General features: G+C 35.5%; 15 protein-coding genes, 1 long non-coding RNA gene, 2 other non-coding genes and 1 pseudogene across 30 annotated transcripts; 10 read left to right on the top strand and 9 right to left on the bottom strand.

Moving 5' to 3' along the window:
* Positions 1-4,024: 4,024 nt before the first annotated feature.
* LOC145204989 (cilia- and flagella-associated protein 65-like) lies at positions 4,025-24,732 on the bottom strand. 2 transcript variants are annotated; one of them, XM_080077613.1, is made up of 41 exons: positions 24,568-24,732; positions 23,867-23,976; positions 23,265-23,327; positions 22,836-22,952; positions 22,519-22,627; positions 22,063-22,229; positions 21,697-21,893; positions 21,335-21,481; positions 20,723-20,835; positions 19,672-19,780; positions 19,484-19,599; positions 18,844-18,993; positions 18,327-18,475; positions 17,925-18,051; positions 17,335-17,467; positions 16,953-17,092; positions 16,474-16,611; positions 16,190-16,282; positions 15,882-16,031; positions 15,260-15,484; positions 14,597-14,767; positions 13,958-14,112; positions 13,420-13,559; positions 13,083-13,163; positions 12,524-12,662; positions 12,081-12,209; positions 11,899-12,014; positions 11,577-11,704; positions 11,090-11,200; positions 10,133-10,324; positions 9,528-9,689; positions 9,061-9,204; positions 8,547-8,663; positions 8,006-8,266; positions 7,151-7,386; positions 6,795-6,911; positions 6,183-6,405; positions 5,730-5,837; positions 5,267-5,379; positions 4,970-5,122; positions 4,025-4,231 (listed from the first exon to the last, which is right to left on the bottom strand). In XM_080077613.1, the coding sequence occupies exons 1-41, from the start codon at positions 24,646-24,648 to the stop codon at positions 4,132-4,134; spliced, it is 5,730 nt and encodes a 1,909-aa protein (XP_079933739.1). In that variant the 5' UTR covers positions 24,649-24,732; the 3' UTR covers positions 4,025-4,131. The 2 variants fall into 2 exon arrangements, with proteins under 2 accessions (XP_079933739.1, XP_079933740.1); XM_080077614.1 differs by having other exon boundaries at positions 21,697-21,890.
* A 423-nt stretch (positions 24,733-25,155) lies between these two features.
* Positions 25,156-27,417, top strand: LOC145205299 (uncharacterized). Its single transcript, XR_013853628.1, has 2 exons — positions 25,156-26,330; positions 26,459-27,417. It is a non-coding gene; the product is annotated as an uncharacterized LOC145205299 (long non-coding RNA).
* Positions 27,162-28,261, bottom strand: LOC145205298 (uncharacterized; annotated as a pseudogene). Its single transcript, XR_013853627.1, has 5 exons — positions 28,017-28,261; positions 27,749-27,909; positions 27,628-27,692; positions 27,431-27,540; positions 27,162-27,369 (listed from the first exon to the last, which is right to left on the bottom strand). The product of XR_013853627.1 is annotated as an uncharacterized LOC145205298 (transcript).
* A 3,008-nt stretch (positions 28,262-31,269) lies between these two features.
* LOC145205189 (ornithine decarboxylase-like) lies at positions 31,270-33,731 on the bottom strand. The gene is made up of 5 exons (XM_080077847.1): positions 33,676-33,731; positions 33,033-33,174; positions 32,801-32,892; positions 32,553-32,673; positions 31,270-32,307 (listed from the first exon to the last, which is right to left on the bottom strand). The coding sequence occupies exons 2-5, from the start codon at positions 33,172-33,174 to the stop codon at positions 32,195-32,197; spliced, it is 468 nt and encodes a 155-aa protein (XP_079933973.1). The 5' UTR covers positions 33,676-33,731; the 3' UTR covers positions 31,270-32,194.
* A 226-nt stretch (positions 33,732-33,957) lies between these two features.
* Positions 33,958-36,054, bottom strand: LOC145205188 (ornithine decarboxylase-like). The gene is made up of 4 exons (XM_080077846.1): positions 35,134-36,054; positions 34,574-34,747; positions 34,315-34,487; positions 33,958-34,101 (listed from the first exon to the last, which is right to left on the bottom strand). Exons 1-4 carry the CDS (start codon positions 35,278-35,280, stop codon positions 33,963-33,965), a joined length of 633 nt encoding a protein of 210 aa, XP_079933972.1. The 5' UTR covers positions 35,281-36,054; the 3' UTR covers positions 33,958-33,962.
* Positions 36,055-40,844: 4,790 nt separating this feature from the next.
* On the bottom strand, positions 40,845-43,799 carry LOC145205186 (ornithine decarboxylase-like). The gene is made up of 6 exons (XM_080077845.1): positions 43,623-43,799; positions 43,245-43,418; positions 42,391-42,563; positions 41,993-42,127; positions 41,537-41,709; positions 40,845-40,873 (listed from the first exon to the last, which is right to left on the bottom strand). The coding sequence occupies exons 1-5, from the start codon at positions 43,761-43,763 to the stop codon at positions 41,604-41,606; spliced, it is 729 nt and encodes a 242-aa protein (XP_079933971.1). The 5' UTR covers positions 43,764-43,799; the 3' UTR covers positions 40,845-40,873; positions 41,537-41,603.
* Positions 43,800-47,269: 3,470 nt separating this feature from the next.
* LOC145204650 (antizyme inhibitor 2-like) lies at positions 47,270-51,288 on the bottom strand. Its single transcript, XM_080077240.1, has 8 exons — positions 51,160-51,288; positions 50,432-50,605; positions 50,011-50,183; positions 49,446-49,580; positions 48,895-49,066; positions 48,250-48,394; positions 47,748-47,842; positions 47,270-47,413 (listed from the first exon to the last, which is right to left on the bottom strand). Exons 1-8 carry the CDS (start codon positions 51,286-51,288, stop codon positions 47,270-47,272), a joined length of 1,167 nt encoding a protein of 388 aa, XP_079933366.1.
* A 2,982-nt stretch (positions 51,289-54,270) lies between these two features.
* On the bottom strand, positions 54,271-66,885 carry LOC145204647 (ornithine decarboxylase-like). Its single transcript, XM_080077237.1, has 10 exons — positions 66,757-66,885; positions 65,926-66,099; positions 65,271-65,440; positions 64,454-64,582; positions 64,101-64,272; positions 63,685-63,826; positions 63,225-63,325; positions 62,886-63,006; positions 54,788-54,875; positions 54,271-54,401 (listed from the first exon to the last, which is right to left on the bottom strand). Exons 1-10 carry the CDS (start codon positions 66,883-66,885, stop codon positions 54,293-54,295), a joined length of 1,335 nt encoding a protein of 444 aa, XP_079933363.1. The 3' UTR covers positions 54,271-54,292.
* LOC145204529 (antizyme inhibitor 2-like) lies at positions 56,247-60,062 on the bottom strand. The gene is made up of 6 exons (XM_080077119.1): positions 59,934-60,062; positions 58,487-58,660; positions 58,066-58,238; positions 57,501-57,635; positions 56,949-57,120; positions 56,247-56,447 (listed from the first exon to the last, which is right to left on the bottom strand). The coding sequence occupies exons 1-6, from the start codon at positions 60,060-60,062 to the stop codon at positions 56,247-56,249; spliced, it is 984 nt and encodes a 327-aa protein (XP_079933245.1).
* Positions 66,886-74,062: 7,177 nt separating the features above from the next.
* On the top strand, positions 74,063-94,765 carry LOC145204457 (alpha-catulin-like). 4 transcript variants are annotated; one of them, XM_080077009.1, is made up of 20 exons: positions 74,063-74,267; positions 79,307-79,399; positions 80,129-80,240; positions 81,597-81,739; positions 85,176-85,338; positions 86,357-86,541; positions 87,100-87,219; positions 87,557-87,646; positions 88,141-88,295; positions 88,536-88,605; positions 89,037-89,138; positions 89,515-89,628; positions 89,793-89,873; positions 90,121-90,276; positions 91,081-91,182; positions 91,653-91,838; positions 92,185-92,343; positions 92,403-92,546; positions 93,458-93,673; positions 94,419-94,765. In XM_080077009.1, exons 1-20 carry the CDS (start codon positions 74,130-74,132, stop codon positions 94,692-94,694), a joined length of 2,805 nt encoding a protein of 934 aa, XP_079933135.1. In that variant the 5' UTR covers positions 74,063-74,129; the 3' UTR covers positions 94,695-94,765. The 4 variants fall into 4 exon arrangements, with proteins under 4 accessions (XP_079933135.1, XP_079933136.1, XP_079933134.1 ...); XM_080077010.1 differs by having other exon boundaries at positions 86,354-86,541; positions 94,434-94,765; XM_080077008.1 differs by having other exon boundaries at positions 86,354-86,541.
* A 2,870-nt stretch (positions 94,766-97,635) lies between these two features.
* On the top strand, positions 97,636-113,267 carry LOC145203870 (protein mono-ADP-ribosyltransferase PARP15-like). 4 transcript variants are annotated; one of them, XM_080076217.1, is made up of 19 exons: positions 97,826-97,892; positions 97,961-98,190; positions 98,528-98,790; positions 99,385-99,453; positions 99,718-99,904; positions 103,095-103,384; positions 103,761-103,877; positions 104,034-104,129; positions 104,685-104,774; positions 105,603-105,751; positions 105,979-106,221; positions 106,977-107,135; positions 107,308-107,393; positions 108,943-109,082; positions 109,642-109,825; positions 110,375-110,498; positions 110,826-110,959; positions 111,480-111,657; positions 112,690-113,267. In XM_080076217.1, exons 2-19 carry the CDS (start codon positions 98,152-98,154, stop codon positions 112,965-112,967), a joined length of 2,826 nt encoding a protein of 941 aa, XP_079932343.1. In that variant the 5' UTR covers positions 97,826-97,892; positions 97,961-98,151; the 3' UTR covers positions 112,968-113,267. The 4 variants fall into 4 exon arrangements, with proteins under 4 accessions (XP_079932340.1, XP_079932342.1, XP_079932343.1 ...); XM_080076214.1 differs by lacking the exon at positions 97,961-98,190 and having other exon boundaries at positions 97,636-97,892; XM_080076218.1 differs by lacking the exon at positions 97,826-97,892 and having other exon boundaries at positions 98,171-98,231.
* Positions 113,268-113,883: 616 nt separating this feature from the next.
* On the top strand, positions 113,884-131,409 carry LOC145203869 (uncharacterized). Of its 2 annotated transcripts, none has more exons than XM_080076213.1 (29): positions 113,884-115,205; positions 115,740-115,975; positions 116,255-116,326; positions 116,487-116,582; positions 116,809-116,865; positions 117,390-117,452; positions 118,100-118,280; positions 119,074-119,360; positions 119,450-119,624; positions 120,226-120,476; positions 121,020-121,188; positions 122,877-123,121; positions 123,437-123,517; positions 123,583-123,727; positions 123,857-123,998; positions 124,404-124,597; positions 124,961-125,192; positions 126,030-126,181; positions 126,461-126,486; positions 126,570-126,718; positions 127,064-127,306; positions 127,644-127,802; positions 127,888-128,000; positions 128,345-128,490; positions 128,906-129,101; positions 129,224-129,347; positions 129,509-129,642; positions 129,710-129,887; positions 130,408-131,409. In XM_080076213.1, the coding sequence occupies exons 1-29, from the start codon at positions 114,996-114,998 to the stop codon at positions 130,683-130,685; spliced, it is 4,734 nt and encodes a 1,577-aa protein (XP_079932339.1). In that variant the 5' UTR covers positions 113,884-114,995; the 3' UTR covers positions 130,686-131,409. The 2 variants fall into 2 exon arrangements, with proteins under 2 accessions (XP_079932339.1, XP_079932338.1); XM_080076212.1 differs by having other exon boundaries at positions 120,972-121,188.
* Positions 131,410-132,975: 1,566 nt separating this feature from the next.
* On the top strand, positions 132,976-149,757 carry LOC145204027 (integrin alpha-2-like). 2 transcript variants are annotated; one of them, XM_080076429.1, is made up of 27 exons: positions 132,976-133,116; positions 133,974-134,113; positions 134,473-134,531; positions 134,615-134,732; positions 135,460-135,583; positions 136,142-136,251; positions 136,652-136,829; positions 137,776-137,951; positions 138,219-138,286; positions 139,075-139,228; positions 139,649-139,737; positions 140,535-140,771; positions 141,159-141,386; positions 142,066-142,369; positions 143,036-143,187; positions 143,986-144,209; positions 144,996-145,137; positions 145,206-145,319; positions 146,024-146,112; positions 146,604-146,696; positions 146,758-146,875; positions 147,456-147,563; positions 148,017-148,151; positions 148,221-148,334; positions 148,947-149,036; positions 149,373-149,510; positions 149,603-149,757. In XM_080076429.1, exons 1-27 carry the CDS (start codon positions 132,986-132,988, stop codon positions 149,696-149,698), a joined length of 3,729 nt encoding a protein of 1,242 aa, XP_079932555.1. In that variant the 5' UTR covers positions 132,976-132,985; the 3' UTR covers positions 149,699-149,757. The 2 variants fall into 2 exon arrangements, with proteins under 2 accessions (XP_079932555.1, XP_079932556.1); XM_080076430.1 differs by lacking the exons at positions 132,976-133,116; positions 133,974-134,113; positions 134,473-134,531; positions 134,615-134,732 and adding an exon at positions 135,144-135,193.
* Positions 149,758-150,391: 634 nt separating this feature from the next.
* LOC145204028 (protein GPR107-like) lies at positions 150,392-161,851 on the top strand. The gene is made up of 14 exons (XM_080076431.1): positions 150,392-150,519; positions 150,717-150,836; positions 152,161-152,211; positions 152,586-152,699; positions 153,913-154,072; positions 154,896-155,101; positions 155,688-155,897; positions 156,180-156,250; positions 156,798-156,915; positions 157,570-157,700; positions 158,715-158,808; positions 159,847-159,930; positions 160,461-160,582; positions 161,215-161,851. The coding sequence occupies exons 1-14, from the start codon at positions 150,439-150,441 to the stop codon at positions 161,336-161,338; spliced, it is 1,686 nt and encodes a 561-aa protein (XP_079932557.1). The 5' UTR covers positions 150,392-150,438; the 3' UTR covers positions 161,339-161,851.
* Positions 161,852-163,274: 1,423 nt separating this feature from the next.
* Positions 163,275-168,729, bottom strand: LOC145204029 (MOB-like protein phocein). Its single transcript, XM_080076433.1, has 5 exons — positions 168,504-168,729; positions 167,976-168,139; positions 167,426-167,635; positions 166,934-167,045; positions 163,275-165,325 (listed from the first exon to the last, which is right to left on the bottom strand). Exons 1-5 carry the CDS (start codon positions 168,573-168,575, stop codon positions 164,729-164,731), a joined length of 1,155 nt encoding a protein of 384 aa, XP_079932559.1. The 5' UTR covers positions 168,576-168,729; the 3' UTR covers positions 163,275-164,728.
* Positions 168,730-170,143: 1,414 nt separating this feature from the next.
* Positions 170,144-204,011, top strand: LOC145203978 (centriolin-like). Of its 2 annotated transcripts, XM_080076369.1 has the most exons (45): positions 170,144-170,296; positions 170,428-170,564; positions 170,667-170,788; positions 171,004-171,134; positions 171,473-171,614; positions 171,955-172,141; positions 172,646-172,839; positions 173,719-173,823; positions 174,122-174,232; positions 174,761-174,836; positions 176,414-176,589; positions 176,885-177,013; positions 177,502-177,655; positions 177,713-177,936; positions 178,925-178,945; positions 179,638-179,771; positions 180,525-180,678; positions 182,218-182,416; positions 182,862-182,950; positions 183,385-183,516; positions 184,246-184,352; positions 185,682-185,826; positions 187,495-187,632; positions 188,003-188,119; positions 188,451-188,664; positions 190,063-190,223; positions 190,843-191,081; positions 191,491-191,683; positions 192,185-192,391; positions 193,026-193,172; positions 193,836-193,958; positions 194,070-194,213; positions 194,741-194,832; positions 195,558-195,756; positions 196,201-196,347; positions 196,709-196,837; positions 197,267-197,368; positions 197,985-198,173; positions 198,822-198,991; positions 199,619-199,820; positions 200,271-200,434; positions 201,109-201,304; positions 202,089-202,265; positions 202,636-202,731; positions 203,344-204,011. In XM_080076369.1, exons 1-45 carry the CDS (start codon positions 170,166-170,168, stop codon positions 203,467-203,469), a joined length of 6,672 nt encoding a protein of 2,223 aa, XP_079932495.1. In that variant the 5' UTR covers positions 170,144-170,165; the 3' UTR covers positions 203,470-204,011. The 2 variants fall into 2 exon arrangements, with proteins under 2 accessions (XP_079932495.1, XP_079932496.1); XM_080076370.1 differs by lacking the exon at positions 178,925-178,945.
* LOC145205735 (U4 spliceosomal RNA) lies at positions 180,939-181,079 on the top strand. The gene has a single exon (XR_013853717.1). It is a non-coding gene; the product is annotated as a U4 spliceosomal RNA (small nuclear RNA).
* LOC145205734 (U4 spliceosomal RNA) lies at positions 194,291-194,431 on the top strand. The gene has a single exon (XR_013853716.1). It is a non-coding gene; the product is annotated as a U4 spliceosomal RNA (small nuclear RNA).
* An 816-nt stretch (positions 204,012-204,827) lies between the features above and the next one.
* Positions 204,828-208,461, top strand: LOC145205415 (lysozyme g-like). 2 transcript variants are annotated; one of them, XM_080078139.1, is made up of 5 exons: positions 204,828-205,299; positions 205,722-205,802; positions 206,487-206,603; positions 207,064-207,146; positions 207,909-208,461. In XM_080078139.1, the coding sequence occupies exons 1-5, from the start codon at positions 205,290-205,292 to the stop codon at positions 208,188-208,190; spliced, it is 573 nt and encodes a 190-aa protein (XP_079934265.1). In that variant the 5' UTR covers positions 204,828-205,289; the 3' UTR covers positions 208,191-208,461. The 2 variants fall into 2 exon arrangements, with proteins under 2 accessions (XP_079934265.1, XP_079934264.1); XM_080078138.1 differs by lacking the exon at positions 204,828-205,299 and adding an exon at positions 205,428-205,545.
* Positions 208,462-210,744: the final 2,283 nt, after the last annotated feature.

Raw genomic sequence — 210,744 nt, 5'->3', positions numbered from 1 at the left:
CTAGTATATTGCGTCCCATTAAACTTACCAAAAATTTCGCTTAACAAACGTCATATTTCGGACGTAAAATCGAATCGCTTCACAATTGAAAACTCGGTTTTAGTATCCACACTCTTATCACAAACCATTTATGTTAGTAAGTTTAGACCAAGTACGGACAAAGCTTAAACATTCTTGTTGACTTTTTATAATACACCTCGTCTAGTTAGTTTAAGGTTATACATACAGGGCGTTATGGTTGCCATGGGCGCATTTAAGCCGGTGAACCTGGTTTTGTCGTCATTGCTATGTTTATGTAATTTCACTTCAGTGCATCACATTTTCCTATTTTTTGGCGCCTGTGGGACTGGAGAGAAAGCTATGAGGGCATTCAGACTAGCGCAATTGCCCAAAAATAAATAACATAAGTTGACGTAGCGTCATGTCTCAGACCTCAAACGAATAAATGGGCTTGATAATTTTGAAATGATTATTCCATTTTGGCACGCATGGATACTGAGTATCAAACGTGCATAAACCTAAAAAACCCTTACACTTTTTTTACTTCACTCATGATTGCAATATGGCACCTAGATTAGTTTTATGTTACCTAATCAATATATCCATGACAGTTTTTCGTTTCTTTTTTGTGTTTTCAAATTGAAGTAACCTTTTATTTTTTTATCAGGTGAAAGATAATTGCAAAAAATACTACCGAACCAACAATCGAAGTCATCGAATCTACAGGATAATTAGTACAATTTCTCTAAAATTACCGTGGAAGGTTTCAGACTGTACATAACTATATATCTTAATCATATTTCGTTTACCCTTGCATTTTGTTCAAATTTACTTTTAATTTTACAATTATTACAGTAGAATATAAAAATCCATTTCCTCAATATTTAAAAGGTTTTTCATGTTCGTTTAATTTCCATTACGAGATCCATGGTAAGATAATTTTAAGCATTGTGCCATGCAATCTTGTTTGGCACGCAATACAGTCACCTGGCTAGGTATTTAGTCGGGCGGAAGATATTAGTAACAGTTGTTTGGGAATGGAATTAGAGCTTAAATTCGGAAATGAATCATCTATTATTAAATTGCAGTTATTAGCGTAAAGTTGTTGGATTCAAAATAGCAGTATATGTATGTTTTTGTCATATTGCGTACAAGTTATATTCTGTGGGTTTGGTTAAATTTACTCTGCTACAGCGGAAAACTTTTGATTTAGGCTACAAACTGCGCCTACAATACCGTTGCGCCAGGTTTTAAGTATTTTTAGTTCAGTTCTATTACATAGGTTTGTCTGTTACTGAAGGGTTGCACTTTGGTTTAGGCCCAACCTTCGCGTGTTTAGCGCAAAAGTACAGATCCAATATATTTAGTTCGATTTAAAACATATTTAGTGTGTTTGTGCAACGACATTTTGGTTTTTGAAGCTCGAATAGGAAATCAAAACAAAATGTATTTTGCGATAGTAACGTTGATTGTTTGTGTCAACATTGCATAACTGTCGTAGCTTTCTAGATTGCGGAAAACGCAGTTTCTGGTTTCTGCCTCATGTAACCGCGAGTAGTTATTACAGGCCTCAGAACTGAAACGGCAACAAATTAACACATATGAGGTGGCAATTATGAATTTGCTCGTCATGATGCTACATCTGTTCACCTGCCAGATTTAACCCACAGTTGTAGCACAGTTCAGATTGAAGTTCGTTTTTGAAGCCATTTAAAAGTCATTTAGTTGATTAGGACCTGTTGAAACAATTGATTAGTCCTAATCTACATACGAAAGTGTTCTTGGAGTTTGAAGTGTAAAAAGGTAGTTTATAAGTGTGATTAAGTATAAGTTCGCCGGTGTTGTGGTATAAATATACTATGTAGTAGGTTAAGTGCTAGTTCATGAATCAAAACAGGAAGTATTTTTTCAAACCAAATCATACATGGTTGAATAATATTTACTACTAATGTTGTGAACAAATTGTTGTATGTAAACGTTAGCATTGTTTCGGCTTTGACAGCTTCAATAAGAGTAGTAAATGTTGAACTTCAAAAACTATTATATGCAGCAATAATAAAGCTATTTCTCTTGTAGTTGAAGTCGTATAGTGTTTGTTTTTTGAATATTCTTTGCTTTAGTAAATTTGAAAATTGACTTTTTAATTGAAATATTACGAAGGAGTCAAGTTATTCCCTGATAAGAACACAGTTTTGCTTTTTAAATTTAAGTGAAAATTCTTCTTGAGTAAAGTATTCTAAAAGATAAAAAATCTAAATTCAAGAAGCACACCATCGGTTGAAGTTCTGTGGAAAAAAAACCATGACAATATGATTTCAACAACTGTAGCAGTCAACAACACGTTTCAAGGACAACAGAATATTACAAAAGACTTTGACAAAGACCACAAACTTTCGTTTCAAATCGTTATTACAGTTGTGATCATGATCAGTACCTACTTGCTACTCGTCAACTTATTTTACAAACTAAAGTATGGAAGAAAAAATCTAAAATGGACAAACAATCTATGTTGCTTAGCTGCCCTAATGTTGTTTGTCGAGTGCTGCCTCTTTCAAACTCAGCACATCTTGCACAACTACTCAACACCGTTCTGTAGGGCATACTCTATACTGCACGTTACATTAGCCATTGGAGCTCGTATGGTAACATATATGATATTGTGGTTACGGCAAAACGGAATGTACACCAAGTGTCTGCAGCGGTTAAAGACTAAAACAGTATCAGTGCTGAGTATAACTGCTATAACTGGCCACACATGCTTTAGTTTCATCCAGATCTTGGTAATATCAACCATTTCCCAAAAAGCAAGGCACAACCGTTGCATCAGCAGCCACGCGAGCTTGGGACAGGTCATAGCCATGCCAATCGCGTTTTTGCTTGCTTCACTCTTTCAAATCATGATTCTAGGTCTTGTAATCAACCCCATGGTCAAGCACTGGAGGGCAAAGACCAGCCAAATGGCCAACAACAGGCCTCTGCGTTTGCTGGTAGCCAGACTTTGTGTTTGTACAGGAATTTGTGTGTCAGGGGATTTAATAGCTTTGGGTCTCTTTGTACAAACTCCACCAGACATGGACTACGATATTCATTCTATATTTGCTTGTTGCAACTTAGCAATCCACATTATATCGATAATGATATCCTTTGTGGACTATCGTGTACGTTTTTTCCCATTCCTCAATTCCTGTGCGATTGAAAACCATGCCCCTTGCCGTTCGATTGATATTGGGTGCGTTTGCTCGACTACCAATTGAACCTGGTTTTTCTCCTACACTTTGCAAAGCCCACGAAATATCTACGGCAATAACACGAACAAAACGTATTTGCTAAGTAGACTTTGATATAATGACAATTTGAAGTAACGTTTAACTGCTAAAGTAATATGAAGTGTTCAAAAGTATTTTTATGTCACCATATGAGCTGGAGAAATGAACCTCAAAACCAGTTTATATTTCTGAATCCACGGATGTCGCCTTACAACAAAAGTTTTTTTGAAATTCTTTGCTATTTTATGTAACCTGCTGTATATATGTGTATTCTGTACGTGCAATAACTTGTTTTTATATGTTAATCCAGATAAAGTCAATGTTAAAGGTTTGTGAATTAATAGGAGGTTTTGTAAATGCAGAAGAGTACTGTAATAAAACACTTAACATTACGACCTTTCTGTCGGCGCCAAACTTGCTTGTCGTTTTTTTGGATACAGTGACATAATTAAAGCAGGGCGTGCTATGTGGATTATGTCAAATACGGTTTTCCACAAGTGGAAAGCATGACACACCTTAGGGAGCGGTCAATGAGCTTAACATTTTCTTGTTTTAATTTTCTATTTGAAAGTAGCTCATGTTGACATTTAATTCATGTCATCAAATCGTGACATAAGTCATAGTACGTCATGTCCATTGAAGGCGTTAACTGAATTAATCGATGACCAGTCATAGGCTAGAAAAAAATCTAGCCTGCGGTGGGATTCGAACCCACGACAGGAGTCTATCCGTGGCGTAAGTATTTCATAGTACACTCCTTTATTTGTTATCGTTTATTCAGTATCAAATATACATGTTTATCTATTGAACATTGGCGCATAGAAAAACATACAAAAATGTTGTCACAGCAAACTAGCGAATATTTTTATTTTTGAGAAACAGACGAAATTGAACTTCTGGAAGGCCGATTCCTCTGACTTCCGCTATGTAGCGCACTTCTACGCAAACTTGGCTTGGGCGAAGGTCTAAAATATGTGAAGGATTTAAAACAGTTTTGTAAAAACGCTGTAGTATTAGTTTTGTTAATTTGATTTTCGGAAACAACTCGAAACGTAAGGTTAAACAACAAATTTGATAAGGTTTTTATGCTGCTTTTCCGGAACATTTTTTTGGCAAGCAACTGTACCAAACAGTTTAGTGCTGGTGGCCAACAATTAAATGTTTTTGGAATTTTTTACTTCGTAAGGCCGAACGTTTGTCTACTATAACCAGGGTTGCCATCGACTTGAAACCAAAAATAAGGACAACCGAAAAATTATTTTTTTATGCGAAACGAAACAAACGTTTTTGAACAAATCTTTGCATTTATACAAGCCATGAGATAATATTTGCAATATTTTGGCCAGAAACAATCTGTTCCAGCAACCCCTTGTCCGTAGAAAATACTAAGTGCATCTCACAACAGGCCGGGTCTAGGTTCACTTCTACTTGTAGCAGGGATTTGACCAGTAATTGTTGAAAATAAGACAAAAGAAGGACTTAAGTCAAAAATAAGGACATTTCCTAGAAATAAGGACAATGAACTTTTCTAAGACATAGCCCTTCAAAACAAGGACAAATCTTAGAAATAAGGACGGTATGGCAAGACTGGCTATAGCTGAATTCAATAGATTATAACACACCTCCGAATTATAGTTAATTCTTAGCCTGGTTGTACACCTACAAAAAAGTATCTAAAAACCGTATCATTTTGTATTGCTTACCCTTTGTCGGTTCCGTCACCACCGCGAGATGGCGGTAGAGCAACGGCTCTTGGACGGGCTGTAAGTATGACGTCACCTCTCAGAGCTTCTTCCATAATATTGGTGATAGTTGAGGACAGTACGTCTTCCAACAGTGCCCCGAACTCCGGTGTTCTGGTATAAAAATTATTTCAATTTACATACTAACACTTCATGCTAATTTATTTTTTGAAGACGAAATTTGAAATGATTTTGGAAAAAAAGTAAAAAAAAATATTTTTACAAAAACATGCAAAAAATAATGTGTTTTATGAGCACCTTTTGATCTCTTGCTCCATCGTTCTTTTCTGTGTGGATGACATAGCCGTTGTGGCGGAACGTCCCAGTCGGTCACGTGGTGAGCGAGCCGTTCCGCATGACGAAGGACGACTCTGGAACAGAAAGCCAACTTAACATGGATATTGCGTATTTATTTTTCAACTAGATTGTGTGAAATAATTTGTAACAAGCCAATGTATGACTCATGGGCAAAGTTTTCGTTGAAGCAAACTTAGTAATTTATGCGCAATGTGCGACATATGTTGTGAAATCAGGCCGTATGTATATATGTTCGTGTTTACTGAATTGAATTTTGGTGTATTTGTGGCGGTTTCTTTACTTCTACGGCTTTGTATGTCAAGTTAACGCTCTCGCTGTGGAATGCTTGGTGTTACCAGTCAAAATCTCGGTCAATAAAGTTGATTTCTAATCGCAACTTTAGTAAAAAGTTTTCTCCACTTACGCTGCCCTCTTGACGAAGTATTTCGTCCATGAATTTGTTGGAGGAAGCTTGACCTGCAGAGGAACATTCATCTTTTTTCTCTTCATGTCCATCAGCAGTTTCCGGTGGCTGCAAATATAACCATGACACAGACATAAAAAAGTTGGGTAATCGCAAATTGATGTGAATAAACAATATCTGTTAAAGCTTTAGGCTTTGCGATAAGCACGTTAATTAGCTTAACCAAGGTGGCCGAGTGGTTAGCGTAACCGCCTTGTACTCGCAATGTTATGGGTTCTAATCTTGCCTTTCCATGAGCAAAAGCTTAGTACAGTTTTAAACAGCTTGAACTGGTTTCAAGTCAAGAACTCTTAACAAAACGAAGAACACAAAAAAACATGACAGCTAACGTTACGTTTTGAGGCTCTGTTCTGTTATACTGAGGTTAAAAACCAAAAAATGTCGTGCACCAACCTTAGTGTCATCCACTATCCCTGCATCCTCGTTGGTCACATCCTGTTTAGCATCGCTTGAATCCTGGGCGTCGGCAACTTCCTCCTCCAGTGATGCTCTTTTCAAATCTCCATCCAAATCTTCTTCTAATTCTTCCTCTCTCGCAAGTTGACCGAAGTATGGCGTAGGTTGTGACGTAATGTCCTTTACGTCATCATGGAAGGTTGGGTCGTCCAACAAACCCCTTAACAAGTTTTTGTTGCTTTTTGTATAGTTATGAGATGTTTTAAAAACACTATTTTTCCAACATGATGTATTAAACCTTTATGTTTTATTAATGCTTTACTACATAATACTCAAGTAAACCTTCTAACGTTTTTCGGGATGCCCTTTTAAACACTTACAGTTAGTAATAAAACTAATTACATTTTGTCCAACAATTTTCAAGTTGGTTAAACTACCATCTTAATATAAAACGTATATCAGAAAAAAAACGTAAGAATTTCTGCATTAACTGTACTCTTGCTTAAGGTAAAACATATAACATAAAAAAACTTGAGCGCAGGTTTGAAACGATTGATCCAGCTAATAAAAACTGTTGTTGGTTTCGTGAAGTCGACTAAAGGAACCCACCTCAGAACGTTGCCTAGCACCGAAATGACAACGTCCTTTTCTCCTTCGTTGCAGGTTGTCAATGGATATTGGCTGTCTGGTGGACGCGCCAACACTGGGTATGCAACTTGCAGGTTTCTGAACGCAATCATAACAATATTGTATCTCTACGTAGTATATACCAAAACAAAATTTAAATGTGTGGCAAAACGTACATTTAGATTAGAAACTAGGAACTGAAACACCCACAAAAGACAAGTTTTCGAATTTGCAAGAGACGTTAAAAATATACAGTTTTGTCTCCTATCTTTCGCATACCTTATAATTTTAATTGGTCAACAGAAGTTTGAGGTAATTTTGGAAATATTGCAACAAACCTGTCCACAAAATGCGATTTGCTTTGTTTCGGGAAATTGCTTCGAAATTCCGAAATATCATGGGTCCTTGCTGTTACCCCAAGATGGCTGACGAAGGGTTTTGGGGCCTGGGGCTGAACCCACTCATTTTTGGCACCCGCCTCCTCCTGACGTAAGAGTCGTGAACGGTTGCTAGGAAACTTGACGGGATCCTCAAAGCGGATTGGTGGAAGCGTTTGGAATGTCTTGTGTTCCGACTAGTGGATAAACCGAAAACGATTTTTCGTAAGAATTATGCTTTTTAAAAGTGGATATAAAAGTACTGCTTTAAAAAAATAAACATTCTGGTTAAAGATATTTCATTCGCAGTACATTTTCGGTATTTTTACCTAACAAATGTATCTTTTATAGAATTTTGATGATACGTTGTTCCAACCAAATAAAGTCTTCCAAAATTTCAGTCAAAAAAATTAATTAAATGGGTCCGAAGTTTAAATTAATGGCCTCACCTTAAATTTTAGCCTAAACCCGAAACCTATTTTTTTGTACAAAACGAAACCCGAATCAGCCCGAAAAGTCGGTGAAAACCGCGACAAATATGATGCCAAATAAAGTCAGGCCCGAGTTACAACTGTGGGTTGTGGATTTTGGGGAGGTTTCGCTCGTCGGCAAAACAGTCCTATCCAGTGATAGGTTTCAAATTTTTTGTCAGCCGGTTCTATCACAAAAGTCATTTTTCAGCCGGTTCTGTTGCAAAAAGTCCACTGACAGTAACCAGTAATGCTAACTGGTTCGCTGATCTCATAAAATTTCGTGAGATGGTTCTATAGAACCGGTGCGAACCGGCTGAATCCCACCACTGGTCCTATAACCCACCTTCATCGAATGCTTTGAAACCACGCTCTCAGTCAATCTTGTCGGTGTTGTTTTCTTGTTTAAAACATTTTCCAAGTTACGCCGCGGTGACGTCATGCTGAACTTAGACGGGCCCGAATGAACGTCAAACGCGTCATGCTTGCTGACGTCATCGGGTACGTCATCGTCAGTGATGTGGAACTCCTGAGCTTGTCGGTCACGCTCTGCTTCCCACGCTTCAAGTTCAGAGCGATATTCGGCCATTTTGATTTCATCGACAACCTTATTATCAGATTGTATTTTTGTAAAACAAGCAATGTATTTTTGTTGCACAATTAACACCTGTTTGTAAACACAACTATTTTAAGGGCAAATTACCGTTTTTTGCCAGTTAATCCAATAAAGTGAAAAAAGTCGATTATACCGCAGAAAATAAAATTGGAATAAGTATAAAATAATAATGAAGGCTATCTAACAAACGCTTTGTACCTTTTCTAATCAAATATCTTTGACAAAGTCTGTTTGCTAATGTAATATGACAGCAATTTGTTTTACAAGTTACCTCGCATATAAGATCGAGATCGTAGAAGGAAGGTTGGCCCACAGCACAGAACATAATTCGTGTCATCGTTCGTTCGCCTGGTGCCAAATGACCTTTAACTGGTTCAACTCGTAGCACCTGTTAAAAGGGATTAAAACATATAACAGGTAAATAACGTTTGCATATAAAAGTCACTATGGTCGAATAGGTTTTGAATAGTTCATTATTTTCTAAGTGGCTTCAGCAATATCATTACTAAAAGACATTGAGAACTTAAACGATTTTGTTGTTTTCTGTATTTTTTGTCTTAAACAAAGGCTGCCTTAGCATATATTGCCACTGCTATGTATTTTATTGAGGAAATACATGTTTTTTATGAGATACCCACATGTGAGTTTGACGCTGTTATTTTCAAACCCACTGCCAAAATCACCATGCTATATGAGGTACAATCTATCCAAATGTCATTTAATTTAGACACTGTTAAAACATAAAAAAACAATAATAAAGAAGCCAGATAATAATTTTTTGTTACCTCGTTTACAAGTTCTGATGCAGCGTGCCAGGAATACGACAGAGGGCGGTCGAGAGACTTGTTGCATAAGAATATCACGTGACGTGAACGACTGAACAAGGGGACATTCCCGAAACTGACACGCTCCTCAGATAAGAACATGATCTGTGTAAAAAAGTTCGTTTTACAGGTTTTGTCTATAAATAACGAGTTTTGTAGCACCAGCTAGTCGTCACTCAGAACCATACACGGGCTTGAAAAGCAGTATGTTTTAAAACAAAACTGGCCAGGGAGCTTGCATAAAGGGATATTTCTTACAGCAGACGTTTCAACAATCACAGATGTATCCCTTGTTTGCACAGGCTAAAGCAGTCGTGTTGGTCATATCACTTACAAAGTTTAAAATCAGAAAACATCCAAATTAGCATGTTCTAATGGGTCTTAACACGAGATTAATGTCCAAACATACCCATCTCAATGACTGTTACCTGGCCGGGTACTGGTACTTTCTGTGTGCTCGGTACCGATGTGAACTCAGCTGGTTGGTCGAGCATCGGCATCGTAGAACCCATCGCTCTGCCGTCATATCCAATTCCCTTGAACGTGATTAAGGCTGTTTCTCCACCGACAATATGGATTGGGATGTCAACCTACGTTTTTACGATGTAGGATTTAGTTGACGCATCTTTACGATTAGAGTTGTTAACATGTGTTAAGATCTGTTAATTTTCTTATTTCAGACGAATATATTCGCTATTAAAGCATTCTCAGTGGGAAATAACTACACAAAAGGAATGAAAGGATCGAATGGCGAAAGATTTCTTGAGTCAATGTACAAGCAGTTATGTCTTTAAATATATTTGGTAATTATACCTAAAACCATTGTTTATAAAGTTCAAAATAAAGTCATATGTTACCGGACACCATAAGACTTAGCAAATTGATGTTTAGGTTCTTGGGGGATTTTTATCATATTTTGTTTGAAGCCTTTGACTTCATACGGGGTTCAACAGACGGAACTGACATTGAGCCAAAAACAATGCTGACTCGAAGAATTAACACAGCCCTCTGTTAAAACAAAAAAAAATCTTACAATATACGATTTGCTCTCAAGTGGGGAGAAAATCCATTCCAGGTTGGCGGAAGTACCGGGTGGGATTTCCCCTCTGGGGTTAAGACAGGTCAACACAGGATGAGTGTAGTTTTCCTCTTGTAGTTCACGCAATGGGTCCATGGCCACCTCGTATATAACTGACATACATCCTCCATTGTACATCTCATACAGCTGCATTAACAAATAAAACATTAGTAAAAAGATTCCAGTACAATACAGTAAAATATGTTTAAAGCCCTAAAGCTTAAATAAAGGTCAAAACGTAATTTTCGGAAAATATTTGGTTGGAAAATGCACCTATTGCAATGACAGCAATTGTTTAAAAGTTCGCAACAGTATGTTTTTAATACACAAGGTGTCTTATAGTTACTTTTTGAATCAAGTTAAGAGGTTCTTAATGTGGGCACTGTAGGCACCCATCTCAAACCTTAACGGGCAAGTTTAAGCATTTGAAAAAAAAGACATATTTAAATACCGACACTGAAAAATAAACATTGTCTGTGGTGCCCTTTTTGCTACCAACACCATACCTCACGGCAGACCCACATTTAGCTAAATTTCGATAGGTGGCGCAAAGAGCACAAATACCTATTTAAACGTTATGGTACTATTGTTAAACGTTGTATTAACATCAATTAAACCAACTTTGACTTAGTTCCTATTGTCAATTTTCAAAAACGTTCTTCCCAACCCTACCTCCTCTTTAGCTGCTAAATTAATTAAGCTCTTTGCGCCAGCTTGCGAAATTTAGCCAAACTTGGGTCTGCCGTGAAGTATGTTGTTAGTAACTCTACCCCATTTTTTGATTACGTAACCATGCTTATTGTGCTTAGTTGAAAAGTCCTTTCACCAACATTGGTCGACATACGACCAAAATGTCTGTGTTGGTCAATTTTGCAACTCGATAAAATGCAACGATACGACACATATATATACCTGTTTCGGTGGAGTTGGCCCTCCGATTGGAACAGGAGTAAATGTGTGTTTTGTGCCAGGGAAGTGAAGGTATCGACGGTTGAGGTGAACGGTCACACCGATGAAATTCAACTGCAATGATAAAATAGGTTGATATACCAAACAAGGGAGCCACACCCGTAAGTTTAAATCCCCACTTAGTTTAATTTTTTTCTGAACAGAAAGTTAATTTGATTGAATAAATTATAGCATAATATTCGTTTTAGATTTACATTTAAAACTGCATGGAATGGTCGACATATAAAAAGATGATTTTGACAAAATATGTCGCCCACAAGGAAGGTATGGTTTAGTTTTATTTAATTGACATTATTTAATAAATTAATTTGTATCTTATTCCTTAAGGATTTGGACAGTTCATGATTACCAAACTGTCCGTTGTGTTTGTCACATTTTATCAAGTTTTACATATCAAAATTAATCTGAAATATCACAAAGCCAAATTTACCAAGACTTCTTTTCCGTTTTCAATCTTGAACAAGACCGGCAGTCTGTGTGTGCCAGCAACATCGTGTTTGTAACTGAATAAGATTGTGCGACTTTCTCCAGGTTTTAGAACGCCACGACTTGGTTTCACTGCAAGAAACATAGAACGGTTAAGACTAAGTCAACTAAGTATCAGTACCCTAACAGATATGTAGAAAGGCCAAAACTGGCCAGTTCATTTAGTGCTGCTATATAAGATAAGTAGATTGCATGTAAATAAAAAGGCGCCTTTCCAAGTTTCGGCCCTTCGTATAACCATAATCTACATGTGCCTATCCGTTTACCTGTGAACAATTTGTTGTCCTGAATATGAAGTTCATGCAGCTCATCGGGATCGAACGCTCCAGTTTCAGCCCAATAGTCAATTTCAAGTTCCATGTCTTTCGGAAACAGAAAGGCCCTAGAAAACGTTGCATTTTTGGTTAAAACTAGCCATAAAGTAAAAATTCAAGTAAATTGGATTTACCATTTAGTTTCTACAAGTCCTGTATTTTTCACCATCATGCTGACAAAACAAGGTTCAGAATCGATCGAAGCTGCACCGAAGTTGAAGTCCATGATCGACTTTGTGAAGACACTGGGTCGACGCGACGTACTGAAACAAAGCATAAGTTAAAACAAGTTTTGTGAAGTACCTTGCGGAACTATAAACAACAGTTTTTGAACACGGTACATCTACAATGTCGGACTCGTAACGCAATACGGCGTTTCCAAATACCCATCGAGGATAAAAATAAAACAAACAAACAGTAGATTTTACTTTACATTGGTCCAATGCAATGGTTAGGGATAAAGTTCAAAACATACAAAGTAAGTGGTTATATTTATATATTTGTACTCACACACGAAATGAAACATTTTTTTGTTACACAACTGTTGACATGCGATGCAATTTCAAGTCCCGTATACCTGTGTCTGGTATTCACGGAGTAAACGAGTTCAGCTGTGGATGGATCAGAGTCGAGACAAGTATTGAAATGTTCAAGAGAAAACCATCGCCACAGTTGAGTTTTGCTTATACTGCTGCCACTGCCTGATGGACGTGCGTCTGTTGAAGAGAAAATTTTAATCAAACATGTCTTGCAAAGGAGTGTTTACAATAGTCATGCTTTTTTCGAATGAAACGCTCTTTTTCTGACAATTGGTTAATTAATTTTTACCTATGTCTTAATTAGCATTTACCCAGAATATACATGTCCTTTAAGCCAAAAAAGCACGAACACAAGAAAGTTAGAAAATCGTCGGTTGTTTAGGATAAGAATATGCCGGAAAAGCAATAATTGTCAATACGGTATGCCTGGCAGCAATAGCTTATTTAATTTGAAGGCATAGTATACTTCGACAAAACTGTGTTTATAGTTCGACAAAACAATGTTTAAGGTGGCGTTGATTTATGGTTAGCGACATATTAAATTTAAAAGTACATGATGGTGGCTTTTACATGTTAAGAATAGTTAGGATGACAAACCTATAATGGACAATGTGGGGTAAACTCCTTCGGCACTCAATTCTGATAACAAGACGCGACAGTTTTTGTTGATGGGTTCACCTGAATTAAAAGCAAATTTCATGAAAACAAAAAATGTAAATAAATGGTAAATATTTCCTGTGTGTTTTATCATTTCAACATGACATCTGTGTAACAGAAATGTTTTCATACTGCATTAAAAACGTCTTACGAGCAAAAATACGCCATAATTTATCCAGTCAACTTTACTTTAAGCAATTAAACTGTTCCCGTTTGGGCGTACGCTCCTGCTCCATGGTACAGTTTGCTTTTAGTTGGAACCTTCAATTTTTCTTACCTGCTGTATTCAGGAGTTCATAATACAACGACCAAGTATAAAGGACTCGTCTATATGGATGAGCTGTGGCTGAAATGATCACTTTTGATCGGGCAGGAAGGACGGCCTCCCATTGGTTGAGCTTTAAGCCAATTGGCTCGCTGTAAAATCGTAACACAATTCGAGTACAATGATTTGGTTTTACAAATGATTTGTTTTTTCATTTGGATCAGTAAAATATTAAAGTATTTAGGAATCCGATATAAAGCATCGAGCCAATATCTATTAAAGCTCCAGACAGTGCGCACTGTTTCGACCTATATGTGGCCGATCAGTGCAGATGGTGACAAGAGATGTGGCGCATGAGCTAGCCACCCTACGGCACTCCAGTTTGTTGGGAGTAACAGAATAAAAAGACATGCCCCAATAAACCTGTTTCGACCAGCTGATGAAACGTAAAACTGTCAAGAGCTTCTTTAAGATTTGCTTTGGAAACTAAATGGGGTGATAGTAAACGATATAATTATAAACAGCACTTTTCACATTAGAAGTAGCTTACTTTTCGTCGGGATCCTCGCCGTATTGACTGTTAATACTCTGTTCCACTGACAGACGGAAATGAAGATCACATTCTGAGTTGTTGAAAAGCAGAAGCGGTTGTGACGAATTGGAACCGGTGATGACGCACCCGAAGTCAATGTTGCAACGTTCAGCCTGAAATGTAACACAAAATAGCTGAGATTAACATACATTCGTAAATGGGATGAAACCTGAAGCGTTCATGCACACCAGCGATCACGACATACTCATACATAAACCTTAGCACGCCAGGCCAATTGAATAAATTCGGTCTCACAAGCATTCCTAAACGGCAAGGCACAGACTTGATTTGCATGTGGTGGGATTCGAACCCACGACAGGTGTCTTTCTGGGACTCGGCCTTGCCAACCGAGCTACACAGGCTCCTTGGTAAGCCCATCGACAGTCCAATCAGAAATTAAAAAAGGTTTAATGCATATTTGTTCCAGAACAAAAAGCTAAAAAATAACAAAAAATACGCATAAGGCCATCTTGTGTGGGTATAGAATTTACATGTATTAGCTAGGTTTTAATTTTTTTGGTGTAAGCATGTGAGACTTCAGTTTTAACATGCATAGCATCCATCAAACTACAAAGGCATTTACAAATCCAACATTACCTTGATATCGCCTTCAAATCCTTCAGCCACTCCACGTACAGCAAATAATTTGGCATCTGCACTTCTGTAGGTGTCGGATTGAGGACTTTCCCCGTGATAGTGCCAGGTTAGGCATACAGGTTTAAAAACATATTTTTTCACCGCACCCGGTGTGAACGTCCAAGTGTGGCTCTAGAAACACAAAATAACATACATACAAATTAGGTAGACTAAAATAATAGAAATAAGACCAAATGCAGATTTCCAACTGCTAAGTGTAGGCCTACAGTATAAAAACTAGTAATTCTTCTACAGAGTAGCAAAATAAGGCACCTGAAACTTGCAATAAACTTTTTGTATTTTAAGCATAACTACGCTCAAATTGTCATTAAACTATACGAGGCAAGTGATTAGAAAAAGCACAAAGAAATGTATGGGATTGAGGGGTATCATTTACCAACAAAGTGTATTTACTATGATCGAATTAATTCCATCCAACTGGAAAAGCGTTTTGCAGCGTGCATATTATTTAAACGAGAGCTACGTTAGCCGTTAAAGTAAATAATTTTTTTGTAAGCTAATTCGATTGTACAAGTGTACAGTAATTAATTAATAATGACAAATGTCGCCAAGAATGTTTTTCTACTTCCGTTACAAACCGACGTGTATACTACACTATCATACCTGTATTTCGTTAGGATGAATCACACCCTCGATAGGAGAAACGGACAGGTATTTCGAAATTTGTCCGGGAAAATGCCATTTGAATTTCAGAGGAATTCTGCCAATGTTTTGAACCTCGTAATCACGTTCGTTGGTCGTCGAAACGCATGTTGGCCGAAAAAACATCTCTCCCTTGTTGCTAAGCAACAATTCGGGCTGTTCACCAGTTCCAACCAGTGTAATGGTCTGTACGACAAAGCGTATTCCAAAAAAATATGGTACTGCATTACCAATTGTTATAAATCTCTAACCAAAAAAGCAGATAGTAATTCAGTTGGCCGTTAATGTGGTAGGGTTTGCATACCATGTAACGTTTTTTAGACATTTTTTTAAAACACAAAACCATTTCAGCAAATGGCTACAACTGCTTTTGTATCCAATAGACTTCAATCTTTAAAGAAGCAAAAGTTTAAGAGAAAAAGTTATCTTAGGGCAAGGCAATTTTAAGTGTCGAAAAGAAAAGGTCAAGATTTACATTTTTCAAGCAAAAGCAATACTTCAATTTTTAAGTATCGATGATTCTCTCCACATTCCGCTAAACAAAACTGTCCTGGGAGCATTAAATTGTTATGAGAAGACCAACCTTATCATTTTTTGTGTTGTCGTTTAATCTCAGTGTGACAGAGCCATGATAGGTTGCAACCTTTTTTGGTGTGAGTCTGATTGCACTGATGTGAAATCTTGACTTCATCAGACCTTGGTGTTGTTTCACTGTAAACCCATCGTTCTGAGTCTGCAAGTAGAAAAATAAAACCTATTGGCTGTTTGTTGATTGGGGATAAGAATCTCAAATTCGAAACATAATGATTCGAAACTTTTGAGTTAAGTTGATTTTTTTCACTCAGTAAAATAAATCATAGTTACACTGTACAATTTAAAAATATGCGTTACCTTGACAAACTGATAAAGAACAGGCGTGTCTCCTTTGTTTTCCAGCAAAATTGTTTTGTAAGAGTTCTGACTCGATGCCACAGCAGGAAAAGTCTGCAAAAAAGTTGTCTTTACTGCAATATATATTTCTTTCTAATTATTATTTTTTCAAACATTTTTCTGTTTATATCTGTTTTTCATGGGCAAAAATTATATTATGTACAAAAGTAACAAACTATTGCCTGCGAATCAGGCAATTTTCAGATGATAATGGTTTGGATCAGTCACACACATCAGGCTTTTACCATCGTTTGTGTACTAAGAGAAGTTTGTGGAAGAAAAGTCTCCATGTTGCCAACAAAAGTGTGAGCGGAAACATCAACGGTAAGCAGCCATGGAACGGCGACAGTTCCACCTTCAACCAGCCTGTAATCTCTCATACTCTAAACATGCAAAACATTAAGAGTATATTAACCTATAAAGGTATTACAGCCAACAAACACAAGTATTACTAACGTTTAATTGAGTTATGTTATGGGCTAGTATAATATAATAATGTATGAAATTTGAACCCATGGCAAAAAAAGGAAGTGAAAGTAATGTTTCATCAACTAATGTAAATTTTGTACGTATTTTTGCAATTTAAGCTTTAAGTCCATTTGAGGCTATAAGTAAACACTTTGCACAACAGCTTGAAGATCAGTGGAAATGGTGTGTAGCGACAAAGAATAACAAAAAACAAAGTAACTAGTTTACTAAAGGATTGTATTTTAGATAAGACTACCTTGTAAAAAGCATAGCATTCCAGTTCCTTCCCAAAAAACTGGTTTGGAGCATCAGGTTTAAAGATAATTCGGAACTCTGTCGATTTGAGTGGAGGAACATCACAACTTGATGGATGAACTTCAAAAACTCCAGCTGGATCTGAAAAGTTATCATACCATGTCAAATACATAATTCGAAATAAGTTTTAAGGAACTATGTGCAACACTATTTTTCAGTTTCATTTAAATCATTTTTTAAATTAAACAACAGACTAACTTCCGACTAAAAATAAAATCCAAATAATTCACAAAACTTTTTATATCGCTTGGCTTTTTAAAGATTTGTGATATCACATTGGCAGGTGAAACTCGGATACATTTGTGGAAAAAAATGTTACTTACCATCAATCCACATTGCTGTTATTTTTCCTCTTGTGTGGTTGGTCAGTTGCACAGTCACATGACAAGATGTGTGGAACTCCACCTGACCTATCCATACTGAAGCTTGATCAAGTGATACATGAGGAGGATAATGCTGCAATACAAATTAGGACGATATAACATATTGCAGTGTGTATAAGTTTCAATTGTCAAGAAAATGGCATGAAATACAGGCCAGGTAGTCACATAACCAGTTTCACAAAGTGTGCTATTAAGTGGATTATGTGATTACCAACTAAGTGATAAGCCACATTTTTATGATCCCTATGTAATTAAAAATCCTAGGGGTGGTAGTAATTTGTTATAACCTCGGTTTAATTGGATTCGGTTAATCGGGATCTTCACCTGATTCAGACAAAACTCAAGATACAAATGACTTAAAATAGGACAAGACTGGAACTAATGGACATCAGTTAATCAAAAACTTCACCTTATCCGGACATTTTTTGGGGTCCAAACAGGGCCCAGATTACCGTAAGTGTGGTTTAATGTATGTATATGACAAATAAATATTTAAAAGCCCCCTGTACAATTTTCACAACACTGCTTACTGTAATTTCCGTATTGTGTCCATCATCAAAGTATTCATCCATGGCTGACTGATGTTCAGTTGAAATATCACGCTTATCAGTGGGAAGCATCAGGCACCCATCTTCATCTTCAACAAGTTTTCCCTCCCTGGTAACAAACATTTATTGCCAAAAGGTAACTTATGTTCAAATCTACCAAAAATCTTCCTAAGCATCTTGTGTTTCTCTGAGTAAAAAAGCTTGACAGAAATTGCCACAACCTGGTGGAACCTTGTGGGTTGTAAAAAATCGAAGTTACCAACCACATGTAAAACTTCCACAGTAACAGATTTGCAGAAAGACATACAGCTCATTAGCAGTTCATGACAGCAAGGGAGCATAAACCACTCTGTTATTATACATTTTGTAAAAATTAATGCTTACTTGTGTTGACTGTTCAAAATATCGGGTGGATAATGACTGAGACCTCGTTCAACATGGATTCTATATTGGTGCAAATGTTCTTCCTTTAACATAGGAGGTTTGCATTCTTCAGTGTGGCAAGTTCCAATGAAATCCATGAAAACTGGTTCCTAGGATAAAGTAGACATAATAGTTTACCCTTTTATAAGGGTGTTAGTTCACCCTTCTATTATTAACATTAATCTACTGGTTCAAAGTTTATTGTAAATTGTAAATAAGTCATTTTAAAACATTTGTCCATTGTTACCACTTTAAAAGCTCAGGACAGGACTAAAATATGTAAAATATCAATTGTAAGCAAAAAATTATCCAGTGCAACGGTAATGAATTTCAATGATCACAGCCTAATCCCAGCATTTTCGCACATATTTTGTATGTGATAGGTTTATTAGCTGAAAAATTAATACAGCTTATGATTGTAAATTAAAGAACATTACCAAACAATCTTAAACATGGTCATTGTAGAACTGTGTCCCACCTGTTCATGAACTAGTATTGTAACTCTCCTGTAATAGTTGATCGAGTGGGGTGGTGTGAAATGTACAATGTGAGTTTGAGATGATCGAGGAGCCAGGTAACCACTGTTACAGTTGACACAGAACACGCTGTTGAACTCATCTAGTAAAATCTGTTCAAACAAACAAGTATACAAGTGAGTGCATCACTTACAACAAAATTTGTGACTAAATATATATTACTGTACTAGTTATGTGTGCTGAATCTTTTTAAAACATTGCCTAATAAAAAATAAATATCTTAATATTGATATTGGTATCATATTTAATTTAATTATTTTAAATGCATTAAGCCAATTAAAAAAGTAATTTATTTCATAAAAAGGTTTATTTTTATGTAATGTGCATGAACAACAAAAAACCTCTACTGCGCATATGACTTGCATGTTTTTATTTTATTTTGCTCAAAATACATTCATAAATACATGCGATACTTGTATTTTATCTCTGAAAAGTCTCCTTAAAATAGTTTTGTTTTTTGGATTGAATCATCAGACTGACATATTCACAAAAATATTCTGACAACAGGTATTACTTATCCTTTTACAATGTTGACTTTCAACCCTGATTTAGGCTTTAAGTCATAATCAAACCATTCCTTACCTGATAAACAGCTTCACAGTCAGAGGCATTTGTGATATGAAAAGTCCTGGTTACAGTTTTTCCCTCTTTGACCACTCCAAAGTTTATTACACCAACATTTAACTGTATGTTGGGACCTGAGAGTATGTTTTTAATTTGTAATTAGTTTCCTGATACATATCAGACATAGATTTAATTTTAACACTTACCAGTTGAGGAACCAATGCATTTGAGAGATGATTTACTGATACTGCCCACAGCGCTCACCTCAAAGTATTCAATACTTGTGTTTCCCACTGACTGAGGGTTGAATGTAATCTGAAGGAATTTATGCATATGTCAACAATTATGAATGAGTTGGATAAGACTTTAAGCCTTCATCGAGACTCAGGATCACATAACGTTAATATATGAATCACAGTATACTAGGTCCAATAAAGGTATAATACTGGCAGTTTCAGATCATTCCAATTTGGCAAGGTAGAAAAACCTGGGCGGCAGTGGAATTTGAGCCTGCACTAGTGATGGGACAATTTTGAAGCGAGTTCGATACCGAGTATGAGTACCACATGTATATACCTTCGATACCGAGCACTTAAGTGTAGTGTTGTACTTAGTTGTATATCATTGGCTAATTTATCTACCATGGTCGGGGTACAGGCGTGCACACACACATGCCAAAAAATGTAATCTCCACATGATAGCGAAAAAGATATACGTAAACTGGCGGAACTTTTTTCCAATTTTGTGCTGTCCAAAGCAAATATTGGCATAAAGTTGCCCGTATTCTTATGGTGTAAATCGACCTTCGGTACTCGCACGTTGGTATTGAAAACTGAGACAAAATATTTCGATACCAAGTATGAGTATCGATACCACTGAAATCGTTCGATACCATCGTTACTGAGAACAGGGTACCCATCACTAGCCTGTATCATTAGTAAACTACTAGACCTGGCAAATTGTGTTGTCCATTGTGTGTAAAAAATGCCAAATAATAATGAAAACAGTTATTCTTGGTACACTAGTTACAGTTTAAAGTCGTTCAACAAAATATTTATTTTTCAGGTTAGTATGGCTAAGCAGGTTGAATAGAGTACTGCAACATGTAAAGTCTTATACTAATGGCATGCACAAATTTAAATATAGGATAACATAAAATCATTGATATTCAAATGAAAGACATAAATATTAAGTGGTAGCAGCACTATAAAAAGGCTCCTATTTGTTACCACTAATCTTACACAAAGTATTACTTACTGGAAGTTTAAAATTCCCCATTGGAGTTATAACCCCACTTGTAATTGGACATGAGAATGAATGATCCAATCGAATTGTCTGACATGTTCGCTGAACTTTGAAGGGCGTCTTAACTGTAATGTAAGAATATGAACAGATTGTTTCAATAGCCACTTTCACGACAATCTTTGTGTAAGAGCAATATCTTAAGTGTACTTAAAATATCTTGAATTTGGAGTGGTTTGTTTTTGGACCCCATAACTGTTTCACATACATCGACTTATAACTTTCTGACACACAAATTTAGTGGATTTAAACTTTTTCAAATTGTTTCTCTGTATACCTCTATTACATTTGACAAATAAAGGTATAATATAAAAAGGACAAAATTTTTGTGCATTTAGATTCAAGTTTTGCATTAAATGTTAAACTATAAAATGTATGTTTGAGTGTTAAGCAAAGTACATACTCTCAAACTTTTGTTTCTTTGTCTATAGCTCTATTACATTTATCTTTTTTTTCAAAGGACCTAGTTAGGCAAAGTAACTGTCCACCTCACATTATAAATAATCTTTGGTAGCAGTTTGATACATTGCAGCAATTGCTTATAAGTTATATGTATAAAAAACCTACCATTGGAGAGATTATGTAATGTGATGAATTTCTCTGACTGGTGATGGACATTAATATCACTAAACTTCAAAACAGGCATTGTATTGTTACTTCGGTTGTTGGCAGGCAATTTTGAGCTGGTGCTTATCAAAATATGGGGATACTTTCCTGCACAAAATGGTTTGTTTTTAAACACAATTAAAAAAGAAACTTGATTATTATTAAATAGAATTAAAAAAATGTATCCAAATGTATTAAATAAATTTGACATGGTGACCTCAAAATGATCAGTTTTTGCATGTTATTGTTGGGTGTCTTTACAAAAACATTAGCATTGATGCTTATTTGAACAGTTTTCAAGTACTTGTTTATACTGCACTTACCAATTCCTTCCAATTTTACTGTTTTCACCATATTTTGGCCAAATGAACATACTGCAGTCGCATCAAAGACATTTGCAGTGGTTGGACGGAATATTACTTTAGGTGAGCAGGAGGCAGTTGGCTGAAGAAGACCTGATGTGGGAATGATGGCAAATGGTTCAGAAACTTGCCAGGAAAATTTAGTTGCAAGCTCGCTGCTGCAAAACAATACAATGTTGTTAATGTTAAAAAACAAAGACATGTTTATTGACCAGCTAAATTGAAAGCATTTATTTTGAGCCTGAATTTTTATGGATGTTAAGTAACAGCAGTTTATGGCTTTAATTTATAGGTTCTTTTGTGGTTGCTTGTTGTTTGGCATCTAACCTCATGTTTTTCATTTCAAAGCTTAGTTCCATAGTGTCATGGATCGCTACAAGACCAAAATGAATGCTGTCTGGTAAATGAAGGTTGGTTTCTGGTAGCAAAGCTTGCAAAGAGATGTTGAATGTACCAGATGCAGTACTGAACTCAATTGTGTCATCGTACCTTTCCTAATCAGCAATACAAAGTATCAGTTTCAAATCATAAAATAAGTTAGTAAAGTGATCATAAAAAGATGCAAATTTTATAAATACAAATACGAGATTTAAATGTTTTTTTCAGGTGTTCATTATAGCTGTACATGGATTTGCCAAATTTTTTATTTTTATTTTTTTGTACTTTTAATTGCATGCAGCTTGCAGATCTGATTGGAATTGTCTTCTACACATTTGTACCCGTGACAGTTAAGCAGCGACACATAGAGAGATTCATTTATTTTTAATTTTATGTCTTACTTACTTTTTCAAGTGGACGGAATGTAATAGGCAAAGTAAAGCTAGTTCCTGCACTAAGAACAATCACTTGTGGGAACAGTGTACTGAAGAATCGTGATCCTGGAACTTTGTATCTAAAATTAAAAGAAATTAAAAAGTAAAATAAAAAAAAATTAAGTCTATAAATGCTTGGGTACTACAAAGGGAAAATGCATTTGATAAAGTCAAGGTCACGTTTTATACAACATTCCAAATTTAATTAAAAAATGCAAAATCCATGTAAAAAAATGCAAAATGCAAATCATTATATGCAACTGTGGTAAAGGCATTTGTAGTTCTTACTTAATTTTTTGTGTTTTAACGTGGACATTCTTCAGTGTCAGATTTCTTGTGTACTCCTCACCAGGTTCCCAACCTTTCCACACAACTTGCTCAGGTTTTACTTCTAGTCCCAGAGATCTTAAAATGCAATAGTATAATAATTCAGCATTTAATTGAAGCTACTACTGAATAAAGTTAGTCTGCGAAATGGTTGCTGTTTTAACATCAAAGATTTGCAGACAATTTTTTATGAAAGAGTGTTATGCAAACTAAAGAGTCTAAACAGGTGCTAACCCCATTTGGAGAACCACTGTCTGATTTTAACGATGCTTTGCTGGGTTTTGTTAATGTTTCAAAATCTTAAAGCCAACATGCAAACATTTTGTGTATCAGCTAGAAAAGAGTGGCATCATTTAAACAATGTTGTTGTTAAACATGACCATCACCCACCTGAAAGGAGGGACATTAGCAGCAGCATCTTTGTGTGATAAGGAATGGCAACTTGCAGATGACCTACAAACGTAAAACATATGTATGTATTGTATATTTATAAGTTATTCTGGATTTTAAGGCATTTTCGATTTCAGGGTGTATGATCTGCATTTGGTATTTAACGCTTATGTGTGATTATTTCATTTTGTGCTAAATTTAAAAAAATGGAAAGTAAACATAATGAATGAATCCCTCAACATATGTGACAGTTAGCTAGTAAGATAAGAAACTGAATTATGTGCATGCTTGAAAATTACAGATGGTTCTGGTAATAACTGCAATTTACTAAGCATGTTTTTAGTAGGCTCTGGTTTAGAAGATCATATACTGCCATTAAAGGAATAGTTTGTACAAAATATCTCCACAAAATCAGCATTTTTAGAGGTATACTATCATGTAACATACAATTTACGTTTATATGCTATTTACAAACCATTCAATTCAGTTATAATTGACATTATGATGTGTTAAGTTAAAATCACCACACAACTTTAGTGCAACATTATTGTGTTCTTGTGATAGTGGGGAACTCAAACTATTTATACTATAAACAGATCTACCTTTGATTGGAGAGCGTTCCAGTTTTACGACTTCTTCTTGAAAGTGGTTCATACCGAATGGCTGATGTACTGGGAGGTACTGGAGTTACATGTTTTGAAAATACCTCAGTCTAAAAATGAAAGTATCACATCAATATTATAGACTTCTTACAACCAAAATACACAATTTTTTTAATCTCTGATAACATTGCTTCTTTAAGTATTTTGTTTGTATAGGGTTTTACAATACATGGTATTAAACATTCATAAATAAAAGATCAAAGTCATTGAGTACATAGGTTTTTCAAAGTTTCAACAAACACTATTGTGACTTTTAAGCTAAAGCTGATCATGACAACACTGTGAAACTGTGTAATAACAGTTTATATGCTAGTGTAGTTGGTATTATAAAGGAGAGACACAGAACGTTTATACATATGTACATTCATAAGCTGCACATAGTGCAACTGTTTTGAACAGTGCAGCTGGTGGTAAAAGATTGGCCACCTAATGGCACTCCAGTTTGTTGGAAGTAGCGGGTTCTTGTCACCAGCTGCACTGATGAGAACTTATAGATCGAAACAGTGTGGACTGTCTGCAGTTTGCTTATGTTTTGGCTTTATGCTTGTCTTCATGTATACATGTCTTCATATATAGATTCAAGTATTGCAATAAATTTCAAATAACAAATTGTCTGTTTGAGTATTTAACAAAGTACATACTTTCATTAATGGTTGAGTCACCCCAGTGCGCTTGGTTTTGCTGGATGCCACATCAACTGATCTCCGTTGTGCAGAAATCATATTGCAAGAACAGTTTAATTAAACCTGATTTATTTCATTTTAAACGTACTGACGCTTTGCTTGACCTCAAGTTCCCGACTTACAAGTGCTGAAAACAAAATATTTTTAAACAGAATACCTACTCAGTTAAACATAAAATACTAAACGTTCATTAATTCTTTAAAACTATTGGATTTACACACTTCATTTAGTTTAGTAACGGAACAGACACAGAGTCGAGTGTTGCTATGGATTTTCGTAGTTAATAAATTAAAGGACCTTTTAGAAGCACATTTTAAAACCAACGCAAACAATAGAGATACAATGTATTACGGCTTTGTTCAAATACGAGGTAAGTTTTAATTGCGTATTAAGCTTACAAATCTTCAACGATTATCAAGAATTCTCACCAGATAAAAAAAATTTGAAATAAAAAATAAAATAAATCAGTTTGTACTTTCATGAAAATCAAAGAACCAATGAGCGGTGGAAAGAAAATAGCGCGCGAACTGATTTTTTTGTGTTGTTTGGTCGAGGTTAATTTTGCAAGGTTGTGCAACTAAAATAACTGGGACAAATTATGTTTTATTTGATTTACTAAGCAGCTTTTATGTCAAATTTAGTAATTTAAACATTAAGATATTTTACATTGCCTTAAGAAATGTAACAAATGTGTGCTGCGCACCTTGAATAATTGATACGTTTTGCAGCAATGTAATTCCAATAGTATGTGGTAAGAACATACCAATACTTTTTATACTGAAAACTATTCATTTGCTGTTTTATTATGTTTTTCCTATCTTTACTTATTTTATTATTATTAGAGATTGTTTTTTATAAGGTAAGCAACAATAACCTTCAGTCTATTTTTGAGCAAATAGAATTTTCATCCATTTCTTTTTGATCAATTTCAGTTACCCATTTCAGGTCATGTATTTGAAAACAATTTGTTCAATATAAATATTGATTCATGTTCAATCAAGCGGAGGTAAGACTAGGACTAAAGTGTACTTTTTATACTGAAACAAATATATCCAAATATACAGCACTTTATTTACAAAAATATACGGAATAACATGAAATAAAAGAGTAGGTTGGACACCGAAAATCCAGTAAATTTTTGTGTTGGTGGTGAAGATATTGATCCCAAAACAAATTGTATGTGAGGTGGGTATGAACTACATGTTTAAAGTAACGGAATCAGTCAATGAATGCATTGAATATATATATATTTCACCCATCTGACATCTTTTCTCATTCAGAATGTGGTGAGTATGATATTATGTATTGTGTTTATTGTATGCAATGTTATTTGTGTGATTGATTTAAATTTGTTTGTTTCAGTTTGACTTGTAAGCAGGTTTCTGCCATGATCAGATGGCTGAACCAGATATCGCTTCCGTTATTTGACACAGAAAACATGGTAGTGAGGTCTCCTTATACTACTGAACCACAGCTGTTTGTGGAAATTGTTTTTTGTGCATTCATGCATACTATGTGTATGTTAATGTATTGCCGGAGCTAATCTTATTTGGAAGATCCTTGGATTTCATTTGTTGTTCATTTACCTGCCATCATGCATTTCAATGAGTGAAGCAGTAACCAAAGCTAAATCTAGTTTTATACAGAATTCCTTTAAGACGTTTTGCACAAATATTTTTTATCATGGAGCAAATTGACTATCTTAATGGAAACAAACCGAGGTGAGTTGATCAAAGTGTTTTTAACCTTTCACAATAGAGATCTTGAAATTTGAATGTATGTGTCAAAATCTTGTAATATGTATACAGTTGGCAACTGTTAAAGCAATTAAAGTTGCATTTCTGTGCAGAGGGATTGAAGTCAGAAGGCAAATGTTGCATTGTATTTCTAGCTTTTTTCTTTTGAAATGGCAGAAGTACGAAGTCAGGTATTATAGTTACCTTTCAGAAACTGCTTTTATGTCATAAGTTTTTCGTTCACTAGATTTATCGTTTTTTTAAAACACTGGGCAGTTTTGTACATCATGAAAAATATCCGTTTGGGTTGCAATCGTATGAAGTCGGTGTTGAACTGGCTTTAATGTTAAAATTATTTATTTCGACTTTTGTTACTCTTATCTCAACAACGTCAGAACACAACCGTGTGTCGAAATTGGCTTTTTGTAAGAAATCGTTTTTTACAATGAAAATTGCCACGTTTGTTACATTTATGGACGGTGAGAGTATGCAAAACTGTGTACACACGACTTGTCCAACTCCATGCAAATAACCCCGAACCGCAAAAATTACCAGGTAGCACTGCCATTTGAAACTGGTAGTCTTAAGCCGGATGCACACAAAAAAACAGAAGCGGCTACGGCAGAGGAAATCCCGGACAGTCTGCGGCGCTCCCGTGCGGATATATGCGCACACAGTATTTTGGCCGCATGCCTGAATGGTTCACCTCATTTTCGTGTAGCTTTAAACAATCTTTTATAGAATGAAAACAATGCAAGATTTATTGAAAAGAACTGAAAACAACACATAACATTAGCAAAAACAATCAATTTAGGTTCACTGTTCATCAATGTTAAATTCAAGAGTACACTCCGAAAATAGTATATTTGTTATTTCTTTCATGTAGGTTTCCATAACTGCTGCAGGCTTTTCCCTTAATTGTGCCACCACAAATTTGCCAAAATGGTCAAAAACGGTCCAATTTTATTTCCTGCAGCTCTGCAAGATGACTAGAGCTCTGCCGTAGAAAATTTAGCATCTCTGTCTGTAAAATGAAATAGTCCTTATTTTCATAAATACAAAATAAACTGTGGGTTTGTGAGTACCTGTACTTTCTGTTTGTCTGATTTCTTTCTTTGACAACTAGTTTTGACTGGTGTGGGAATCTCAGAAGTATGATCATTTTCTTCTCTAATATTTTCATTGCTGGAATCATCTTGAAAAACAAATATTTAATATCATGTTCAAATAATGAGCAAAACATAAACCACATGACTACTCTGCAAAACTCACACCTACTGACCTGGGTTGTCAAAGACAGACTGGGGTGAACTGCTGGCACTGGTATCAGCAAAGTTGTCTACAGTTCTATGCAAACAAAAAGATTAATATTTGCCTGATGTTATAATGTACCATCTACGTACTCTGTATGCTTAATATAGCCTTCCAAAAAAGATAGTTGCTGGTAATATGGCCACCTCTCTTGTGGAAAAGTACCAGAGCCACTTGGAGCTTCTGTATTCTTTTTGTGTTTTTTTTCCATATGCTGTTCTTAGTCTACGCCAGCGCTTCTGACACTGGTCAACTGGAAATTACAGTCAATAAAGCAAGTTAATTTGAAATTACAGAACATAAAAAGAATAGTTACCCTTAGTTTCATTAATTTAGTTTTGTAACAAAACTCATGCTTACCTGTAGAGTTCAACTCCTGAGCAATATTTCTCCATGCACAATCTGTTTTGTTTCTATTCTTATGGTCTGGATGACTTGGGTTGTAAATTAAGTTTGCTTGTGACACATCACACAAGGTCAATAAGCTTTGTATTAAAACTTTGTTCAATATCCATGATACTAAAAACTTGTTCCTGGAGGTTAATCACTTAAAACAATGAAATATTAACTGTTACAAAATCAGTTAATTTACTGGTAAACAAATAAACCAATAAAACAAGCAAACGGTAAAAACAATTGAACCAACAAAACAAGCAAATGAAAAAATGCCATAAACTAATACCTATATGTAAACATTACACACCCCACTGCCATGAAACTGCTCTATCTTTTAAAAAATATTTTTTTAACTCATCCCTATAAAAACCTGCATTTCTAGAATAAAAATGTGATCCAATATGTCCAAGTGAAGCCATATTTACAGTTGAAGGAATAGTTTTTCTCCAGTTGCCATTTACTATGTTTCCATTACCATCAAATTGGTCCCCATAAATATGGGATGCTGACAGACATGGACAAATTATGAAGAACCACACATGCCTGTACAATACTTTGGGCCACTTCTGGATCACAATTTAGCATTTTATAGAATACTTGAAATCGTACAGCAAGTATACCAAAAGCATTCTCTACAACTCTTCTTCCACGACTAAGTCGATAATTAAAATCCGATTGTCCTGACTGAGGTGACGCCCTGGGTATGGCTTGATTATCCCAACCTTTAATGGAAAGGCATCATCAGCAGCCAAATAATAGGGAACATGTGTGTTAGATCCCGGCAAGCTATTAGGGCTAGGAATTTGTAAAGAGTCTTCATCAAATTTTTTTCCTATTCTGGAATTGCTGAATATACCCCTCCTATGTCCACAAGAATGAAACGATAATGTGCATCACAAATTGCGAGAAGCACAATGGAGAAAAATCCCTTGTAGTTAAAAAATTCGCTACCACTGTTCGGAGGAGCCTTTATTCTAATGTGTTTTCCGTCAATTGCTCCAATGCAATTTGAGCATTGCCATAACTGATCAAAGTCTTTTTCAATTTCCAACCAATCTTCTGTAGTAGGAGGCGGACATGGGGCCATTCGTATTCGAATACAGGTTTTGCCACCTTCGTGCTGTATTCGAATGATTTTGGCTTTCGTTCGATAGTGCATGAATACAATTCGAATAGTTGAAGTTAACTTTTGAACCGACAATTCATGAATACAAAAACTTGAGTAAATTTATTCGAATACAATTCGAATTGTTGTAGGTTTTTGCCAATCTAAGAATTTGCAAATGCGAATACACGATATTTTTTACGAATACAATTGTCGGCCTTTGGCAAAGTAACAATTCGTAAAATCGAATACATGACTACATTTGTACGAATACCATTCGAATTGTTGTCAGCCTGTGGCTACGTAACAATTCGCAAAATCGAATAGATGACTACATTTTTACGAATACAATTCGAATTGTTGTCAACCTTTGGCAACGTAAGATACGTAAAATCGAATATATGACTTCATTTTTACGAATACAATTCGAATTGTCGATCACCTCCAGACTAGAAACAGTCGAGAATATTTTGCTACATATTTTTGCATAATAGATTCGAATACAATTCAAATTGGCAGTGAATGTGACCTGATTTGACAAGTTTTTGTTTATGTTACGAAACAATGACATATAGAAGTTTAATTGTGACGTTACATAAATGGAATTGTGTTACAAAGCTTGCAACATTGGGTTGTTCTCAGCACATGACAGGTGTAGCGTGTTCATAAAGCAAACATTTCATGTAAATTTGGTGAAATTTATATAACGGAGACTTAAATCAGTCAAGCTAATGTGGCAAAAAAGCTCGTTGGTTTACATTTTTACCAATAAATTTGCAATTCATAAACCCATGTTACTTTTTGATCGAATACCTTTTAAGTTTCGGGGCATTTTATTTCTTTTATTTTCCGCAACTACAAATATCCGAATCGGTGCATTCGAATGTTATTCGAATTGTTTGCTTCTTACAACAACTGAACAATTCGTGAATACAAATATAATTACAACTATTAATTCGAATACAATTCAGATTGCTTCATCTCAAAAAGTACGAAGTATTCATGAATACGAATACATGCTTGTGGTTTATTCGAATTACACGTTGTTGTTTTTTGGTCAACTATTCATGAATACTAATACTTGACACGCTTTATTCGAATACAATTCGAATTGCTGCCACCTTAACATTACGAAACAGTTCGTGAATACGAATACCTGACTCGCATTATTCGAATACAATTCGAATTGCTGAACTTTAAAAAGTGCGTAGAATTCATGAATACGAATACATGCCTTGGTTTATTCGAATAGTATTCGAATTACTTGTCGTTGTAGTTTGGTCAACAATTCATGAATACAAATACTTGACTCGTTTTATTCGAATACAATTCGAATTGCTGTCACTCAAAAATTACCAAAGCATTCATGAATTCGATTACAGTCATGCAGGTATTCGTAAAGTATTCGAATACAGGACGCGAGTATTCGACCCCATGTCTGGTAGGAGGGCACATTACCAATGGAACCAAACATGTCCAAAGTGGTGAACAGCACTCTTTGATGATCTTGTCTACTGTAGTATGACCTACCCTGAATGAAAAATTCATGTGTAGCTGTGAAGAACCTGTTGCAAGGTACCTCAGGGTCAAAATTAAGCGGCGCTGTGGTGAAATTGCTTTTCTCCATGAAGTGTCTTTTTTTCGTATTTTGGGCTCAATGATCTTCAGCAATGAATAATTTTTCTTTACTCACCCTAAAATACTGATGGCATTTGTCTTATGAATTCAGATTTGCTGTCTCTTTCTTTTAAAATTCCATGTACCCAAACGTTTCTAAATAAAAAAAATTACCTCAATAACGACCTAAATAAGATATAAATAATCCTACTCCAGAATAACCAGATAGAATTTCATACATCAAATATGCTTCAATTGTGCTGTGTAAATTAACTAAAGTATCTAAGCAAACCTCATCCATTGTAGCAACACCTGGTTATAAACTAAAACTATACATTACACATATTTAATATCATGGAATGCTTACAAAACAGTCATTTCAATCAAACTTTAGCACAGGATCATTTTAAGTAACGTGCGGCTGTGCGGCAAAGTAGAACATTTTCTACTTTGTCGCAGACGCCGCAAGACCAAGTCGCTGCGGACGCACATCGTCGCACACGCCCGCTCGCAGTGTGCATCAACCGCCGCAAGCTCGGCCGCAAGCCGCGCCGCAAGAGTGCATGTGTGCATCGGGCTTTATTCATGGCTCCACACGCTGCTGAAAGGTATGAGAGTGCTGGGTTGTGCATTAATATTTACAAGAAAATATAGGCAAACGTCAGGAATCGCTTTCCACCGAGTGTTGAAAATGACTTCATGAGTATTTGTATTGTTCAACAAGTGCCTAATTTACAGTAGTTTTCAAAATTCTTTTCTTGTCGTAGGTTACTAAAAGGTTTACGTTATACCCTTTGTCTGTGCTAATTTTGATGTAGTATACTCCCTACCTTGGGCTACATTAATATGAAACAACTTATCAGCTGAACTGAAGGTTATTTGGTGACATTTTGCATCTTGGAAGCTAACACTCGAAGGCCCAGATCTGGCACAAATTTTCTGCTTTGTAACATATTGAGAAACGAAACTGAACTTTTTTATCCCGTAATAGTTATGCTATTTTAGTGTCGCCAATATTAAAACCGTCAGGAATATTGCTCATGCAGATATGGTAACCCTTCCATAACCGTCGCACTGGAACTTTAAAACAGTTTTATAAGTTGCGTGTCACAAAGAAATTAGTTTGTTTGATCCAAAATGTAGCCCGATGTCGTAACCGAAAAATTGGTCACTGCATATCCGAATAAAACGTAGGAAGCAGAAAAGGAAAAATTGATGTCTCCTGGAGCTCTGCCCTGTGCATAAAACGCATATTACAGTTCAAACTAAAAACAACTAGCCTACACTTGAAGTAGCCTATGGCCTACTTGTGCATAAATTTTTATCACACAGCTTTATAACTAAGGTTTAGTTGTTTTCTTTGTGGCACATTTTGATCAATCAATATTTGGGGTTCGTAGGAGGCAAAAGAACTTCGATGTCAACAATGTGAACTCATACTAAACCTTTTGGATTCAGTGATAGAGTGAAACGCCTTGTAGGTGATAAAACCGTTGAATCCAAACTGTGTAAAAGCCGAATAACTCCCGGACTCTAGGAAAGCAATACCAGTGTGTTTAGTGTTGACAAACTTTAAAATCAGTAATTCTTCGTACATGAGCATCAACATGTCAAACACTGCGTTTTATTAATGTCATGAATTCTTTGATACCGTTGATATGTTTACAGTAAAATAATCTTTATGGGAAACATTCGCATTCCAACCCTTAGTCAGGTGTATGTCTTGTTTTTCGCCAAAAAATACGCTTCAATGCTTGGAAAGATAAAAAAGCAGAAACCTTTCCAGTATATCCAGTCGCCCATTTCCACTCTTGGCATCATTGCCGATCTTGTCATGACATCTCTTCCATCACATGACACACCATATATGGTGGTTGGACGGGGATTTCCCTCGCATTGCTGTACGCAAAATCATGAAAAAAATGTTAAGTGTTTATCCAGCACTCTATAATGTATGTAAGTTAAAATGGTGCAGTAAAATCGTAAACAATAAGTTCAAAAAGCAGAGACCGGCAGGTAGGCTTACTTTTAATGGAATAGGTTGAAGCTCTGCAGATTCCATTAAAACGACGGTAAAACTGTTGTATACTCCATCGCCGACGTGGTAAGAAATGCTGTCTACAAACAGAGAATAAACGTAAAAAGGGTCACTACATCCTATGTGGTCTTTATTGTGACCCTTGAACTTTTTTTCTTCATATTTGAACAAACTGCAAGGATAGAATTAAAGTTACTTTTTGCTTATTACCGTTTCTTACCTTTTGTTTCTTTCTTTCCGATTACGTTTGTGACGAGCGAATACGCAGATCCGGGGAAGTACCTTCCTGGCTCGGCAATAATCTTGACTCCAAATTCGGTTGGAAAGTTTTTATCCAAACTCTGTTTAATAACTGATGCCATCTGTGGTGCATTAAACTTTTGGTGACGATTAGAAATCGAAAAGATCAACAAATTAACACTGAAGATCTTGTTTTTAATACACAGGATGTAAGGTTTGAATTTACTAACAAATTTACACTTTTAAACTCCAACTAGACTACACCAAATAAAGATTTAGAAGCAGTGTTTGTCACTTTAAAACAGTGTTGCGTAAATTCAATTTCTTTACTGAGTCTACTTGGAAATCACCCTATTCGATTCTTATAAAGCTAAACTACGATTGTCTTGACTGACGTTTGGCTGATGACTATTTTGACTAGATCATAGGTAGTAAAAGAATGATTGAGTTCTCCCTGTTATGAGAGATTAATCGATACAAGTTTTGTTCTTCGTCAAAAAGACCACATACTTAGGTTTCTACTTAATTCAAATAAATGGTGTTACTTGAGCCAATATCAATGCACTCATTTCATAACAAGGGCTGATTTGTGCTGCTGATAGCGTTTATACTTTTGTCTTAACCTTTTCGAACGAGGCATGAGATGCTTCTTCTGTTGAACCAGGGAATCCCCCGCCGATATCAAGGAGACTTAAGTTACAACCAAGTTCACGTGCAAAATCGAATACACGCTTCGAATCTTCGATCGCTGTAGCGAATGAATCAATGCTTGGGCAGCCACTACCGACGTGAAAGCTAAGAATTGAATTGTAAACTTAAAAGTGCGATGAGGTATTTGTCAACGCTGAACAGTTCTTTTTTGAAAGTGAATTAATTGATAGGGTCTGATTTAAACAATTGTTTATGTACCTTACCTTACCCCTACCACACGCATTTTAAGTTTTATCGCCCTTGTAATCAACTCTTTGGCTTCCTCCACAGTCGCTCCGAATTTATCGCCAAAAGTGCTTCTTGCGTCGTTGTCTTTAACTCGAAGACGAATCACAAGTCTGTACATAACACATTTAAAGCATTTTCAGCTATGAGATTGTGCTGTCCTTAATATTTGCCAGGTTTGCCACATGGTTCAAAGATTTGTCGTTTAACAGCATGGATTTGTGCCCATCTGTCTGAGGCATAGATTTCATGTTTAGCGTTTATTCACATCTACAATCTGCTTTTCTGGCTATTGCGTTGTTCGGTAGGTTTTTGCTTCAGTTTACCTGGCCTCTGGGTACAATTCTTTTAGTTTGTAGATCTCTTCTTCGTTGTCAAATGTCATCGTGTCAACTCCCTCATCTTTGGCGAACAGGATATGCGAAGTGAATTTGCAAGGATGAGAGTAGATGATCTTATCGTTTGACACCCCTTGGTTTAACACCATTGCAATCTCATTCTGAAACAAATACACTTGTCTTATAGCATCACAGCAGGAGCCGGAATATGGGACTTTACTGCATGAAAACATCATTTACAACTTACTTTGCTTGCGCAGTCGAATCCACACCCGAGTGTAGCTAAAGTTGAAATCATAGGTTGAAGGGAGTTTGCCTTCACTGCATAGTAAACTTCAACACGAGGAAGCTCCTTCTTCCATTTCTTGTATTGATCCAAAATCCAACCCAGGTCGCCAACAAAGAACGACTCGTCCCAATCCTATACAACAGGAATATCCCTCTTTACTCTTTCACTTTTTTAATGGTTAATAATTGTTGTACCGAAAACAAAATGGGATATTCTAGACCTGGCTTTATTGTTGTCGTTTATCAATTTTACATTTCATGGTGCGCTGTTAGCCTTGTTGCATTGTTAGTTCGGGGTTATGGCGACAACTTAGTTGCAATAATTTTCTATCGGTTCAACATTTTTGTCATGAAGCTTTTTCAACTGTTTTTGTTCTTACCAAATCTTTTTAGTAATTAAAATGTAAAAAGTGTGTTTTTAAACCCCGGTGCCAACTTTCAACCACAAGCAGAATACAACATTCATTTACATCGCCTATTTTCATGCACATTCTGCATTCGATATTAAACAAACTCTACCTGTTTGTGTTTGCATCTCACTGCAACTTTTCGAGCTACATCAATACAAGTTGTTCCATCAGGTACCACTGCTACTGATTGCTCAAAGGGTTGATGATAAGTAAAGAAGTTATCTTCGTACGATATCTTGAGCCCGTTCATTGCCATTTCTACCTAATGTTCGGGAATCACTAAACTTTCAAACGCTTATTCTATTTAACACATACCCCATACAAAAAACTTGTTTCATTAAAAAAATTGGCTTGAGCTTTGTTGGTGTATAACCACTGGCAAACGTATAAACGTTTTTGTTGTGGGTTGTGGCACAATTGGATGTTACATACTTCCGTTTTGCATGAAATTTGCGACGAGACATAGGCCGTGTTTAAACGTTTGTATTATTCAGAAGCCGAGACATGTATTTCTAAAACTGCGTGAACGATGTTTTTTTCGAATAAATACATTAAATATGTCTGCCTTCTGCAAACGCCCGAGCGCCTTCTGAAAACGCTCCTTTCCCACAATCATCGTATGTGCGATAAACATTTGTAAACAGAATGAATAGCCTTTATAAGTGTTAATTCACTGGTTTTTAAACAATTTTGTAACAGTTCGTTGTTAATTGGAGCCGATTAAATATGAGTTTTGGGGCAGGTTGACTTGAAAAAAATTGTGCGTTAAAACCTCTTGCTGGTTGTGAAGCAAATCTTACATGGGATTTTATCGTGGTAATTCAACAATACTGCCCAATACCGTTTTCTACCGTTGACTTCAACCACTATACTATAATCGCTAACTACCTTGAATTCAATAATAAAAAACAGCAAACAAAATCTTTCCATGAACAATTGCAATAAATTGTGGTTATTTAAGTTTAACTAAAGGTAGTTTGAGGTCGGAAACAGAAAAAAGTAGAGGTCAGTAACATTCCTAGTTATTACATTTTCGAAATGATTTGAAATGAGGGAAGCAGAAACGGAAATCTTGATTCTTTCTGCAATTTCGCCCTGTCAAAAAATACAAGTTGTTGCTGTGAATAAAAATTGTTTTCATTTTTGAAGTGTGTATCAGACTGATAATACCGAAGCTTATATCTGCTAGTTGGTGTTTATTTGATGAATTAAAGCGATCAAATGTTATGATTTTTTGACAATTTTGGACATTCGAGATTCATTTCCATTGTTTCGTACCTGTTTTTTTAAGTTTATACGCATGAAATCAGTTTCGGATATAAAATCCGTTTTTATAACAAGCGGGCTGTAAACTACCGTCATGGCTAGAGAGTTGGAAAATAGGTTCAAACCTTGTTGCTAAAACACGACTTTACTACAACTTTGACTACGTTTAAGTAAGTGTTACGTAAAGGCTTCCTGAACCTGTTACGATGGGTTACAGCAGCGGTTCTCAAACTGGGGTCCGCGGTCCTTTAGGGCAGTGGTCTTCAACCTGTGGGTCGCGACCCCAAGTGGGGTCGCCTAAACTTTTTCTGGGGTCGCTATAAATTCAATCTATCGGCTTTTAAGTTCATTACCAAAAAATGACACGTTTTTGTCCCAGTTCGCAACCTTTGCTCATGTTTTGCAGTATAACTTGGTACCTCATGTCACAATCTAAACATTGTGATGCAACAATCTATTTTTTTTAAAAAAACGTTGTCCAACCCATTGTTACGCCATAAAGACTCATGAATGGCATATTGTGTCCAAAATAATACAGCGGGTATAGGGGAAAATACATGAATTAACTGATTTCTGCAAACTGGTAAGGCCAAATTAAATAAAACTTTTGGGTTCTAACATTTGAGCCTAATGCACACTGAATGCTAATATTTGAAGTCTACTTAAAAATTAAGCGGGCATATTGAAAATAGTTTTAGTTTCGGCATTACCCCCTATCGGAAAAAAATGGGGTCACGTGTAGACGCTGTTTCAATTTTCTTTTAAATTGGGGTCGCTTTTAAAAAAGGTTGAAGACCACTGCTTTAGGGGTCCGTGAGGCAATTTTGGGGGGACCGCGAAGCGGTTGAAGTAATTCTATAATCCTATTTGGCGTCAGTTTGTGCCACAAAGTAAGTTTAAATCAAAGTAGAATTGAGAATCGACTGTCTCCATTGCTAAACAATAACCTTTATTGAATGACAAATATCAAAAATGCAATTGTTCGCGCACAATCGTAATGCTTTTTGTCTTGTCTGTGATGTCACAATCTGTCTTTGGATGATTATTATGCGCAATTTGGCATTACTAGCTAAAATCCTGCAACTTTCGTTTTTATAAAATACACATTTAGGCCTAAGGGCCGCGAGCCCTCGAAATAATGGCAAAGGGACCGTTTTGAAAAAAATATGAAAAAGTTTGAGAACCACTGGTTTATAGCCTACTCACATTTTGGATGTAGTGATAAAATGAAACGCCTTGCAAGTGCTGAAACCGTTGAATCCGAACTGTGTAAAAGCCGAATAACTTCCCATTTCTATAATAACAAAATCAATGATATATTTTAAAACCAAATCCAAAGTTTTAAATTACGTTCCTGGGTGTACATTGTCGACGTTTCCAACAGTACAATAGTAATCTGTTGCTGTTATGAACTTATACCACTCCCTTACTGTTGGGTTTGAAACCAACATGTTTGATTACAACAAACTATAATTGGTTTCCTCACAATCAGAAACAAGACGTCGTGCAATTCGCCCTCAGGTCAGGTCAATTTACTGACCAACGCGAGAGATCTCTGTGACGCCAACGCTGCCAAATTAAGCTACAAAATGTCGTGCTTCAAATGAACGATAGCCCGCTAATTCTGTTTAATTGTGTAACTTTCATCATTCTCTTGTATTGGCGCTTTTCATGTAATCGCCCTTTCTTGCGTTCACATACCTACGACATAGTATTTATGTGGTGCCTTTCGTTGCGAAAGGGAGAGTGTTATCCTCGGGCAGTCGTCCAGCGTGTATGCTGGACTGATTGCCCTGTTGTTGCCTGTGAAGTTGTACGCTTGTTGAATGCAGTTTCTTTAGAACTGAATGCCAGATTACTGTGAATTTGGCAGTTGTATGTATTAGCATTATGTCTTGTGTTTAATAATTGTTTGTGTGTTTCTCTTATTAAAATCACTTGGTGGAGTGGAACTAGGTTTGGTTTATAGACAGGTTTTACTTTCATAAAGTAATTTAACTTTAACTAAAAGTTCGTTCTTACACAAAAAGCAATAAGCGAATTAGTGAACTCACGCAATAATAAAATAACTAGATAATATAATATACATTAACGTAAGATTATACTCTAAATTTAGTGGCATTTCTATGATAGCTCAAATAGTTAATTTAGACTAAAAAGGCTACCTAGAAACGTTACACTTACCAATGCGCGTTCTAAAAGCTTTTGCAAGACATCTGTTACGAATAATATTACAACCTTATTTATTGCACTGTTTTGTCACTCGTTTTGTTTGTTGTTTCGTCACTTATGTTGTTCGTTTTTCATAAAATTTATTGATTGGTTTACTGCACGGTTTAGTTACTGTTTTGATTTCGTCAACATACGGTCATACGCTATTCATTTCCGATATGTTGCGAATAATATTATATATGTTCATTTGTTTTCTGTACCGGCACTACGTTTGTTTGTTGCTACGCCACTGTACGTTATTCATCTTCTTTGTTTTTGTTTTACTTTTGGTTTGTTTTACTTAGTTATAACAGTCTTTTATTTTCTTGTGATTCGCAACCCATCGCGCTGCCTTGGCATTCCAGCGCGTTGCCCTAATTATAAACACCCTCCGGACTCTTCTCAATTAGCCTTTCGAATAATTGGTGTTTTTCCTCGTGACAGGCTCCCTGACGTGAGGGCTGTGAAAACTGTGAGCCGGATCCGGATCACAGTTTTCATCCCCTTCTGCAACACGGTAACGAATAGACACTTGGTTGGTCGGCCTTGGAGTAACGTGCTGATTTGCCTGTGATAATTTTTAGTACTTATTTGTCTGTTTTTTATAGTGCTTTTAAGTGTAGCTTTAGCCCATTGTGTTTTCTAAAACCGTGCGTATTTTAGTCCGCTTATATAACAAGAACCAGATTGTCTGTTCGTTACCGTGTTGCAGAAGTGTTAAGAGTAGCGCGCAGCCTATTCATTGGTTTTACCGGCTAGCCGTTAAAGCAGCGTCCTGAGGAACCTTAGGCACAAAAACAGAAGCGCTACACATCAAATGTCAGACATGCTTTTTTGATTAGGGCAAAACCATTTCAGGTAATTTTTTTGTTTCATGCATTTTCAAATGGCGATATTATAAAGGACAATATTCACCTTTCCAGTAGATCCAGTCGTTTATTTCAACTTTGGGCATCATGGCCGATGTCCTGATGACGTCTTTTCCATCACATGACACTCCATATATGGTAGTGGGGCGGGGCTTTCCCTCGCACTGCTGCACATAAAAGTCAGAACGTGTAAATGTTGCAATTTATTGCTTTGGGACAAGATCTGTCCACCGATTTTAAGATTATTTTGGGAAAATCTGTTTTATCCCTTAACCCTTCTCAAAACTGCACCCCAATTCCTATGTAAATATTTTACTTTCATTTTTCTTTGGAATCGGAAAAAGTATCTATGTTTATTAAGTTTTCCACGTTTTCAACAAATTATGCACGTTGTGAGTTAAACTATACTTATAATAATTTTCACCAATGCACGTTAATTTTAGTCAAACACACATACGCAGGCATTGTTTTTTCAATTATTTGGAGTCACCCAAAATTTCAAATTTAGGTAGGTTTTTCTCCATATTCACCCAGAAGTCTACCTTAACGCATAGGAGGGTTAAACAACTGCAGCCCTTTTACAAAGTGCCCACTATGAATGTCCATATGTGGAAACAAATATATTATTTTTTACGTTTAAACTATGTCGTTGTGTGGACAAATGTTTTTGCTCCATCACATGGCCTAAAAAAACCACACACGTGAATATAGCTGGTGTTTTACTCCCGTTTTAAAAATGTTTCTAAAGGCGAGAAAATATGACATGTTTAAATCGAGACCTTTTTACAATATGAACCGTTCATGAAACGGAATTGAAAGTTAAATTATCTAAATAAGTTAAATAAAGAAAGAGGGTGAATCGTACCCTTAACGGAGTCGGTTGAAACTCAGCGGATTCCATAAGTACGTTTGAAAAACTGTTGTAAACTCCGTCGCCTATGTGGTACGAACACATGTCTGAAAACATGTAAATCATTTTATACCATGTTTCAACTGAGGTTTTAATGCTATTTTAGTAAGTATTTTGAATTACCTACTAAGCAAAACATGTTAGCTAATTTAATTTTAACAAAATTTGAAGTTGGTGTTTCTAAATTTTAATGTGTGAAATTTTAACTTTTCAAATGACGTACGCGAGGTAGCACTGTACTATTCGAAACGTAAGTGATTAACATTTAGCGTTTTTTCAAAGTAAAAATTACTTTTTAACCCATCTTCAACCCTTTTTACCATCTTTAACTCCGATTTTTGGTTTAATTGTTTTATTTAGCTGTTTAATACATAAATTGAACTTCGTTTCAATTTGAAATGCTCTGTATTTAAAAGCATCATTGCATTCCAACTCGTTAAAAATTAATTGTGTTGCGTTTAACAGTCTGGTAGTTTGCTATTTTTCTTTCTTACCTTCTGTTTCTTTTGTGCCGATAACGTTTGTGACAAGCGAATACGCAGCTCCAGGGAAATACCTTCCTGGCTCGGCAATTATCTTGACCCCAGATTCAGCTGGAAAGTGTTTATCCAAACTATGTTTAATAACTGTCGCCATCTAAAGCATAACAACTTTTAATGATGGTTAAAAAACCAAATGCATTAACAAATTGTCCATACAAACATGAACATGAGTTATACAATGCCGTTTATTGAACATTCTTCTAACTGTCTGCACAATTGGTTACAAAATCCTGGGAATGTTTGTTAAATATACCAATTGTGCAGTCAGTTTGAAATACCAATTATGTAGCCAGTGAAATATAGTAATTGGGCAGCTAATCAGAAGGTGTTGATATACTTAGCTAGATTTTGTAACTACTACCAGGTGGTATTGCTTACCAAACTTGTAACTCAAGTATACATAATACCTTCGACTTTAATGACTTGAGTTAATGTTTCACGTGGTGCAAAGTTTTCAAAAAACAAGTCATAAACAAAAAGACTTGACTTAAATTAAATTAAAAAGAAACAACTCTGCCAAACTGCTTAAAAACTCGATTAAGAAAAGAGGAAAGTTTTTGTAGCCAAATATTTTTTTTACCTTTTCAAATGAATCTTACGATTGAAGGGTAGAAACCGGAGAAAAAGCAACAAAATAAATTTCAAAATGACACTGACACGGAAGATCTCAGGGTTAATTCGTGCTGCTAACAGCGATAAAATTTTCCACTTAACCTTTTCAAACGATGCATGAGCTGCCTCCTCTGCTGAACCGGGGAATCCCCCACCGATGTCAAGGACCCTAAAATTGCAACCCGAGCTCACGTGCAAAATCGAATATACGTCTCGAATCTTTGATCGCTGTAGCGAATGAATCGATGCTTGGACAGCCGCTACCCACGTGGAAGCTGTAAAAACATAGTTAACTTTAAGTTTTAAGCCCGAAATTTCTTTGTCTTTCCATGTTTGCTGAAAGGTAATTGGTAGTATATTCACCAGTGATGAATTCGGCTAAGTATTTCTGAACTATAGTTAGAGTTAGCGAATACTGACCACTGTACACTGACAATAAATTATAAAAGATTAAATACGTTAGATTTGAACTTACGACAACAAATCATTCAACAATAAAAGAAGCACCAAACAATTCATGCACTTTACAAAGAAGCAATTAGTGGTTGAAATTCATACCTTACTCCCACAACATTCATTTTAAGTTTTATCGCCTTTGTAACCAAATCTTTGGAATATTCTAGGGACGCTCCAAACTTATCGCCGAACTTGGTTCTTGCTCCGTTGTCTTTAACTCGAAGACGAAGCACAAGTCTATGTGCAACACAAATTGAGCAGTTTAAAACGGTGTGGGTACCGTATTTAACTATATTCTTTCTGTGGATTAACTAGGGCCATGGCCAAAAAAATGCTGGTCCAAAAAATGAAATACTACGCTGGACGATAACTACTTTTTTTAGCTTCATCAAAACGGTAAAAGTATACACGTTATCGGGTGCATTTTTAGTGTTGACAATTATGGGACCTTAGACTGTGATGGGCCCTGCTGCGCACCCTCTCGCGGGACCAGGGTTTACCTGGCCTCTGGATAAAATTCTTTAAGTTTGTAGATCTCTTCTTCGTTGTCAAATGTCATCGTGTCAACTCCTTTATCTTTTGCGAACAGAATATGCGAAGTGAATTTACAAGGATGGGAGTAGATGATCTTGTCGTTTGAGACCCCGTAGTTTAACACCATTGCAATCTCATTCTGCCACAAATACATTTTTCTTGCAATAACACTTCATGGATATTGCAGACAGTGCACACTGTTTTGACTTATAAGGTCTTATCAGTGCAGCTGGTGGCAAGTCATTGACCGTATAAGTTGCTGACCTGGAACTAGTGTGGTAAGACAGGTCTTTCAGCCAATAAACAGGAGCTTACTTGTCATGTAAAAGCTATTGTTTTAATAGTTAAAACTCGTTTGGGAAATTACACATCTTATGTAGCCTACAGTGCAATTTTTCTGTATAACGTGGTTTAAAAGATTAGATTTCGGAACATTTCATAAATCTAGTTATATTTGGCAACACATTTCAATCAGCTGCTGTTTCTTAAACAACTTTAACCGAATTACAATTAATGTCATGAGAATTAAAGCGAAACGCTAAAACATGGGTGAGGAAACGTTTTATAAAGGACGCACGACAAGGCATCAACCTTTTCTATTAACTTATCCATGTTGGGCCTTTAGTTTTTGCAATCGTGTTAACGTTTAGCTTTATCCCACCTAAGGCCACAAGCATAGCATCAAAATGCCACTGATTCTCCAGCTTCCGCTATACCAGGTCGTGCGAAAAATGAGTCACGAAAAAAAATCAAGCGGGAAAACTTCGTGTCGCTACATGGATTTGGAAACGCTGAATCGTGCTTTACAAGAATTTCCTACTTTGCTTGCGCAGTCGAATCCACATCCGAGTGCAGCCAAAGTTGAAATCACAGGTTGAAGGGAGTTTGCCTTCACTGCATAGTAAACTTCAACACGAGGAAGCTCCTTCTTCCATCTCTTGTTTTGATCCAAAATCCAACCCACATCGCAAACAAAGAACGACTCGTCCCAATCCTGTATTCAACAGACACGCATAAACTTTACGTTTTCCGGTTGGCTCTGCCACTTTACGCAGTAATTTTTTGCACAGCTGTTGCCCAACACTTCGTAATGCAAACTTTTTTACCAACACATACGCTCCCTTTGCCCTCTGTTTACCTACTTTGGCTCGACAAACAACCGTTATCAACTTACAGCACAATTAAAATAGAGAACTACCTGCTCATGTTTGCTTCTTTGTACTACATTTCGAGCCACGTCAATACAGGTTGTTCCATCAGGTACCACAGCTACTGGTTGTTCAGAGGGGGGTTGGTAAATGGAGAACTTATCTTCGGATGTTATTTTAATTCCGTTCATTGTCCTCTGATTTCGCTATACTATCATGTAACAAAAGCTCTCTCTGTCAATACATGCTATGATTATGTTTTGTTAAAAGTTTTTATGTTTTAAACAGAACATAATATTTTACCCCGAAAACCTCTGGGATATCTGACTTTTTGCTTTGTAATAGCTTTGGATAAATAAAACAAAAACTTTTTTGCTCAATTTCTGTTGGTGTGAAAAGTTTGCTTTGATAAACTAGAATTTACTTTCGATTTTGACTGTTAAACGACGTCAACCTGTATATTTTTGTACTTAAGGTTTTACGAATCACCTCTTTACCTTTTTATCTTACTACGTCTGTAAGGAAGATAATGTAGTGGGTAACTAAACCTTGTTTTCACATTTTTTAACTCAAATAACTTACCAACTCCTGTCAGCCCTTAATCTAACATTGCCTGAAGTCTCGAATTTTTTTGTTAGCGGCGATTGACCTACAAACTGTGGCCATGCTTGCTACTTGTTTGTCATGACGGCAAACCTAGCAGAGGAACCAGAAGTGGTGTTTCACTATTTTTCAGCACAACAAAACGTCGCAATCCCAACACGATTCACATTGAAATTGTATACATCTTCCATATGGGTGAGATACAATTTAGGCATGTGTGCATTTTTTTAAACTTAACTTAAATTTAAGGACCGAAACCGTATTTTTTAAATCGCGAAACAAATTTGAGATCCGTCTGTGAAATGATAATTCGTTACAATGCGAACTAAATGTACATTATCTCCAAGTTTAAGTAAAAATCAATCCATGGTGTCAGGACTGCAAAATAAATGACCATTCTTGGGGTAAGGTGTATACACCGCGCAAAGCGAAGCGGATCGAGCCTTGCGCCATGCGCATGTAAATAGAACGCTGAAACGGATCAAATCTCAAGCCGGCTTCAGCCTAAATCCTATCCGATTGCAGACGACTCATGTAAACAAGGTTAATGACACAGTGATCAGAATTTAAATTGCATCTAAACAGCAACTTCCATCCAGCTTATTGCCTAAGGTCTTACAACTAAAGCCACACATAAATAATTAAAATGATTAACGTAATTTAAAATCAAATTCAACAGCACTACTTCTACGATCAGTCAACTAAACTTGCCTTCTATAGTATTTATAGTACTCCTATAGTAGGCTACTCCTATAGTACTTTTCACTTTTATTCTCCTTATACCGACGTATGTTCAATTTGGCTGAGGTTTTACGAAATGTTGGGCAAATGCAGACTTGCTGACTGTGTTGCAGCTCTAAGAACATAGCTAAAGTGCGTAAGAAAGCGTAACGATGAGCAAGCAGACCGCTAAACACACAACGGACTTTTAAAGTGACTGCCAAGGAAACGCTGGACTAGGGTTACCATGTCAGAGTGAACACTTTTAATAATTAACTTTCTCGACTGACCTCATACTGCGTTTCACGGGGTGTTGTTGCATTCTGCAAACCCCAACAACATTGGTTTGTAAACTAGAAATACTATAGTGAAAACGATTTGTTTTATTTTAGGTAATCCTATTTACCTTTATGACGATTTGTGAGCTGTTTGAATCAGCCAAGGAGGGCAATTTCAGGCACTTTAAAACTGCTTGTTTTCAAATTGCCAAAATACCGGACAATAGATACTCAGCGGCAACATGCCAATACCCGCCATTTTGTATAGATTTGCCAGCACAGAAAGCATAGCCGCATACGGCAGGCTAGAAAAATAGCTTTCGTTGCGTCATAGAATATACACTTCTCCCGCGCAATATGCGACAAGTTCATCCGGACCAATCATTACACGATTCACATTGAAATTGTATACATCTTCCATATGGCTGAGATACAATTTAGGCATGTGTGCATTTTTTTAAACTTAAGTTAAATTTAAGGACCGAAACCGTATTTTTTACATCGCGAAACAAATTTCACAGTACGCCAGGCCCATTAAAGGCGTCATACCGAATCGTGATCGCTGGTCTGCATCGACGCTTCAGGGCTGATCCCAGTTATGAATTTATGTTCATCTTAAGCGAAACAAATTTGAGATCCGTCTGTAAAATGATAATTCGTTACACTGCGAACTTGTTTGTACATTATCTCCCAGTTTGGGTAAAAATCAATCCATGGTGTCAGAACTCTTATAAGGTATGCAAAATTACTGGGATCAGTCCTAAAGTGTGTATGCTACTTGATCGCTGTGGCCGTTATGGCCAGCCTGTACACACTTTCTAAATGTTGCGGTGACCGCGGTGATCAACATGTAAATACCGCGTGACCGCTGTTTTGGTTGTTGTTGCTGTTGGTAAAAACTCTGATTTGATCACCGGTTATAGGAACTTGCTCTTGAAATATTATGGCTGATTGGTTCTAGGGACCGATTTAGGAACTTAAAATGCCAACTCATAACCGCAATCTTTCGCAACATAACAAAGAGTAAAAGTTGTTTTTGTATTGTCGGAAGTTTATTTACGTTACAGATGTTTTTCCTATTTTCCAGTAGCATCCTAATGGAACTTAGGCGAAAAGGAAGGACGTTCTGCCGAAAGATGACGATAACGATTGGTGAAGCGTCTGCATGATGTATTATGTATACACGTACTCTGAAGTACTCTGACAGTTATGTATTTAATTAGGATGTTATGTCCTGTAGTTAAAGCGTTTTACATAGCCTAGGAAAAACTTTTGATCTGAATCCACACCAAACACTAAAATTTGCTAATTCTTAGTACGTTAGTATTGATTTTTCAATGTAATAAACTTATTTAAGTGTTAATACTGCATGTGTTTAGTTTAAAATTAAAAAACACACACAAACAAATCGGTCTTTAATTAGCAAGAACGCGATTTGTGGATGTATTAAAGTCTCGAAAAGTCTGGAACCACTGTTTTTACACAACCTTCTCTACAATACAATACAATCTTTGGAAGTAAAGGTGGATATGTGCACGTGCTCTTAAGTTCTGTCCTGCGAACAAAATAATAACTTCATTTTACGCTCACATTTGTTAGTTAAAAGTAGCCTATACTTTTTATTACAAAATAGTTGCGTGAAAAATACCATAAGTTCCATAGATTGTACTGTGATTTGTACATATACAGCAGCAGAAACACTTAAGTGTCTGCATTTTTATTTCATTCATTTTAAACATTCATTTTTGAAACAAAAATCATTTGATTGAGCGGTATTTGGCCATCTGACAGGCAGCATACGTATTGACGATCACTGTCTTTTTGAAGTCTAATTCTAAATATGGAAACACGTTTCCAAAGAAGCAGAATCAGTCGGTAATACTTGATTCTATTTGAATAAGGAACTGACGATGCCAAAAGGTAAAATATAATTTTCTACTTACAATGCAGAAGGAGTGATAAAGTGATACGCTTTGTGGGTCGTAAAACCGTTAAAACCAAATCTGGTCAAAGCAGAGTAGCTTCCCATATCTAACAAAATTAAACACAACATTTTAAGATATAATCGGATTTATTCAAGACAACATTTTTACGAACTAATTTAGAAGCGATTGCTCACCTGACCAAAATAACCAATCATTCATTTCAACTTCTGGCACCTTCGTCATTGGGCTAACGACGTCACCACCGTCACACGACACACCAAATATGGTTGAAGAAACAGGATTTTTATTGCAAGGCTAAACATAAAAAAGTGATTAAATATAACTTACCATTTTTAACCGTAACAGTTTGTTTATTTGTATTGCTGCTATTATTGTTTAATTTTTTTGACAGAAATATACTAAATCTCATTTAGAGTTTTTTTTACAAATTTGTTCTTTTACTTTGGTCTACAAACAGTTTTATTGTTTCGCTAGCCATTTAAAGAGCTGATATCAGTTGAAAATCAACAAAAACATTTGATTTTATAGTTTTTTCGAGGTGTTCAACAGTAATAACTGTTATGACAAAAAATGAACACCTCGAAAAATTGGAGCGGAACCGAAATAATAGTATGTTGACAGAAAGTACCTTGCTTAAAGGCACTGGTTGAAATGACGTGTTTTCGAGAAGCACGTGAGTAAAACTGTTGTAGATTCCATCACCAATAAAGTAGGACACTGAGTCTACGAAAAAGAATGCAACTTTTGTTTGTATATTTACCCCAATGATATAAGAATATCAAAAAATGTTGTATAAAATGTGTACTGAAAATTCTTAAGTCTCAAAAAGGTGGAACCACAGTAGAAAACGAATCTCTTGCTCATGGATAATGCGGATTGAAGCAATTTCATAACGCTTTATAATGCGCTGCAGCTGTTTAATCATGATCCACAAAATGTACCCTCCACTTTTTGCGCGGCCCATAACGTCTTAACGTTGCGCAGATATTTCCGGCTTGATGATTGTTCAGTGCAATTGTGTCGCTATGTGTTCTTTCACCAAGCGAAATAAACTCTCAACCTATAATCCCGAATTTACAACCCTGTCGCCTTAAATAACTCAATGTAACTTATTATGTTATACACAGTACCCTGTGTTATTTTCCTCTTCCCAATGACATTGGTGACGAGAGAATATGCACCACCGGGAAAGAACCTTCCAGGCTCAGCGATAATCTTTACGCCACATCCTACTGGAAAGTTTTTGTCTAAACTTTCGCGCACCACATTCGCCATCTGAAAATGAAAAATCTTTGTTCATTTTCGTTACCATCATTTGGGAATAAAAACCATAGCAAGGCTATCCGACTTGAATGTAAGAAAGATTATTTTGACGAATTAGGTCGAAAGTTCCTATTTTAGTCATACAATACATTAAACATGTCAAGCTGAAGTTTGTAAGCGAAATGTCAATGCTATTTCAAAATTATAAATAATTAGCCGTTAGAAAAACTTGAGAAACCTCGGGTAAGGCCAAGGATGTCATACCCCTGTTTCTAGGATTTGTATTTTTACAAAGAAAATCTCATTGCTGACACAAAAGCACCATAATTACATAATTTGTCATTAAATGTTTAAATCCACTCAACTGTCTTTTATCTCTTGATCGTTGACACGATGGATGTGCACAAAGTTTTGTTGTTTCTTGCTATGCGCAAAGTTAAGGGGTTGAAATTACTGCTTTAATGCATTTGGTATATCAGTTATCTAGAACGCAGGCGAAAAGTTCAACTTACATGTTCGAACGTATATATCGACTCGTCAAATTTGGTGGCAGGAAATCCACCACCAATATCGAGTAGGTCAAAATTGTAACCAATTTCTTTGGCAAAGTCAAAGAGGTTTCTCGCATTTTCGATTGCTGTCTCATAGGACTTGAGGCCTGGGCTACCGCTGCCAACGTGGAAACTGAAAACAATTTCTGATATTAAATAGTTTTGCTATTAGAACCTACAAATTGTCAAAAATTTATCAGCAAAGAACTGGCAAATGAATATGCAAACATAAAGTTACTGAAATTTTTACAGGTCAGTCTTTACCTGTTTTATTTTTTTGCTTATGTGTTAAATGCATCTGCAGCTTTTTATTTAAGTAGAACTGAATAAATAAAAACTTTAAAAAAAAAATTGATTTAATCCCTAATATTTGCTTCCACGAAGAGATTTTGTACAAGGCGAATTAACACTGTTTTGCCCTTAATATATGACAAGACGTGCAGATTATAGTTAACAAAGGGTATCACCTCGAAGAGGCTTGTAGACCTTATCACTCTGTTTTTTTGACTAACCTTACTCCAACAACATTCATCTTAAGATCGTAGGCTTTTTGAATCAGGATCTTGGCATAGTCCACCGTTGCACCAAACTTACTTCCAAACGTAACCCTCGCTTCCTTGTCGTCGGAACGGATACGAACCACAAGTCTGCACAAGTTGTGACAATGAATTTATGTTTCAGAATATATTTTTGGTAATATATATAATGTATGAATTGTTTCTATCACTTTACGCCAGGTCTATAAAATTCGCACGCCAGAATCAAGTCGGTTTCAAAAGCATTCTACATTTGGTAAACCATAGGCTCGATGGGATTTGAACCCACGACAGGAGTCATTTCGAGACTCTTCCATTGCCAACCAAGGCATACAAACTCGGTCTTAAACACGCCAAAAGTTAAAGCACATGGCAAGTTGCCTGTCTCGATGCCGCAAATGTTGGTTTTGTTGTAAGCAATCGCCAGCTTGATGATTAATCAGATAAGATGAACATACATTCATATTCACTTCAGAAGTCTCATTTTTATTATACCACAATCAACTTTTGTCAATATTATTCTACTATATTCAAAAATCACCTTGCATTTGGAAAATATTTCTTTACTTTATGAATCTCCTCTTCGTTGTCAAATGTCATCGGATAAACTCCCTTCTCTTTTGCGAAGGTGATATATGAGCTAAACTTGCAAGTATGTGAATAGATGATTCGATCTTTAGATGCCCCAAGGTTCAACACCATGGCTATTTCGTTCTGAGAGCAATTGAATTATATTTGTTTTCATTAACAGTAGCGTCTTCTTTTTAGCTTACAACAATATTCCTGATGATTTTTTTCTGATCTTTTTCATTTTTCCCTTGGTTCGATATGGTTTTACAATCACTGTTGTCATCATAAGTTTTAGAGGGAGTTATGCTTTACTTAAAGACGCAAGTGATGTCGTGTTATCGAGTTACTGACAATACTGACGCTCCATGACGCAAGAAATATAAGAAAAATACCTTGCTTGCGCAGTCGAATCCACAGCCGAGTGCAGCCAAAGTTGAAATCACAGGTTGAAGGGAGTTTGCCTTCACTGCATAGTAAACTTCGACACGAGGAAGCTCCTTCTTCCATCTCTTGTATTGATCCAAAATCCAACCCACATCGCAAACAAAGAACGACTCGTCCCAATCCTACATAAGACATATCAATATTGTCAAGTTAGACGGTTTTTGGTTGTCGTGCTTAGCCATGTGTCGTAATAAACTGTAAAAAATGTGATGACTTTCAAGTTTGTAGAGCTCTTCTGGCAAATGAATTTTTTTTTCATAAATTTACATTTGCCAGAAGAGGTCTACAAACTTGATATTATGCCTGGCAGCTAGCTTATATATATGATGACTTTGCCAAAACCAGTATTTTATCACACGCTTAGAAATCTTGCGTGGCGCACTGGTGCAGTGGATTTTTTGCGTTCGTTCGCTTTGACCTTAAAATTTGATCGTACCGTATCTACATGGGCTAACAGAAGAAACTAAAATTGTATTAATTGCCACAAAATTCAATGTCATTGTAACTAATGAATATGTTAAACATATGCATCATCAACAAAGCCTTGTAAAGTTAACAGTTTTTGCAACACAGCCAAAATTACTTTACTTAATTTCATTGATGTCGGGTTAACGGTTTTCTGTTTGTTTTGCTTACTACCGGGCTTATTACAAAGCATGTTTTAAGTGTACTGTACCTCATTTTGCCGGTTTTTCTCAGTCACTTTTCGAGCAAATTCGATGCAAGTTGTTCCATCAGGTACCACAACCACCGACTGTTTGAGCGGTTGATGGTGCGGCGCAGCTAGAAAATTTTCTTGACTCATGTTTGTTTAAGAAAAGACAGGGCTGAGTCCAGTCAAATATTGTACTAAACAAGGTCTTGGAAATCGGTTCAGGTTTATAATAACAACGACACAATGCTGATGATGTTTGGTTATTAGCAGTTGATCAGAATTTAAATTGCATCTAAACAGTAACTTCCATCCAGTTTATAAACCTAAAGGTCTTACAACTAAAGTCATACATAAACAAATATAATTGTCAACCTGATTTAAAATCAAAGTAAACAGCACCACTTTTGTGATCATTCTACTAAACTTAACTTCGTCTCAGCTAGTACTTTTCACTTTTATTCTTCTTACACCCGACGTATGTTCCAATTTGGCTGAGATTTCACTCGTATAGCGCTTAATTACGCAATGTTGGGTGAATGCAAACTTGGTGACATTGCTTAAAACTTGTGTCTCAGGGGGCGATAACGTGCGCAAGGTCATACTGCATTTTACAGGATGTTCTTGCATTTTGAAAACCCCAGTAACATCATTTGGGTAAACATAAATGCTATTTACAGGATGTCTCTCTAATAGTAGACATGTTAATATCCTATGAAATATATGTGAAATATATAAATATAGAAAAAATATAATATGTGAAATGATAATTCGTTACAATGCGAACTAAATGTACATTATCTCCAAGTTTAAGTAAAAATCAATCCATGGTGTCAGAACTGCAAAATAAATGACCATTCTTGGGGTAAGGTGTATACACCGCGCAAAGCGAAGCGGATCGAGCCTTGCGCCATGCGCATGTAAATAGAACGCTGAAACGGATCAAATCTCAAGCCGGATTAAGCCTAAATCCTATCCGATTGCAGACGACTCATGTAAACAAGGTTAATGACACAGTGATCAGAATTTAAATTGCATCTAAACAGCAACTTCCATCCAGCTTATTGCCTAAGGTCTTACAACTAAAGCCACACATAAATAATTAAAATGATTAACGTAATTTAAAATCAAATTCAACAGCACTACTTCTACGATCAGTCAACTAAACTTGCCTTCGTCTCCTATAGTACTTTTCACTTTTATTCTCCTTATACCGACGTATGTTCAATTTGGCTGAGGTTTTACGAAATGTTGGGCAAATGCAGACTTGCTGACTGTGTTGCAGCTCTAGGGTTACCATGTCAGAGTGGACACGTTAATAATTAACTTTCTCGAAACCCAACTGACCTCATACTGCGTTTTACAGGGTGTTGTTGCATTCTGCAAACCCCAACAACATTTGTTTGTAAACTAGAAATACCATAGTGAAAACGATTTGTTTTATTTTAGGTAATCCTATTTACCTTTATGACGATTTGTGAGCTGTTTGAATCAGCCCAGGAGGGCAATTTCAAGCACTTTAAAACTGCTTGTTTTCAAGTTGCCAAAATACCGGACAATAGGTATTCAGTGGCAACATGCCAATACTCGCCATCAGGGTTTTTTTAAGGTTTGGTTTGGGTGACCGCTAAGTAGTTTTAAGAGACCGCAAGTGTTTCATTTAAATACCAAAAAATAGCCATTTCCAAATTTTGGGGACCGGCTGAGGAAATCCCCCAAAACACCTTAAAAAAACACTGCCCGCCATATTGTATAGATTTGCCAACACAGAAAGCATAGCCGCATACGGCAGGCTAGAAAAATAGCTTTCGTTGCGTCATAGAATATACACTTCTCCCGCGCAATATGCGACAAGTTCATCCGGACCAATCACTGCACGATTGACATTGAAATTGTATACATCTTCCATATGGCTGAGATACAATATAGGCATGTGTGCATTTTTTTAAACTTAGCCTGAATTTAAGGTATTTTTTAAATCGCGAAACAAATTTAAGATCCGTCTGTGAAATGATTATTCGTTACAATGCGATGTTATTGTACATCAGGGGTCGGCAACCTTTGTTACTGTAGGGCCATTTATAAATGTCAAAATTGGATCGAGGGCCGCATATGTGCATCACACAAAGTGATTTTGCTTTGTTTCTTATCAAATATGCTTAACTAGAAGTATAATTCGTATTTGACTCTAGCCTCATTTTGCCAGATCGCAGAAAACTAGCATCAGCAGGCGCATTAATCAGCTCAAAAATATGTAATAATTGGACTCGTTTGCCAGTACTTTTGAAATCCAAGCGTCTCTGCGGGTCGCACAAACTTTAATCAAGGGCCGCATGCGGCCCGCGGGTCGCAGGTTGCCCACCCCTGTTGTACATTATCTCCCAGTCTGGGTAAAAATCAATCCATGGTGTCAGAACTGTTATAAGGTATGTAAAATTACTGGGATCAGTCCTAGAACGTGTATGTAAATTACCACTTGACCGCTGTGACCGTATGGCCGGCCTGTACACACTTTCTAAATGTTGTGGTGACCTACTGATGCGTGACCGCGGTGTCCAACATGTAAATACCGCGTGACCGCTGTTGTTGTTGCTGTTGGTAAAAACTCTGATTTGATCACCGGTTATAGCAACTTGCTCTTGAAATATTGTGGCTGATTGGTTCTAGGGTCCGATTTAGGAACTTAAAATGCCAACTCATAACCGCAATCTTTCGCAACATAACAAAGAGTAAAAGTTGTTTTTGTATTGTCGGAAGTTTATTTACGTTTTACAGATGTTTTTCCTATTTTCCAGTAGCATCCTATTCCTAATAGAACTTAGGCGAAAAAGAAGGTCGTTCTGCCGGCTCTAAAGATGACGATAGCGATTGGTGAAGCGTCTGCATGATGTATTATGTATACACGTACTTTAGAGTGACAGTTATGTATTTAATTAGGATGTTATGTCCTGTAGGTAAAGCGTTTTACATAGCTTAGGAAAAACTTTTGATCTTAATCCACACCAAACACTTAAATTTGCTAATTCTTTGTACGTTAGCATTGATTTTTAAATGTAATATTTAATTGTTAATATCGCATGTGTTTAGTTTAAAATTAAAAAAAACAAAAAACAAACAAATCGGTCTTCAATTAGCAAGAACGCGATTTGTGGATGTATTAAAGTCTCGAAAAGTCTGGAACCACTGTTTTTACATAACCTTCTCTACAATACAATGCAATCTTTGGAAGTAAAGGTGGATATGTGCACGTGCTCTTAAGTTCTGTCCTGCGAACAAAATAATAACTTCATTTTACGCTCGCATTTGTTAGTTAAAAGTAGCCTATACTTTTTAGTACAAAATAGTTGCGTGAAAAAGACCATAAGTTCCATAGATTGTACTGTGATTTTTATATAGAGCAGCAGAGACACTTAAGTGTCTGCATTTTTATTTCATTCATTTTAAACATTCATTTTTGAAACAAAAATCATTTGATTGAGCGGTATTTGGCCATCTGACAGGCAGCATACTTATCGACGATCACTGTCTTTTTCAAGTGTAATTCTAAATATGGAAACACGTTTCCAAAGAAGCAGAATCAGTCAGTAATACTTGATTCTATTTGAATAAGGGACTGACGATGCCAATAGGTAAAATATAATTTTCTACTTACAATGCAGAAGGAGTGATAAAGTGATACGCTTTGTGGGTCGTAAAACCGTTAAAACCAAACCTGGTCAAAGCAGAATAGCTTCCCATATCTAACAAAATGAGGCACAACGGGTTGAGATAAAAATGATTTATTCAACATAATTTAAATACATTTTTACAAACTAATTTTGACGTGATTGCTCACCTGACCAAAATAACCAATCATTCATTTCAACTTCTGGCACCTTCGTCATCGGGCTAACGACGTCACCACCGTCACACGACACACCAAATATGGTTGTAGAAACTGGATTTCCATTGCAAGGCTAAACATGAAAAAGTGATTAAATCTAACTTACCATTTTTTAACCGTAACAGTTTGTTTATTTGTTTTGTAGCTATTATTGTTTAATTTTTTTGACAGAAATATACTAAATCTTCGGTCTACACATCGTTTTATTGTTTCGTAAGCCATTTAAAGAGCTGATATCAGTTGAAAATCACCAAAAACATTTGATTTTCTAGTTTTTTCGAGCTGTTCATTTTTTGTCATAACAGTTATAACTAGTGATGCACCGAACCGGCCTAAAAAACTTCGGGCCGAAACCGAATATTCGGCCGAATCAGGCCGAACCTAAAATCTTCGTTTCTATGGATATTTTCAACTGAACCTTGTGTCGTTGATACGAGTGAATTGAATTATGACAAATAAAAATCACTTTCACAATGCGGAAGCTTTATACCAAACTTGTAATATTTTGCAGACACCGTGAAAAATTAGTTAATTTATGACGTTTTGTTTTGGCGAAAATGACAGTTTAGGCATTAATTCTATGTAATCAGAAAGTTCGGTTTCGGCCGAATTTTCAAAATAGTTCGGGCCGAAACTTGGAAAAACATCGTATTCGGCCGAAATATTTCGGCCAACCGAAACTTCGGTGCATCACTAGTTATAACTGTTATGACAAAAAATGAACACCTCGAAAAATAAGATTGAAGCGGAACCGAAATAATAGTATGTTGACAGAAAGTACCTTGCTTAAAGGCACTGGTTGAAATGACGTGTTTTCGAGAAGCACGTGAGTAAAACTGTTGTAGATTCCATCACCAATAAAGTAGGACACTGAGTCTACGAAAAAGAATGCAACTTTTGTTTGTATATTTACCCCAATGATATAAGAATATCAAAAAATGTTGTATAAAATGTGTACTGAAAATTCTTGAGTCTCAAAAAAGGTGGAACCACAGTAGAAAACGGATCTCTACCTCATGGATAATGCGGATTGAAGCAAATTCATAACGCTTTATAATACGCTGTAGCTATTTAATCATGATCCACAAAATGTACCCTCCACTTTTTGCGCGGCCCATAACGTCTTAACGTTGCGCAGATATTTCTGGCTTGATGATCGTTCAGTGCAATTGTGTCGCTATGTGTTCTTTCACCAAGCGAAATAAACTCTCAACCTATAATCCCGAATTTACAACCCTGTCGCCTTAAATAACTCAATGTAACTTATTATGTTATACACAGTACCCTCTGTTATTTTCCTCTTCCCAATGACATTGGTGACGAGAGAATATGCACCACCGGGAAAGAACCTTCCAGGCTCAGCGATAATCTTTACGCCACATCCTACTGGAAAGTTTTTGTCTAAACTTTCGCGCACCACATTCGCCATCTGAAAATGAAAAATCTTTGTTCATTTTCGTTACCATCATTTGGGAATAAAAACCATAGCAAGGCTATCCGACTTGAATGTAAGAAAGATTATTTTGACGAATTAGGTCGAAAGTTCCTATTTTAGTCATACAATACATTAAACATGTCAAGCTGAAGTTTGTAAGCGAAATGTCAATGCTATTTCAAAATTATAAATAATTAGCCGTTAGAAAAACTTGAGAAACCTCGGGTAAGGCCAAGGATGCCATACCCCTGTTTCTAGGATTTGTATTTTTTACAAAGAAAATCTCATTGCTGACACAAAAGCACCATAATTACATAATTTGTCATTAAATGTTTAAATCCACTCAACTGTCTTTTATCTCTTGATCGTTGACACGATGGCTGTGCACAAAGTTATGTTGTTTCTCGCCATGCGCAAAGTTAAGGGGTTGAAATTACTGCTTTAATGCATTTGGTATATCAGTTATCTAGAACGCAGGCGAAAAGTCCAACTTACATGTTCGAACGTATATATCGACTCGTCAAATTTGGTGGCAGGAAATCCACCACCAATATCGAGTAGGTCAAAATTGTAACCAATTTCTTTGGCAAAGTCAAAGAGGTTTCTCGCATTTTCGATTGCTGTCTCATAGGACTTGAGGCCTGGGCTACCGCTGCCAACGTGGAAACTGAAAACAATTTCTGATATTAAATAGTTTTGCTATTAGAACCTACAAATTGTCAAAAATTTATCAGCAAAAAACTGGCAAATGAATATGCAAACATAAAGTTACTGGAATTTTTACAGATCAGTCTTTACCTGTTTTATTTTTTTGCTTATGTGTTAAATGCATCTGCAGCTTTTTATTTAAGTAGAACTGAAGAAATAAAAACTAAAAAAAAAAAATTTGATTTAATCCCTAATATTTGCTTCCACGAAGAGATTTTGTACAAGGCGAATTAACACTATTTTGGCCTTAATATATGACAAGACGTGCAGATTATAGTTAACAAAGGGTATCACCTCGAAGAGGCTTGTAGACCTTATCACTCTGTTTTTTTGACTAACCTTACTCCAACAACATTCATCTTAAGATCGTAGGCTTTTTGAATCAGGATCTTGGCATAGTCCACCGTTGCACCAAACTTACTTCCAAACGTAACCCTCGCTTCCTTGTCGTCGGAACGGATACGAACCACAAGTCTGCACAAGTTGTGACAATGAATTTATGTTTCAGAATATATTTTTGGTAATATATATAATGTATGAATTATTTCTATCACTTTACGCCAGGTCTATAAAATTCGCACGCCAGAATCAAGCCGGTTTCAAAAGCATTCTACATTTGGTAAACCATAGGCTCGGTGGGATTTGAACCCACGACAGGAGTCATTTCGAGACTCTTCCATTGCCAACCAAGGCATACAAACTCGGTCTTAAACACGCCGAAAGTTAAAGCACATGGCAAGTTGCCTGTCTCGATGCCGCAAATGTTGGTTTTGTTGTAAGCAATCGCCAGCTTGATGATTAATCAGATAAGATGAACATACATTCATATTCACTTCAGAAGTCTCATTTTTATTATACCACAATCAACTTTTGTCAATATTATTCTACTATATTCAAAAATCACCTTGCATTTGGAAAATATTTCTTTACTTTATGAATCTCCTCTTCGTTGTCAAATGTCATCGGATAAACTCCCTTCTCTTTTGCGAAGGTGATATATGAGCTAAACTTGCAAGTATGTGAATAGATGATTCGATCTTTAGATGCCCCAAGATTCAACACCATGGCTATTTCGTTCTGAGAGCAATTAAATTATATTTGTTTTCATTAACAATAGCGTCTTCTTTTTAGCTTACAACAATATGCCTGATGATTTTTTTCTGATCTTTTTCATTTTTCCCTTGGTTCGATATGGTTTTACAATCACTGTTGTCATCATAAGTTTTAGAGGGAGTTATGCTTTACTTAAAGACGCAAGTGATGTCGTGTTATCGAGTTACTGACAATACTGACGATCCATGACGCAAGAAATATAAGAAAAATACCTTGCTTGCGCAGTCGAATCCACAGCCGAGTGCAGCCAAAGTTGAAATCACAGGTTGAAGGGAATTTGCCTTCACTGCATAGTAAACTTCAACACGAGGAAGCTCATTCTTCCATCTCTTGTATTGATCCAAAATCCAACCCACGTCGCAAACAAAGAACGACTCGTCCCAATCCTACATAAGACATATCAATATTGTCAAGTTAGACACATTTTGCGGATTGAAAGCACGAATGTCTGTTTAAATAATTGAGATGCTTTTGGTTGATAAAATGAGTACGGTTTTTAGCGGACTTTGGTTGTCGTGCTTAGCCATGTGTCGTAATAAGCTGTAAAAGATGTAACGACTTTCAAGTTTGTAGAGCTCTTCTGGCAAATCTAATTTTATTCCGATGTTTAAACAGGTCCTATATAGCAGGGGTCCGCAAATACTTTTTGGCGCGACTCTAAAAAACTGACTCTAAATTCTCGCGACCCAAGCATCAAGTCCGTGGAAAATGCAAATCAACTAAATCAATATAAAGACTGTTATTATGCTATTGTCAGTTGCTTTTTTCACATAAAACAGTAGGTAAACGAACGTATTTATTCTAACAAATGAGAACTGTGGGCTCTGTGTTGAGAACACAGCTAACCAGAAAACGCATGCTTGCATAGGTGCGATTAACTTTTTGCATTGTTACATAGACTATATGTCACAGTTATGTAGTTATACGTAACAATGCAGTAATGATTAAACGGTTGAAAAAAAGCTGAAATTCATTAATGCTCTAGATGCGATGCTTATATTCTTGGGAAATTTAAAATATTTCGCGACCCAGACTGGAAGGTCTCGCGACCCAAATTTGGGTCGCGACCCACTATTTGCGGACCCCTGCTATATAGGACGTCGAAACGTCGGAATAAAATTACATTTGCCAGAAGAGCTCTACAAACTTGATATTATGCCTGGTAGCAATAGCTAATATATGTGATGAATTTGCCAAAACCAGTATTTTATCACACGCTTAGAAATCTTGCGTGGCGCACTGGTGCTGTGGATTTTTTTGCGTTCGTGCCTTTTAACCTGAAAATTTGATCGTACCGTGTGTCTACAAGGGCTAACAGAAGAAACTAAAATTGCAATAATTGCCACAAAATTCAATGTCATTGTAACTAATGAATATGTTAAACATAGGCATTATCAACAAAGTCTTGTAAAATTAACAGTTTTTTTGCAACATAGCCAAAATGACTTTACTTATTTTCAAACTGTGCCTCAATGCCTAAACAGGATTAATTTCAAAGATCACAATGTGAGAGTAGACTGATCTTTTAGCAAAGAATAGTCTACATTGCTTAAAAAACTCGTAAGTTGTCATTTATGTTTGGTTAACGCCATGGCCTTCTGCGTGTTTAGTTCGCTACTGGGCTTATTACAAAGCATGTTTCAATTGTACTGTTGTTACCTCATTTTGCCGGTTTTGCTCAGTCACCTTTCGAGCAAATTCGATGCAAGTTGTTCCATCAGGCACCACAACCACCGACTGCTCAAGTGGCTGATGGTGCGGCGCAGCTAGAAAATTTTCTTGACTCATGTTTGTTTAAGAAAAGACAGGGCTAAGTCCAGTCAAGTATTGTACTGAACAAGGTCTTGGAAATCGGTTTAGGTTTATAACGACACAGCGCTAATGATACAGTTTGGTTATTAGCAGTTGATCAGAATTTAAGTTGCATCTAAACAGCAACTTCCATCCAGCTTTTTTGCCAAAGGTCTTACAACTAAAGCCACACATAAATAATCAAAATGATCAACATAATTTAAAATCAAAGTAAACAGCACCATTTCTGCGATCAGTCTACTAAACTTAACTTCGTCTCCTTTGGTAATTTTTACTTTTATTCTCCTTACACCGACGTGTTGAACTTGACTGAGGTTTTACGCAATGTTGGGCAAATGCCGACTTGCTGATTATGCTTCAGCGCCAAGAACATTGGTTAAAACTGTGTGTAATGGGGCAAGAAAATGAGCAAACACACCGGTAAACACACAAAGGACTTTTTAAGTGGCTGCCGAAGTTAAGAAACACTGGGCTAGGGTTACCATATCGGTGTTGGTCAAAGTCCGGACACTTTCAATAATTAACTTTCTCAAAATCAAACTGGCGTCATACTGCGGTTTGCAGGATGTTTTTTTGCATTCTACAAGCCCCAAAACCATTTGTTTGTGAACTAGAAATACTTTCAGGGTGAAAATGTCAAATACATGTTTCCTTATAAGGTAGTCCTTTTCACAAAACTTTACCTTTATGACGATTTGTGAGCTGTTTGAATCATCATAGAAGGGCAATTTTGGTTACTTTAAAACTGCTTGTTCTCAAGTTGCCAAAATACCGGACAACAGGTGTGCAGCGACAACATGCCAATATACCCGCCATATTGTATAGCTTTTCCCACAACGAAATCACAGCCGCGTACAGCAGACTAGAAAAAACAGCTTCCGGTACGTCATAGAATATACACCGCTCTCACGCAATATGCGCCAAGTTCATCCTTACCAATCATTATGCCCTTGGCCGACCATATCGGTAGGAATTCCCCTCACGCATTTGTATACCGCGATTTGGGTAAAAATTTCGTTTTTTATGTTAACGTTTGTATAGGTAGGAGCAAACAAAAGGCCAACCTGCGTAGACTAGGCTGCAAAAATGACAAAGTGTTTGGGTTTAGCTGGAAGTGCCCGCGCGGGCCACCGACCCTTAATTGCCGGCCAACCCAAAATGTCGGCCCTTACCTAAAACCTTCGTGCGGTCATTATACATACCAGGCCGCGTAAAAAGAATTAATTATCCTGCAAATATAAGCCTGTTAGAGCTAAAAGACACATTTGTAATTAATACCGTTTTTGTGAAACATTACGTATAGCCTACCAATAAACTTTTTAAATTAAGTTTTGAATTCTTTTGTACTTTTGCTTTAATTGCTAAGTATGGTTTTCTCTTTAACTACGATTCTATTTGAATAAGAATTTTTGAAATATTTCTGTCGCTGATAACCAAATAAACCACCAATGTAGTCAACGGATTATACAAGAGTGTCAAATTATGTTTCTCAAACACTCGCAACACAGATGGCGAATGTTAGGGACGTTTTTATGCTACTGGCACTTAACCTGTCTTAAGTCAACAAAAATTGAATTCGAGCAGAGCAATACCTGGTCAGTTGAAACTAGAATTTATGTTTCATAACTCTGACCAAATACCATAAACACTGCATTTGCTTTCACGTGGTCTAGATTCAACTGCAATGAAAATGGTGCCAACGCTGGCCAGGAAAGAGCTCAGCTATATTACATGAAACATTACACAAAAACTTTGTGTGTGAGGTGTTGTCAAAACGTTTTGTGGTAAGTTTAAAACGGAAGCACAGCGCTGATACAGTTCAGTGTACATCGAACCATAGAAATCTTATATTGGTTTGCAAATCAGTAATTGTTTTCGCAGTCAGTTTTTTATGATCGGAGCTGGCCTTAGTATTTGTTCTGCACAAAAACAGGAATCATTGCGTTAACTTTGGAAATTAAATAAAGAAACGTACAATATATGGAAAAAGATGGATGCAATTTGGGCTAAATTTCTTTTCTCGTTTTTGGTGGATCAACGATGGATGTTCGCTTAATTTCTGAAGTTCTGACCTGAAAAACAAAAGCTTGTGTTTTCACAATGATTCAAGTTAGACCAACGGTTCCTGTTCAGGAAGGAAATCCTTTCCAGCAGTAAAAAAATTTGAAACTTTTTAGGTGCTAATTGACTTTCATGTATGTTGATAAGACCCAATCCTAAATTATCTTTGTTTGGGTGAAGTTCCACTTTGTGGTATACCAGAATGGATTAACATTTTTAATCTATTAATTGACTAATTTGCCAAAAAAGGTTGGGAACTTCCATACGTTAGACTAAGTATTTTGTGTGTCACGGATTTTTTTCTATTACCAGGTTTTTGATACTTACAGTTTTGAAGTTGATATAAAGTGGCAAGCTTTGTGGGCGGTGAAGCCATTGAACCCATATTGTTCTACAGTAACACTACTTCCCATTCCTGAAACAACAAATACGGCTTTACATCTACGTTCAATGTTGTGGTTGTGCACTATTTTTAAAACCAAATCAAGACAAACTCACGCAATTTTAGTTAGTCTAAAAGTTAAAGACCTTTTATACTGGTAGAGTCGAGAAAATCATGAATGCATTTTGAAATCTTTCACATAGTTTTTATTTAAAGTAATGATAATCTCATTATTTTTGACAGAAAATTGTTTCATGCTTTTTAATGACAATCTAATTTCAGTCTAGTTTTTGATTATTGTTCAAACTTATGAGGCTAAGTTTTTTTACAAATTGCATTTTGCTTTAATTTCTTACCTTCCCACACTAACCAGTCTGACATATCAACTTCCGGTAGCATTACAGATTCAACAATAACGTCAGTTCCGTCACATGACACCCCGTAAACTGTAGTGGGGCGTGGAGGCTTTTTTGATTCCTGAAATTGGGTTTCATGATATGCTTATTTTGGTTTTATCCTGAGCCTTAACTGAGCGAATGTCATCACAGAAAAAATCATTTCTTTGGGTCCATTTTTTACCTTACTCAAGACAGAAAAGAAATCTTAAATTCAAACACCTGCAAAATCTTTACTTTAGGCACAATCTTAACTCAAAAGAAATCTTGATGTTTGCCACTTGGCAAAATCATTACAACTTGAACTACTTTTAGAGGTAGTGGGTGAAATTCTGTCTTCTCTGTATAGACACGAAGGAAGCTTCCGTAAATGCCGTCTCCGACGTGGTAACAAATTCGATCTGACAAAATGTAATCAAATAAAAGAAAAGTTAATGCCAATCATCCAAAACTGTTGACGTTAAAGCCAAATCGACAAAGTTATGATTAAAAATTTCGCATTAGTTGTTATCTATGCGCTTATCAAGGGGCGTTTAAAATGTTTGTGATTTTAATGACAGTGACATTTAATGACAGACAACGTTATTTCACAACTTACATTTTAAGAAAATATATATGATTTTAAATCGTGTCGTGTGACTAAATGTATTTGATACGAAAGTCGCACTGGGATTTGAACCATTAACCTTACAGGTGCAGAGCTAAAAAGTAATTCTGGTCGATGACTTTAATTTGTTTATGTATAACGAAAACATCTCACCATTTGTCATTTTCTTGCCTGTGACATTGGTAGCAAGTAAATACGCATCTTGAGTAAAAAATTCTTCCAGTGAAGCAATGACCTTAACACCCAAATCCAAGGGAAAATGTATGTCAAGACTTTCACGAATGCAAACAGCTTTCTACAAATACAGAAAACGGCTAATGAACAAAAAAGACTTCGTTATTTAAACAGTTTTACAAGGTAAAACAAATCTATGTTTTTTAAATAAAACAATGTTTTATCAAATGTGTTTTGTTATTGCAGTACTTTTACAACGGAAAGCCTAACGACTAAACTACAAAGTATTTGTCTTTGAAACCAATAAAATAGCAATTGTCAGAATTTTCTTACATTCAATTACATTCAAAACTTACAAAGTATCACAAGCATATGTTTATCTAAACAACGCTTACATTTTCAAACGCGGTTAATGAATCCATCTCTGAAAATCCAAACAATTTTTCCCCAATATCAAAAATCTCAATCCTAAATCCAAGTTCACTTGCAAAGTCAAAAACCTTTCTCGTTTTTTCAATCGTCTGCGAGATCGAACTATTCATCTGGCGTCCGCAACCCGTACATAAACTTAACAAAATTAAGTTTTGGTTAAATCTTAACTGCTTTGCAAGCAAATTATTAAACTGTATGTTTAAAAAAATTGTCTTTAGTCTTTTCCCATGGACTCAGCTACGCTTTACGGTGCTTAGTGTCATTTGGTTACTGCATGACCGACGCTCTAGAATTTGAAACAAATTAATGTTTACACCTTATCCCCAAAATGTTCATGTTGAGATCCATTGTCTTGCGAATAATGTGCTTCGCATTTTCGAACGTTGCTTCAAACTTGTTTTCGCCATTATGTCGTCCGTCATCCGCACAAATGCGAAGCACCAGTCTGTGGATCAAAATTGCATGGTTAAGTTGAGCAACTTATCAAAGTTCAAAAAACACCAGAAACAAAGTTGGTTCATGAACTTGAATTAATACGCATAAGGTTTACCATAGTCTTTATCCACCAAGCAACGTGCTGCAGAGTTGTAAATGGGCCTGAAATTAGAGACTGAACCCGGCCCGAACCCGAATTTTGAGAAGGCCCGAAAGTTTGATTGACAGGGCTAAAATTTAAAGCCTCAGGAAAGACCAAGACAACTAACACAATAGACAATTGGTCTTGAACAATGTTTGTTAGGGCTGTTTGACATTAGGCCCGAACCCCGCCCGACTTACAACTCTGATGAGCTGGGAGATTCTAGTTGAATATATGCCGAATAGCACCTAAAACCCAATGATTACTGCTCTGAAGATCGTATTACAAACTATGTTGTCGAATTGCAGTTATAAAAGATTAGTAGGTAGCGTAATATATGCATCAGTCAGGCAGACAAAGTTGAATTTGTGTCATCCTCAATTTTAGGATTCTACTATAATGCTGGATACACAACCACAGATGCTAAAAAGGGACATGTTTTTCTACTGATCTTGCATTAGCTTATGTATACAGTTATGATCCACATCATAAACCAATATCACACAGAAAGCTATGATTGTCAGTTTAAAGTTATGAGAAAAAAAGACATATTTACTTAGCATTGGGGTAAAACTTTTTGAGTTTTTTGAGTTCTGCTTCGTTGCCAAATGTGATATGTTCAATTCCTTTCTCTTTGCAAAACGAGATGTGAGAAGTGAAGTTACAACCTCGAGACAGTAGACGATCGTTGGTCACCCCGCAAATAAGAACTGTTGATACATCATCCTTGAAAAACGTATTTGCTTAATTGACCCAATACTGCCACCATGAAGAACTAAAAAGAGGCTGTGTGAATAACCTAATGAATTTTTGCAATATGGAACGCAAAGCGTTTAAAACTACAGTTTAAAGTATCATAACACTTATTGTTAGTTTTATTTTTGTCTGTGTTGGGCGGGCAACGCCGCGATGCGTTATGATCACACTGATTTCTCCGTCGAGCTGCCTGTTTTAGGCTCCGTCGAGTTGCCTGTTTTGCAGGTCCGGTTTTAATTTAGTTTAACCAATCAAGGATCTTTGGATAATGTTGTTTACTGTTTTTGCTTGTTTTTTTTTTAAAATAAGTGATTGAGGCTGGATTAGAACCCATAAGCTTGTGAACACAAAGCGGCAATTTGTTAAAAACAACTCTCGGAAAGCAGACCTAACAATGTACACATTGCGATCAATATAATTAAAGCTAGAACAGCTTTTAAGACTAAACAACTTACTTTGCTTGCGCAGTCGAATCCACAGCCGAGTGCAGCCAAGGTTGAAATCACAGGTTGAAGGGAGTTTGCCTTCACTGCATAGTAAACTTCGACACGAGGAAGCTCCTTCTTCCATCTGTTGCATTGATCCAAAATCCAACCCACATCGCAAACAAAGAACGACTCGTCCCAATCCTATATAGCAGATCGGTGCCGTCAATTTAGCCTCAAATGCGAATTTAATTGAAGTGACCTTACATAATTAAGCATATATAAATTTGATTCTGCAATTGAGGGAGGATTTGCGGATGAATAGACGAAATGCAAATTCTTACGTGGAAATTAGGTATTTTGTTTGTGGAATTAATAAGCGCCAGAAGGTAATTCGTCTCCCAAGCTAAAAACAAAGTAAGGAAAAACGGCAGCTTGAAAAGATTTATTTACTAAAAGGCCAAAAACTGCTATTGTTTATGGAAACAAATGGAAAAATGCGAAACTATAGTTAGGAGAAAGCGGACCAGTGGATCTAAAACTTTTTTCCGCTAGCGCCACACTAACAAACTTTAAAAGCTTATTTTCTCAACACATTTTGCAGATTGAAAGCACAAATAGTCTTGTAAAATTAACAGTTTTTACAACACTACTAAAATCAGTCTATGTTTCTGCTTTTCGAATTGTACCTGAGCAGAAATTTTAAGGCACACAGTGTGATATTAGGCTGATTTGGTTGGAAAGAGTAGTCTGCATTGCTTGAAAAAATTCGCAAATTTTCATTGATGTCGGGTTAACGGTTTTCTATTTGTTTTGCTTACTACCGGGCTTATTACAAAGCATGTTTTAAGTGTACTGTACCTCATTTTGCCGGTTTTTCTCAGTCACCTTTCGAGCAAATTCGATGCAAGTTGTTCCATCAGGCACCACAACCACCGACTGTTTGAGCGGTTGATGGTGCGGCGCAGCTAGAAACTTTTCTTGGCTCATGTTTGTTTAAGAAAACACAGGGCTGAGTCCAGTCAAGTATTGCATTAAACAAGGTCTTGGAAATTGGCGCTAGGTTTATAACAACAACGACACAATGCTATGATACGATTTTGGTGTTATTTTATTAGATATTCATTACAATGTGATTTGCATTTAAGCAGCAACTTTCATCCAATTTAGTTACAAAGTTACAATACAACTTATTAAAGCCACACATAAACCACTAGAATGTTCAACCTGATTTAAAATCAAATTGAACAACACCACTTCTGCGATCAGTCTACTTGCCCTAACTTCGCCTACTTCAGTATTTTTACTTTTATTCTCCTTACACCGACAAATGTTCAATTTGGCTGAGGTTTCACTCTCATAGCGCTTAATTACTCAATGTTGGGCGAATGCAAACTTGCTGTTCTGCAGCTTTAACAACATGGCTTAAAACTTGTGTGTCAGGTAGCGAAAACATGCGCCGGTAAACACCAGCAAACACGCAACTAGGGTTACCCCATCGGTGTAGGCCAACATCCTGATACTTTCAATAATTAACTTTCTCAAAATCAAACTGGCGTCATACTGCGTTTTACAGGATGTATTTTTTGCATTCTACAAGCCCCAAAACCATTTGTTTGTAAACTAGCAATACTCCCATGGTGAAAACGTTGTAGATTTTTTCCTTATGACGGTAGTCTTTTATCAAGGGAGGTTTCCTTGATTTTACTGCTGACGAGACTGGTTAACTAACAACGAAAAGTAGAAAACGTTTTGTAGTGGCATTTCATTTGAAATTTCAAAACGGCTTTGTGGGTCCCAGCGTTTTTTCTACTATATGAAGTTGGTCCGAATAGTTCTTAGAGTGGTAAAGATTTGCTACCCCTGCGTTAGACTAAGCATTTTGTGTGTCATGGATTATTTTCTTTTAACAACTGTTAGATACTTTGAACCCATATTGTTCCACAGTAACACTACTTCCCATTCCTGAAACAACAAATACGGCTTTACATGCGTTCAATGTTGCGCGTAATTTCAAATTCAAGATCAAGACAATTCAAGCAAGTTTAGTTAGTTTAAAAGTTGTAAACCGTTTATACTGGTATAGTCGAGAAAATCATGAATGCATTTTGAAGTCTTTTACATAGTTTTTATTTAAAGTAATGATAATCTTATTAATTTTCGACAGAAAATTACTTTATGCTTTTTAATGACAATTTAATTTTCAGTCTAGTTTTTGATTATTGTTCAAACTCATGATGTAGTATTTTTTCTCCACTTTTTTGCTTCAATTTCTTACCTTCCCACACTAACCAGTCTGACATATCAACTTCCGGTAGCATTACAGATTCAACAATGATGTCAGTTCCGTCACATGACACCCCGTAAACTGTAGTGGGGCGTGGCGTTTTTTTAGATTCCTAAAATTGGGTTTCATGAAATGCTTAATTTGCTTTTATGCTGAGCTATACGCAAGCAAACGTTTTCACAGACCAACGCTTCTCCAAGCACATCTTTTACTCCAGTGGTCGGGAACCATGAGGGTTTGTTACCGGGACACATAAAACTTACATCAGTTGCACCCGTTTATAAACACTTGAGCCACATAAAAGTTTGATAAAAAGGTGCACAGCATTTTAGCGAGGTGGAAATAACCTGCTTGTGGATATGGAGGACAAGTGACGATCAACAGCAAAATTATACAACAACTACAAACAATTACAAGATAACGCGCTAAATCAATAAACACAATAAGTCTATTTAGTATTGAAAGTACAGAGGAACCAGCATTGAATCAACATTCATTTCAGGTTGACGTTGTCAAAAAAAAATATTCAAGTAACACAAGTCCATCCCTTGCTGTACCAAGTACTTCCGGGTTCTTAAGTTTGTTACACGTTTAAACAATAAAGCATGTCGCTTTTTATGTCTTTTTGGGCCGGTATATTCGTCATTAGGATATCTTCGTGTCATAGGAAACATACAAAAGATTGAAACGAAAACAAGTTGTGCACTCAAAAATTAATGAAATCCTTTAATGAAAGCGTGCCACAACTCAAGACATAATAAAAGTAACCTGAGCTTATAAAATATTTCTAAATGTAAACAAATTACATCGCCTTCATGCAATCAACTATTTTCGCGTCACAAATTAACAGAGTTGCCAAGTGACTCACAAAACGATTTGTCGGATAAATTTCCGTTGTGCGGTGGCTTTGTGACAATGACGCAATTTCGCACTTTCGAATGCTAAAAACTAAAACGTGACGAGAAATGGTTTTACCCTGATCGTGATGTAACGTCTCATTCGTTTTGAAATTAATTAAATTATTATACCCCAACACATAGCTTTTTTTGGTTTGTGAAGTGTTAAATACCGATAAATATATTGCTGAACGAACGAGTATTGCCGTTTTGTCGAAAGAGCAACACTTGCATGTAAATACCTATGCCTTTGCGTTTAGCTTTCACGTGTTTAATGGCGTTTTCTTATGTGTTAAAAAAGACCTGATAAAAACCAAAATAATTTCTTTGTAGACTGGTGCTAAAAATGTATTGGAAATCAAAACGCAAATGAAAGCATTTGAACTAGGTGTGGGCTACCGGAATTTTGAGTTGTTATAGAAAACGATGCATTCAAAAACACGTTACCTATGGACAAGTCGAAACTTAGTATACGCAAAACAAATACTTGAAACAGAAAAGTTCAATTCGATTTCTGTTCTTTTGATTGAAACAATCAAGAAAAGTTTTACGTACCATATTATGTTGTATAAAAAGCACAAAAGTTACAAAAACAGAATTAGGAACACCATACACGGAGAGTAACTTAATAAACATAACTGACAAAGAAATTGTGTATGTAGATTACATTATGCAGACTGTTGTCATCATCAGTGTAGGTTGTCAATCGAGCCGAAGAACACGGCATATAAAGCACTTAGGAAAAAAGGTGAATCTTCATAATGTATTCTATATACACGAGTTCTTTGGCAGTTATGTTTATGATCACAAAAACACAGTTTAGTAGATTGTTCGCTGCTCACACAAAGGCTGAAACCAAGAAATGCAAGCATAGTCCACAACCGTAAGATTGAGCGATCGTTGCATCAGGCCACAGTCCGCATTGTAAAAGGAGAAAATCATGTTATCCGGTTCTCCACTTTGAAAGTCAGTGTTGGATAAAGTTGATATCGTACCGTCGACAAATCTCCAGGTTCCCTCGCTTCTTATGTCACTGATTCCTACCCAATACGCGACTTCGGGACGACTTTCAAGAAATCTTTTGACGTATCTTTAAAAGCAAAAACTTTAGAATGGAAAAAGATCATAAAACGTTAGTAGCCAGACAAGAGAAAGGTTTTCCTCGGATGGTTCTTATAACTTTGCGGTTGAAACAATACCGTTTTAGCTATTTTTGGTTCTGCTGCCATACGTTTTCCATTTATCCACCATTTAAGTCGCGCTTTATAATACGTCTCAGCGAATCCCAGCGCTTATGTCGCCATATATGATCTCTTTGCGGGAAGAAATCAACTCAGCTTTAACGTTTTAACAAAATCAGCTGTAAGTAACCAACAGCACAAACAAACAAAAAAGGCGTTGTAAATGTTGTAAAAATTGTAAAAATTAAAAAAGGTGATATAGCTAGCACAGCTTTTTCGTGTGTTTAGCAAGTTTATGGGTTATTTTTGAAAACAAATTCAAAAACCACGATTCAACAGCCTAAACGTCAAAAAATACAGTTTAACAAAAAACATATTTAACTTTTTTTACCTTCGAGCGGTTGTATTTCGAATACCCCAAGCAGCCAAAAAAACGTGACGTTGCAATGGTACTTTCCAAAAATTAGTCAACCCAATTTAAACAGTGCAACAACAAAAAGAATTGAATTTGCAATTTGACGTTCATTTGTTGCTATAAACGCTAATATTGGATACTGAATTTCTGTTAGTTCAACAACGAGTCCATCTTTTCCTGTAAACAAAAACGACTTTTAAGTGCTGTTTTCCATTTATAATTGCAGTTTAAAAAAAAAGATCTGACACAATGCGACTTATTTGCATAGCAAAGCTGCAGAGCTGTAAGCGGCCATAAACCCGAAAGTACAAACCCATTTTTTAATCGGTGCCAGACTGAGGCCCGCAACTTTATACGCCTCAAGGTAAAATGGGACACTAATGGGACCTATAGTGTTAAGTCAGGCCCGATTAAGTCCAGTTTCTCAAGCTTAAACCCAAAACCGGTTCGACATATAACTAAGCATAACTTGTTATTCTTTGAATGTGTTTTCAAATGTGTAATAAAGAAAACATTAAAAAAGACGAGAAATTGTTCCAATTCACTTTCGGGTTTACGTTTTTTTGAGTGACAAAAACGTTTCATTTGAGGCAGCACAATTTTCAATTTGTTTACAGTGTTCCCTTTGATTTTGTTCCGAAGAATTGATGTAAGACGTAAAGCTTCAGTTAACCATTAAAACAAGGTTTAGTCCTTGCGAAAGTGTTCACGCATTTGCACATAGTGGACCATAGTCAAACAATCGCCTTTTTTGTTACTAGTGATGGATAAATGTAGCATTGGTCGGTACAGGATACTCATATATTTTGCACATAATTTTACAATACTACAATTGCACAAACTGCTGACTTTAAATTAGATTGCAGAACGACCATCATCTCCTTTGGTGACCCCGGGGTTAGAACGTTTTCGTACACTTGTAAAACTAGAATTTACTTAATAGGTTTAAATGTGGCAAATATAGTTTTACTTGTTGAAATTTGTTTATGATAGATCGTTATCGTTGCCGGAAAAATAAACTGTCCAAAAATGAATTAGCGCAGACGAACCTTACTCTTACTTTACCGCTAGAAGACGCAGTTGAGCACAATAATGCTGCGTTTTAATGAAACAAAATCAAAAAATAAGTGTGAATTGAAAACATGATATTTAATCAGTTGACAATAGATAAAAAGATAAAATATTACATATTCTGCTTGGAGCAATGGTTTACTAACAAAATCCACGCAATGATTTCGGTTAAGTCGAAAATGATTTTCAATACTTGACATAGGTAGCTACTAGCTACCAAGTATTCCCATACGACAGGGAATAGGCTAAACTAAATATGGCCTGCGATGGGATTCGAACCCATGACAAGAGCCTTTCAGGAGATCGGGAAACTGGCTTGGTTCAGTATTACGTCTTCAACAGACCTAGCGTATACTATGGTTTTATGTATGAGTGTGACTTTATTTCTAATTTGCAAGGACGCTTAAGGCTGATGACAGTTATAAATGTCTGTTCGGCATTGCTGGCTGTTATTTCAATACACTATTAGAATATAAGTGTTTTTTGATTCCCAAGCGGCTATGATGTTAATGCTTTAAGTCAACCCTTTACCTGTACAGTGATAGTGTGGTATTTCAGACAATTCGCCAAAACATATTCGAGTGCACCAACGGTCCTCTGGTCTTTTATGTACAATATGTGCACATGATTGTCACTTGACTTTCAACACTGGAGAGCATTAAAATCAAACATGAAAAAAAATCTACAACAATATCATCGTCTGAAACATCGACAGACCCAAATGTCCGTAAGCTCGCAAAAAGGCTTTGCTGGGGTGATTTAAGCAAGAGGCAAGTGCCTTGTCACAAATATTCAATACCGACTGCTTGTTTTCAAAGGTATTTATTGAAATTGTCAGGAATTCGGCCCACTTAGATATGGTAACCCTAACATAGCGGCCCTTGTTTATTATTACAACTCATTCAAGCGTAATTCCGTCCATAGAGGATAAATACGAAATCAAATTACATGCGCATGCTGGTCCGGTCATCCGCTTTGAGAGAGAGAAAAGAGAGAAGTCTGTCGCAAGCCCATCGCCTTTTTTCCCGTGTTGCAATGTGCCAGAACTTGATCAAACAGAAGAAGGGCAACGGTGTCGGAGATCGATTGATCGGCGGGCACGGGGACGCATTCTGTCGTTCCCTGTCGAATGGATTTACACATGCCAGTTTAAAAGGCACTGCAGGGGTGTTACTTGCCAGCTTCATCTGTGTAGAGCAGTTAGTTTTTTTAGTCAGTTGTTTTTGGTTTATGGAACACTGCTTAAAACATTTAATGTGCTCTCTACCGCCGGACTCTTTGATCTAGGGGTAGTTTAATGTGTTGGAGTGCAGTTTTAGGAAACGCTATAAGTAAGAAATACGAGAATAAGAAATTCTGTTTGTGTCCCATTGTGCAGTATATTATTCGTTTCAAATGGCAAGCAGATGTGTTTGAATCGCAAGCATTGGAATTGACCTCTAATTTTTACGAGAAGAACGTTTTTTAACATCTGGAACTCATAAATATGATTGTCTACATAAGCTCTTTTTAGAACCGGTTTTAGATGAATTACAGTGAATAGTCTAGAAGCTTTAGATAAAACACTGCTCAAGAAGCTTTGAATATAACCGTTCAAACATGTTGTCGATTATGCAAGAGACAAAACCGTACTACGCCCACTTTTAACGCCCATTTTGCAATTAGCAAAGACCTAGTCGCGTTCTAAAGTAATTGAATATCCTGCGGAAAAGCGCAATCTGCCCGTTGTCGCCATAAAAAATTAACGACTTATTATTTTGCAGTAATTGGACAGTAAAATCGCTGCGAGCGCGGTAAAGCAAGAGATGTATTCATGTTTTGTTAATGAGGTAGTCTACCAGGTGTTTTAGCCAAATCAGCACGCATGTACATAGGTCAGTACAGCCGCTATATGGCTGGAATCCATGTTATTGCTATGTGCGTCTTTTTTCATTAGCTATTTTCTACGTTGGTGCCCTTTGAGTATTAATTAAATTTATTTTTTCTCCGGTCTATAATGACTGTTAAAAGGAAATGTGTATATATGAACGTTTTCACTAGACGTTTGTCGAGTATAACTACAGTATGAAATCTGTTCGTTTGTAACCATTATGGTTTTCAATTTCGTCTCTGTTTTTTTAACGATTTCCAAAGTAATAAACGCTATACCTGTACATTAGCTGATCGAAATTAATGCTAAGAATCAAATAACTAACTAAATATCTATTCTTTACAACGTTATGGCCATGTGCATCGTGTTATGTAGTTGTTAAAAATGTAACACATAAAAAAATCCTATTTTTCATCTGTTTCAGTTTTGACCGTGGTTTAAATTTAGCCGTGTTTTTTGTTGGATAACATATGTTCCGACACCTTGAAAATCGTTGAGAAATAATACAGACACAATGTACCATGTCTGCGCTGACAAGAACAATGGACAGGCGGTATTACGTCGAGATGTCTTCTGGCAGTGCATGGAAAAATGCATGGAAAATATTCCAACGAAATCCATTGAAAATAGTGTGATGCCTCTCGCCGAACAGGTAAGGCTACAGGGCGTATCAAAAGTGGTTGAGAAACAAAATTAAATTTGTCATTTCCACCTGAATTTGTCCACAAATTTCAAATTTGTCCGCTGATGGTGCACATTACGTTAGCATACCTTTGTTTCTGATCTGGCATTGTCGCTTTAATCCATGATAAGCAGGTTTGACGTTTTAGTTGAACGCCCAAAAACGCTATTGGAATGGACACTTGAGCTAGTTCAAAATGAATGTTTATCTAATCCATAATCCGTTTTACGAAAAGCGCTAACGTAGTATTGACTTTTTAGGTTAAATATATATATCACATATAATACTAAAGAAACAGTAAAACAATTGTTTTCTAAACTTCAACCAATTGTCACTTTCGTAAAACCGTAAATATAACTTTACCCATATGCTGTTTTGTTACCGTAAATCGTTGGGGCTTATTTTACCTTTCCGCTACCCCGTAATTCCACACCAGCTGTGTTTTTAAACCCGGCGTTTACGGAATATCGTGTTTTCTTTGGTAGAAATTTAAAACCCTTGGTATGCACGATATTGTCAGTTTGAGTTTTTCGTTTCATAAGTAAGATTTAAACAGTGCACACTATTTCGACCTAAAACTGTATTGTTGTGACGTCAATTGAATAATTCCTATTACAAATGACGTCAGTATAATTTTGTGACGTCCCCTTTTTGCGAAATATGACACATATCCATTTAGTCTTTTTCTTGAAATATGCTAAAGTAAACTTGCGCAATTTAATAAGGCTAAGGCGTTTTGTGACTCGGTATTGCAATTGTCATGTAAAAGTAAATGAAATGCCGCATTTTAGTTTATAAGTACTATATCGTACATCGACACGCCCTTACGATATTTTGAGCTTGGTGTAAAATATAGGGCAGAAACATTTGGGTGTCTGATTGATACTTCAGAGTAGACCCGAAAGGTGTAAAACCTAAATGAAAACCGAGATTTGCTTTTTAATACAACACAGTTTTCATTTTCAAGCCCTACAATCGTTACCAGACAATCAATCTCAATTCACACTTCATTGATCGCACTAAAATGGCGGTCACCAGTCAGACACCTCACCAGTCAGACACCTCAATACGAGGATTAACGAAATTCTTTGAAGTAATAAACCTTAATCTGACCGCGCTTTGGACGGGCAGATTACAGCAGGACAATCCTCGGTTTAATAACGCCAAATTCCAATGCTTGATGAAGGGACGTTTCAGATTGCATTTGTCATTGTTGGAGGTTGTTTTGGTTGAGAATGTTCAAGCAGAAAATAATTTTTTACTTATTGTTACAAACCTATCGAAATTTGTTTTAATTACAACAACTGAACATTTGTGCCAAAAACTGCATTTTAAGCTAACTTTCATATATTTATATTTATCTAAGTTTATGATCAAGCCTATAGTCTTTGCGCTATTATACCAAAATTTGACAATCGCAGGAGTTATACCCTAATACTGTTATTAAAACGAAAACAAAGAATGGAAAGTATTTTCCCAGTAACGAAATCTGACGACAAATATCTTGGAATATATATATTTCGCCTAATGGCATCTTCAGTTCCTATAAAAACCTCACGATGAAACGAAAACATGTTGTTTGTTAGCGCAATATAAAACAGCTTAATTTTTACTAAATTGAAATTGAAGTGTTTCTAAGACAACGCGTACTATAAATACAAGGCTATCAAATTGCGTTGATAAACCGCCTTTAAGTGATGTTCATTACGTATCTTTCTAGATAATTTTACAGAAACCATTTATTTTAACATTCGTTACATTTCTTTATTCACTGTGTGACGGTAAACAGTTCAGCCTGTGGCAGAATCGAATTAAATTCGTCCGCGATCGATAAAAACTCTATTCGCTGACGTCGAAACTTGCCCTCATTGGATCTATGCCGTTCCTCTGAGATTAAACTCGACAAGCAGGAAGGAATCGTGAATTCAATTGTTTTGTACGTCACTATCTCTAAGCAAATTAAGGTTTTTGCTTGAAACGTCAGTTTAAAAATGGTGTATTTTGTACCGACCATGTGTTAATAAAGACAAAACAATTCTGTCTAAGGTTCATCACTTTGAAAGTCCCACAGGGCAACATAAAGTAATTTGCGAATTCCGAAAAAATGACTGAAAAATGGTAATATTTTTTCAACTGAAAAAAGAAAACTGAAAAATGGTAATATTTAATGCAATAAAACACAACGATAAAATCCTTTGTACAACAAATTAAAGTTACTCTGAATGTTACCCATTAAAAACGGTACAGTTAATTCAATACCTCTTTGAAATATGCCTTCTATTGGTTTTATTTTATCTGACGATGACAAAAGAGACTGTCGAAACGTTGTCATGTTTTGCACGCAAATACTTTGATCTGTTTGCTCCTTGGAAACAAATTGTTATACATGCAAGGTCGGATAATTTCGTTTCGTGCTGTGAACTGCGGTGAAAATTGGTCTGTTTCGTGTCTTAATTTCCCTCGTCGTATCTGCACGACTGCTACGTCTTGATCATATCATCTACAAATGACAATCTTGGTGTCCGGTTTGAGCATAAACAACTGTCTCAATGCGATGGCATGAAAATTTCTGAGTCAAACTGCTTCTAAAGATCTGTCAAAAACGCCGAAGTGGCACCTAACTGTGTGGATTAAGTAATAATGAGTCATTTCAATGGATAGTAGAGTGTTTAGGAGGTTCTGAAGTGACGCTTGTAGTGGGTCTTATAACTTTTTTTCTTGCCTAAATGCTGCGTTGAAATTTATAAGGTTCAACATATATTTGTACAAATTCTTGTAGTTTGTCCTAAACTCTGTTTCTTCAAAAAATGTTGCGTCGAAATTTGTAAGGTCAAATATATATATTTGTACAAATTCTTTAAAAAAATGAATTTTAATCATTTTTAGAAGCAAATTCCGACTTTTAAAGTGTACTGACTGATTAAAATCACGCGAAACATGAAACCTTTAACACCAGATTACCGTTTGTGACGTAACAATTCCCGCGAGAAATTTATAGTGACCGGTTGGAATTGATGTTAATCTGCGATTTTAAACGTCAAGCGGCGACTACAATTACAGCAATCTGTTGTCCACTAACACTGCCCGCGTACACTCAAGGTCAGAAAGGTCAGCCCTGTCACTTCCGCAAGCTAACCAATCGAAATGCATTACCTTATCTCCGACGAAACTAGCGACATACTATTCGACCAAAATGATTGGATCATGCCAGCTTTATATTTCAAAATGTGATATTGCTTAACACAACAGTTTTATGAATAGGGACACAACAAATTTGTTTTCGGTTCTATTTGAATAAAGTATTGAAGATGCAGTTTTGTAATCGCAACAATTATAGTTTTGTTTGCATTGTGTATTGTTAATCAGTTATCTTATATTTTTGCAATATTTTTTAAGTGACACAACAGTTTTATTTGGTTCTATTTGAATAAGGTACTAAAGGTACAACCGTAACAATTAGTTACATTTGGATTGTGGATTGTTTATCAGTTATTTTACATTTCTGTTAATAAAAAAAATATTGTTTGCTGTTCTTTAGCAAATCAATATTTCGCAATTAATTGACAGTTTTGTAACATTTTATTGATTCCTTATCACCCATGGACCTGTCGTTTTTCTTTTATTAGCACGTGCACCTGTGAAACCCAAATAGGTATGTCGCTATTTACGACAGCTAAATTTGCCTGCACCAAAAATTGATATTTAGTTGCTATTTATGTTGTTCATTTGTACCAGTTCGTATAAAAACCGCCCAATTGTCTTAATTTTATAATCTATTTATAATAACTGATCGATTTTCAAATGTTATTCTATTTCTTAAAAACTGTTTTGTTTACAAATTTGGGTTTAAAAATCTAAACCATGCGAGCTAGGCGATTTTATTTAAATGTGAAAGCAAAACTTATCGCTCAATAATTGATGTCGAACTCAAATGTGTATTAATATTTTCCAGTTATACGGTAACAAGGAAGCCTTGCGCAATAAACCACGAAAAAAGTAAGGATCTTGGGTTTTAATTCTAGGCCTATATAACATTGCAGGGTTTTCAATAGACTGACAATTTTCGCACAGAGTTATCTTAGTGTGTGTGCGTAAAAGCATAACATAGCGGTAGTTTTTGTTTAAAATTTGTGCTCAGAAAATACGTGTATCATGTCTTGCGGTTGCTTCAAGTTACTTCATGCAAACCAGAGTTGCAATAGGGGACCCAACCTGAAAAGAATACGCAACAAACCCGACCAAAATCATTTTAGGTCCAAATTTGACCCGAAAGGACCCAAAATTCCGACATAAATGAGGCCAAGTGTGCAGTCAGTCCCGAATCAAGCCAGTTGTATTCAGGACGTAAGCCTACATCAATAACACATAAAACTCCGAATTGTTTTAAAAGCCAAATCCAACCAGCGTTTAAATCCATTGAACGACCATAAAAGTGAATACCTGAAAAATGATTTGAACAATCGTGGATCGGTAAATAACGGCTCCGTGTTTATTATTGCTGCGTGACAGAAAGGTTTTGATTAATCAAAGAATTGATTTTATTGCAGCAACAGAGAAGGCCCATTCCAATTTGACACCAGATGGACGTATTTTGTAATCCAGCTGTCACTTAAATACCGCCTACTTACATAACAAAAATATAAACATTATGCATTTGTTTGTCAGACCAGTATGTTTTGAATTTGACCAACTTAATCAACACATATTTAACAATAATATGTAGCCACGTTGTATTGGTTTGCAGATACTGGTTTGCTTGTTTTTGATGAGAGTATTTTTAAAGCCGCAAGTTGTTGTATCAAATTGCTTAATGACAAATTACCATAAAATCATGTAAATTTGGACTAAGCATATCGGTATAGTTTGCAACTAAATGTTTTTCCCCCGGCCGGCCTGATTTATATCACTATAGTTTAAATTTGCAAATACTTTCATTAGTGTGATTTCTCTGCATAGCTTGATTATTATCTTTGTTGAAGATCAATCCAAGCAATTGTCATTTCTTGCAGATGGCAGCCCTGTTACGTCACCGAGGACCTGCATCATCAATGACGTCACTCACGTCGCCTGCAAGAGCACTCACAACAGATCAAGCGGTTCACGTAGGTTTTCTGTGGCTTGTCATCTTCATATCGCCCTGTCAGACATATCTTGAGTTTACGCGAATTATTTGTGAGATCTTGGGACATATTTGAAGTTGCTTCGATTGCCTTTTGCTTAAAAGCTTGGCGTTTCCTGGCAGATAAATGACAAACATAAGTTTGCATTTGTGAGACTTTGACATATTTGTGTGTTCTACGTCACCAGACACAACAATTTGAGCAGTGGCACTTTCGGCTGTCGACCACAAAGTCAAAGGCACTTTTAATTATTCATATTCTGGCAACCCTATGTCACTGCTGGCGACCTCAAAAAGGACTCGTCCTTAAAAATCTGCCAATACAATCGACCAATCATTCCCCTTCTTGGCAGTTTAGTCACTTAGCCAGGCTAGCATCACGCCATTGGGGAATTAGAAAAGCTTTTTGTAGTCTAGAAAAGGTCATCTTGATTCGATAAAAGTTGTTAGCATTAAAATTTTGACACGTTTGACATAAAAATTGCCTCCGTTTTATTTTAGTGGTTTGTAAAGCTTATTAGAGAGGTTCTCTGTATTTGTTCATTTTTACTCCACAGAAATATTTTGTCAAAAGTTCATATTCTTGCACGTGAATTTGAATATTTTTCAAATGAATTTAATTATTCTTTTTTCTGTAGAATGGACCTTGAAAAATGGAAGCAAATTTACTGTTTAACATGGCCTACTGAGATACGTTGTTGTTGTTTTTCAGGTTGTATCGAAAGCTGTGACCACGTTCGTTCGCGCAGGTCGCGTCGTTGCCAATGACAACCGTTCCATCCAACGCGAAATGGAGAACGCCTGCGATGACGCAATAATGGCCGGTACGTCACGCATATTAATTCGTTAAATCGATTTTCTGTCAAAACAAGTCAACAATTAAGGTTTGCCATGCTTTCGTGGAAATGGAGCTTACTTAACTTAAACCCTCAAATCCGTACAAGAAAAAATACATAACATTAAAGCATACAATCTAGAAGCATTTTGGGGGCCTAAAGTAAAAAGCGAACATTTCAACGATCAGAAATCGAATTTATTCGGTAAATTTTGTGACTATCACTCAAAAAATAAAATGAATCAGGAAAACTTCAATGACTTAACGTACTACTGTATTGCAGTTAACGTAACACATTGTTTTGGGGACTTCTGTTTTACGAGAAACGAAACAAAACAATTGAAATGACGAATAATTGATGGCATCCGTATAAAATGTGACCAATTCGAATCCCTTGACGCATGTGGTTTCGAAATCAGGCTTAACGTGACAGAACATCCTGGGTGCCTCTATTTCTCCTTATTGCTTTCGCCCAGCAGAATTCATTCATGAATATTTGATATGCACAGTGGGCATTGAGCTAATATGATTATCGACTTTTGAGGCCCGTCACAGATTGCGTTCGCCTTGTTTATGAAACGAAATTGCGAGCGCTACTGAGATCAAACGTGATGGAACTATTAAAGGGCTATTCGGACAGACTTGTAAGTCGGGCCAGGGCTTTTTGGGTCGTGCTCGGTTTTGAGTTTTAATAAAACGGGCTTGATTTTACACTTGGCATTATTTTATTTTCACCAACTTTTAGGCCAGCTTGCAGCTCTTGTTCATGAAAATGAAGCTAATAACTGTTAATCAAACGTGTTGCTCTCATTACCTGTTGCAGCGTTTTCCGGCCTGAATTTACCCATCACACTAAGTTAAAAAAATAAGTTTTGTGGTACGATAGAGTTATGTTGTTTTATGCAATTTACTTGTGGCATAGAACAATACTGCGTTAATGTAATGGTATGTTTAATATTGATAGCTGCATTTGTCTTTCGGTATCTTTTTCGAGTTCTAAAATTTTGACTGTAAAGCATTCGCAATCCTATAAACGTCCTTACCAAACATTCACAGAAGTCTTCGTCTGATTGGTAGATATTAACTAAAGGGATAGATTGACAAAAGACACGTTTTTGTAGTCATGTGTTACAGCAAAAAATTAGCAGCATTATTGGCAGTACAATGGAAGAAAAAGAATTAAAAATCTCTGTTTTGGTTTTTACCGAATCTGTTTTTTGACTCTGTAAACTTTCGATGACCTAACGTTTGATATAGGTCCCCTGTGACCTAAATCTTTGGCAAAAAGATCTAAAAGACAAAATCTATTTCGTTTTGGACTTTAAAGCACTTTTGTCTTTCTCAGGGGAGTCGTTATGTCGGGTTTTGACTACTCGACCGAGTTACTCGCAGCAGTTTGGCATCAGCCCAAGTACGAGTAGCGGAACGAGTCAAAACGGCACGGATAGCGGAGTAGATGAAGATTTGGATGATGATCTTTCGTACGAAGTAAGTTAAGTGTTTTTGAACTTCAAAACATTTCCAAATGGTCGTACAAGGTCGAGCCAAACCCAAGTTACAATTAACGCCCAGTCCAGTTTTAGTGTTAGTAATATATAACACGATTGTGGTTCATATTTGTTCATTGTTTAGGCACAATAAAAGCTTAAAAGTTTTTTAACTAAAGAAAAATGGCTGTTTCTTTGTTTATTTATTGTTTCGTGTTGCTGGTAAATTTAAATGCGGACTAAAAACAATTTTACCAAAGTTTAGACTGTCGGAAGTTTTTTGCGGAAAAAGATCAAATTGACGTTTTTTGGTCATCATCCGAACTTATTTTAATCATTTATTCACAACCGCACTTTATTCTTGTATGAAATCGATTATTAAAGATTTACAAATGGTAAATCAAAACGCTATAATACCTATTCTCTATGTCAGGGGTCGGCAACCTTTTTTGCACTGCGGACCGGTTTGAAACAAAAAAATTATATCACGGGCCGGCCTTTAAAAACCACAAATAATCAGTACTGAAAACTAATGACAATTATTACAACTTTGATTCAAAGTGAACCTTGAGCAAGTTTTATGCGGCCCGGTAACAAACTCCTCACGGACCGGCACCGGGCCGCGGACCAGTGGTTGCCGACCACTACTCTATGTCAGTGTTTCCCAACCTATGGGTCGCGACCCAAAGTTGGGTCGCCTATAAATTCTGTTGGGTCGCCAGTTTTTGTGACAATTAGAGCATCTACGTTTCGTAGCGTTGTTTTGTTATTTCCCAAGGATATGAATTGTTTCCCAATAACAATTTCATGACTATTTGGCGTGATAGTGAATTATTCTGTTTGTAACGTCATAATGTTTGTGTGAGATCACTGTTAAGCGTTGTGTGGCTCATAATGCTTTGAACCAGCTCTAAAGTTGGCGGAAAAACGAATAAATTTTGTTTGATGTTTTTATTTTTCAAACTAGCGTAGTAATTTTCGAAAAACTTTCCTGATTTACAAACAAAAATATAACCCAAATAGTAAGAATGCATATCCATGGGTCGCGAGAAGCCACAAAACAAAATTTTGGTAAGTATTTGGGTCGCGACAAAAAAAGGTTGGGAACCACTGCTCTATGTCACAGCAATAAAAAAATCTACGGGCTGCGTTTATTGCAAAAAAAAATTTCCAGATTATATGCCGTGAAAGGTGCTTTGGGGTGACGTAAACGAAATATTTGCGTTGGCATCACATCATTATTTTGCAAACATCCATTAGAGCGAGTTTAGGGATTCAGCCAACTTTTACTTTTAGGCCAAAATTGGGTTTCGAACCAAACCTTGTAAGGCCTCTTTCATCACTATTGATCACTATAGATATGTATCACGAGCTCAAAATAACTGCATACTTCGGTATAACGCCGCCCAATAAGCCTGGTGTACTTTGATCCATAGCCAAGCCGTTGTTTTATTAAGCCTAAAAATGGAGTTGTCAAGCCGTTGCGTCAGAGTTTTAAACGGGTCTAAACTTTGGGCCCATAGTGCAAGCCCTAAACTCGGCCCTAATTGATTTTCTTTTATTAAAACATGCCTGAACGACGCCCAAAAGTTAAATTAATCAACGTGAAATTACTAATATTAGATCAGACCCGAATTTTATTCATACTCAAGTCCGAAGGCGGCCAAAAGGTAAACGCTCCACGAAAAGCGCGGTCCGACTTACAATTCTGTGTTGTGTATTTTATCGTGTTGCAGCGCATATGTTGGGTATGAATCATGTCGCTGAACAACAAAGCAATCATCAACTTGTTTGTTATGGTTCTGCGTTAATTGTGATACACATATTGTGATTTGAGTATATCACGTATCGGTGACTGGTTGTGTGACAGATTTTTAGTCAAAACTGCAGTTCCTGCATAATAACGAAATATTATGTACAACGTTATAAAATAAATATGCACAACCGTTTTGAAATATTAATACCTGTATTACTGACTGTCTGTGGCAATTTGACAGTTCAAAAGTTGCAATAGCGAAAGACCAACACAAAACTGTATTAAGAGCGATTCCTAAAACGATTAAAAAAGCGCTCAAACTTTGCAAATTAAGCAAATTACTTGGCAATGTAAAGGAACTTGGCTGAAGTTTTTGGGTAAAAACGTTAAAGTTTAATTAACACATTTCTTTTTGGCCAGTTTCAAACAGAAAATATTATTTTTGGAAAAATCTTAAACCTTTCATAGTGAACTTTGTATACATGTTACAAAAAAAACCTTTGCGTACAAATACAAAAAACTATCTCAGCTGCAAGTTTGTGCATTCCGCGCCAAATTTAAACGATCTCTGGCTACGAGTTTAATCTCTATATTGGAAGCGTTTCAGCAACACCCTGTGTTTCGTTTTCAAGGTTAAATACAACAAGGTGTTTCAGGACTAACCCGTTAAATTGCTATTTGCAATTAATTATGGGTCTTCGTAAAGGGGACACATTGTGTTTTTGCCTTTTTTGTCTAACGCTGTTTTTTTCGAAACGTTCGCTCAAGAAAGCGTTATTAAAACCATATAAAAAATTTTTTTTTTTTTTTAATTTTAAATTAATTTAAGTTTCACCCCGAATGACGAAGCGGTTCCCCCACAGGCCCTAAATAAATAAATAAATAAATGTTTAACATATCGCAAAATGCAATTGCAGTTTAATTTTGTTCATTTGAAATCCCAAAAATCAAAGTTATCGCAAAACGAAGATGGCCAAATTATTTTACATTGAAATTTCCATTGTTTTAGCTGGATGGAGCAATGCCCAGCACATCCCTACAGACTTGTCGCATTAATCGATTTCTTGCGTCAGCAGAACGTACGTCACGTTAAAAACACAATATGTTGCCAACCATTGACCCAATATCCGTTGATAAATATCCCGCCTCTATGATATGGCTCGTGCATATTGCATGAGCTCGCAATATGATTTTTATGTCTAGAGCTACTAAACCGCGTCGTTAGGTAAAACTACCACGAATATTAACATATTCTTTTAAAAAAAATCTTGCGTATCACTCGGTTTTACCATACGCTACAGGCTTTATATTTTACTCGATCTATTACAATTTTGGGCCCCTAACAACACAATTTTAGATTTTACTGCAAGGTATTGGAAGTTAATTAGTCGGTTAGCGAAAGCTTTAGCATCTGGTTTTGCAGGATTTTACTAATGACCCCTGTTTTTGATCAATTGGTTGTCTGGTCATGTATTATATATTTGTTGGTTGAGGGCAAAACCAGGTGCTAAAGCTTCAGCTAGCCAACTAATTACCTTCTAATACATCCACAGGAGTTACTTCATTACGAAATAGCCCAATTATTTCCAAGTACTCCATACAAACTAAAACATGACCAAAGGGCACAGAATCGTAAAAATCGATTGCTATGTTTTTTATTTGATTTTGTTTTATTTTTTAGGTTTTCCACCTACCAGCCAGTGACGCGGAACCGGTTCCTTCTATTCGAATATCGGCAGCTAGAGACATATCCACCAACAGCATGTCCTTGACGCAAGGTCAAAAATCAGACAAGGTCACGGAGCTGTTGAGTACATCTTCATCGGAGCTTACAATGAGTTCAGGTTTGTCATAACTTCAAGAAATTACTTTCAGAGTAAACTTTTTTTCATTAAAGCTTCATTTTTAGTTTTTGCATTTTTACTTGTCTGTATCAGTAGTTTTAAACAAGAATTACGAACATGTTATAAATGTTCAAAGAGTCCGAGCGCAAAAACATTTAAAATCACTGCATTAAACCATCGGTATTAAATCATTCAACGTTTTTCGGTCTATCTGAAATTTACAAAATAAAAAAAAACTACACATTTAAAACCAATGCTTCACATTTCAGACAATATCGAAAAATTGTTGTAAAATAATGCAAATAAATAATTGTTTGTTTTATGTTAAAAGTCCGCGACACTGGTCGATATCGAATAAAGCGTCAATGGGGCCACTTTAAACAAGTTTTAATCGATATGTCTGCTCGTAACCTTTCGATGATTGAAGTAAACTGCAAAATAAAAATCGTTTACTGGGTACCCCTTTGCTTGCTAAAATAGACAATTGCTTGCTCAAATAAAATTGTGAATGGTTCGTAACGCTATCTGAGTTGAGTTTTTGTGTTTGATTTCTGGCAATAATATTAAAAAGTTATACAAATAACAGATATGTTGCTCTACTGTATTTACCAGAATACAACAAAATATGAATGCCTTTTGTGACAAATGAACTGATAGTTAAATACTTTGCTAGAATATTTGCTGTTGCTGACTGGTCCTTATAGACTTTATAATTTGTTCGTTTTATGAGATAGTAAAAATAACCACTAACTTAAAAAAACACCATATAAGCAAGCATGGAGTGTCTTTTATATCCCGCGCAACAAAAACGACATACAAACATTGAAAATACCGCGTTTCGTCCACCAGGTTGCATGTCTATAAAATTTGTCATTCAACTGGTGTGATGCTAAACTAAACAAAGCCTGTATTTTTGCTGACGTTTCGCCCGCCAGAATGGTAGGGCTTCTTTAGAGCAACGAATGGCGCAGCGCAGCGGGATAAATATACAAATATTGATCAAAAAATATTGTAGCAGGAGCTTTCTTGAGGACTTCAGATTCATCTTCCGGATCTCTAGTGTCGTCTGGTAGTCATAGTGATGAAGAAATCAACCAATCAAATCTTGCCACGTCTTGCTATGCTTTGTTGGCGTCTGTCATCAACGTGTTATCGTTGGCCGACAGCATACTAGTGGAGGAAATTATACAGTGCAAGGATGAGGTGAAAAAATGTATTTTTGAATATACATTTAAGCATCCCTGTATATCAGAAATTGTGTTTAAAAGAACTATATTTCAAGTCAAAAGGTCAGCAGTCAAATATTACGTAGAAATTAATAAAATTGTGCGTCTGTTTAAGCTAAAATGCTTGCTTGTATGTTTACTTTATTTTTACTCAAAAAAGGTGATAGTCCACTATAGGTTTTTAATTGAGCCGGTACAAGGTCTTAAACGAGTTCACGTATGCTGAAAATTCGTTTTACCAACCAAGAATTTACAGAAGATTTTCTTATTTTTTGAAACACATTCCTAATATTTTGCTTCAGAAGAAAATACGCCTTTATGCCAGACCTAAACTGCTTTAAAAAAGGTTTCTAAAATTGACTATTTTTGTCTCGTAGTTGAGGAATCTGTTCAAGAAGGCTAATTTCTATCTTTCCTTATAATGTTAAAATTAAAATGACGGCCTTGCAGAACACATTGAAAATATCATTTATGTACCGAAAATCCACTTCCTTCTTTCGCAGATTATCTGATTAAACCCTCCGTTTTTTTGCAGGTTTATTGTCAACTTGATTCTTTGTGGAATTGTGACAATTTTCACGAATTTTTAAAGCAATTTACGGAGTTCGGAACCAAAATGGTGAAGCTCGCTCACTTTACAGGAGCAAGGCAAAAGGTATCAACAAAATCTAAGTTTCAGTTGTTTTCTGCATAACATTTTGCGTGTTAGTTTTTCTTCATAAATATACATTTAAAGTTTCCTAATAAGTTAATATTCTGATTCATATTGCCAGTAACGCTGGCTTAGCTTTAAATAGACACTTTAGCACAGTTTTACAAAGCTTTATATTTTGAATATGTTTGTGCAAACCAGTGGATCTAACCTCTAGATAGCTACCCGAACGTTATAACCTTATAGGCACTCAGATTTGAGTGCGATTTGAGAGATTTGAACACGCTAATGTTATTTTTGTTTTTGCGTAAAATTATTGACACTTTATTTTTATCTATAGGACTTAAAATGCGAGGAAGCCAAAACTCAAATGTCAATCATTCGTTCGGTTCTGGAAAGAGGAACATCGGCGTTACTTGCTACTTCAAAGGTATATTCGACTCACCTATTATAAGGGCTTAAGTTTTGTCAATGATGAAGAATTTAATTATTGGGTTGTGTAACTTTAACTACTTCCTCTCTGAATTTAGAAAAAGAGGCCAAGAAGAATCAATAGAAACAAATTTCATTACGTGACAAATCCTAATGTTTACCATCTTATTTAAGTGTGCAAAAGCTAGTGTGTCATTTTCAAATGCTCTGCGTTCCACTTTCAAATGCTCTGCGTGCCACTTTTGGCACGCGTGCCACGTGTTGGACACCTCCATGTTAACGTCTGAAAAATCACCATTTTGTATCACGTATTGGGACCGATTGGGGACCCTTATATGACGGCAATAGATTGTTGGAAACCACTATTAAATTTTCTATATTAACTATAAAACTATTGGCAGAAGAAGTCATTTTATTTTGTATGACTCGAAATTTTATGATAAAGACTGTTTGCTAAGCCGTGTACTTAAGTTTGTATTTTCATAAACGCAGGCATGGTATCACTTTCCTTCGACAAGATCGGAAGCAATACGGGGATGTTCCTTTCGTCGTATGAAGCGCGCTCTCTTTCGGCTACAACAAATAAGTTGCCACAACACGAGGTGGCGCCAGAGGAACAGTACCGACCTTGCTAACAAGTTTGCACAGTACGTTTGTTTTGGGAAATTTTTGTCACATAGTTTACTTTGTTTGCAAATTAGAAATAATGGTTTAGTCCGTTGGACAAAAGTCCGTTTCCCTGAAAAAAAACCTTTTACTAGAAAAAAAAGTAATAAGTTACAATATTTTGTTATGCATATCCCATGTTTTCAATTATAGGATTTCTGTACGAAAATTGTACAATGTTTTAGTACTTGTTTAGTGAATACTTGATGTTTTCATCTAAGATTGGAAACGGATGATTTTCAGCCAATCCCGACTTCTGACAGCGCGGCTCTACTTATCAGACGACTACAGGTAAAATGTTTAAGGATATACACAATGGGTCGGCAACATTATAAACGCCCGGTGCCGTTTTAATCTTTGTGTTCAAACGACAATAGCTTGTCAAACCTGCCAACATTATTGTGTGTCATGGCAGTTTCAGCCAGCTGATTTAAATGACAATTAGAAAACACACAACTTTATATTTGTGGGCTGCGTTTTTGGTGCAATTAAATCACAAAAAAATTGTAAACAAGTGATGGTAATAGTTTTATTTCTGTCAAACTGTACTTAAATACGTAACTTTAAATCACTGTGGCCAACCGAGACAAAATAGCTGAAATTGGGAGACAAACGCGTTTGTTATTTAGCAAATCATCCGCAAAACTACATTTGTCTTTCTTTTTGCAAAATATTTCTGGAAACAGTATCTATTAATCCTGTTTTCACATCTGTTCGTTCAGGCCAAGTTGCGAAAATCCAGCAGTCCCCCCAACAGTTGTCACGATCTAACTGAAGCTAAATGCGCGCAACAAGAGGAAAACATAGAAGTCTTAGCCAAAAAGGTATGTTTTGACTTTTTTAAATGTAGTTTAACAATTAATGTATGAGATATGTTTCACAAACACATATGCGTTCGTTCGTGTCAATGTATTTGCGTAATGGCTAAGTAAACATTACCGAATAAAAATACACCATTTTGTATTATTTTAGAGGTTTATTGTTGTTTGTTTGTTTGCTTTATACTCGCTGGGCGGACAAGTCTGAATGCTGCCTGTTTTGTTACACGCCTGTTAAATATTTGTTTATTTGACTTAACTATTGGAGATGACTTCAATTTAGTCAACCCTTCTGGTTCCACTGGGTTTGTGCAATGTCGCTCTAGTTTCTTGAAACACAAGTGGTCGAGGCAGTGTGCAGTTATAACTGCTACTTTTGTAGGTAATGGAATGCATGGACGAATTTACGGACTGTCCCTATACCAAGCACTTACAAAGGATGAAAATTGTCAGCGTGGTGTCAATGTTTAAGGATTCCCTGGACTGTTGCATTAAAGTATGTATAAGTAAAAATAAAAGTATTTGTTTCTTAATAAACAAACCGATTAAACCAAAAAAGTTTTTTCAGCAACTTTACCTAATAAAATGTTTATCAGAAACAATGCAACTTAAGTAACTTATATAGTCCAAAAAAACAAAATTTGAAACACTTGGTTATAGTGTGGACAGCAGTTACAAAGACAAAAGCTGGAAGATTCTACGATTCTTTTCAACAAAATATGTAAAGAACTAACAACCACAGTAAGTAACTGTAAATAAATTATATTCCTTATTTAAAAAAAATCAATGATCATTTTGCACAAATATGAACTGTGCAACAATATCAAAACATTGTTCAATCAATGGAAGACAAAAATATAACTTTATGTTAACCTTAATCTACAAATAAAAGTCAGGGCACTAAAATTTGGTTCATAAAATACAATTTCAATCAATAATACTCGAAGTTTTTTCTACACTGAATTGTTCTCACACAATCTTTGTTTAGCTTCACGAAATAGCTGTTGATCAGGCGGCTGACATCATTAGGGTCTTTACCGGACACAATGACGACACAAAAGATCCCGCCACAGTGCTACTGACGTCATTACACCACAACGCAGCTGCCCAAAGTTTAGACCGTTTTGCAGAAATTTCATCTAAGGTAATGCCATTTTATTTGAATCTACCAAAAATATGATTTAAGTTTCAATTTGATTCTTGAATAGACTGATACGTAACAAATTCATATTGCAATTTTTCTATTTAAATAGTATGTTTTAGAATATTTTTGGATTGATTTCTTTTTTTTTGGACAGATTGTTTTGTTTTGGATTTGTTTAAAAATTTGAATATTATGCGTAAATATTATTAATTTAGAAAACATTACGGGCTAAAAGTAAAGGAAATGTGGGTTTTCCACAATCCATGACCGAAACGCAAAATATTATTTTGGGTATTTTAATCTTTTAATTTTTAGCGAAACTGAAGTGCTCTTAGACATTTGTATACTTCCCTAAAATGTATCTGAAACTCCTGTGTCCAAGATGAAATGTATTTTATTCTTTTTAGACTAACGTGTTCGATAATTGCAAAATCCTGTACCTTTAATGTCGTGAAACTTAAAATTACCAAGCCAAATAACAAGGCTAGGTTAGATGTCTTGATCTTCTTCTAATATTTCTTTCACATTCAATCCTTACGTTCAAAAGGTTACGCTTATCACTGTAATGCATTAAGGTTGTAACGTACATACGGTGTGGCACGCCTGCTTTCGTGTGTTAATGCCGAACCCTAGATCTCTAAACATAAGTCAGCATTCGAAATCAATACCACCTGTCATGTACACATTTCGCGTGACACCATTGCAATTCGCCCTGCTAAAGTGAATCCTTACTGTCCATTTCGTTGGATAATTCCGTTGCATTTTTTGTCCACATGAGCTGAATTCTGTATCGTTTTCTTTTAGGCAAGCGAAGCCTGTAAGTTGCTGGGCCATTGCCTTTATGACCCAAGTCACGTGACCATAGCTCATCACGTGACCGAGAGTTTGACGGAATTCTCCGAGCAGGTAAAAATAATCGCAACCGGTAAACAAATGTTCGTTGTCATTGTTTATAAAAGAAAAAAATACTTAGATGACCTAAAAGTTAACTTGGAATGTATGATAAAAATAATATCTCGAGGCGTTTTTGATTAAACTGCAATAATGGACCTTTTGCAATTTTTAAATTTTAAATCATTTGCCTAGATACCACAAAAATGTTCATGAAACAAATCTACTCCCCGCCAAACAAACTGTACGATACTAAAAAACTGTAACAAACAGTGCGACTTTTAATTAGGTGCCACAAAAGTTTAAACATCATTATTGTGCACAAATGCGCACTTTCTTTTTCATTGCATTTAAAAATAAATAAAATTCATTTAATTGATTAGGATTTCGTTGTAACTAGCAAAAATATATTAAATATTTTATTTATGATATTCATGTTTTGGCGCCAACGATTTTTGGACAAACTATTAAATTTTTTTTTAAAGGTGAAACAATCTTTTCTTCTGGCTACATCTTTACCAAAACACCGAATGGTGCAAGAAACTTTATCAGACGTTGTGCAGCAATGGCGCAGTTTTGTTCTTAACGATCTTGTGCAGCTTTGTGCGCATGCGCAGTCCGAAGATTACTCATCTGTGACGTCCAACGCACGACGGTCTAATGATTCTGAGGTTTGGAAATTCAATTTTTTTCTATTTCTTTGTTAAGCAAACATGTTTGCATTTTTCTCTGTTTTGTCAAAAAACCAGTCATAAAAATAATACAAATCCGAAACAGCTGGTAAAAGCAAGTTTAAAGATAGAGAATATGCTTCTAAAGACTAACAAATAAGTTATATTTTGCTTTTCGCTGTATTGACATATCTAGTCTAGAAAATCGTTAATCCCATGTATCTCTTTTTCATAGGGCTTACCAACGAAACAATTTTACACGACAAAGCTGGTGCTGTGTTATTAACAGTGTTATTAAAGTTCCTTTTATGGCTTGATCGAATCTAAAGTATTTTGTATTTTGCAGAGTGACGTCATTCACGACATGTCCGAGCAAAAGACGACTGCTGTGAGACTAGGACTTGAAATCAAGCTTCTTGCGAGCCAATGTCGAATAGAAATGCAACAACTTAAACGAAGTGACACCACTAGTGTATATACGTCACTGTTTCGTCATGTTTCTGAGGTATGACGTAGTGAAACTTTCAGCAGCTCAACGAGTTTAAATTTATTTCGATTTTTTAGATGATTGACGTTGGTTGGAATATTTTCCTTTTCACAAAGGGGGAACCACCGTTGCGTACCACAGTGGACTTCTTCAAAGCATCAGACGAGATAGGGTTGCTTTCAAGAGAAATTGAAACCGATTTGAAATGCGTTTCAGAGCAGGTAAGGTGGAAAACCGCGCTTAAATAACATTCGGGGAATTTGAAAGAAATGGTAAATGTAAATGTATGCAGTTATGGTTGTACGTGGGCCATGTATTTAAAGCTTAATCTTGATTTTGTTAAAGCCAGAACTAGTCTCGAGCACAAAATTGTACCAAATAAACCAGTTTAGCAAGTTTGCTGAAATAAAGATCCATAGTGAGGCTCTTAGCCTGTTTTTGTTTGTTTTGCGTCTTGGAAGTTAAAGACAAACTAAAATTACCCCAAGTTTGTTTAACACACGAGTTTCGCACCTGGAAAAATTCCAACTTACATTTATTCTCAAAGTCTTATTTACTTATCGACAAATGCACGAATAAAAGTCAATTATTTATGAAATGCAGGCCTACCACTGTACCCAACTAATCAATACACACTCTACATACCCCGTACAAAGTAAGTAAAATCATGAACCGAAAATGAAGTAAACATGAACTCGTTTTCGAATAAAACCCCACATTCCGAAAACACTCCTGCAACCATTCCCTAACACGGGTGGTTAATTTGTTAGGGCCCACTCGACTGGTTCCACCAACATTTCCCCCAGTCGTGTTTTCCCGCAATGCGCCAACTTCATTTTCTAGCGAGCCCGAGTCAAATAACGCCTTTTAGTACGGTGTAGCAGCCAAGCGTTCAACCATTATTCATCAATTGTAGGCTACTCTACACTGTTTTGCTCTCTATAACGTTACGTTATAGAAGGTATTTCCGGCTGCGTGATTGTTGTGGTGCAATTATAAACTCAACTTTCATTTCAAACCCAGCCTTGCCTACTCTCGTGCTGACAGGGTCTTTGGACACAAATATTTTCTGTTTAACGTAAACAAATTAATGTTTCCTTTGAATAAAATTCAAATATTCCATTTGTCATAGAAAACTGAATCACGGTCAAGCAACCTGGTTCACAAACTTCATCAAGCAATTTGTTTGCTCTCCTCAACACGTGACCAACTCCAGATGGCGTCACACTCCAGTGCGCACGGAAAGTCAGCAATGTTGCGCAAGGTCATGGCGACTTTAAAAGGAATAAGAGGCAACGTTGAAGTTGTTTCAAAAGTTCTTGTGGAAATCAGCGCGTCGTCTTTGCAGGTGAATATTTGTTACAGTTTAGTGTGTTTAGTTTTGTGCTTTGTTTTATTTTTTTGATCTGCGGAATAGCAAAATAGAATGACCGACTGGTTAGCGCAACCGCTTTGTGGCAAGTTTGTAGGTTTTAATCGCATCTCGATCCTTTGTATATCTGTAACCAACATTTCTTCAATCTTGTGGGACCTAATTCGTTGAATTTATGGAAGTCACCATCTTAAAAAACAAATTAACAAAAAAGATTCCACGGCTGTAAATGGGGCAGACAGTTTGGCGGTGGCTTTCATTGCGGGTTTAACGCATTTAGGCGTTGCTCAACCACCGAGGGTAGAAATGTCCTTGAAAACAAACAAACAAATAGCAGTTAAATAATTGTACCCACACGTATAGGCCGCCATGGAGCTATTTGCTTGTTTGTAATTAAGTTGTATCCTCTTTTCTAGATGACATTTTTGGATTTGTCAAAGTTGACGACATAAATTTTAAAGTTCAATATTAAACGATAGGTCCTGGTTGAAGCTGTGTCTCCTAAATTCTTCGCTAACGAAAACGAAATGTCGAGAAAGAAGTGTAAAATGCGCAACCTTGTATAATGTGGTTGCGCATATCAGGTTGCCTTTGGTCACAAAAACCTTTGACCAACTCACATAATTGACCAATGCTTACTAAAAAAAGTAGCTAAGTGTACATTGAACACTCGACACTAAAACTATATTTTCTGGCTTTGACAACAAATTTTATGCTGCAGAACTTCTGTCCACAGTCCACACTCCGCAAGCAGAAGCCACGTTCCAAATCCCTAACCCCTCGCAGAAGTCAGACCACAGTGCATCCTTCTTCAAGTAACACTTGCACAACACCCACTAGAAGCTGCGTTAAATTCAGAAGCGAGAACAGTCAGATAGACGATATGACCTCAACAAAAAGGAGTTCACGGAAAAGCTCGTCGTTTAACGGAACGAAGGATGGGAAATTGCGGAAAAATTCCCACTCTCGCGGGCACGTGATATCCACGCGACTTTGACGCGTGTCACGTGATTCACTGTGATGTTTCGTTGTACTTGAAAATAAAACCAAATGTTTGTACTAAAACAACGTCCCTGCGTAGCCAACTGGATTGTAGGCATGTAACTTAAGCTAAGCACACACCACCACAAAAAAACGAAATAAAAATTTCTCTTCAAAATTAGCATTTTGTTGCGGTAATGTGACAAACTGACAATACACAGCTTGTTAAAGATGTTGTGCCAAAATAGGAATTTTCTTTGGTTGTTACAGGTTTAATAATTGGTTTCGGACAAAAAATCCTTAAAAAAATAGTGCAATAAAAGAACGGCGTACAGTTACTACTAGTTCATTGCAATTGACAAGCAGCAGACTTGCAAATTGTTTCCGATTTTTAAGCTACTTATTTGCAAAACATTGGGGAAAATAAGGTTTGTACAAAACCTACTGTGCTGTTAGGTGATAAAAATTTGGAAATCTTATCAGAAAGTTTAATGGAAAAGTGCAGCGTCTCTAAATTAAGTGATTGACGCGACCCCTGGTTTTGCGCATTCACATTAAGGTTTACAGCCTACCTTGTTTTTCTGAACTAGAAACTATTGTATTTCTTTGATCCAGCAGTTTTGAAGTTACCAACTGTATGTTAAAATCAGTTGAGTTGAGTTGAGTTGAGTTTATTTCGCCGGGCAAAATCGTAGCAGCACAATTACGCTAAAATATTCACCAGGCCGAAAATAGCTGCGCAACGTGGGTAGGCTACAATTGGTGGAGGGATTGACGCTGCAGCTACACCGTTATTATAAGCGTTGTTTGACGGGGACTCACATCAGAGTGTGAGGTTGGCGCATTTGGATATCGAACGTAACCACCCGTGTTAGAGAAAGAGGGTGGGTTTCAACAAAAAGGAACCACCCAAAGAAAACCTGTTGTATAGTTTCAGGCGCGGGAAGAAAGGGTGCAGCACAAAACTCAGTGACGATATTAAACAGTACTAAAAAAAAGAATGGCACAAAAAATACAAACAGATAAATAAACAAATAACAAATAAACAAAGTAAAATTTCGCCACTGAGTCTGTGTAGCTAAGTTGGTAGGAGTCCAGGAAAGGCTTTTGTCGCGGGTTCGAATCCCACCGTAAGCTAGATTTTTTAACCTGTGTCTGGCTACCTGTGAATGTTCAGGAGACCGGCTTGAATCAGTATGACGACTTTAATTGGCCTGGTGTGATATGGTTTCTATTTGAGTTGTGATGGCTGGTCTACATAAACGCTTTAGGACTGCTTCCAGTTGTGAATGTATGTTTATCAAAGCAGAAAATTAAACTTTAATTTTGCTGTTAAGGTTGTTTGCTTTTGCATGCCAATGAAAAAATAAACAACACAAGTAAATTACAAATAATCAAAACAACCATATATACATTGGGGTATTTACCATCAGGGAAACAACGTAAAATCAAGTGGAAAAGTTGGCTTGGTCGATTTTCGGTTTCTGAACGTGATGAGCTAATTAATTAAACGTTTTTTAATTAATTTGTTAAGATAATGACATTGAGGCCCAACCCTGCGTGTTCAGGATTAAATATTCAATTATCCAGAAGTTTTGTTTATTTCAATCCTACTCAGAGCGATCCACGATGCACAACTGTGACAACAGTCAGTTTAATCAGTTCAATGCAGTACAACAGACAGAGAATAATGATAAATGACTAAGTGAATGTAGAAGTAGCATGTATGCCCAATGCTCGGCCTAACTTACTACGTATATAGATCTAAACATCACCTCATAAAGTCTAGTTTGAACTGAAATCCACTTACAGTAGCAGTTTTCCGGTGATTACTGTTCTCTACATCAATACAATTCAAAACCCAGTGTATAAAACCTTAGCCTAAACAGAATAAACCGTTGTACACAATAGTTTCACAGAATATATATTTCACTAAAAAGTCTTCAGTTCCGTATTCAAAATAGAGAGTATTATTATTGTATTTGAATAAGGGACTGAAGATGCCAAAACTTTTTGATTAAATATATATTTCGTGAATCTAGTGAAAAATATTGTTTACCAACCCTCAACACTTGCCAATAACGCTTCCAGGAGCTATTGTCCAGCAAAACAAAACCAACGCGGAATAAAGCAAACATTTCGTACAATGAGTAGTTACCAGGAAATTCCCTGTTTAAACAAAAGACCGTACTGCAGTCAATACAAAAGCCCTTAGTGGACAAACATTCTTTAGGCCATGGGACAAGATGCCAAAAGGTCTATTCGAATTTCAATGTTTTGTTGCTACTAAACAACAGCCAAACATTTCACTTGGGGAAGTTCTGTAAAATAAGAACAAAATAATAAAACACATTATTAATTCTTATTAGTTTTTTAATACACTTCTAAACATGTATAAAATCTAAATAATGTTAGCACTATTTTGTAGGTTTTTTGTAGGTTTTTTTTATCAAATGAAATGTACTGGTCATGCTGGTGTAGCAAATTTAAATAACATTATGTGAAAAAATATGAAAAGTTTTGTACAATGTATGTGTCTGTGTGGTTTCATAACAACATATTTTTTGGCAATGTGAAACCACGATGACGCAATAAAGTAAAGCAATCAAGAAAAGAGGAACTCAGGCAATGAATCAAATCAAGTTAAATCAAATATTGTTTGCATTACTACTGCATCATCACCATTCCATTGTTGAACGGTTAAGTAAACAGCAAGGACACTGAAAAAAGCTATGGATTATTGAGTCAAGTGTCCAGTTATTTGAATGGTGGTTGAAATCCGCTGCTTTAATATTTTATAACAGTTGTAATGATTCAAAATTTCAGTTCTGCTAAAAGTCTTGGTTTTTTAATTAAATTTGTAATTGTGGTCCCAATTGGAATTGTTGATGACTATGCTGCCTGTTGAAGCATCCAATACAGTTCAAACACTTTCGATTGAAAGATAAATTGGTAACTGAACTATTTTTACCACAGAACACAATGTGCTATACTGTCTAGCAAATGTTTGTTGTAATTTATGTTGTAATTAGTAATGAATGTAGATGAGAGTAATACTGGGGCATTTGAACTGAATGGGGATGGCAATCTGCTTATATTCATTAAATGGCAGAAGACAGAGTACTGGAACCTATGTGATTTGTTGTATGATTATGCTACAATCACAACTATTTCTGAAAATGAGGACAAGATTGTCCTTCAGTTGAAAAATGGGGTGGGTGGTTTTATTTTTTACTTTTTGAATATTTTTTCAATAAAAAAAGTTTTGTTCTTGGTTTGTAGCCAGTCTGCAGAGTATGGAGTCCTGGAGGCTGTATGCATGATTTTATTTTGAAAAAAATTCTGACTCGGCAACTTTTGTGTTGCATTTCAAAGTTTTGCACCAAGTGCATTTAATTGTCTTACCTTGACCTCTTTTACTTGCTTTGCAACTGCTGAAATTAGTCTTGCATGCAAATTTACGAGTCACACACATGGGATATGTTGCTGCTGCACACCTGAGATCTTGTCTGGTACTGCCATATTTTGCAAACTGAGCATTTATTTTTTAAAGGTGCTTGTTTATGAACGTTGGAATTATAGATATTGGCTAATACCTAACTAACACTAAGAAATGATGGAATTATCTGTGTGTGTGTCAATATTATCACTGTAGTTACTTTGCGTTATCACTGGTTGAAGCATCTTATGTCACTAACAATAAAATTATGTCTTTGAACCAAGCTACTTTTTTCCGATTTATTAGTTAAATTTTTTAAAAAGTGCGCACTATGCCTTCAGCACTGGTTATTTAAATCAACCAAACACCTTTAAATGTTTTTTAAATTGTGAAACATTGTTTACTTTTAGATTGATGATGGGCAAGCTGCAAAGGAGAAGTGCTCTCATATCGTGTCTTTATTCCTTGAGGACTTTTTATCTTTTATTGAACCTGTTATGCAGGCAGATTATGCTTGGACAAAAGATAGACTGGAAAAAAACCTAAATGTACTCTCAAATTTTACAAACCATCAGGTTTGGATTACTGGTAGATGGGATGCTGTTTTGCATGCTGTATCTGCGATAAGGTCCCCAACTCGTTTTCCCATTTTAAATCCATTTGGGCATAGAAGGTGAGTTTATTACCAGTTGTTTATAAACAATTAAGTATTTTTTCAATGCAATCCTAGAACTTTAAGTGGTCCCAAGTTGGGTTTTTTTCAAACCTTTGCAATGACAGTCGGCTTTGTTACATTGTTATGAAACAAGACTCCATTTACATGAACAAGTTTAATGCCCGCCAAGCATTGCCCCAGACACGTGTCGATCACACATTTTTTGCATTAGGTGTTTGGTCTCGACGAACATTAACAGGCAGCTGCATTTTTCATCAAAAACCTTTGACGTTAATTTACATCAATCACGTCAATAATTTACGTCACCCAAAACATCTTTTGACGTAGATATACATCAAATGCGCTAAACAGTAAAATCATTTGTATCTGTTTCAAACTAAAAAAAGTTGGTTTGTATTAGTATCAGTTTGGTAAGGTTATATTACTTTTTCTAGTTGTTATTACTTTGAACAGTTCAAAAAAGCACAAAGCAAAAACAATTCATAAAGATTGTCTTAAAAGAAAATTTTGTTTTTTAGCGAAAAAATTGCTTACTTAACTATTGCAAAAGACTTACAATGGTCAACAAGACCTATATTTATTGTTTCACAGAAATCTGTTTGCTCTATCAATTTGGGAATCCCTGACACAACCAGCACATTTAGTCTTCAAAACCCTCATGTAACTTTGGTTTTCTAGAAAATTATTTTAGTTTTTTCTGTTTTACTGTAATTCGTTTTACGTATTTGGTCAAGTAAAAATGTTTAACAATGTTGTTTTTTAAATACTCTGCAATAGTATTTTTTTATCTCTTGTTTTATTAAAGAAATATATATTACATTTTTTTGACTTTTTATGGCAGTACCATTCAAAAATATACTCAAAAACATGTTAAATACTATCCTTGTCCACTAGCAATAGTCAATACATTGTGTATGTGTTTAGTTGTGTTTCATCGGATGAGATCTACAAAGTGGTTGCCCCAGACCAAAGCGTGGCGAGGTTTATACTTTATCACCATGAAACACACTATCAGGCTTTGCAGCAGTCTGTTAGTTTATATTCCACATTGAAAATTCGGAAGGAACAAGGACTTGATCAATTTGTGTACCTCTTTTCTGTAAAAAACCTGGTAAATACACTATTTGTTATTAGTTATGGGTCTTGATTTCACTATGTTTTTTTTTCTTTGTTTTTTTCTTTTTTTTTCTTTTTTCTCCGGTGAAGTTTGTCCATGTACTTTTGGCAACAAATCTTTGTTGGATTTGGATGAAACTTTCACAGATTGAAGATATGGTTATGTAGATGTGCCTTTTGGTTTGTTTGACGTAATCACCCCAGTATTTACCCCACCAGCCCCCTAAAATGGGTAAAATTTTAAACAATGTCCGAATTGGATGAAATTTGGACAGTTTGTTCTTTGTGCCATAATTAGGTGTCGATTGTTGTGTTTCACCCTGTAGCCCCAATATTTACCCCACCAGCCCCCTAAAATGGGTAAAATTTTAAACAATGTCCGAATTGGATGAAATTTGGACAGTTTGTTCTTTGTGCCATAATTAGGTGTCGATTGTTGTGTTTCACCCTGTAACCCCAATATTTACCCCACCAGCCCCCTAAAATGGGTAAAATGTTAAACAATGTCCGAATTGGATGAAATTTGGACAGTTTGTTCTTTGTGCCATAATTAGGTGTCGATTGTTGTGTTTCATCCTGCAGCCCCAATATTTACCCTACTGACCCCCTAAAATTGGTGAATTTCTTAAACAATGTCTAAATTTAATGAAATATGGACAGTTTGCCATAGTTAGGTATTATTTGTAGTTTTTCACACTGCATCCCCAAGATTAATGCCACTGGCCCCCTAAAATGAATGAATTTTTTAAACAATGTCTAAATTTAATGAAATATGGACAGTTTATAAAATACATCATCCATTGATCTCTTTTACCCTGTGAGCCCCACCTTCACCCCAGTAACCCCTAAGTGGGTGTAATTTCTAAACATTGACCAAGTTGCATGAAATTTTGACAGTTTGTGCAATATGGCATTTTTAGGTGTCGAATTTGACGTTTAACCTGTTGTCCGATCAGTTACCTCATTAGCCTCTTAAAAAGGGTTAACTTTTTAAACAATGTCATGAAATTTAGAATTTTTTATAATATTCTATTTTGGGGTGTTGATTGTTGAGTTTTACTCTGCAGCCCCACCATTTACCCCATTAACCCCTGCAATGGGTAAATTTTGCAAACAATTGCAAAATTGAATGTGAATTGAATAGTTTGTACCTCATATAGCATGATTATGTCTGCAGACTTTTTATCGCCCTGTTTAAACAAATAGCACCAAAATTTATCATAGTTTTTTGTGCAAAATGCATTATTTACAACTTTGCATGTGTGGGGGACCCATGAGTTTCTGCTTGCAGAAACAACTAAGGCTATAAAAGACAGTGGCTGATATGGGACCTATTAAACAAACTGTACGTAGTGTATGTGCAATGGCAATATGTGCTGAGCCACCCTTCTAGTTTTTGTTTAAAATAAAATATTGATGCACTAAATCAGGGGTGTCAAACTCGTGGGGGTTCGTGGCCACATCGCAGTTTTGAAATTATGCCGAGGGCCGCATGTGATTTTTGATCTAGTTTTGTACACTTAAACAACCTTTTCGCTACCATGGCCGCATCGCAGATCCTTATTTTACCAACAGCCGCCAACTACCTGCTGGTTTTTATTTTAAAATTACAGGTGTAAAGAAATAGGTTAAAATCATATATATACCAACTATTGGCGCGCCAAAAGCCCAGATTAATTTCCAACTTGATGCACAAATTAGGCTGCACAGTGTTAACATCAGTTTTAATCGTTTATTACGTCATAATCTATATTGTGACGCCAGTGGTTCCTGTTTGTCCGCATTGTTTGTACACAATAGGCGTACAAAAAATCTGACGCATATGGCTACTAGGCTAGTAATGCTGTTTCAAAAGAGTTTCAATTGCGTCACGACCGCCAGTACAAATATTTTAATGAACACGTTTACGGCCGCACATATATCTGACAAAATAATACAGTTGTTGTTGAGTGTTCGTGGGCCGCATTAGAGGGCTTTGTGGGCCGCATGCGGCCCGCGGGCCGCAAGTTTGACACCCCTGCACTAAATTATATCATAATAATTATTTTCTAATGTTTGGCAGTTGTTACCAAATAAACTATGCCACTTCATCCAACGGTTCCTAAACTTGGTTCAAACCCCATTGGTTCGCCAACGCCAAATCAGGGGTCCCTTTAAAATACAAATGTGCAGCAAACATTTATCAACACTTGGCCATTTGTAATTCTGCACTGTTGTCGAAAATACATAGTAAATAATTTGATTTAGTGCTTACTCAGTTTGTCTTCTTTATGCGCAATCATCGTTTTATTTGCCAGTGCTAAGTGACATGGTACCTAGTCTGGCATGCAATGCCCTTTTGGCGCACTGTAGGTTCATTTTGATGTCAAAACAAATGAACTGAAGTAACTGCCTTTGTTAGTTAAAATCAAGACTGTGTTTGCAAAATTTTAAGAATGATGGTTTTGTATTAGTAAATAAATATCAAACTTTTAATTAGGGTTCGATAAAAGTGTGAAAAATATCGTGGGGGTTCGCGTGATAAAAAGGTCAAGAACCACTGCCTTAATATAACAGTATGTTATCTATTTGGTAAATCACATTGCAGAAATATTATCGTGCATTTTTTGGTTAGTGTTTTGGGTTTAGGGTTATTTTGTTTTTGTTTTTTCTAGTGAGTGGAGCAAAAAACTTCAAAAACTAAAAAATACAAAAGGTGTATGTTAAAAATGTTCAAAAAGACGACATGTTTTTTTGTTCGTGAAAAATTCGCTTTCATCGTTATTACCACTTATCCTCCGGCCAAAACCAAACTTTTGTCTGAAATTGCTGCTTCTTCATATTATATAAGACCAACTGAAGCTTCGTAACTTCACTGGTTTAAAGCAAACTAATACATGGATACAGTCAGATGACCAATGTATTTTTTTAACAAGATTCTTCTGTATTTGCCCTATACAATTACATGTATAATTAGTGTGGAAAACAAAAACGTATAATAAAAAACATGCATGGAAATTTCCAAAAATAAAATGAATAAGTATGGCTTGTGTTGTTCGAGTTTAAAACTAAAGTATGGGGGTATTTCAACATTAAATTTTTGGGTTTTTATGCTGAAAGTGAAAATTCATTTATATTTTTTTTTAAATCTTCATAATTACACATGTTCTTTTTACAGCATGTATTGTATATATGTGTGTATTTAGTTGGAGCTCAGAAAAAACAATGGATGGAATTTGCAGCGATATTGTGAAGATCGACTGAGTATTTTTCTGAGAAAATTTTCCAGTCAATGCAAATCATATCATGCATCACACCTTGCTAACGCTTTGAAAAAGGATCCAAACTTTTTCAAAGAAAAATCAGTTGATGAAAATAACCCAGTTTATGTTCAATGGCGGCTTCATGATGACTTGGTTTTTGTGTGTGGTCTAAAGAGTGAAGTTAGCTGCAAAATCATAGAAATCACGCAACATATTCAAGATCTCATGCCTGGGTAAAAGGTTTTTTGTATTCATAATGTAACACCTATGTAGTTATTTTAGCCACCTAAACTAAACATAACAAAACACAAACTTTACGCCCAATTGTTTTTCAATAGCTCTAAACATATTGTTTGTATTTTAAATGATTTATTTAATAGTGAAGTGTTGAAAACAAATAATAAGCATCTTCAGAACAAACAATTTGAAATGTGCATATATTTTTTTTGAGATGAATGTATAAATAGATACGCCACCAATGTTTGCTTTGTGATTTGCCTAAAAATGTGTTCTTTTTAGAGTTTGTGAAAGAAATACATCAAATATTTTTTCCGACATTTAAATAATCACTTTTGTATAATTAATATCACCACACTGTGTTTAATTTAGGCTAAACCTTTGCTGTTTCAAACATACTGCCAGCTGTTCTACCTCCTCCAAGGCTGTTTTGTCAACTACTTCCGTATCACAGGTTTCCAGAATGACTCACTCAGCATCAAGTTCTAGGTAATTTATGTAGAGTCCAATTACATCTAAAAATTACTTCTCGTTTGTATAATTTGGCTACACCTTTACTGTTTTGAACATTTAGCTATGTTGCATAAGTCTTTACACAGTATATCATGTTAACTATAGTGATGACTTCTCTTTTTTTAATTGTAGGCAGACATACACTGCGAGCTGTTCTACCTCCAGAGATGTATTAGCATCTTCCCTATCGCAGTTTTTCAGCACTACAGACACAGCATCAAATTCTAGGTAACTTTTGTAAGGTTCAGTAAACGAGTCTACATCAGGGGTGTCAAACTCAAACAACTCTGAGGGCCAAAAACAAACTTTTAAGTAAGTTGAGGGACACACTATTAAAACATTCGTTACAGTGTAACATGACAACAACAAAATTGCACGATTAAAAAGTAAAATGCTCATTAATGCCATTAACTACTTTAAAAACAATATTGTAATAAATAACAAACAGATATACAGTGCAGCAAAGTGAAAGAACCAACTGTACGTTATTGCTTTGTGTGATAACAATGGCCTGCAATATCACAACAATCGCAATTGCTGATTTTAAAGATAGGCTATTTCGATCATCCTATTATAATGGTGCATATACCACCAGTAGAGAATGTAAACTCACTAGTCTGACATTGTATTCCTCCAGAGTGAAACACATAACTTCTGAACTTTAACTTCGCCAACTGAACAAAAACTCTTAAAGGGCTGCATGTTTGACAACCCCTGGTCTACACTGCAACAGCTGCCATTGACACAGCATCTCTTGTTGCATCAAAAAAATATTTTTTATAGATCAAAGCTGAGAAAAATATTTGCTCCTTCTTCCACCGCACCTCCTGTTTTCCCTTCAGAGAGAAAAGCTCAGCATACTGATTACACAAGGTAAGTTAAGTTCGCACATGACGTTTATTGAAAAAAGATGTCTAATTGTTACAATATAAAATCTTTGTAGAGTTGTTTGAAAGGTAATCAACTAAGGCATCATACTTATATAGTAAACCTCGGTTAATCCGGACCTTTTGGACCAAAAAATGTCCCAATCAGGCAAAGATCTGGATTAACCGATATCGATTGGTTCAAGTCTTACCAACATTACAAATTATTTGTGCACCACTTTTGCTTGAATTAGGCGAAGATACGGATTAAGCGTAACCGGTTTAACAGAGGTTTAGTGTAGTGTATTATATAATACACTAGTACATTTTTACTAAACCATATAATGTGTCAGTATATCATAGTATTTTGAGTTTGATTGAAACAGTTATTTCCAACCATGATAATTTCCTTTCCAGTGAGGAAAACTTTAGACATTGAATTTTATTATAAATTTGTGAAAATCTATAGTTCTGAACACAGGGCCCATATTAATGAGTTTAATCCTTATGCTTGGTAACCGGCTGATTCGGTTCCTGTCATGGGTTCGAATCCCGCCCCAGGTAGATTTTTCTAGCGTACGCCTTTCTATGTGGTGGTGGGTGCTCGGTGAACGGTTGATTCGGTGTGTATATTTATATATGAGTGTGCCAGGATTGCTGGTCTGCATAGAAACTTCCAGGCTGATCCCAGTTATGAGTTTATGTCCTTCTTAATCTTTTTAGTGGTTATTTTGTACTAAATAAGAATGTTTAAAATTGTTAAGTGGGAAATTTGTCAAAAAAGGATGGAAACCACTTGATAAAACATAATTAGTATGTTTTTTTTGATGAACAGAAAACCTGGTCTATTCTTACCTACATGTGTCAGTTGTGATGAATGTTTCTATGGAAAGTTCCAGGTCAAAATCTGTAGTGGTGATATAAGCTTGGACGACTCTGATATTGTTTTCAGAGGATGCTTATCTGACTTTCAAACAAGTTGTGGTAAAACTGACTTCTATTTAAAAAAAATAGTATTATTTTTTATTTTAATAAAAAAAGTATTTAGACTGGCCCCATACTATGTAAACAAATGACTTTTTTGACCTGTTGGCAGCATTTGAGGGGGGGGGGTCAAATTTTGTAGTGCTGTCTTTAATATTATGGAGCCTGAAAATAAGAACATGAAATGTACACAAAATGTTTTAGACAAAGTATTTATACATCTCTAGGTACAGGGTCACAGGCAATCGTTGCAAGAGCTGGAACCCAAATACTGGATCTATGCAGATTACGTCCTTTACAACAATCATCCAATATTCGTGTTACTGATGGCAGAAACCTTTTGTGCAAACATGTTGTCCACGTTATTGTGCCAGATTCACTTGACAAGTTTCCAGGGAGACTAAAGCAAGCACTAGACTTTGCTGAACTTATGAAAGCTACCTCGGTTGCCATACCAACAATGACTACAGGTACAAGACTACAACATTGTACTTTTGTGGTTCTTAACTGGGGGGACACTCCCCCCAGGGGTACAAACAAGGTAATTGTTCGTACACAATCACTATTCTTTGTCTGTGACGTAACAAACTGGTTTTGGATCATACTTATGCCTTGTAATCCTGTTTGAACAATTACTTTTTTTGACCAGTTAAAAATTATTACTAATACAAATTCTGCATGTTTGCACAATCTTTGATGCCCAATGCTGTAATTTGGTTGACCCCTGGTTTACAACACAGACAAGGAACGCTTCTGGTAGTTCAATTGCTGCAAGTGTTTGAACAAAAACCATTTCTTGGCTGTTTCAGGGGGAGGGGGGGGGGGGGGTGAAGTGCCGGACAAACATCTTAGGAGGCGTGGAGCAAAAAAGGTTAAGAACCGCTGATTTAGCATTACTAACCGCTGATTTAGCATTACTACTGTAAAGCCTTACCCATTACAAACCATTTAAGTTTTGTCTGAATTCTACTAAGATCTGAAATAACCGAATCTGGTTTAACTGAGGTTTACCATATTTTAGTTTTAAATCAAATCTCATGGAGTAAGCGAGTTTCATGATGAACTAAATTTATAATATTTAAACCTATCACACTTTGGTTATTGCCATGGCATGAAAAGTTTTCATTAGAAAATCCAAAATTTCTTATTTAATAAATTTCATGTTTTGCAATCTATTTAACTCATTTTATATAACTTTGTAACATACTTTTGGATTTGTTTTTAGATGACCATGTATTTGACCCTAATGACATTGCTGATGCTTTGGCTGAAGCACTAGACCTTTTCGAAGACTTGAACCCTTTAATGGTGAAGAGAATCAATATTGTTTCCTGTTCACAATCAATTGTTCCTAATTTTGAAGCAAACATAATTCACATGAAATGTAAGTGCCAAACATTTAGTTATAATTTTATAATTTAATAATTTTAGTTTGAAGAGATTTTGTCAATGTTTATCTAATACTGTTTAATTAAGTCCATCTAATTAGTTTGGCATAAATATAAAAAATATAAAAACCTACGGTTAGTAACTCTAAACCATTTTGAACTTTGCAGCAATATTGAATTTCTGTGACAATGCTTTGGCAGCAGCATATGAGGTTTCCAAAAGTTTACCAGAGTCAATAGCAGATGGCTATGAGGTAGGCATGGATACTCATAGTTGCCACTTACTTGCTAACAGTGTAAAAGTAGAAGGATATTTGTGTACCAAATTGTGATTGTCTAACCTTTGGTCTACACCAGGGGTGTGCGACAGGTGACCCAGGGGGCACAACCAGACCCAACAAGTCATTTAATGTGAGAAAAAAGCAGAAAAAATGCAAAATTTCAGCAAAAAATCCCCCCCCTCAGTTTAAGTTGCTATACGTAACAAGTATCAGCGAAACCAGTATTTCTGGTTTGCAAGTGGACCACCCTTCAATTTTGACGGATCACATGAAACTTATAATTATATTCACGCAGACCTAGTCTTCTAATCGCACATCGCACTAGGTACTTCTTGTGTAACTTCACTGAATGTGATGTAATAATACCCTTTACCTAGTAAACAATTATTTTGTTGTGAAAGCCAGTGTTGGGTGAAACTCTGTATGTCTTAAAAAAGATGTCTTGCTGCTTTGTATACATTTTCCAATCTATTATGTATTTTTAAAAAATTGTGTGGTCCTTGCTTGATGTCCGAAATCGGTTATATGGCTCACCAACAATAAACTTTGCACACCTCTGGTCTAAACCATCACAAAGTGGATAGTTGCCACACCTATTAGCATTTTGAAAAATTAAGTAGCAGACACATACTAACTTTGGTTGTACATTGATGGCTAAAATTGACATGTTATTTGCACAATGTCCCTGTGTTTTGGGTTCTGATTCTGTCTCATCCATATGTGTTTACCTGAGCCAGAAACAGGACTGGCATTGCTTCCTCAGTTAAAAAATGATTTAATTGACTTGCAATAAAACAGGCAATTCAACAGTAGGGATGGGCCAAAACTGCAAATGTTTGGTTTGGTCAAGCACCAAGCATCTCATGTTGATGCTAGGGACTTGGTCGAGCACCCTCGGGGCATTGTGATGTCACGAACATTGAAATTTCAACGCTAGTTTTGTAGCTATCCAAGGTCCCTTACGTCACTAGCGGTGTATTAAGCTGTACAGGTCCCATAAGTTAGCGTTTTTTCACCGACACATTACAAATAAGCTGCAGACAGTGCACACTGTTTCGACCTATAAGGTCTCTTCAGTGCAGCTGGTGATGAGAGATCGGCCGCATTGGCTAGTGTATCCCTTCAACGGCACTCCAGTTTGTTGGGAGCACAGGGTACAACCCCATAGTCGGTGCGATGCCACAACTGGACATACAGCATTACAAATAAAACAGTAATTTTTATTTTGCATACCATTTCGGACACTAGTTTTGTATGTCAGAATAGCATGAATATGTAAATTTAATGTTTGGGTCAGTTTGTACAACTGCTCGGCCGAGCACCGAGCATTAAAAACAGCGATGCTCAGGACGAGGGTTCTGGCTCAGCTCGGCCCATCCCTATTGAACAGTGCACTTTTGTGAGCATAAAACAATGAGGGTTTGTGTACAAAAGCATTTTGAAATGATGTTAAAAGCCGGTGAAGTTAACACAATCTGTGACTGAAAAGCACACACAAAAAAACTTTGGATATTTTTTACAGGTAAATCTACCTGAAGGACCAAGTGCAATTATTGTTAAAAGATCTTTTGAGCATCAAGAAATTCAAAGATTTACAAACCATGACTGGATAGACATATACAACTTTGCAAATGAGTGTTATGTTAAAGTTGTTTCTGACAGGTGAAATTGAGCTTTTTACAATTGGTGTTATTATAGGTCCCCTTGAACGGTCACATTATGATTTTACTTGATTTTGTTCTTTTACCTGTTTGACATGAAATCTTTTAAGGATTCAGATAAAACTTTCACAGATGGTAGATATGGTCATGTAGATGTGCCATTTATTTTGTTGGACTCAATAGCCCAAACATTTACCCCACTAGCCCCCGACATTGGTGAATTTTTAAACAACATCCAAACTGAATTAAGGTTAAATAGCTTGTAGATTTTGAGTTTTTGCCGGTAGCTTCTACATTTACCGATTAACCCCCTAAATTTTTTTAAAATGCCAATGGTTATGTTTTACCCTTAAGTCCCACAATTTACGCCACTAGCCCCCTTAAAGTGTCTTATTTGTATGCTATGGCTTACTGGCTGAGTAAAAACTATAGGTTATGTGTGCTTAAACAAATTAATGTATAACACCTTAAAGTTTTCCACTTTTTTACATGATAGATATAGTATTAAAAGTGTTTTGTTTCATCAGATAAACTGTGAATATCATTTTTTGTTTCTATAGCTCTCGCAAAATCACTGTACACGGTCCACCAGAGAACGTCGAGCGGGTGATCGTTTTTGTACAAGACTTTATTTGTGAGTTTCAACAATCGATGATGTATGAAACCTGGAAATGGTCAGTAAACATAAAACGGTACAAACGATTGCCGCCGAGGGTTGGTAGAGTCATTGAAAAAGCCTTGATGGTAATTTTTGTTTTAATACAATATGATTTTGAGACATTTTGTTGGATATAACAAAAAAAATCAATTAATATTTTTATGTAAGGCTTTTGATACAAATTGTGTTTATTTTATCTGCTAGCAACTTTTTAATGTGTTAAACAAATTAGGAATTTTATCAATGTCCTTGTTCCAATTGCTATTTATCCTGCAGTTAAACAGCACTCCTGATTCGAAATAGCCTATCACTGGTTAGGAAAATATTTATTTTGTAGTTAAACTAATGCAAAAATCTTGAATGTGTTTTTGGCCAAATTCGACTTTATTAACTCAGCCACTTATTTCCAACTTCATTGACAGAATGGTATTTTTTTAACTTAACCAAAAAAAATACCATTCTTGCACTTATGACAAATCCTTGATATTCTTGGGTGTGTTTTTTTGTATTGAATCTTACAAAGAACCACAATGTGGTAGCATGCCATTGATTAAATTTAAGTATGTCAAAATAAAGCATTAAGCATTAACTTAACTGTTGATAAAGCTATCAGCTGTTCTTTGCCATCTTTGTAGAAAACGGAAAGGAACCATATAACTTCCCTTTGTGGACACAACTTAAGGATTGACACTGTACAAAGAGAATTTATCTACCAAGGCATCCATGGCCATCTCCTCGGATGTAACCATGATATCCAAGGTAAAGAGTCTTTGCGGAGACATGTCTTAAGTCTAAGGCTTTATGAGGACTTGAATCCAAAACCACAATTTGCCATTAGTTAGTACTTAATCTGTTTGTAATTTTAGTAAAATAAGCCTTTTCTTTGTTTAACTTTGGTTTATGTCATGTTTAGTGCTTGGATAGCTTTAGTTCTAAACAGAATGTAGACAAGTTACTACCATGCATGCTGAAAAATAGTTCATTTTTATTATCGCATGCTGTGTGACTACTGACTATGACAAATTAACAAAAAATGCAGCAACTAATTTTCTAGTTATAAGGGTTGTAAAAATGTTAACTTTTAAGATGTGCCTCCTAACTGGGATGACATGAATGGAAAAATGATGCGGAAAATAATACTTGGTAAAACATCCCCGGAATATGAACGGGTGGTAAACCAGTTCAAAGCAAGCCTGCCTCAATTCTCAAACATTATTAAGGTATTGCTATAACATAAAACTGTCAGTATTCTACTCACAAGTTGACATACACCAGCAGAGTGGTGTGATTTTGGACGAACACCAATCTCATGTTAATGCTCAGTACTCGGTCGAGCACACTTATTGCATTGTGTCTTCACAAACATTCCAAATTCCATGTTAGTTTTATAGATTTTTCAGGTCTCTTACATCACTATCGGTGTATTAAGCTGTACAGGCTCCACAAGTATGTGTTTATCCACCATCTAACACATTTAAAAAACAGTCATTTTTGTGCTTGGATACTTTTTTGAAGACTACTTTTGTATGATAGCAGGACATGAATATGCAAATTTAATGCTCGTGTCAGTTTGTGCACTTGCTCGGCTGAGCACCTGACAAAATCAGCAAAAATCTGAACTGACTACTCAGGTTCTGGTTTTGATCATTCCATCCCTTGTCACAAGACTGCTTGCCTGATGACAGGATTTAGAAATATGGTAAAGTTTGCCCAATTTTTTATGATCATTTTATCTTTTAGGTTGAAAGAATCCAGAATCCATTTTTACACCAGCAATACAATATTCGGAAAACAGATGTCGAAAGACATATGACATTAACCAATCCAGTTGAAAGAGAACTTTTCCATGGAACAACAAACTCGGTTACTGATGCAATCTGTATCCAAGGATTTAGTCTCAGGTTTTCAGGCAAACATGGCAAGTCAAAAATATCATTGCATAACTTTTAAAAATTTGCTTACTAATAGGACAGTGGTGTGCAACATTTGGATTTCAAATGAAGTGTTGCTTGCTAAACTATTTTAGTGCTGTCATAACTTAAAGCTTATTTTCTTTTTGAGCAGATCAATTTTCTAGGTTCTATTTCTCGCAAACTTACATTGTAGCTAGAATCAGTTTTTACTGGTTTACTGGTAGCTGTAAACTCAATATAAGCATGTTTGGTATGCAACAAATCAAAATTCTGTCACAAAATCATTTCATATGCATTCGGTCCATGATAAAGGTTGCACACTTGACGTCAAATATACTCTAAACCAGTGGTTCTCAACCGGGGGTCCACGACAATTTCTCAACTTGCACACAACGAGGTTAATAAATCGCTATTAAAAAAACGCTTCGACTTATTAAAATAGCAGGATACTTATTTAAAATCATTCTTCATAGACGACAAAGAAAAGTGCATTGTGACGTTTAAATCATTTATTGTGACGGTTAGGTGCCAACAGACGTAAATTATCGGCAAGCAACGTCATATCAAAATGCAATGGGTCTTTCTTGTTGATTCACAATGTCCCAACCCAAACAAAGGGATAAATTCTGGTCCTGGACCTAACGTGGTTTTTTATTTTATGCATCTTCTTTTTGTTGCTTTTTATTGAAAAAAACCTAAAACTCAAGGGGTTCCGCAATTAGATTGCAATATCGAAAAGGGTCCGCAAAGACAAAAAGGTTGAGAACCACTGCTCTAAACAATAAAACAAACTGAGAAACCTTAGAATGTAGTGGGAAGTAATGCGATTTTAACAAGTTTAATAAGTTGTAAATTAAATAAGAAAACCGGAATTGTTTATAATGGTAATTTTTTCCCAATTAGTTTTTTTTCCTTAAGCACCCATTAGCAGTTCAAGTTGCACCTACCAGGAAATACCTGTTCCATGTTAGGACTCTACATAGTGTGAGAAAGTAATAAGTGCAAATTTTTTGACAATAAAAAAATGCTTTTATTAGGATCTGCGTATGGACAAGGAATTTATTTTGCAACAACTTCAAAGTTCTCAAGTAGGTATACAGACTTCAATGATCAGAAATGTATATTTTTGTGTAAAGTTCTTACTGGTGATTATTGCATTGGAAACAATTGTATGGTCCAACCTCCTTTAAAACCAGGATCAAATGTGTCATATCGCTTGTATGATAGTGCAGTCAATTACCTGGAAAATCCTAACATTTTCGTTGTGTTTAATGATACCAGTGCCTATCCAATGTACCTTATTACATATAGTTAAAATGTCATTTATACTTTTTACATTTATATGCTTTGAAAGGTCAACCAAGTATTTCTTTGCAGTGAGTCTTACCTCATTTCTGTGACTGTTTGGAATAGTTCAAATGTTGGTTGGTGTGGCTTAAGTTTTATGGAATGAATTTTGTACAATATTAATGTATTTTATTGATTAATGATTTTTTGTAATATTTTTTTCAAATTACTTTTAATTAAGTGCAATTCCATTTTTAACCTTCAATTGCTATTTATTTTATTATGTAAATATTGTCGCCTAAAATAAAACATACTGTGAAACAGAGAATGAGAAACTGGCATTTTAGTTCCTATAAAATCATACGTTGTTTTATCCCGTGGTTTTGTTGAATACTGATTCTGTTACAACTTTTCCCATTCTCAGTTATTTACTCTCAGAAATTGATCGTCATTGACCATGCTGTCTGTTGGAGAGTCTGATCCTGTTCCATGTAATGACGCTCCATACTGTGAAACAGATTTTATTTTTATTACTCGTCCGCGGTAAAAATGTAAGGTTTCCTCAGATATGTCAGAAGTATTATAACGGACCAAAGTCTGAACCTCAGGCAAAAAAAAAAACTTGAAAAGCTTCTTAGCTTAGGGACTTACCCGAATTGAAAACTTATTTCTCGCCGAAAATAATGACACTGAGCAAATTTTTCGTCAACGAAGTTGCATATTCAACATAGTTATTGTTCAACCGGTGTTGTGCTTGATAAAATACTCGTTGTTTTAAAGAAATCGTAATTTTCCCGACTTTTCGCAATAAAGTGAAAACATTGCTAGCGCAAACAAGATGTGGCAAAAGCAATGGCGTGCGAACAATTTTTTTAAAACAGTTTTATAGCGTATTTTGTCTGGCACCATACGGATTGAGCATTAATTTTGTTAAACGGTTGACGATTTTGTTGATTGTTGGCACATAGGTCTAATTAGAAGAAGATTAATGATTGATTGTCATCAGTCATTAAGTCAATAAAAATTTTATTTGCACTGTTGAAATGCTGATCATACTTTTGAACAAACTCGAAGCACAAGAACTAAGGCATACGATGGATATAAAAAGTTGGTATGCGTTTAAGCACGTGAATATGAAGACAGGACAGTTTTATTAACTCAAAAAGTACGGAATAGTGTCTGTGTAAAGCAGTGGTTCCCAAACTATGGTACGCGTACCACTAGTGGTACGCGAAGGTCTCCAAGGTGGTACGCGAGCAACTTATTAAGTTCACACAAAGCGATCTTTATTTCACACAAGTTTTAATTCACACAAATTACGTAGAGCGTGAAATTTCACACTATATTTCCTACTAAATTCTAATTCATTGGTGTATTGCCGCATTGAACTGTTAAGCAAGGTTTCTTTGTGACGAAATAGATTTATTATGACGTAATGAATCTGTTATTACAACGTAATAAGTCCTTAAAGTCAGTTTTTGTAATAAGCTACTAGTTGTGTTGACAGTAGCACTGTAGCGAGGGCGGTAAAAGTTTGACTAAGTTTTGTTTAATATTTACGAGCCTTTGGTTACTGAAGGCCAAAGTTACTAAGGTAAAGTTAGTTAGTAAAGTTTAGTAACATTTTTATTCATTAAATTCTAACATGATTGTAGGTGGTACGAGAACGCTGCATGAACCAAAAAAATGGTACGCGAGTAGATAAAGTTTGGGAACCACTGGTGTAAAGCCATTTAAGTTTTTAATGGGCTGTTAACATGATATTTAAAACATTTTGCAACACCGCATTTAAATGCGCGCTGTAGGGGATATTGTAGAACTGGACGTATAAAAAATGTATATTGGTTGACATGCAAAAGCATTAGAGGTTGAATAAATGTCAACTTAAATGTGTTTTTTACTTTGGTGTGTTTAGTTTCAAACAAACCTAACTATAATATAAAACAGTAAGTAAAACTGTGCTTTTGGGTGTTGTGATACAACTGGCTGAAACTTAATTGCATCAATCATCAGTGGTCTGTCTTATTATAAAACTTGCTAAGAAACACTTTGTGCAATGTTTATGAGATTTTATAATAAAGCAAAATCGGTTGTAACTATGGGTGGTAGTCAAAGTTTATCAGCACTTGAAGGAGATAAAAATGTGCTCATTTTTATCAACAACAACACAACACATAAGTCAACTCTACTTCAAAAGCTTAAAGAACATGCAACTGAGATCTCTATTTCGGAAGATGGAAAACTTAATCTTTTGCCAAAAGTACAGGTGCAAAACTTTACTTCAAAGCAGGGGCATACTTTATAATTGGACCCTTTAACAGTTTAAAAATGACATGCACAAAATGTTTGTTTCCCAGTAAATAATCTTGTTTCGTTATGTAATATAATTCTTTTACTTTCTATATAAGATGTTTATCTCAGTACTATACTTGTTCTGGAATAAACAATATTTGTTGGGTTTGATTGAATGAAGCCTATGCAAAAATAGCTTTGTTAAGTTACGTAATTGTTTATCATCGACAAAAATGTATGATTTTGTCTTAAAACTGTATTTGAGTTGTACAACCCTGCTTTAAAGAATGGGAAATTAAAAATGTTGTTTTTGCATACACTTTTGATTAGACAAACTAATGGATTCTGGGAAATACTTCAGCCTTTAATAGTAAACTTTTCAATCATGGCCAGATGAGTTGTTTTAAATGCGAAACAATCTGGTTATTGTTTATTACTATTTACTTGATACTTAGTATTTCACAGTTTTTACAGTGTCTTTTTTATTTTTCTACTTCTTTCCTTGTAGACTGATCCCCAAACAAAAAGTTGCCAGGAAATTTTATCAGAATTTCTTGTTGATTTTTTGTCATTTAAAGAAGATATTAAGCAAGCCTATGTGAATGAAGTGAAGCTTAAACTGCAGCAGGTTCCCAGCATTACTGCCAGTTTTGAAAAACAAACTGTCACAGTAACGGGATTAAAAGATGATGTGAGAAAAGCCATATCTTTGATAAGAAAACTCCAACAACCATTACCTAGCGGGTATGTGAATTCTCTTGCAAAAACGTCTGTTACAAAGACCATGTTATTTTAGCAATGGATTTGAAATAATGGTAGTAGCTTATTAAATCATCTTGATTTAATCAGGGGTGCACAACCTTTACTATTTTATGCCCATGTAACAGTTTTATTTGACATGCTTTTGATGTTTATTTTGGCATTTTTGCCATAGTCAGCAACATTACAATTTTAAAGTTGACCCTTTAAGCAATTTGAGGGCTGGGTAAATACATCTACGTGACTGTGTTGTTTGTTTTGTAGGTCGACATCTGTGACACAAACACCAACTGTAGCACACTCATTACCAGTGCAAACGCACTCTGTTACAGTTCGGTATGTTATCTTTGATGTTATTATTGATGAAAAACTGATGTCAATACTTTTCTAAGCAGGCACATGAACTGCAGTTACAAAAATTCTTCTTTAGTCCTAAATCATTGTAATTTGCATTTACATTAGGTATTTTGGTAAAAAACTGAATATATTTTTCCAGACCACATTCAATTCAAATATCAGGTGATGAAGAGCCTGCTACAGTAACAACTCCAGAATCACAAAGTGGTGTCTTTAGTGATTCTGACTTATACAGGTAATTTTTGAAATGTAATATTATGTTATCAAACAGTTCTTTTTTGGCAGCATATTTTTGGTAACTTATTCATTGGTATAATTTAAATCTTGTGCCATTTTAAATGGTTGCTGAGCAAAAGCACTTGTTGCACCAAAAAGTACTGTAACTGTGTGTAAGCTATATTAAAGACACTGGTTCAACATTTTCATTGTGACCCCATTAAGGCAGTTTTTTATCATTTCAGGCCACACACACCTAAAACACCAAGTGATGCAGGTTCTGAAAATAGTAATTTAGCAAGGTTTGTTAATGTGGGTCCCCAATCTGAGGGGGGCATTTTGAATTTACTTATAGGTAAAGCAAAGTAACTTATTCTCACCAATATATATAACTTAAAAAGGCACAAAAAATAATGCACAACTTTAAATTGAATGTCGTAACTACCAAAATTTGGACAATGTAACCTTGGCAACATTTGCTAAGAAACCATGTTTAATTGACGACTCTAACCATTGCTGCTGGATTTTGTTTGTCTATTTATTTCGTGCAAATAATGTTTTTTTTTTGCTTATAATAGTTTGTCTCCATTGTTGTTTCAAAGTCAGCAGTTCTTTACTTTGGTTTGTTCATATATTACCACAAAATGTAAGCATAAAAAATAAGAGGTTGGGTTTCTGCTATAACCCTATAATAAGAAATTTTTCTAGGTAATTAAGTTTCTTCCCACATCCCATCTCATGATAATTTTTAGTAATTTTATCTGTGTATGTTGCATTTTTGTTAACTTTTGTTTCAAGCTAATGCTTTCAATATTTTCTTGTGCAGTGATGTATCTGATTCAGCTTCCACATCAAGAAGAAACAGATTTGCTGTTACAGATGAGCATTGGTAAGTTTTGTTTGTGTATGGGATTAGTTTATTTGGATAATGATGACCCACCAGAAAATTAACAACATTCTTGCAAAAGTTAAACCAATCGACTAAAATAGTCACTCAACTAAATTTATAGTGATATCTCGTATGACTTAAGACAGTAGTTCTTAACCTGGGTTCGACTGAACCCTTGGGGTTCGATACTATTGTATCAGAGGTTCGACGTTTCAGAGGATTTGAACGGAAGTCTAACAAAGTTTAGCTTACAGGCAGCTTGACAAAACAACAGATGTTGCTAATATATGCCTCCTTATAACTCCTCACGTTTGTTTGCTTTGTGAAAGGGGGTGAGGTAACAAAAGAGTTTCGTTTTGCAAACTGTTTGAGAAAACTACCAAGACAGTAGATGTGAAAAATATCTTATAAATATGTATCATACTGGGGTTCGACAAAAAGTTCCAGAAAGTCGTTGGGGTTCTGTATATTAAAAAAGGTTAAGAACCACTGACTTGAGAGCATATCAAGATGCATTTTTTTCCAGTTAACTTGTTAAAACATTTTTTACAGGTAATCGAAAATATTGAGTATTGCAATGCACATTGTTACAATCGTTGAGTAAAACAATGCACATTGTTGAGTACATCCTGTTGCTTGTTTTTCAGTATTGCATCATCACAGAGTGAATATGTAGTCATTGCACCAGAACAGACCATTGCAAGGTTCATACGGTTTTCAGTCCGTCATTACAAAGGACTAGAAGATCATGTTCGTGTCTATGCAACTATCGTCATTCGCCGTGACAAAGAAATCAACAAATGGGTTTACAGTTACAGAAACAAGAGGGTGGGTGAACAAAATTAACTGTCCATGGATTTTTATGCCTTTTCAAATTATTTTTTCTAAAAATAACATACAGGATTAAGTTTACCTACTTTTACAGGACACATAAAAAAGTCTAAAGGCACATCACAGTTTATCACAACACAGACAAAACTAAAGTATCAATGTGTTCATTTTAGTGTGGGAACAAAAACCTTAGTTTTGTTAAATATGATGGAATAAATGAGCATTTTCAGTAAAGTCTACTATCTGACTCCAATTTAAATAGTACTTTTGCCGATTTCGCCACTTTGTGAACCACAGTTTTTGAACAGAGCTGCATCAGGGCTTGTAGGCTATGTGGCCATTGCGTGTCATTGCTATTGTTTTTTGGCTCGCCATGAAAAAAGTTTCATGACAGTAAAATGAACCGGATCTATGATTACATTGTACCAAAGATCTATGGCAGATTTGTATAAGATCCGATAGTTTAATCCAGTAGTTCTCAAACTGCGCGCCGTGGTGCCCTGGTGCATCGTTTCAATTTTCCAAGGGCGTCGCAGAATAGTTCCGCTATAACGCTTTTTGTTGTTGTATCAATAAACACAACTTTAATAATCAGTTTCTTCATTACCTTCAATTTCTGGTGCGTCACAAGTCCAGAAAACTTTTCCAGAGGAGTCGCAACAAAAAAAGTTTGAGAACCACTGGTTTAATCTGATAGGAATGTGAACTTGTGAGCAGACAAAATCTATATTTGGTCGTGCCACCCAAGCAAAGGTACAAACAAGAAAGGAATTTATTTTATTCTTTGCAGCATGTGCTGTATTCTCCTGGATATGACTTTCCAAATTTCTGCAAAACCCAACTTAACAACTTTTTGGAGAAGTTTTCATTTCAAAGCAGACGTTTTAATGAACAGCGCCTTGAGAATGCAAGGCAAATAAATCCTGACTTTTTTGAAGACAGAACCAATGATCAAAACCATCAACTGTTTGTGAAGTGGTATTTTGAAAGTAACAGAGTTAATGTATGTGGTCTGGTTGAAGATGTCGAAGCTAGGATTCAAGCAACTGTTGACTACCTAGACCAGCTTGTTCCGAGGTAACTCTGCTGTTAATTTGTACGAGATAGTTACATGATTGCTATTTTACTCCTGTTTCAATTTTTAATTGGTTTGTTTAATTTTTTAGGACATTTCCCCATCATTTTTCAGCAGAAATTCCAGATCAGCATGTTGGGAGCTTCTTGTTGGAATCACCAAAGCACAATATGATAGTAAAACAGCGAAGAAATTTATGTAGAATGTCAGTTGGAAAATCAAGTAGATCTGAAATGCTGTGTATGCACTTCAACACCGTAACACAGGTAATGTGTCATTATTATGTTAAAACACATCTATAAGGCTTTAATAAAAATTTTGGAGTTTGAGAAAAAAGTTAAATGAACCCACAATTTAGCAAAACGCTATGTGGATGAAAATTTATTTATATTTGACCTGAATGATTGTTATGTGTCATGTGTGTTTTACTTGCTCTGAAAAAAATAAATAAAATAAAAAAAAGTTTGTGAATTTTAGTTAAAGTATAAAATTTACCAAGCATACCTGCCAATATGTATATTTTATTAACTGCTTACATGGCCACATACATTTGTACCTGCGGCTTATTAGTTTTGTGCTCATAGCGGAACTAATATGAATATAAAACAAACAATCTGGCAAGCACTAAGTTAAATGCTCACAGAATGTAGCTTTATGGCATTGCTTTAAATACATACAATATAATGGTTAATTTTAAGCAAAGTGTGCTACTGAGACACCCCTACAAAGTGCAAACTTCAAAAATACAAGTTAAGTCATTAACTCATGGCAGCTAAGGTTTTTGTTACGAAGTTGTGGTGTTCTTTGCATCGTCTTATTTTTGTATCCACATACTAAATGGACAAGTCTCAAATGTTTTTTTTAAAGATAACCCAATTGGAAAAGGCACCATTTGAGAGCCGTTGCAAGGATTTTATGGAAACGTTTCTTGCTAAATATGATTCGTGTGAATTGGATTATTCTCCAGAAATAAGGGACCTTGGTCAAAATTTGCTTTTCAACAGCAATGCTGATTTGAAAGTAAAAGTACAGGGGAAAATTTTGCTTGTAGGTGTTAAACAAGCTGTAGAAAATAAACAAAAGGAAATTCAGACAAAAATAGATGAACTTCAAAATCGGTAGGTCACTATTTTAATTGTCAGGTTAGAACACAATGGACTTGACAACAATTGTTGGCTTAATACTCTTGTTCAGCTTATGCCAAACTTCATAATTTTCAATCTACATAATGTGTTTGGAACATAATATAGTTAGTTGCACAAACACAATCAAGTTAATTGCTGTTTATTTTGCCTACTAACAGCAGGACTGTATTGAACCTATAATTAACAAATTAATATGCAGATTTGCATGTTTCTAAAACATTATTAATGACAAATGGGATTGCTATTAATCAGAGTTATTTTTTGCAAATTTTTCACTAAATTTAAATTTTAACTGCGCTTTTATTAAAAAGTGGCTTTCACTAAATCCATTGCCCACATTAAAAATGCTATGTGTTATTGAAAACTAGTAGGCTTATAAATATCTCTCAACTGCTTATTGATTAGCAACTAATATAAAATTGGCAAAACTTTTAATTTGACGTGTTTGCACAAGGCTTTTGTTTGCAGAGTATCTAATATTCCTCCTGCTCGAGCAGCATTTACTGACTTGTCTAGGGTTGAAGGAAATGCCACAAACTTTGTGTATATTTGTAATCCAAAGGAAAGGCAGATTCTTAAATTTATTCTGGATACAAACTGGAAGGCACTTTACATGACATCCATCCACTTTGGCAGAATATTTATTGATCCTAGACAGGGAAAAATACTCTTGCGTTTGCATGTGGTAAGAATCCAAACAAAAAACTATGTTTTCTTATTATGGGTCCCCTTCCCTGAAGGGGACACATTTTGATTTTACTCGATTTCTTTTTTTTTTTTTTCTTTTTTTTTCTTTTTTTTTTTTTTCTTCCCTGAAGTTTGTCCACCCCATTTTGCCATGAAATCTTTGGTGAATTTAGATGAAACTTTCACAGATGGTAGATATGGTTGTGCAGATGTGCCATCTGCTTCGTTTGTCATGACAACCCCAGTATTTACCCCGCTAGCCCCCAAAATGTAAAATGTGGTTGGTGCGCACCACAAACGTTAGTTTTCTGCTAGCCATCAAAGTGTAAAATGTTGTTGGTGCGCACCACAAATGTTAGTTTTCTGAGGTGTTATAAAGGCAACCAGACATTTGTTACCAGTGTTTGTGGGTTTGTTCGAGGATGTTTTGCAGTTGACACTTAACAGCCTTATGACGTCAGAAGCATTGACGAATGTTGCTAATAACACCTCTAGTGGTCAAAATGTTAAACATTGTCAGAATTGGATAAAATTTTACATGACTGTTGATTGGGTCATTGTGGTTTCATATTTTATACTTTTGGGTTTTAAACCCCATCAGTTACCCCACTAACCCCTAAAATGGGTGAGTGTTTTAAACGCTGTCGGAATTAGATGAAATTTTGACAGCTTGTATAATTTGTCATTTTTAGGTTTCAATTGTTGTGTTTAACCCTGTAGCCCCAATATTTACCCCTCTAGCTCCCTAAAAGGGTGAATTTGTTAAACATTGTCCGAATTGGATGAAATTTGGACAGCTTATAGAGTGTGCTACTTATAGTTGTTGTTTGTTATGTTCAACTTTGTCGCCCCAACATTTACCCCACTAGCCCCCCAAAATGGGTCAATTTTTTAACAATGTCAGAATTAAATGAAATTTGGACAGCTTGTAGAGTGTGCATTTATAGGTGTATAATGTTGTGTTTTACCCTGTTGCCCCAGCATTTACCCCACTAGCCCCCCAAAATGGGTCAATTTTTCAAACTATGTCTGAATTAAATGAAATTTGGAGAGCTTGTACAGTGCAATATTTATAGGTGTTAATTGTTGGGTTCAACCCTGTAGCTCTATCATTTACTCCACTAGCCCCCAACAGTCATGTGCAATTCGCGCTGATTTGTGTTATAGGAGCTGATTGTTGTGTTTTAGCCTATTTTCTCACTGTTTAACACTTTTTTTCTCAGATAGACCATAAAATAGAAAAACCTTCAAAAATGTATAAATGGACTGAATTTGAATAGTTTGTTCTCCATATAGCATATTTATTCAGGCACAATACCGATCACTGTGTTTTACCTTACAACACCCGACTTTCTCATGGTTATCTCTTGAAATGTATTATTTACAACTTTGCATGTGTGGGGGACCCATGAGTTTTTGCTTGCAGAAACAGCCAAGGTTATAAAAGACAATGGATGATATGGGACCTAATATAAAATTAGTGTAGAAAATATGTGTTATAGTGTATATGCAAGGGCAATATGTGCTAAGCCACCCTTCTAGTTTTAAAAGTTATTTTTTGTATGTGATTACTCTTTGTAAACCATTTGGAAGTAGATCTGAAAAACATTGAACATAGAAAAAGGGGCCAATGCTAGTTTTAACGTCTTTGGCAACAAAAAATGCAAACTTTGTGTAATTCTGTAGGTTTACCCAAATGTTTTTCAACAATGTGGAAAAAAACTCAAAAACTTATTTATGGAATATAATATCAGGCAAATGAAAGAAGATCCAAAACTGCTGCGAACAGTGAAGAGAGAAAATCCAAGTTATTTCACAAAACAAGCGACACCAGGTTGCAAAGTTTTTGCAGATATTGATCGTGATGAGGTGTATGTAATTGGTGAAAAAGAAGAAGTTGAAAAAAATATGAAACTAATTCAAGACTTTATGTAAGAACCTTAAAGTTATAAAGATTTCAGGTGTTTTTAAGTATATGGTGGATAGTATGAGTGCCTCAATAATTGAGTTAAGTTCACTTGGTGGGTGCACATATCGACACAATTGCACTATCACTGAGCCAGAAATTGCTGCACATCGTTAAAAAACTGAAATGTAGTTTTGTAGGTAGTTTTACGACTACTTTGGTTAGAGTTTTAATCTTTTTTCATAATGTCTCATTTATTTTTAAAACCATTTTTAGAAAAACCATGTTTAAAGCTTAGTTTTGTGTGTAACATTTTTTAAAATTGGTTTCCTGTTTTTAGAATGAGCCTAAAGAAGCCATCCCAATCTGTACCCAGTATCACCACAGTGATCAAGGAAACATACCCTGCTGACACTAGAAAGTAAGTCTTGTTCTGTTTACCTACCACAACTTAACTCATATGCCCTTTTACCAAAAACTTTGCAGGATATTTCTTTCCTGTGGCATAGTGGATATCATTAAAACGCAGTTTGGAAATGAATCTATCAGTTGCTCAATAGAAGATGAAAAGCTAGAGATCAAAGGGACTGATAAGACAGTGAAAGAAATTCAAACACAGATCCAGGCGATGGTACGTTGCAGTTCTTAAAATCAAATGCAAAAAATGATGTTCAAATATAATGCAATAGTATTTATGCCATAAAAAGCATTTTCTATTTAAATTTTCAACTTTTTTGAAAACACAAAGATTTCTATTTAGGAAGAAAAACTGACTCATGGTCCTCCAAGGATTGAAGACATCAAATTAAAATACCTGCAAGAAGTTTTGTGTTCTAACAATCCAAATGCTATGAACACTTTAACTGAAATTAATAAACATCTACAAGAAAATAACATAATAGGTAAGACATTGTTTTAAGATGTTGGAAAAAATTGTTTGGTATAATATTATACACTTATAAAATAAATATATATGGATAATTCCATGAACAATTTAACTGTTATGTTCAATTAATCACTTGGCTGACTTATTTAACAAGTAATAAGCAATGGTTTTTATTACTTGACTGACTTTCTTAACAAGTAATAGCCAACAGTTTAGTGACCCCTTTGCAGTGGTTTATGAATAACTGGATTCATTTGAAGTGCGCAAAATGTTATATTTTATCTAACGTATGGGATGTATGTGAAAAACGTTTTTTGCTAATAGGATTGCAAACTTCTTCATTAATTATAAGTAACCAAGAGACCTTGTGGAAAGGTCCCAATAATCACAAACCTGTTTATCCAATTACAACTTTATACAGGTTTGCTGCTCTGTGAACATGATCTTTCACTTGTCACAAATGGCGAAAAGGTTTTTTCTGATGCATCCAAACTTCTTGAATTGTTTGTGAAGCTTGAAAATGTTTCAGTGCCATATATGTTAGCAGACATGTTCTTAAGTGCTGATTGGAAAGAGCTGGTGAAACGACATCCCAATACATATATAAGAGTGCAGGTTAAGTATCTTACATTACATTTAAAAAAAAGCTTTATCAGTCTTTTCGAATAAAAAACTAAAGACACCAGTAAGATGATGCAAATTTATTGACTGATTCTGTTACATGGACAATATATTCCATTCTCAGCCATTAAATCTCACAAACAGTGGTCATTAATGACCATGCTGTCATTTGGAGGTTCTAATAATGTTCAGTATATATTTACTCTTAGTTGTGTAGTTTAAATCTAATAAAATGTCATGTCAGCATTAAAATTCACAAAGATTTTGTAACAAATGGCCTGTGTTTGGATTTATAATCTCTATTCACTTAACAAGTAAGTGGAATGGATTTGTCTGTATGTACAAACTTTTGTGAAGGATGAAACGGTTTGTGTGGTTGGGATCCATGAAGCTTGCATACAAACTGCTGTTAAAGAAGTAAAACAATTTCATGCTGACAACAAACAGAAGCAAATCCAGTGTCCATGTGAGAGTGAAATCGCTGAGTTTTGCATCAAAAGATGTGCTGTTGCCTGGCCACCAATGGTGACCACTAATGTTACTTCAAGCTTTTGCGAGCTAGTTGGACCCCATAAGCAAGTTCTTGAAGGTAACATATATTTGTATTAGATGGTTAGCTGTTAATAACTGAATCAAACTTAAACATCTAAAAGACTATTTAAAGCAACCTGATTTTTAATATGTTTTAAACCAGTGGTTCTTAAACTTTTTTGACCGCGACCCAAATCGGAGTTTTATGAACATCTCACGACCCAAGCCTTAAACATAAAAAATGTATTAACGAGACGCAATTTTGAGGCCACGCCATCGCCGCATAGGAGTCTGCCCATGTCAAAATGGCTGCAGGTTTAACGAGTTCGATTCGCCAACACTACATAACACAACACACATTGTGGCTTTGCAGCACCATGATCATTGATAGAAGTGAATCCCAAATCTAAATATGTTTCCTTGTATGAATATTACTCATGTTTAAACGCTTACTGTTATATCTCCAAGTTTAGTTTCGCATGATTAACTTGTCCTATTATTTCCAGTGCTATGACGTTACAATCGCCATGTGCGTAACAGTAAAGTTGGAAGGCTATTGTCCTATGACCTATGTGGTCTGTGTGTGGTAATGGTTGGTTCATTTTACTGTACAACGTGGTCGAGTGTGGTGACTTTACTATTACATTAAGTTAATTTGTTTGTGTTTATGCAGTAATAGTTCGTTTGGGCATAATTGAATCACCATAGCGCGACCCATTTTTTGACCCTGCGCGACCCATGTTTGGGTCGCGACCCATACTTTGAGAACCACTGTTTTAAACTAATAGGTTGCTTTTTAGTTCGGTATGATGTTCGTCCTAAAAAATACACCCTCAATTTGCCTTATTTGTATTGATTCAGCTTTGTTCAACAGCATGCTCATTATTTTTTTCAGCGGAAAAAATGTTTTTGGCTGTTGTTGACAAATATCGCTCATATGTATTGTCAATTCAAGAGCCAGGATTTGATAATTATACAACAACTGATGAGTGGTCCAAATTTGTAGCATCTGTTGAAGAGCAAAAGTGCTGCAAAATTTCTGTGCAGGTAAACCAGAATAATTATGCAGCTAGCTGTTATCTTAAAAATGTTTGTAAAATAAAAGGTTGAAGCTTGAGCTGGTTGACAATGGGAAGAGTTTATTTGCAACATTAAGTGTTGCTGGCAATACTTTGACAAAGTCCCATTGAGTATAATTTGCTTTAGTTTTAGGCAACTATAATTTGAGTAAAAGACGCATTTTGATTTAACAAAGTCTATTTGAATGTTTCATTTTTATCTTAAACCTACAACAGTCAAAATGAACTTTTATATTCATTGTTGCAGACACTGGAGCCAGCCAAGCTACAATTGTAAGTTTAATTACAAATGACAAACACAATTTTTATTAACAAGTAGATGTAATCACTGTGTTAACCATCACTTTTCTGCTTAGTCCCAAAACGCTATCTGCAATTCACACGAATTTGAGCAATGAATGTTTCTATGGGAAGGTCAAAGTTCAAGTTTGTGAAGGTGACATCACAGCTGATGATTCAGATGTCATAATAAATGGATGCAAAAGTGACTTCAACCTTGACTGGGGTGGGTTATTTCTCGGTAAACCAAACATTAAAAAAAACTTTTTCAAGTCGCATTTAAAACTATGACTCAGTGTATATTTTGATGTGCATTACTATTTGGCTCAATAACCTCAAGTCAAATCTCGGTGATTTTTAAAATTTGTGCTGTAACACTACTGCTTTACCAGAGATTTCTAAGTAGGTCACAAAAATTGTTTTTGCAGAGTCACTTCAGGTTGTGTCCAAAGTAATAAATTGCCAGCAATGTCTCATAGACAGCATACATACTTATATTAGGTGGAATAAAGATACCGACTAAAATTGTGGTTATAGTGGCACCAATAGTTCTAAACTTTTTGTATTGTAGGAACTGCTTCCAGAGCAATTTACCAAAGAGCAGGGCCAATAATACAGGAACAGTGTTCAAGTCGTCCCATACAACAATCAGCTAACGTTCGTGTGACAAATGAAGGGAATCTATTGTGTGAACATGTCATACATGTTGTAACACCACATTTACTGGACGAGATGCCAGAAAGAATAAAAGAGGCCCTGAATTTTGCAGAATTAATGAAAGCTTCTTCTGTGGCTGTCCCAACACTAGGGGCAGGTCTGTTTTACTTTTCAATTTTTAATTCTAAAATAAGATTCAGAGTAGCTTTAAACTGAAAGTTACAAAATCATTGTGTGTCATGAATAAGAAACTCCTTTTTTTTAATACCTGAGAGCACTGTGTTTTTATTTGTAGTCTCCTTACACTTTATGTGGTGAAAAAACACACTGTATGGGCCCTAACCATATCATTTGTAGCTTTTTTCACTGATGTATCATGATAAAGTAATTGAAAAAATATCTTTTTAAGTTTCCCCAACACAGTTTATAGCATTTTATCTGGCTAAAAACTGCATTGATGCAATGAAAAGTATTCTTCTACTGATTGTTTTTAGGTGGAATTGGTTTTACTGTTGAACAGGTTTGCAATGCATTTACTGAAGCTATTGAAATGTTTGCCGATGAAAAACCTGTGATGGTGAAGACAATTAAAATTGTTGTTTATGAACCATCTATTGTTTCCAGTTTTAGGGAAAATATAATTCACACAACAAGTTAGTAAAAGTTTTTCGTTTGTTTTTTTGGTTAAAGAATAACGTTTTTACGTTTGCTAACAAAATGGATGTTTTTGTTTTGTAGCACTATCACAGTTCGCTGATGTTGCTTTTCAAGCAGCCACTGAAGACTTGAAAACAATTGTGCGACCAATGAAATTGTCAGTGTGCTGCGGAAATGATGGGGAATTTAATGAAGTAATATTTTATAGTATTTTTAACTATTCTTATCTGTTATAACTGACATGTTAACGTAATATCTAAGCAGTTTGTAGAGATTTTTTGACTAACTCTGGTTGATTACCTCAAAAACACCACATAATAATGTAAAAAGTGTAAAAAGACAAGTTTAACAGTAGAATTAAGAATTACCACATTTACTCTGTTGTAAGTCGAAAAACTAATGTAAGTTGCGTGCTGTAATGTAAACAAATTATTGTAAGTAATGTCTGCATGCCAAAATCGATCACAAATTGTACAATTCATAATGCACATATATAACCTTTCCAAAAAATAAAAACAAACCTTTTTTGGGTATTAAGGTCAAACAGTTGGTTCAGGATCATATAAAATCCCAAATGTCTAAGGAAACAGTAGATTATGAAGAATTTCAAGAGTTTACTCTGGATGAATGGATTGATATCTATTTACATGCTTTGAAATGTCATGTCATGCTTTACCAAGAAAGGTACATAGTAAATTTTACAACACAACCCAACAACTTTTTAATATGCTGGTTTAAAAGTGCAAATCCACAAAAACATGCTATGCATGGCTTAAATTCATTCAAAAAGCGCTGTTTTATCACTGGAAGTTTCCTGGTCCAACTATAGGCTTTTAAGCATTTTATGACAATAAAAAACATAGTAACAAAATTAACAATATTAAATGTGTGGCTACAACACCTTAAATCTCTGACTAGAATTAGCACTGTAATACTTCAAAATGTTGTAGTCCTACAATGCTAGCTCAGCAAATGTTTTAGTAGTTTTGTGTTACCATGGTTTCATTTACCAAGTAAAACACACTTAACTGAACTTATGTCAACTAGATTATACATCAAAGATTTTGTACATAACAGTTTACCTTAACATTTTTTACAGCTTAGACAAGCTTACACTCCATGGATTTACAGAGAATGTTAACAAAGTAAAATCCTTTGTAAAAGAAGTTGTTCTCGACTTTCAGCAGTCAATGCTCCTGTACGGAAAAGCATGCTTATGGAAATGGTCCCTGAATAACATGAAGTTCAGAAAATTGCCACCAAGAGTTGGAAAATCACTTGAAATGGCTTTCAAAGTAAATGTTGACACAACCTGTGTGTGATGAATGCAAATTAGGCTTTCATATTTTTATTTACAGTTTTTTGGAAATAGGTTTTGTGTTAAAAACTACTAACAACTTTATGTTGTTGCAAACAGAAAAGGGAAACAGACTTTTTCACAACGCTTTTGGGCTTCAAGCTTGAGGTTAACACAGTTAGCAAAATGTTTGTGTATCAAAGTTTCAAAGGATATCTTAAGCAATGTGACAACGATACAGAAGGTAAAGAATACAGAAGTGTGACTGAAATTAGCCCAATGCTTAGTCTTTAAAGCTTTTCAGTGGCACAGCTAAAAAAATGTTGAAATAAAAACAATAGCAAAGTTTAAAAGAAATGCGTAAAACAGTAAGTAATCAAACCAAAAACACTTTTTTATGCTTAGAAATTCCACCTAACTGGGATGATATGAATGGAATGACACTTAGGAAAATTGAAATAGGAAGTTCATCCCTTGAATACAAGAAAGTAGTGAATCAATTTAAAGCAAGCAATCCACGCCATACACACATTATTAAAGTAAGGAATGCATTTTTTGTGTGTTTGTTGTTCATAACAGCTCAATTTGCAGTGCTGTTTTTTGTAGATTGAAAGAATACAGAATCCCACTCTTTATCAGCAATACAACATAAAGAAAAAAGAGGTCGAACGACACTTAACCTCAACCAACCCTGTTGAACGTGAGTTGTTTCATGGAACTACAGAATCAATCGCTGAAAAGATGTGTGGAAAGGGTTTCAACCGATCATTTTGTGGCAAAAATGGTAATTTGTTCAAATTTTATCATTTCTTTACATTTTCTTGCTCAGTAAAAACAAACAAAGCAACAACAAACTGTAGACTACAACTACTACTTAGTTATTGTATGGCTGATATAGCTACAACTTCAGACAGTTTTTAACATGATAATGGTTTATGTCTGTTAAGGACATGTAATACTAATGTGAATACTTGTACTTACAAGGTTACAGGTTCTAATTCTGTCACTTGTATTCCTGAGTAAGAAACTTGAGCAGCATTGCTGTGCAATAAAACAGGCAGCTCATTGGGAGCATAAGTCTTTTACAGGGTTGCTTGCCTATTTAACATAAAGTTGAAACAAAACAAAGTAAATTGCCTGTTTAGATCTGACCCTTATTCGCATGTAAACATGAAGTTTAATAACTCACAAGAAAAACCCAAGTTACCCAAAAATATGTGTATAAGATGTATTGTGTAAATACTTTTTTTATATGTTAAATCTGGTAACAAAATCCACTATATTCAAACATTGTATTATTTTAGCAACGGTGTATGGAAAAGGAGTTTATTTCGCACTGAACTCAAAATTTTCCTCTGACTACTCAGACCAGATTGGAACAAAATGCATGTTTCTTGCAAAAGTACTAACTGGTGATTTTCATCTTGGAAATGAGTCCTTATTGGAGCCACCAGTCAAGTCTGGAGCTGCTTTTTCCTCTCAATTGTATGACAGTGTTGCAAATGATATGACAAACCCATATATTTTTGTTGTTTTCAATGATACAAGTGCTTACCCTTTGTACCTAATTACCTTCAAGTAGAAAAATTATAGAGTGTAGAAAATGTAATTGTTCTAGTATATGCCTTTCACTGTGTGCAATCACATGCAATCAGTGTTATAGCTACTAATGTGTTACAGATTTAATCTGCATTTGTCCAATAAACAAAGTTCTATCTCTATGCTAAAACGTAGCGCAGCTATTTCCGGCTTGGTGATTGTTCAGTGCAGTTGTGTCGCTACCTGTTCTTTCATCAAGCGAAATAAACTCAAGTTAATCTACAATGCAACCATAACCAAAGATTCAGTCTTTTGTAAAAAACATTCACCAATAAACGATAATATGTCTTTCCATACCTTCTACTTAAATTGACCTGCTTTGTAGAATGTCTTCTTTGAGCAAAGTATGCATACTTCGGTGTCGTATTCGGGCCGCCACAATATATTCGAACGGCCTAAAACAGTTGGACACAACAAAGCAAAGCAATAAGCAACAACATAACGTTTCCCGCGCGGAAATCGTTCAAGCATGACTTTTTTCATTTTAATCTTTTTTTAACTTTTGTTGATTCATATATTATATTTTGTTTGTTTTGAAGTTTTTTTAAATTATATCTAAATAGCTCTTTGCTCTGCTGCAATCAAATTGTGTAAATCCTACAAGTTGATAATGTTGATTTTTGATTGGTGGTTGTTTTAGTGCAATTGTTTCAATAATCATTCACCAAGTGAAATAAACTCAACCCAAATAAATACTTACGCATTTATTTGTGTACACAATCCTTTCAATCAAATACAACCCATATATTGGCGTAAATGTTTAAATTCTCTTCTGTTGCAGAGAAACAACTGCAAAACGCTTTCCAGTAACTTGACGAAACAAATCGACACGCCTTCTATTACTTTTCGGTAGACACCAATCTTTTAGCATGTTTTGGGCTAATTACCACACTACTGTCGCCTTAACTAGAAGTTTCTTGGTACTTTTAGTATGTCCCGGCACAGTAGGCTAATTAAAACACTGTTTTGGAGAAACAAATAATACGTTTCTAAGCAGACATTGTATGCCCAAACAAGCTAAAAGTTGGTCTATTTATGTACTTTGCTTTGGTTTCGCGTATCGCGTGTAAACACCTTTTACCTTAAAAATCTAACCCCCTACGTTTTTGGGCCACACGCCTATACTTCTGCTGTTTCCGTTTAGCATTTATTCAACCTTGCCAAAAGGTTGATTCCACGACAGACTTTGCAACGTAACACACATGCGTCGCGCCTTCTATGACTCACAAACACCTTTGTTGCCAGTTGCATCCCTAAAGAAGTGTGACGTAGAATATGGTACTTGTGACAGGCACAATGCTTATTCATAACTTGGTCACTTGTTTCGGGGTGTCTGCTTGCCTGTTAGCAGGCTATTTATTTTTGGGTCACACAGGTCGCTTACTCAAGTTATTCAGTCTGGTGTGTATGGTAGTAAGGCTTGTGTCAATTACTCAATAAGGCTGCGTAGCTTGTTTTCTGAAGTCAACTAACATTTCTTGAGATTAAAAACGTTTAAAGTGCAAGTTTGCGTCAACTATATTCGACAGTAATTACTACGTGTAAGCACATAAAATGGTCAGAAACATCGTTCTTGTTTAGTCTTCGTAGTTTCGAAGATTTGTTCAATCTACAGACAGTTGGATGTAGTTTTGTTCAAATGTTGCGACTAGAATTATGACGTGTTAACATAAGAATTGTCGAAACGCAATATATTGGCTTGTCAAACGTTGCTTTTTTGATTGTTGTATAAAACTCATTTTAAATGTTTTAAAATTGATTTTTTTGCCCCCGGTTTGGTTGCTCTTTACACAACATAGGCGGACGTTATATCTGTAGGAAACTCGCGGTGTCTACAATTCAATACAGCTAAAGCATAACTGCTGTCCCGAGAATGTAGCGAAATAGTCGTTTTGGTCCAATGCTATCTTTTATTATTTTGAACATGTTGCCGAAATGAAGGTGTACGTGTACGTGATAACACTACAACTTCATTTCGATGTTATTTTTTACCCACTGTGTCACTCTCATAAAAAAATTTTTACTATTCACAATAAACTACTTATAAAGGTAGAGACCATGGCAACGCAGCACGTACAACGGTTAAAAGTAGGTAACATTTTGATAGATGACGTCGATTTGACGTCTCGACAATTAACTAAAAACACACGTGAAAAAGTTGTCGAGTGCCTGCTGGGATAATGTATAAAATACATAAATGTTATCAAACAGATTTTTATTTTTAACTCGGACGATATTTAGTCAAATTTTGCTATGAGTTGGACATTCATTAAACTGTTGTTTATGACTGTGACCTTCAGAATGGCGTGCCAAGGTCACAACATAGAAACACGATCTCACACAATTGTTGCTCTGACCGGCAGTGGAACCGTCGAACATTTTGGTTCGACGCTTGCAGCTCTCAAACATAGCTCGTAAGTTTTTTTAGTAATTTTTTTTAATGTTCGTATGATTAAATGTAGCTATAACTAAACTTTCCTAAAAGTTCATAATTTTTCTCTTGTAAGGACACTTGGGCCACGTAATTGTAGGTTCCCCGTTTGTTTACCATATTCTTGTGTTGACTTCGTATCATGCGTGGTCATAAATACATGAGTCAGACCGTTGAGTAGGTAGCTTATTTCCTTTGCTCCAAAGAGGTATCATATGTTTTACGTAATTTTGCTTGAGACACGGTGGATTAGGATCTTGGTAATTGTGGATTAAAGCATCCTTTGTGTACGTTACGTCACATTCGTGTGATATAGATGTTTTGGGCGATCGGTTGCTTAATAAAAACTTACAGAGAATTCATATTCATTTTCTTCAAACGCGTATTCTTTTTCCCCCCAAAAGGAAATAAATAGCTTAGCACAAGTATTTTACCAGCTTTTGGCACGACTTAATTTTATTAAAGATTTGCCCTTGGTCACGTCACCAAGCGTGACGTCAGTGGTGGCAGAACAACCATAGTAAATGCACATCTCCTATTTTGCCACTTTTATTAGTGTACAAAAATGTTTTGATCCCACTTAAAACGAAAACAATGGATTTTCATTTTTGTGCCTTATTTGGTTTTAAGCAATTGATTTCATGTGTAGTGTGTCGATACAGTTTAAATTGTGAAACTTAGGATAATTACAGTACTCACAGTTTACATTAATAGCATACCAAGCACTTCTCTTCACTAATTTGGAAGTTTAAACTGGGTGACAAATATGACACAGCAAAAAGTCTTAATCACAGCATTAAAATAGTGTGTCATTTGAAAACGTGTATTGCCTTTGTTTAGGGGCGATACCCACTTATATGTCGGCGCGCCATCCAGCGGAACTCCAGACGCCAACAGAGTGAGACCCGGTGAACTGTATTACTGTCCCGTAAGCAAAACTCAACTGGGAACTGTTCAATGTGACCAAACATTTACTTTCGGTTAGTATTTAATAAAGTGCTAACGAGGCCTGCTAAAAAAATGGCATAAAAACACGACCAAACATATACTGCCCTGAAATCAACCTTTTTTTACTTTTTGTAAGAGAACCTTTTTCGGTTCAATGGCCGTTAGACCGGTTTAGAAAGTACTACCAGTTTTTACAGAGCATGGAAAGGCCGAGTTTTTCTTTGACAGAAACACAATTCGACTTGAATCTTGTATTTGCAAAAAATGATTCATAGCATTGTAACTTCGTATGTAATCGCTTAAAGTTTTTAAACATAGTACGCGATGCAGAATTGAGCTCTATTGTAAACTTGTAAATACATTTAATGTGAACATAAGATTTTGCTTTTAGACTTGAAAGGTGCCATGGGACTTTCTCTGGCGATTCCGGCAAGCGGGAATGAGCTTGTGGTAAGTGTCAATGATTATCCCTGACACCGTATGCCAAGCGGCTTCCGGCAGACTTACAGTACCTCAACAGTGATTAATTTTAGGTGTGTGGGAATCGTTACACAAAAGTTTGTCCTGGTGCAAATATTGAGCAACGAATTACAGGAGCTTGCTACAGATATACTGATGCCGGACAACTTCTTCTTAACCCAGCATCAAGCGGTAAGCAATACATGTTTTACGCAATTGAAAGTTTTGAAACTTAATAGTATTCGATTTTTAATAAAGTAGGCTATGATTTCAGCTTGTAGTTAGTCCTATTTCCTATGGTTAATCCTACACATTTTTGTTTCAAATATGCAAGCAATGCCATGCGTAGGGCTATAGCTTTGAGAGGACATTGTTTGCGGCTTTTTTTCAGATGTAATTTTTTGGGTTGAAAAAGATCAAGAAAGTCACAACAAATATCTAACGTCTGGAACCACAAGCTATGCGAACGATTAATTAACTTGTTCAATCAACTGTAATTAAATGACACGGCCTTGTTGCTTTTTGTTGCGTTGAATGCATTAGGCAAAATTGGTGTTTGCTAAGGGCATGTTCGTGCGCAAAACAACAGCTTTTCTGTTTGGTCTTTGTACCAACCTGTGTTCATTCAGCAACGTAGATTTACATTAGTTGAGGTAACTTGTTTTAAGGTGAAGGGATACAATACCACATATCACCGTGCAATATTAACTGGTTATCGATAATACTCAAGATTAAAGGCACCAGTTCTAGTTTAAATTGTATTTGCTAAACAGGAGAATAAACAAAAATTGTGTTAGAGTCAACAACATTTCAGTAAAAATATTGATTATGTGGACTTCAGTAAAAATGCACCACATAATAAAGTATTTAATCTGCAAACATCTATTATAACTTTGTAAATTTCATTTACTTTATTCAGCATGTAGTAGCGCTGGAACGTCTGGATTGGATCTTATTTTTGTCGTCGACGGTTCCGGTTCCGTGGGTCCCAATGGCTTTAATAAAGCTCTTCAATGGATTGTCGATGTGGTGTCTGCTTACAAGTTAGTGAAAAAACTACTGACGTGTCCAAGTATAGCTACTACTACACTCCGTCATTTTTTTCTGTTTCGACTTCAGTTACATGTTAAATGTGCTGTCATAGAGTAGAACATTTTTTAGCAAAATCTTGGTAATAGACTACTTTTCTGTTATCTTTATAAAACAGATTTTAATAGGAAGTAAAAGCGCTGTTTTCAGAAAATTAAAACATTGAATTTTTTTGGTAATGATTTCGTCTGTTTGTTACTCTTTTGTACAAAAAAAAACATTTGAAGACTAATTATTGTCATGCTGAATATCTTTTTCCAGATTAAATTATGGGCGTTTCAATTGCAAATGTATTAGTTGGGTTTTAAACCAAACAGTGTTTTAACGAAATTTAGGTACCAATATTTTTCATTGATGCTAGAAACCATGATAAAGTTATAGCAAAACTTAAATGAGAGTATTTTTAAAATAAATGAGTGTTTTCAGCAATAACTTTGGGTTTAGACTTAAGTAATGGTAAGCCGACCCGCACATACAACCAGCAAACAAACGATTTTATTTTTATTTAACAGAACTCAAATTAACAGTGGAGTGGTCCGTGTTGGATTCGTGCAATTCGGCAGCAAAGCTCAAACCGAAACTGAATTTATACTTGCACAGTACACATTCGCCGATTTAGAAAGTAGGTTAGACTACATAAAAGGCGAACGTAGACGTTTTATACCTTAAATTGTCATTGTTAAACGGTTTTGTACGTGAAAAGTTTATGGGTTATTAAGTCCTGTGCACTGTTAAAACTGACGTTTTTTTGCTGATACAATTATCAAAAAGATAACAAAGTACAACTTGTACTGATTTCAACCCCAATAGTTTTGATAACGGTTCTTTACATGAACATATTTCAAAACCCAGTACATAAATCCCTAGATTAGGACAAGCAGAATCAAAACAACATTTGTACAAGTAGTTAAATTTCGCTGAAATTTTCGGCATTATTTGTGCGAGTAAACAAATACAAAACAGAAGTAAAGAACAACAAAACAGTAAAACAATAAACGTAAAATAGATTGCATTATGTTTAGCTCAAATTCTGAATGTGGTGTGGAAAATCGGAGCTACCTTTACTCATATTGGCATTAGGACGGGACGAAATATGTTTTCAAGTCAGGGACGTGTCGATTCAACTCACCTTATGATTGTTATTACGGATGGAAAGTCGGACGATGAGACTAAAACCGTTGCTCAGGCAAATACATCCCGGTATGTAGGATAATATATAACATAAAAGTGTTTTGATAAATTCTTTTCAACATAAAACTTTGCATATAAATTTTAACTTGATTATGTTACGTTTTTTAATTAACAAACCACAAGCGTGCATTTAAATTTTGAATAAATGTGAGCAAATTGGGTCTAACGATCGTTTATATTGCACATGCTAGGTCTGCCGACTCACAGTTGTAAGTCGGGCAGAGTTTGGGCCGGCACTCTGCGTCAGTAGTAGCTAGTTTCTGGACCTGACCTAAGGTCAAACAGCCCTAAAACGCCTTGTTCGGGACCGAATGTTTACTAATGTATATTTTGTTTGTTGTCTTGGTCTTTCCTCAAGGCTTCAATGTATAGGACTGTCAATCAAACTTTCGGGTCTAAACGGGCTTCTCATAAACCAATTATGTCCAATTTCAGGGCCGTTAACTATTCTGTGTCGACTAACCTTTTATATTTGCCAACTTAACATTCAGGCCTACTTGCTTTTAAAATAAATGCTTGTAATCATACCATGGTTTAAACGTGTTTGGTCTTGGATTTGTAGCTATGTATTAGTGGTTCTACCTGCAGTGCTTATAAAACTGCACACTATAATATATTTCGTATTCGTATTTTAACCACTCAAAAAGCTCCTAATGTTTTATCTAACTTGATTACACCAGTTAGATGAACAAAAATTCATAACTGGGATGAGACCTGAAGTGTCTATGCAGACCAGCGATCATTTGCTAGATTTTTTTAGCCTACGCCTTGCCATGTGGGAATGCCTGGTCACTGGCTGATTCGGTATGGCGCATTCAATAGGCCTGGCGTACTGTGATTGATTACATCACTAACGTAATTTCGTTAAAATACAGATACAATATATATGACAAACTATAGCTTTTAGCACAGTTTTTAAAATACAAAACTTAACTTAATATTTTTTATTGCTTAGGAACTCAGGAATAAGAATAGTAGCTGTGGGAGTAGCAAATTATGAGTTAAAGGAACTGCAAGGAATTGCCGATAGCGACTCTATGGTGTTGTTTACCGACAATTTTGACAACCTTGCTTCTATTGTCGGAGAGCTTCAAAGTGTTATCAATGAAACGGTCTCAGGAAACTTAGAAGGTAATTTAAATTTAATTTCTAAAATTTGAGCGAGTTTTATTATGACATGATTTACTATAATCGTATAACATTTGCCAAAACTCAGTTGTACTTAGTTTAAATGACAAAATCGCGGAAATTTTTCATTTTTCAAGGTCAAGTAGATCTTGTAGAGTAATATTATTGCCGAAGCAGTAGCGTTTCTATTTCAGAACCATTCAACACAACTGTATTTAACCACCTTTAAGATTATAGACAATTTTCTTTATTTCTTCATCAACTTTGTAGGTACGGATGGAAATTCAACAAACGAATTCTCTCAGTGCCAACTTGGCTTTTCTGCTCATTACTCTGAGGTAAATAACGCATTTAGCGAGCTTATTGAACAAATATTTTGTACAACTGATGTAAGTTATACAAAACACCTGTTCTGAGTAAAGAACTTGTAACTTTGCTAATGTTTTTCTGTCATTTCCATGCTTTTAGTCATACTGTTATGTGTTTGCAACGAGTTTACTTATTCGCTATGATGATGTCCATGTTTTGATCAAAACATTAGTAAAATAACAAGTTCTTTAACGAAACACGAGTACATTTAACCTCGGTTTAACTGTTTTTGGCCAAAACAAATTGTCTGGATTATGCAAAGATCCGGATTACCCAAATCTCGTTTAACCGAGGTTTACTGTATTTTGTCTAACTACGCCAGTAGGAAGTAAAACTTTACCAATTGGTAACACATTCGATGTCGTAAAACCTGCAACAATATGGACATTTTAGATTCGATCCAGTGAAAACTTAAAAGTTGTACTAAACTGCAGGGTTGGGCCAAGCCGAGCCAGAACCCGAGTACTCGGTACCGAGCGTCGCTGTTTTTGATGCTTGTTGCTCGGCCGAGCAGTTGCACAAACTGACTCGAGCACTGGGGCCTAGACAGTTTAATACACCGCTGGCGACGTAAGTGGGCTTGAAATGCTGCAAAACAGGGGAGGAAGTGGGAATGTTTGTGACGTCACAACATCGAGCATTAACATGATATGCTGGGATCAAACAGAACATTTGCAGTTTTGGTCCATCCCTACTAAACTGAAGTCACCAAGAGTATTTGTTTATCGTTTTTTTTTCAAAAAGCTTGTTTTTTTAGAATTTATCTTTGTTTGTTGGAGCTGTTGGATCATTTGATCGTGCCGGATCACTGGCATCTTACCAACAGGATTCCACTAACTACGTCGGGTTGCTCTCTAGCGCCGGGCTGGAAAAAGTGGTCAACGCTTCAAGTTTAAGAGAATCTTATGCAGGTGAGTTTGCAGATTATATACTTCTGTGTGATTGTGGTTCTTGGCTTTTTTACATAAAAATTATGAAATAGTTTAAAGGTTTATGTTGACATAAGCCATAATAACAACTTTAAGGGTTTTTTTTTCTGTACGACGTTTGTTAGTAGATGTATGAACACATTTGGGTTGGGGTCGCGTTGTGTTAGAGAACCGCTAAAGGGGTTCGCAAAAGAAAAAAAAGGTTAAAAAACACTGCTGTATAAGTTTGTCCAATAAAACATGTTTTTTGTGCCGTTATTCTAATGTAAAACTACTTTAGCTCGCGTAAGGTCGGTAATCTCAAAAATTTTGATCAGGAAATAAAATTCTTTAGCTTCAAAGTTTGAACTAAAGAAATGAATAGTTTGTCTCAAACAAGGTCTCTTATCTTTTTCATTGTAGGATATTCTGTATCAAGTGGAAAGTTCTTTGGGGTCAGCGGGAGTGAATTTGTTGTGAGTGGGACACCAAGATACGAATCGCGAGGAACCGTGAGTATTTAGCTTGGGACAAAATTCATACATTTTAAATTGTTTGACTAAAATGTAAAAATAAGATTATTTCCAACGGTTTAAGGTATTAATGTATTGTAGTTCAAAACCAAAAACTCGCAATTTTTATGTAAGTTTATTACAATCACAACACAGCTGTGGCAAAAATTTATATTTGTAAAAAAATACATTCTTTGCGCCAGGCCCATTAAAGGCGTATAGTGCCGAATCAAATCGGTTTTCCGAGCATTCCCGTATGATAAGGCTTTGGGTAGAAAAATCTAGTCTGCGGTGGGATTTGAACCCACCTTTCTTGGGTTCGAATTCCACTGCATGATAGTTTTATCCAACCCATGCCTTGCCACATGTGCTAATGCATAAGAGGACGGCGTGATCGGGTACAATGCCTTCAAAAGACCAGGCGCAATGTGATTTCTACATGAGTTTGTTGTGATCGCTGGTTTGCATAGACGCTTTAGGGCCGATCCCAGTTATGAATGTATGTTTATCTTAGCCAAACTTTTTGAGCACTTCATGTATAATGAAGACGTGTTGCACAAAGGGTTTGCCAATATCAAAAGATCCCCCATGTATATCATCACTTTCTTAAAGTTTCAGCACAAAAATAAGCCAAAAGATCTAAATGTAACAGAAACAATAGCGGTCAGAAAACAAACAGACTTTTTTAAAGCAAAAAGCTCAATAATCGGCTTCTAAAGACTCGCTGCTCTTTAATGGTTTCACTCTTGCCGTTCTTGTGACAAAAAGTTAAACATTTGTATGATTTGTTTGAACAGGTTTTAATTATGAGTTCTCCTGATCTGTCGGACCCTTCATTCTCAGTCCACCCATACGGAGAAATGTGGCAGCTTGGAGCCTATTTCGGTCATTCCGTGTTGGGTGTTGATTTGAACAATGATGGATTCGATGATCTAATGGTGTCTGCGCCTCTTCACTCCCACCAAGCGGGTTATGACCATGGAAGGGTTTTTGTATTTATGAATGACCCAAAAAATCCTGGACCAGAGAGTTGGGTAAGTGAAAGTATTATACAAAGGTTCGAAACACTTTTTTCTTGTTTATTCAAATACAGAATAAAAACTATTTAATTTGAAAAAAATACTCACTGAGTGCACACCGGTTCGACCTATAACGTCTCATCAGTGCAGCTGGTGACGAGAGATAGACCGTATTGGCTATTGTAGCCACCAATGGCGCTTCAGTTTGTTAGGAGTAATAGCTTATTATCTATTAGCTTGATGCTTTTAGATCAAAACATTATAATTGTTTTAAAAAAATATTTTTTGAAAGTTGCACTAAGTAAAAATGACACAGACAATTAGTAAATCACAGTATTTTTGAAAAAACATTAATTTAGAATGTTAAAATAAAAGATTCAAAAACTGATCTCTCATGCACAGACTAATCCAATGTACAAACCTCTCATCCTATATGGTTCGGCCACGTCAGGGAGTCGATTTGGTTCCACCATAGAAATAGCAGGTGACCTTGACAACAACGGTTATAAAGACATTATTGTCGGTGCGCCTCTTGAGGGGCCATTATCAGGGGACTCTACGTCACAAAACAGTGGCGCCGTATACGTTTACTACCTCTCATCGGACGGAATAAGTGATCTACATAGACAGGTTAGGAAAATTATTATATGTTTGTGATATGAAGGTTTTGTGGTTTATTAAATTTAACGAAGTAAATCAAATATTTTTAAAATTAAATTGTGCAAAATCTTGAGATTTATGAAATGCCTAAATGACATTTCTGATTGTATTTTTGATTTTGGGAAGTACACATGTACCAAACAACTTCTTTTCACGAAATCAAACAAATTGTAAATCCTGACTATTCATTGAGTTATTTTAAATCGCCAACTAAATAGAGTAAACCTCGGTTAAACCGGACCCATTTGGACCAAAAAATTTGTCCGGATTAGGCGAAGATCCAGATTTACCGATGTCGAATAGTTAAAGACTTACCACATTACAAATCATTTGTACCTCAAGTTTTGTCCGAATTGGGCGAAGATCCGGATTAGCCGATCCGGTTAAACCGATATTTGCTGTAATAACTTATTATGAAAAAACAGCCAACCTAAAAGGATTTTATAACTTTAAGTCAACTGCTGCTCCTGTTAGACTCCAAGCTAAAATCTACCCATTGTATTGACATACAGTTTTTCAAGTCAAAGTCCAAGTCAATTTATTAACAATCCCAAAATCGCTGCATTTCGCTAAGTTCCAGTAATTTTGACATTGTAAAATGTATTTACTCTTAGCATTATATTTTATTTCCCACTTCTACCAATTTCAGCGCATTCTGGGCAGCGACCTTCACTCGCCACTTTTACGTTTCGGCGGCAGCGTCGCCACTAGCAACCGACTAGGTTATGACATCAACGACGATGGTTATCCCGACGTGATGGTTGGAGCGCCATCTAGCGATTCACTTCTCTTGCTGCGAAGTCGACCTATTGTTGACGTCAGCACATCAATGACGTTGAATCCTGATGAAATTGACGTAATCGATTGCGTCACGAGACCAGGGGGGCTGTGTTCGACCGCAAGATTTTGCATCACTGCTGCCTATCGAGTTAACCCGGCCCTTCAGCAATTTCGTAAGTGTTGTGTTATTGTTGTGTAATTTGTGGTTAAAGGGTTGATATTTGTAATAGCATCGAGCCAATACATGATAAGCTGCAGACAGTGCACAATGTTTCGACCTATAAATTCTCATCAGTGTAGCTGGCGACGAGAGATCAGCCGCATTAGATAATAATGTATCAACATTATGGCACAATGAAAAATGTGCTGTGTTTTGGAGGACCATAGGTATATATTCACCAAACACCCGCAAAAGCCACTTTCTTTTTCAATGCACATCGTTAAGTGTGTGTAGCAAATAACTTTATTCTTAATTTAATTGAATATTTCACATACTATTTGCCTATTTTAAGGTTTTTCACGATTAGGGATTCTTGTTTACTCTATTCGACCTGTTTAAAGCCGAAATTCCAACACAGGGTGCCATTTCCTTTTTTAAGGACTTACAGGGTTACTTGAAGGGGGTCACGAGGCAAAAAAGTTACTTTTAGGGGACACGGTCCACGAAAGGTTGAGAACCACTGCAATGAACGCAATTTAAAGATAAACTGCATGTCTTAATTTAATTGAATATAGATACTGATGATTGTTGTAAAGGCGAAATATGTATATTTTAAAATCTTAAGGACGAATGACTTTTTCATGAACTTAAACTAATAGCCACATGTTTTCTATTCTAGCATTTGAAATAACAGCCAATCTGGATGCACGAATTTCGAATCCATTTTCGAAGCGCCTGCTGATAGTTGGCAAAGACACACACCTACAGACGAATTCAAGCGTACAAGTTGGCCAAAGCGAAGTTTGCCTTGATTTTCAAATGCTCCTCAATGTAAGACTGTTGATTTCCAAATGGTCCCTAAGTTTTTAACACAGAATCCGGTTAATCGCATAATTCGTGCAACTACATAGGGATTGTATATCTTACAAAAAGTGTTTTACACATTGGGTTTGCGCTTAACCGGATTCGTCAGTAACATGATTGGTTGTAATTTTGTCATATCCAGAAATCTGTCGGATTTTTTACGTTGCACATATAACAACAAAACGCTTTAATGCAAAAAGTCTGATTTCGGAAAGATTACCGCAACTTAAACTAATATTTTAGTTTGTTTGTCAATATTTGCTTGCATGAAGGATTTGAAGACAAATTTCTTTTTGTTTTCATTTCAAACCTGAGCCTCAACTGTCACAAGAGTTTTTTTTGGAGAATAAGTACTAACAAGGCTATAGTTGGTTCTTACTCCGTTGGGTTAAACAACTTATACCAAAATTTGTTCAATGCTTTAAGCAAAAAATGTTTAAATTTAACTGATAACTAGGCTCTTAACCTTTCATTGCCTACGTTACACAAAATTTGTATTGCAAAAAATACTTTATAAAAAAAAATACTAAAAATACAAAAATAGTATTTTTTTAGGCTTGCTAGTTTTTCAAATCAGGCCTTTTATTACGTCCCAGCTGTTGCATAAAAATTAACGTCAATTAAAATGACCTGATGTACTTTCCAGATAATTTACGGAAGTCATCACTCGATTTGTTGTCGTAACTTAAAAGTAAACTTAGTTTAAGCAAAGACTTTTTCTTATTTGTTTCTCAAAAAGGAATCTTTTCTTATTTATTATATCAGGTAAGAGCCCTTGGAAAACTGGGTATAGGCGCAGGTGGATTTGATATCAAGCCGACCATCAACGTAACTTATCAATTGATACCGGATTTTCAAGCAGTAAGCTTTTCTCCAGTCCTCGACCGATTTACAAACTCCTACCTAGCTTATGATTGGTCGTTTCAAACCGGCTGTACAGGAGATGGCGGGATTTGTAACCACGACTTGTCTGCTGTAGCAATATACTCGTAAGTAAATTTTTGTTAACAATAAATATAAGTCATACCACACCAGACTTTTTCAAATTACCTGCATGTGGTAAGCATTCCCAGCATTCTTCAGTAGGCTAGAAACATCTCTCGTGGGTTCAAATCCCACCGCAGGCTGGATGTTTTAAGCCTATGCCTTACTATATAGGAATGGTTGGTTACTGGCTCGGTACTCTGTATCGCTGGTCAGCTTGAACGCTTCAGGGCTGACCCCAGTGATAAATTTATGTCCATCTACATTTACACTATATACAAGTCATGTGCGTTAAACATCACACGGATTTTTTTTTCAGTTACTTTTTCATCGATTTGTCAAACATACAATGTAAAAGCACAAAACTCATTAAATGATATGTAAGGGTTGTAAGCTGCAACCTAGCACCCTGTTCAAACAGATGTGGCGATGACTTTTCAGCCTGTTACTCGCAACAGTGGGGTAATGTGGCTTTATTAGACTATACGGGATAATGCCTTGTCACTGTAGCTGTACTAATGAAGCCATAAGCAATATGTAATGTCTGTAGTACAGTTACTATGCTTTCGTTTATTTTACGTTCATGGCGATTGAATATAGTTGAAATCATAACAAACAACGATAAATTGTAACATTGGCTTTTGTATTCTAAACTTGAATGCAACGTGATTTGTTTTTGTTTTTGTTTTCGAGAGGATGCATTGTTGCAATATATCTCGTAAATAGGACTATGATTACCATCAAACAATACGGTATTTGAGCTCTGTCCTTATGTTTTTTTGTCATGATAGATTGGAATCGTCAAACGATGAACTTATCCTAACTGATCGTTCACAAATTGTCTCCGTTAACATTTTAATCCGAAATGCCGGGCCTGATTATTCGTATTTTACAAAAATCAACATTACATCTGGAGCACTGCCGCGCAGCAAGGTAAACTAAAAACACTAAATCACATTGTTGACTTGTGATGTCATCTGTGACGTGACGGTTTTGTATAGGTCATCGGTGATTGTGTCAGACTTTCCGCCGACGATTCGACCCCGAGCTTTACAGTTCTGGAATATGTTTCTGCAAGTGCTGAGTTAGAAGATCTTATGCTGCTCGGAGCAGAGGTAAAGATTTCTGTAAATAAAAAAATAATAATGTGTTTGAATTAATTTCGTGTTCCAGCACAATAAACGCTATGACAAAAACAATTGCCTATCGGTAAAACGTGTGATTATAGATTTACTTTGAATTAAGATTCATATGCAATGCACAGTTGGACTAAATTGTTTTACTTTAGCTAGCTTATGTTTTAAATTAAGTTCCACGAAACAACATTTTCATTCCTCCACGATATGCAGCAAAGTTGATAAAAGACTGAAAATTTAATGAACATTATTTAGGCTTAAGTAATTAAATCGACTTTAAGGAGCCCCGGTCCCCATATTAAACTTATGTTTTACACACCACACGCCATTAAAAAGTCGAATTTCATCCAAGAAGTTCCCCCCTGGTTTGGAAAATCCTTAATTTCCTCCGAGCTGGGATATTGCTCTGAGCTTATATGCCTCAAGCGTGGTTATTAAGCTACCTTAAGGCTTTGTTGACAAAATTCGAACAAAGCAGAAATCATAACCAACAAACAACGAATGCCCTTTATAAACTTTTAGTAACTCAGTAGCTGACCGCTGTGCATGACAAATTATCATACCCTGTTTATACTTATAAAATTAGTATCATCCAGTTTTGATTCATCTGTATATTTTCACAACAAAATATATGAAACATTACAACTACTGATGTAAACCATTGACCCTTACTTTATATTCAGTGTAACTTTACGCTTGAGTTCGACCTTGGTTCGATGGCTGAAAAGGCTGTTGCTGATGAGATCGAAATAACTGGAGTTGTTTACTCAAAGTAAGTTTATTATGGCTGAAATAAATCACATCAAAAACGCATTTTTGTCTATAGTTCTAATACTGTAACTAGGTTTATGTTTTGTCTCGTATTTTCGTCGATATTTCAACGTTAATTAAAGTTTTGACCTGGGTAGGCTATTGTCGTCCATTCTAGGGTCTATTTTTGTTTATACAGTACTTTATATTCGACCAAGTTTATCACCCTGTGGCCAATATTTAGCTGGGCTGTTGACAGCCAATTATAAATAACAAATGTTCGATGCATACACATTTATCACTACTCAGCAGCCATCATAACGCCAGTTTAGAAAGGGATACGGGTTCCTTTTCGCCTTACAAGAGATGATAACTATATCTGTATTATGTTCTTTATGTTCTGCACTCATATTGTATTGTTTCTGCCTAAACCAGAATGAAATTAGATTTGCACGGCCTTTTCCAAATTACTGAACAGGCGTTTCCAAATTACCAAATCTATATTTGTTTCAGTGCTGGGAGTGTTTCATCAGAAATCAACACCGAAAACAACAAATTTCGATTTCAGCGGCTTGTTGCATACTCTGCGTCACTCATCTACGGCAGGTATGTCATTGTTACGTCACAGATTAGTAACGTTTTAATATATGCAATTACTCTTCAACAGTTCGGCTTCACCTGACGAGTTTTTCTTCAATCGCACGATGTCACTAGAGAGCTCCGTTACAAGTTTGATGAGTCCTGTATTAGGGGGTTCGCTTACTGATGTCAGACACAGCCACGCTGTGAGTATACGCTACGAATAAGTCACCAAAGTTTCAAAAAATTGAAGTCAACAAACTCCTTAATTTCAACAAATGGAAGTCAAAGTCAAAAAATTAAATAAAACATGATTATAATGAACATAAATGAAAACCTGAAGTTAGCCCTAAAGCGTCCATGCAGATCGGCGATCACGGCACACTCATGCATAAATCACAGTACGCCAGGCCCAATAAAGACGTTCCACCAAGCAGTTCCATATGGCAAGCGGTGCGATAGGATTCAACATGGAAATGTTAGGTGACCGGCTGATTCAGTACAACGCCTACAATGGGCCTTGCGTACTGTGATTTGTAAAACATTATTCTTTCTGGTCTAATTCGGGATTTACTTTGACAAATTTCGGGCCGAAGTTTTAGGCCTGTTTGCAACTGTGGTTTCATTTATCCATATTACAGACATTGTCTCGTTGCTTCCCTACAGAATATCTCTTACTTGCCGATATCGGTGTTTGCTTCCCTTGGTTCAAAGCAACTTTTAGAACGATTTCTTAAACAATGCAAAATGAACCGATTTTTTCTTGATTTCATGATTTTCATGCAGATTACAAGCACTGGACCTTTAATGGTTGCGATTGCTCCGATGAAGTTTACGTGGCCTGGAGCTTACGAGTTTTTGCCGCTTTTCTATCTTTACCAGTTTAATTGCGAGGTAAGAAAGAAGTTGAACGTGTCTCTAACAACCCTAAACAAATCATCAAAAATGTTACCTAACAGTGACAATCATATTAGTAGAAAATGGTCGGCAACCTTTCAAAAAGCCTTAACTAGCGTGCCAACATTTCTGTGTGCCTGCTGAATTAAGTGGGAATTAAAAAGCATACGCATTCGTATTAGGCCATGAACCACCAGTTCAGTTGAAAGAATATCGTGAACCAGTCGATTGTTCAGTAAGGATAAAGAAAACATGCACAACAAGCATATAACCCTGAAATATATTTCTGGAGTTATTTCGGACAATTGACAGCTAACAATAAATAGCCAATGGTCGATGGCCCACCAGTTGAGAACCACTGTTTTAAACAGTTCTTTACCTAGCAATGCAACAATTTCTCTGTACAAACAATATATTCTGTTATGTCCTGAAAATAGTCTGTTTCTTTAGCCTGCAGAACGCTGTACTTGCGACACGACAGGCAAAGTGAACAGCCTTCAACTATCATTGGACAACAAAACCAAAGGTGCCACAGTAGAACTGGAATATCCACAACCAAGCGAAGTTAACCTTCCATTGGAACTTGTAAGTACAAACCCATCAGAATTGTGTGTTGGTGTCGACATGACTTTAACCCCTGTGTTGTCCACACAGACGTGCGATGACGTCACGTGTGGTACGATCACCTGCACAATCCAGAATATGACGTCACATAGAACTGTTTACGTGACGGCGTCGTTCAAAGTGTGGCTTCCCACATTGACACAGGTATGATTTTCTTAATGTCATTTTTTTCTAATTTTAACAAGAACAATTAAGCAGTAACTATTTCAACTTTTAAACAGTGCATGGTCGCCAAACCTTTTTTACGTGCGAATAAACGTAAAATGTAACTTATGTATAAACACAATTCTGATAAATTGCCCAGATGCTCAAAATTATAACCTAAATTCAGGCACATAGCGGCATACTGGTCTTTGCATGCTTAAAGTTTTAGATTCTATTTCAATAAGGAACTAAAAATTCCAAATAGGCGAATATATGTTTTTTTCTGAACTGGCTGATTTTTTTAAACAATTAAGAGTTTCACCACTTGGTGGATTCACTATTAAATGATTAAAAAATACGGTGATCGGCGGTTAAAGTGCTGATATATAATATAAAATGTTACTTAAATCTCGAGTTAAAACATATACATCCCCAAAATAAATTTGATTCACAATGTGTTCCATGCGCTTCACAAAATAATTTGGATATAGCGTCTCCAGTTCCATACATTGACGTCGCAGTCTAAATTCGGCATAATTTGACAATGTTACCCTAAAACGTTTGCTGGTCTGTTAGTGGCCTATATATAACTCATCGATTTTTTTTATTCAGCCAAACCTGCACACCAAGATGTTTAGTGATGTCACGGTTGATACTACCGCCCTCCCGCTCAATCCCGAAGGAGTAATCTTCACGAAAAGGGTGCGTTAAATATACTAAGTTATTTCGCTAAATTGCTGTTATCATACTTCTGTGTAGATTAAATAGTAGAAATCGTCGTAATTAAACAAAATACTCGTCCAACATATCTAGGCACGCTTTTTCATGTATTACAAAATACATAATACATATTTTACAGTTGTCACTGACTTGCCAAGAGAATATAAACGATTCACTGTAACATTTATTCTAATTTAGTTATGAGCTAATGATATAGAATGCTCATTTATCTTGTAGGTCTATTGTAGTCGCATACTTATCGTACATCGTTCGGTATTTTTTTTGAGTGACAATTACAAAATATTTTTGTGTATGCAGGCCACCACTACAGTACGTGAATTCGTGCCCCCTGAGCCAATATCAGGAGGAAACGAGGGCTCTGACATTGGTGCTATCATCGGAGGTGTACTTGGAGGCATTGCACTGCTTTGTATAATAGTTATTGTTCTGTGGAAGGTTAGTGGTTTACTTTTTTGGTTTAAAACTCTTTCGGTTTCGTCTTGATTTAAGGCGCTTTTGTGTATGCATAAGTTTGATTGTATTTTCAGGTGGGATTTTTCAAGAGCAAATATGGTGAACGGACCAGAGAAGCTCGAGAGATGGAAGGAAATAATGAGCCATCACCATACCAAGTAGCTGAATAGTTTGAAACCTGTTTTATCCTTTTTTACCATTTTCTGAAAACGTTTTGACATTTTTATCGTTTTCGTCGCTTTTAAACAAATTTAAGTTGTGCATTACAAGGCTACTGATTATGTACTTTATACATTGCGTCAGTGCTACGTGTTTTTGACTTTTTTAATCTTATTCATTGTTCTATATTTGCACTTATTTATTTAAACTGTTCGTCAAAGAATAAAATACAATTAAAATATTTTGTGCGTCTTATTTTAGAGTTGTTATAATAAATAAACTAGACATATTATTATTTTATCAATAAACTAATTAAATACGGTAAACAACTACCGGTAAATATGCAGTTGTGGAACTGTTCACATGGAAATCATAATATTTTTAAATAAAATTCATTTTGACAACAAATCGAAAAAAACGTAAGTTCCTGGGAATCTGGGATATAGGATTATGACTATGGGATTTGGGATCGAAATTAAGGAATTTTAGTCACGAAAAATAACTGAATTTGTTTTTATTCTGTTAAATTTGTAACTTTTGGTACGGAGGGGCAATGGTTCGGAGTAAATATGTTTGTATTTGACCGTTTAAATGCGTCATTTCAGGCCAGAGGCCAGTTTTGTTCAGCTTTTGTGGTTGTATTTTACACACAGCTCTTTATGTAACGTAATGCAAAGACCGAGAATTCAGCTAAACAATTAATAAAATGTTTTTTGTTTGTTTTAGAATTGCCTAATATATAATCTGTAAAATGAAGGGGTTCGTCCTGGCACTTTTGTTTTTCTATTCCGTAACAATCACAAATGGAAGAATACACACTGCAACTCTTACGGTATCTTATATCTAAACAGTTTATAGTACTCAAAAAATACATATTTTTGTTTTGTTGAAAGCATTCTGGCAAATCTGATTTTCATTATATTACATTGCATAACAATTTGGTTTGCTTTTTTTTTCAATATCCATGTATTCTTATTGAGCTGTAATTTGTAAAAATATGGAACATTTATCAAAAAACATTTATTGCAGAATGACCGAAGAAACCTTGTTGCCCTAAGTTCTTTTGGCTACTTTAAGAATGGTTCACTACTGATCAACATAACTTCCCTGCAAATACCCAAAGGAGTGAAAAAAAGTTACTCAAAAGTAGTAAGTTATATTTGGTTGCAACAAGTAATATGTGGACAGTTTCAAAGCCTGTAGTTAATGTTTTATGTAGGATATGTAGATATCTTCATGCATATTGTTATGATTGCAAAGTTTTATGGTAGTTTTATGGACCTACTTAGTAACGTACATAAAGTACGTAATAGTATATGGAGGTGTGTACTTATGGTAACATCAGAGATATTCTAATATGGTAAACCTCAGTTAAACTGGATTCAGTTAATCCCAAAAGGTACAAATAAATGGTACTGCTTTTCTTAACCACTTCGGTTAATTTTTCTTAACCACTTGAGTTAATCCTGAATTTTGTGTCACAATTTACATTCATAATGGCCTTAAGGACCAGTCAATAAACTGTTGCATACATTTTGATAAAAAAATCATGCAGTGATTCCCAAACTAGGGATGTGCCAAAACTGCTAATGTTCTGTTTGCTCAAGCACCGAGCATCTCACATTAATGCTCGGTGCTCGGCCGAGCACGCTCGGTGCATTGTGACGTCACAAAAATCCCCTTCCTACGTTTTAGCTTTACAAGGTCTCTTATGTCACCAGCGGTGTATTAAGCTGTACATGCCCATGAAGTACACGCTTTTCCATCTAATGCATTTGAAAAATTATTCATTTTTGTTCATAGAAATCATTTTGAACACTAGTTACGTATGATAGCAGGGCATGAATATGCAAATTTAACGCTCGGGTCAGTTTGTGCAACTGCTCGGCCGAGCACCGAGCATTGAAAACAACGATGCTCGGTACCGAGTACTGCGGTTCTGGCTCGGCTCGGCCCATCCCTATCCCAAACTATAGTTTGCAACCCTCTGAGGGCTGGTTCCAGGAGTCTGAGAAGGCTAAATTATAAACCAACTTTCTACAAAGAGCTTTACATCAACTTTACTCTGATTGCAATGTAAAAAAGCCAATGATGCAGTGTAAACAACAACTTCCTGGGTTTTTAACAGTGAAAAGTATAAAACAATAGACTACTTAACATCAGTGTGGGCCACATAAATATTATATATGTGTTACGAGGTGTGTTTTGCCCCACGAGTCATATATTTCATGCTTCTGCAGCTAAACTGAATAATCTTTTGGATCCAATTGGGTGTGGATTACCCAAAGTTTAACGTTCTATGCATATTGTATAAATGCAAAGGTTTCTGCATTTACCTGTTGTCATAAATGTAGCCACAACCAAAGCATTTGCCATATCCCACTCCCCATTGTTGCTGATGGTCTGATTAGTACAAAGCGTTATGCCCTTCGAAGCCATTGTATTAGCCACTTATAGAGCATATTGTTACTAGATTGGATTTACTCTGGATAAGTCAAGCAGCAGTGGGACATCTGTGTACACGGTAAGTAAAAATACCACTACTTATAACACACTAACCTAGTATGAACTTGTATGAGGGATTTAAACCCATGTAAAAACATTGACAGGATTTAGGTACTAATGTTTCTGTTATGATTTAGTCGCTGATTTTTTAAACAAGCTTTCAAAGGGATTTACTGTGTTTATTGCTATTATACAAAGAATGTTAATTGCTAAACGCTGCTGAAATTAAAAACCAAACTTAAACAACCTTTTTGTAGTCATAATAAAACTTTTTAGTTTCAAGATTGTTGCATTATATATGAGTTAGATTATTACACCCAGTGCATTTGTGGCAGCACACTTAGTATGTAATATTGTTTGCCATCCTAAACCCTGCTTAATATTTTATAAAAGGAAAAGGAAGAAAATTCTCGAGGTTGTATTTTGACTTCAAAAGATTTTGCTCTGGATGATGTCCCAAGAGCTATTTTCACTTTTTTTGAGGAGGCTTCTGGCTGGGTGATGCAGGTGATCTTTAGTTAAATCATGAATTGTCAATTTGCCTTGCTTCATTATATGTCAGAGGTTTTTTGTCTTGTTTTACATCTGTGTCAGGGGCTGGCACTGACATGTACCAAAAAGGGCCTGCGAGGTGATCCTTCTTGGCCTATGAAACAGTTAACAACTTTATTTTCATAGTAAAGTTTGATACAATAATTTTTTTTGCGAAAAAAACCCTGTGCTCTTCTGGTTATGATTGTGCAGCACAAAAACGTCATTTACATGTATGAATCTGCCTACCTTCTGGTTACAGTTTGAAACAGCGGACACAAATCTACATTATACATGAAATGTTGAGACAAGAAGTTATCACCATTTCGAAAAAAGCAATTAGGCATGCGTGCAATGCCCTGTTTTAAAATGTTCATTGAACCGTAAACCAGTTTGGAATTCCCGTACTTGTGAGCAGAAACTGAAAGTTTGAACTTGAAAGCAACATATGCTATGTATAAACCTGTTGGGAAGTTTATAATTATAGTGTTGCTAACACCAAAGTTTCCTGTTTTTTAACTCTAAAACTGGCCTGCTCCAAAACTCCCTAAGTAACACTGTGAAGATTATGACGTTTCCCCAATCATACTTGTTTTCAGTTTGATTTGTTGCATACCTAGTTGACATGAAATTATTGTTTTTTTGGGAGCAAATACATAGTTGTGTCAAGTAATATTCATAAACTACAGGGCTTTGAAAGTTTTAGGGTTGTAATTTTTTTTACTGGTTATTCCAGTGGTTCTCAACCTTTCATGGACCATGGCCCTCAGAAGTGTATTTTGGGCCTCATGGCCCCCTCTAAATAGCAATGTAAGATCAGTGACACCCTGCAAAAAATGTAAATGGCAAACTCCTGTTGAAATTCAGTATTAATTTTGGCTTGAAACAAGTCGAATAGATTAAACAACAACCTGTAATGCTGACAAACCTCAATATGGAGAAAGAATGTTTGGGAAGAAAGATATCTGCAGCACACACTCAATTCTGCGCATTAAAAAACATAATAACTCACTGATTTTTAGTAGGTGCTTCTGGTGGAACTACACCTGTGCCCCCTAAGGGGCCGAAGGCTGGGGTTGAGAACCACTGGTTTATTCCATCCCCAATGTATACACTTCTAGTTATGTCTCTAATTTGTAGTGTATTTTGCACTTGCATATTTTCAATTTCCAAACATCAATATTTTCAGATTCGGCGCCACAAATTGGATAACCTCACATTTTACCAAAATCGAGAGGCTTATGAAGCTGGAATACCTAAACCAACTTCACCCCCACATAAAACTATTGCAAGGAAGACAGCAAGTAATAAGATAGATGATGATGGTGCAGAGTCAGCTGATAGCAGAAGTAAGTGAATCATGATTTATTGTGCATTGAAAAATACATGATTCACTGGTAAAGCAATATGTCACCTGAAAAAAACACAGTCGATTTGAGCAAAAAGTCCAATACCTGTTCAGCTGTAGTTTTTTAAGAGTTTTTTAACTTTTGTGGGCTGAAAAGCTTAGATATTTTGCACATATAGATTTTTTTCTGTTGTGAGTGACTGACACTGTTTTCTTACCAATGCAGATACCGAATATGGGTAACACACAAGGCCAATATCAATATTATATTTGCAGTAAAACTAAGTATAAATAAACATTAATGTAAAATACAATCATGGTGTCTCCCACATGAGCATCCACAGCTTTCAGCATCACCTTTCATGTGAAACCAATTAGTGACAAAGCCAAGGCAGAGACTTTTTTGCATCAAGAAAAATAACCACCTTTTAAACGTGTTCGTCATGAAAATGAAAAAAAAAGACAAAAAACAAAACAATATTGGTTAAAAGCTGAATATCAGTGCCAATAGTCAAACCGGCTGTCAAACTGTTAAGTGATTGATTGCTATTTGAAAGCAGTGATTTGAACCTCTGGTCATTATGTGTCCCCTTACATGAAGGGGGCACATATTGTTTTTGTCGGTATTTCCTGGGAACCAATGAATATTCTTTTTTCTCAGATTTGTTACATAAACTGTTGTCAATTGCCAATAGTGCTACTTTGTGGTAATAGTACAACAAAAATTTAAAGAACCAACAAGTGTCCAATTAACTTGTGCTTAAGACGGATAACTCATCTCCATGTTGACACTAAAATATTGATATTTTTTACTATTTTATCAGAGAAGAGAACAACAGAGGAGACTGAGGTAGTCCCTGAAACTGTCCCAGTTAAAACTTGGACTAATACTGACGGGGATGTGTTTCTTTCCACAACAATTTTCATGTACATTGACAGTGTAGAGGATGAAGGCTACTATGAACTGTATTTCCACAACTGCAATAACACTGGCCAATCTGCTGACAAGGGCCTACCTGTCTCTGTGACTGTAAGTGTTGTTTTTGCATATTAGAATGGTAATTTAAAGCTGTGTACCAAGCTAACTGCAGACAGTGCATACTGTTTTGACATATCAGTCCAACTAACTGTTATACCGTAGACTACCTACACTAGCCTGTACAGCTAATAGATGGTAATATGTAAGACAGGGGTGTGCAACCTTTGTCACTGTGAGGCCAAATACAATTGCCATGATTAGACCGCGGGCTGCACGTTCATATAACACAAGGTGATTTTTACTTACCAAATATGCCTTTATTGAGTTAACAAGTAAAATTCGCATTTGATTCTAGCTGCATTATTCTCAGGTCACATTGATCTGCTTAAAATACATAATAATTAGACTCATTTCCAGTACATATGAAATCCAACCGTTTTTTGCCGGCCACACAACATTTACTCAATGGTTCGCATTTGGCCCGCAGGTTGCATTTGACCTGTGGGCCACAGGTCGCACACCCCAGATGTAAGGCATGTGTCAGTTATGTAAATTTTTGGAAAAAGACCTAATATTTTGATGACTATGCATAAAGAACAGAATGGATGAAAAATCTCTTCATTTTGTTGATTTACAGATCAAAATAGAAGAACAAAATTTGAACAGTTACTTATCTGCTGGTGACATGGCTCTACCTGCGATGTATGGTTTGATGTCATGTGTCTTCTTTATCACTGGAGTATTCTGGTTCCTAGTCATTTGCAGCAACAAAGGACAAGTGTTCACTATTCACTACCTGATGGGCATTCTAATGATTGTTAAAGCACTTTCTATTATGTTTCATGCAGTAAGTGCGCAGTAGTGACCTTGTTTGTTATTATTTGACAAGACAGTTATATGACTACATATGTTATTGTTTGTGACTTACTTTTTTTTGGAAAATTAAATGCTACAACTGTCGGACTCAAATTTAAGTTTTGTAATGGGGGTACAAGCAATAAAAAAAGGTTGTAGAGCACTGTTTCATTCCATATAAGGCAATCTTGCAAATTTTAGTTTTTTACCAAATTTTAAATGATTCAATCAACTTGAAATAATTAAACATAATCAACTGTTTTTTGTTCTTCAGATTGATTATTACTTTATTGGCAGAGATGGGAGACCTGAGGCTTGGGCGGTGATATTCTACATTGTGCATTTGTAAGTACACATACCAGAGACTACCAGTAATCTTTCAAACACTGCAAACCTGTGTCTGTGCACTCATGCTATTGTTTCAACAGCTTCCTGTACAGCACATGTGCCAGTTCCCTATTTTAAAACACAAAACTTTATTATGTGTTATTGTACATTATTTTCGTGTTTTTATTTAAAACGTGCAGAGACATAGGGCAAAACCAATTTTTTTCAAACAAATTAAATTTAAAAACGTATGTTTTTTAGGGATTAAAGTTTTAAAGTTGTTTTTTAATAATATTTTGTCCAGGTGACACTAAAAAATAAATAATTAGATTTCTTGATTGAAGGTTTTAATTTATGTTTTTTCATTGCACGGAATATTTCTTACTGAAATGTAAGATAAACATTTGGTATGCTTATAACCAAGAAAAATGTGCAATACTGTGTACAATATGTGTTCGTAAGTTTAATGATGAAAATAATGGCCCAAATGGATGCAAAAAGTGACATGTTTTATTTTCCAGAATTTTTTTTTCCAGAAATTTTAATTTTACCCTATATTTTTCAGATTAAAGGGCATTCTGTTGTTTATTTGTCTGCTGCTGATTGGAACTGGTTGGGCCTTCATAAAATATGTTTTAAGCAACCGGGAAAAGAAAGTTTTTATGATAGTCATACCTCTTCAGGTCAGTAAAATAGCACTCATTTTCTGCACCTCCTTGCTAAGTGTTTTCATAAGAGGCTTTAACTTAACGGTTCATTAGATTAATGGAACCATATCTTTTCATACAAAGTGCCACTTTACCAGTAGTACCTTCTGTGTGGGAAAACAATAGGTGGCATTTATTATGTTACAGACACTATTACTCTAATGGTCATTGCAAAGATGTTAAAAGTTGATAGTCATGCAAGTGGTAGAAATGTTTAGGTCCTTTGTTATTACATCTGTAAAAATAGGTCTACTGTTTGCACTTTGTTTAGTGGTACCTTATATTTTATGACAAACAAACACTCGGTCTATTGTCATTTCAATATTTTTGTTTTGCACAATTAGTATACTACACATTTTATAAAACATTTTTTGTGTAAAATGAAAAGTTAATATATTTGAGTAAAGCATAACTTTTCCACAATCATGTTTTAAATGGTTTTATATGCTTGGTTTTTAACTATCGTTTAAAAATGCTATACTTAAGAATATTGGCTTACCTATTTCTTGTCATAGTATTAAAAACCACGAATTCCGTACCAAAATTGAATAGACATTTTGCAATTACCTCATTCTAAACCAGCAGCCAACACCTTAACTGCTCATAAATTTGCAAAATGTGTTTTAACAGGTAATTACAAACGTGGCATACATAATCATAGAAGGGACAGACGAGGACAGCAAATCATATGATATGTGGAAAGACACAATGATCCTACTTGATTTATTGTGCTGTGGTGCCATTTTAGTTCCTGTTATATGGTGAGTTCCTGTACCATGCCTATGGAAAATAAGAATGGTAGTATATATGGAATAGCTGTGTATATATTACATATTTTTTAGTTACTGTTAGTGAATGGTTTGCATTAGCCTTTGCTATCTAAGTAGTACAATGAAACTGAAACTCAAAATGAATGCTTTTTTGTTTTGAATGGCCAGCTCTAAGGAGTCTTTTTTGACTCATTGCTTGCTTTAGATTTTATAGGCGTAAAAATGATAAACAAAAGACACAATAGCAGTTTATTATAAGTCAATATAGTTAGCAGATACCCAATTTTAAGTTTAGAATATGTTCCACACTAGTATATGGCCTATTCCACATAAATATATAAATGTGTACACCAAATTACATGATTTAGTAGAAGAGTTTTAAATACATTGTCTTGCTGTAATTTTCTTTTATATATCTACTTTCTGGCCTTGGGCCCTTTCTGATAAAATTTAAAGCAACTGAGCAAATGTTTGATTGTCCAGTGATTTCCGTTCATTAGTGCTTTTAATGTTAGCAGTGGTGTGTAAACCTATTTAAAATAGAAATGTGAGACAACCCAAAGTGGTTGAAAAAGATTTAAACTGCTTGAAAGGCACGTACCATAAACCTTCATTAATCCAGACCCGTTTGGACCAGAAAATTATGTGGATTAGGTAAAGATTAAGATTTAGTGATGTTGATTAGTCAAAGCCATGTTACATTACAAATCATTTGTACCTCAAGTTTTGTCTGAATGAGTAAAAGATACGGATTAATTGAATCCATTTTAACTGTGGTTTGCTGTATATACAGTAAATTATATGAAAATGATTTTTCCATAATTGCTAATCAATAACCAATCATTTCAACATACCTTGTAAAAGCAAATGTCAAACCATATTTAAATCCTTTTCAAGCATTATTCTATGAATTAAGATGAATAAGAAAATCAATATGATTCTCTTTATTTTTGATAGTTCTCCTTGTGTTCAATTTATTCTAATATGTTTATGTTGTCTATTTAGGTCAGTGCGACATTTGCAAGAAGCCTCTCAAACTGATGGAAAAGCGGCTGCTAATCTTGCCAAGTTGCGATTATTTCAACAATTCTATGTTTTGGTAAGGATGCATGTGTACTTTTTAGTGATGGGACGATACCAGGTTTTGAAGCGAGTACCGATACCGAGTACGAGTACCACATGTATACACCTTCGATACCGAGTACCGAGTACTTAAGTGTAGTGTTGTAGTTGTATATCACTAACTAATTTATCTACCATGGTCGGGGAACAGGCGTGCACACACACATGCCGAAAAATGTAATCTCCACATGAAAGCGAAAAATATCTGTAACCGGGTAGAACTTTTTTCTAACCGATACCATTGATACAGAGTACGAAGTACCGGGTAACCGTCCCATCACTAGTACTTTTGTCTACCTGTATGAAGATGTGATTTCCAGAATCCAGTTCTTAAAATAAAAAGGCCAAGTCAGTACCCGGCCCTAAGCATTGGCGTTATGTTTTTTTCTTTATTGAGCATAATACTTTGGTGCTTGAACATATACAGTAAACCTTGGTTTAACTGGATTTGATTAATCCGCCTAATTCGGACAAAAGTTGAGATTCAAATGATTTTTAATGTGGCAAAGGCTTGAACGCATCGGTTAATTCAGATCTTCACTTAATCTGGACAAACTTTTTGGTCCAATTGGATCTGAATTAACCAAGGTTTACTGTAGTATAATGACAAGCAACAATTTAAAAAAAAATATTCATTTTTGTGTCAGAACACTTAGAGTTTTAGCCTATCTTTGACATAAATACTAAGAATAGCTTACAACCTGGAAACTGTGGTGCTCATGTACATGTGGCAACAAAAATATATGAACATTCAAACAATAAAAAAGTGGCCTTTGGAGTTTGCATTATTGTGTCCCTTAGTTGTTGAATCAGTTCTTTGTTAATGTATCAGAAGTCCATAGAATCAGATCAGTTTAAATTATGTTTGGACTGTCTTTGCAGAATTTGTACACTGTATAAACTCCAAGTAAACAGTTCAGGTATTGTATATTTTATGAATAGATTTTTCTTTTAGTTTTTATGGTGGTTAGCACATAACAAAAATTAAACACTGATTTTTTTGTTTGCTTTTCAGGTGATCTGCTATTTGTACTGCACCAGAATTATTGTATACCTCCTTGAAATCACTCTTCCATTTCAATTCATTTGGATTCATCTGGTATGTTTTCCCAAGAAACTTTTTTTTGCTACTGTAGAATTATTATGGTTCCCTGAAGTACACAATATATTAAATGGAAATATATAGAAAAGCCACCTTTCTAGTTTCAAAAATATTTTAAATTCTATCAGATTTATGATGTCTGTCATTCTTTAACCTCAAAATGTGTAATCATCACATGATAAGTGATACTGTTTTGTCAGGTTTTGCTTCTATGACAAATGTGCAAAAATTTGAATTGTTTTTGATAATATGCAACAAACTTTCAAAAACAATCTCTTTTTGTGCATATGTGGGTTTTTAAGTAAGAGTATACAAACCAAAATACTGCCATAAAATGTGTTTTAGTTTCACATCGACATATCGACTTAAAATTACACAAAAACTTATAAAACATGTTGCAAAAAAACAATTTTAAAATTGAAAACTGAAAATAGAAACAAATATGTTTGTTTATTCTGGAAAAGCGTAACCATAAATTGGCAAAACCACAAAAAAATAAACAAACTAAAACCCAATTTTTTTGGTAGTTGTTTAGCGAGGTTGGAACATACATTTTCTTTGTGGTGACCGGTTACAAGTTTCGTCCGGGATGCGATAATCCGTATCTCAGAGTTTCACAAGATGATGATGATGAAATAGAATCAGAAGCGTAAGTCCCAGTATAAATTCATGATTTTGTTGCTATAAATGGGCTTAGCCAACTACTTACTAATAAATGGGATTAAACAAGTGCGGCTTCAACAAAAGACTGCAGTTGAGATTTTAGAATTTTTATGCCATTTAATGAATTTTGTGAATAACTGGTATGCGATTAATAAGAACCAACTGTGTATGATACTTCGCGCCATAATCTTTATCACTACTATGAGTTTGGTTGTATGAACTTACATTGGTATAGAATTAAAATCTTTAATTTATGCCAAAAAATATCTCAGCATATTCGGCTCAGTAAGCAATGTAATTTGCCCAGCAATGCTTGGTGCTTAGCCAAAATATAGTATGGATTTGTTCTTGGATACCCTTTAGAACAGTAGTTTCATATGTTTGCAGGGCATGAGCATGCAAATTTAATGCTCTGGTCAGTTTGTGCAACTGCTCGGACGAGCACTGAGCATCAAAAACATCAATGCTCCATACTGAGTATTCAGGTTCTGGCTCGGCCCATACCTACAATTTAGTGGTTTTTACACCTAACAACAAAGCAATTATAAGTTTGATTGTAGTCCTGCTGTTTTGTGACTCCACATACAATACATATAAAATTTGTACTTTCCTTGGCAGATTAACCAAATCTGGTGCCACAGAAACAGTATTCAAAGTTAATCAACATGAAAAAGATGTGTTGGACACCGACGAACAGGACATGCTTCTTCCTTTACGACAAAACCAGTCAAGTTTTGTGTGAAGAAAAGCGCAATGCGATCAAGTGACTATCAAGCGACTGTGCAATGCTAGTTTGTTATAGTTTATAGGGAACAGTTTAGTTGGTGTTGTTAAGAGTGGTGAAGGCCTTGTGTTCACCGAATACACAATGTACAGAACCATAAGGTATTTTTTGACTTCTATTGTATTTGACTACCCTGTTTGTTTTTGTAAAAAACAAGTTTTGTTTGAAGTATGCCACAAATAGCAACTAAAAATTCCATTTTCTTTGCTTGAACAAACTATACAAACAGCTGTCCTTTGCTACAATACATTTAGGTCTGTGGTTCCCAATTTAAGTGGAATTTTCCCCCAATGTGGAGTTTTATGCTTAAAGGGAAATTCGTCTTTGCTTATGCATGTAGTTTATAAAGGTCTTCGGTTTCAGAATTTGGACGTTTTAAATCTATGTTGGGTTTTTCCTAAATATTTTTTTAATTAACTTAGAATGGTCTATCTATTTTACTATTATAATAAACGTCTTCAGTTTTGGCAATGTGGGGACTATTATATATATTTTTTATTTGACTTAGAATTATCTATCTGCTTTGTAGTCCAGATTATTTGGTGAATTTCATAATCTGTTTAGTTGCATAGGGATTGTAAATCCCAATCATAGCCGTTTGTTAACAAAATCATTTGGGTAATAGCATAAAAAAGCTTGCCAATTGGTTATGCGATCAACTTGATTTGTCTGTATATTTCAAAGGAATATACATACACACATGGATTAGGAAACAATGATTTTGGCTATGTAGTAAACCTTGGTTAAACTGGATGTGATTTTTCACGATCTTTCCTTGTGTAGGACAAAAATTGAAGTACAAATGATTTGTTGTAAGGCTTTGACTAATCAACATCGGATAAACCGAATCTTCGCATAATCCAGACAATTTTTTTATTTCGAAAGGGTCTGGATTATCTAAGGTTTACTGCATATCATAATGTCCTGGACACCTAAACACCAAGCAATGAACTGTACAGTAATTTATTAGTCTACTCAATACAGCTAGGGTAAGTGATCTTTGTCCTATTTGCTTCCTCTACCAACCTGTTTAGAAAAAACTTCAAAAAATGCAATGCTGGCGTAGTAAAATATCATATCAATGTCTGTTTGTGCAATCTAATCAAATCACACCAAAAAATTATAGCGCAAGCCTTAGAACTAAAAATTTGTCGTGGCACGATTGTAAATCACATCCTGTCCATACAATTGCACGAATCAAAACAGACTATATTTACAAAATATTTTGAGTTTATTTAAATGTTTACTATATTTCGGTGAAGGTTTTCTTAAAAAAACACATTTTGGAAAGATATTGCAAAAAAAAAAGATTTCTTATTGAATGCTATATACAACAAGCTATCATACAACAAATTGCTGAAATACTTTTTGTTCCATACTTGCATATTGTAAACTAGTATAAAAGGACCGTAAAGACAATAACTCGTGATAGTAATATTCACATAGAAGCCACTGGGATTAGCATTATCCAAATACACCTTTAAGTATTTACGGAGCTACGAACTAAATATGAATTTAAGGGTAATTGTTTCAATTCGCTTAAAATATTTTGCTGATTTGGATTGTTTGTAATTTGCCTTAACAAATGGTAAAGAGTGATAAAAAATGTTAACAGTATATGTTACAGATTATTTTGGGTCCAGGTGTAATCAAATTATGCCAATACCTTTCAAAAACGTTATCTTTTCTTATTTGCATTAGTATTGTTGTGTGCTTATTATGCTTCACTACATGTACATTTTGAACATGTTTTTTTCATCCAACGTAGATACAAATCTGTTTAATTGCCTAGGGATCGTAAATCATAGCCATTTGTTAAGAAAACATCTTTGGTTAATTTATTTAAAAGCTAGGCAAATTGGTCATGCAATTAAACGAATTTCTCTGCACTTTGTTTATATGCGGCTATACTAACACTTATGTTTATGATTTAATGTGTGCTAAGTGATGGTTACTAACAGAGGCTGAAAAATGAAAGTAGTTTTCAAAAAGAACCAAATAGCTACCTTATGCTTTACATATAAACAATCCGTTGTGATGTGTTTGCTGTACATTGCATACACTTTAATATTTCTTCCCAATATGGAGCTGTCCTATACATTTTTGCACCCCTATAGTTTGTTTTTGTTGTATCTACATTATTCAGTTATACTTCTTATTACCTTAACAGTAAGTGCTTAACCAATGTCCCTTGTAAAGATTATTCTTTAAAATGTGCTAGTTTTATTTTGTTATTTGATTGTCGAAAATGGCTTGATAGTAAAAATGGGATTTTAAACTAACGTTTATAAAAAGTCATTTTAAGGTATTTAATCGGAAACACAAAAACAAACACTTAAATTTTGTGCAATATAGACCTAAATATTTATGCCATTGCTACAAAACACAAAAATGTTTCTGCATTGCTTGTTTATGTGCTTATGGCTTATTCAATTGACAATACCTGAACATATTTCCAAAATATTGAATTTCACGTTTATGTAAATGTGGTATTTCATTGTTACTGTGTCTGTTGAAATACATGCATATATGGCGTTGGTAAAAATTACTGCTTACAGTAGCTGACATACTTAAAGCCAGTTGTTTGAAGCTGAGGCTGAAACCAATGTTAACGCTCTTTTAGGGTCCTAACGTTTATAGCTTGGACTGGCCTAACCATTTTTGTGATTTTTTTCAATTTGGCTGTAAACTAAGTTATTTTGGTGTAAAGCATGTGCTTGCTTGCACGTTTTTCACCTCATACATCGTACATTATCAGTGCACAAGCATAAGGCGCTCATACAGATCTAGTTTCACACAGTGTCAAATTGTACGCTCGAGAAGCTTGCGTCTATGTCTGGGCATATTAAAAATTTTTAGAATCGGTCTGTAAAACACAAAACACATTCTGAAATGTTTCTAATACTATATTGACAAACAGCAGAAACAAAATTAAAATGCAAAGAGCAGTTTAAATTTAAGCTCATTATCAAATTACACATGAATAATTAATTCTAAGCCATCTGAGCAAATTAGAAGTACAAGGGTTTTGCTAAAATTGAATATTTTGCAGTTTGATTGGTGTCCTTGGTTTTCACAACAAAGCTAAGTAGAGTCACTTACACAATAAAGCAATTTTATAAAAGCAGCACTGAATACAGTTTTTTATAACAATGAAATAACAACAACACTCGGATAGTAAAACATTTTACCACTGCATACAAATATCATGATGCAAGTTGCTGTAAGTTAGGCAAGCCTGCTGTCGAAATTGTCTGTGGAAAAACATAGATTTTTGGTGAAGAAGAAGTAATTCTAAAGAAGACCATGCAAAGGAGTAGGAGTATGATTGAAAAAATCAAAGACTGGTCAAACTTTATTGGCCTCTTCTTCAACTGGTTCAGTAGAAAGGCCATCCCCACTGGCCAATGGGTCTGTAGTGTCTTCAACTACCGTTATATCTTCTTGAACAATGACCGTACTGTCACAACTGGCAGTTATATCATCTTCGGCCGAGTCCACGTTACTGTTATTGTTTGCATTGCTTAATGCTGAGTCCATAAGTCCTTGTAACTTATTAGGCTTCAAAGTGCTGTACTCCACACTATTTTCTTCATACAAGAAGTCGTCATCAGCCTCTGTACCTACATCTCCAGGGTCGACAGACGTGCTACTGAAATCTATCACAATTGGCTCTGCATTTTCATCATCATCTTCCGGGTCTGGTACAACCCCTTCAGGGAGATTTAGAAAGCTAGCAATGCTCATTGGTTTAGGGCCTTCCTCATGGTCAGGCTTCTTAGCAATGGAAATGGATGGGGAACCATCTTCCACTTCATTTGAGTTGTTGTTTGATGAATTCGTTGGTGGTTTTTCATCAAAAATTCGCACAATAAGGTTATCTTGTGACATCAGGTTGTAACGAATGACAAACTCTGAAAATCGTCTGCAGAGGTATGTTTCATTCTGAAAAGAAATTGATTTCATTGTAACGTACTAGTTGACTAAAATATATATATCATATTGGTGTATTGGGAAGTATGTTTAGTTGGCAAATAAGTGGGCATGGTATGTTTCAATAATGTTGCTCACAGTGGTCATTACTATATTAAGGAAGCTTCAGTATGTCCATACATACATATAGTCAAGTGGGGTAAAAAAAACAATTTTTTGAAACTTTGTTGCCAAACTTTTATTTTAGGCAACAAAAGGTCAGTTTTTCTTCCCAACAAAGCTGATAGACTACTTTTATAGTTATGTAACAAGTTTTTGATTTTACTAAAAAACAAAAAAAATATTTGACAAAAACTGTTGTTCTTTTTTAACCCGAAAAAGGTACAAAAAAAAATTCAATTATATGAACTTAATCAACCATCTTAAAGTCAAACATAAGACAGAAATTTCATTAACAACTCTGTTACAATCAATAAGCCAAAAAAACACGAGCCACATAAAATTCTTTGTTTTCGAAATTTTACAAACCAAACTTTACAGCAGTTAGTAAACTGTTTGTAAATTAATAAAACGCTTTTAAATTGGTGCTAAGACTTTCCATGGCTTTGTACCTTTATTGCACTGCATTTATTGCCTTTGATTTGGTCTTTTTTGTCATTTACCAGTCTTTTGTTGGTATGCAACTAGGTTTAAATAGAGCTCACCCACTTGCTGACTGGTCATGTAACCTAAAACCTTATTGAAATAAAGTTTAATTTTCTACCCCAAACTGCTTGAATTACCACATAATGATTTGATAACCTCTTTTTCTTACTTTGTAGCATTTTTCTTTAGGCCTGGATCCCAATTTGTACTTTTAGCCATGCAGGTATACTTTTTGGTAAAAATGTCTCCAAAACTGGGCCCCCAAAGCAATTTTATACAACTTTGGTTTAAGTACATGTTTTATAGGCTTTCTTTTTTATTTTCTAAACTTCCAGGTGACAAATAAAAAATTTTGGGGTGCAAAAAATACATAGTTTTTTATTACCCCATTCCTATAGAACCGTTTGGGGTAAAAACGAACAACAAGATATCTGAAAAAAATTTAGAAGCTAGTCAAGTAGAGTCTTTTTTGTTTAATAGGTCATAGTTATGACACAACACAGAACAAAGGTCATTGACACCAAACTTGTAATAAAAAATCTTCAGGAAAGTTTCTAAAGGTTGTTGAAGACTTTTTAACATACGAATTTTACTACTGTTGTTTCAACCTGCAGAACATTGCCTAGAAACAAAATCTGAGAATGGTTTATGGCTTATTTTATTGGTAGAGAATAAATACATCCTATGAAAAAGAAAGCATTTAAAAAAATGTTTGGTTTAGCTGTGAGGGTATTGTTTTTTTTTACCCCAACTTCAGCAAAAATTTTTTTTACCCCATTTGACTATATATACATGAAAAAAGAAAAGAAAACACAGTTACCTGGTATAAAACTATTTGAAGATAATAACATGCACAAAAGTTTTTTTGTGGGGCACAGTTTATTTTGCAACAAGTTTTGCATTATTTGTATGTCAGTTAAAACTTTGATTTCAACTCTAGCTAGTTGTTTAAATAAACAAATAAAAGTCACTGACCTCGGCTTCATCATAGATGTGCCTGTGGTGATAGTAGGCATGTGAAAATATGCGATACACCCTTCGGCACACTGATCCAAGCTTAGCAACAGATGACTCCCGGATACTGACCCTGTAACCAAAACACACAAAAAACTGTTTTAGCTTAAAAAGTGCAAGGTGAAATTAGGCTGATATGATGCAAAAGTTTTGTGTTCAGCTTTGTAATGACGTTTCAAGTTGCTAGACTTGTAATGATTGAGTGAAGCTTGACAGATAAGACACACAGGTTTAAACTTCGCAGTTATGCAGATATGTACATTGGTTATGACAAACAGTCAGTCTATTGTTAATACGTGATAGAATGCATTGTTTTATCATCTGGTCAAACAACTGCAAGATGGGGAATGCATATGCAGCATCAAAGAGCCACAATCAAAGGCTCAATGAGTGACATGCGGCTCGGGAGCTGCAGTTTGGCCACCCCTGTACTAGGTCATAAGCTTTACAAACCTGCTTGGAAAGTATTTGTTGCTGTTTAGAAGACACGCTGCTCCATCTAGTGTGTGTCGTGTATAATCTATAGCTGGACATTCTTTTGGTGTCTTGTGAGCAGCACACAGAAATATCCACTGTGACGTAGCAGTCATTTGAGAGCAAGTATCCGGTGTACATTCGGTTTGCAGTTTCACCGCCAGGCCATTGAGCTCCAAACAAAATTGCCTGTTTAAAACAATAACATCAGTATAGCCTAAACTATTCTAACCCATCAATTTGTCACAAATATTGTAGTTTCAGTCAGTGGTGTGATTTTGAACAAATTTTTCAGCTGGTTCCATCACAAAAGTCATATTTTTCAGTCGGTTCTGTTACGAAAAGTCCATTGACAGTAACCAGTAATTCTAATCAGTTCGCTGATCTCATAAATTCGTGAGACCATTCTATAGAGTCGGTGCAAACCGGATGAATACCACCACTGGTTTCAGTGCTACTATCTTGCTTTTTTCATTGCAGTAACATGTTTTGTAGCAGCAGTCATATAATATTACAGCTTGTTTCACACCTTAGTTGTTCATATTTCCAAACACCCTCGTCCTGGCCAGGTGGAATGCTAAGAATTGCATCAATGTCAGTAAAATCCCTTCTTATCATTTGTTGAATGTATTGTTGCACAACAAGTGTCGAATCCATTTCATCAAAGCTTTGTTCAGGCCATTTGTAGAAATCCTTAAAAGTGCAAAATATAATTTCAGAAATAGCTATTTTGTAACAAATGGTAAGCGTCGTCATGTGCAACTTTCACAATTTTCCAGATTTGGGTTTGTTGATTCTACAATGTTACGTAATGGTTTAGATTCAGTCAAGTATGAAAAGATCATGATAATGCTTTTAGTGGTCATATTAAATCTGGCTTTTTGATAGTTTAAATTGAAATGGACTATGTCTTGCATTATGGATGATTTAACTTTCTGTCCATATGTTTAGGTTTTTGAAAACAGTGCAAATTACAAATTTTGACAAGGTGAATAACAATGCCTAAATTTGGCTATACAGAAAATGAAATTACTGTTCAATATTTTCAAATTTTTACCTCACGCTTTGTACCGGGTGGGTTTCTCCTCACAATATGCGGCGAATCCATAACCAAACCACTGGACACCATGCCCGACACGAAACAACCTTCACCTCCACCAGGCAAGAAACAACGCTGCTGTAAACTCCAATAAACCGGAATAAACTGAACAAAAACCGCGATCAATTTTCTTTTTGGGTGAGTTTTTTACAGAAATCAGCGATCCCTTATTTTCACACGCATTAGCACCTAAGCGTGAAAATGACGTCATTATAACTAACCGACCGTAACATTGCTTTTTTATTTTTGAGTTTGTAATTTGATAGTTTTGACTTGATTCAAGGCAACAGTTTGGTGTGAGCAAAGCTGAATGCTATTTTTCTTTAGGAAATTTGTGCAAAGTTTTTTCCTACTATACTAATTTTACAACGCCATAAAACTGACATTTTCCGCCTATATGTATTTGACAACTTGCAATCGTTTTAAAGGGACGCAACAGAAAACATTACAGACTTGTCATTTGTAGACTTTAATGACAGACCGTTTGTGTTTTTACAACTTCCGATTTGTAATCAGGGACAATTTATTGAACCCATAAGGAGCCCTGCTTCGCGTGTTCCCTACAAGTGAAACAGCTGGCACTTAAGTATCGTTAAGCGCTGTTGAGAACCATTGTAAACGTTTAATTTATATCATCGAAAATTCAGGCATGTTCTCTTTAAAATTAAAACATATTTTGATTTCTGCAAAGTCAACGGTGAAGTTGTATAGCTGCTGAACTCATATTGAGATGTAATCATAATCATTACAAAACTATTAGCTAGAGCAGCCGTTCAAACCATTATCAAGTCCGCGTTGCGTTAAAATGTTATAATGTGCGATTGAAACAAAATTAATTACGTACTAAAATTTGGCATTAACACGCATTCTTTACCGTGTACGGAACGAAACAAACGTTGCAAGCAGCTGACTGGAAGTAAGATTGTCCAGGGCCTACTCAGTACTTAAAAATCTGTGTATTTATGGACGTTACTTTACGTAAGGCCGTCACGTAATGACTTCCGTAACTGACGCAAAAAAGGCCGGGAGACGTTTTTTTACGCAGGGGCGAGCAGAGGCATGACAACAAACCGCCACGCTATGTTGGCTAACGGCGCGGAACGAAAAACAATTGCGAACCTGACGCGGTTGATTTCGAAAGATGAATAGACGAGTTGTTGCTGGTTGTAACAAGTGCTATTGTTGTCGGTGGTTTGGATGTACACAATCGTATTAATTGCTGGCAAATAAACGGACACTGGCGTTTAAACACGAGTTAGCAATGTCGACTGGCGGTCGCGTGGCTCTTACGATGTTTTAAAAGTTGTAAATTTTGTATGTAAATAGTCAAAATATTATTGGGCTAATTTTGCCCATTTAGTTGCAACAGAATTTAGTGCAGATGTTGTCAGACAATTTTTAGAGTTGCTACTGTATTAATTGAAGAACATTTGGTGGTTTCAGAAATGTGCTGTTATGCTAAAATATATATATGAACAAAAAAGATTTACAAACTTTGTGTTTTCATTTGTTTGTAAAACTTTTAACGCATAGTGCATGTCATGTTATTTGAGGGCTGGGCTGTAAGATTTCAATGAACATTTTTTGGTCCAAAGGAAAAAAAGTAGGTAGATAGTAAAAATGAGGCCAAGCCAGCCTCCAACCCCAAAGGGGTCTTCGGGAAGTCGAATTCCTTCTCCTACAAGGAATCCTGGACCTTCTTACAGGAGCAGAAGAAATAGCAGAACATCCAGATCATCTACACCACAAAGGTAATTTTCATCATTGTTTCTAATGAGTATTAAATTATAATGAAATTTTTCTTGATTTGAAAACAGTAATGAAGTTGTCATGCAATTGTGAATTTACAGTTATGATAGGTTTTGGCAAAATTGATTTTTAGATCGCGAGCATCAAGTATGTCTCCATTGAGAACTGGAGCAATGAGCCCTTACTCAACAAGAAGTTTTGATAATATTAGCCCTGTAAGACTGGATAGCACCGATAACTCACATTCTCAGGAACTACAGGATGAAACAGGTATATATGTAAATAACTTTTTTGTGTGGTATTTGTGAAAATTAGGGTTTTTGCAGCTGTACTTTTTACAATATATACTAAATTTGTTTTTGTTTTTTTTAGGTTCTGGCCGCAACCTTGTGCGCTACATAACGGAAAACATGATAAAGCGACTTGCAAAGAAAGACCAATTTGAAGATATTAGGACTATTAATTTTACACTTGCGGGAGATAAAAAGATTAAGGTAATGCTTTTTTGTTAGTACTGTTTATTTTCTATAATTTATGTGTTCAATCCATAAAATTCAGATTTATTTTTTTGGTTGTTTCTTAACAGGAGAAATATTTGTTTCTTATTCTTCTGAATTTTTGAATGATTTCTGTGTAAAATGTATTTGCAGATCTTGACATGTGCTTAATTTTACTTTATTCAAATTTTGATATTTTTTAATCTATGCAGTACATTGAACATTTGGATGTCCTTAAGAATCTTACCACACTAAATATGAGTGGTAACATTATCAGGAGAATTGAAAAACTGGAACACCTGACCAGACTGAAGTCTCTCAACATGGCTGGAAACAGGATTACGTAAGTTTGTGAAAAAGTCACAGGTTTAAACTTTATGTATTTTTATCATAATGCATGTATAGATTCTGGTTAAATGATTTTTCAACAAAAATTTTTATTGACATTTTTTCCAAGACCTAACGTTTTTATTTTTTGTTGTGTAATGTGCATCACATTGTAAACAAAATTTTATGCAAATAAATCAATCAAAATTTAATCAATTCAATAACCTGTTGGTTAACCACAGTGATTATGTTGCCTTTAATCTATTTTCCATGTACGTTTGCTACTGTTTCGCTGGTTTATTACTGGTTTATTACTGGTTTAATGCTCTTTGACCCCATGGTATTGTTTTGCAGGAAAATCGAGGGTTTAGAGACGCTTGTGAACCTTCAAGTGCTCAATTTGGAGAACAATCAAATTGAGAAAGTGCCATTATGGTTGCCCAAAAAGCTGAGGGCGTTAAGGACCGTTTGTCTCGCTCAGAATAACATAAACTCAGTATGTTGATTCTTGGATCAATTGATACTTAACAGTAGTTGTTTTAACATGTAAAGTGGCATTTTGTGCTTAATCTACCTTAAGGACCCTTAGCACAATAACAAAAATGTAAGGTTAGTGTAACTTTGTTACCAGTGTTATGTGTCATTCTGTTTGAAACATATACAAAGCATGCAAAAGAGTTTAAATATATTTTTGACCTGAATTCAAAAAATGTTTTTTTTCCACAGAGGATAAAAACCCCAAAATTAGAAACAACAAACATTTTGGTCTTAAAAAATCGGATTCAAACTGCGTTTGTATTTGTACTGAACTTTTAACCAAATGTTTTTTGGTTTAGTTAACGGATGTAGTACGGCTTCGTGGGCTTCATGATCTCACAGTTGTCACAATTTACGGAAACCCACTTTGCGACCTTCCTCACCACCGTCCCTACATTCTGTTCCACCTAAGAAATGTTGATAAACTGGATGGACAAATTGTTAGCATGGCGGAAAGACAAGAAGCAACCCAGAGGTTCTCTCAAGGTACTAGCATTACTGTATTTTCTTTAATTTCTTTACAAAAACTCCAGACAAAATATAAATGCATTATTTACAACTTGGCATTTGTGGGGACCCATAGGTTTCTGCCTCAAGGAAGAAACTAAGGTTATGAAAATCAGTGACTCATAAGGGACTCAATATAATAAGCATGGGGAACATATAAGTATTTCAACATTGGTCACAGATTCACGCTGTATATGTGTGCATTGGCAATATGCCCTAAGCCACCCTTCTAATTCAGTAAATGCAGTATAAAGTTAAAAATTATAGTTTTGCATGAGTATGCTGTGAATACTGGTTTGCATAGCCACTTCAGGGCTGATCCCAGTATAAATGTATTTATCATAGTTGAAACTTGCATTATTTTTTGATTTTTTTTTTGATTTTTAGGGTATTTTTTGACAAAAGAACTGTTTCTTGGATTCTTAAGAATTTAAGATTTGTTCTTCATTATTTTTATGTTTCAAACATTTTTTGTGTGTGCAGAGGAACTGGACAGGCTTAGTCGTGAACTTGAAAATACCACAAACCAACTTCAACAAACAGTGGAACTACACAGTCGGTCGATGGAAGAAAACGAACTACTCGCTTCCAGAGAACGAGAAATGATGGAGCGAGAAGCAAGATCCGTTCACAGTCGAGATGAATTAGAACGAGAACTGGACACTAAAGATGAACTGGTTGATTGAGTTTTATTTTTTATGAAGATAAAATTTCGGAAAACTGTTGTTAATACTAGAACGTCAGCAAAAATACAACTAGTATGTATTTTGTTTAGCATTACACCAGTTGTATAAAAACGCTTATTCCGTATGAACTGTATCATATTGCTAGGTATTATTTTTAGTTACTGGCACGATTGTTTGGAAAATTAGATGACAAATCTGGTTAATTGCATGTCCAATTTGTAGATCATTTTTATGCAATTAACTGGATTATATCAATAACAGGACAATTTTCTCAACAAATAGCTGGGTTTAAATGCAATTAACTGGGTTCAACTGTAAGACTAAATTTCATATTAAATGCTTGTAGAAAGTATCTTTTTATTTTAGTGCTTTTCTTTTTAAACACTTGTCAACAGTGAAAGTTTTTTAACTTATACTATAGCGTGTTAAATGTTGGAATGGTGAAAAGTGCTTTAAACACAATAAGGGGCTTCATGTGGGTTGTTTAGAAAAACTAACACAAAAGGGAGATGGATATAAAGGAATTCTGAATTGTTTTCTTAGCAAAGCTTCATTGTGTTGAAGTTTTATCCTGTACTGTAATTTCCAGTTATAATAGCAAGTGGCAAAGTTATCACTCGGCTAAACAATTTAAATTTTATTTCCTGTGCTTTCAATTGAAATCTTTTGTGGGTGTGGGCATTTAAATTGTGTTTGGTTAACATTTCTTTATTATTTCCATTTTTCAAACTAACAATGGGATTTTATACCACTTTGACAAATGCATAAAGATACAACTACACAACACAGTCAACTATTGTTATGCCTTCCTATTTGTGCATATTATATGCGTTGTTTTCTTGGGTTTAATTTTTGCATGTATTTTTCCAGCTTAAGAAAAAAGCGAAAGAGCTGCAAAAAGCACAAGCCAAACAACTTGCTCTGGAACAAGAACTGGCATTTATCAAACTGGACGCTAAATTTGAACCACTTAATGTAAGGTTCAATTCCTTTAAGCTTGATTTTACCACTAACAAGTTTTAATTTCCATTTCATAAACTTTTTTTTAAAGATTTTAACTTTTTGATTTTCTGTCAGTTTGAAAAAGCTTGACTGTGCTTATGTGGGAACTTTTTAGGTTTTTTAGAACTTTTTCGTAATTGAAAACCACTTGTAGATTTTAATTATTTTTTCATAAACTTTTTTTTCAGATTTAACATTTCATTTTTTTGTCAGTTAGCAAAAGGTTACTCGTGCTTTTATAGGAATTTTGTTGATTCTTTTGAAAATTCAGATGCCAATGCTGGGAAGTGGCGATGAAGATGACAGTCCTTATCTTGGAAAATCAAGATACAAAAGAAATGAAATGGCAGTAGAAAGAAACTTGGCATCAGGAGCACAACAGGTAACAGACATTTTTAAACAGTTTGGTTTAATACACCAAATTTATGTTGTGTTCCTGTTGCGTTCCTCTAACAAGTATGCAAGTGAAAATATGTGTTTTGCTTAACTTTGTCACCTGTGTTTTTTCTGTATTTATAATTATCCATATGCTGGCCCTAATAACCATCCTACATTTTTTCCAATTCTCCTAATTTATTTCTTTAAGCACAATCTTTTCTGAGAGATTTTTGATTGAAAGAACCAATAATTTTGAAGCCCTACTTTGACTAAAAACCTCTCAACTATTATTCTGTTTATCTATCTATATTGTATATCTAAACAAATAATAAAATAAAAATTTAACTGTACAAATTACTTAAGTTTTAACTAAATGTCCCAGACCAGATTTTTCGTTTTTGTGTGATTTATGCACAAAATAGACCCAAGACTAGAAACTGTACTCTTGATTCGCTACTGTATTATAAAAATAGTATACAAACCTTCAAATTAAAGTTTATGTGCTTTAAAAAATCAAAATGCATGCTTTTAGGCAAGAATGGTAGACGTTGAAACAAGACGACAGCTTGATGCTCAGCTTGCAGAAAAGCAAAGACAACTAAATGAAGGTAAACAGATACAACAAGCATTAACAAATATTCTTTTGGAGTATTTGAAACAAGATTTTTGAGCAATTTTTAATTTTTCATAATTTCCCAAAATGTCTAGCTTACAGGAGCCAATGTTGATTTTTGCATTGCATACATTTTTTCCCGGCACCGTACACACGGTGTTTAATTTGTGGGCTTGGCAAATATTAGCTTTTCCATTGAAATGGCTTTTAAATGTAACGGCTCCTGATTTCAAATGTTTGAATGTCAACACGGACAAGCCACAGTGCAGCATCTTGGGAAAAAAAGTTGCGTATTCCAATGTGGTTTTATTAAACAAACTACCAACCAACTACTTTTTTGTTTATTTCTTTATTTTTTCGGCTTCAGTATGTGATTTTGTCTTGCTTTCACACCATGTGTAATTATTTAATTTGTGATTATAATTTTGCTTTCAAGCATAGGTTACCTGTTTATCATTATGTGGACACTTCTGTTTCAAATTTTTGTCCGTTTTTAATCATACTTACATTAGATACTTAAAAAAATCAAAAATGTATTTCTTGCACCCATGTAAATTACTTACCAATCCAGCAAAAGCAAAACATAATCCTAAATTTCAAAATATATTTGAGATATATACATCCTTTTACATATAAGACTTTCAAAATGGGTGCAATAGAATAATATTCCACACTAAACATTTGTATCTCCACGAAAAAAGGTAGCAGTTGAGATATTATACACAAATTCTTCCAACTATTACTGCATCAATTTTTTATCCTGGCCTTTTTGTGGGTTTTTATTATTTTGCTTCTTCATGAAATAGTTTGCTCTCCAAAGGCACTGGGAGGACACTATATGTGAATGAAACAATAAAACCAATAGACAAGAAAATCCTTAATTAAAACAAAAACAGTTGGTGTCTTGTGAAGGAAAAGGGAATACATATTTTGCCCAAATGGCATCAGTTAATTTCCTAAATAGATTATATACAAGGTTGCCATCGACCAGGATCCAAAAGTAAGAACAACCGAAAAATTGATTTTTTTTTCATACAAAACGAATCAAACATTTTGGAACAAATTTTTGCATGTATATGAGCCATGACATATCACATGCCATATTTTTTGATAGAAACAGTTTGCTCCAGCAACTCCTTGTTCGTAGAAAATAGTTCGTACATCTCACAACAGGACACAGATCTAGGTTTACTTTCACTTGTAGCAGGGATTTGACTTGTAATAGTTAAAAACAAGACAAAATAAGGCTCAAGTCAATAACAAGGTCATTTCTTAGAAATAAGGACAATAATTTTTTCTCAGACACAGCCTTTCAAAATAAAGACAAATCTTAGAAATAAGGACGATATGGCAACCCTGATTATATATATGTATGTATAAAATATAAATGGATACATTCTTAAGTGGTATGTTGAATGTTTTAAAAAGAGCAAAAAAAGGAACATACTTTTTTTTTTAAATTGTTTCTGCTCATGTCATCATCATGTTTCCATTCTATTATTACAGGCAGTTATAATTCCTTGTTTTATTTTTTTGTTTATGTTTAATGCATCGATGTGTTTTTGTTAACAGCTGCTGAGCGATTATCAGCACTGCAGCGTGAATTAAGAGAAACCCAAAACCAAGTTATACAAGCGACACATGAACTACAAAAGTTGGAGCAAGCAACAACTGAACGGAGACTTACTGAAGAGGAAAAGCAAAAACTAAGACAAAGACTTGCTGCAAAAATACACAAAATTAACCAAGTAATTCTAGTTTCTTTTTATTTATATTGTGTTCAAATCAAGCAGCCAAACCTACTCTTGGTGTGCTGATGCCAAATTTGTCTAAAAGTGTGTAAGATTAAAATATACAAGGTTACAAGTAGTTCCATGATTAAATTTATTTACTGTTTGTTTAATATTACGTTGATAATAAAAGTCATAAACTGTTAATGTCAGTATTACAGGTATAAATTTTACATTCCTTATTTTGCAGTAATCTATAGATAATGTTAGAGATTTAAAACTTTAAATAACACTGAAGGCAAAATTCTTGCAGCTAAAAGAAACTGTTCAGCAAACAGAAGATGGTTTGGCTCAACAGCGAGCAGAAGCGCAGAGATCGAAGCTTGAATATGATCGACTGAAAGCTCATTTGAAAACTGTTGATCCCAACAGTCCTGAATATGTAAGAATTGTTTGCTTTTTTAATGTTCTTACACAGGCAAGGTTGATAACAAAATACCATGTTACACATTTTCCTTTTTGAGTTAAATTGTGGCATATTTTGAAGTAAAAAACATAAAAGTAATCTTACGATGACAATGTAACAATACAATAATAAGTTACCTGCAGACATTACACACTGTTTAATTTTTTTTTTGCCTGTGACTTATGCCCAGTTGCAACACCAAAGATATAGTTAAGGCATGGTTTCAGCCTGTGAGACCAAAAAACTGAGTCCTGTAGCGTATCTTCACTAGCCTGTATGACAGTGTCTTGTCACCAGCTGCACTGATGATACATAGGGTGAAATAGTGTGCACCGTCTGTAGCTCATCAAACCCTTTGTTGCAGGAACAAATATATAATTAGGTAATTAAATCATGACAGTCAAGCATTATTACTAACTTTGCCTTAGTATGATTTAGTACTGAATATTTTTTTCAATATTTAGAGTCAAACAAAAGCAGAGATGGCATCAAAAGAACAGCAAATTCGGGACCTTGCTAACCAAATAAGAAATAATGAACGAGTGCTTGATAATTTGCTCAAAAATATTGCTGTAGACACTGAAGCTATCAAAGAACTAGAGGAACAACTAGAAAGAGGTATACCCAAGCTTTTTTGTTTTAAGCGAAACCACAAGTTAAACAGAATTTTTTTAGGCACTACTTCTTCTGATGTTGGTCTTCGTAATGAACTTGAAGATATTGTGAATGGACTGCAAGATTATCTTCTAAATGTGAAACAGAAGGCTGATGCACAGCGTGCTGAGTTTGATAAATTATTACGCGACAAGGAAAAACTTGTACGCCGTTTGGCAACCTTAGAAAAAGAGAAATCAATGTTAGCAGCTGATGTTGATGACTATGGTCAACTACAACAACAGGTCAGTGATTAGAGGTTTAAAAAAAATGTTTTGGAATTTAGATACTAAGAGTAATAAAACTAAAAAAATTACTTTTGGCCAGATAATGTAAATGTACAAATTTATTAGAAATATTTTTTTTGTTTTTTTGTTGTGTTTGAATTTAAAAGAAACAACTTTTTTGCCTTTTATGAAAAATAATTATGCTGGAACTAACATTTTTGCAGCATTTAACAAAATTTTCTTTGGTAATGTAATGTTTTGTTTATTAAATTTTATATTAAAGTATGTTGCAATTAAAATTGTTTTGAGGACATAGTGTACAAAAACAATAGCTTTTTTATCACTCCTCATGGTATGTGTATTTTTTTTCTTTTTTGAAACTAAACTCAAAAATCTTTGGGCAAAATTAACAACATTTCCAATCGAAAAGAGAAAATAAAAACCGTTTAGATTTCCGTCCTTGGTGAATTAAATGAATTATTGCAAGCCTCCCAAGACTTAAACGAGTCAATCATGCATGATCTTGGTAAACGGAAACCCAAAACGAATGCAGAAGTGCTGCCGGACGACCTGGCACAAGCGATCGAAAGTAGACAGGCCTCTCCTCAGCAAATAAATGAGGCCACAAAACTTACAGTAAAATGTCACTGCATGGCTCAAGCGCAAAAAATCATATGCTTACTTAATGGCAGATGTTTTAAAATCAGCTTTTTGTTTAATGTTTATGTTAAAAAATATGCTGTTTTTGGCTACAATTTTAAAAAAATTATTGTTTTTTTTCTTAAAAATTTAGAACATTTATTTTTTTTTGAAAATTTGGAGAAAATGTTTTTCCTAAAGTTTATGCAACAGATTGTTTGAACAATAAAGTTAAAATGTGTTAAGGTTACAAAAGGCTGATCAAAACATTTGCCATTGCAGTTTCCCACATCACTGCTGATATAGGGTAGTTAAGGCATAAAATCACAAAAAATAGCAAATGATTAAAGTGTGTGTATTTCACCAGAAGCAACACAACCGGCAAGGCGTAAGTCAAAAAAATAACAAACAAACAATCAATTGGCTCTATCACAATTTTTGCACTTTTTGTTGTGAAATCATAAACACTTTAATTTTACTGATTTTTGAGCTGATTTTTTTTGTTTACAGTGATCACAAAACTGCAGTTTGCAAAATACAAGTTAATTTGTTGATGTATGGTATGGTGTAATATGGTCATTATGGTGTAACATGATAATTTGGTGTAATATGGTTATTGTGGTGTCATGTCATGGTTCATATGGTGGTTGTATGTCATTTGTTCTGAATTATTTAGTAAAATTATGTCATTGGGTTTAAGTTGTTCATCTTGACACAACGTTTGTTAAATTATTTCTAGTTATAGATAATCTATAACTTTCAGAAATGTAAATAGATTTATTAACTATAAAAACAACTTGTTCTTAATTTGGATTAATGACCAAGTAAAACAAAGAATTTGAATGTTGGTGATTTGTGGCAACATGATTGCTTATTGTTTCAATATTTTACTTTTTATGTGATACCTTTTGTTATTTGCACTTTTTTAATTAATTAAAACTTCATTATTCCTAATTTTTGTGAATAATTTTAATTCCATAAAATCACATCAAAAATCTTCAATCGCCAATTTCTAATTTCACTATTGTTTAGTTGTTAATGCTTCAAAGTCACAACTATTAACGACAACATTACTTACAGCTTGATGCTTTGAACAAATCAATGAATGATATGCAAGAACTTAACAGTGCACTTCAAAATGAAGCTCATCACCTTTCTGTCCATGATGCAGACCTTGCAAGGCAACTAGAAGCAGCTGAACACAGAATTGAAGAGTAAGTATATGAGGCGAATGTTTAGACATTTTTAAGGTGCAGAAAGTTCAATAAATATAGGTATAGTAAATATTGGTGGGCGAAACAAGCTACGAATTCTCTATTACAGTCGAAACAAACTTAAAAAAAAATTAAACCAGAGTTTTTTTGAGGTAATTTTTGACAAGACACTAAACTGAGGCTGGTGTTTATAGGAGAGGGTCACTAGTGAAATCTCTATTTAAGAAATGCAATAAAAAATACTGAAACAACCACCAAGCAGAAAACGCATATTAAACTACAAAATTTGGGGGTGCATTATTAATGGAAAGTTTGTACAACCCTCTGCTACTTTCAGCATATGTAACTTAATCTAAATTTGACACTGACAACCATTTTGAGCTGATTTTTGTTGAGCTAATTGATTAGCCAACAACACAATGTTCAACAATTCTTTTGTCATTATTAAAAACGAAAGTTGAAAAACGTGTAAGCCTGTGATACCAAAATTAAAGCAGCAAGAAAAAGTAGAAAGGGGGTTAAGGGCATCAAAAATTGATCTAGATCTTTAAATGTTGCTGATTGAAGTCTTACTACTTAGCTAAATACAATACAGGATTATTTAAATCTATTTGTTACGTTCCAATTTAAATTGTTTTAGACAGGCCTTTTTTAATTAGCTATTTTCTGCGGATCGCGAATATGTTATAAGATCGATACTTGCATGGCAATTCACTCCAAAAACAGGAGTGATACATCATTGTTTCTAACCAGGTTGAGTAGATCTATGCAAGAGAGCGATCACAAAAACAAATCGGACAAAGCGACGCTCAGTAAACAAATGGAAGAGATGGCAAAACTACAGAACACTGTGAGCGATAGAGAAGCTGAATCAGCGGCCTTGCAAAAAGAAATCGACAGTTTAAAGGTATGTACATTTCAGGGCAAAATTTCGGGCGCCATTTAACAGATTGTTCTTGGTCATTTATACCATTGTACAAAACTGCTTTTTAGTAATTGTTGCGCCAAATACCAAAAGAAAAACAAATGCGCGCATTGACAAGCGAAGAAATTTTATGCGTAGCGATTCAACGCAGATACGTCTTAGTCACGTCTTTTGATTGAAGCGCACCACAAACGAAAGTTTTTGCAGACGCATACGCCTCGCGGGTCTGGCGCTTTTTAGTCAGCTTTGCGCAGAGGCGATATCGTAGTCAATGAGGATTTTCCGAGACGCGATTATTGCTAGTTGAAAACTATACCCAATACCCCGCCCTGTCGACGTGCAAAACCGTCGGCTGTGGCAATTTCTGAAGAGTTTTACGGAACTCTTATTTTGAACTAATCTTGTCCAACTGCATGGTGTCACATGACAAGATATTGTTATGTGTTAAAAGGAATTTTGCGTCAACAAACTGGTCGTAGTCAGTCATTTTTCGCCATGGAGCAGTTTTTGTGAAAGTCTGCTACATCCATAAAGTTTGTGTACAAGCTATAAAATATAAGCGGTAGAAAGAGCACATGGTCACCACTAACATTATCTTGGATACAAAGATATTAGTAAAGGAAGAACCACAGCCACATTAATGCTTAAGTAGGAAATATTAAAAAATATGTTTCTAGACTCGTTCTTAACAAACCATACCTAATAAATGTGATGTCTTGTTTTTGGTATTGGTGTGTTAATCTTAGAAACAGTATTTATTAGGCACTGGCCCGTTGAGTTAGTTAACAATTTTTAAATGGCCTACAACTCACAAAAAACAAAACAATTTGAAACATTTTCATTCCGCCCTAATAAACTACATAGTAGATTCTAAACCAGGGGTTCCCAACCTTTTTACGACCTTGTACCACTTGGACCCTCTGTACTGCCACGCGTACCACTTCTTGCAGAACAACTAATTTGATCGAATCATATTTTATGGAGAATAATAATATTGACCTACTAAAATAACACTAAAGCACCACAACTAAGTTTAATAAGATTTTTGTTACATGTATTCTCGCTGCTTGACATGATTATAACGTCTACTGTCCCACAGCGTTGTATACGGTTTTTCAAAGCAACTGTGCTTCTTGTTGACAAATGACATGACCTGTATTTTGAAGATCGTAGTGATACGACACAACAGGAGTAGTTACGTAACAATAACAATAGGCTTAGGTAACGTTTTTTTTTACAAAACCAGATAAACAAAACATAAAGTTATGAATCCAGGTTTTTGTGAAAAAAACGAAATCTACTCGCGTACCACCTCAAAGACCTTCGCGTACCACAGGTTGGGAACCTCTGTTCTAAACCATACAAAATTATTTGCAATATTGTCTTTTATCAACAGGTTATATTACCAGAGCTAAATGTCTATTTATAAACCACCTGTACAAGTAAATTCCTCCCCGGTTGGGAACCACTGGCTTAAAATGTGGTAAGATATTTTTTAACCATTTTATATTTCCTTAACAGAATGAAAAAGGCAATTTATCTGATCACCTACACCGTGCAATGGGTTCCATGCTGCAACCTGGTGAAATTGCGGAACAAATTAATGCGCTTGGTAAAGCTGTTAGAAGAGGTGACAGAAAACCTCCTAAACCTCGAGGTTCCAACGATCAAATTGACCACGCACTTGGAAGTCTACATAATGTTCTAATGGATGTTGTTGGTAATAACTGTTGTCTGTTGAAAAACAGTACGTTAAGTGCGTCTTATTCTGTATTTTGAAAACATGAACAATCAATGTAAAAGCAATGAGCCAATAAATGATAATCTGCAGACAATGCACACTATTTGATACTGTGACACTGAGCCGACTTCACTTTGGTCCACAAGCAGTTACTTTGTGAGGCAGTTACCTGTGTGGTTGATGCCCAGTTGTGGCATCACACAGAATAATTGAGGCATAGGTTTTTATCCTGTTACTCCCAACAAACTGGAGTGCCATTGGATGGCTACAATATTCCATACAGCCGATCTCTTGTCATCAACTGCACTCAGGAGACCTTATAGGTCAAAACAGTGTGCACTGTCTGCAGCTTATGAATAGTCAATATTTATGCTTGCTGCAAATGTACTGTTTTGTATAATTATGTTTTTGAATTTTTCATTAGACAAGGAAAATCAAGATCGAGTACAATCTGAAAAGCGACTTAAAGCCTTGGAAAAACACATGGCCAATTTGAAGAAGAAACTCATGGAGGTAATACATTTTTAAATCGCAAGAGTTTTTGGTGTGAATGTGTATTGTTTAAAGTTTAAGATAAGCCTATTCTAATTTTTGACAAACACTTTTGCTGTTGCAAAACAACATACTGATAGTATACATACATAAATATACACATAAAGTATATACAACATACATAATGCAATAAACAACTGTAAAACCAGATTCGTTTAATTTGTATCTTCATCTAATTTGGACAAAACTTGAGGTACAAATGATTTGTGATGTAGTGAGGCATCAACTAACCGACAACGATTAATCCAGATCTTTGCATATTCCCGACAACTTTGTGGTCCAAATGGGTCTAAATTAACAAAGGTTTACTGCGTACTCAATTATAATACTGTGTAGTTCGAACAATGGATTGATTTTGTAACTGTACCATTTGATGTTATGTTAATTTTCTCCAGGCTCAGCAGGAGTACAGGGAAACTATGGAAGCAGCAACTGATGCTAAACTTGAGGCAGAGAAAAAAGCTCATGAACGTGCATTGCGCAATCTTGATGATGATATGACCCAGTTGAGAAACAGACTGAAAGAGGTTAGCCAACACATTAAGTTATTAGGTTTTTTGTTTTGTAGATTTGCTTGCTTTGATTTTGTTTTATTTGTAGATATGCCTGTTTTTATTAACCAAATAAATAAGAATTTTTTAATACCAACTGTATCATGTTATTTTTTCACCTTGAAAAAACTTTTACAACATTTTCATGGATTAAACTATTTTTACCAAAATGACAAAATTAATTTTCAATGTGGATTCACTTGGTTTTTGAAAGTAATTTGTCACATGCTGACTTTGTACATAGATAAAAGCCTTAAATTTTTTTTTTCATATTTTCCAATCTTTGTGGTTTGAGGTGTTTAACATTTAGTCATATCTTATTTGTTTGATTGCATATTATATTTGCTTGCTGATTGTTTTAAACTGTTTATTGTTTGTTGTTGCAGGTATGGATTGCTTTGCATGCTGTAGTGTTCAAAATCATTAACCACCTTCATTTGTTTATGTTTATTTTTATGCATGAAATTAGGTTCCATTTTTAGCTTATAATTTGCATTCATTTTACTCATATGGTGCATTGTTTTCGTTAAAATTTGCATTTTTTGCCATGAAGTATTGTTTTGCTACAGTTAAAGTTTTTGAAAATGTAAGAAAGACCTTGGAATAATTTTGAAACAAGCATGAATATCTATTTATTTATTGTTTTGCAGTGTTAATGTATATCGATAACTTTTGTAACTGTTAAGTAAACTCACTGACTTAAAGGCTGAAGAAAACGCAGCTGCCATGAGAGGTTTGGCACAGAAAGAAAAAGCAAAACGTGAAGAGGAAATTCGAGCAAGAGACGAAAAAGCTCGCTTTCATGATGCAAAGTAAGCTTTGTTTCTTAAAGAAATAGACAAGTAGCCAACAACAAAAAGTACTTTCCTTAGCAAACGAAAAACAGAATAAACAATTGATTTTGCTGAAAGCACATGTATTTGTATATGCTGCTTTAGACATTAAAAACTGTCATAAAAAATATGTAGTGATGTTTCAAATTAGGTGTTTTTAAATTGAAATTTTATGGGGCAAAATTGTTGACACTAGGCTCTCAAACTGTTTAAGCATACAGTGCATCAAAAAATTAAAAACAAATCCCCAAAAACTTCCGTTTGCTACACACTTTGCAGTTAAACATAACAAAAGTTGTTCAAATAATTTTAATTTTCAACTTTATTGTGGTGGGTAAGGATGATTTTCACACCAATAACCAAAAATATGAGCTTTGAAACGTTGTCATGCACACCAGTATTTCGCTATGAATCCTAAAACACCAGGAAATGTTTGCACTTTAAAACAGGGCATATTTTGCGGCACACATTTTGAGAATCACTGCCCTAGACAGTTTTAAAACCATTAAAGTTGCAAGCATTTAATGCTTAGTAACATACTGTATCCGATGTTTAATTTATTGTATCAAGAAAACATAAGCCTTTCCAGTTTTGTTGATTTTCTTGAAAATGGCCAAATGTTTAAAGTTTACTCTTGACCATAGAGGGCCCATTGTTCTCTTTGTGTTGGGTGACGCTGGGTTGTATTTATAGTTGTTTGTGTTGCGTTAGGAAAGAATAGAAGGGGTAAGTGTGGCCATTGGTGTTGTTATAATTCACAGTTGGAGTGAATATCATTTATGTGGTCTGATTTAGTTTTCTCATACAAAGACGTGCTAAAATAATTGTTTACTAGCCATTGAAGATTGTTAAGTGTTCAGAATTATTTAGTTTATTAATTTCAGGTGACCTTTTTTAAAAACTTTGTCAGTTACAGAGAATTTGGTGATAATAATATAAATGCGTAAATGTAAGTGTGTTTAAGTCAGTCTAAGTTCTAACATTTTTTAAGTATAAGAATAATTTTCTTGTATCAGAAATTATTTAAACATAATATTAATCAAACATTTTAAACTAAAAAATGCAGAAATGTGGAACTTTGAAATATACCATATTCTTCTACTAATCTGTACTTAAAAAACATTTTTTTGCTGTTACATTTGACAAAATGAGTGAAAAACATTTTACTAAAAAACAGGTACTAATTGAAACAAAAATACTTTTAATTAAAAATGTTGATCAAAAAATGTCAACAAAGTGAATAATTTTGCTGTTAGACTTTATTGAACACATCTGTTGCAAAAATGTAAGACTTCTTTATGTGTAAAGATCGCAAGCAGCTCTACGTGATTTGGAACGAGAACTCGGTGAAACTCGTCGTGGCATGAGAGACAGACAATCCCTTACTGAAAAGCAACTTAAAGACAATCAAACCAAAGTTGAGGCTTTGCACAACAAACTGCAGAAATTAGAGGTTTGTATGTGCAAACAGCTTTTTCCAACAATTAGTTTAGTGTGTGTTAACTCTTATTATTGCAATATGATTAAATTGGTTAAAAATGCATTGAACTTGTTAAAAATGTTCTATTAGGACTTATTTGTATTATATAGACATATACTAATATATATTTTGCAACAAATTGTTCACTAAAAATTAGTCTTTTGTATTGTAATACTTTTTTGAAAATGCCCCGACCTCCAGAAAAGACTTAGTTGTATGACAAAATTTGCCGGTAATATAATGTTTTTGATAAAATTCGCATTGTAATTATTTTGTTTAAACCTGTATTTGGAGGTTTGCCAGTTTAAATTAATCTGACCTAAAACTCGCGAAAAGAAATTTTAATAAATTTCATTAAAAACTATGTTTATGATTCATACAATTTGTTTGTTGTACCTTAATATACAGTGATATATTTTATATTTTTTGTAATCTTTAATATATGTATGCTTTATAAGTGATTTAACATTTCACTATCCTATAAGATCTTATTAAATTTTGTGCCTTTTTTTCTTTGCATCTCAATAACAATAGATCAATAGAGAGAGCAAACAAAAAAACTATGCAGTCTCATTGTTTCACACCACAGGCATTCATGCAGGCAACAACCTACACAAAGGCCAATGTTGATAATAGCAACAAACCAAGGCATTGTTTTAAGAGTCTACTCTCTCCTTTTTCTATTGTCAAGGCAGTCAGCTATATTAAAGGCTTGTGGTTTAGTGAATATTGCTCTCAGTGGAACTTGGCTGAGTACACTTCTGTAGTACTTCAGTAATCAATGTTGGTTTTAGAGCTAGTATACAGGGATATAAGTGAAAAGGACTATTGTTTATCTTAAGGATTAAATGTATGTTGTGTTTTTATTGTTTATCTTAAGGATTAAATGTAGGGCATTTTTAACCAAAGTAATTTCAAGTATTTTGTCTAAGGGAGTGCTAGTACATTCTTAGTTGTTTAAACTACAGTACTAATGTGTTAGACAAAAAGATTTTACTCTATGTGATGTTGTACTGGAAAAGTTACAATTTGGTTATTAAGCTTGTAAGTGTTGTTTAAGAAGTGAGCAGTACATTTTGGTAACAAGCCACTAATTTATAATGTCTGAAAGTTTCTTTGTAACTGGTCAAGCCCACAACAGACTTCCAGCTAGAAGGTATTACAGTTTGGAAAGCTGTAGCACTCAGGTATGCAGGAGTCTATTTGTCAAACTTGTGTTAATTTCTGATCTGTCCAAGCAAATTTGCCGATACTGTCATTTAGCACTGGCTAAACAGAAATATTGTTGGTTTTCTATGGCAGTGATGTATCCTTTTACATTGCTGTAGCAGCGTTAAGCTGGTTTAGACTGGAACTTGAACCGTGGTGCAATAGACGTTGAATTTTTTTTTTTGCTAATTACTATTGCAATTGCCAGTAAAATTATTAAGTAAAGTGTTGATCTTTTTTTATTATGTTGCCATTGTTGCACCACACAAAGCTGGACTCCAGTAGATTTGTTGGCATAAACCACTATTTGCCATAAAATGTTGGCACCCAAAGTGATTACCATTTTGACAAGTACATTCGCATGTGCAGTTTAAAACGTTACTGACTCATGAAGGGCTTGTTTATTTATCATGTTTTCTACTTTTTGAGCAGGACGAGAGAGCAGATGATATGGCAGCTGCTGCTGATGCTGAAGCAACTGCAGCAAAAGCACTTCGTGATCTTGCAAGGGCCGATGAAGAAATAAAGGCATTGCAAGATTTGCTACATGCACATGAACGAGAAATAGAGGTAAGTTAACAATAGACAAATGTCATGTTTACTACCACAATCTGTTGCTGATCATTAGTGTTTTGTGTGGAAATGATATGGTGTTAAATAAATGGTGGAATGAAATCTTGTCATAAAAAAAGAAGAAATAAAACCTAATTAATAGAAACCATAAAAAATTTACTAACTTTAAAAGGTTGCTGTTACACTTCATGTTTGATACTTTTTAATACAAAATAAAATGGTAAAATATTCATGTATTTAAACAATATGTGCTTAATACTTCCAAACAAACGCCTGCAAACAAACCAACACATGTTTGAGAATAGTTAGCAAAAGGGTAAATGTTTTTTGTCATTGCGAAATAATGCTTTAACAATCTTTTTTGCAGGATGGGCAGAATCGTGGAACAATGCGCAGATTGCAAGACACACTTGGAGCGAGACAGAGAGAGGTTGATCGGTTGAGAAAAGCTTTAAGATTCCTGAAAACTGATAATCAGGATGAGGTCAGTTTGAAAATAAGTCAAAATTGTGCAAAAATAAATACATACTTATTTTGTCAAAAATATGCTAAGCCTTTATTCAGTGTTATGCAAAAAATTACCTTACTGGAAATTGCTTTTTTCTCAATAATGTTTATGTCAGTCAGGTTTCTGCATTTGTAGAACATACACACAATTTTAAAATAAAACACACTTCTGTTTGTCAAAAAAAAAAAAAAAATTATGCTTTGCCCCTAATAAAGATAAATTCTTTGAAAACATGTTTTTAATTTTTTCCCCTGCCAGTCAGCCTTTAACATTTGTCATATTTATCACAATTTTGTTTTGACCTCAGGTTGATGATCTTCTAAATGAAATTGATGCATTGCGAAATGCTCTATCAGCCAACACACAACATATACGGACTCTATGGCCTGGATACTACTACTTTGTTCCAGAAGGAAGTCAATCACCTGGAAAATGGGTTTACTCACATTCAAGATCAAGAAGGGGAGGCGGGGGCCCCCCTCCATCACCCCCACCACCCCCACCTGGGGCATATGGGCCAGGTTTGTGTAAAAATAGCTTTTTTTCAACTCCTTAAGCTTAATGCCAGCAAGTTTTAAATAAAAAAAAACGAAAAAAATATTTACGCCTAATATTGCCAGTTGTGTTTTGGGAATTTTAATGTGTTTGGAAGGGAATGAAAAATCTTTATTTTATCGGTAGGCAAGGTTTTTACGAGAGTAGACGCTAGGGCTGTTATCAAACAAATAATTATTTGATTATTTGAAATTTTTAATTATTTGAAAATTTATCAAATAATTTTTTACACAATTTCAAATAATCAAATAATTTTTTCCTATGTAGTAAACCCTAATGTAGGTGCAAAATATTTAAATTTGTTTAATTTATTTAAACAAATTGGTGACATTTTTATGAAAAGGGGTGTAAACAAAAGCACTGCAACATGTGTTTCCAGCCTAAAATACCCCTTCCCCAAAATATATTGGACTAAAGTTTACTCATGATAATTTACTTGTAAGCTTATATTTTGGTATTAATTAGCCTACACCCAGGAATATTTACGGTTATTTCAGCAAATTATTGAAATGTTAAAGACCAAAGTTTGTTGAACCAAGTGTCCACGAGAAACCTGTTAAAATAATTTTTAAAAATACACATGGAGAATACACATGGCTCTGCCAAATTACGGAGAATAACTGAAGCATGTTGTACTAAATTTGTTTATTAAAAAAGGTTTAGCATACATTTAATGACTAAGAGCACAACCACATTACCATTACTGTCTAATAACTTGTAAATTTCCTTATTCTCCAACGGTTCTAGGCATTACATCATTGGATTTTTAAATTATTTGAATTATTTGATTATTTGATTTGAAAGGAAAAAAATTATTTGATAATTTGAAAAATTCAAAACCTTTATTTGATAACAGCCCTAGTAGACGCATACATGCCAAATAAACAGTTTTCGCTTTTCCTGATGATGACCATAGTAATTTTGACTCCATGCGGTGCTGTACCATTATATACGCCTTATTGATAGATTATAACTGTCTTCACACTTTTCCTATCATTGTCGAAAAGTGGTCGAACTAGCTGTCCTCATATCATACGAAGATGAAACAGGCTGCATACAAGGCAAGCAACAGTGCTTGTAATTCGGGCCTATGTAGCTCAGTTGGCGGAGTGCCAACCCCGAAAAGCTCCTGTCGTGGGTTCGAATCCCACTGCTGGCTGGATTTTTATACCACATACCTTGTCAAATGAAGGAACGCTTGGGAGACCGGCTTGCTTTGACATAACGCCGTTAATAGGCCAGGTCTACTACAAGATTCTGCCACCATGCTATGTTGTGGGTGTTTAAACCTAACGAAACGTATTGACATACTATCCGACCGTCCATAATGCAATAGGCCAATCTATACTGATTGTATTTTACAGGTATTCCTTTGGAACAGTCGGGCCCCGGTGGTTTGCAACCAGGAATGCCTGGAATGGTTGCTCTAAGAGAGGATGGCTCTCTTGTACTCGTCCCCTTTGAAGGATTATATTGCAATGTTCCCGAGCACCACGACTTGGAAGATGAGTTGGCTGAGTGCCAGGTACGTACGCTGAATGTGCATGACGTTATTAGTTGTGACGTAACGACCGTTTAGTGTTGTTTTTATCGAAATTCAACCCGTTACAAAGCTAATTTTTTGTGTCATATACAACAAACAAAAAAACTTTAATAAGTTAATATATGTAAAATAATGTTTTTGAATGACTTCTGTACCATGGGTTTAAAGCATAAACAATTTGACATTCATTAACTGAATGGTTTTCGATGTGTGAACATTCACGCAATTAATACTGGTAAGAACTGGTAAAGAGTTACTGCATGGTATAAAATAGATCCTTTGGTCGCTTTATACTGCTTTTAGCTCGTCATTTTTATGCGAAAAAAACTGTGTGTGTGCTAGAAATTGTGATGTTTTTCGTTCTATCTTATAAACTGTTTTTTTTGTTTTACTTACATCATTTAAAGTAAACTAAACATATAAACTGCAACATTTCTAGTTTGGAAAAAAAATCAGGTTTTTGTACTTGTACCGATTCAATGACAGTCCTTTGAAAAGCAATACATTATAAGCTGTGAGCTATAAACACAAAAATACAACTGTTGGCTCAAAAATATGCTTTAATAAAATTTTCGATTGAATATTGGTTTCATTTTTTTAGGACGCCTTGGAAAAATGCCGGGAAAAGCGAAAAGCTGAAAAACATGAGTTGGAAGAAATTTATCATCCTCTGGAGGAGTCGGAAGCGAGACTTCATCACCTCCAGGAGCTGATTAAATCCCACGAGGAGACACTGGAGAAGTTGCGGAAAGATGAGGAGCGGATGTCAAAAGAGAAAGTTGAAACTTCGAAGGAGCTTGCCGATCTAAAGGACACACTCACCAACAAGATGAATAGAAAGTGAGTGACATCTCTTCTGTTATTTTTTGTTATAAAAACTTCTTTTTTCCATTTGTAACAAATCGAAAACCATTGAAATTTTCGTTTGAGGGTATTCCCCACATCTGTGACGCAATAAATGACGTCACAGACGAGAAAGGTGACGTCACTAACTTTTGACTAAGCAACTCTCCAGTATATGCCAATCTATGCGCTATCAAAAAGATGATCACGAAGTATCACGAGTCGTTTCGTGATATTTGATATATCACGTCGTTAGCTCCATCACGGATTTTTTTAGGCGCCCACTTTTAATTAGCAAGTTCGTGGATTATGTTTATCTATAGGCGATCATGATGATGACCATGGAGTATCACGAGTCGTTTCGTGATGTTTAATATCACGGGTTTGTCACGGATTTATGTTCCAGGCGCCAACTTGAAGGAAGAGTGGAGGAACTTCTCGGCGAGATGAGGACTGAGCAAGCTCTCCTCCAGCAAGAAGACATGCAGGAAGAATTGCTTGCTCTGGAGAAGACTCTAGCCAAGAGAAGAGCTGAGCTCCGGGAGGCAGAGAGGCTACTCCATGAATCAAGGGATGAAGCGGGACACACTGAAGAAAAGGTAGAGAATAACTTATCCAAAGATTGTCGAAGTGTATATTTGAATTGTGCTGTTGGAGACTTTCGAAATCGAATACGGTTTTCTGGATGTTGAATATTTATAGGCTAGACGTTAAAACTCGGCACTTTTCATTTCAGACTAGTTTAACGGGTTTACCACCCTTTTTGCCAAATTTCGATTTGCGTTTTTATTCCTTTTTTATTTCGATTCATGTTTTTAGTCGAATTTGAAGAACGTTACTCAACAGTAGTTTTATTTACTTTGGCGCGGTCACAAAAATGCATAAGCTGTCACTGTAGATCTTAACAACTTGTTTTTTAACGCGCAAATTTTCCAATTGTATTTTACGTCGGAACTTTTTGGACCAAAAACTTATTTAAATAATGGTTTGATCAAAACTCGTACAACTTACCTAGTTCTACTAGATTTGATTATATGCTGTATTAGATTGGATACATGTTTGGCGTAAAAAGCTTTGAAAATTAAAAAAAAAATCAACAGGCCGAAGCGATGGCAAAACGATATGAGAGCGCTCGAGTTGGACTCAGTGAAGCGGAACAGGACGCTGAAGAATTAGAACGACAAGCGAGCGAGACTGGCGCGAAACTGGTTCGAGCGAGAGGCGAGTTACGACAACTTCAAGGTCAAATAAAAGAGGTTGAAGGTCGACGGATCCAAATTGACGACCAGAGTCGACAACTTGCAAGGGTAAGATGGTAAAATAAAGTGGTTTCTGTAAATTACCGTAAAATGTGACTCAATATATAAGCTATTGCTGCCAGGCATAATATCAAGTTTGTACAGCTGTTCTGGCAAATTTAATTTAAATTTAATTTAAATTTGCCAGAAGAGTCTACAAACTTGATAAAATGTGACCGTTTAACAAATTTTTCTTTTAGCTGGTGTGGTGCTTGTCAAAATGCTCGTTGTTTTTAAAAACTTTTAATTTTCTTTCTTTTTTAATTTTGAATGTAAGGAGTTATAAAAGTTAGGTGTGTTAAATGGATTTCATAGTATAAAGAGGCATTTGAAGGAGTAATTTTTCAATTACCTATTAATTAAATATCGCGTTTTTTTTCAACTGACACAATTTATGGACTGAACTGTTAAAAAAGGAAGTGTCAAAACTGTACCACGTATTAAACAATCAAAATAAACAAATGTCTCTTTCCTACACAAAACCAGATGATTAATGTACTATACAAACCACACCTAACCAAAATAATTGAGCAAAGTATATGCCACCTTTTAAATTTCAGTGGGTTTTAGTTTTTTTTTTTAATTGAAGTTTCAAAGCCGTTTAGAAAATGTGTCCTAAACCAATATTTTACCTATCTTATAGCTTGTAACGAACAAAGAGGCCGAATTTACTGCGCTGGAGCAGAAAAACGAACATCTGACTTTGAACCTGGAACGCCTGCAAGCAGAACTCATCATAACTGAAGAGAAGGAAGCAGAAAGGCTGGCAGCTTTGCGGGAAAGCGAAAAGGTAACGTTTGCAACATTTTAAGCTTCACACCATTGCTAGATATAAACTAATATAAAGTTCGACTTATGGTGTTTGTACTGAGCAAATGATGCAAAAAAACAAGGTTTCTGTGCGTATTATTTACACTTTGTCCTATAATTGAGCAGCCTGCAACAAATCATACTGATGGGCCAAATACAATCTACAAAATTAGACCGCGGGGTGCACCATTACATTTTTTACTGTGTCGCGTACCACCATTTTGATATTGAGTTAGTATCTTCGAATAAAATATGAAACTGATTGTAGCTGTATCTAATTAGGTTGTATAAAAACCGCATCGGGCGCAATCCTAATTGCTAAAACTTTTGCGTAATGGGGACGTTTAAAAGATATGCGTATAATTAACTAAAAAATATTTAAGCGTTTGCAGTGAGTAAAAAGTGCAGAAGATTGTGTTTTTATAATCGTATATTTTAGTTTTCGAGATATTAACATTGTGCGCTTTATTCTCGCTGGTGTCATATATGTACATACGAAACCGCGATATTTTTATCTACTTAACTGAATTTTCAGATATTGTATCTTTTTGTGTGGGGCGTTAAAATGCCTTCACGCATATTTGTTTAAGCGTCGCTTTTAATTAACTGGGAATCGTATTTTCCTAATCCACTTTAATTCCAGGTTTTAAACGAAAGACGAGATGAGATCAACAAGTTGAAAGAGCAAGCGAGCGTTCAGAGAGAAGAACTTGAAGGTTTGGATAGATTGCTGGGCAAGAAAAACACCGAACTCCACCTACTACAAGTAAATTTCCATTTTTTCATGAAAAAAGCAATCTTAAACTTGCTCAATTTTCTAATTATAATAACTTGAACATTTGTGCATTGTTTTGTGTCAAACTTGTTTACTTTTTAGGAAAACATCGAACAACACCAAAGCGAACTGTCTACAGTGTTAAAAGAAGGCAAAGCTGATGTACAGGAGAAACAAAAGCAAATAAAACAACTGCGACACGACGTAGACGATTTAACGTCAACAAAGACCGACCTAGAAACGCAGGTACGTTTTCCGCGAGCGCACCACAAACGCAAGTTTTGTAAGGTGGATACGCGTCTCGGGTCTGGCGCTGTTGAGTCAGCTTTGCGCAGAGGCGATATCGTAGTCAATGAGGATTTTCCGAGACGCGATTATTGCTAGTTGAAAACTATACCCAATACCCCGCCCTGTCGACGTGCAAAACCGTCGGCTGTGGCAATTTCTGAAGAGTTTTACGGAACTCTTATTTTACATCTAATTCTAGTGCAAGTTTGAAGACATAATTAAGGGGCGTGTGCTATTTGCATGCTGTTTACGATATTTTGAACAAATTTGCTGCGATATGTATTATTATTACATTGTTTGTCTTATGTTTTAAATTCCGAATTTCAATTATTCATGTAAATGTTCCTTGGTTTGTGCCATTCCAATAAGCCATTTTTGGTCGTTCAACGTAGTCTTAAAATTACTTTATCGGATATTAATCTTTTTGATAAGCTATTTATTATGTTTTTATTGCACAAAAAAACTTGAATAATGTTATTGTTTAGATAACTCGTCGAAAAGCAGAAATCTCAACAATACGTGAAAAGACAGAACAATCAATGGAAGAGTTACAGAACAACATATCGGAAGTTAATAAGTAAGTTGGTAAAACTTAAAAGCTTTGATATTTAGTTTTTTCTTAAACATTATGTTGTGTTTTATTCAATAAACTTGGCATGATTCTAAACGTTTGGATCCAAACCAGTGTAGTTGTATTTCTTCAGACAAAAACATTTATTAAAAGGATGTTTTTTTATTGTTTGTCATTAAAGATTATACATATCGATGTGCGAAATTATGTAAATCGAACAAATTTTCTTTCTTACTTTATTTTGCAGCTGACAAAAGTACATGTACTCTGCATTAAAAGCAATCATACTGTTTTTACAAAGTGGCATTGATAAAAAAACAAAGTATATGTTCCGCAAGTGATTCTGCCTTTTTAGATCCCATGAAACAAAAGACCTAAAACACCCTTTATATTAATCTTTTATGATGTACCCTCATATCATTGATGATGGCATCAGCATTTACCGAAACGTTCAAACAATAAAGCAAAACAACGCTTAGAAGGGCTTAAACTGTCGATCACTGTTTACCTTTTTCAACTATGAATTAGTAAACCAATAGACCAAAAAAATCCTTGGTTAAAAAATAGTCAGTCCGTTTCATGCGAAGGAGTATATATTTCGCCTCAATGGATTCGCCAGTTCTTTATTCAAATAGATCCATGTCGCCTTTTAGTCTACTTTTGCTACAAAAGTCTTCACTTGTTATGGTTTCAAATCAACCACTAACCATTTTCCTAAAATTGTTTTCAAGGCAAAAAGCGGAGTTGAAACATGTGCTTGAAATGTTGGGGCTCGAACAGCAAGAGCTTGAGAGTTTGAGGAGACAACACGATGTGAAGTCCTCTGAGCTTGCCGAGACTCAGAGAAGACTCCTGGAGGAGAGGACGGAGCTGGATCGGATGAATTCGGATGCACAGAGAAGAGATGCGGATCTGCAACGTGTTAAACAGGTTCACAAAGATGTGAATTTTAAACGTTTGTGTGGTGTCCCCTGTTTGAGAACTTGTTTGGATAATCGAATATTCCGTTTAATCGAATATTCTGGATAATCGAATATTCCGGATAATCGTATATTTCGTTTAATCGAATATTCCGTTTAATCAGTGTTGTTGCTGTGCTTGTATTAATTACAATTGTTTCGACTTTCTTGTTTAAATTGATGATATTTAAGATATTTATTTAATGTCAGGGTCTCTATCTTGCTCCATTAGTTTGGCCAATGTCTTGTCACCAACTTCACTGATGAACCTTATAGGCCGAAACAGTGTGTACTAACTGTAGCAAACGAAATTTGCAAGTAAACTACTTGCGATTAGGTAAACAAAACGAACCAATCACAGATAACAAATCTAGTTTAAATTTCCCGCCATAACTGTATTCATTCCGCTGAGCAGAACGTCGAGAAATATCGGGCTGACGTGGATTGTCTCACAACCGAGCGATCGACTCTCACCGACACTGTGACGTCATTGCTCAAAGAAAAAGAAATGCTGACGTCAAGCGTGGTGTCACTCGATGATAGACTTCAGGCAGGCAAGAAGGTGGGGTGATGAAAATGTTCTGATTTTTTTTCTGTGAGCTTTTTGCAGCTTTTTGCTTTGCTTTAGTTTGATTTTGTGTTGTAACTGTAAAATTTTCCTGTGGTATTTTGTTGGTGAACAAAGCCTCTTGAAAAATGTTCACGGCCTATACTTTGTATAAATGTTACAGCCGTATCTTTTTTTGGCTATTTTTTATTTCATTTTTCATGTTGGTGTCAATAGCTTGAAACTCATACCGTACGTACCTCTAGGTTAATGCGTTGTCGCTGAGTTTCTCCTTAGAAGAATATGTACCTACCAGAGGTCAAACTGACCCATTTTTAACGTGGACTGTATTTTCGATCAACTGTTTTGCTTACAGACTTTGTCAGACATTCGCGGTGGAATAGATAAATCAGGGGCAACGTTGGATGAAGTTGAATTGGAGCTTTCTCATGCCAGGAAAGAAGTCCAAGAATCACAACAACTCAAAGCTGTTACTAATAAAGAGGTAACTTCAATTCAAAGAAAACAATTTTCAACATTTCAAAATGTTTTAAATTCTGCCGTAAATAGCTAGTTCAGGTGAGACGCTTTAATCTTTTGTGTTGTTGCGTCTATTTGCAAGTTACTGATATGTCTAAAAATATCTAATTTGAGATCAAAAGACAAATGCTTTGTTTATTTAACCATTAAGAGTTGCATGTTGTAATTTAGTTTTTAAACATAGAAAACATAACCATATATTATTGTATTTCCTAAAAATGAAAGTCGCCTCTTAGAACACCAACGAAATTGAACTTTTATAAGGATAAAGAGTATAATAATATCACCACCTACTTACAATGAAGCAGATTTTGCCGACAGTTAGTACTTTGTATAACGTGTTTTGTTTTTGTGAACTACCTAGGATCGAGCCATTATAACCTTTTGTACACAGCTTATTGCATTGCGGGCCGCGGCAAAGGAAATGAAAAGTGAAGCTTCCTCATATAAATCTGAACTACAGGATACACAGGAACAACTTCAGCTAATAGAACAGGTAGAATATAAGTTTGGTAATCATTCTTCAATAAACAAAATTTTTACATTGGTTTTGGAAAGCTCTTTTAAAAACGTATGATTGATTGAAACTGAACACTAACTGTGTAATACTGTGAAACACGTTGCTTATTACATTTATCTGTTTAAATGAAGTATCCGATGTAGTGATTTATCGAATTAAGTGAATTACGCGATTAGGTGAAATATGCGATTAAGTGAAATATGTGATTAAGTGAAATATGCGATTTAGTGAAATATTCGATTAAGTGAATTATGGGATTAAGTGATTTATGCGATTAAGTGAAATATGCTATCAGGTGAAATATGCGGTTAAGTGAAATATGCGATTTAGTGAAATATTCGATTAAGTTAATTATGCGATTAAGTGAATTATGCGATTAAGTGAAATATGCGATTAAATGAAATATGCGATTAAATGAAAAATGCGATTAAGTGAATTATGCGATTATGTGAATTATGCGATTAAGTGAATTATGCGATTAAGTGAATTATGCGATTAAGGGAAATGTGCGATTAAGTGAAATATGCTTTTAAGTGAATTATGCTATTAAGTGAAATATGCGATTAAGTGAAATATCCGAAAATTTTTGCAGGACCTCCGTGCAAGTTTAAAGCAGCGTGACGACATCAACCTTGAAACTACGTCACTTCGGGAAGAAGCTAGGGCAAGAGCTCAACAACTTGATCTTCTCAATCAACAGGTGAAAAGGAAAGAAGAAGAAGCTGCAAGAGCAGAGGAGGACTACAAGGATAAACGGGATTTACTGGAAGATCGCGAAAAAGTAATTTTGTTAAATTGTTGTTTAATTTCTTGGTAATTTACTTTTTTCATTTTGCTTTTTTGTGCTGATACAAAGGGAAAATTTTCAAGCTTTTTTGTTGCCGTTTATTCTAAACTGATCATATACCATTATAAAAACACTTGTTTGGTTTATATACCGTGATGAAAAAATACGCATCATAGATATAAAATTTCACCCGTAAACCTTTCCGACCATTCTTGTAGTAGTTCTACTGTAGACTGTTAATGTTAGACATTTGAACTGGTTTATAACTTCGTTGTTGCATTTGGACGCCAAAGTTCCACTTTACACCTTTGCAGTAAAAAGGCAGCAAAAACATGATATATTTTAACAAAAATATTGTACTATCGGCCAGTTAAAATACATGGCCATGTAAGAGTTGTGGTTTGGGCTAAAGTTTCAATATAACGGACTTGATTAGGGCCTGTCTTTACACTCGGCCGCATTGGCACCACAATTATACCAACTTTTGGGTCAAATTTGGATTTAGTTAAAAGCTAGGGCTCTGACCGGGTTTTGAGCTTGCACTTTCGGGTTCAGGCTTTACCCAATTACCTAAAATACTTTACCTAAAGCAATTACGTTTTTACCATACATTAACAGCATAGTACTGTTTCTCATTTCTAGGAACTGAAAAGAATATCCGAAGCGGCAGAACGCGAGGAAGAGAGGCTCTCTCGCACAGCGTCTGATCTCAACAAGGAAATACAACGACTTAAAAACGAACTATGTGAGCAGAAAGACGAACTAGAAGCTATTATCATAAAGCGAGATGCTACACGTCGTGATATGGAAAGGTGCCAACTATGTGCATTACTTTTTTGAGTTTTTTTGGCCTATCTATGCCTTGCCATATGGGAGTGCTTGGTGAACGGCTCGATTCGGTATAACGCCGTCGATAGGCCTGGCATGCTATGATGAAGTGTACCGTGCCAATAATAAATTTATGTTCTATTCCTAGGTATTTTTTGCTGTTTCGCTTTATGGGTGCCAAATGCAAAAATATATTGTCTGCTAAAACGAATTGCTTTCTTGCGCAGTATGGTTTTTCATGTGCTTGATATACTTTCATGAAAAATGTATCACAATTTTTGCATGTAAAATTCTTTACAGCTTTTAAACCACACATTTTGATATAACTACTTGGTTTTCAAGTACAGTAAATTCGAAAAGTTTGAAATAAAAATGTTGCCTTATTCCACTGCGGACGAATCCGGTTAATCGCCAAGGGCTGTTAAATTCTTACCATTTGTTAGTCATTTGTTTAGAAACTCGCCCAGTTAATCGCGAAATCTGTTTAATTACATAATCGCAAATGATTTGTGCGATTATCCGGATTTGGACTGATGTCTTCAGTCTTATGTATTTTTAACGTCATTCAAAATTCAAAAACATTAAGCAATTTCTTTATCCCTCACATTTAGACTTGGTCATGTGGAAGCGAAATTTGACGAAACCGAGTCACGCATCGCTGATCTCGAGTCACGTGTTTGTGAGCGGGAACGAGAGTTGGCACAGCTCCAGCGCGAACGTTCTGAACTAAAAGGCGCTCTTGCAAGCAGGGAGAACGAACTTAGAACGAACCGAATTGAAGCGGAAAACGAAACACGGAGACTGCAACAAAAGGTTTGTGTGAAAATTGTTTAGTTGTAACTTAGAATTTGTAAGACCGTTGAATTTTTCGCATAAGATTTGCAAGATTACAAAAGGAAATAAAATACTAAAACAGGGGTTTGTAACCTGCGTACCGTGGGCTAAATACGGCCCATTGAATGAAGGTTGTCCCACAAACAACCAAAACACTACAGTAAGCTTTTTACAAAACGTACCGTTGGTTTAAATGCTGTATGAATAAAAAAGTATGAAATTATAAAGAATAAACTATAATTTGTATTATTTTGTGTGTTGTGCCAATTTGCGTTATAAAATCGATCAATTAGTTTGATTCGAAATTATGAATTGAAATTTATATTATTTGTCCATTATTGAAGCAGATCGCCATAATATATCATCTTACTAAAATATGATTGTTAGCTGTTGGTATATTATTGGCTTGCTTTAATTAAATTTATCCAGGTCGCTGAGGTAAAAGGAGAGATGGAGCGACAGAGAAACCGTGACTCCGGTGAAATATCATCGTTGGAACAGACTGCTCAGGATCACTGTGAAAGAGCGACTCGTCTCGCCAACGAACTCAACCAGATGAGAGGAGAATATATACAACTCAGAAAGGAACTACGGTAAAGAAATAATTTTCCCAACAGTTTATTTAGTACTTCACTAAATTTAGTACTGGTCATATGCGTATTTTTTATTAAAAACCTTAAGATACACTCATTATGTAGTTTATGCAGTTCTTCCGGCAATTGTAGTTTTATTCCGACGTTTCGACGTCCTATGCAATTTCGACATTATCGTGTACTGTACTACGCGCATTCAGTGTTCGTTACCCTGATGAAGGCGACCTGTATAGGACATCGTAACGTCGGAATAAAAATACATTTGCCAGAAGGGCTCTATACACTTGATATTATGCCTGGCAGCAATGGCTTATTTACTCTATATGTAGATCGATTGATCCATTTTGGGTAAAAATGTCATCCCTTTAATTTGTCAAAGATTTACTGAACTTGCAAAAATTCCGTTTAGTTGTGTTTAGATTTTTAGTACAATGTACAAAACAAAACCCTAAAATTGGTGAGATGCCGGCTTAAATGATGCCAAATGTAAAATTAGTCCCTAATCAAGTCTTAAAAAAACTTACCGAACTTACAACCGTTTACACTTTCTTATCAAGGTTTTGGGTTTCTAATTCACACAGCAGTTACCCTATAGATTCTTTGAGTTGTTTGGACCGCCATAAAAACAATAATGACCCGTGGTTTAATATCTGGCTCGCCTTATATTTTGTCAGGTTTGTTGAGGAAGAAAAATCAAAACAGCAGGCTGAGTTACAACGAGTAAGTCGTCGCTTACGTGAAGAAGTCGACGAAAAAGTTTCGGAGGGAGTGAACTTGTTGGAAACATCTCATGCTGAAGCGGTGAAGGATCTCAAAGATCTTTATCAGGAAAGCGAATCGAACGCACGAAAAATTAGCACACTGAGAGAGGTAAAGAAAAATTCCCATATAAAGATTATGTTGTAAAGATGTTTCCCACTAAAACTGAGGTTCCCAACCTTTCTGATCCCGTGACCCCAAGGAGAAAATTAGTAGGCTCTAAATTAACATTTACTGTATTTTTTCCCAACAATAAAGCGGTCTATGAGTTTATTTTATTGGGGCTAGTGGTGTATGACCTAAAACAAGTTGGAAACCATACCAGGCAATTTGTAAGACGAGTCCAGTTAGGATCGCAACTCACAGGTTGGGAACCACTGCACTAGACCATACGTGTGTTACCTACAACTCGGACCTCATGCGACCCATTGAATAAAAGTTGTGCGTCCCGTAAAGACGTTTAGATTTTATTGAAGTGTTGCCTGCAAAACTATTTCAGTGGATTGCTATCGAGCGATTCCAATTTTTACTTTGTTTTGGGACAGATCAATATGCGTGCTATTTTTCTCTCAGTTTACACTGCGGCTAGAATCACTTGCAAATTTTACTGGTGTCAACTCAATATAAGGTTGTTTTGTACGTAATGAAGTAAAGACAACTTGCGTTATATAAAGATGCGGCCCACCAGCAAATTATGTTAATGCTTTTGACCAATCAGTAATGATGTTGCCTGTACCAAACAATCACCAAAAATCATTTTTTAGTTTGCGGAGCACTGAACGCACTGCAAAAAATAAATAGCGATAAATTGAACTCATAAAAAACAATACTTGAGTAACATTTCACTTTTTTTTGGAAAATAAATCTACTCTAAATTTAAAACGAAACATTCCAGATTCAGAGAAGTAAATCTCCTCCTCGGCGCATCCGCTCCTACTCCCCTCCTCCTGCTCTTTCTCCCACTAAATACTCCTCATCCCGACCCACTCCAACATCCAACAACTCCATGCAGACTCTTCAGGAGGAACTACAAGCCAAACAGGAGGAAATTGCTTCCCAAATTCGAAGACAGGTAAAGTCGGAATTTTTTAGAGAACAAATAATTTTTGATCGGTTTGGTAAAAAATAGTGACGTCATTCATAAATTGCGTCATAACAAAAAATATCTTGGAATTTTTATTTTTTTGCGGAGAGGATTGCAAACCGATACATTGATATTAAGATAATTTAAGCCTTTCGTAAACAAAAATAAAAAATATTTGCATTTGTCAGTTTTCAAAAACAAATGAAACAAATTTAATGCTATAGTTTCAACTTTTGTTAGTTCTTTTAAAATTAGACCTTTCCTGCAACAACTAATATATAAACCAGTTTGATATTAAAGTTATGATATTCATAAGCAAAACGCGTTTCGTTTCAAACTTTGCATTGTTACGTCACAGATGTCCCGACATCGTGAACAATGGCAAGCGCGAAAAATCCAATCTGAAGGAAAACTTCGATCGCTGAAGAAGAAAGTTGACAACCTTGATGAATTGGTGGGCTGTTTTGTTATTTTTTGTTATTATAGTGAGAGGTCGTGTTAAACCTGGAAGTGTGCTGTTTGGTTGTGGACCAAAAATCTCACATTAATGCCAAAGTGATAGCAATGTGCGGATACAATGAAGTGAGATGCAGACAGTGCACAATTTTTCGACTTCTCATCAGTGCAGCTGGTGACAAGACATTGACTAAAGTAGCCACCTAGCGGCATTTGCAAAAGTATATTTTGAACCATTTTTCATTTTAGTACATAAACCAATTAGATTAGAGTGTACCTGAATTTAGGACCCTAGTCTGACAGTACAACCCCAAAACCGTTGTTTTTTGGAAAAGAAAGCCAGGACGTTGCATCATACGATTGAAATTGTGGCATAAAGCATGCCGAGTGTAAAGTCAGGCCCCAATAAAACCAGTTTTGCTAAGTGCAGATCCGCTCATAACTCTTAACCGATTTGTAGGAAATCCTATGACATCATCCAACAGAACGTTTCCTATGCTAAAAGCACAACATATCCAATAATCTATCTTAAAATCGGATAATTATATACTAAGAGTTACCCTACGCGCTTCATTTTTACATTTATATTAACATGAGCGTTTTATTTTAGGTAAGCAATACTTCCATGGACTCTCTGTCGCTATCTAGAGGTCGCGATGTGTCCGGACATGAGCGCGTGCTTATTTCTCCGACGCTGGAGGAGCGAGAGAACGTAATTCCGGAAAGACTTGGCTAGCTCCTGATGCAAACTACAATTACTTTTTATCTACTTGCCAAATCTCCAAATATATACGATTTCTATTTTTTTACTTTCCCTCATCCGTCCGGAGCAATGTTAGTGGAGATACTGATAGGAACTTAAAGTGAATTTGACTTTTAAACGCAGAATTAAAATGTTTTGTATTTTTGTGTTGGGTAGAATACATTCCTTTGTGTAATATTGCCTGATTACACGTCAAAATATCGCAAATTTCGTGTGAAATAATCTTTTTTACCACGTGTCGATGCATAAACGTACACAGCGAAATACACTCGCGTTTTTTCTTTTATTTTTGCTTCTTTTTTTGCACTGAAATGAAATTAAATTCGCACTGTGCCATTCACCACACACAAACACATATCACTTGTCACCCAACGCCTTCATTCTTCATCTACCATTTGCGATTTGCAGTAATTATATGTCATGACACAACAAGCGTTTCGTGCCTTGTTTTTTTCGTACTTTTATATTCGTGTGTGCCGTTTTTCTTTGCAAACAGAACTTTATAGCATTCCTGATACCTGTGTGTTCATATACAGTCAAAGAAGTTTTACCAGAAGGCCTAAAACGAACAAATGATAACCATTTGTAGCGGGTAAACTTTATCAATATTAAAAACAGTTGAAAACCGCTTTGCCAACGTTTAAGTCAGATTGGTGCCATTCGGTCTGTCGCTGTCGCATACATTTTGCAACCGTTTATAGCTATTTAGGCTGGGTGTTTAAAAAGTGGGTGTTTAGAACCGTTGTGATTTCAAGAAAAAATGTCAATACACTTACTGAAGAGAATTTCGTATTTCTACGTTTCGATAGGACTACTCTAAAATACGCAATCCGCCCAAACTACTAATAAAACTATAACGTTGACGGTTAGGACTATAAGGCCAGGGTGAGGGTTTGTAATAGCGATAAAATTAAATCTCAGATACCGCTTTTGGTGCTAATATATTCTCACATGCGTTAACACAGAGTTGTAAGCTATCCCCAAATTCGAGCCCGAACCAAAAAGTACAAGCTTGAAGCCCGGCCCAACCCTGTTCGTTTTTGAGAAGCCCGACAGGCCTTTACATAAAAGCCTACAAAACGTACTGCTGTAGGCTACAGCATGTAATTAAAAACGGCGTTTTACAGGGCTGTTGGGCACGGTCACGTCTAAAACTGCGGGCCCACTTGGATCACTTGGCCCGCTTGGCCCAGAACTTGGCTCGCTTCATGCAATCAAAAAACTGCGGGCCCGCTTGGCACGCTTCTCGCAAGTATAAAAATTGCGGGCCCACTATATCTAGTGTTGTCGCGTCTCTCGCAAATATAAAAACTGTGTGCCCGCAGTTTTTTTATATTGCATGGGGCGTGCCAAGTGCTGGGCCTAGCGGGCCAAGTGGGCCCGCAGTTTTAGACGTGACCCCTGTTGGGCATTAGATGAAGTCCACCAACTAAATACTCAGTTGGGAAATACCCAGTGGTGGGATTCAAATTTTTTGTCAGTCGGTTCTATCACAAAAGTCATATTTTTCAGCTGGTTCTGTTACAAAAAGTTCATTGACACTGACAGTAAACAGTAATGTTAACCGGTTCGCTGATGTCATAAAATTTCGTGTGACGGTTTTATAGAACCGGCTGAATCCCACCACTGGAAATACCAGGTCACGCTTTGGATATTTCTTTTATAACGATGGTTCCGCTTTCTGCGATACGATGCTATAAAAAGGTTAAGATCAAATTCCATCCATTAGTTCTTCAAGGTTGCAGAATTTTAAACATCGTTTTTGATCTCACCCGTGTGAAGTTATTTCACTGATGTCGTCAGGTAAAAAATACTATACCCACATACGAATAGTGTTTGGCTAAAAAGCTGACAGTATTGGTTTGCAAACTTGCATTTTACCAGTTTTTCAAAAAGAGGAACTCGGGAAGGAGAAGGTTTAGAAATATTTTGCAGTGTTGTTTTGGTTGGAAAAGATGTTTTATTTGTTAAACTACTTTCTGTTGCTCATATGTACTTTGCCACTGGCCTTCAGTGATTTTGAGCAGTGTCAAAGATTGATACAATGCGGTAGAATCTCTTAACTGTTACTATTTGTTGTGTTATTGTTAAAAACATAATATTGCTACCATGGTAAATTATATTTACTGCACCTCTATAAATTATAACTGTAAACAAAAGTGTCTTTTTGTGCCAAATGAAAACCAGTGCACAATGCAATAAACTAAAAACAACATCTCTTTTAGGTCAATATGGAGATATTTGGGATTTGAGCCCAACAGGAGCATCTCTCAAAACTGCAAGGGCAAGCAGAGTTGGAGATTTAGGTAACAACTAATAACTTGTAGTGCGTGCGATCGAGATAGGTTTATGTTATGTTTGCTTATAAGTCATAAGGTAACAGGAAACATTGTACATTTTAAACTTTTTTTTGGAAATCTAAAATCAAACTGTTGGGCTATTTGAATTCGTTGCGAGCTTAGAGGTAGCAAGGCAAAACAATCTAATTTTGTGAGCAACTTTTTTCAGAATTTGTACAAATGAATATCGTAATTACAGACTGACAAATAGGTCAGTTTTACCTAAAAATAAAAATACCGTTGGAACTTTAACCCATTATCAAATAAATGCCAACCAAAAAAGCAACAACAAAGATACATTTGACTATTAACCTAGATAGGAAGGACAGGATTAAAGCCCCTTAGAGGCACTGGAGTGTTTGGGATTTTGGTGCCATAAACAGTGATGGCTCATGATTGTAAAGTGTCCCGAGATAGCACTAAAAATTTGGTTTCGAAAAGTTTCTGTGAAGTATCTTCCTTTGGTGCCTTATTAAAGCACATGCTTACTGTGCATAATGATTATTCCAGCCCAAGACCTATGCATAGCCACAAGTGCAGATAACACGTATTATTCTGCTTTGCCATTAACCACCTTGTCCAAGGGCCATTTAAAGCAAACAAGTCATTTAGTTATGAAGCATATTTTAATGCCTTTAATTCTTTTTGTAGATGGTGTATCAGCCTCTAAGAAAATTGCATCTGTTGATTTGCCTCATTTAGAGAAATACAAGGGTATGATACTACAAGAATCCAAAGCAGCTAATGTTGATCCAGCTGTAGTAGCAGGTAGGTTTTCTATAAAACAACAAAATGACTTGTGTCATCTTTTATCACAAGAATGAGCTAAGCTATGATGACTGACAAATTCTTGCAATTAAAGATTGCTATGGGAGTTGTTAAAGCTATGAACAATGCTTAGTTCAATGATGTAAACTAATTTAAATTGCATTGCATGCACAATTAAACTCAACTAAACTTGATTAGCAATAATCCCTTAAGTGTGTTTTTATTTCAAAATCCCTCATACCTCCGGGTTCAAAAAATTGAGCACCATTGTTGTGCTATTGGGATAAATTCAACTAAATTGTATTTTTTGTAACTGCCCCCAAATTATCTCTTTTGCAACTGAGAAAACACTTATTTGTTTAAGTAACTTAAAAACAGGTAGGTTAGAATAGGCATAGGTCAGCAGGTATTTTTTGACTTCAATTTATTGAAACCATAACAAACTTAAATTGTCATACAGCTATTATTAGTCGTGAAACCAACGCTGGAAGAGCATTAAAAAATGGTTATGGTGATGGAGGAAATGGATTTGGTCTGATGCAGGTTGCTATTTTAAACACATTGGGCATTTTTATGTCATTCCAGAGTTTTTTTCTTCCTTTATTTTTTGACACTTAGTTCTTGTCATTTCTTAACAGTTTTTGACAAATTTGTAGTGATGGGACCAGTACCCAGTACTCAGTATTGAATGATTTCAGTGGTATCAATACTCGTACTTGGTATCGAAATATTTTGCCTCAGTTTTTGATACCAATGTTCGATGCCAAAGGCCGGTTTACACTACAACAATACGGGCAACTTTTTGCCAATTATAAGTTCCGCCAGGTTTTTCTCTATCGTGTGAAGATTACAATTTTGTACATGCTTTTGCATGTGTGTGTGCGCGCAAGTAGCCAAAAAAATAAATTAGCAAGTAACAAAAGCATTGGACCATGCAAATGTCAAAATATTTTGCAGAAACTTGCAAAAACTTTTATGAAACTGTTTAAGAAACTGCTGTGAAGTAAACTGCTTGTTGGATAACTAATAGACTCATTTGTACATTTTAATAGATGTTGATTAACTCATCTGATAAGTAGGTTGGTTCATATATGAACTTGCAATATGCTTTTAGTTTGTTACTTATTTCAACTTGAATTTTAGCTACATTAAAACATGTTTCCACTTTTGATCAATATTTTCCATTTTTTATTATTTATTGTGCCCATACTGCTTTGTCACAACATGGGTAATGCATTTTAAGCCACATAAAAATCAAGTTTTGGTTACTTTAAGTTGAGATTGAAGCAACATTGTGACATTTAGGTTGACAAGGGGCACCACACTGCTGTAGGAGATTGGAACTCAGCTGAGCACATTAGGCAAGGAATCAGTATCCTGGTTGATTCAATCACAGCCGTGCAGAGAAAATTTCCTAGTTGGAGCAAAGCCCAGCAGTTGCAAGGTGGAATTGCTGGCTATAATTTTGGTCCAAAAAACGTCCAATCCTGGGAGAGGCTGGACTACACCGCAAAAGAGGGACCTAGAGATTACTCAAATGATGTAGTTGTTAGAGCTCAATACTATCGGGAAAATGGATACAAATAACAGTTTTCCAATAGTTTGAGCATTTTTACAGCTTCCTTAATATTGTTACTGACTATACATGCCTCTTTCCATTTCATGCACTTGTTTTTGGATTGTGACTTTTTCATTCTCTACAGCACTTGTTATTTTGTTCATGTATTAATAGGTCAAACCTGCTTGCACTTGTAAAATAACTAGATTTTTATTCATTGCTGCAGGTAAAAGCGGAAATTACCTTTAGTTTTGCTTAAAGAAACAGTCCAAACAGGCCTATTAAACTAGTTCGACTACTTTCCAGTAGTTCATTCTTGAAGTAGACCTGTTAAGAAATCAAGCTGTAGGCATTTGACAGCCACGAAAGGAATGTAGGCCTATTTCAAATAGTTTTGTAGCCTTATAAGAATCGCTATGTGTGGGCGAGAATAGAGACTTAGTAGATAGGAACAATGAGGCGTTGTTCGACGCATTTAAATTATGAAGTCCAGAGCCCAGGCAATAAAAGCGGCAATATACAGAAAGCGTCATTTTTAAAAATTCCGGTTTAAAGTTTCGTTTATCCAAATATCGGGTCCACATTTTTAGGTTTCGAATCCGGTTAGGAGGTGCGGTGGAAGGCAGAACCCAAGTCCAGATTCGAATTGAAACTGATTGCCTTTCCGTTTTTTCGATTTTTTGGGGTCAAAAATCCGATTTTCGTGGGAATATGCCATGTTCAAACTAGTTTTTGCATCCTACCGAACCTCCAAACCGGTTTTTAAAATCGAAAATGTTGACCCGATTTTTAAAAAATCCCCAAGGCTAAATCCCCTTTCCGTTTTTTCGAATTTTGGTGGTCAAAAAATCGAAAAAAAATCCGGTTTTTGTAAGTCGCTTGTAACACCCTTGGGAATATTGCCACGTGTGATTACGACTCTCAAGATATCAATAATTTGTCTCTGTAACTTAAAAACACGTGTAACTTGAGGTAACGATTAAACAAGTTATAAATTAGACTTGTGTGAGTTACCATGTGGTAAGCAAACTAAAAGGTATAAGTCACATTTTGTATGAATTACCAAGATCAACAAAAAATCTTTTTTAATAGTTTCCACGACTTAACAGTTTGCAATAACTATCGGACCTGTGCCTTTCTTATGAACGTAAATAAATATGTTTTAGATTTTTGACTAATTTGGTTTTTTTACTATTATAACATTCTATATGAACCCTTTGCTTTCTGCTGTTACCGGAAACAGCTGTGTCTTAACCTCATCTGTACGTTGTGGTCTTGTGGCTGAATCGCAGCTCATGCAAGGGTTGGAAATAGTTGCGTGTGAAGTGGCCGATACTACGAGATGTAAAAATAAACAACAGAGGGTTTTGGGGATTATCAAATTTCGCCATCATTACAGGCAGAAGAATTTGACACACAATGATGATAGTCGGGTTTAAATTGTTGTATTTTTGATGCAGTGTATAACAATCATGACCGAGTTAACCCGCTATAACCCCGTAATTTAGACAGAGCATTTCAATTGGGGTTTTAAAGACACTTAACTTAAGCTTAAGTGACTTAAGCTATATCAAAATGTATTTGACTAGATGTGTAGCCTAGATAACACTTATAGAGATTTACGCAACACAATCGTAAGTTTGGGTATTTCATCGCTCACAAATTTAAACTAAATGCCTTATTAAGTTATTATGGCATTTGATGGAGTTTGAAGTTCGAATTTTACACATATTGTGCGTCTAATAAATTTAAATCAATTAAAATAAACCTAAATTGATATCTGCAGAGTTTTAAAACAATCTCTACTTAAGGTTTCAAACGCGTAGAATCAATCCAATTAAATTTACTTGGCCACGTTTATGCGACTTTTTCAAACAAAACTTTCTTTCGGGTGAGCGCGCTATATAACCCCATCCAAGTTACATAGGAATATGCTTGACGTTCAAAGACCGGTGCTTGGCCTAATGGTCTGAGGCGCTTGACACAACGCAGTCGAATAAAACCTGATCGTTGCTCATCCTCGGCATTTCTTGGTTCAAACTCCGTGAATACATTGTTGTACCTTTGTTCAAATCAGGGCTCAGCTAGATTTGCAAAATTAATTGCAAACTATTCGTTTTGGAATGATTTTGTTATGATTTATCTTCTCGCAATAAGCATGCGTTTTTTTTTAAATTTGGTTTTCTTGAACTGGTAAAAATTTGGTTTAAATTTGGTTTTTCTTTAAAATTCTTTAACTCAAAATCAGACGTTGATGGAAAAGCGATAGCATTTTACAAGTACACGAGCTTAAAGGAAAGTGTCTAATTATATTATGTTTAAACAGCGTTTTACTACCTTAAGCGCTGACCTGTTCGTAAGCCTTTTATAAATGTATTGCAGATTCATTTAACCTGAAAATACACATGCTTTATTTTATCATTTAAAACAGTGGTCGGCAACCGCCGGTCCGCGGCCCGGTACCGGTCCGCGAGGAGTTCGTTACCGGGCCGCACAATCTTCCAGGATAAATACTATGAAGCATTTTGCCCATATATCCCGGGGATGATAAACTGATTTAGGCGTTTTCATTTCTAAATATTT

Source organism: Phallusia mammillata, chromosome 8, assembly GCF_965637545.1.
Source record: "Phallusia mammillata chromosome 8, kaPhaMamm4.hap1.1, whole genome shotgun sequence".
In the NCBI taxonomy this organism is placed as follows: domain Eukaryota; kingdom Metazoa; phylum Chordata; class Ascidiacea; order Phlebobranchia; family Ascidiidae; genus Phallusia; species Phallusia mammillata.
The sequence above is the reverse complement of the archived record's forward strand: the minus strand, read 5'-3'. Positions and strand labels throughout refer to the sequence as shown.

Coding starts and splice junctions, on each gene's coding strand:
- LOC145204647 (XM_080077237.1), bottom strand. CDS start 66,885: ATGAGCCAAGAAAAGTTTCTAGCTGCGCCGCACCATCAACCGCTCAAA. Junction 64,273..64,453: donor ATGAACATTTTGGGGATAAG/GTGTAAACATTA, acceptor AATTTTGTTAAG/TTTATGTACGGGTTGCGGAC. Junction 63,326..63,684: donor AGGCAAGAAAATGACAAATG/GTGAGATGTTTT, acceptor ACATTTTGTCAG/ATCGAATTTGTTACCACGTC.
- LOC145204650 (XM_080077240.1), bottom strand. CDS start 51,288: ATGAGTCAAGAAAATTTTCTAGCTGCGCCGCACCATCAACCGCTCAAA. Junction 50,184..50,431: donor GATTCGACTGCGCAAGCAAG/GTATTTTTCTTA, acceptor AATTGCTCTCAG/AACGAAATAGCCATGGTGTT. Junction 48,395..48,894: donor CGATATATACGTTCGAACAT/GTAAGTTGAACT, acceptor TTTCATTTTCAG/ATGGCGAATGTGGTGCGCGA.
- LOC145205189 (XM_080077847.1), bottom strand. CDS start 33,174: ATGGCATCAGTTATTAAACAGAGTTTGGATAAAAACTTTCCAACCGAA. Junction 32,674..32,800: donor TTCAACCTATTCCATTAAAA/GTAAGCCTACCT, acceptor TTTTGCGTACAG/CAATGCGAGGGAAATCCCCG. Junction 32,308..32,552: donor CGACTGGATATACTGGAAAG/GTTTCTGCTTTT, acceptor TTGCTTTCCTAG/AGTCCGGGAGTTATTCGGCT.
- LOC145205415 (XM_080078138.1), top strand. CDS start 205,452: ATGTTTTATTTGTTAAACTACTTTCTGTTGCTCATATGTACTTTGCCA. Junction 205,803..206,486: donor AAGCAGAGTTGGAGATTTAG/GTAACAACTAAT, acceptor TTCTTTTTGTAG/ATGGTGTATCAGCCTCTAAG. Junction 207,147..207,908: donor ATGGATTTGGTCTGATGCAG/GTTGCTATTTTA, acceptor TGTGACATTTAG/GTTGACAAGGGGCACCACAC.
- LOC145204529 (XM_080077119.1), bottom strand. CDS start 60,062: ATGAGTCAAGAAAATTTTCTAGCTGCGCCGCACCATCAGCCACTTGAG. Junction 57,636..58,065: donor AAATATTTTCCAAATGCAAG/GTGATTTTTGAA, acceptor CAACTTGTGCAG/ACTTGTGGTTCGTATCCGTT. Junction 57,121..57,500: donor ATGAATGTTGTTGGAGTAAG/GTTAGTCAAAAA, acceptor AATTGTTTTCAG/TTTCCACGTTGGCAGCGGTA.
- LOC145204028 (XM_080076431.1), top strand. CDS start 150,439: ATGAAGGGGTTCGTCCTGGCACTTTTGTTTTTCTATTCCGTAACAATC. Junction 150,520..150,716: donor TACACACTGCAACTCTTACG/GTATCTTATATC, acceptor CATTTATTGCAG/AATGACCGAAGAAACCTTGT. Junction 150,837..152,160: donor AAAAAAGTTACTCAAAAGTA/GTAAGTTATATT, acceptor TATTGTTACTAG/ATTGGATTTACTCTGGATAA.
- LOC145204027 (XM_080076429.1), top strand. CDS start 132,986: ATGACTGTGACCTTCAGAATGGCGTGCCAAGGTCACAACATAGAAACA. Junction 146,697..146,757: donor GCGTCACTCATCTACGGCAG/GTATGTCATTGT, acceptor ACTCTTCAACAG/TTCGGCTTCACCTGACGAGT. Junction 146,876..147,455: donor ATGTCAGACACAGCCACGCT/GTGAGTATACGC, acceptor ATTTTCATGCAG/ATTACAAGCACTGGACCTTT.
- LOC145203869 (XM_080076212.1), top strand. CDS start 114,996: ATGTTTATGAGATTTTATAATAAAGCAAAATCGGTTGTAACTATGGGT. Junction 116,327..116,486: donor ACGCACTCTGTTACAGTTCG/GTATGTTATCTT, acceptor ATATTTTTCCAG/ACCACATTCAATTCAAATAT. Junction 116,583..116,808: donor AGTGATTCTGACTTATACAG/GTAATTTTTGAA, acceptor TTATCATTTCAG/GCCACACACACCTAAAACAC.
- LOC145205188 (XM_080077846.1), bottom strand. CDS start 35,280: ATGGCAATGAACGGGCTCAAGATATCGTACGAAGATAACTTCTTTACT. Junction 34,488..34,573: donor GATTCGACTGCGCAAGCAAA/GTAAGTTGTAAA, acceptor TATTTGTTTCAG/AATGAGATTGCAATGGTGTT. Junction 34,102..34,314: donor GAATTGTACCCAGAGGCCAG/GTAAACTGAAGC, acceptor TGTTATGTACAG/ACTTGTGATTCGTCTTCGAG.
- LOC145204029 (XM_080076433.1), bottom strand. CDS start 168,575: ATGGTGTCCAGTGGTTTGGTTATGGATTCGCCGCATATTGTGAGGAGA. Junction 167,636..167,975: donor TGGAAATATGAACAACTAAG/GTGTGAAACAAG, acceptor TGTTTTAAACAG/GCAATTTTGTTTGGAGCTCA. Junction 167,046..167,425: donor AACAAATACTTTCCAAGCAG/GTTTGTAAAGCT, acceptor TTTTGGTTACAG/GGTCAGTATCCGGGAGTCAT.
- LOC145204457 (XM_080077008.1), top strand. CDS start 74,130: ATGTACCATGTCTGCGCTGACAAGAACAATGGACAGGCGGTATTACGT. Junction 88,606..89,036: donor TACTTATCAGACGACTACAG/GTAAAATGTTTA, acceptor CTGTTCGTTCAG/GCCAAGTTGCGAAAATCCAG. Junction 89,629..89,792: donor CCCTGGACTGTTGCATTAAA/GTATGTATAAGT, acceptor ACTTGGTTATAG/TGTGGACAGCAGTTACAAAG.
- LOC145204989 (XM_080077613.1), bottom strand. CDS start 24,648: ATGATTTCTGCACAACGGAGATCAGTTGATGTGGCATCCAGCAAAACC. Junction 21,482..21,696: donor AGTAAAATTGGAAGGAATTG/GTAAGTGCAGTA, acceptor CATTTTGTGCAG/GAAAGTATCCCCATATTTTG. Junction 16,283..16,473: donor CTCTTAGTACACAAACGATG/GTAAAAGCCTGA, acceptor ACTTTTTTGCAG/ACTTTTCCTGCTGTGGCATC.
- LOC145203978 (XM_080076369.1), top strand. CDS start 170,166: ATGAGGCCAAGCCAGCCTCCAACCCCAAAGGGGTCTTCGGGAAGTCGA. Junction 183,517..184,245: donor TGAGAAACAGACTGAAAGAG/GTTAGCCAACAC, acceptor ACTGACTTAAAG/GCTGAAGAAAACGCAGCTGC. Junction 196,348..196,708: donor GACTTCAGGCAGGCAAGAAG/GTGGGGTGATGA, acceptor TTTTGCTTACAG/ACTTTGTCAGACATTCGCGG.
- LOC145203870 (XM_080076214.1), top strand. CDS start 97,713: ATGAATGTAGATGAGAGTAATACTGGGGCATTTGAACTGAATGGGGAT. Junction 97,893..98,527: donor TCCTTCAGTTGAAAAATGGG/GTGGGTGGTTTT, acceptor GTTTACTTTTAG/ATTGATGATGGGCAAGCTGC. Junction 103,878..104,033: donor CACTCAGCATCAAGTTCTAG/GTAATTTATGTA, acceptor TTTTAATTGTAG/GCAGACATACACTGCGAGCT.
- LOC145205186 (XM_080077845.1), bottom strand. CDS start 43,763: ATGAACGGAATTAAAATAACATCCGAAGATAAGTTCTCCATTTACCAA. Junction 42,128..42,390: donor GAATTTTATCCAGAGGCCAG/GTAAACCCTGGT, acceptor TGTTGCACATAG/ACTTGTGCTTCGTCTTCGAG. Junction 41,710..41,992: donor ATGAATGTTGTGGGAGTAAG/GTATGAATTTCA, acceptor ATGTTTTTACAG/CTTCCACGTGGGTAGCGGCT.